The 213,498-nt window shown below is 43.4% G+C and overlaps 2 protein-coding genes and 2 long non-coding RNA genes across 12 annotated transcripts; 2 read left to right on the top strand and 2 right to left on the bottom strand.

Moving 5' to 3' along the window:
- Nucleotides 1-43,657: 43,657 nt before the first annotated feature.
- Nucleotides 43,658-52,642, bottom strand: LOC140598221 (uncharacterized). The gene is made up of 4 exons (XR_012000429.1): nucleotides 52,504-52,642; nucleotides 48,259-48,576; nucleotides 45,549-45,638; nucleotides 43,658-44,370 (listed from the first exon to the last, which is right to left on the bottom strand). It is a non-coding gene; the product is annotated as an uncharacterized lncRNA (long non-coding RNA).
- On the top strand, nucleotides 51,675-112,945 carry MASP1 (MBL associated serine protease 1). 7 transcript variants are annotated; one of them, XM_072752482.1, is made up of 16 exons: nucleotides 52,162-52,408; nucleotides 58,682-58,913; nucleotides 77,445-77,622; nucleotides 79,177-79,308; nucleotides 80,050-80,246; nucleotides 82,262-82,409; nucleotides 83,750-83,868; nucleotides 84,849-84,927; nucleotides 91,125-91,262; nucleotides 92,089-92,163; nucleotides 102,748-102,885; nucleotides 104,492-104,605; nucleotides 105,503-105,688; nucleotides 107,459-107,526; nucleotides 109,422-109,521; nucleotides 110,153-112,945. In XM_072752482.1, exons 1-16 carry the CDS (start codon nucleotides 52,404-52,406, stop codon nucleotides 110,341-110,343), a joined length of 2,100 nt encoding a protein of 699 aa, XP_072608583.1. In that variant the 5' UTR covers nucleotides 52,162-52,403; the 3' UTR covers nucleotides 110,344-112,945. The 7 variants fall into 7 exon arrangements, 6 of the variants coding, with proteins under 6 accessions (XP_072608583.1, XP_072608582.1, XP_025863131.1 ...); XM_072752485.1 differs by lacking the exon at nucleotides 58,682-58,913 and having other exon boundaries at nucleotides 52,224-52,408; XM_026007347.2 differs by lacking the exon at nucleotides 52,162-52,408 and having other exon boundaries at nucleotides 58,671-58,913.
- An 11,301-nt stretch (nucleotides 112,946-124,246) lies between these two features.
- Nucleotides 124,247-169,787, bottom strand: RTP1 (receptor transporter protein 1). 3 transcript variants are annotated; one of them, XM_026007170.2, is made up of 4 exons: nucleotides 169,556-169,787; nucleotides 129,133-129,360; nucleotides 126,472-126,669; nucleotides 124,247-124,795 (listed from the first exon to the last, which is right to left on the bottom strand). In XM_026007170.2, the coding sequence occupies exons 3-4, from the start codon at nucleotides 126,633-126,635 to the stop codon at nucleotides 124,276-124,278; spliced, it is 684 nt and encodes a 227-aa protein (XP_025862955.1). In that variant the 5' UTR covers nucleotides 126,636-126,669; nucleotides 129,133-129,360; nucleotides 169,556-169,787; the 3' UTR covers nucleotides 124,247-124,275. The 3 variants fall into 3 exon arrangements, with proteins under 3 accessions (XP_025862955.1, XP_072608587.1, XP_025862954.1); XM_072752486.1 differs by lacking the exon at nucleotides 129,133-129,360; XM_026007169.2 differs by lacking the exons at nucleotides 129,133-129,360; nucleotides 169,556-169,787 and having other exon boundaries at nucleotides 126,472-127,855.
- Nucleotides 169,788-170,302: 515 nt separating this feature from the next.
- Nucleotides 170,303-176,251, top strand: LOC140598222 (uncharacterized). Its single transcript, XR_012000430.1, has 3 exons — nucleotides 170,303-170,385; nucleotides 174,935-174,992; nucleotides 175,860-176,251. It is a non-coding gene; the product is annotated as an uncharacterized lncRNA (long non-coding RNA).
- Nucleotides 176,252-213,498: the final 37,247 nt, after the last annotated feature.

A 213,498-nucleotide genomic window follows, 5' to 3' on the forward strand; every position in this document is an offset into this window, starting at 1 on the left:
CTTCCTTCCCAGGACTACACACCACCTTCCACACAACCTGGCAGGGGTCGTTTTCTGCCTGCAGCCCACCTTAGGCCTATGGCTTCATTCCTATCCCACTCCAACCTGATTCCTACTCTCTGTCCAACTGCTGCCAAGTTCATCTTGACCAGTTCTACCCAACCATGTGATTTCAGTGGTTTCCAATACCCCTCTTAATGAAAAGGTTAGGACCAGAGTGGTTGATTTGACCACAGGAAAAGCGTTGGGCCTTGGTAAGCTTATCCGTAAAACAGGAATGCCAACATCTGCCTTGTAGGAGCATCGTCTCTGACTTAAGTGCTTCTCCCCACCTATTAAGTGAACTAAGTCCTACTTGTCCTCAGGCCTTAGATCTTGGACATTCCTTCATAAAGCAGGTTTCCTTTAATCAACATTCCTCAGCATCACTGTTATGTGCTCTGATAACTTGTACTTTTCCTCGATTACTTAAACACATCTAATTAATCATTAATTATCAGCTTAAAGTCTCTCTCCTCTACTAGATCATAAGGTCCATAAGGGAAGAAACTGCCTTGCTTACCAACAGTAAATCCCCCATGCCTAGCACATAGTAGACATGAGACGTGTCTGATGACAGAATGGTGAGCTGTTAGATGTGCCTGGTGAATATTATTCCCTCCTCTCTGCTCTTAGGGAGCACCACTAAGCCAATCCCAAGATATGAGCCCCTCAATGCAAGCGAGCACCAGGGCACTGCTGAGCTTCCTTCTGGACTCTCTGCGGGAGCCACAAGCAACTAGAAGTCTGGTGAGAATGATTCCTACAGCAGCAGTTATCAACATCAAAAGAATTCCATCTGAGAATTTTCTAAAAGAATACCGGCACCAGCTGGGCCAGCCCATGGAGACTTTGTTTTAATTCATCTGGAGTACAGTCTAGGCATTGGCATTGTGCAGTAATTCCCCCAGGTGATCCCAATATGCAGCCATAGATGAGAACAATTGATCTGGTCCAACCACATTTCAGATATGAAGGGGAAGCACAAGGGGAGAAGGAATTAGCCCAAGAACCCACAGTAGCAAAGCTGGAGCTAGAACTTTGAGAAGCTAACTTTCCACCCACAGCTCCTCCCACTGCACCAAGTTACAAATTGAAATCCCCTTTATCAATCACAGAGGCGGCTTTCTTGGCACCAGGCAAGGCTGGGGGCAGACAGCTTGTTTTTTCCACCCTGGAAAATCTGTTATTAAAAGCCTGTTTATGCAAGAAGGATATAATTAAAAGTGAATGAGTGTAATTCCTTTATCGCAATGAATATTAATTAAAGGTAAACACAGCATCAATATTCATTTAGAGGAGGATGGAGGCTGAAAAGCAGACTGCTCACACCCGGGCTGTCAATCACATTAGAAAGTAAAAGGATGGCAGGACCCTGATAGCAAAATGTTGCTCTATTTTCCTCAGATCCTCTTGGATTAGAAGTCAGCCAAAATGCAAATCTGTTGTCAGGATAGGATTCATGACCGTGCTCATCTGCATGGACACAGGTCTGCCTTGTTCAGGGCATAGCCCATAGGAAGTTTTAATTTGTAAAGACTCTTCTTTATTCGGGGTGAACAAGGTGGAGAAGCAGCTGGCCTCTTGGGCCCTCCTGGAAAGTGAGAGGCCAAACAGACCCACAACCAGCCTTATTGCTCTGGACTGCGTGTACTGGGAAAATGGCAAAAGCACATCATTTCCCAAGGAAAATCCCCAAGACTATGGCAAATCCCCAGATCTGACAACTCAGACTCGTTCATGGAGGCATTTGAAAATACAGATTGCCAAATCTTATCTTGGTTCAAACCAAAAGCTTTAAGGACTGAAGCCTGGGAATGAGCATTTCAACAAATGCTCATGTGAATCCTGCTTTGACCAAGTTCCAGATCCTTGTTTTGCCAGGTCTGTTAGGGTCTTGAATCATTTTCATTCACTGGATTCATTCATTCATCTGATAAATATTTATTACACTTTAGGCACTGTGGTTGTCATGGGTGAAGGTAGAGAACAGTAGTGTTTTCTAGTTCCTTGTGGTCTACCAAGAGAAACTGGCACATGAGAAAAGTAATTAAAATACGCAGTGATGACTTCCATCGTAAAGAGAGGAAAACAGTAGTATGGGGGCACAGAGGCAGGTGTACTCAGTTCTGACTGCAGCATCCAAGAGTGTTTCACAGAGAAGGTTAGTGGACACCCTGCGTTTACAGCATGCTCTCCTAGCACTGAAGGCATGGAGCTTTTGAGACATGACTGGAAAGTGAATTTAACCAGAAGATAGAAAAAAGTGGTGTTTTGTTTTGTCTTGTTTTGTTTTAAGAATAAATTCTTCTTTTTTTATTGGAGTTCAACTTGCCAACATATAGCATAACACCCAGTGCTCATCCCACCAAGTGCCCCCCTCAATGCCCATCACCCAGTCACCCCAACCCTCTGCCCACTTCCCCTTCTGCTCTCCCTTCATTTCCCAGAGTTAGGTGTCTCTCATGTGCTGTCACTCTCACTGATATTTTCACTCATTTTCTCTCCTTTCCCTTTATTCCCTTTCACTAATTTTTATATTCCCCAAATGAATGAGACCATATAACGTTTGTCCTTTTCCGATTGACTTATTTCACTCAGCACAATACCCTCCAGGTCCCTCCACATCAAAGCAAATAGTGGGTTTTAAAGATTTTATTTATTTATTCATGAGAGACAAATAGAGAGAGAGGTAGGGACATAGGCAGAGGAAGAAGCAGGCTCCCCACAGGGAGCCCAATGGGGAATGGACCCTGAGATCATGCCCTGAGATGAAGGCAGACACTCAACCACTGAGCCACCCAGGTGTCCCGAGAGAGCGGTGTTTCATGAGGTTGATGAGTGCTAGATTGATGAGTGTATGGATGTTATGCAAAGGCATTTGGCTTTCCCCATGTCCAAGAGGAAAAAAACGTCCAGAAGACTACAATACACTCTGATGGGTTATGATGGGAATGCACTCAAAGACTGCAGGCTTGGGGTGCCTGCCTGGCTCAGTCAATAGAACATACAGCTTTAAATCATGAGTTAAAGCCCCATATTGGGCACATGATTATTTCTTTAAAAAAAAAAACAAAACAAACAAAAATCAAAGACTGCAGGCTTAAATGTCTCTTCATAATATTGGACTTAACAATCAAGCATTTGGAGGATGTTAAAAAGAAATGGCAAATAGAAAGTTGACGTCTACTTAGGAGCCAAGACAGTGAGTTGAGAGAAAGAAGCAATATCTTCTTAGCTAGGCTGGGTATGTCCTGAATAGTACATACTGAGGAGGAGAGGAGAGGATATTTTAGGCTTGGCAAGGCCTGGCACTGGGACCAGCAGCAGTGCTCAGCAAGGGTGCTAACCATTATTACAGGTCAAGAAGACCGTCATAGGCTTTTTGCCCTGTGGCTATGGGCTGCACCTAACAAGCTCCTAATGAGAAAGGGTGAGATTTGGCTAACAACAACGCAGAGAGAGCAACAACGTAGGTGCCAGCTCTGACGACCAGAAAGGGGTGAGGTCTATATTCATATGGGTCCCCTGTGACACATTTTAAAAGGAAGTAAATGCATTCTTTTCTTTCTGGCCTTTAGAATCAGGGTTTCTCAGCTCTGAAAGAACCCATAAAGCTCATCCATATCAACTCCTACAACACAGAGATGGACAAGATGAATTATCAGAGGGTGCGAGGACCTCTCCACCATCACTCTGCTGTCTAATCCCACATGAAATGGGACCGTTTCCTTTCAGGAAACTCATGCTGAAATCAGCTGGGAAGTTTTATTTTTTAAAAAATATTTTATTTATTTAAGAGAGAGTGTGTAGAGTGAGAGCACACATGAGTCAGGGGAAGGGAGCAGCAGAGAGAGGAGAAGCAGACGCCCCACTTGCGCAGGGAGCCCAACGTGGAGCTCCGTCACAGGCCCCTGAGATCCTGACCTGAACTAAAGGCAGACGCTTACCAACTGAGCCACCAGGCACTCGATCACCTGGGGGTTTTTAAAAACTATTGGTGCCTAAGTCCCGCCCCAGAGATTCTGACCTTATTAATATGGAGTGGAACCTGCTATTGAGTCATAAACATTACCCAGCTGATCCTAATATGCACCAAAGTTTGAGAGTCACAGCTCCATTCTTACTCTTAGTTAAACGGGTTTTTTTGTTTGTTTGTTTGTTTTTTGTTTGTTTGTTTTTTGTTTGTTTGTTTTTAGTTACACAGACAACCAGTAGGTGTTAGAGGGAAATTATACTCAGTGATTGAGGTGTTAGCTAAGACTATTTCCATTTCAATGGCAGAGTATTTTTTTCTTTTATATATAATTTGTTGGCTTTCCTTTAAAACTCTGAAAGCAACTGACACTTAATGCTGCAGTCCAAATAATACAATAAATCTATTTTTCTAGGGACACCTAGGTGGCTCAGTGGTTTAGCACCTGCCTTCGGCCCAGGGCGTAACCCTGGAGTCCTGGGATCGAGTCCCACGTCGGGCTCCCTGCATGGAGCCTGCTTCTCCCTCTGCCTGTGTCTCTGCCTCTCTCTCTGTGTCTCTCATGAATAAATAAATAGAATGTTTTTAAAAATCAATTTTTCTATAATTTAAAATTGAACTGTATCTGTATTTCCCCCTGTTTATAACAAAAATGTTAACCTCCTCTTCCCCCACATTATACATAGGGACCATTCTGGATTTGAGTTCTAGTATAATGTTAATTTTCTTAATAGTCAACAATTACTAAGATTTATTTTTAAATTGTTTCTGTTTCTTTACTCGAGAATGTTCCTCCCTGCAATAGTTTTCTCTTGTGTTCTTTTTTCCTTTTGCTAGACTAGAGCTTTCAGAAATTCTTATAGTGAGAGTTGCTGTACAGATCTGTATGTCTATAATGCTTTAATTTTGACCTTACATTTTAATGATCATCCAGGTCAATATAGAATCCCAGGCTCAAAATCATTTTCTTTCCTAAGATATTATTCCATTATCTCTTGCAGCCATTATTGACAACCAGAAGCTTGTTGTTGATCTGATTCTTTTTTCTTTGTAGATCATCTGTTTTCTTTCTGAAAGCTATTAGATTGTTTGGCTCTTTTTCCCTTTCATTTTCCAAAATTTCACTAAGATGTGTCTAGGGTTGATTTTTTTTTCACTCTCTTCAGAAGCCTGGCATGTCCTTTCAATCTAAATGTGTATCTTTCTCCGGCACTGGGATATTTTCTATGAAATTTCTGATTTTCTCTTGGTCATTTGGTCTACCCCTTCCATCTTGAACATTTATCACAGAGATATTTTGGACCTCAGATTCTTTCCTCCAAGTAATCTGAACTTTCTCTGGATGTTTTATCCCTTGATCCTTCTGTGGGATTGCTCAGGGACTGCTCACCACACACTCATGTGCTCTTCACTGATGCAAAGAGAAACATGCTCTGCTACTTCATTTATTGACTTTTTCTTCAAAAAGCATTTTTTTTTCACTTCTAAGTTCTCTAACGGAACTTCTCCAGAACACTTGATTCTTGTTTCTTAAGTGTAAGTATTAATTACATTTCCCCATTTTTATTTGTTCTGTTTTCTCTTTCTCAGGGTGCTAATTTTTCTGTTTGTTGAGTTTTGTTCCTTTCTTATACAGTGTTTGTTTTCCTTAAATCTTCAGCAATTCTTGGTAACATGCTCAGTTTAATCTATTAGAGATTGTTTTTAAGGCCACCTGAGTGCTTCTTCCTTAACAAAATCTAATCTAGGGATCCCTGCGTGGCGCAGTGGTTTGGCGCCTGCCTTTGGCCCAGGGCGCGATCCTGGAGACCCGGGATCGAATCCCACATCGGGCTCCCGGTGCATGGAGCCTGCTTCTCCCTCTGCCTATGTCTCTGCTTCTCTCTCTCTCTCTCTGGATGACTATCATAAATAAATAAGAATTAAAAAAAAAAAAACAAAAAAAAAAACAAAATCTAATCTAGCCCTGTGATGGGAGGGTGGGATGTGCTCTAGGCAATGAGCCATGCATGTGGCCAGACTTCTGGGTGTAGGGGCTGCCAGCCACTCCTGGATGTCACAGGGGCCCTGCCTTGCAGCCCTAGCATGCAGAGGCACTGCCTACGCTAAGGGTACTCCCCCATGCAGCTTGCCGCTTGACTCAGTGAAAGGAGAAGGTGAAGACAGACAACACTAGCAGTGGGTCTTGAGACCATCTAGACCTGGAGAATTATATTGCTGATGCTCACATGAAGAGTAAATATGCCTCTCTGAATTTTATTAACACTCAGCTCAGAGACAGATGAGACGGAACTTATATTGACAGAATTTAATTCACAGTCAAAAGGACCTTAAGCACTTCACTATTTTGCTTTTCCTTATTCTGGGGATATACCCAGTATCTATCTATAGATCTGTATCTGTACTGTCTATATAGAGACATTCACGTAGACATTTACATAGATATATGCTGTATCTCTATATACACAAATATCTAGGACATAGTAAAGATGTATTTAAAGTGTTTTACACAAGACTTGGCACTCAAATGAGTGCTACTATGAAAAAAATATTGTTAACAGAATATTACTGTCACCAAAAACCATAACTTTCTGCTTATTTTCTCTGTCTCTACTCTTTCTTGAAAATCATATTTTGAATTTAAATGAGTCTCAGAAGCCACTTACTTCAATTCCTTCATTTTCACTTTTTTTAAGGTTAATGAATATATTAACATTTTAAAGTTGGTTAAGACATTCTCATTGTAGAAAATAAGGAAAATACAGAAAATGTAAAATGATATAAAGAAAAGAATTGACTCATAAACCAATTACAATTAGCAATACCAGCTCTGTAATTTATGAAGCGTGGTCCAGAGAGAAGTGGTAGGTCAGCAGGTCATGGGCCCGGTCTCTTCCACACCAGTCTTCTGCACTTCCCTCTGAAACAGGAAGACTTTGGTTTTTGTCTCTTTGGTTAGAGGAACACAAGATTGGCCACAAGCCTAGGTGGAGTTACTGTGTCTTTCAAGAAGCTCAGATGAGCCCTCAGTGCTGCCTGCTTATGCCCACATTTCTGCCCATAATCATGTTGGTCACAGCAATGTCTATCTCTTGAATTCCATGGCTGTTCAGAGCTGAAGAAATCATTCTGCTCTTTGCTGGTCTGAAAGTATTAGTGTGGCAGGTGTCCTGTCACTACAGGTGTAGACTCCATGCTAGGACCAGTCTCACGGAGGGCAATGGAGGGAGCTATGGGAGTTGTGCAATCATTCCCCTGCATGGTCTAGAGAACTCCTCTAGAAGCTGCAGTCACCTCCAACTTGAAGCCCTCCTTCCCTTCCTCAGACAGTGAAGCCCAGCTCATGCTCCTTAGCAGTTAGTACCTTTCACCCCACTGCACTGATAGAGTATTTGCTTGTTTACAAGTCTGTATTACCTGCTGGATTACAAACCTCCTAAGGCAAGGATCCAAAACCTAGCATAATTCCAGGTGCATAGCAAGGGCTCTATAAACATTTGATGAACAGATGACTGAATATTTGAATGAATAAACTTTACTGAGGATCTTTACCAAATATTTCATAAACATTTTTGTTGATACAGAAAGAATGCCCCAAGAACAAATAAGACAGCTTCACCTACCATACTACAAATGATGTAAACAATAGTTGTACTTCATAATTAAACCATTTAAACAGCCTGTCTTCTTTAAAAAAAAAAAAAAAGATTTTATTTATTAATGAGAGACACACAGAGAGAGAGGCAGAGGGAGAAGCAGGCTTCATGCAGGGAGCCTGACGTGGGACTTGACCCCAGGTCTCCAGGATCATGCCCTGGGCTGCAGGTGGCGCCAAACCACTGAGCCACCCAGGCTGCCCAAACAGCCTGTCTTCTTACAGTAACATAGATATTTATTCTCTGATTTACCCCAGAGTCAAGGATGGAAGGCGAGCCAGTGGTCATTTAGTCTAACCATGATTATTGCTTGAATGTACTCTACAGAATCCCAGAAGAGTGCTAATCTTGGCTCCTGAACTTCCCCATTGTCAGCAACACACCTGCTCTCTAATTCACCCTACTTCAAAAATCAGCAAAACGCAATTTCTAGAGAAAGTATCTAAGGAGATAGAAAGAGAATTGAATATAAAATTAAAGATTCAGAGGAGAACCTGGGTGCCTCAGTCTGTTAAGTATCTGACTCTTGATCTCAGCTCAAGAGTCTGGCTCTCCAGGCCCTGAATTCAAGCCCTGTATTGGGCCCCACACTGGCATGGGGCCTGCTTTAATAAAGTAAATAAATAAATAATTTTTAAAATTAAAGGTTTAGATTTGAAGCCCACATTGCTCTTAAATGACTGTTGGGTTTATCTCTTTACTATTCTAAGCCTCATTTCCTTATCTTGAAAATAGGAATAACAATAACTGCCATAGTAGGATGGCCATGGACAAACTGTGAAAATGAATATAAAATATCTGGGGAACAATGAAAACACTATATATTTTTTTAATAAATTTATTTTTTATTGGAGTTCAATTTGCCAACATACAGAATAATACCCAGTGCTCATCCCATCAAGTGCCCCTCTCAGTGCCCGTCACCCAGTCACCCCCACCCCCTGCCCACCTCCCCTTCCACCACCCCTAGTTCATTTCCCAGAGTTAGGAGTCTCTCATGTTCTATCTCCCTCACTGATATGTTCCACTCATTTTTCTCCTTTCCCCTTTATTCCCTTTCACTATTTTTTATATTCCCCAAATGAATGAGACCATATAATGTTTGTCCTTCTCCTATTGACTTACAATGGAATATTCCTCAGCGATTAGAAACGACAAATACCCACCATTTGCTTCGACGTGGATGGAATTGGAGGGTATTATGCTGAGTGAAATAAGTCACTATATATATTTAAGGTAAGAAAGGAAGTAAGGATGGGAGGTTAGTAGGGAAGCAGATATCTATCCTCAATAAAAGAGAATATCTGTCAGGATAAAGGAGAAAAGATCCTTCTCCAAAAGAAGGAAATCACGGGAATCACAGATGTCGAGTTACAGGAATCAGGAATGCCTTGCTTATTATGGTTATGAATGGCTATGAGCTGAGTCAGTGGAAAGAACAGTCCCCAAACTAATCTGATGCCTCCTCTGTCCTGCCACCTTTCTGGTCCTGCCTCTAGGAACATGGGCTCTGAGTCGCTTAGCTGGGTTTGGATCCTGATTCTGCCACTAATTGAACCCCAAAAAAGTACTTCACTTCTCTACCCATCATCCCCTCATCTATAAAATTGGATTAATCAGAGTCTCTCCACATAGGGTCCTCTCTTCCCTCTTACCCACTTTTACTTCCATAGTCTAGCAGTACAACTTCCTTGAGTTTACTCTCAACTCCCTTCTCCCCTTCCTCCTCCCAGTGGAAAACCCCAGCCCTAGTAAATCACAACCCTCCCCACAAACCCTGCTGCCCCCATGCAGCTGAGTGGAGAAAATTCAACACCATACCGACTGCCCTGCTTCAGATACAGAACCGAGGACCACAGGTGTGCCCGTAAAGCTGCCCAACTGTCAGGCTGTATTTCCTTAGACCACTCACTCTCATCCTGCTGGAAACAATGTCACAACACCCCCTCTCCTCAATCTGCCTTTGCCAGCACTCTCAGCTAATGACTGTGCTTTCCCCATCTCTGAAAAAATTGAAGCAGTCAGAAGAGCGTGTTCACAGACTTTCACAGATGTATCTATAAACCTGCCAGCATTTTCAAATGAGTACTCTACTTTCTCTCCTCTTACTAAAGATACATTGTCCATCCCCTGTCTAAAGGGATTATGTGTTGAATTACACCCTCTAAAAATGTATATGTTGACGTCTTAAGGAAATGAGGCTTAGAATAGTAAAGAGATAAACCCAACAGCCAGTTAAGAGCAACCTGGGCTTCAAATCTAAAGATTTGCACCTCAGGATGTGCCCTGATTTAGAAATAAGTCCGTTGTAAATGTAATTAGTTGAGATGAGGTCATACTGAAGTAGAGTGAGCCCCCAATTCAATACAACTAGTGTCCTTATACAAAGGAAAAATTTGTTCACGGCCGTGCACACAGGAAGAGCACCATATGAACAAGAAGGCAAGCACAAGGTGATGTGCCTGGAAGCCAAGAAATGACAAAGATTTCCAGCAAACCACTAGGTTGGGAACAGATTCTCCTTTACAGACCTCAGAGAGAACCAACTCTGCCAACACCTTGACCTTGGATTTCTAGCCTCCGGGACTGTGAGGCAGTAAATTTCCATTGTTTAAGTCATCCAGTTTGTGGTGCTTTGTTATGGCAGCCCTAGAAAATTATGACAAAAGCCAGCCCTCCAGTGACCTAAAGTGACTGGATTCTTACCCCATTTAGGCTACCCAAAGGCATTGTTCCAGCGGTACTCCTCTTTTCTCCAATAGCCTTCATTCCGCTACCCCTCCCACCTCCTTATTCCCATGTTGATGTGCTTATTATGTCCAACTCCTCTCCTACTTTCTCTTAAACACACTGGAACTAGGCTTGCATCCCCTTTTCTTCACCTAAAGAGGTTGTTGTCAAGGGCATAAATGACTTCCACGTTGCTAAATCCACAAGCCAATTCTCGACCTTGTTCCTATCCAAGCCACCAGTGACATTTGACACGGCGGATCCTTGCTGCCTCCTTGACACAGTCCCTTCCCTTGGCTTCTGAGACGACACGCTCCTGGCTTTGTCCTTCCTGTCTGACCGTTCCTTCTCATTCTTCTTGGGGAGGTCCTCATCTTCTCTCAGACCCGGGATGTGAGAGACCGCAGGGCCCTGTCCTCAGTCCACCCTCTGTCTATGCACATTCCCTGGGTAAGCTTATCCAAGCTCAAGGTTTTAATTACCACCTATGTGCCAACAATCCCTACATTTATACCTCCAGCTGGCCTTCTCCCCTGAAGTCCAGGCTCACATATCCAACTGCCTAATCCAGTAAATACCACATGTCCCAAACTGAACTCCAGTTCTTCCTCCAAAAGCTTGCTCACCAGCATTCTCCATCTCAGCTAAGGGAACCTCCATTCTTCCAGGTGCTCAGGCCCAAACCTTGGTATTCATTTTTAATTCCACAGGTCCAAGAAACCCTATTGACTCTACATTTAAAATATATCTGGAATTTAAGCCTTTCTCACCCCTTCCCCTGATCTATCATCATCTCTCACCAAGATTATTGCAGTAGACACCTGACCAGTCTCCCTGTGTCTTCCTTGCACCTACACTCGATTCTCAGCACAGCAGTCCGAGAAATTCTGTAGAACATCATTCTCGGTTGGTCAAATCCTCAAGTGCCTCCCAGCTGGTTAGAGAGAAAGCCAACCCCTTACAGCCCCCTAAGACTTCCATGGCATATTGCCAACCCTTACATCTCTGACCTTATCCCCTCCCTCCTCTGTGGCCTCCAATCCAGCCATGGGGCTCCTTCTTGGCCCTAGAGGATCTAGGTTATTCTCACTGCAGACTCTTTGCACTGGCTGTTCCCTCTACCTGGAACATTGGTGCCCTGGATAACCACATAGATACCTTCCTTACCACATCCATCCCCAGTCAGATGTCACTTCCTCAGTAAGACCCTACCTGGACCAACTATATACAAGTTATCCCCACTTTCAAATACTCCCTTTCCTCTCCTTAGTCTATCACTTTCTACTATACAATGCAATTCACCTATTCCTTATAGTCATGATATATGCTTTCTCTCCTTGTTCCAGAATGTAAGCTCTGGAGGGCAGGAATTTATTCTTCTCTTTTGTTTATTTACATATGTATTAAATGCCCAATAAGTATTTGTTGAATGAGTGAGTAAATGAATGGATGAGTAGAAAGGGTTTAGAAGAATAGTGTATGGCACAAAGTAAGTGCTTCAGAATTATTAACCATCATCAATACTACCTCCCATTATTCAGATCAGATTTCACAGCATGCAGCTCCAGGAACGTGGCTGGCAGAGTGCCCCCTAAAGGGAAGACATTGGGTGGGGGGAAAGGCTTGCTGGGTAATGAAGCTTATCCAAGCCTCATTTACTTCCAGTTGACTTGCATGGGCTTTTTTGGTTTTCTTCCAATCACTCTCTTGTGCCAACCTTAGATGGATCTCTTGGACTTAACCCTGGCAGGGCTCTGCTGAAATCACTGCTCTGTACTTCTCAGGAGAACCTCAGGCCCAATTTAGCTAGTGGGAGATAAAAATTAATAACCTCAAAGAATTCTTAGCCTATTTCTGCTCTTCCCTCATTTTCAGGATTTTTTTGGTCTTTCAGAGGAAATCGGAGAATTAGGCCCAAACCCAAGAGCTGATATAGTATTTAATGCTGTGAACAAAGCACGGGTAGACTCTGCAAAGCCTGTCAAGACATTTCAGCCATCAGTAGAGAATACAAATGGGTTTTAATTTGTTTTTGTTTTGATGAAAGGGCTTGCAAGGGAATTGATTTAATGTGGCTTATGTTTTTGCAGGACCACCCTGGCTGTAATTTTGAAAAGAGAGTGTAAGGAGCCAGGGTAGAGAAGTACCACAGTGTGGGGCTGAGTGCCTGGAAGGATGGGGGCCTCACAGCAGCTCACAGGACACAGGGGACACTCTTGGTGCACTGAGAATATGTGTGTGCATGGGGATGGGGGCAGAGGCAAGTTGCGTTAAGTCAACTGCTTTGTACACACATACAGCACATACATCTTCCTCAAAGCAGGACAGGCAAAAGTTCCTTAACTTCCTCAGAAACAAGAGAGAAGGGTTCATCCTCAGAACCCCTAATCATTTTTTTGCTGTATTTCCTGCTTTTTTTGCTCTGCCCAGGAGAATGAGCTTCCTGAATAATTTCCACAAAATAGAATAACCCCAGTCTCTTATTCTTCAATAAAAATGTGATTTTCGTGATGGACACCTCCCTGCACCCTCTTCCCCAGTGAACTCACACTCTACATAAAGGTCCCTTCCCCAAGCACCCCCCACTCCCCATCCCCTGCCAACTAAGAGGGGTGGGTATTCAAATGATTGAAAGGGTCCTGGAGAAGGGGAAGGGATTATATTTTACATTTCTAAACATTTGGGGTGAGGTGCCCGGTTTTCTGGTCCTGAGTCCCCTGAGCTGTTGGCTTTCTGCCACCACTCAGTGTTAGCCTGTCCACTGACAGCACCTCGCCCAAGATGAGCCTGGCCCAGAGGAAAGCCTTGCTGGAAGTGAAAAGGGAATAAGAGTGGGAAGTGGGGATCCAGGGTCTCCCAGCTCCCCACCAATAATATACTAATATAATATACATATATATTTTATATATGTTACCTGTAGTTTAGAACCACATGAAGCAGTAAGATCAAGTGGAAGCCTTGGACTGATTGTTTTTGGAATCATTTTGCCTGGGAGGCTTGGGCACTGGAAGGAAGGACACACATGATGTAAAAGCATGGCCATGGCTCCTGCAGTGCCCAGGACGCCCAAAAGTGGGTTCAGTTACCGGCAGGTGAGAGCCTGCACACAGCCCCAGGGTCAAGGGCAGTGCCATCGCCTGGCTCAGAGGTGCTGTGTTACAGTTTTCCAGTGATTCCCTGCTCTCTAAATCCAAGTGTCATCAATGTTGTTCCTTGAATAATGTCATCCTCATCCCATCCCATTTGCTTTCTTAAAGGAGTAAATGAAATAGAATTAAAATTTCAAGCTGGCCATGTTTGTAAACTTGGGCAGAACCATGCATATCTGGCAAAGAGACCTCACAGATCATGTGTATGGAATCATTAAAACGGTTAGGGACAGCTGTCCCAGAACAGAGGTCCCACCTCCCAGTCTGAGCAGGGACAGGGCCTACCTCTGAGCAGAGGATAGATAGGTGGGATGTGATGAGGGAACTGATCGTCCTCTGGAGGTGTCACTAGAACTGGGCCATCACACATCTGTCACCATTGACATTGGAGGAGAGACATTTGGGCTTTTCCCTTAGTGAAAAGAGAAAGACCTCTGCTACCAGGAATGGACACATTAGAGTAGGAGATGGCGATAGGCTACTCTGAGCAAGTAGCAGATTTTCAAGGCAGGGACACAGCCTCAAACAGGGGCCCAGAGATTTAGATTCCGATTCAGATTCAGAGATTCCGTTTTAGGGCTGACTGGGGCTTTGACATGATAAAGTCATTTTCCATCTCTAGGCCTCTGTTTTCTCATCTGTGAAATGGATAAGATGATCCTCAGGGCCTCTTCAGGTAGCAATTCAGTTCAGTCCTATATACCACAAGTGAATCACTCTGACATCAGAGTGGAGGCTGGATTGCAAGAAAATTGTCTGGAGGCCAGGATATGAGCTACCATTAAATTGCCAATACCTTTCTCATGCTCTGTTAGGAAAGGCATGATAATGGTCTGAGAAATAGTTGTATCAGCTAGGAACTCCTGAGTAACAAGTCACCCTAAAACTTCCGGTCTATTATTTTTCAAAATTTATAGGTAATTTACAGGTCTCACTGACCTGGCCTAACTGGGCAGTCTCAACTGGGCTAATGCACATGTCTGTGGTTGCCCAGCTGGCAGGTTGGCTGGGGATTCTCTGGTCAGCTCTGTATCACGTGTCTGTCACATCTGTCCAGCAGTTCAGCCCAAGCGTGCTCTCATGGCCATGTCAGAGGTCCAAGTGAGAAATCAGGCATGTTTTTGAAGCCTCTGTGTGCATCAAGTTTGCTACTGTTCCATTTTCCAAAGTAAGTGTCCTGAACCAAAATTCCATGTGAGAGACCCAAGGAGACATGAAAATCAATGCTCTGCAGACATGGGCTAAGAAGAGAGGATGGGTACAAGAAAAACTGGGGAGAAAAGCAGAAGATGGCTTCAACTCAGCTGTGACCTCAACACTTAAAAAACTTGGACTAGTGAGGGAGTTGGGAGTGAAAGAAGGGCTTAGTTTCATGTTATTTGGAGTTCGTCGTTGAAGAGGCCTGAATGACCAGGAAACAAGATGGGTCTGAGTCTATAAGGACATTGGCGTGGAAGATGCTAGGCCAGCTGGGGGTCCATAGGTGAGGGTGGATGCTGGGGAGCAGATATTCCCGAAGAAGGAATTCAAAGCTCTCTGCTACAGATTCTTCTGCTTGAAACCCTGTTCTCTATAAATATGTCTCATTTGGTACAGCTCAGCATTTTCTTTTTTATTTCCTTTTAGTTTTTAACAGTATTCCTTCCCCACACCGTACTAAATCAATTTGTGGTAAGAAGAAAGAAAGAAAGAAAGAAAGAAAGAAAGAAAGAAAGAAAGAAAGAAAGAAACAAAGATGAGGAGCAGAGTGGGGGAGGGTACAAAGCTGGGCACCCAGCACCAACTACAGTGGGTAGTGGGATCAGAGAGAGAAACCCTCAAGAGACTTGTAACTCAGGATGCCCTAGGGTGCTGGGGTAGTGGCAATGTCCTGCCTATATTCTCCATAAGATTTCCTTTGCCTGCCCTGGCCTCAGTGGAGGACTTTGTGGCTTGTTTAAATAATGAGGTCTCAGTCCCACCAATGTATCTTCCAGGAGAGAGAGTATGGGGGAGGAAGGAGGACCGGAGTGGCCAGCCCCTTTTACAATTTCCCGCTGACCCGGGTTGAGAGCCATCAACTTTGTTTGGAGGTAACTTCCCCACGCTTGTGACTCTGAGTCTGTGTGTGTCTCCTGCCACAATGGGCCACAAAACCACTCAAATAAAAGGAGTAGGAAGAGTATATGGCAGCAGAGCACTACAGAGTCAAACGGTATTCAGATATGTTTTCAGATTTGATTCTCAAACTGTCCTGCCCTGTCAGCTTCATTGAGACAGAGAAATCCTGTCTGTCTCACCCATTGTATCCGCAGTGCTTGGAGCGGTGAGAGGCACATAGCAGACATTCAATGCGTATTTGTTGAATAAATGAACCCTATGAAGCAAGAAAAATAAGCCATTATCCTCATTTTATAGTTGAGGTCTAGAGTCTCACAGTTAATGAATGGCAGAGCCAGGACCAGAGGGAGACTCTCGTCCCAAGGTCATTGCTAGTGACTTTGTCCTACGATGCTTCTAGGTCATTAGCTTCAGGAAGCAAAGAATCCCAAAGACGTTAATGTGTGAGCAGCTGAACAGTGCGCAGAAAAGCATATGGAACCCATAGAGCTTTCTAGCACAGAGAAAGCTTTACAAAGAAAGCTCAAGATGCAGATGTGGACAAGCAACCGGCAAGAAGCCCTGAGTCCTCCTTCTGCAGCAGAGGTCGGTTCCCAGCAGGCAGGGCTCAGCTGGGAATATTGGCAGCCCTCTGGGCAGCTGAAGTGCTCCCACGAAAACCCAGATCCAGACACATCAGAGTTCTAACTGACCTGCGCCCGGTCCACGGGTTAGATATTCGCCTCCCTAAGACTCAGGCCCCGTCGTTGCCACTGCTTGTTCTCTGGAGGAAATAACCATCTCAGGAGGAGAGAGTCTTCCTGGAAATTAGGAAGCTAATGTCCACAGCAGATCGTCGAGAATGACCAAACAACATTAGGTCCTTAAGGTCACGGGGAACCCTGAATGGGGCATGGCCCGAGTCCCTAAGCCAAGGGCTGGAAGCAATTGAAATAACATGCACTTCGTGAATGTTCTCCAGGAGAGGGTCCGTGGTTTTCATCAGATCCTGACAGGGATCTCTGATCCAAATCCAGCCACATCAGCGTCTAGAATAGACGTGTCAGCTTCCCAGCTGCTAAGCTTTGCTCGAAGCCCCAGGGATAGGACATTGTCCTTTGCAAATGCTGTTTCCTGTGGTCAGTGCCTGCCCCCCACAGAGCGAGGGGGGGCAGGTCGTCCCACTGGGAGCCGAGCCACACCTCTCCCTCCGTGTGTCCAGCATGTGTCCAGCAGGCGGGCTCAGAACCAGAGCTGCGGCCTGCGGATGCTGGAACTGGCTCCAAATGACGTCTGCAGGCATCGAAGGAGCTGCATCTAAACTTTATTTACAGACAACTAATGCCTAGTTCCCCCAAAGTGAGGTGTTTTAAGTGAGAATTTCCGCTCATATGTCTCAAAAGAGCTTTACATAGGGGCCAGACCTCGAGCCTGTGGCATCTATTACCTCAAATCCTGCAGGACCCAGCCCACCCCCGTGAGGGTTCAGTTACCAGGCAAAAGCCAGTTTGTGCTAAAAGTGATCCTCTGGTGCCATCTGGTGGTCACCACTCATGAACCCACCTTTTACAACACATACTGGCATTGTTTGTATTTCTTTTTTACCTAATTCAAAACTGAATTTAGTTTATTTTTTATTTATTTATTTTTTTATTTATGATAGTCACAGAGAGAGACAGAGAGGGGCAGAGACACAGGCAGAGGGAGAAGCAGGCTCCATGCACCGGGAGCCCGATGTGGGATTCCATCCCGGGTCTCCAGGATCGCGCCCTGGGCCAAAGGCAGGCGCTAAACCACTGCGCCACCCAGGGTTCCCTGAATTTAGTTTAAACTCCTCCCTTCACCTGCATGGAGGTTGAGGCTCAGGGATGTGATAGGTGGCAGATCAGTGGCAGAGCCGACCTTGAAGCTTAGGCCTCCACACTCTCCTTCCAGAGCACTTTCCCACCCCGAGCAACGTTAACTTTTCCCACAACTTCACTCTTTATCTGGGACAGGAATTTTCCATCTGGAACCAATGTCTGGGCTAACTGTCCTCCTCTGTGCTCCTACAGTTCCTGAAGTTTCCCTCTGCTACAGCCTTTGCTACCCAGGCTGTCCTGCTGACTTCTCACTCAACAAGAGATCTTTGAGAGCAGAAACTGTTAGGACCCTTGTGACCCAGGACCCAGCCTGGAGCCTGGGATGCATGAACAGGTGCGTGAAGTCCCCCATCACACAGGTGAGCAGTGCAGCATGCATGTGGGCCGGGAGCACCATCACTGCACCTGTCGTCAGGACCACTGTCTTCCTGTTCTATGCTGTGCACCCCCTATACTTCAGGGTCCTGGAGAGAAAAGACATGGTCCCTATCATGTGGTGGGACTGGAGAGTCAGGGAGGAGGCCCAGCAAGGTCAATCACGGATCACAATACTGTGCAGAGAGTCCTACACACAGGTGCCCTAAGGGCAAAGAGACACTGGGCTGATGCTGTGATGTTCAAGGTGAACTCGGGTGAATCTTGGTGGAAGACATCTGGCAGCAGAAACAGCCAGGCCCAGAGGTGTGAACAAGTAAGTGTGTTAAGAGCACACCTGGAGTACAGAAAGCACCACCCTATAGTTGTGGGTCGCAAAGGCAAACCCGGGAGCCCAAGAGAGGCCAGGTCACAAGGACTTCTAACGCCAGCATGTGGGAGCTTTGCCTCGGTTTCCAGAGGTGAGGTGCCTGCAAAGGATTTTAAGGACAACAGTGAAATGGGGGTCTTACAATGCAGAGTCCCAGGGCCCCTCCACAGATTCTGATTCAGTAAGTCTGGGCTTGCAGTCCCAGGATTTGGCACTTTCAACAAGAATTAAGCTCTTTGGGTGCCTCTGGTACAAATGGTCAAGGGCCACCCTTGAAGGAACTCTGGAAAAGAATAAGAGGAAACAAGGGCTAAGGACAGAAGGCCACACGGTAAGGGATGGGGTGTGAAAAAGATGCCTTGTGGTGGCAGCCGAGGAGGAACAATGGAGGGGTGGCAAAGGACAAGAGAATAAGCAGCGCCTGGAAGACCACAGGAAAGCTGTTTTAAGGAGAGAATGGTCCCCCAAAGCAAACTCCCCAAGAAAGTTAAATTAGGTATGAACAGAAAATGGGTTGATTGGCTTTGGGCGATGAGGAAGTCCTTAATGACTATCCAGCAGGAGGTTTTGCTGGAATAGTGGGGACAGCGCCAGACAACAGAGGCTCAGAAGTAACTGGAGGAGTGCTGACAGTCAGGGGCTCTTCCTCCCTCCAGAAGCTTGGCCTGGAAAGGAAATGAGGAAAGACATGGCACTGGATGAGGAAGGAAATAGGTGCCAGAGAAGGATTTGGGTGTTCAGGCGGAGACACTTGACTATCTCTCTCCTGTGGAGGCAGAGTGGGTGGAGATCCCAGCAGAGGATCTGGGAGGGAGGGGTGACCCAAGGAGGGATTGTCCTGGGGAGGAGCTGGAGCAGGGGAGAGGTTGAGCCTCTCCTCCCCTGAGGCCAGTGGGGAGAGGGAGGGGAAAGGTGTGCTCCAAAACTGGTTCACAGATTGATTCAAATTAGGTGCAAAGAAGAGAAATACCATAAATACATCAACTCACTTGGCCAAAATCTGAGTTGATATAAATCTGGGAGAAATAGCTAAGTTCATTAAGTAACTGAACAAAGATTCAAAAAGATGTTAAGAGTCTAGAGTAAAGAACCAAAACCCAGTTTTAATCAGGCAAATATAAACTCTGCACCTGGTTAAAAATTAGCTTCTGCAAGCACAGGAGGGTGACTTGACCTCATAGCAGCCAACAGTTTAAAAAATTAATTGAAGATAGTCTCTATTTTACTGAAAAGGATTATGAGGCTTTAAAAGCTAAGGATCTGAGGTTACCAACGTGAGATCCCAGGACTTGCAAAATTCTAACCCACCAACTGTTACTCCACCTTTTTCTAAAGATGTGAGGGTGAGAAAGAGTGGGTGGTGTGAATGTTGAGACACCCCAGTCTATACTCTGGTTTATAAATGTCTTTTAATAACTTATTAGAGGCACCTGGATGGCTCAGTCGGTTAAGCATCTGCCTTCAGCTTAGGTCATGATCCCAGGGTCCTGGGTTCAAGCCTGCTTCTCCCTCTCTCTCTGCCTCTCCCCCTCCCCCCTGCTCTCTCTGTCTCAAATAAATAAATAAAATCTTTAAAAATAAAAATAAAAAATAAAGTAACTCATTTGCAAACCTTGATATTTTAACCATAATTGGAAGCCAGTTTTTTGTGATCAATCTCAAAACTGATTGTGCTGATTCCATCAAACAAACCTCACAAATCTCCCTGACCATCCAGGGAGTTTTGCAAGATCCCCAAGACCTTCTGGCCTCCAAGAGATTCTGATTGTGTAGCTCTTGAGGGTGGGGAACTGTCAATGAACCACAGTGAGAGGTTTGGAAGCCACTAAAGTGGCAAGGAAATCTTTGGATGTATCTGGTTCCCATCCTAAGCCACTAAGGAGACACAAAACATTCTCCCTTGTGCTTCACAAGTATTCAGAACCAACAGACTGTGCCTTTAGTGAGTTTGACACACTTACATGCTTGAAACTATGGCTAATTGTGGTATACCAATGCCAGGGGTTGGTATCGCCTATACAAGTGTTGGAAGACTTGCTTAGATTTATAAATTCCTTTTCTTTTCCTTGTTTCTTTTCTTTTTTTTTTTTTTTTTTTTTGAGATTTATTTACTTATTTGAGAGGAGGGATGGGGCGGAAGAAGAGAATCTCCAAACAGAAACCCTGCTAAGCACAGAGCCCAACATGGGGCTCGATCCCACAACCCATGAGATCATGACCTAAACCTAAGTCAAGTCAGATGTTTAACAGACCAAGCCACCCAGACACCCCTAAACTCCTTTTCTTATATGGGTTTAGTTTTCAATATAAATCACCATATATATATTATAATCTTTTCAAATGGTTAATCATTTATAAGTACCATATCCATGTGTAATGCTGCCATGGGTGTAAGAGAGAGAGAGACTGATCAAGTAGTAAGAGGTAGTTTGGAATGACCTCATCACGCCCAAAGCACACAAGCGAACAAATCCCTTATCATTTTTATCATTTAAGTTTATTTCTATTAGCTGACTTGTGTCGTTGAGTTATAATTTATATACCATAAAATTCATCCCCAGTAAGTGTCCAATTTCCAGTAAATTTAAACAGCTGTGCAACCATCACCACGGTTTCGAATGCTGCCAGAAAGTTCCCTCACACCTGTTAGCAGACTGACAGCCTATGTATTCCTCGGATCTCCTTTCTGTCTCTGATTTTTTGCCTTTTCTAGAAACTTCATATAAAGGGAAACACAAAATGTTTAGTGTTTCAGGTTTGGCTTCTCTCACTTAGCATAACATTTGTGAGGATCATTCTTGTTCCGTGAACACACAGTTTGCACCTTACTTTCAGCTCTTACATTTGTTTACAATCCATTTTTTAAAATTATTTATTTATTTATTCATGAGAGACACAGAGAGAGAGAGAGACAGAGACACAGGCAGGCTCCATGCAGGGAGCCCGAGGTGGGACCTAATCCCAGGACTCCTGGGATCATGTCCTAGGACCAAAGGCAGACAGACGTTCAACCGCTGAGCCACCCAGGTGTCCCTACAATCCATTTTTAATTCATACTTTGTATCATGAGAAGTAAGGGCCTAAGTGTATGTATGTATACATGCATGCATTTTTGCACATGGATATCCAATTGTGCCACCACCACCACCACTATTTATTTATTTATTTATTTATTTATTTATTTATTTATTTATTTATGGTTCTGTTTATTTATTCATGAAAGAGAGAAAGAGAGAGAGAGAGAGAGAGAGAGAGAGAGGCAGAGACACAGGCAGACAGAGAAGCAGGCTCCATGCAGGGAACCCGACGCTGGACTCAATCCCAGATCCCAGGTTTGCATCCTGGGTGGAAGGCAGATGCCCAACCACTGAGCCACCAGGTGTCCCAATGCCATTTAAAGTGGCGATCTTTCTCCACTGAATTCCTTGGCATCTTTATTGGAAATCCATTGATCATAAATATGTAGGTTGATTTCTGGACTCTTCTGTTCCATTGATCTACATGTCCATGCTTGTAGGAAGGATAAGCATTGATTTGTGAAAACGTTTTGATTATATACACCACGTTCATGTGTAAAATGTATTTCTTACTGAGGACTGTGGTAAAAATATCTTCTTGAAAATCATTCATCCAAGCAGTGCCAGATAATGCTCACAGTTTGACAAAAAAGGGGGGGGGCGTTCTAGAATACACTATTGGTACCTACAATGATTGTGGGATGGACTATGGCTGCACGCTTTGCAGAAGGGGAAACTGAGGCCCAAGGGGAAGAAGTAACTTAGCCACAGTTATGCCAGAGCGTGAAGCCAAGTGCCTTTCCTGGAAGCCCCCATCTCCCTGCTGGCCCTCCCGCTCTTCTGTAAGTCCTCGAGGAGCTCCCACCTCCATTCCCTGGGCTGAGACCCTGCTGGCAGCAGCTGGCACAGCCCGCATGGGTGCGTGCTGGGCAGGAGTCCTGGGGCAGCAACCTGCCAATGCCCATCCCCCCTTCTCTCTTCAGCCTCCGCCTGAGGCTCACTGAAAGCAGCCTCCCCGGACACTGCATGGCCCAGTGGGTCCAGCCCCAGATGAGGGCTCCCTGGCCTCCTGCCCCGCCCTCCCCAGGGACTGCGGAGTTGACTTTCCTTCCAGAATGGAAAAGACAGCAGCACCATCGACGTCAAAGGGCTCTTACACAATGACAGCATCTTGCTGAGAATCGTGTAAATAGCCCTGGGAACATATGGATTGAATTTCCCTCAACTTACCCAGGAATGTAAGAAGTCAGGGCCGTGGAGGGAGGCAGCCACTCGGCCGGGTGCTCGGAAAACTTGCAAGATGCTCTCCCCACCCGGAGACGCCTTGCCCGGAGCCCCGGGCTCGCCATCCCTCGCAAGGCCCAGGGCTCCTTCCCGGGACAAGACACAGGCGCCTGGTCCGGCTTCCCCGGCAGCTCCTCACCACCATCCTGCCTCCAGTCTTGCAAACTGGGCAGGATGTCTGTCGCTGCTTCATTCATCCAGCCACTCATGCACCTGGTATTTCCTGGGCACTGGGCCTGGGGGATAAGAATATGGCAAGGAAGGAGAAAACGCGGTCCTGCTGTCACGTGGAGTGAAGGAACTTCCTAGTAGCCCGAGTTAGCAAAGCTTTGGAATAAGGGCGAGTTCCCAGCACTGGCAGTGTTGGAGCAGAGGTGGATAGAGACGCAAGTGGCAGATGCAGGATCTGGTGGCTGACCTCCGAGGTCCCTCTCTAGGGCGAGTGAGCTTCCTGAGGTTTGAGTTCTTGGAACACTGCCCTGCTGCCTTCCTGCCTCCTGCCCGCGGGGCTCTCTTCCGAAGGCACCTGCAGGACCGTAGCCCCAGAGGGTTGCACTGGAAGGCAGCGAAGCACCTGCAGGACTGTAGGCTCAGAGGGTTGCGCTGGAAGGCACCGAAGGCACCTGCAGGACTGTGGCCCCAGAGGGTTGCACTGGAAGGCACCGAAGGCACCTTCAGGACCATAGCCCCAGAGGGTTGCGCTGGAAGGCACCGAAGGCACTTGCAGGACCGCAGCCCCAGAGGGTTGCCCTGGAAGGCAGCGAAGCACCTGCAGGACCGTAGCCCCAGAGGGTTGCGCTGGAAGGCACCAGAGGTCCCTGGAGGAACAACAGTGGGTCCAGAAAAAGCAGACCGCTGTCTTTCCTGCTGAGAAAACCGCTACCATTCTTATTTCTTTTTATTTTCTGTCTTCTCTGGCCCCTCAAAAGAAATCTGAACACTTTCTCCCGAGTGAGGATGAACTTGAAAAATAAAACAAAAACATATCAACAAACATTAAAGTTCTGGGTAAATCATTCCCCATTGGGGAAAACCGCATGAAGGTTACACAGGAACTCTGTATTATTTCTTTGAACTGAATGTAATGACCTCACAATAAAAGGTTTAAGTAAAACTGAGAGTTCTTGATAACTACACTTAATGAATATGTAAGATGTTACCTTTAGAAGCAGAGTGAGGGATGTAATGGAAATCTATACTGTTTCTCCAACTTTTCTGACAATCTGAAATTACTTCAAAATAAAAAGTTTAGAAACAGTTTATAAAAATGCAAGAAACTGCTTATTGATAGGGAGGAGAACAGAGCACCAGATGAGGAATTAGACATTGCCGGGGCACCTGGGTGGCTCAGCGGTTGAGCGTCTGCCTTTGGCTCAGGTCGTGATCCCAAGGTCCTGGGAACAAGTCTCACATCAGGTTCCCCACAGGGAGCCTGCTTCTCCCTCTGCCTATGTCTTTGCCTCTCTGTGTGTCTCTCATGAATAAATAAATAAAATCTTTTTAGAAAAAAAGTAGACATTGCCTTTCTATGTGACCTTGGGCAGGTCCTCTCTTCTCTCTGGTCCTCAGTTTCTCCGCCAGTAATATGAAGGTACCCCATACTGTGCTACTATGCTCTTCTTATATAACGCCCTCCCCATCTGTGGTCCAGTTTGTGGCCTCAGGTCTATGTCAGTCTTGCCCCTCTCTTCATCCTTTTCCTGCCCCGGCTGCTCAGATTTCCCACCTTCGATGTAGGAATAAATAGCACTTATTCTTTTTAATTGTTAAATTAAAGATAAAAGGAAGCAGTACATGCCAAGTGCCTGACTCATAGTAAATACTCAGAAAATATTTGATTCCTGCCCCTTTGCTCCTTCCCTTCCCATAGAGCAGAACTCACCCTGAGTTGCTCCACCCTCTGCCCCCATCACCATGCCCCGCCCCTGTGATAGTCTCACCGTGCAAAGCAAGAAGCAAGGTTGAACACACAGGTTCTTAGCTTCCTTAGAACAGTTGTTTTCACACTTTGAGTGTATCCAAATTACCTGGGGGAGCTTGTTAAAATGCAGATGGCTGGCCTCTCTCTCTCGGGAGTTCTCTTTCAGTAGGTCTGGTGCAGGACTTCAGAGAACGTGGGACTCCAGAAAGTTCTCAGGTGATGCTGCTGCTGACATGAGTTTCTTTGCAAACACAGAGGATGGCTCCACACCCCATGGTGCAGAGGAAATCAGGGGGATCTTGGCCCTAAGGGATGGAACAAGGAAGTTAAGCCAAGGAGAAAGAAATGCAGGTTTAGGGAAGGTGACAGCTGGGATGGGCTCTGGGACATCAGAGCAGGGGCTTTTCCTGAGGAAGGCTAGGGAGAAAAATTGCTTCAGTTTTTCCTTCCCCCCTCTTTCCACCCAAAATAAAGCACTGTCCCCAACACCCCACACTCCAGAGCCAAGTAAGGTCAGGACTCAGGCTGAAGGGCTGACTGCGAAAGCAGAGGGAGGAAGAGACTGAAAATCTCCAAAGCCGGGGACACACAAGCTGAAAGGAAAGTGGAAATGTAGTCAATTCCAGACTGGTTTATAGGGGAACATTCCTGGGTGGTTTCGGGGGAACTGCGTAAGTAGAAGGTTGCCTGTGGCTGTGTTTGTCAACACTCATGTGCTCTAGCGGCAAGTGAGGTAGAAGATGAAGGAGAAGGAGAAGAGGAGGAAGAAGGAAAAGAAAAGAAAAAGAAAAAGAAAGAAAAAAGAAGCATGTAACTGTTTTTAAGTACTTAAGTAAGTGCCCAGCCCTGGGCTGAGCACTGTACACATTTTGACTCCATGAAGTAGCCATAACTCCCCTTCACACAGGGTAACTATTCCCAGGTTACGCAGGTACCCACACCGGCTGATGCCTGACCTTAGACTGCTCTCTCCACTGGTTTACTGCCTCATGACATCCCGGGCTTTATCAGCCCCTACAACCTGTGTGAATTTGGCCAAATCAATATTTCTGAGACCCAGTTTCTTTGCTAGATAAAAAACAAAAACAAAAAACAAAAAAAAATTGACATCAAGTACTGTCTAAAAGGCTTTGAAGGACAGAGAGAACAGTCAAGTAAAACTGCAAAGTGAAATGCAGGTTGTTGTGTGTCTCCACCACCCAACTAAAGGCCAATAGTAATGACCATGACCTCTGATATGCAGGACGGTAACCACTTAGAGGTCTTATGTTTGGTTCTGGACACCACTGGGTTAACATTTTCATCCTGTTGTAAGCAAAACTATTACTCACCAGTGTAACTAATGTTTCATTATTACTAATTCCAAAACCATTACGCCACGGAGCCAGAGTTTAAAAAGAATTTAATTGAAGACCAAAACATGCCCAGTAGCAGTGCCTGTTTTATAAATAATTTCTGCTCCAAATTCTAACTTCGTATAAAAGTTTTTTGTGTATATTTCAATTTTTTTAGTGTGTGGTATACAATGTTTTCATCATATTTCTGTGCAAAATCCTGAGTACTCAGAAAATAACAACAGCCATAATAGTTTTTCTCATTTTTAGTAGTGCTTAATGGTAGGCTGAATGATGACTCCTATCCCACAAGGAAATAGGCTCAGGCAAGATACATGGGATGCTCAAGTTCTTAGAGCTGTGTCTACCCCTCCAGGTAGTGTGGGTACAGACACAGAACTCCTCATTTCACCCCATGCTACTTTCACAAAATACTTGAGAAAAGAACATGCCACGCCACCCTATACCAATAACCCATCCTTCCACACAACAAGCTCTCCTTTCATACATGTGGATTAGCCATCAGAACCAAGACAATGTCAGAGTTGGAAGGGGCTTGAAGATTGTTGTAAGGATTAACATAAGGTATAAATTTCTGAGAAGTCAGAACAGCCTAAGTTCACACTGCCAGAAGGGGTTAGGAGCCTCCTCCACCATCCTCAGGCCACAGAGATCTGAAGAGGAGGTGTTTACCCCACCAGTCCCAGAACCCTGCTAGGAAGGGGTGCTGAGTCAGGACACACTCATTCCTGCCCATCAAACCATGAATTCTCGGTTTGCAGCTGTCAAGCACTGAAGGGGGCTTCTAGAACATCAGAATGTAAAACCTATACAGTTATTCTGGAGACCTCTAAATTTTCAAACATGTCATTGAATTAATAGTCCATTTATAGAATTATCAATTGGTGCAGCTGAATGAGATCCCAAATAATCTATTTTTCAAATGGGAGTACTAAAGTTCAAAGACCAAACGTGACTTGTTCAAAGCCACGTATATTTCACTGTGACAAAGATAGGAATTAGTAACAACTACTCAAATTTAAAACTATGCACCAGGCACGGGGCTAAGAGATGCCCATGCAGCATACTGTATAATGCTTACAAGAAATGAAGAATGGAGGGAGAGGATGGTTCTTCCCCATGGTCAAGCACTTAGGAAGTGGCATAGTCTGGATTCACAGCCAGGTCTGTCAGGCTACAAGCTCATGTCTCCAACTCCTGCCTCTCATGATATTCTGATTTATAATAAGAAATACATATTTGGTTTTCATGCACATTTCTGGCACAGAGCTCCCAAGATCTTTGGAATCTTCCAGGTGATAAATTATACAGATGTCTTTTGTTATGCTACTGAGATGACTTTTGAACCCCACATAAGGATGGGGGCTGGTTTTCAGGGAAAACAACTGGGTGATTAAAGGGTTGAAACTTTTTAAATATTTATTTATTTAGGAACACCTGGGTGACTCAGTTGGTTAAGCATCTGTCTTTAGCCTTGGTCATGATTCCAGGGACCTGGAATCCAGCCCCGGATCAGAGTTCTTGCTCAGTGGGGAATCTGCTTTTCCCTCAGACTCCCCCATCTTGTGGTCATGCTCTCTCTCTCTCTCTCTCTCTCTCTCTCTAATAGATAAATAAATCTTTTTTAAAAGATTTTATTTTTTTTAAGATTTTATTTATTCATGATAGTCACACAGAGAGAGATAGAGGCAGAGACAGGCAGAGGGAGAAGCAGGCTCCATGCACCGGGAGCCCGACGTGGGATTCGATGCCGGGTCTCCAGGATCGCGCCCTGGGCCAAAGGCAGGAGCCAAACCGCTGCGCCACCCAGGGATCCCAAAAGATTTTATTTATTTACTTATTTATTTACTAAAATTTATTGGAGAGAGAGAGAATGAGGGGGAAGGGGCAGAGGGAGAGGATCCTCAAGCAGACTCTCTGCTGAGCGTGGAGTCCCATGTGAGGCTCAATCCGCTGACCCATGAGATCACAACCTGAGCCAAAGCCAAGAGTCATTCATTCAACCAACTGAGACACCCAGTTGCCCCAGAGGGTTGGAACTTAGTCCCATCTCCTGACCTCAGGGAGGAGATAGGGGCTTAATGTTGAATCAATTGTCAATGGCCAATAATTCAATCAACCATGTCTATGTAATGAGGCCTTCATAAAGAATCCAAAAGGATAGGGTTTAGAAAACTTCCAGGTTGATGAGATTTGGAGAAAACAGTGTGCTCAGAGAGGGCATGAGAATTTCATGACCTTTCCCCCTATCTTGTTCTATGTATCTCTTCTATCCAATTGTTCCTGAGTTACAACCTTTTATAATAAGCTGATACCCTAGTAAATAAACTGTTTCTCTGACTTCTGAGCTCCTATAGCAAATTAATCAAACCAGAGGAGGGAATCATGGGGACTTTTGATTTATAGCCAATTGGTCATAAGTATAAGTAAAAACCTAGACTAGTAATTGGCACCCTTGGTTGAAGGAGGTTGTTGGAACCTCCAATCTATAGCTGGTTGAACAGAAGCACAGGTGACAACCTGGACTTGTGATTGGCATCTGAAGTGTGAGGATAGAGGTGCAGTCTTATAGGTATATTCTGTCAAAATTGAGTTGAATTGGGTGCCAAGGTGGTTCAGTCCATTAAGAGTCTGCCTTTGGCTCAGGTCATGATCCCAGGGTCCTGGAATTGAGCCTCATTTTGGGCTCCCTGCTCAGCAAGGAGTCTGCTTCTCCCCCTGCCCCCCTCCTGCTCATACTCTCTCTCTCCTCTTCTTTCTCTCTCAAATAAATGAATAAAATTCTTTAAAAAAAAAAACAATTGAGTTGAATTGAGTTGCTTGGTGGTATAGGGGGAAGCCCCTTCTCCACACTTCGGAATTAGGTATAGGAACCCAAATTACTGCTCAATCTGATTCAATAAGAATCACTGATGGGCATTGTGGAGTATAAATTGGAAATTGCAAGTCTGGAAAAATGAAATCCAGTTCAAAGATGCTCACAAATTTCCCAGTGACATAGTGAGGGCTTGAACCAGACAGCAGAAGAGGAATGAGGAGTCGGGGCATCTGCCCTATTCTCTGGTGAGACCTGGCATGAATGTTAACATGAAGATAAATGCTACCATCCACAGAGAAATCCCTATAGCCCACAGTCTTTGTTCTTGGAAAGAGATATGAGCTGTGACCAGGTTGGTTAAGGGTATTCATGACCTTTCTCTAAACATCATAGCATGGACCTGGAGTACATTTCAGATACAGCTTTGAGCCAGGGCTTAGTGAAACGCACTAATATAGATTAATCCATTTTTTTAAATTCCTCAAACCAAGGAGGATGAAAATAATATAAACCCATCAGGGACATTCTTGTGGACATCTTCACCTGGATCCAATACCTGGATCCAATGGGGTCTTTCTGAAATGTCCATTCCAGTACTATTTCTAATATTCATTCTGACAGTCTTTTATTGATTAAACACATGTTTATCATGTGTTTAGATTTAAATAGATTATTTAAATCTATTTAGGAGTGTGAAGCACTCCTAAATATGTGAAGCACTGTACAAGTCACCAGGGGATACAGCAATAATACAATTATAAGTATTTTACTCAAGAAGCTATATGTATAGTAAAAAGTATAAATTCAGGGGTGACCGGGTGGTGCAGTTCGTTAAGCATCTGACTCTTGATTTCAGCTCATGTCATGATCCCAGGGTCCTGAGATAAAGCCAAGTCCAGTTCCATCCTTAGCTCAGAGTTTTCTTGGGATTCTCTTTCCATTTCCTTGCCCCTCCCACTTCTGCTCTCTCTCTCTCTCTCTCTCTCTCTCAATATCTCTCTCTCTAAAATGAATAAATAAATCTAAAAAAAGAAAGTATAAAATACACTTTTTAGATATAAATGACTGAAACACAAGATAGAGCTACATGACTTCAGAGGGTATGCAGAATGGCTCTGAAAGTTGAAAGAAAGACACTTCTAGCTGAAGAGGTATGAGGAAAGGGGCAGTCAGAAAGGCTTCTTGGACAGATGACTAATAAGAGAATGATTTAGAGGATTCTCAAGTATGTTCACTCTGTATCTCCTAGATTCTCCAGGAAAACCCAAAAGAGTGGACTAAAATTATTATTATTACCATATTACTACTATTGTCATATTATAGAGAGGGGACTGAGTTGCAGTAAGCTTATTTCTCAAGTTCACACCACCAGAAAAAGTAATAAAGACAGGACTAAAACCCTGATCTGCTCCCCATCCCACTAACTGGTTTGGCCATGTCCCTGAGGATATGTGGGAAAGGCTCCTTTATACATTGTAAGTCCCCATCCCAAATCCCTGAATAGCTGGTTTTATAGACCATTTCCCAGGCTCTAGGAATTACTTTGGGCTGGACTTAACCAACCAGCTGTGTTGTGGAGCTTTGTTGATCATACTCTCTATAAGTTTGTCTCTGGGGAGTTGTTCGGATTCACAGGGCTCCGGGAGTTTCCTGTTGAGACTATTGTCCTGGAAAGAATCTGGAATGACTCTTAAATGACTTGATCTTTTCTCAGAAATACAAGCATGAGGCATTTCCAGGAGTGTGTACCCACATGTCTTCTATTTTTCTTGATAGATAGTGGAATATTAAGGTTAATATTAGAAATTCCAAAGTCACATGAATAACGTCACTCTTCCACTTGACAGGCATATGACATTGGATAACTTACCTAAGGTCTCTGAGCTTCAGTCTCCAAATGTGTACAATGCAAATAATAATAATACTTAATTCAGAAGGTGACATATAGTAAGTGCCTAATATATGTGACTTGTCATTTTAATTGTGCCTCTCTTCACCTTCAAAATAATACTTTCTATTTCCAGTGAAAGTATATTTTAAAAACAAGGGCAAAATAGAGGTGCCAGGGTGGTTCAGTTGGTCGGGTGTCCAACTCTTGATTTTGGCTCAGGTCATGATCCTGAGGTCATGGGATCAAGCCTGAGGTTTGGCTCTGCACTGACTGGGGAGTCTACTTGGGATTCTCTCTCTCCCTCTGGCCCTCCCCTGCTGCTCTAAATAAATAAATAAATGAAAATAAAGGCAAAATAAAGACTTATAGATAACAAAATTTGAAAGACTTGATTACCAGCAGATCCACACTAAATGAAATGTTACAGGAACTCCATCATACAGAATGAAAGTTATACCAAATGGAAATAGGGATCTACACAAAGGAATGAAGAGTATTGGAAACGGTTAAAAAAGAGGGAGTGAGTTCTTTTATTATTTAAATCTATTTAAAATGTAATCATCTTTTAAAAATAAAATAATAAAGTAATACCAATGTATATTTATAACATATGTATAAGGAACATTATTGACAATAGCAGGCTAGTGACAAAAAGAGGAAAATGAAAGTGTATTATCATAAGGTTCTAATACTTGAATCTGTATGATATCACTGGAAGGTAAACTGTGATAAGTGAAACCTTAAACCAACCAGTAAAATAGCAAAACAAAAAATTATATCTTATAAGCTAATAACAAAAGAAATAAAATTAAGTTATAGCACATACACTAATTCTAATATAAATTAATCTAAAAGCAAGAAAAACAAAAAACAGGTGGGATAAACAGAATACAGTGATATGATACACTCAAACTCACCCATGTTGATAATCACATTAAACATAAATGATCTAGGGCACCTGGGTGGCTCAGTGGGTTAAGCATCTGCATTTGGCTCAGGTTATGATCCCAGAGTCCTGGGATGGAGCCCTGTGTCAGGCTCCCTCCTCACCAGAGGAATCTGCTTCTCCCTCTCCTTCCCGCTACTCATGCTCTCTCTCACTCTCTCTCTCAAATAAATAAATGCTATCTTTTTAAAAAAGATTTTAGAAAATGTAAATTATCTAAATATAAAAGATATATATATACACACACGTATATATATATACATATATATATGTGTATATATATATATATATATCTTTTCCTGTGGTATATCTTTTTACTTTTTATTTTTAACCTACTTCTATCTTTGTATTTAAAATATGTTTCTTATAAGCAGTATAACTTTAGTTCTTGTTTTTTATTTAACTTACATTTCAGTCTTTCAATTTTGGGCTGGCTCTGTGGGTGGAATGTGTGACTTTTGATTTCAGGGTCATGAGTTCAAGTTTCATGCTGGGTGTAGAGCTTAAAAAATAAAAATCAATCAATAAATAAAATAAAGCTGGAATGGCTATATTAATATGAGACAAAGTAGATTTCAGAGCCAAGAATATAACCAGGAATAAAGAAAGTCATAATGGTAAATGAAAGTATTAATTGATAAAGAGGCTGTGGAAATCCTAGTGTTATATACCTAATAAAGGAGTTTTAAAATACATGAAGCAAAAATTAATGGAACTACAAGGAGAAATACAAAAAATGGCAACTATAGTTAGTGATATCAATACTCCTCCCTAAATAGTTGATGAGAACAGGCACACAGGAAATCAGTAAGGATATGGAACACTCAAATAAGATAATTAGGCAATTTGACATTTAAAGACAACTTCACTCAAGCACAGCAGAATATACATTCCTTTCAAGTATACATGGAACATTTTCCAAGATAAACTATATTTCAGGCCTATAATAATCTCAATATATTTAAAAATGGTTCAAGTCATACAAACTAGATTATGTGATCAAAATGGAATTAAATTTAAAATTAATAACAGAATGATTTCTAGAAAGTCATCAAATATTTTGAATCTAAATAATACACTTCTCTATAACCAGGATTCAAAAAATAAAATGTTGAATGAAATGAAAACATAACACATAGAAATTTGTGGTATGGTACCAAAGCACTACTTAGGGGGAAATTTATAGCACTAAAGATCAAACCAAAATCAAACTCAAAGTAGACAGAACAAAGGAAATAGTAAAGATCAGAGAAAAAAATCAGTGAAATCTAAAACAGAAATATAATGGAAAAATATCAATGAAACCAAAAGTAGTTTCTTTGAGGAGGTAATAAAATTGACAAATTTTAATATAGACAGATCAGGACAAAAAGAGCAAAATTATAAATTACCAAATTCAGCAATGAAAGAGATGATATTACTTAAATTTTAAAAATATTAACAGCATAATAGCAGAATATTGTGAACAATGTTATGTCGATGAGTTTGTCAATATAGACAAAATATTTGTGTTGAAAAACACAAACTACCAAAGTTTACTCAAGATGAAATAGGTAATCTAAATAGCCCTATATCTATTTTTAAAAATCGAATTTGTGGTTAAAAATCTTCTCACAAAGGAAAAGGGGGGGGTAGCAGGCTTTGATCACTTCACTGGCCAATTCTACTAAAGACTTAAGGAAGAAATATTATCAATTCTACATAAACTCTTTCAGAAAATTGAAGAAGAGGGAATACTTTTCAAGTCACTGTGAGCCCATGTTTTGCTGATGTTACAAGAAAACCAGACAAAAATGTCATAAGAAATCTTCAGAGCAATATCCTTCATAACCATGGACACAAAAATTTTCAATAGACTTTTAGCAAAAATATGAAGAAATATGGAAAAAAAGAATAATATATCATGACGTAGAATTTCTCTCAGGAATGCAAAACTAATTTTCTGGAAAAATCAAGAAAATAAACCAATGGAATTTACCAAGTTAAGAAATTACAAATGAAACATCATATGATCATCTCAATAAATGGAAAATAAAAACAATTGATGAAGTCCAACTGCCATTTCCTGAAAGAAACTCTCAGCACAGTAGGAATAGAAGAAAACTTCCTCAGCCGGATAAGGGGACGATTATAAAAAACTTACAGTAAATATCTTATTCTATGGTGAAAGGTCGGGTGTCTTCTCCCTAAGATCAAGAGTGAGACATTTATTTTTAAACTTCTATTACATGTGTATGTTATTATACTTCTGGTTCCAGCCAGTGTAACAAAGCAAGGAAAAGAAATAGAAGGCATCCAGATTAGAAAAGAAGCAAAACTCTCTTTATTCTCTTGATGATATGATCATCTATGTAGAAAACCTGAGGAATCTTAAATTTTAAAAAACTACTAGAATTAACATGTGAATTCAGCAAGGTTGCAGGATATAAGATCAATATATACAAAATGAATCGTATTTTTAGAATATTAATAAGCAATCAGAAATTATAATAAAAATCACTTACGATAAAATCAAAATTTATGAAATACTTAGAGATAAATATGACAATACATAGAAAGGAACTATTTATTTAAAACAATAAAACATCACTGTGAGAAATTAAAGAACTATATAAATGAAAAAGATATATTTGTGGGTCAGAACACTCAATATACTTAAGATGTCAATTCTCCTCAAATTCATTTACAGATACAACACAATCCCAGTCAAAATCCCAGCAAGTTTGTTGGTAGAAATTGACAAGCTCTTTCTAAAACAATTTTGAAAAAGAACAAGGTTTGAGAACTAATACTACATGATGTCCAGTCTTTTTCTACAGCTACAGAAATCAAGACACTGTGGTATTGGCATGAAGACCAAAAAATAGAGAAATGAAACAGAATTGAGAGGGCAGAAATAGATCCACACATACAGGACAACTGACAAAGATGCAAAGACAAATCAGCAGAGAAAGAATTCCTTTTAACAAAACATGCTAGAACGTTGGATATCTAGGGACACCTGAGTGGTTCAGTGGCTATAAGAAATCTTCAGAGCAATATTCAGAGCCTTCGGCCCAAGGCATGATCTCTGGGTCCTGGGATCAAGTCCCACATAGGGTTCCCTGTGAGGAGCCTGCTTTTCCTGCCTATGTCTCTGCCTCCCTCTCTCTCTGTGTCTCTCGTGAATAGATAAAATCCTAAAAAAAAAAAAAAATTGGATATCTGAATATTTTTAAAAATTAACTTCAACTTATCTCTCATGCCATATATAACAACAATCCATTCAATATGAGTCATAGACCTAACTATAAACCTAAACCTGTAAAAACTCTAGAAGAAAACAGGGAAAAAAATCATTGTGACTGATGGACCGAATGATTGTGCTCCACTCCCAAATTCATGTTAAAGTACTACCTCTAGTGTGATGGTGCTTGGAGAAGGGGCCTTTGGGAGATAATTAGGATCAGATGAGATCATGAGGGTAGGACCCTCATGATGGGATCAGTGCTCTTATAAGAAAAAACACCATAAAGCTTGCATCCCTTCTCTTTCCCCCATGTGAGGGCATAGCAAAAAAATAAAAAATAAAAAAATAAAAAAAACCTAGTCTGCAAGCCAGGAAGAGGGCCCTCACCAGGAACCAAATCTGCTGCCACCTTGATTTTGGACTTTGCAGCTTCTAGAATTATGAAAAATAAATGTGTATTATTTACAATCCAGCATATGGTACTTCAGTATGCCAACACTTGGGTTAAGCAAAGACTTCCTTGACATGACACCAAGAGCATGATTCAGAGGGAAAACGATTTATAAATTGTACTTATCAAAATTAAGAGCTTTTTTCTGTAAGACACTAAGATATTGAAAAGACAAGTCATAAACTAGGGAAAATTTTTGCAGATCCTGTATCTGATAATGGACTTGTGTACATAATGGGCTTGGTACATATAAAGAACTCAGTAATCAAAAAACAAAGTATATGATTGAAAAAACAGACAAAACTTTTGAACACTTTACCAAAGTAGATATATATATAACAAACAAATAAATATCCTCAAAATCACTATTAGGGAAATGCAAATTAAAATCCAGTGAGATGCCTCTAAAAATACATGAGAATAGGTAAAGTTAAAAAGACTGACCTTACCAAGTTTTAGCAAGCATGTGGCACAACTTTGGAAAACCATCAGGGTCTTAAAACAGTAGACTTATACCTTCCATATGACCCAATCATTCCACTCCTAGAAATGTACCCAAAGAAATGAAAGCATGTTTCCAAACAAACACAAGTATGTGAATGCTCATAGCAGCTTTATTTTTAATAGCTAAAACCTGGAAACAATAAATATATCCATAATGAGTGAATGGATAAACAAACTATGGCTTATGAACGAATGATACATGCAACCTGGGTGAATGACAAAATAATTACACTGAGTAAAAGAAGCCAGACAACTATGAGTACATAATGTACAATTTCATTTGCATAAAATTGTAGAAAATGCAAGCTCAGATGTACTGACAGAGAGTAGCTCAGTTTTTCCCTAGGGAGGCAGGGACAAGATAGAGGGGAAGGAGAGATTGCAAAGGGACACAAGGAACTTTTGAGGATGATGGAAATGTTCATTATCTTGATTATAGTGATGATTTCAGAGATACGTATGTCAAAGCTTATCAGATTGCACACTTTCAATTTGTATAGTTTACTGGATGTCAATCATACCTCAATAAAACTGTCTTAAAAATAAAATAACATGGGGTGCCTGGGTGGCTCAGTCAGTTAAATGTCCAACTTATGATTTCAGCTCAGGTCACGATCTCAGGGTTTTGAGGCTGAGGCCCACATCAGGCTTCACACTCAGCATGGAGTCTGCTTGGGATTCTATCCCTCTCCCTCCACCCCTTCCCCACCTCTCTCTCTCTCTCTTAAAAAATAAAATAAGCTACTGAGAAAGTAGGAGCATGAACATGACAAAGACAATTATTTATTGAACGATGAATAATTTCTCCTTTAAAAAAATCAGACTCTAAGGTTGGAAGAGTACTTTGAGTTCATTCTAGATGAATCCTCTGCTTTTGCAGATGAGAACAAATATGAAACTCAGAAAAGAGCAACATGTCCAGAGTTGCACAGATAACAGGTATTTGGTGATAGTGTTCTTCTCATTAAGCCATCTTGTGGTAGAGAAATTGCAAGGAGTAGACTTCAAAAATGTTTTATTAGGAAAATTTCCATGCATACCTAATATTAAAGAGAACTACGTGAAGAATTGAAATAGAGACTAAAAAGTAAGCCCCTATCTCTACTATATTGCCTCACTATTTACACCCTAATTTTCTGTTTCCTCATCTCTAAAATGGAGCTAGCATTAACAAACTTGTGAAGATTGAATATGAGAATGCATATGATGCCTGGCACATAGCGCATGCTCAACAATGGTCAGTATCAATCAATTACTGGTTGCGCACCATCCCTCCATCACTGGTTTTCCCACTTCACAGTTTGCCGTTTCTATAGCCCTTGCTCTTCCTTCAGCCTGTCGATATCCTGCTCATGATCCTTCTACTCTTACTTCCCATGGATACTAATAATTGTTACTATAGGTTGAGTCCTGTAAAGGGACAGCGTTTTGCAGGTGGTTTAAAGATATTGCCAAGTTTTTAATCACTGTTCCTATAGATACCCAGGTATAGGAAAATTTTTATTTAAATACACAATTTTCTCTGGGATAAACAGCCTTCATTAGATTCTCAAAGGTATTTGTTATTGAAAGGATTTTAAGAATAATGATGTCCTTGAGAAGTATCTGGGTGGCTCAGCGGGTTAAGTGTCAACTCTTGATTTCGGCTCAGGTCATGATCTCAGGGTCATGAAATGAGCCCTGCATTGGGTTCTGAGCCCAGTGGAGAGTCTGTTGGAGATTCTCTCTCTCCCTCTCCCTTTGCCCCATGCCATTCTCTGTCTCGCTCCTCTCTTTCTTCCTTTCTCTCTCTCTCTCAAAAAATAAATAAATACATCTTAAAGAAAGAAGAACTACATCCTTGAAAGAATATGTAAGGAAAATGTTATCATTCCACTCATTTATGGAGAGAAAACTCAAAACAGCTCAGGCCCAGAGTCATCCTGACTTACCCACATAGCCCTACCATCCTAATAATCCAGCGGTGAGCATCACGTGTAGACACTTAACTATCAGGGTCTACTGCCTTGTCTTCAGAAGAGTCATTCTTTATCTTGGTCAGATATGGTGAAAACAGAAGGTCACAGGGCTTTGTGCCCCTTCCATGTGGGCCAGGGTTGAAAATATTTAGAGGCCCCACCTTTTAAAACAATTGCCTGAGAGATAACCAGCTTTCCTGAGATGGTTTTTTTTTTTTGTTGTTCTGGTTTGTTTTATGTTTTTTGTCAAGAAGTATTTTTGTTTTTTAAGTCCTGCTTTAAAAAAAAAAGCCGTTGTCATTCAGGTTTGCTGTGTTGTGACAACTGAAGTGTTTAAATTTGCCCTGTGGTTTGGCCGGTGAATGCAGCCAGCCACAAGGGCCATGTGCTCCCCATGAGCCTGAGCTCCAGCCAAGCTGCGCTCTGGGCTGGGTCTAGCTGGGAGGTCTTTCCAGCTCTTTTCCAAACTGCTTTAGTTTCATTACATTTTCCTGAGCCTGGTAGTGGCAGGAGAATCTGGGTGCCTGGCTACTTAGGTATTATTAGCTCCTGGTTTATCCTCCAATCTCTCATCAATGCATTTCAATGTCCCGTGGGCTCATCAAACACTCATTTTCTAAAACCGTATGATCATGTCAGTCTTCGCTAAGAAATCTTTTCTGTCTTCCTGTTGTGTAAAGATTCAGTGGCAGTCCTCAGCCCTTTCAAGATCCTGGATCAGTGGTGACTTGTCCACAGCTGGCCTGGCATGCAGGGCTTGTGATCCTATGGGCCCTGTGACCTTCCTCCTCTCTTCCCTGTCCCAGTAAATGGCCCCAGCACCCCCTAAAGTCAGCATTCTGGGACCTATCTTTGCTTTCTCCCTTCCCAGATTTCTCACTCAATTTAGGGCCAGGTTCAGGCTCTTCTTATTACAAAACACATTTTGCCTTTGTCCACTTAACTCCACACTGATCCATCCAACCATTGTCTCTCCCAATCAGGGCTGCTTTATGACTTTCATGGGTTCTAGGCACTTTTGCCTTTATGAGCTCCTTTATCCATCTAGAATATAAATAAAAAATTATATTTTAACACTACATTGGTATAAAGGCAAACATAATCCAGGCTGAGTTTATTGTTACATATTTGTTTTGGGTTTTTTTTTAATTAAAACATTTTCATGGGCCCCAGGTTCTGAACCCACTATGCCAAATGGATGAATGAGTCCTAGTCCTAACTACTAGGGCAGCTTTCTACCTGTCCTCCTTGCCTCCCCTCTTCCAAATCCAATATCACTGTAAATTGGATCGTGCCACTCCCCTGCCTAAGCACCCCTACCAGGCACTAAAGGCTTTGCATTTTTTTAAAAAAGATTTCTATTTATTTATTTGAGAGAGAGAGAGAGCACAAGCAGTGGAGGAGGGACAAAGAGAGAAGCAGAGTCCGTGCTGAGCAGTGAGCCCAATGCCAGGCTCCATCTCAGGACCCTGGGATCATGATCTGAGCCAAAGGCAGACGCTTAACCAGTTGAGCCATCCAGGTGCCCCTAAAGTCTTTGCATTATTATAAATAGGAATGAAGCCTTTTGACTACATCCTCCACATGAGTAACTGATTATGTTTGATATACCTCCTTCCCCACTTACTTTTATAACAGGGAAAATACATACAAAATGTCTGTGATATGTACAAAATACATATGTGTTGTTTGGTGAGCCTATTGTTTTTTCACTCAATAAATGGTATCCTAACATACATATCATTCTTCAACCTTCCCTTTTCACTCAGTGATAAGTCTTAAGATAAGTCCCTGTTGCTGTACATAGATCTTTCCCATTTTTCTCTTACTGGTGCTCCATATTCCATAGTATGACTATACTACATTTACTGAGGCCCACTTTTCACCTTGACAGACAATGCTAAAAGGAACATGCTCACCCATGTGAGCATTTCTCTAAGGCAGATCTTAAAGTAAAATTCCTGATTTATGTGGACGTGGGGCAAGATGGTGGACGAGTAGGGTCCCCAAGTCACCTGTCCCCCCCAACTTACCTAGATAACTTTCAAAACATCCTGAAAACCTACAATTTCAGTCTGAGATTTAAAGAGAGAACAGCTGGAATGCTACAGTGAGAAGAGTTTGCGCTTCTATCAAGGTAGGAAGACGGGGAAAAAAAAGATTCCTGATTTAGAAGATATGCATGTTTTTATTTTACTAATAGCTCTGGCTCACCCTCCCAGTGACCATGCCAATATACATTCCTACAAGCATTGTATCAGTTTACTCTTTCCCACTTTCACCAACACTAACCATCTCCAACATCATCCAATCATTCTTTCTGAAGGGGCCTGCACATCTTAAGCTCTCAGAACCTGAGTATGTCTTTATTTCAACTATGCTGACATAATCCCCTGGCCAGTGTAGAATGGTAGGCTTAAAGGTATTTTGCACATTAAGACATTTTTTATTTCCCTCTTGTTTCCAGGTAGATGGCAGGAAATCTAGATATTAATGTAGTTTTCATTCCTTCTCCTTGGTAATTTTTTAAAAATTTGACTTTATCTTTGATACACTGAAATTTCACTACAAGGAATCTATGTATAATTTTACACGTGTATCCTATGTGAGGCGAGGAAGATCCTTTCAGTCTGAGAATTCATGGGTTTTCTCAATTCTGGGAAAACTGAGGCCAATATTTCTTCAAAGATTTCTCTTTATTCCTTTTTTTTTTTAATTTTTTTTTTTTTTATGATAGTCACAGAGAGAGAGAGGGGGGCAGAGACATAGGCAGAGGGAGAAGCAGGCTCCATGCACGGGGAGCCCGACGTGGGATTTGATCCTGGGTCTCCAGGATCGCGCCCTGGGCCAAAAGCAGGCGGTAAACCACCGCGCCACCCAGGGATCCCTCTTTATTCCTTTTTTAATGAAAATTCTATTAGACCCATGTAGGATCTTCTGAATCTATACTCTATTTACTCTTTCATACTTCTGATCTCTTTATCTGGGGAAATTCCTTAGCTTGATTTTTCAGATCATTAATTAATTCTTTACTTGTGAGGGGCACCTGGATGGTTCGGTCAGTTAAGCATCTGCTTTTGGCTCAGGTCATGATCCCAGGGTCCTGAGATTGAGTCCTGCATCCAACTCCCTTCTTCTCCCTCTGCCCCACCCCTGATGGTGCTCACTCTCTCTCTCAAATAAAGAAATAAAATCTTAAAAAAAAAAAAATTCTTCACTTGTGACCATTCATCTATTATACTTATGATTGCATTTGATTTTTAATTTCAATAATTATACTTAACATAATTATATTTAATAAATTCAAAATTATTGTTTTAATTTCACTAATCATCCAATTGCTTCTTTTTGTATTTCAATCTGTTCTTATTTCAGATTTTTCTCTTCTTCTTGTTTCATGGATGATACACCCTCCTTTAGTTCTCTTGAGATAGCTTATTTTAAAATCGTGTTCCTATGTTTCTGTTAACTTTATTTCCTTACATGAGATTCTCCTCTTGAATTTATTATCCCTTTTCCAGATACAATCTTTAAAAAGAATCTGTTGGGACACCTGGGTGGCTCAGCAGCTGAGTCCCTGCCTTCGGCCTAGGGTGTGATCCTGGAGTCCCGGGATCGAGTCCCACATCAGGCTCTCTGCATGGAGCCTGCTTCTCTTTCTGCCTATGTCTCTGCCTCTCTCTTGCTGTGTCTCTCGTAAATAAACAAATGAAATCTTAAAAAAATAAAATTGAAATTAAAAAAAGAGAATTTATTGATTCTTGTCAATGTTTCAGTAGTGGTGGTTTCTATTTCTTCCCAAGTAACCTCATGCTACAGCCTTGTCAGCTTCCAGCTTCCCTATGGGACCTTGACAGCTTCCCATATGGTCAGGATGGGTTCCCACAGGATGAGTTTCCCAATCAGGATGGGTTCCCTCAGCTCACTGCTACAATTTCTCATCTACAGACCTCCTTGTACAGACCTTTCTATTTTCTCATCCACAGATAATTCCTTATCTTGATTCTGAGTGCAGCTATTCATTTATTTATCTCATTTATTTATCTCATTTCTCTTTCTTTTTATTTCTATGGATTAGATACAGAAATAGGGAATTTATATGTGTCTTGAAGTCCAGGTAATATAATCCATCATTTGAACCCACCAAACCTTCACTAGCTAACTTACGCCCATTCTATTTAGCCCCCGTGTCACTGTGACTTTGCTGACCACTTACTATAAATTAGGTCCTTATATTGGTCTCTCCCATAGAATTCTGTCCTCTTCCTACATAGTGATCATCACAATTTGTAATTATAAATTAATTTGTGTGCTTACCTATCTTGATGCCTTTTTAAAGATTATTTGAACATCTATCTATTCAAAAAGCACTAGTGATCCCAAAGTACCAAGAATATTGTTCAGGCTCTTGAATTACTATAATGAAAGAAAGGTATGAGTAGACAAATATTTGTTTTGTAATTTGACACATGCAATAATTTAAAGCATGTGTAAGGAACAAGGTAGTATTTAATTCCCTTTTGGATGATCAGAGAAGATTTTCCAGGAAAACTGACATTTAAGCAAGATTTCAAAGAAAACTGACATTTAAGCAAGATTTCAAAGGATAAATTAGAAGAAATTCCATAAGCAAATGAGGAAGGGAATAGCACTAAAGACCAAGAGAACCAAGTATGTAAGTGCATGTAAGTGTGAAAGAGCATGATGGAATCTGGATTAAGCAACTAGTTTGGAACCAGTTCTAGACATTAAAGTGTGTGTGCCTAAATGTGGGGAAGAATAAAGAAGTGAAAGAGCAATATCTCGTAAAAGTACTATGTGAGTCAGGATAGGCCAGATCATCCACAGAAACAAACAATACCAAAAGCTCAGTGGCTTCATACAGCAGGGTTTTTTCTCACTCATGAAAAGTATGCTGTGGGCCCAGTTGACTTTCCAAGGCAGCTGCCCTCCACATGTTGGCTCAATACTGCAGGCTACTTCAATCTCATGGCACCTCACGTCAACAAGAGGCTTCGGAGTTCAAATGTTATTTTAAGACATTTTTATTTTACTCTTTAAGCAAAGAGGGCTTTTAGAAGAAGGTTTGACAAAGGGACAGAATTAATGAGACTTATATTCTTATAAGAATGTTACTATAGACAGAAAAACCAATTAGGAAGCTGTTAAGATAATCTTCCAGTAATGCAGGGGCAGGAGGGAATGGAAGCTATGCTTGATGTTGGATTTGAAAGATACTTACATGTAAACAATGGAACTGATTGACTGATGGCATATGAGAAGGGAGGAAAAAATAAATCAGGGATGACACTCAAATATCTGGCTTGAGTTTCTGAGGTGATGGTGGTTCATGGACATAGTTGGTTCAGGAGGATGAGCAAGTTGGAATGGAAAGATAACAATCTCTACCCAATGGACACTTCAGGTGGAGGTGGGGACAGACATTTGATGGGTGAGTGAGGAACTGTGGCAAGACATGTAGGCTAGGGCAGCCCGGGTGGCCCAGCGGTTTAGTGCCCCCTTCAGCCCAGGGTGTGACCCTGAAGACCCTGGATTGAGTCCCCATCAGGCTCCCTGCATGGAGCCTGCTTCTCCCTCTGCCTGTGTCTCTGCCTCTCTCTCTTTCTGTGTCTCTCATGAAAAAATAAATAAAATCTTAAAAAAAAAAGACATGTAGGCTAAAGAAATAGATTTGTAAGTAATCAGTACACAACAGTCTTTTTCATGGCACTAACTACCAGCAAGTTTTAAGAATATGTCCATATTTAAATTTTTCTCCAACGAAAGCCCATTCCACAAATTTTTTTATTTATTTTTTATTTTTTTAATTTCATTTTATTGGAGTTCAATTTGCCAACATATAGCATAACACCCAGTGCTCATCTCATCAAGTGCCCCCCTCAGTGCCCATCACTCAGTCACCCTCACCCCCCGCCCACCTCCCTTTCAACCACCCATTGTTCATATCCCAGAGTTAGGAGTCTCTCATGTTCTGTCTCCCTTTCTGATATTTCCCACTCATTTTTTCTCCTTTTCTCTTTATTCCCTTTCACTATTTTTTATATTCCCCAAATGAATGAGACCATATAATCTTTGTTCTTTTCCGATTGACTTATTTCACTCAGCATAATACCCTCCAGTTCCATCCACATCGAAGCAAATGGTAGGTATTTGTCATTTCTAATGGCTGAGGTATATTCCATTGTATACATAAACCACATCTTCTTTATCCATTCATCTTTGGATGGACACCGAGGCTCCTTCCACAGTTTGGCTATTGTGGACATTGCTGCTATAAACATCGGGTGCAGGTGTCCCGGCGTTCCACTGCATCTGTGTCTTTGGGGTAAATCCCCAGCGGTGCAATTGCTGGGTCATAGGGCAGATCTATTTTTAACTCTTTGAGGAACCTCCACACAGTTTTCCAGAGTGGCTGCACCAGTTCACATTCCCACCAACAGTGCAAGAGGATTCCCTTTTCTCCACATCCTCTCCAACATTTGCTGTTTCCTGTCTTGTTAATGCTCCCCATTCTCACTGGTGTGAGGTGGTATCTCATTGTGGTTTTGATTTGTATTTCCTGATGGCAAGTGATGCGGAGCATTTTCTCATGTGCTTGTTGGCCATGTCTATGTCTTCCTCTGTGAGATTTCTGTTCATGTCTTTTGCCCATTTCATGATTGGATTGTTTGTTTCTTTGTTGTTAAGTTTATGTTTATGAAGGTCCTGCTATGTACAAGTCAAAGGCACTGGCCTGGTACTAGAAATAAAGCAGTAAATAAAAAATACAAAACTGTCCACTTCAAGATTTTGTTATTCTAATGGGATGGAAAGTCAGCAACGAACAAATAAATAATTAAAATAAGTAGTATATTAGCTGGTGGTTAGTGCCATGAAAAAGACTGAAACCAGATATGGGGATTGTGAGTGTGGGTAGGAATAGAAGTAGTAGTGGAATAGAATGGTCAGGAAGGATCTCACAGAGAAGGTAACACTTTTATTTATTTTGGTTTTTTTTTGTTTTGTTTTGTTTTTTTTTAAGGTAACACTTTTTTAGAGAGGCAGAGACACAGGCAGAGGGAGAAGCAGGCTCCATACACTGGAAGCCCAACGTGGGATTCGATCCTGGGTCTCCAGGATCACGCCCTGGGCCAAAAGCAGGCGCTAAACCGCTGCGCCACCCAGGGTTCCCCTGAAGGTAACACTTTTAGAAAGAGTCAAAGGAATTGAGAGCGTGCCCGATGTGGCTTTATTGGGGGTATTCCAGACAGGGAATCTACCTTCCATTAGATTCTCAGTGATTCACTAGAAAGATAAAGAATAATTCCCCTGAAGCAAGAACCAAGCTGAGAAAGCAAGTGGGGAAAAAATAGTCTGCAAAGGAGTGCTGGTGATTGATTGTGCAATTCAGAAAAGATGTGAAGGTAAGAGAATCGGTTAATCTTAAAATGGAATGGCGTCAAAGGACTGGATGTCTTGATGAGATTGAAGTCTAGGGTTATTGAAGTCTATATGGTTATTGAAGGAGTAAAAGACCTAGAAAGACAGGAGATAATGGGGTGTTATGAGCTGAAGCTTTCAGAGGTGGATGCGGTATGGGTGAAGCTAGGGTAAAGTGGAAGAAGTCATCACTTAAGATGAGGAGGTCAAAGGACAAGAGCCTAGTGTCACTCAGAACATCAAGAGGAACTGGGAAGGAAAGGTAAGCATTGGTGCCACATGCCTAAATTCTTTTAAAAAAGAACAAAAAATAGGACCAAGAAGTCAGAAGGTAGAAGTAGCAGGAATAAGTAGAGTTTGCTAGAGTGATAGAAGAGCAAGGGAATTTGGAAATAGATGTGAAAAATAATAGTCATGAAATAGCAGTAGGGAGTTAAGGAAGTAAGGACCGTGACTCTTCCAAGATCTGAACCCACCCCACCTACCCCATGGTCTTACCCCAAATGTCCATTTGCTTCTTATTGTGTAATCCATACTATCCTATGGTTGGATCTGCTTGGTCCATGTGGCCTTAGTACCTGGGAACCTCTGGGAGAGAGGAGACATAATGTGAGTAAATAGCAACTATAGTTGCTATAAAATGGATTTAGGTGAGCAAAGGTAAGGGAAATATGGAAGGTGTATTAGTTTCCGAGGGCTGCCATAACAAAATACCAGACTGGGTTACTTGCACAGCAGAAATCTATTTTCTCACAGTTCTGGAGGCTAGAAGTCTAAGATCAAGGTGTTGGCAGGTCTGGGTTCTTTTGAGACCTCTCTCCTTATAATCATATTCTGAGATTTGGGTTCTCTTGAGATCCCTCTCCTTGAATCATATTCTAGAACATCAACATATGAGTTTGCGAAGGACACAGTTCAAACTAAACAGATGGTATATGTCTCAAGTATTTAAGAATCCCAGGATCATTCCTTACACATCACCTCTCCTTCTGCAAGATCACCATGAGGACCAATAACCAAACAGAAAACCAGGTACCCTGTGTTACCAGCTAGGCTAGTACCTGGCTCCACAGACTTGGGGTCTCCAGTAAAGCTGGAGCTCAATGGCTCCATGACAAGGCCTCCTTTGATCATAAATTTAAAAAGAGCATGCCCACTGCCTGCCAGAGCTTATATCCTAATATCCTCCCCTATCACTCTTTGGCCAGGTACATGGAGAAAGTAGAGCAAAGAGAGAGCCAGAAGACCCAAAGAAGGCTAGTTCCCAGATATTTTTTTCATTGAATGAAATAAAGCAAAAAAGCAAGAGAAGCTGGTGTGTATGGCCAGTTGATTTACTTCCACTGCCCACTAATAAGCTTAGATTATGGCCTGAAGCATAAGGAAAGAGGTGGGAATCAGGATAGGCTGAAAAGTGGGAAAAGGAGAGAGGTGTCCTCTCTTACACAGCTACCAAAGTAGATTCTAGAAGCTATAAGCTTACTGGCAGCTGAGGAAGCATGAAAATTTTGCTCTTCAAGAGAGGTCAAAACACCTCATCAACCTCCTTGTTCGATAAAAATGTGTCCTGGAGAGCCAGCTGTGTTGGCCAGGCAAGGAACATTTGGTGCCTTCAGAAAAACAAGTAAGTTTTCTTTTCAAAGTACTCATTCTCAAATAGAGTGACCAACAACCTAACAGGAAATAACATGGGAGTAGGGAACTCTGATTCATGGTCTCAGCCCACCATCTAATTTCAATGAGACCCTGGGCAACACATTTCTCTCCGCTAGGACTCAACGACCTCATTTCAATATTATTAATCATATATGTAAAATACAGATAATAATGCATGGCCTTTGTCAGTTGTTTTCAGGATGAAAACATTCTTCCTGGAAACAAAGCTTCACAGGAGATTGGGGCAGAATGTGACCCCCATCCCCAGCATACTGACTCATAGGCCAGTCCTATTCCAAAGTGCTGAGCTGCTTTTACCCTTTCCACCCTCTAGAACAATGTTTCCAATATTTAGTCACTTACATTTATAAATTTTTTGTATCCATGAATATCATCTGTGTTATTATTATTTATTTCATATTTTTATTTTACTCTGGATTTGTTTTTTTAACTGAAATCCATATATTTGAAAGTATGTTGCTACTCTAAATATAAAAATAAAAATAATGAGTAAAAATTGTTAAATTCTAGCGGAATAATATTGCCTCTTCAAGACTCTGAATTTGAGACCAGTCTTTCCTTATTAAATGAGAATGAGCATCAGTGGCATAATGGCATCACCTTGAGATTATCTTCTCAACAATATCAGGAGTGAAAGAGAAATAAAAAAGGCAGGACTTTCTTGACATATGGTGGTGACAGATATTGAAGGTTGACTCATGCAATTTCCATTTCTAATCCCTGTCTTCCTTGCCACCTGGCTCTGCTCTATAAAGCTGTAAAAGTAAGAAACAGACTTCACAGTCTCCTTTCCAGTTAGTGGTGGCCATGTGACCCAGCTCTGGTCTGTGAGACATTAGGAGAAGTCCCCCAGTCCCCTTTTTTTCTTCCTCATTTTTTTATATTTTGAATGTGGACTTGACATCTGGAGTTACAGCAGCCTTTTGGTCACCATGAGGTGGCAAGCATGAGGATGAAACCCATATACTATGGCTGGCGGAGCAGAAAACAAGAAAACAATGTCAAGCAGCTATCCCAGACCTATGTTCCTCCTCACTTCCTGCTATGTGAGGAAAATAAATTCTATTCGAGCATTAGTGAAGGTCTCTTTTATTATTTACCAAATATTATTTACCAGAATATTAATTAACTCAGTATTTTTTAATTCCATGTGTGTGGCACTTGACATCAGCCTGACACCCCTGGGGGACATGTGTTTCATGCTTTTCAGGAACTTTGCGTAAGAGAGCTTGTGTCAGTTTGCTAGGGCTTTGCTAGGCTATGGCAAAGTACCACAGACTGGGTAGTAAAACAGCAGAGATTTATTTTCTTATAGTTTTGGAGATTAGCACTTCAAAATCAAGATGTTGGCATGTGTTTTAAAGTTCAAGGTCAAGATGCTCTTTTGAGGTATCTCTCCTTGGCTTGCAGATAGCCATTTTCTCACTGTTTTCTCACGTGGTCTTTTTTTCTGTGTTGTCTGTGTCCTAATCTCCTCTTACTATAAGGACACAAATTACATCAGATCAGGGCCCCATTTTAACTTAATCACCTCTCAAAGACTCTATCTCCAAATTGTCACATTCTGAGGTCCTGGGTAAGGTTAGGGCTTCAACATATGAATTCTGAAAAGACACAGTACAGCCTATAACAGAGCCTAGTAGTTTATTTTCTAATAGAAATTATTTTTCCTTCCCTGCAATCTTGCAGACACAAGATAGCATGGCTCATGGATGTTCAAAATCCATAGGCAGGATCCCGAGCCTGTAGATGAGGGGAAAGTGTCCTGGATCCGGGGTCAGAAGGCCTGAGCTCTACACATCAACCATCTTCTTGTTGACATAGTCTCTCTGAAACTTCCTGTCTTCATCTGTAAAAATATATGAATATTACATGTAATAATGTATATGGAAGTATCTGGACATGCTAAGGATATTTCATCAAATCTAAAATGACATCAATTACAAGATGCACCATTATGATCTCTGTACCCAAGTTGGCAAAATCGTGCCATGAGAGCTTTTAAAATTAGAGATTCAGGAGCACCACCCCAAATTCACTGAATATGAATCTCTTTGGATGAAGCTTAAGGATTGGTATTTTTTAATCCCCTGTATTATTCTGATAATATGATATCCAGGATCCAAAGCAATGGCTTTTAGCATTGTCATGTGTTGTAGAACCCAAAATTTAATTCTAATGTGCCATCTTTGGGGCTATTTATCAGTTTCCTAGATATTCTATAGGAAGCCTGGATTTCAGACTTTGCCAACAAAATCCCATTGCCCAAATACTTTACATTTTCTAACACATTCATGGGATTCCAGAAAGTCTCAGTTCAGGAGTTGCATATAATAAATACTTCGGTAGAACATGTAAACCAAACCCGGTTCTAGTGGTAGGAATGCTATAACATGTACTCTCTTAGAACTACATTTCTGATCCGTGTCCCTAACAATAACCTAGGGGTATGATGCCCACATCTGTCATTCTACATTTTATGATTCTATGTGACATACTGTTAGTTCATTGTGGGCATATCTTAACCTTTCTGTCAAGCTTTTTAAAAACTAGTTGAATATTCTTAAAAATTATTTTTATGAATGCCTATGATTGAATCCTGAGCATGCTGCTATGACCACAGATAAAATAAGTGTCAAGATGAGAGTGCCACTCTGGACTCCACTGTCTTCACAGGTCATGAGAGTAACCCACATGACTACCTACACTGCAATACCATTCCCCAGTTTTCATACCCACATTTATATGTTCTCCATCATCTCAACAGGGTCCAATCCCCTGACTGTACAGTAGCAGATGGATGCCCCCCTTCTCCCTCCCTCCAACCAAGAAAGTAGATGACTTGCCCAAGGTCACATACAAGTCAGCCTACTGACACTGAGCCTACTCCCAGATCAGTGTCTCTCACATTTGTCCTACTTCCCATAATCTATTCATGATCCTTCAGAGTCTTTATCAAAAGGTCCGGACAATTCACCAATGTCTTCTAGGCTAGTGGGAAACTGCCCTGAATCTCACCCAGATCATTCACTGAGCCATGTAGTTCCTGTTTTCGTGCAGATTCCATCTGAGCCTTGGCTAACTCCCAGGGAAGCACATATCAGATCTGCTGTATATTGGCAGAACTTTGGCTTAGAACGTATTTCAAATCCCTCCCATTGAACATTGGCAGCCTTGAAAAAATATGGCCAGGAAATTATTCTGGGAAGCTCGATTGCTCTATGACACTTTACAAGGAGAAGCTGATGGCTTTCCCTCCCAAGCTCTTCCCTCTGTGCCCAGAACAAATGACTGCATATTCCTGTATGTGCCCTAAATGAGGAGAGGGCCAGCTCTGCTGCCGCATGAATAGAGGGAATGTCTGTGACGGGCAAAGCCCTCTGCACAGCGCACTGTGCTTCGAGCCAAGTTCTTTCTCCTTCAGTTTTGAAACCCTTGGGTACTCCAAGAGAAATGTAGTCCATGTGTTTCAGATTCATTTACACTTAAATCATTAAAATGTTGTTTTGTGAGAGTTATTTGATGTCTGAGGAGCCTGTGAGGCTTCTTAATGGGACTTTTAAATGTTTTTTTTTTCACTCTGCCTGAAACAGAAAGCAACATTTTGCTAAAACAGTGCCTGAGTTCAAACATATTCTCTCATCTCATATATTTGCACCCACATTATCGACCACAGCCTCTTACTAATGCCAGGCCTGGCAAGACTGACATTTGAAAGTGTTAAAATAGAGAAACTGGAGAGAAAAGGGAGCAGAGGGAATGCTAGCAAGATTCAAACCAGTGTTCCCCCAAATGCGCCAAAGCAGCAGTGTCAGAGCATGGGTAGCACATGCTTTTGCTACGTTGGTTAGACTGGACGCGGGGCCTAACTTCAGGTGCACCGCCAGACAGCTAACACGGCACTTCCACAGCCATAATCTCCTTGCAGCCTCATAGCAACCCTCATTCCCCAGAGGCAAAGCAGGAGCAGAGGTGTTAAGGATTGGACCCGGAGTGCACAGTTGGCTTGGACAGAAAGGAAAGATTAAAGTCTGACTCTACATCTACTGCTCTTTTCAGGATGCCTCAACTTGAGTTTCTCCATGAGTGTTGTATTTGAGGTACCAAATGCATTAGACTATATGAGGGAGATGCAGTGCAACAGAGTGGGTAGGATCTCAGATTCTTCCCCTAGCACTTTCCAACTGTGTGACCTTGGGCATGTTACTTAATCTCTCTGGGCAGTTTCCTCATCTGTCAACTACTCAACTATCCAAGGTATAAAGATGATTGAAAGGAATTAGCACATCTCTATAACAGTCCCTGACCCACTGTGCTCAATAAATGTTGACTATTAGCGGAGGTAGCAGTAAGGAGTAAAAAGAGGAGAGAGCTGGATGATCCTGGCGAGGTGCTGAAACTCTCTGAGCCTCAGTTTTCTCATTTGTAAAATGAGTACAATTGTGTGCCCCTTACAAGTTTGTGAGAGTGCTTGAGATGATGCTTAGGCTTAGCATTGTGCCTAACACAGAAAAGGTTCTCTGTAAAATCCATTTTTTGCACCCAGACATCTCTCTCCCTATTCAGTATTGGTTGTCATTGTTGTGGGGGAAGTAACTACCTCTATTATTCAGCTCAGCTTAGATCTGGTGCTGCATTTCTCCACAATCTGAGTGTAGACATGTGTACAGACCTAGGGCTTTCTACACCCATGGGGTGCGGGCTTTCCTGCGGTGAGGGATCTTCACCGGGCTGGATTGGCTGGATTACCAACACCCTGAGTTGGTAAAACAGCATGAGTATTGCTTTTTAAGTGGAGAAGAGCCACTAGCCAACTGCAGGACTTGGGGCTCCCTCACATTCCTGGCCAACGGCTCTGTGCACAGGAAAATCTGTCTCGCTGTTTGCAGGCTGACTGAGGCTTTGGGATTTGGACCTTTTTCCTTTCCTAGTGTAGATGTCAGAATTGCCTTCTTAGTTGGTTGTTTCTGCTTCACTGGTGTCTTTTTGCTGGTGTCCTGAAGAAGAGCAGAAAACTATGGCCATCTGGCAAGGGAGACTAAAGAGAAATTAGACTTTGTCTCTCTCCACCCTCCACACACACACACACACACTCACACACTCACTCAATACATTCATACACACACACTCACTCATACAAATCACTCATACACATCCACACACACATACACATACACTTACACACTCACACACACAGACACACACAGACACACAGATACAAATACCTTTCTGAGCCTCTCAGTTTCCTCTCAAGGGCTGGAGCTAGCCACACAGGATAAAGGAAGGAACTAGAGGAGCAGATCTTTTAAGGAAGAAGACAGATTCTGTTCTGTCAGGTTCCTATGAGTGTGTGTAAGAGCGAGTCAGAGGAGAGAGAGAGAGGGGAAGAAAGCGGAGGGAGAGAGAGAGGGAGAGAGGAGAGAGAGGAGGGAGGGAGGGAGGGAGAGAGAGAGAGAGAGAGAGAGAGGAAGAGGCAGAGGGAGAGAGGGGGAGAGGGGATCTGTTGCAGGCAGGGGAAGGCGTGACCTGAATGAAGAATGCCAGCCAATTCCAGAGACACACAGGGACCTCAGAACAAAGATAAGGCATCGCTGACACCACACCGGGGACAAGCTCACAGGAAAGTCAGGCCGAGGGGACCAAAGCCAGGCAGCCAGGAGCACCCCAGGCAGGAAAATGAGGTGAGTGCCAGGGCAGGAGGGGGCACGGGTGCCCTTTCGGGAACCAGGTGTCAAGTAGCCCCGGAGCATTTGACCTTGCCTCTGGGCAGACTCACCTGCGCGTCCTGCGGGTGTTGCAGGGGCTTCTCATCAATCCTTGGGGCTTTGAGAAAGGAGATGTGGGCTGGGCGCTGCCCTGGGACTGCGGAGACAACACAGCTTGAGACGGGAGACTTTGTGCAAATCCTGCCCCAGCTTCCTGCTGAAGCTCAGTTTCTCCCTCTGCCAGCGCAGGGTGCTGTCTGCTGGCGAATGTGACTTTCCTCCTGTTGCCCACAAGGCCGACTTTAGGTTTTCCCTCTCTGCAAAGAGCATGGGTTTATCTCTTCCAACACTTTGTGAGTTAGGTATGTGTTTGTGTGTTTATTTGTCCTGACCGGAAAAGAAACCAGCTTCCCACAGCTCGGCTCTGCCGTTTCTTAAACCTTCAGAAGTTTGCCCGTTAAAACCTCAATTTAGAAAAGTAAAAACCTGTTCCCATTTTACAGTTCCCTATAAATTTCTGCATTTTTCCCTGAAATCAGAGGCAGCTGGTGGCATGAATCAGGCTATGAATTGCACTGAATGGCTCTTAAAGGGATACCACAAATTAAAAAAAAAAATTAAAAAGGAGTCTCTGGCGTTCTAAATCCAGGACTTTAAATTCTAATTGTTTTTAAACTCTTCAACATTTCCTATTCCTCAGCCTATACTTAGAGTTACTTGATCCTTCTTACCAGGCATTCCTTCTAAGTTTTCCTCTGCAAGTCTCAAAACGTAACCACTGTAATTATTTTTGCTATTTATAAGTGTTAATGCCGTTAAAAATACCAAAAAAGAGAAAGGAGAAGAAAAACACTCTGCAGATGTGTTAAGTCCCTAAGCACCTCTTTTCTCATTGATTTTCTTCTCAATTGGAAAAGGATTTCTATTTGTTTCTCTTCTGCAAAGTCACCTAGCAACTTTTCTGGGTCTGGGGCCAATGGGGGGCTTCAGACTGTGTTAACTCTTTGAGCTCAGATTACCTGTGGTTCAGAGAAATAATCAGGCCTCTTAAGGTTAATTTGATCTGTTCTTTTAAAATCCATTGTAACATTAAGCCTGCCATCTAACTTCATTTTCCTTTCTCCTGAAAGAGATAGGATTTATGTCCATCTACGTGGAGGGATAATTTGGCTGGTCTGTTGAGATCAGAATCCTACCCTACCACCCCAGGCCCCATCCATAACAACATACAGGCTGATTACCAGTCCTGTATCTTTGTGTTCAATCCCCCCTTAGCGCAGAATAGCTCTCCCCCACCCCTCCTTTTTTTCCACCTAAAGGACCAGATTGTTCAAACCACAGCTCAAACATCATCTCCTCTTCTCTGGCCAGCATCCCCAGAATGAGCATCTTCTCCTTTGCGCTATCTCTGTTCTTGTGCTATCTCTCTTCATCTTCTTAATATTTCACTGTTCAAATGTCTATCTGATTTTCCAAGATTGAATGCTCCTTAAGTATAGGATCTGTGTCTTGTTCTTCTTAGTATCCCCAGCACCTAGCATAATGTATGTTTCCTATGAAGCATTCAATAAATGCTAGCTGAATGGAATTCAGTTGACTAGCAAACCAACCAGTAGAGAAGTGCTCCACTAGAAGTCTCCAAGGGGTCTTGCCTTGCAGGGACACAGCACTTCAGAGTTTGCAAAGCACTTTTTATAGGCCTCTCTCATCTGGTCTTTAGATTTTAGATGAGGTGAGGTTTTATGGAGAAGTGAGGATAAAAGCCATTAAGTAATTTGCCCAAAGCTATACAGATGATCTTGAAAAGGTTCTGACTCAAACTTGGGTCTCTGGACTCCAAGTCCAATATTTTTTCTGCTACATTCCGCCAGACTCTCATCTAAGTGTATTTTCCTATACCAATAGCTCTCGATTCCAGTCGTACATTAAGATCATCTGTGATGCTTTCAAAGATGCCAATGACCAGACCTTACTCCAAACCAATTAAACTAGAATTTGTTGGGGAGGGGCTTTGTTATTAGTATCTTTTTTTTTTATATTTCTACATAAAGCCGTGAGTTTTTTAATTATTTTTCACAGGATTAATTGCTTTGGCCAAATGCCTAGGCATGATATGGGCATGGACCCAGCGGCTTCCTCTGTTAGCTTTTGTTATTCCCTTCTTCTGTTGAACTAATTCACCATATGGTGTTGGGCATGACATGTCACTACTTGGGGTATCCTTTTCATCATGTGTCAAATAAGCGCATTGTCCGAGGGATCTACACAGTCGCTTTCAACTCTTCTACTAAAAAACAGTCTTGGTGTAGTGTAGGTTGAAGTGAAGGGAGGGAATGAAGAGGATACAAAGTGCTACTTCTTCCACAATCTTTGACACAAGGAGGCTTTTTGTCTACTCCCCATAGCCTGCTCCAGCAGGAGGACCTATCAAATCCCAGCTTTCTATATTATTTGACATTTCAAGCAAATGTAGTGAAACTTTTTGATGCGCTGGAGAATAGGTAGCAGGTGTCAGGAATTGTACAGCCGGTGCCTGGTGTATTGGAAGCAAAAAACATTCAGAGAGTGTGATGGGAAACAAAAACCACCACTTACGTTCTTCGTTCTTCGATTGGCAGCCCCTGAAGCAAGCAAGCATATGCTCAAGCCCATTATGTGCAAGGAGATATTTGTTTCATATGTTTCAAACTGTTTTGAGATGCAAACAAAATAGAACAGAAAGCTTCTTCCCACACTGGCCAGTTACCTACCACATGTGGGCCTTTGGAGCTGAATGGGGCTGTCAGCAGCCAGCCCTTGACAGGCCCAGCATTAGGAGGCTCAGAGTCTCCTCCATGTGGTCTGGAAAAAGCAGGCATGGAGAAAGTTGACCTTTCAGCCTTGCATAATCTGGGTGTCGCTATTGCAGTGAAGTCCAGCCTGGGAGCCAAAGTTCTTTCCTAACCTCTGCTTTTCGGGAAGCAGCACGATGGAGTAATTATAACCAATGTTTGCTGAGGGCTGGAAAGTTAACAAAGGACTTTCCAATCCTCCTTTACTCTGATAGCAGTCTGATGGCAACTTATTATTATCACCGCTTACTGGACGAGGACACTGAGAGCTTATATGCTTTCCCCAAGATGGGTCAGATAAATAAAGTCAAAGGATGGATCTTCTGATCCAAGTCCAGGGCTCTCCCCTCCCCCAGGCAGAACTGAACCAGAATTCCCAGCTCCCGGTAACATCCACACCTTTCCTCGCTTGAAACTGGGGCTGCGTGGGCACTGGGAGACAGGGTTTCTAGACTCTGCTTTCCTGTGAGTTCACTGGAGAGCTTGGACCTATGCCTTCCCTTCTCTCTCCCTTGGAGGCCCTACCCCCCAAGATGGGTTTTAAAAAAAATATTGACCCTGGCAATTGGATTAAAACATTTTGTTACCTCAGTAGAAATCTCACAAGTTACTATTGTAGGGACACTGGAAAAAATTTAAATGACTTTATTATTTTCTTTTTATTGAAAAAACCGTAGAAGGTCCTTCTTGGCAAATATGAACATCGCATATACACAAAAATTAAACTTAAAACTTTCATATTCCCATCTCAGAGATAACCACTGTTAATACACTGGTGATACCCTTCTAGGCCTTTTTGCATTTACTATTTACCTTTCATGTAAATATCATAGGAGACAGCTAGATAATCTATGTTTACAGTTATCTTGTTGTGTTACATATTCAAAACTTCATGCGTATCCATATATACACATAGATGCGTCTGGGTAGGGAGAAACAACTTTCCGATTAGTAAAGTATGAGCCTTACAGTAATGCCTGCTTATCCCCAGTGGACAGGTTCCAAGATCCTCAGAGAACTCCTGAAACCACAGAGAGCAGGGAGCCCTTTAGACACAATGTATTTCCTATGCATACCTACCTATGCTCGGATTTAATTTATTAATTAGGCATAAGAGATTAATGACAGTAACTAATAATAAAATAGAACAATTGTAGCAATATACTGCAACAAAATGATGTGAATGGGATCTCTTTCAAAATATCTTAATTGTGAGGCGCCTGGGTGGTTCAGTGGTTAAGCGTCTGCCTTTGGCTCAGGGCATGATCCTGGCCTGGGGATTGAGTCCCACATCGGGCTCCACACATGGAGCCTGCTTCTCCATCTGCCTGTGTCTCTGCCTCTCTCTGTGTGTCTCTCATGAATAAATATGTAAAATTTTGAAAAAAAAATCTTAATTATACTGTACTCACCCTTCTTCTGATGATACTGAGATGATAAAATGTCTATGTGATGAGATGAAGTGAGGTGAGTGACATAAGCACTATGATGTGTGGGTAACTGAAACCACAGAAAAGGAAATAGTGGATAAGGAGAAATACTGTAATCTGAGAATGCTGATATAATTTCCCAGCATGAATTTAGGTTATAGAAGGCACTGGCACAACTTTCATTCATTCATTCATTCATTCACTCACTCATTCATTCATTCATCCATTCATTTTATTCATTCATCATCTACTATAAACCAGGCTGTATACTAGATCCTTTATATACATCATCTCTAATGCTCATGGGAGTCCAATAATTAGAAATTATAATCCCCATTTAACATGCGAGGAAACTAGGGCTCAGAGAGACTATTATCCAAGATTTCACCGCCAATGAGTAGAAGAATGGAGATTTGAACCCAATATATCTAACTTCAGGAGCTGTGTCTAAAAGCAGTGCAATATGAGATGTGCAGAATGGAATCTGGAGGTGTGAAGGGTACACCATAGCCTGGGAAGCTTTGAGCTGGATAACGGAGGATAAATAAGGCAAGCAGATGAAGAATGTGTAGGGTCTGTGCAAGGGGGCCCAAGCATGGACAGGCATGACAGACTTTCAGAATGGCATGCCAGGGCATAGCTGGCACTGAGATGAGGCCAGACAGGCAGATCAGCCCTAGATCAAAAAGGGTTCATCTACCATCCTGGGAGCAGATGCTTTATGCTGCAGGCACAGTGAAGCAGTATGGTCACACGTGTGTTTTAGAAAATCAACTTTGGCAGAAAAGTGCTGAATGGTATGAAATGGAGTAAGGGGAGATTACTTAGGATGCAATAGCGATAGGCCAGATAAGAACATTTAAATTAAATGACTTGGAGAGAAGCAGATGGATTTCCAAAAGATAGGAAGCAGAATAAACAGGAATGAGGGAAGAAGTCGATGAGCCACGTTTGGAGGGTTCGAGTTCACGATCATTGGGTCTTGCAGGGGGAGCAGTCTATTAGATGCCTGATGTTGTGCATATTGACCATTAGGGTTCTGATTAGCCTTGTACATCCTGCCTCATTATTGCGCCACTTTGGGTGTGTTCCCTAAGTTTTATTGGGTTTTCCTTGCCCCTTCCTTAGGCAATTCTCTTAACTCTCCATTATCTCTGATGCCTACAGCTGGAAATAAATTGTAGGTTTCTGATCCTTTCGTAAGAATATTTACCAAGAGGGGAAAAAACTTGTTTTGCTTATTCTTTCTTAATTCAAAACTTTGCATAATACTTTGAATGGTTTTGTTAAATCTGTTTTAAGTAATGCAAGATCCCATCTCTGAGTAGAAGTCTTATCTCGCCATTACCATGTTACTATTAGTTACTTCTTACAAAACTGAACCAAGAGTTTATGATTCTTAAATGAAGCTGAGTTGAAGAAAGGACACATCTTTTACCTAATTATGAAACTGACATTCTCAACAATAAAATAATGTATGTCAGAGTCCCAAATAGGGCACTGTCTAGGAGAATTGAATCTTTATTATCAAATCTTCAGAAGAGCACAGCTGGGGGCATCTGGGTGGCTCAATCAGTTAAGCATCTACTCTTGGCTCAAGTCATGATCCCAGGCTCCTGGGATCGAGGCCCAATTCAGGTTCCCCACGCAGTGGGGAATCAGCTTCTCCCTTCTCCCTCTGCCTCGTACCACCCCTCCTCCCACTCATGCACATGCGCACACATGCTTTCTCTCTCTCAAATAAATAAACAAAATCTTGAAAAAATAATAATAAAAAAGAAGAGCACAGCTGGAAGAAAGCTTAGAAATCATGGAGTCACCATCTCCCTGTAAAAAGGACAGGGTAAACAAGGCCCTGAGTGGGGAAAAGTAAATGCAGCAGGTCAGTGGCAGAGATATGCTGATAGCACGGTCTCCTGGCTGCTGACTTAGTGAAAGGGTGGGGACCTGTGTCCATGAATGTAAGTGGATCCATTCATGTCTTTCAGGTGGCTCCTTCTCTATCATGTTCTGTGCCTCTCCTTGTTGAAAGCTTCGGCCCATACCGTGGAGCTTAACAATATGTTTGGCCAGATTCAGTCACCTGGCTATCCAGACTCCTATCCGAGTGATTCAGAGGTGACTTGGAATATCACTGTCCCAGAGGGATTTCGGATCAAGCTTTACTTCATGCACTTCAACTTGGAGTCCTCCTACCTTTGTGAATATGACTATGTGAAGGTGAGACCTCTGATGTTCCCTAACTGAGGCAGTTTCTCTACTAGAGAATCTGCTGAGAGTTAGAGAAGCCCAGATGAACTAGATACTGTGCTTACCCTCCCAGGGTAACAGTCCAGTGAGGAATATGCACAAAGTTACATGATGAAGTTTGGAGGTGGTATGCTAGGTGCAGACTGAGTGGTAGATCTAGAAAGGACCACAAGGGAAACGGGCTGGTGAAGTATAACTCAGCCAAACATAACTTCTACTTTTTCTTTCTGTTCTCAAAGTCCTTAATGTTTCCACTAATCCTTTACCAGCAGAAAGAAAAGGGCAGAGACCCCAGAAAAGGATAACTAGACTGAAACACAGCCATAATTATGTCCAAAGCTGAGGCATTAAAAAGCATTGCCCACTTCCCTAAGTAAAGGGGAAGTATTTGGGAAAGGTTGAATATGTAGTTCCCAAGTATTTGGGAAAGGTTGGGTGTGCAGTAGTAGACAGTAGGAGATGAAGTCAGAAGGTTGGATTGAGGTGAGATTCTGAAGGGTCTTGAATGCGATGCTAAGAAGTTTGGATTTTCTCTGCCAAGGAAGGGTATTGGCAGGATTGAGGGGCCATCAGAGCTGGATGTAAAAACCATGTGGAAGAGAAACAGGAAATGATTACAACATCAAAGCACTATTCTCTGGAAATTAGAGAGAACCCACAAACAATGCCATGGATGGGAAAGCTATTCTTTGAAAGTGGGACTGAGAAAGTTTGGAGTACTTCTGAGAGATCAAGTTTACTAAGGCTGTATCTGGCTCAAAAAGATCTGGAGGTCTAAGAACCTACTTTCTAAGCTCTCTCTGGCTTTCTGGAAAAGATCTCATCAAATTACTCTAGAGTAGACTTCATATATTGTTAGTATTAATGTGATCTCTGTTCTCCACAGCCAGTAATTCAACAGGAGTTGACCTTGTATTACCAGAATATTGGATCAACAGCAAAGTAGTGAGTTTACAATGTACTTTTATACTTGTAATCCCATCCAATCTTTAAAATAATTCTATAAGACAGGTACTGCTACTGTCCTGCTTCACAGGCAAAAGGAACAAACCTAAGAAGGTGAAGCTACAGCTAGTAAGTGGTGGGTCAATTTCCAAACCCATGTCTTCTGACTTTCAATCCCATACTCTTTTGTCTACACTGAACTGCTCTCAAGTTTGTCTCCACTGAGCCCCAGGATACTGCAGGAACTTGTAAGACTACTGTTGGGAGGAAGGAGGGGGTAAGTGGGAATATGAACCCCCATCCTGCTTAAACTCATTTTAAATGTTGGGTATTGCTTATTTTATATGTTGGGCATGCATCAAATATCTCATTTACAACAAGGTTTCTGTGATGAAAAACTCCCTCAAATTGGTGCTCTATGACAGTTTCTTAGCTTCAGCACTATTGATATTTTGACCTACAGATAATTCTTTGCTGAGGAAAGCTGTTTTGAGAATTATAGGATTTTTAGGAGCATCCCTGGCTTCTACTCACTAGACACCAATATCATTCTACCTCCAGTTGTGACAACAAAAATATCCCTAGAAGCTGGCCCTATCCCCAGAGGGACAGAATCTCTTAATTTGAGAACCACCGTTCAGTGGGATGCCTGCACCCCTGTGAATGTACTGTGCTGGGGACTATGAGAATTTAAAGATCCAAAAGATCTGATCCCTTACAAAGAGAAGTGAGCCTAGAAAAGTAGCCACTGCATAAGATGGAAAAGTAATGACAATTAAAGACTGATGATAAAGAATGAGAAGAGGGGGAGCCAGTTGCTCTAGGAGATGATGGAGGTTGGCAGTCTAGATTGACATAGAGTTTCTGTGAATTAATTAAAAATGGAGCCAACTTCTCTGAGTCACAAGGATCCAGCAAGGAGTATTCACTAAGACCCTATGTGTCCATCATCATAAAGTGAAATTCCTGACAAACATGTTAGTTATGTCTTCCAGGATATAATCTAGCCTCTATTAGAGCCAGACTCCAGGAGCAGATGCGTTGTGGGTAGGGAGCATTAGGTTAGCCGACTCCTCCAGCCCATTCCCCCAACTAATGCTGGTCATAAAACTGTGGCATTCTCAAATATTTGGATTAGAGAGTGGACTTAACCAGAAGGAAAATGATCAAACATTGGTTTAATACCACAGTAAGTTCCATAGGTTTAGACAAGGCTAGATGTGAACTTCCCAACTGCTTTCTTCTCTATTTTCAAACATGTCAAACCACCTAGATTTTTTTTTTTAGTGAAAACACTTGCTTTTACTAGTAGTTGAGGTGTTAAGACTATGGACATTACAGAAATTTTTTTTCTTTAGCCGTAACAACTTACTTTCATTATCCACCCCGTCCTTCCTCTACCCGAGGAATTAACTCTCAATTCATACTACACTAAGCAATCATTTCTCACAAGTTTTCCTCTTGTTCAGACAGATGCCAAGCTTGACCTTGTTAGGACTCTCTTCTAGAGACAATGAACACATAACAGAGGGTTTAACTCATTCCTTTGTCCCAAATAAACTGAACCTCCTGGCAAAGCAGATTAAGAAGCTGATATCAGCTGCATTTTGTAACAGAAAAAAAACAAAAAACAAAAAACAAAAATAAAAACAAACAGGTACTTTTCAAGGGCAATGAAAGAAACTGAAGACCTCTTCTGACACTGAATTAAGGACCCTGGCATACATTCTACCCAAAACTTGGCCTTTCTGGCCGGAGAATTGATGGAGAATTGGTCAGAAACTGATTGATGGTTTCTATCAGGAACAGAGAGACACCTTCATGAAAGCTCAAGCAGATGGAGGTAGGTCCCCTGGAAGGGTAGCATGGTCCTGGATTCTTGCCAGACATTCAGGAAATGCCTGGGCTAGTCTCTGATCTACCACTAACTCATGAGTGAATAAAATCTTGGAGTAGCCTCTCCACTCCCAATAAGATTGTGACCCTTGGCATAGCAAAGAAGCTGTCTGCTACCTGAAGTGCCCAATAGTCTAGCCTCTCTGATTCAGACACCTTTTCCTAATTCCTTTGGGAAAAGGGATTAATGTATTGGGCAGGGCAGGCAAGATGTATCTCTCTGCTCGTGCTGACTCCCTTCCAGGATGCTGTCCCAACATCGGCATCAGCCTCCCTGAAGAGGTTCCAATGGCCATGGGGCCTGAGCAGGCCCCCCTTTGCAGGATGCCACACCTTGGTTGGCTGGCAACTGGTGCTAATGTGGAGACAGGCCCCATGCCCCTGTCCACAAGCACCTGGTAGGGTTCCTGTTCTGGAGTCATGAACTCTCACAGAAGGTCAAGTTGCAGCAGCCCTCTAGAGAGTCATCTAATCCCACATTGTTGTTAGTATTGTTTTTCAAACATTTTCTCCTGGTTTTCTGCTAACAAATCTTCTGGTAGGCCCAATATAGAAGACAGAAGAGCAGCTGGCAGGTTAAAGGTGGCTCTGAAGCTTATTCAGCTCACTCATCCTCCTCAATCCCCCAAAAAGGTCCTACCTTAGGGGATTTACAACGAATATGGCTTTTGTCACCAGTGGACAGAGAGGGGCCTGAAACTCAGAATTCAAGCACAAGACTAGTCCTCTGGCCTCTGAACTCCTGAATCCAGAAGTCTTCCACATACAGTTGAAACCCATTCACTTTTTTCTAACTGACTCACTCCCTCTGCCACCAAAATATGTGCCTTTCCTGGCTGTGAATGAGAGCAGCAATAAAGCAGGAGCACGCCATGTCATTCCCGGATAAGTCAATATCCCTCTCCAAAATTCTGTTTTCTCATCTGTTCCATGAGGGGGTGACATGAGATGATCCCTGCAGTCCCTCAGATTCCTGGACTCTAATCCTAATCCTCCTGCCAGAACAGTCCAGATGACCCCAATAAACCCTCATTATTCTTACTAGGATAATGCCAGAAAATGGTAATAATATGTTAGAACATGCACTCCTCTAAGTTCTGTGGCCATAAGCATTCCAATAAGAGCCTACCGTCCACTGGGGATGCCTTGGCAACATGTCATCTCAAGAAAACTTGTAACCACACTATGCCACCGCTGTCCTTTTCCAAGCAACTTTAAATACCACTGATTTCCATTTGATGGGATCCTATCACTTATTTTGAAGCTTTTACACTCTGTGGCTGAATTCCCCTGACAGGCCAAGGAAGAGATTTAAAGCCCCCTCCAGTTCCCAGGGATCCCCTTCTGGTCCCGCCTAAACTCACAACTTCCCTCCCTACCCCGGCTCTTCGGGGTGACCATAATGGAACTGCTGACTCTGTACGTCAGTAGCTTGAAGAAGAGCAGGACCTCAAGGCTGTGGTCCGGATGCTCTCATTTTATGAAAATTCCTCTCCAGCCTGATTCCCCACAGTCCTTGGTCTTCGAGGCATGTGCACATCTGCACGACAGCATCTGCTTCCTTGGAATGTGGCTGCAATGTGTGGATTCCTGCAGTGCACAGATGCAGCATACGAGTCACAGCCGGTTGACACTGCAGGGGCAGAGCACGGATGCTGGCTGTGCAGTAGGAAGAGCTGGTTCCTTGGGGTCATTCTCCATTAGTGAACCTTGGGCGAGTGAATATTTCTAGATGGAACTCTACTTCCTCCTCTCTTAAATACAGGAAGTCGAAGCAGACGGTCTCCGAAGTTGCCCCAGCCCCAATAGTCTGTGTGTCTAAGACCTCAGAAATCACTGTTCAACTCTATGGCCATCATGACCAAAACCTAGGGAAAGACAATTCATTGGCCAGGGCCACACTGGGACCAGAATTTATATCTCATGACTCTCAGTCTTTTCTTCTTCTTTTTAAATATTTTTTATTATTTTTAAGGTTTTATTTATTTATTCATGAGAGACACAGAAAGAGAGGCAGAGACAGAGACAGAGACAGAGGGAGAAGCAGGCTCCCTGTGGAGACCTTCATGCGGAACTCCATCCCAGGACCCCAGGATCACAACCTGGGCCAAAGGCAGACACTCAACCACTGAGCCATCCAAGTGCCCCATTTTCTTTAAAAAAAAAAAAAACAACAACATCAACAACGACTAAATGACAGTGAAATCCCATCTTGTGAGTTCCCCTTTTCTTTAAAAAAAATAATAATAACTAAATGACAGTGAAGCTGCATCTTATAATGTACATGTAAATCAGTGTAACATAAGGCAAAAATTGCCAATAGTCAAACTTACTGAATCTCTTCAGTATAATAGACCACTGTCTTTCTGTATGTCCAGAAGGGCCTGTTCCCCCAGGAATATAACAAATTAGTTCCTTTGGTTGGGTATCAGATGAAGTGGGGACTCGTGCCTAGAAAGGGGCCCCAGAGTCATAGTCACTGAAAAGATGTACTGAGAAACCAGAATCACTGAGGGAACACCAGAGCCACACATACCCCATCTTCAAGTTCACGTCATAGCACCTGTTCACTGGAAAAAGAGATAATAAGAAGCTGCATTTCACTTTTATTCTCTCTCTTTTTCTCACTGAGTGCACACAGCTCCACTGGCATCTGTTGGATGCTCTTGTAATGTCACACAACTTCTATCAACCATCTACCCTTGACCTACTCAACATTTCCTCCATTCTTTCCACTGTTCTTGACTTCATTCCAATTCCTATTCCTCTCACTTAATCTACTGCAATCATCTCCTAAGTTTCTACGAGCCATAGTCCTTCCTCAACCAGTCCACCCTCTAGAGGCATGTGTCCAGAGAGATCTTAAAACATGTCTTTGATTGCAACACTCTTAAATCCTTCAATGGTTCCCCACTGTCTGTGGAATGACGTCCAAGAATCCCAGTAAAAACCCACTGGAAACTGGACACTACACCAAAGACAGGGCCCACAAACATGAGTGAGACAGCACCTGCCCTCAAGGAATTTGTGATTTCACTGTGCATCACGAGACAAATATCTTATTAATAAATTAAAGCTGTATAAAGTATCACAAAGGATGTGAGGCACTACATAAGACGGGGAGTAGTCTTTTCTGGGTTTTAGGAAAGGCTTTGGATGGATGTTTAAGACAGGTCTTGAAGGGTAAATAGGAGATCACAGTGCAATTCCCTAAGCCTCTCTATCTCCCTAATCATTGGTTTTGTCATTAGTACAAAAAAAAAAAGAAGAAGAAGAAGAAGAAGAAGAAGAAGAAGAAGAAGAAGTTCATAATGACATAGTACCTTCCTCACAGGTTGTGGGAGGATTCAAATGAAATGCTGACTGTAAGTGGAATGCAAAAGCTTATTTTCCCGTGTATTTCCCTTGTAGTAACACACATTTATGGTAGTTCCTAATTTATCGCCATGCTTGATTCTCGTGGAATAGGAAGAGCAGGGGTGATTACATCTCATTTACAGCCAAAGGAACAGCACAGGGGCACCTGGGTGGCTCAGTAGGTTAAGTAGCTAACTCTCCATCTCAACTCAGGTCTTGATCCCAGGATGGTGAGTTCAAGTCCTGTGTGGGGCATGGAGCCTATTTTTAAAAAAAGAGAAAAAGAGGAAAAAGAAACAGCACAAAGAACCTGAGGGAATTTTTCTGGTCTCTATAGAAAGCCAGTTCTCAGCCCCTGATCAGCTTACCCCTGTCATAATTTTGTCTCTCCTTAGTCCTTCTCTGTTAGAATGAGTCTTATCCTGGAAGAGACCTGGATATGCTCCCTGGCTATGTGTTATTCCTAAGGCAACTCTGCCTATCAGGGTAATTTAGTAAAATTAATAACACAGAAGCCCCTTGAGGGTCCTTGTGTTGTCTAGATTTTGTTAAAGAACTTTCTCTTTTATCCTCACATTGAGAAGAAATATATTTTACAAACACAACAAGAAATGGAGAGTGAGCTATGAGGGATGAGGATGCTTGATTTATCTGTTTGTGGCAGACAAGCCCCAACGGTGAACTCCAGATCGTTCTACTAGACCATCAGCCCCTCACGGTCCACGTCAAGGTTTGTTTCCAGCAGCAACCACAGTCTTGGGGCAAAGCAGGAAAAGGCATACGTCTCCCAGCAGAGAGCATAAGGAAAGGACTCTGGTCTAGAAGTCAGCCACTGACTCCTGCTGAGATGCTGGACACGTAAGCAACCTGCTCAGGCCTCAGTTTCCCCATCTGCCCAATGGGGAAAGTGGACCTGCCAGCCTCTCCAAGCCCTTCCGGTTCTGATGGCCTACAACTCCCAGTCCAGTGCTCCTTTCCCCAGGCCTCATTGGGTCAGTCTGTATCCTGCTATGTTATTGAGAGATAAGTCCCTCCCATGGCCCTGCTCCAAGACTGACTCCCCTGACCCCCAGGCTCCTAATTTCTGTGCAGTGCTCTGTGTTTACTCAGAACATGCCCTCGACCTTCATGCTGTGGCTGACCCCAGCTACTGCAGGAGCTCTGCTAATTCTCTGGGAGTAGACAGGCAGGCAGCCTTGGTCCCCAAAGGAAAGAAGAAAAGGAGAGACGTTTCTCATGAAGTTTGGTTGTAGTCCCCAGGGGGATTCTTCTACTCCTGAGATAGCGGTTTTCGATTCTAGGCACACGGAAATCAGGAAGGGGGAATGAGCTCCAGAAAAGTGTGACAAAGGCTCATTTTATGCAGGAAGTGCAAACAGCACAGGCTCTGGGTGATGGAAAACAGAAGGAAGGTTCCAGTGGTGGGGCAGAGCACACAGGAGAGCTCAGAGGAGTGTGAAGTGCAGTGCTCTGGGGAGACATTGCACCTGGTGTGCAAATCTACATGCTTGTGTGGACACAGGCCTTTCTCTGATATACCTTGCTAAAAAGCAGAGCTTGAATTTCCTTTGGTGTGTTCATAAGGTAAAAGGTAGGGAATGAGAGTTATTCATTAATTCAGGAGATATTTATTGAAGGCCTATTATTTACTAGAGCTTGGGGTGGAGCGGTAATTAAAACATACAGAAATCCCTGCCAGCAAGATGCTTATGTTGCATTGGGGGAAACAGGAGATAAACACTAAGCATAATCCACGACTAACTTATACAGTGAGTTGCAAGCTGATAGACAGAGAAATGCAATACAGCAAGACAAAGAGGGCCTACATGAGGAGGGGTGAGGGCTGTGACTTAAATATGTTGGTCAGCATAGGCCTCATTGACAGAGTGACACTTGAGCAGAGACTTGAAGAAGTTGAGGAAGTTAGCCATGTGGCTTTCAGGGGAAAACCCTTCCAACTGGAGGGAAAAGTCAGCACAAAGTCCCTGAGGTAGACAAGTAGCTGGTGCTTCTGATGAGCAGCAAGGACAGCAGTGTGACTGGAGTAGGAAGGACGGGGATGAGAAGTGGAGATAGAGGTGCAGGTAGGGAGCAAGGAAGGAAGGCCAGGTCACCAGGGGTCTGGGAGATAAGGCCCCTGCTGGGTGCCAACAGGCCATGAATGATAGACTTTACACATTGTTCCCATGGCAGTGTTTCATGACCTCTTGACTCTTAGAGGACAGTATTAATGCACTGTCCCCACCTTGATGTCTATGAACACCAAGACCGGAAGACAGTGGTGTGCTTGTGAATGATTAACAGGTGGATCTGGACTGGCAGGGAGAAGGGAGGCACAGTAGCACACCACTCAGATATGCTAGACCTTAATGACCTTGAGAGCAGAGCAAGTCGTCAGATGCTAAAAATAGGAGAGGGCACAGTTTTGTGTAATTTGTCTTTAATATAATTTGATGAATTGTAACTTTATGAAAACTAATTCCGAATGATGACTGCATTTAACAACAGGGTTCGCAGAATCTCTGAAAAGTTCACAATTTGGGCTTATACACTGGTACCAGCCAGCGTGGGCATAGTTCTGCCTGCGGGGGTTAAGGTGACACATGACAGATGAGTAGCAGAGCGCAAACCAGAACCCAGGTCATCCAGTCCTTATTCCAGGGCTCTACAGGGGCTTCCACATGAAGATGGGAGGCTGGGGCGAGACAGGGTCCAGGGCAGTGGCGGGGACCACGCCAGCTCACACATTCCTGGGAACTCTGCCTGGAGACACTGGCCTGCGGCGGCGGGTCCCCTCGCTGTACCCAGCTCTTACTCAATCACTGCTTTCACCCCTGTCCCATGACATACCTTGAACCAGGCTGCCTCTGCCACAGAAGAACACAACACTGCTGTGTTTTCTTGTCCTCGGACTGTTTTCCAGCTCTCAACGGTCTGAGGCCCAGCCTCCCAGTCCCTGGGGAGATTTGCATGTGAATGAGCTTGGCTCTGGAGTCCCAGAAGGCACGGGGTGGGGAGTCTTTCAGGGCCAAAGAGTGAATCCTTCCTGGCTCTCCAACTGGCCCCAGTTCCCAGACTGTCTGGCCTACCCCCTCTCAACCCTGCTCCTGCTGGGACGGTGGGCGCTGCCAGCTTCCCACCTGCGGGACGCCCGCTTCCCAGGCTCTCGGAGACCCCTCCCTGCCAGCCCTCCTTTTCTCCCCGCGTTCATGCTGCCTAGAGACCATCCCCTTTTCTGTCCAGAGCCCTCCTTGCAAAACGGCAATCCTTCCCTGGAGCAATGGAATCTTGGACTCCAAAGACCTGCCAGGCACGGCTCAGACCCCGCTGCTAATGGTGTCTAGCATTTGCATGGACACAATACCTTCTTAGGGGCTCACCCAGCTCTGTTAGGAGCTTTTTACTCTGGTTCACATGTCAGTAAGAACATTGTCCTGGGACCATCATACGCTTGGGCTCTGAGACTGGATCTGCATGCAACTCTGAGCCAATTACTTCCTTTCTCTGAGTCTCATTGTGCCCATCTAAGAAAGAAAAGAGATAAACTTGATAGCCTTTCATATCCTTTCTATCTCTGACCTTCTATGGTTCTCTGATTCCAATTACTGGACCAGGCCTGGAAGTCTGGACATCAGGGTTTTGTCTCAGGTCTGTCACTCCTAGGCTGTGTTCCCTTGGGGACTCATGTCACCTCTTCAGGCCCAGAAGAATAATATCAGCCTGAAGTGCATTCATTGCAAGGCTCCATCAGAAGCAAATATATTGGGGATCCCTGTGTGGCTCAGTGGTTTAGCGCCTGCCTTCGTCCAGGGGCATGATCCCGGAGTCCCGGAATCAAGTCCCGCATGGGGCTCCCTGCATGGAGCCTGCTTCTCCCTCTGCCTGTGTCTCTGCCTCTCTCTTTCTCTCTGTCTCTCATGAATAAATAAATAAAATCTTTAAAAAATAAAAAAATTTAAAAAGAAGCAAACATATTCAATAAAGAAGGTGAATGTACCTGTCTGCTGGAAAGTTCCACACAGAGGAGGGAGATGGCTACTACTAGTATTACTATTATTATTATTATTAGCTTTATGGCCAAATGACTCAGCCAAAATCAAAGCATCAACCTCCAGCTCCTCTCAGATGGGGCCATCATGAGTCTTAAACCCACCAGCTGTGCTATTTATACTTCCATGGCTTTGCTTTCAAGAGCTTCCGGAGTGCAATACACAACATGCGGGCACACATACGTCTCCTTTTTCCCCTGGTCCCAGGCTCTTGTCTGGAATCCGGTAACTTTAATTTGCTCTTTCTCATGATCTTTAACTGAAATGTAAGCAAGTGGGTAAAATAGCAAGCCTGGGCTGTGGATCCCTGGCCCAGTCCCTGGAGGTGACAGACTTACTGAGAGCGCAACCCCAGAAGCGCAGAGCACTCCTTTTTGAGTCAGAAGTCCTGGGCGGGGCTGTGAGTGAATCACTGGCCTAAATGCACACATCTAGAGCAATCCTTTGAAACACAGGGAAGTGAGGAGATTCCTGGACTTACATTCTCTTGTGGGATGGAAGCTTTTAGAGATCCCTCACATTCCTCTGGGAGATCAGTATCATTTGCTTGTCACCCACCTCCCAGTGTTGCCAGGAGGCTCCTCTGAGGGCTAAAGGAACCTAAGACAGACACTACCTGCCAAATGAAGTGGCCGGACTATGAGGGCTCTGGAGTCCTCGCAGGAAAGGGAGTCTATGCTGATGGCTTCAGTGAGATTAGGAATTAGAAACCAGAGGGGATCCAGGGACAGTTCCAGACTCTCATTCTTCTTCAAATTGTGAAAATACCCATGCCCACCTAGCAAGGAGTCCAGAAGCAGCTCTGTTCGGATGATGGAACCTCAGCAGTCCTGTTCTTCTCACCGAGGTACTGAGTGCTGACTAGATCCCAGGGGCCCTTCTAAGTGTTTTATGTGTATTAGTTCATGTCATGTTCACAAGAGTCCTGTGATATTACCACTATTGCTGTCACTGTGTCACGGATGACAAAACCTACATCCAGAGTATTTGCATATCCTAGGGCTGCCATCACAAAGTACCACAAACTAGATGGCCTATAACAAGAATATATTATGTCACGGTTCTGGAGGCCCGAAGTCTCATATCAAAGTGTCAGCAGGGCCATGCTTCCTCTGAAGGCTCTAGGGAAGAATCCTTCCTTGCCCCTTCTAGCTTTCTGGTGGTTGTTTCCAATCCTTGGCATCCCCTGTTATGTGGCAGCAGTGTCTTCAATCTCTCCCTCTGCCTTCACACTTTGCTCTGTGTGTGTCTCTGTGAACAAATGTCCCTCTTATAAGGACATCAATCACTGGATTAGGGTCCCCCCCCCCCCCCCCCCCGCCAAGCCAGCATGATGTCATCTTATCTTGATTACATCTGCAAGGACCTGTTTCCAGATAAGGTCAAGTCAAATCCAAGGGTTAAGATTTAACTGTATATACTTCAGCAGGGACACAATTCAACCTACAACACAGAGAATTTAAGTGATTTTCCCAGCATGTAATAATTGGTGAAGACTCATGTATGACTCATATAAAGATGATGTCCCTCATGATCCAGTCTCAGCAAGGGGTTACATTAAAAAAAGAAAACTTTAAAATTCAAAGCAATTCACAATTCAACTCCCTCTCTTGAGAAACCAAAACAGAGCAGTGATGTTCTTACTGCAAACAGTCTTAAATGCCCAATCCCTCCCACCTCTCATATACACACATTCTCTCTTTCTCTCTCTCTCTTTCCCCCTCCTCTTCTTTCTCACAAAGTCTTCATGAACTCCACAACAGGGACTCTTCTGTCTCCTCTGTCCATCCATTTACACCCCAACTAACTGAGTTTATGCTATAGAGGGAAGTAGTTGTGGGTCCAGGTTTCTTTTTTTTGGGGGGGGGGGGGTGGTTCAGGTTTCTTTTCAAAATACTTTTAAAATATAAAAACAGAGAAAAAAATATTACCTGTAGTTCAACTAGCCACTGTTAACAGCTCTAATTCCTTCTCCTTTTTATTTTCAATGTATTCCTTTAACATAATTGTAATTTCACTATGTACATGGGTTTTTCCCCCTTTTTTTGCTTAATATAACCTACTAGGAAAGTTTTCAGATCATTGCAAATTCTCCATTAATGTGATAAGTAATGGGTGCCTAATGGTTACTAAGTTCAGGCTAATTTGACTGCTCTCTTAAAATTGAATATTTACATTGTTTCTGGTTTTCTACCATTATACATGACTGCTATAAGGTGTGGTACAAAGATAAGAAATTAGATTAAGTAACTTTCAAGGCCTCAAGAACCCATGAGATTGAAATTCTCCAAGTGTCAGTTCATAAATGTCCATCTTTCCCTTTGTCGCAAGTTGCTTCCTATACCCCATAGCATATCTCTTGCTGTGCAACAAACCACTTTAAAACTTAGTAGCTAAAACAACATCCATTATGTTTGCCTAGATCTTGTGATCAGAAGTTTGGGATAGGCTCAGCAGGATGGTGCTTTTGCTGGATATGCCCAAGGCCATTCCAGTAGAGGCTTGAGAATCTAGAAAGTCCAAAATGGCCTCACTCACTTGTCTGGCTGTTGGTGGTAGCTGTCAGCTGGTTGGCCTAGAGACGTCAACTGGGGTGATTCATCTCCAGTAGGCCTAGCAGGGCTTCCTCACGTGGAGGCTTCAGGGCAATATTTCACATGTGAAAGAGCTACAAGACCCCCTGATGCCTGAAAGAGCTACAGGGCCCCTTGGAAGTGGCATATCTCTGCTTATCACATGCCTTTTGTCAAAGCAAGTCACAGGCTTACACACTGAAGACCTACTTCTTCCTGAAGTACCTTGCCATATACAGCTAGAAATACATACTGACACTTTCAACATTACCTAGAGATCTCCTTAGCATATCCACAAGTTTATTGTGTACGTTTTTCTACCTTCTATGTGGCCATGGAGAGTTGTGCCAAACGTCTCACCACTAAGTGACTCCAGTGCCTTTGCAAGCTTTCTATAGCTCACTGCTTTTTTACCCTCTACTTGCTGACAATCCCAAAACCCAAGTCACAGGTCCTAATTGTTACTACAGCACTGGACTTCTGGCTCTAGTAACTGTATCAGCCAGAGTTCAGTGAGGAAGGCAGATCCTCTGTGAGGATTGGGAGGTAATGGCTATTTTGGGTATCAGAAATCACATGACTAGAGGAGGAGCTGGGGCTGTGAAGGGCAGGGCTTGGAATTAAGAGGATCAGTCACTAATCAGTGTTCCTGAAGCCCTGGCATGGGTGCACATGTTGACATCTGCAGTGGAATGTGAGAATTCAAGAGCATCTAAGGAGCCAAAGTGGGCCTGTGAAGGGGGCCCATGAGGAGTTCTGTGAGAAGCTGTTGGCATTGAGCAACTCCCACATCTGTGGGTCCATCTACAAGCAGTGGTATGTTTAGGCCACTGTTGGTCATTAGAGCCAGTTGTTGGAAAGAGGCACTGGATGTAGAGTGGAGGAAAGTGAGACAGGTTAGAACCTAACGGGCACATCTACAAATGTCCATCTTGGTATCTGATCACAAAACGCCCTGCAGAGAGTAAGGATTGTTGTGTTCTAAACTCACACAAGTTTCTCTTCTGGCCTGGAAGTATACAAGAAGGGAGATTCTGGGGAATGTAGTTCCCAGATTAACTAAATCAACAGCAGGACAATCCAGCACACTCCCTGAATATCTGACTAAATTAATTCTGAAAAGCACTTCAAAGGCCCAAAGAAGATCGGAGAAGCTCCAAGATTTAGCTTGGGAACACTGACAAGCAAAGCCTTGAGGTTTTTAGATCTGTATGACAGTCTTTGTTTGTTTGCCTCAAGCCTTAAAGGAGCAGGAGGCTATTGGCCAGGAAATGAGGAGGCTACAATCCCGGGCCTGAAACCACCACTTGATAGATAATAACCTGGCCTAATTCATTTAAATTAGCTGGGCTTCAAGGTTTTCCTCTATAAAATGAGAACACTCATTCCTGAGCTACCTCCTCCATACATTGCTCCAGGGACTGGTGGAGAGCAGTCAGTATTAATCTCTGATGACATGACTTTATAGACACATGGAGAGCAGCCACCATGGTCCTCCCACAGAATCTGGGCCAAAGTGTCTGCAGCCCTGCCTTAGTTTTGCCAAAGTTTGTTGTTTGCCAAAGTTGTTTCTACTAAGGTGAAAATTCATAGAAAACAGATTCTGGCTTCTCCTCCTTAGACCTCTCTCCCCAACTCCCTGTCCTCAATAGAACCCCCTTCCTATGGCAGGTGGTAGTGGGAATGAAGGGACAGTTGAGACTCTGAATATCTCTGAGACATCACTATTCCTTCGGCCTAGAAGCTCTTCCTGCTACCCCCTACCCTCCACCTACTATTTCCATCTCCCTAAGTCCTACTCATCTTTCAGGCCTCAGCTCAAAGAATGTTCTTCTTCCTAAATGTTTTCCCTCAGCTGGATGTAATTTTTTTTCCTCCTTTAACCCCTGGAGATTCCTATCTTTCACTGCAAAGCTATGCCCTGACACATACCCATTTGAGTACTTATCTTACTCTATTATTAAATTTCACATTCCCAGAGGCAGGGGACTTGCTCTTTAAGCTCATGCAACAAATAAGTAATTTTTGGCATCCTCCACATTGTAGTCCAGACAGAATTTGGTATATAAATATTTTTTGAATTGAGTTGAAAGGAAACAAATTGAGGACATGCATCCATGTGTTGCTGCCCTAAATAACAATAGCCTGAAAGGATATGGTTGCCATAATAAAAAATAGAAAAATGAGGAGTCTGTGATCCCTGGCCAGATAGTTCTCTATTATGAATTTTGTGTCTTCATTTGATAAGGTACTTCCCTCCATCATGTTAATATGATGACCCTAGAAATGGGACAGTCCAAACAGAAGCCAGGACTCAATCTTCTGCCTATACTCAGAGGTAAATGATTTTTGTAGAATTTTTTAATTCATAGCAGGGGCTGCAAATATTAACCAAGGTCAGTGACCCCTCTGTTTGGGTTATGGCTGGAGCTGTCACTGAGCCACATCCTCTCTGGGAGACAGTCCATGAACCCAAGATAAAGTTTGAAGAGGCCCTTGAGCCAGAAAATTTGTTTGGCAAAGTGCCTATGTCTTTGGTCATGTATTCTCTGGGTTGGTGGGTTCCTTTCTTCAGGGTCAGAATAGTTCCAAAAGTAAAACTGTATCAGGAAATGCTTGTGGTTATCTCTCTACTCCTGAGCAAGTCACTGGCCCTCTTTGGACCTCAGTTTCCTCAGTTCTGATATTCCAAGACTCTATTCTGAGCTGTAGGCTGAATTCCCAGGATTCCAGGGCCTTCTCTTCCCTGCTCCTAAAGGTGTAGATGTCTCAGATGTTCCCATGGGCTTCAGCCAAAACATGCTTACCTGTTCTCTGCAATAGTGTGGCTCTGCATGGGATGACTGTTTATCTGCCATCATGAAAATGTCCTTTATCCAGGAATTTATAAGAGAGTTTATTATCACAGATTATTATCACAGACTTTCATTAGGTCTCCCCCGATCTAAGTTATCCCTGGTTGGTTTCTTTTTTTTTTTTTTAAGCTTTTACTTATTAATTTATGAGAGACCCAGAGAGAGAAGCAGAGACATAGACAGAGGGAGAAGTGGGCTTCCTGCGGGGGAGCCCGATGCAGGACTCAATCCCAGGATCCTGGGATCACACCCTGAGCCGCAGACAGACGTTCAACCACTGAGCCACCCAGGCACCCCTCCCTGGTTGCCTTCACATGAAAGTGTCCAAGCTACAGAGAGTAGCTATATGGAACATGTCCATGCTACAAAGACTTTGGGGATATCAAAGTACAGAAAGGGAATTGTGAGTCTGGAGGTGTTAATGCTCAAGGCGTCACTATTCATTAAATAACTGACCTGGTATTACATGGTTATAGGTCACGAAGAAGTTCGAGTTCATCAAGTTCTTCAACAGAAAGCAATCACTGTGTTGAAACTCCTGCTCATCATCTTCTAGTTGGCCTATCGAATGTGTGGGTATGGTGACTTGTTAGAATACTAGTATGTCAGAATTGGAAAAGAACATATAGCTCAGCTAGTTCAAAACTCTGTTCTATCAGGTGGATAACTGAGAGCTAGAGAGGAGGTGGCCATATAACTGTTTATGGTAGTCAAGAATAAGCTCATGACCTCTAACTGCCAGGTCCATCTACCTTATATTACTCCAAAGCAGAAGTCACCAAGACCTATACCCAATTTCATGCCTTTCCTAGGCCTTCAGACTAAAACTATTTAGTCTTATTTTTATTAAGTTCTAATAAGAGCAGCTCAATGAGATTCTATTTTATAACATATATCAGCTAACTGATTTTAAAAAGACACAAAATAAAATATTACATGAAGGAGACATAAGAATTGCAAAGGCAATATAGTCTGGGGATGTTCAATGCAGAGCAAGTAACATCACACAACACAGTATCCCCAAGATGGTTGACATTCATAAAAAGGTCCCCGGAACACCAAAGAGGGTTAGCATGTTTCACCTAAGAAAGCAGGGATTTGTATAAAGCACCTTATAAAGCATTAAGCCAAATGATGATGATGATGATGATGATGATGATGATGATGATAAATTAATTATAGTCAGGTAAAACTTCAGCTATCTAAGAAACTCAGGTAAGCGAAAGGACAAATCAGCCGTGGTGGTCAAGGAAGTGACTGTGTGCAGATAGGTACATTCTACTTTAAAAAGGCTGGTGTGAGTTTGGCTAGTATCTGCAGAGAAGAGGAATAAACAGCAAAGCCATGATCTCATCTTCTGTTTACACTTCAATTCCCAAAGTTAGTGATTAATTGTCCTTGTGTTTTGTTGCCAGGGCAAATTGTTTTTCTTTAAAACTCCCACTTATCTTAAATAAATAAATCATTAGTTTCAAAACAGAAGTGTCAAATGTCAAGATACTTCTGACATACTAAGCTAATGAACAAAACAATGAATGCATTAGAAGCTACTAGAGATAGGCAGAGGCTTTGAGAACTTTTCCTTTAATGACTTTGAAAGGCAGCAGAATCATTCTTGCTAAAAGATTTTCTCATGCATCTTGGCTAAAATGTCAATCTAGAGCTTGCAAACACAAATACAACCTTAAAAGAACCCAGTTAGTGTAAATGGGAAGAGCAGTAGGTAGGCCAAGTGTTCATAGTCAAATAAATAGATCAGCCAGCTATCACACTGTTTCCCAAACCAAATTCACACAAAATCAGCTTTAGGCAGCCAGTTTAGGATCTCTACTTGGGTCTCTGAATTTACACAGGGCCTCTAGCTTTTCCAAAGTAGGGAATTCATTTAGCAAATAGGTCATTTTTGCCTCTGAGTCTTAACACAAACACAATTGTTTCAGGGATGAACCCAGTCATTTCTGAATTATTAAAACTATTTATTAAATATAGTTCTAAATACACAATTTCCCTGTTCAAAAGTTGTCAGTATCTTTACTCACAGAATTAAGAGTCGCGTGGTGTTATGATAGCTTTCAAAGACAGTATAATGTCATTTCAACCTATTCTTCAACCTCTCCTGCTATAATCCCCACAGACTCCCTGGCTTCTCATTGTTCTCAGAACAAGCCTTGCATTTTAGTTCTTGACAACAAACATTTGTTGGGTAACTGCTATGCGCCAGATCCTGCTCCGCTCACTGAAAACACATCTGTAAAGAAAACAAAGTCTCGCTCTCCTGCAGTTTCCATTCTGATGGGATCTTTCATCTCCTTCGGAGTGCAGTCCCAGCACTTGTGTTCCCATTAAAGCACTTGTCACACTGCATAATAGCCCTGTCTGTGTTTGCGTCCCTCTGAACCCTGCCTCCCCATGCACAGCTCCCATGCTCTGCTCACGGGCAGCACACACTGAATGCTCAATGAATGACCTGAAGTTTATCTCTCTTCTTTGGAAATGTGGTCAGTTTCTGTTGCATGTGGAATCTATCAGTGAGGTGATCTCTTTCTGAATTCTAATATTGAGTTATTTTCAACAAATAAGCCAGTAATAGGAATGATAAATGCCAAGCTACTCCTGATGGGCCTAAACAAGTGAATGAAACGGTGACTGAACAGCCCCAGAGACTTAACCTGTACGGTATCTTTCCTCAAGGCCCAGAATCCCGAATTCCCTATCTCTATCCCTGATCTACTCATAAGCAGACTCTCCCTCTTTTCTCCTGGAGACCATCAGGGAAGCTAATTTGGGAAGCGACTCATCTTGTTCCCTCTCTCTTTGATCCCAAAGGTAGAAACTGAAGAGCAGGTGCTGGCAACCTTCTGTGGCAGGGAGACTACAGACACAGAGCAGACCCCCGGCCAGGAAGTCGTGTTCTCCCCCGGCTCTTTCATGTCCATCACTTTCCGGTCAGATTTCTCCAATGAGGAGCGATTCACGGGCTTTGATGCCCACTACATGGCTGTGGGTATGTTGGAGAAGAGGGTGGCTCATCCCGAGATCTCCTTTTCTCTCAAAAGACTGAAAGTACCTTATGCTCTCTTACTGCCCCACTGCATTTGCTCTATCACATATCTACCCATCTGTCTATCCTCCATCTATCCATCAGTCCATCCTTTTTTGATGCATTTCAAGGTGCATTGCAGATGACAGTACACTTTTTCCTAAATATTTCAGCATGCATATCATTTTGCTGAAGTTCAATATCTATCCACAATTTTTTTATTTTAATGTAAAATTTACATTCAATGAAATGTACAAAACTTAGGCACACTTGTTGACTTTTGAAAAATTTATATTTGCATGTGACCCAAACCCCTAACAAGATATTGAACTTTACTGTTAAACCCAGAAAGTTCCCTTATGCTCCTTCCCAATCACAGTCTGCTCTTATCTCCCTTAGAGGCAACAATCGTTCCAATTTTTTTCCACCATAGATTAGTTTTGCGTCTTCTTAAATTTCATGTAGATGAACATACACAGAATATATTTTGGAAGTTAGGATTCTTTTACTTAGTGTAAAGTTTTTGAGGTTCAGTCATGTTGCAATGCATTGGAAATTTGCTCCTTTCCTGGCAGAGTAATTTTCCATTGAATGACTATACTACAGTCTGTTTATCCATTCTTCCATTGATGGACACCTGCACTCTATCCATTTTTTTTTTGGCTCCCATTAATAAAGTTTCTATGAACTTTCTTGTAGAAGACTTTTTGTGAAAATATATTTTCACTTCTATTGGGTGAATATCTAAGAACAGAATCACTGGATCATAAGACAGGTGTATATTTGGTTTTATAAGAAATTGCTAGACCTTTTACAAAGTTTTTTTGCACCATTTTATATTCTTTCACCAACATATGACAGTTTGATGTCAATTTTTAAGTTTTTTTAAATTTAGAATTCTGGTGGGGTATGTAGTGGTACCTCATATGGTTTTAATTTATATTTCACTGGTGACTAGTGATGTCATGCATCTTTTTTATGTGCTTTTTGGCCATTCCTGTATTTGCTGGGGGAAAAGGTACCATGAAATCTTAAAATTGGGTTGAGATCATAGTTTTTTTAATGTTTACATTGCCACTGCCCAAGGAAGTGGGACATAGAAAGAAAGGGGCAGCATGGACTAGAAGTAAAGAGTGGGTTCTGGAGCCAGCCTACCTGGGTGTGAATGCTGACTCCACCACATACCATCTCTGTGAGTTGGAGTAAGTTCTTTAAAGGCCCCAAGTCTCTGTTTCATCATCTGTGGAATGGGGATGGTAAGAGTCCTGCTTGCTATTGTCACAACTGTTAGAGGGCACTAGCACCACCGGGGGTCAGCTTGCCTGGCCTTGAACCTGGCTTTCTGTCAACTTGGGAAGTTGCCTCGCTGCTCTGATTTCCAGTCTCCTCATTTGTAAATGGAAGTAATGGCTACTTCTGGGCTTTGTGTGAGGCTAACACAGGGAGTGGCCCATACTACATGCTCTGTAAATGATGGCTGTTGTCTTGATCATCACGGGTGGATTGATTGCCCTGCAGATGTGGACGAGTGCACTGAACGAGAGGATGAGGAGCTGTCCTGTGACCACTACTGCCATAACTACATTGGCGGCTACTACTGCTCCTGCCGCTTTGGCTACCTCCTCCACACAGACAACAGGACTTGCCGAGGTGGGGCCCAGAGATGACACTGTATATATATCACCATTTTGTGCTGAGTTTCCCAATAAGATTAGGGGAGGCTCAGAGGAGGGGTATATATGGAATAGGAATAACTGAAAATGAAGCCAGAGAGCTCTGCCTCAGATACCACATGGATGAAGATGCTGAAATGCCTAGCAGCCAGGAAGTCCAGGTTCAGGTTTTCAAAGGATCACATTTCAGAATCCCTAGGCTCTAGGCCATCTTTCTTCCTGGATAGCAGCAACTTCTGCTCTCCTGGTTACTGTAGGTACCCGGGCTGGCCAAGTTATGGGAAAACACGGGTTTACCAGTCCCATCGCTCTGAGCCATAAGCTTGGCCTCACCCAGAAGTTTCTTTTTCTTTTCACTCCTATGGCCTCCCAAGTTCCTCTGTGATCAAGAGAACCTCAGTCCAAAGGAAAGATGAGGGAAGAGAGAGGCAAAGAGAGACAGCAAGAAAATGCCCTATTCCTTCTATCTTTGTTTCATGTCTCATCCATATGCCCACCCTGATGTCATCTCCAGGTGGAGCAGGGATGGAGAAATGGAGAAATGGAAGGCTTTGGCCATTTTCCATGAGGGCTTCTACCCATCAATAAAATGGGGATAGTGATGTCTTCCCTGCTTGCTGCTCAGGACTAGTGAGAAAATTGTACAGTAACAGATAAGAAACGGGTTGCCCTAGCTATGGTTGTGGTGTGTCACTTTGCTCTGGTATGTGTTCCACAGTGGAGTGCAGTGACAACGTCTATACCCAGAGGACAGGCATGATCACCAGCCCTGACTTCCCCAACCCTTATCCTAAGAGCTCAGAATGCTTCTACACGATAGAGCTAGAGGAAGGTTTCATGGTCAGCCTGCAGTTTGAGGACATTTTCGACATTGAGGATCATCCTGAGGTGCCCTGCCCCTATGACTACATCAAGGTAAGCCTACAATGGATGTTGGCCTTGGGGATACTGGGAAATCTTGGCTGAATTGGGAAAATTGATATTCTTGGCCCTTTGCCTTCTCCCGGGATAGGGGACCAAGCCTCTTGCTTCCCAAAAGGTAATTACTTAAAATAGCATCTACCAGCTTAATCAGATCCAGCCTAGGGACCTTCCCTGATTGAACACTAGCTCCTCAGCCACCTGTAAAATCCCTTTTGCCATGTTACATGATATCATCATGAAGTAACACCAGAGGTGAAGGTCATAGGGACCATCTTAAAATTCTGCTGATCACACAAAGTATCCCAGGAGCTACGCTGTGAGCCTTCTCCAGACACTTAATCTCACGAGGCTTCACTTCCCCCCCATCCACAATAAGGGTGACAAGACGGAGCTATCATCCAGGATTGTAGAAGTCACCACATGAGGGTTCAGGAGTCCTGGTCCTTGGAGCTGGAAGAAAAAAGAGTTAGAGACACAGAAAGGAACTGAGTCTGGGAGTCAGGAAATCTAGATCAGCTAATAGTACCTACTTCCTTCTCTCCATCTCACTGATTCCATCCCAGGCCAATGCCCATTATCTCCTGGTCCGATGCAAAGCTTCTATCCATCCTTGCCCTAGTAGTCTGCTCACCATGGTATCAAGGCTAATCTTTATAAAAGCCAGATTAAATCAGGATTGCTCTTGGAAATCAACATAAATTCCTCAACACAATATGGCACTTGCCCGCCTTTCCTACCTCAAGCTATGGTATTCCCTCTGTTTCAGCCCCTCTGGCTTCCTTCCTGTTCTTAATACTTGCTGACCCCTTTGCCACCTTTGACCTTGACCTTTACATATGCTACTTTCTCCGCTTGGGAAATATTTTCCCCTCTTCCTTAAATAACAAGTTTCTACTCATCCTACATGTCTCAAATCCAATGTCACCTCCTCAAAGAAGCCCTCCCGACCACCTATTTAAAGTTTTATCTATTAAAAAATAAAGTTTTTTGATTGCACTATTAAAGAGTTGACACTGGATAGAAACTCTGATCTGTAGGAAAAAAGGATGAGCACCAAAAATGTTAATTATGTAGGTAAATAGAAAAAATGGATCTTAAAAAATTTTTTCATTTCTTTGAAAAAGAACTTTAAATTTTTTAAAAATAGCATTTTAACCATATGATTTCACTCATGTGGAATTTAGGAAATAAAACTGACAAACATAGGGGAGAAAAAAAATAGGGAAACAAACCATAAGAGACTCTTAACCAGAGAAAACAAACTGAGGGCTGCTGGAGGGGCAGTGGGCAGTGGAATGTGCTAAATGGGTGATAGGTTTTAAGGAGGGCACTTGCTATGACGAGCACTGGGTGTTATATGTAAGTGATGAATTACTAAGATATAACAAGTATTATACTATATGTTAACTAAATGGAATTTAAATAAACAACAAAAATTAAAAATATATAAATAAATAAAAATAAAAAATAAAGTTTTACTTATTATATGAGTAATGAGTTAGGTTACATAGCTTTTACTACATAATTATAAATATATAACATATATTTATATGATGTGTGTATATCACCTTGATTATTTTTTATAATTCTTGCCACAGCATGTAATTTTTTGCTTAATATTTATTTATTTGTTTTGCTTAATATTTATTATTAGTCCCATCTGCTACCCCATCCCAGCCATCCTCGACTAGACTGTAGGTTCTTTGAGAGCAGAGGCCTTCTCTATCCCATGCACCTGGACAGAGCTCTGTCCCTTTCTGAGCCATATGTTCATTTTGAGCAGAGGGTCATTAGCCAGCTTCATCCATTTCCAAGGCCGTAGTAATCTGTAAATGGGAGAGTGGAAATGGAACTGTTTGGTGAATGGCAATGCCCACTAAAACATGAGTGAATACTACGGGTTCACATGGAGGCCTCCAGAAAACCAGGATGCACCATAGAGGTGGTCCCAGTGGCTGCCACCACTACTCAGATGTGACCTTTTTTCTCTATCTTGCCAATCACAGATTAAAGCTGGCCCAAAAGTTTTGGGGCCCTTCTGTGGAGAGAAAGCCCCAGAACCCATCAACACCGAGAGCCACAGCGTCCAGATTCTATTCCGCAGCGACAACTCAGGGGAGAACCGGGGCTGGAGGCTCTCATACAGGGCAACAGGTAACAGCCTCTCCCTCCATGGATCATGCTTGGTCACCATGCTCAGCCCTCATGAGCTGATGGATGAGGGGTGGCTCAGGGATGAGCAGTGCAGGCCTGAGACTCCTCTGGGGATTTGGCAGGACACCCAGCTCTGCTACAGAAGAGTGTGGGACCAAGAACCTTCTCTTCCCCTGAGTTTCCCATCCGTAAAATGGGAGCAAGGGCAGCAAAAATGGTGGATTTAGACTAGACATAGTTTTCAAACTTGCTGTACTTCAGAATCACATAAAGAGATTTAAAAACCAAAAACAAATAAATAAAGAAAACTGCTTATTTCCTAAACTCACCTCTTTTACACTGATTCATTGGGCCTGGAGAGAAACCTCCCACTCAGCCCTTTCCAAGTTTTGGGCAGGAATTTGAGTTTGGGCCCATAGCTTAAAATGTTTTGTCGTGGCAGTTTGCCTCCTGTAGCCCCAGACTGGCAGCGCCCACAGGTCTCATTTCCCAGTACTCCAAGGCAGCCAGTCCTGGCCCAAACCCGGATAGAGCCATTGCCTCAGGGGTCTATAGTTAGCCAAGAAAGAAGAGGGTGCTGGGTGTGGGTAATCCAGCTTATAGATCTGATATCCTGGCCTTGCCTGCATTATCACATTGGTGTCCAGTTCTGGAGAAGGATGTAAAGAGGATATTAAAAGAGAGTTTGTCCAGGAAAAAATGTCAGGGATAGACTCACACCTGGAATCCTGTCCAATGTGGCCTTTGGAAGGGAGCGCTCAGAGGCATATGGTCACAGTCTCTCTCTCTCTCTAACACTTTGAAGAATGGTCTTGGGGAGAAAGAGCGATTAGAGTCATCCTGAGCTGCCCAAGAGGACAACCTCTGCCCTGTGAGAGCAAATTACAAGGACATAGATTATGGTTGAATAGGAAAACACTGTTCCTTTGATCAAAGAAGTCCAGTAGGAAAGGTATAGGTTTGAGAGGTATTAAGCTCTCTGTCACTGTAGGAATGCAAATAGATGTCTGATGACTACTATTGAACATGTTGTAAACGCAGCCCCAGATAAGGGTTACACTCAATGGCATTTAATATCCTGCCGTGGATATTAAACCCTGAGTCGTGATGAAATCATTTGGCCGACCACCTCATTTTACAGTTGAGGAACTAGAGGTCTAAGTTGAAAAGTGACCTGCTCAAGGTTCCAGAATAAGTTATCAGGGCCTAGTAGGTACGAGGCCCCCAACAACTCATTTTGTGGGTCTCTCCTGCACCATTGCTTGCACCATGGGGGCTGGCTGCCTACTGCAGACTTTTCCTTGTTTTCTCACCCACCAATCTTTCATTGCTCCCACCAGGGAATGAGTGTCCAGATCCAGAGCTTCCTGTCCACGGGAAAATCGAGCCCCTGCAAGCCACGTATTCCTTCAAAGACCAGGTGCTCATCAGCTGTGACACAGGCTACAAAGTTCTGAAGGTACAGGGTCCTGTTGGGGGGAAGAAGAGCCACCAGGTCAGAGAAATGGTCCAGTGCCCCCCCAAGGCAGATGTGCTTCCAGAGCTTGCATGATCCCACCACAGTATTTGCTAACTTTCCCATAAATCTCCAACATGCTTCAAAAATTCCAGTCCTCTGAAAATCCGAAGCATGCATCCCAGATTTTCACTTCTGGAAATGGCACAGAAGTCTTCTTTCAGAGCTCAGGCTGATTTGAATTTCAAACACAAATTAAGATTCATTCAACCCTACTATCAGGACACACAACCTTAATACAGTTCATCGATCAGGCTTACTGGGGGAAACTGGGACAGGAAGCAGAGATTTTAGAGGTGGCAGACAGACGCTGCTCACTCTCCTAGGAATCACCTGGATAGTTTTTTAAAGATACAAAATTACTTCCCAGGCCTCACCTAAGATGAATTAAAACAGAATCTCTGGGGCAGGATGGGTGATTGGTTTTTCTGTTATGTTACCCAGTTGAGTCTGATGTGAGCCAAGCTGGAGGAACACTCTTAAGGAATGGGTTTTCACGTGGGGTCTCCAGAGCATCACATCACTTATTAGAAATTCAAACTGCTCTCCAGGCCAGACCCACTGAATCAGAAGCTCTGAGGGTGAGGCCCCAGCGGTCTGTGCAAATCCTCAAGGATACTAGTGCTTACTTATGTTTGAGAGCCACTGCTCTGGAAAGGGAGTCAGGGGTACAGGTTTCCCCTCCCAGACGTTGTCCAAGCTCTTTCTTCCACATAGTCCTTGCCCCTCTCCAGAGTAGGAATAGGGACTATGAATTCAGCATCTCTCTTTTCCTTATCATCAAGCTTGCCCTTGGAGGCCCATGGTTGGAAAATCTCAGTCAAGGACAACCGGGTTTGGAATTTGAGCTGATTGTACTGGGAAACAACCACCGACCCTACCCCTCCTCCTTCTTGCTGCATCTTCTTCATGTTTCTTCCTAGGATAATGTGGAGATGGATACATTCCAGATCGAGTGTCTGAAGGATGGGACATGGAGTAACAGGATTCCCACTTGTAAAAGTAAGAAAGCCATATTGGTCTGTGACAAGGATAGTGAGCTCCCCAGCACTGGTTGGTTCCAACCAGAGACCATACAAGGGTGAAAACCTGACAGATGGGCTCAAAGAGGGGTGGGGGCAGGAATGCAGCAAGCACAGGAGGGCTGGACCAAAAGGCTATTAATTTTTCTTTTGGCATTAAGACATTAGAATTCCAAGAGAAACTTCTTGTCGGTTCCAGTTTACTTCCTAAATACTAATTTTACCTCTGCCTATAGACAGGTTGCCAAATTTGCTAAAGGAGGAGTTTGTCCCCAGGTTTGAAACTAGCTCTGGCAATTGCTAATTCAGGAAACTATTTCAGCACCAGTGCCCAGAGCTCAATGACCTTGCCAGTCTCTATGTGGCCATCAGCCATACCCACTAGGGTTTCTGGAACAGCTCATGATTTAGGACCTGTCAGGAAAGGCTGTGAGGTCAGCGCAGAGTTCTTACATTGGCTCTGCTCCTAATCCACCCTGCGACCATGGATAAGATCCTTCACCTTAAATTTAAAATAAAAAGTTGAACTAGCTTTAATACTCTAGAATATATTGGGGTGTTTTCCAAATAATGTAATCCATATAAATCACTTAGTGAACACTGTAAAAATATAGACTACCAGTCACCACCCTGTCCCCCTATCCAGGTAGTTCTAGGCCAAGACTTGTAAAGACCGCATTTTTAGGAAACTTATTATGGTAGCAGTGAGGAAGGAAAGTGTGATGATGATGATAAGAGAAGGAAGAGAAGGAGCAAGGGAAGGGTTGGCTTTAGGATGGAGAGGTAAGAAGTCAAGCACTAGGGTTGATCCCGCCCATCCTCATTTCATGACTGCATATAAACTGTGAAGTGGTGTCCTCATCCCTTCTTCTAAATGGTTCAGATTCTTTAGGCAGGCAGATCCACTCCTTCAGTCCCAGGAGAACACTATCAAGGTGAACTCTCTTATGGCAAATCCCAGAATTTTGGAGAATATTCTTGCTTCTTAATTTTTCTTTTTTAATATAATGATGTGGCTGGAGTCAGAACCCATTGTGGGAAGAGAGGGGGCAAGTACTGGTTTCAACAAACATTGACTGGATGCCTATAGGGAGTTTAGATAGAAAACACAGGTTGAGAAATTGAGGAATTCAAGTGTCAGTAAACGCGGCCACCACCTTCTCCGACTCAGTAGTGCTGTGACTGAGTTCTGTGGGAAGCACTGTGTGGGACAAAGCAAGGGGACATTCTGAAGGAGGAAGGAAAAGAGAATTTGGTGTAGAGAGGACAGGACATTTTTAATAGCAGGAGGTTCTAGATCAAATCCAGACTCATCCAGTCAAATGTCCGTAAGCAATTTACTCAGATTTTTGTCCTCAGCTTCCTGCATTCCTGATTCTTCTAAGGATCAATTAACTGAATTATACCTGTGGGCCACCAGGAATAAGTGAGAGTCTAATAAAAGCTTATTTCTTCCCTCCCCCCCCCCCCACCCCCACCTACACCAAACCTCCTCACTAGGCAGAGGTTTCGTTTCTCTCATTCATGCTTTTGGAAGGTAGAAAATTTTAATGGTAATATTTTCCCTAATAAAGCATGCACACTTTTTATTGTAACAGAAGCGCTGATAAGTGTCACGCACAGCTGTATTTGATGGTAGCATTTTATGTGACTTTCGTTAGTATACAAAAGAACGCCTGCCATTTTGTACTAAAGAAAAGAGGATTTTTTTTTTGTTCTGTTTTGTTTTGTCTCCCTCCTGAATATGACCTGGTTCTCCCAGGATAGCCCAGATTTGAATTATTAGGATCCTCATTCAGACATTCCTGGTGTCTCTGCTCATTCACTGAGCAGGTTTTTAACTAAGCATCTCTCTGCCCCAGGCATGTGCTGGGTCCTAAGGATGTGCAAAGATGAGCGAGACTGAGGAATTCAAGTCCCTAGGGATTGTGAGAAAAGAGGTGAGGAACAGACAGGAAGTGTACATGTGTAGTGAAGAAACTTGTATTGGAATAGGAAGGGGAAATTACGCATTTTTATACCGCCTCCACCTTGCCATGGTGACCCGAGACAAGCACTGCTCCACCCTGAATGCTGTATGTCAAACGAAGGTTTGGACCAGATGAATACAAAGCTTGCTCCAGGGGCAGAGTGCTGTAATCCTCATGAGCCAGGATTTATGACTGTGCAGATTCTCAGAATGGTACAAATTCCACCATCCCCAACTGTCATCCACACCAGCTGTACCTAAACTGCATTCTTAATCAATCTGGTGGAGCGATTTCTGTATTTCCTGCATAAACTGTTTCTGCTTTGCTTGCTAATTTTTCTCTTTCTCTCCTTTTTCTCTCTCCCTTCCTCTCTCTGCTTCCTTTCTCTGCACCTCCTGACCCTTCTTTGATCTTCACCCTGGTGGCAGAAACTGAAATGGATGAGGAGAACGAACCCGGGTCAGAGCAAGAGACAGAATGAATGACGGGACCCCACAAAAGTGCAGACGTCCAGGAATGGACCACTCACAAGACCCTGGGGCCCCAGAGCTACTGCACCCCTCCCCACCCCGCCAACGCTCCATTTCCAATTTCTTTGCGGATTAGTGTGGATGCTGAACAAAGCAACACAGTGTCGAGCAGTTGAAACTGCTGCATAAAGGAGAACATTTCTCCACTGGAGGGCTCATCCATCATTCAAACAGTACTCTGGAAAATAATGTAAAGACAAGAGGCATTCTTTTTTTTTTTTTTTTTTTGCAACTTCAAGTAGACTGGTATACTCTTCTCGAAGAAAAAAATCACTTTGGTCCTAGAGACCCAAGATGTCATATAAAACCACATGGCCCCAGGCTGACAAGGTCAAAGTGGCCTCTGGTTCCTAATCCACTCCACACTTCAAGATAAAATGGGCCAGAAGGCCTGTGACTTTATGACTGTAATATTTTTATCTGTGTTACTTTCTAACAACCATGAGTAGGTGAAACTAACAATAACTCCGAGAGCATGGGGTTTTAGGAAATATAGGCATATCCTCAACCACAAAAGTTTCTATTCCACCTATACCTAACTCGGGGCTGAAAATCCACTATCAGAGGTTCTTTCCTCTGGGCTGGGACTTATAAATTTTGCATTTCTGAAAATTCCCTGATTAAAGATTTCGAAAGATAGATATCACACTTGAAAGCAGCAGTCCTCTGCTTTGGTGCCATGGGACATCAGTGGGTAATGCGATAAAGGGCTCTGTAGTGGCAACAGGAACCTCTGCTTCAGCTTGAACAAAACCAGAATCGATGTATCAGAGAATCCCTGCTTTACACTGTGACTACTCAGTCCATGTGGTGATTAAATGGGCTTTAATGAGGCAGATTCCTGCAAGGGTGGACAGTGGCAGGTGCATAGATTGTGGTGCCAGCCTAGGGCAGGGGTGCCTCTGAGAGCATAGATGAGGTGGGCAGTAAAGATGAGCACCGGTTCAATCAATATGCCTGAGCCCACAAAGTGTAGCAGATATTGTACTCAGTGAGATGAAAGGAATCCTAATTTAGGCAGAAGATTCGATATGGACCCCAATAATGGCAATACGGGGCAACAGAAGACAAATGCATCAGAGAGATGAATAGAGGCCTCTGTAAGGAGAAAGGAAGAGGTGCCCTGTCCAATTAGAATACTGAGAAAAGACTTTCAGGAAGAAGCAGTATTTGATCAAGGCCTCGAGGGTGGCCAGAGCATAGACCACAGTGGTTCCTGTGTGGGGAAAGCTGGCAAGGGAGCAGCGTCTGTGATGCTGGAGCATAGGTGCATGGAGGGCAGAGATAAAGGGATGCTGGGGTAGGAGCCACCCCTGAGGCCTGAGTGCCAGGGGGAGTCCGTGGTGCATAGTTCTCCAGGAAGCCCCAGATTGTGGCAAAGCACACTCAGGTCAGCAGGTGAAGAAAGACCTATCTGAAGGAAAATAAACGGCAGCCAGAGGTGACAGCAGAGACAGAGGGTGGGTGGTGCATCCCATCCCAGAGGATGATGAGAAAGTGAGGCCAATGGAATGGAAAAAGGAAGGGCGTTTTGGTTCCAGGGTGTGTAAGTAGCCAGAGAGAGCATTAGAGAAAGGATGGGACCCTTCCTAAAGCGAAGAAGCTAGACCAGCTGAGGAAGCAGGTTCTGGGTGTAGCAGCTTTGATTGTGACTAACAGGGCTCCAGGCTCCTCAGAAAAGGAAGTCATCTCCAGGTCCCAGAGACACATGGCCCTTCATCTGCCACTGTAGACTTGGGAGTAGAAGCATTCCACCCCACTTACCACACCCAAGCTGAAGCAACCCTCTATTTTATACTACTTATCACCTCTATTTGGCTGTAGGGCCAGCAAAGCTACTTCTCTGGAGTGATATGAAAGCAGGCCCTGTACTCAGGAAATAGCTCCCTACTATTGCTGGCCAAGTAACAGGCTTTCAAAAGCCTGACCATCTAGCCATGTCCAAGGCCAACCCTGCAATTCCTCCCCTTGGAACTAGGTATTAGGTCCAGAGACTACTTTAGGCAAAATGAACTGCTAGACCAAAGTCAAGATTCAGGCATCAGTCAATGGCATTTCTGGGAAAAGGAAGAAAATTCTGCTTTGAGACTCAGCAGGAAAATACATTTAAAACTATTTTGTAACTTTAAATAATAGATATTATTGCCTCTTGTGATCCTAGTGCTGACCCTCACTCACAGAGTGGAAGCATGTTTCTACTTTTGGGTCATCAAAACGAATGGGAACAATTTCGCTAAGGGGATTAGAGGACAAGACAAAACATTATCCAGTCCTCTTGGTTTTTGCCTTCCTTGTGGCTAGAAGGCACCTGCTTTTACCCTCAGCCTTCATCCCTCTCCTCCACAATGGAGGGCCTTGGTGTCATCCATGCTTTATATTAGATAACTCTTTATTCAATCAAAATGATGAATTTAGAGTTCTAAACTCAAAAGCTACAAGTTCAGGGTAGCATCTCAGGGGTAAATTGCCCTCTCTCTGTTTCCCAAGGTGAGGGGAAACTGGAAATTCTTGGTTTTGGAATGTTGTCCTCTGAAATTATCAGAAGATTAATAGCTAATGTCCATCATTACCTGGTTAATATTGATTTTAAACCATTTTAATTAGAAAGCAGATCCGTAAGAACTGTCAGATGGTTTTCTTAAAAGAACACTGAGTTTAAAGTCGGGTCTACTTTTCTGATTATAACTCGCTGTGTGACCTTAGGCCAGTCAGGTCTCCTCTGTGGGCTCAGTTTGTAAAGTAGATACTCTGGATTGTCTGCCTTCAGGTTCCTTGTCAGCCACAAAGTTCTATGATTTTTGTATGATTCTTCAACTCTGGCATAGGCTGTTAGACCTAAGATAAAGATTTCCTTAGAAATGAGCACCACCCCCCAAAGGAAGCGCCTGAAGAGACCCAAACAAATTGGGTCCTCAGCCTGAGACTTGGCTTCTGACAGACTCATGCTGAACTCTGTGCTGGCAACGGCCCTGAGATCACCTCTGAGGAGCAGCCTTCCTATAGCCAAGCCCAACATCCAGGCCCCAACAATTGGAGAACATAAGCAGATGAATGATTAAAACTTAGTCTACCCCAGACCCCACCTCCCACCTTCTGTGACCAAGCAAGATGCTTACAGAGAGAGACAGCAGGATGGGGTCGTGTACTCATGCAGGAGCTGCTTTCTATTTGTTTGCTTTTGGGTTTTTTTATGTGAAGCACTAATGTGAGCACATTAACTGCTCTTATTCAGCATGTGATCGAGTCAGGAAGGACTGAAGATTCTTCAGTTTGTGTCAGCCAGAGTTTTTTTGCTGAGCTAGAGACTTCATGCTTAGGCAGGAGAGACTAAGAGGGTTGCACAATAGAACTGGAAGTCAAGAAGAGGGCTACGTGGGGAAAAGACCAGGGTCTGCTTCAATCTCAGTAGCCCTGCCCCTGCCCTGGAATCGACACCAGGTCCAGTGAGTTGGCCACATGGTAGTGCCATGGTAGATGGAAGAGACCCCCAAAGCAGTACCACCCATGGCTACACAGGCCCTACACAATCTCTAGGGTACTACTCTCATGAACTATAGCATTGCTCTCTGCAGTTGTGCACAGTGCACAACCTGCACATCTGTATGAGACAGACCTACCACATGGCCCCAAGAAGAAGAGCAAAGGTTAATTGAGAGGTGTTAACTCTCTTCTCTCAGTTGCGGACTGTGGAGCCCCAGCAGAGCTGAAACATGGGCTGATCACCTTCTCCACCAGGAACAACCTTACCACATATAAATCTGAGATCCAATACTCCTGCCAGCAGCCCTACTATAAGATGCTCCACAATATCACAGGTGAGCCCTCCATGCTAAACCAGCCCTCTCCCACCTCACACCATTTGGGTCTCAGGGTGGGACTGGGGACTGCAGCAGTCAGGCCACTGGCTGAAGTTTGAGAGAAACTGGGAGGAGAAACATTTGGGGCCATACCTCACCTCTCCCTGCCTCAGGCTGCCATCCCAGGGATTAAGCCGCATGGCATCCCAGCACCTTCACATGTACACCCAGAGCCCCTTGCAGAGAAGGAGCCCTCAGGGAGATGGTAAAGCCCATCAGTTCTGCGTCTGCCACAGACTGCTCCTAAGAAAATTCTTCCAATTCCTCTAAGTTTCTAAGTCCTTGCTTTTCACAAGGGCAACAGCAGTATAATTCACAGGGCTAATATGAGACTCAGATGAGATGGTGGACATAAGCATGGTTTATTAAAGAGTTTATGAAGTGGGGAAAGGAAGGAAGGTAAGTGTGCCACAGAGAACTGTGGGAGTCTGGTGCCTGAGGGGGAGGAAGTGCCTGCCAGGGGCTGGGCCGGCCCAGGGGAGGAAGCAGCCCCCAGGCAGGCAGGAGTCCAATTATGCAGACCCGCAGGCACCATGCTGAAGAGCATGCTGTTTGTTTTTGAGGGCAATGGGGAGCCACTGATGATTCTGAGCAGAAGGGAAGCATAGATTCCCATTTTGGAAAGATCCTTCAGGTTGCAGGGAGAACTGGCTTAAAGGCATCAGAGAGACGATGTGGAAGGCTTGCAGCAGTCCATAGAAGAATTAAGAACCCAGATCTATATTCCATGTGCTACAAATCAACACTTTTCTCCCTCTTCTCCCACCTTTTTTCACTCTCCCAGGCATATATACCTGTTCTGCCCAAGGAGTCTGGATGAATGAAGTACTGGGGAGAAGCCAGCCCACCTGCCTGCCAGGTACCTGACCCTCCAGTCCTCTGCCTCCTGGTCTCCCACCCAAGGTTCTCTGGCTGTTGATGGGGTGGGGATGGGGAGCATGATGCTTTGATTCTTTGTTAAGAGATACCTCAAAGAGCCAAAAATAGAGAAGCCCAGCCTCTAGCCTTTGCAAACCAACCAGCCTCTACACTCAGCCTGTGCTATCACATCAAAAGCCTTCCTGTCTCCTGTCTCTGCAGTTCTGCTCCCTTCCCACCAGGCTTTCCCTCCAACAGTTTGTGTGTACACCTGCTGTGCAGCAGGGAAATCAGGAAAGTGGGCACCTCATCCTCAAACACTCACTGTGCTGTAGGGGAGATGAGCAACTTAAGGCAACAAATAACTATAGGACAGAGTAAGCAGTTCTTCCAAAGAGCAACGTGTTCAAGTCTTACTGCTACAACCCCATGGTTCACCTACTGACCCTACTTTAAAATGAAAAAAGAATTCTGTGAATAGAAAGTGTCACTGTGAGTAGAGATTTGGGAGACATTTTGTGGATATTTGCTTTAGCATTCAAAGCATGGGTGATTTGTATTGCAATCATAGTACACACTTATATTCAAATCAACTTAACTAGAAAATTATAGCCTCAAATGCACACTGTAGGATGAAACAAATAATCCACACCAAAAAATTTAAGAGTCATGGCATAATAATTTACACTTTTAATAAAAGCAAGAATAGTGGAATTGATTTAATTAATCAAACAGAATTCATTGAAAGATATAACCATTTAGGACAGCGCTGAGGAGCGATGTAGGTCCTGTCTGCACATTCAGCCGAACAGCAGGAGCTCTGCAGTGTAGTTCTATGTTGGGTGGCATTTGTATTTTACTGAATTAGAGTGTTGGGTAAACTAAGATAGTGTATTATCTGAATGGTGCATTTTAGTAACCCTCAATATCCCCTCAGTAAGCTTCTAGATGTTAGATTTAGATGTCAAAATGGAAAGACTATGGCGTTGTCTACCATTATCCTTAAGAACCAAAGAAAATGTTAGCATTCCATGTTGGCCATCACAGTTGCTATGAGATCCTAGAGAAGGAGACATTTACTGTGTGTGATAATCTGGGAATGGAGGGGTGAGGACTGGTTAGGAAGACTTCACTTGGGAGGGCTTTATGAAGCCTAATAAAGAACTTGAAGGAGGTGGAGCAGAAGAAAGGTCAGCCCACTCAAACTCTGCTGATCCCCATCATCTCATTTAGGCTTAGCCCAGAGCACACCCTAGGGCATAGTTGGTGAACCCTCAGAGAAGATGGAATGCGGTGAACTGAAAAACCTAACTCCCACTTAGGGAGTTAAGACAAGAAGAGTTAGGTACCATGTGGGCCAAAGGAAACAGCATTTCAGGTGGATTCCATCCTAGGCAGCCATGCTACAACCTCTGGAAGGGGAAGAGGTATTGAGCTGGGAGTCAGGGACTTGGGTCCTAGTCCCTTTTCTTACTGTGATCTTTAGCCAGTAATCTCACCTCTCTGAGGCTAGGATCCCATGCCTCAGAAGTGACAGAGCAGGACCAGGTGATCCATAACGTTCTATGACCCATAGTGGTCATTACCCTCTATATTTATACAAAGCATCTTAGATACAGGGAGTCATGAAATTCTTTTAATACCTGGTATTGGAAAGAACTGTGGTTTACCATTGGACCATGCCAGAGATTTCTAAGTTCTTTCCTCCTAAAACACCAAAATTGAACACAGAAGCAAGCTGGAATGGAGAAAGCCATTTTATCTAGCATCATAATATACACCTTCCAAGGAACCTTATTAACCATATTTGCCCTTCATTTTACATGTGAGAAAAACAGAAGCTCAGTGAGGTGTAATGATTTGTCAAAGATTATCTACAGAGTTAGGGGCAGAGCTAGAAGCTGAAGCCAAGACTTTTTTTTTTTTTTTTTTTTTTTTTTTTTAATCAACACAAGCAATGCTAAGCCATTCCGGACTCTGATTATGTTTCATGCCATCCTCATGGACCCAGAATTCTAGAATATCACATTTTGTTTTAAGGGCCCTTCTTAGTGCCTCCAGTGCTCAAGAGGCCAAATCTGGCTTCTTTCAAGAAGATTCCTTTGTTCCAGGAAAGACTGGATGGAGAATGGTAGCAGCCAAAAAGAATGGCCTCATTTCGATGAGCTCTCTCAAGGCCTGTTGCATCATTCAACCTCTTGAAAGGACAAAAGCATATCAAGAAGAAAAACAGACTTTAGTGGAGAAAATGCAGCAAGAGCTAGAAGAAAAGGGCTCTACTTCTGGCTCTGTCACTAATGTCTTTGAGTATGTCACTTGCCTTCTCTGAACCTCGATTTCTGCATCTGTAAATTAGTGGTTCTCCAAGCTTCCCCAGCTCTGACAGTGGAGAAAAACACCTCTCAGCGCTGGCTTTGTTGTAAGCATGGACTCAGCCACAGGCCCGGCTTTAACCAGATGAGGGCCTTTCAGCACTAAATGAACTATTGTGCAGGGCCAGTCACAGATCACTTTGAGATGTCACTCCATAGTCTGTGGCTTGTAGCTGAGAGTCTGGCCTTCAACTCTGAAAGACCAGGCCCCAAAAAGTTAGCAAAGGCCAGCTCACATCTGGCCTGGTGTGAATGACAGAGTGCTTAAGAATCATGTAAGAAGCCTTTGGCATCAGGAAGAAGAGCATCTGAAAAGCATTAGGTTGCTGAAAGCCTGACCTCTCAAAGTTGCCAAGAAAAGTCAAATGTTCCTTAGTCTTTAAAGGATCACTGAAAGTGTCCGGGACCAAAGATTATAGCCTGGCCACTTGCAACCAAAAGGAAGCCCACACTCACACCACGCTTACCTCCTAGGCCTAAGAACCTTGCTGGGAAGGCTCATGTAAGCTTGTTCTTAGCCAGCAGAGGAGTGGTACTGAAGACCCCCTGCTCATGGGCCAAAGGCATTTGGCTGCAGGAGGCTGGTGATGCATGTGCATGCTCGGGGTGCAACTCAGTGGAATGAAGCTTGATCAGACCTTTCTTCTTCCCCTGAAGGTACTACAGGGTTCCTGGGTGCAATGATGGGTGCCTCAGAGCTGGGCCTTTGCATCATTGCTTGTAGATTATGCCACCTTTTCCTAACCCTGGATGGCCTGGGCATGCACTCACAGCATTAGTCCTTTAGGCCAAAGAAGAAAAAGTAACAGAGTCCATGACCATGATTTGTATATGTAATGAGGAACTGTGAGATACAGGATAAGACATTGATCTTAGAATCTAGTTAAGCCCTCTTCTAATGCCCCTGTTAACTTCATAGCCACGTGACCTTGGGCTAATTATTTAACCTATGGAAAGTTTTACTCACCATAAAATGGAGGTGGCCAGGGGAAATGAAATAAAAATTGAGGGAATTTGGAATTTGAGAGATCCACAGAGATCATACTGACCAACTGTCTCATTTAGCAGATCAAAAATTTAAGTCCAAATTTACTTACCCAGAGTCATATGGGACCTAGGAGAGAAAAGCCAGGTCAAGGCCCCAGGTATCTCCAGCCCCCCCCAAAGTCCAGTGTTTGCTGTGACATGTTAGATAGTCTTTTAGTTTCCTTCCATCTCCCAAAGCCCATGATCTATGGTTTTTCTAAGTATCCCCTGCATGAGCCAATTCTGGAATATGAGATCATCCAGGCCAAAGTGACCTTGACTGGAAATGATGCAGGATGATGACGGCCCATGCATGAAATGGTCTGGTCCATAGATGGCACTGGCTACAGAAGGGCCAGACCACACATAAGCCAACCAGAAAGACTTAGGTCAAAGGTAACACCTGTGTGGAAGTCTCCCGGGCTTCCATGGCATTGTGATGTAGGGTAGGGTTTCATGGTGGCATAATCTACAGTGGCTGATATGTGAATTTCTTTCAGTGGCTATTTTCATGTGGCTGATCTGACCAGTCTCTGTCTCTTCTTCCCATTCCCTCCTCCTTAGTGTGCGGTCAGCCCTCCCGCTCTCTGCCAAACCTGGTCAAGAGAATCATCGGGGGCCGGAATGCTGAGCCTGGCCTCTTTCCATGGCAGGCCCTGATAGTGGTGGAGGACACCTCGAGGGTGCCAAATGACAAGTGGTTTGGGAGTGGGGCCCTGCTCTCTGAGTCCTGGATCCTCACAGCAGCCCACGTACTGCGCTCCCAGCGAAGAGACAACACAGTGACACCGGTCTCCAAGGAGCATGTCACCGTCTACCTGGGCCTGCATGATGTGCGGGACAAATCGGGGGCTGTCAACAGCTCAGCTGCACAAGTGGTGCTCCACCCCGACTTCAATATCCAGAACTACAACCATGACATAGCTCTGGTGCAGCTACGGGAGCCTGTGCCCCTCGGACCCCACGTCATGCCCATTTGCCTGCCAAGTCCTGAGCCTGAAGGCCCAGAGCCCCATATGCTGGGCTTGGTAGCTGGCTGGGGTATCTCCAATCCCAATGTGACAGTGGACGAGATCATCAGCAGTGGCACACGGACCTTGTCAGATGTCCTGCAGTATGTCAAGTTACCTGTGGTACCATATGCTGAATGTAAAACCAGTTACGAGTCCCGGTCGGGGAACTACAGCGTCACAGAGAACATGTTCTGTGCTGGCTACTACGAGGGCGGCAAGGACACGTGCCTCGGAGATAGCGGCGGGGCCTTTGTCATTCTGGATGACTTGAGCCAGCGCTGGGTGGCCCAAGGCCTGGTGTCCTGGGGGGGCCCTGAAGAATGTGGCAGCAAGCAGGTCTATGGGGTCTACACGAAGGTCTCCAACTATGTGGACTGGCTGTGGGAACAGATGGGCTCCCCACAAGGTCTGGGGGACCTCCAAGTGGAACGGTGAGCCGACTGACTTCCTCAGGGCCTACCTGCCCTCCCCTAGCCTGAGTGAGGCTATACACACACTTCCGATGGCACACTCCATGTTACTTACCAGACCAAATGGAATGGAACACACTGTTCCCATCCTCACTAGACAGCCCCTAGGGCTCTGAGAGGTAGCAGTGTGGTACAGGGAAAGGCTGCACGCAAGAGGCCTAAGTCCATGGCCCTGAGCAAGCCCCTTCCCCTCTATAGGCCTCACTCTCCCCTGCAGTACAATGAGGGGGCTAGACCTCTGGCCAATCCCAGAACTCCTCTCCAGGAGTGCTTGACCTTGGTGGCCTTATGCACTCCTACTCACTTATCAAACCTTTCCGTCCCACTGTTAGTGTGCCGTACATGGACCTGATTGTTAGACAATCTTTCCTTATGTTGAGCTGAAAGCTGAGTCCATATATTTTCCCAGATTGGCCCTTGGCACAGACAAGTCTAGTCCCTTCTTGGGGGAAAGTGCTTAGGCTTTAGGAGACAGGGATCAGACCCCCCAAAGCCTGGGATCTAGTTTCCTAGTGGAATGTCTTGGGATACTTTTGTCCCTTGGATTTCTCTCCCAAAAGCTTCTTGTAGTCCAAGCCTCATCCCTGTGTTCTCTAGTAAAGGAAATATCTCTATTAAAGGAAAAAGAGAAGGCTGGGAAGGTTTATGGTGACTAGGGGGAAGAGACTATCAGTGGGAGGTTCCTCATCCCTGATAAATTCCTATTGTCAATTCTGAACACATCATTTAGACTCATATGTCACTCTCCAATACCAGCTGACAACATGGGTGTCTACACCTGCCACTCCAGACAATAGGAAGCAAGCTTCCAACTTTGAAGTGTATCATCTGAAAAGACAACCTGAACCCCAGCCTCAGACACAGAGACTCAACTGGATCCTTGGAAAAAGAGAAGGCCCACACCATGCCCCACTGTGTTTCTAGGCAGGAAAATGGAAGAAGGAGTGGGTTCAAGACATTGGAAGTAACCTGACCCCACCAGACTGCCCAGCATACTTGTAGTCTGAGCTCTTCAGAGAACCCACCTGGCATGGATGTTCAGAGTGACCCACTCCTCATGTTTCCAGAAGCGAGACAAGGGAAACAGAGACTTGCCCATGAAAGGCAATAAAAAGAGACACAGCCCAGAGTGCTGGGTTCTCGCCTCAGCTCTGCCCCGAGCTGGCTGTATAACCTTTCACAAATCACACTCCCTTTGTGTAGACCTGTTTCCCCATCTCTAAAAAGAAGACATTAGATCTCCTTCAGGGTCCTTCTATCTCTAGCATTCAGTCTTCTGATTGCCAGCAGCCTCTCTCTAGCCCTCACAGGCTGATTGTGTTCCTCCTCCCCAGACCTTGCTCTTCTGGGGACTCTCCATCAGAGAAAGGCAGCCCCTGAGAGGGATTCCAAGAGAATGATTGAAAGGTGTCCACTTTTCGGTTCATGAAAGCACACTCCTTTGTCTATGAACAGTGCATGTAGAGGATACTATATTTTGCATACTTTATATCATAAGCTTCACTACTCTGCAAGGCGCGTCTATGCTCTGTTTCTCTTGTCAGGGATCTAAAGTGGAAATAAACTCTCTGTGGATAGTCAATAGCCTTCATTCTGGGGTTTGATTGTTGTTGGTGTTTGTTTATTTTGACTTTTTTTAAAAAACAGATTTTATTTATTCATTCATGAGAGACACAGAGAGAGAGGCAGAGACACAGACAGAGGAGAAGCAGGTTCCATGCAGGGAGCCCAATGTGGGACTCGATCCCAGGACTCCAGGACCATGCCCTGGGCCGAAGGCAGGTGCCAAACCGCTGAGCCACCCAGGGATCCCCATTTTGACTTTTTGAAGAGAAACTGGCCCCTTGTTAAGCTACTATCTCTCCCATTAGAGAAAAGTCACAAATTTTGTCATCTGGGCATCATCCAAGAAAGGGTAATGAGGAATGGAGTCTATTATGGACATGTGTCCCCCCAGGCTACACGTGCCTTACTGAAGTGCCTGCCATTTCAGCCAAGTCCTTGACTTCAAAGAGCCCAAACAAGCATGCAAGGCAGGGTCCCATGCATTTAGGTCTGACACAGGAGAAAGCAGTGAAGTGTCATAAGAGGAGTAGAGGTTGTGGCACCGCAGGGTCTTAGAGGTGAGAGAGAGGCACAGGACTGAAGGGGATCTCAAGAGCTTTGCAGAGAGGCTGCAGAGAATGTACCAGGAGACAGGAGAGAAGCCAGGGTGGATGAAGATCAAGCAGGGAAGCGTGCATAAGTGGAGCAGGAGCAGTGGAGAATCGGGGCGAATGGAAAGAGTCTTGAAGGCCATACTATGTTCACGCTCTGTCCTGTAACCAGCGATTCTCTAATTGGGAGTATATCACAATCCCCTGGAATGCTCATTAGAAATGCAGATTCCTGGGTCTCATCTACAGGGAATTCTGAATGGGCAGACCTGAAGATGGGCAGCAGGATGTGAGAAGTGGGGGAAAGCTGCTGCAGGCACTTTGGAGAGAGATGATGAGAACCCACCAGACTTAGGGCTAAGGGGGAGTGGGCACAGGGGGAGTTTAAAACATCCAAGTAGTGCATTCAGCAGAGCTTGGTGTATAGACATCATATGAAAGGGTGCAGATGTGGGGAGGCGAGGGGAGCTGGTGGTGCACAGCTAACCTGTTAGTGAGGCCTCTCCATGGATGTGCTCGTGGTTTACCTTTGTTTGGGGTTCGTATTATCATTGTAACATCATGTTTTTTGCAGTATTGAAAACTAAAAGAATCCCAAATTATGCTTGATGTTTTATATGTAGCTGGTCTTGAGGATTAGCCTGTCTTATGTCTTGAGTTCTACTATGTTTTAGATTTTTCCTTTCTAGATATTAGGATTTTGTGTAAAGATGTATGGAGACACTGAGGTATCATGAGGCTACATGGCTACATGGAAAGCACCCTATGACATGGGATGGAGGAAATATATTACTCTCTGCTTCTCCTGGTGATTTTTTACCAGCTTAGGGGCTGAATGAATATGGAGGTTGAAGGAAACAGAGGCAACAGGGATGCAATCTACGTGGGCATTCTCAGACATCTGGAATGTCAGAGGGGAGAAGGTCATGAGCAATCCAGGGGGAGATGTAAGGAAGGAATAAGCAAGAAAGGAATCGCTCAGAGGACAGGGAAGTTCAGAGACATGGATTTGAAATCAGGGTATACTAGAGGTGGTAGGGTGGCACAGGAGGAGACTGGTAGTATCTGCCAAAAGTGTGCAGAAGAGAGGGCCAAGTACTGCTCAAGGGTATTCCAGCATGGAAGGCGTGGAGAGAAGAGAAACCCCAGGAAGGAGACCAAAAAGAAAGGTCAGAAACACAGGAAGAGAAGTGCTTCAGAAGCCAAGGAGGGAGCATCAGGAGGGCTTAAGTAGTCAAGAGTGCCAATGCCAGGACACTCTGAAGAATAGTCCTCTGGCAGGACATTCCCCAGGGACAAGAATCCAGCCTCTACTGTCAACTCAGAGGATCCAGGAAGCAGGCCGCCTGCTGTGTTTAAAGTCTCCAGGTCTCCCTCCCTCTCTTCTCCTCCTCCTCCTCTCCCTCCCCCTCCTTCTTTCTTCTTCCCTCCTCTTCTTCCCCCTTCCCCTTCTCTTCCCTTTCTTCCCCCTCCTCCTCCCCCCTTCTTCTTTCTTCTCCCCTCCTCCCTCTCCTCCTCTCACTCCTTCTCCCACTTTCTTCTCTCTCTTCCCTCTCTCCCTCCCTCTCTCCTTTCCCCACTTTGTCTCCAGACTTCTCCTAGGTTTTGTCTCTCTCCTGAAGCAGGAAACTATCCTTACATCCTCCTTTCTCTATGACTTAATATAAAAATCATGTGATTATATGCTTAGTTCTCTGGGTTTTGGCTCCTTGAAACATACAAATCTTTTACCACAATCCCTGACTCTTCAAAAAAAAATGTGCACTTCCAACTTTGGTTTCTGCTTTGCTCTTTCAAAACTTAAAGTTGCATCCAACCTCACCTAAAACAATGGATACTCCAGCTTTAATAATAGGGAGCCAGAGGGCAAGGGGGAATTCCTGGAGATGAAGAATACATGAGAGAAAATTTCAAATAGTATCTTCCTACACATGTAACTATCACTGTTGATGTCCCATGTATGGGCCCAGAGCCATTCTACCTCTATCTATGATTGTGGATCTATTAAATATCCAAATAGCTACTTTATTTCCAAATGTGTCCAGAGCCGGCACTTCCTTCTTCCAAATCCACTTCCAAAGGAGAGGGAAGGATGTGGAGATTGAGTGTCAACTCCTCTTTCCAGAAGCTTGGCTATGGAAAGGAAGAGAGGGAGAGACTACAGAATGGATGAGAAGCCAGGAAAGTGGAAGCATGGTATTTAGGGTAAGAAGATTCGGCTATGTTTTAAAGGTGTAGGCAAAGGAGAGATTCAAGATACTGCAGAGGGGTGAGAATCCCCCAAGCCAGGTCCCCAGGAGTGTGAAACTGAGGAGATCCAGAGGCCAGAATTAATTCTGAAGAGAAAAAAGTTTACAGAGGGATGGAGAGATGATGCTTGAGGGAGTTCCAATCCAGTGGGCTCTGAGATTCTACTGAGAATGGGTACAGGACACTAGCAGGCAGTGGCCAAGGGCATGTAGAATGAAGCCACTAGGAGATGCTAAAGATGCATCCTTGCCCAACCCAGCAGCTTGGTGATAGCTACAAAGAAAGCAGGTGGCTACCTGGATCCAGCTTAGGGTATGAGTGCTCTGGGAAGTCACATAGGTAAGAGTTAGTGGTCCTGGCCAGGGTAGGAAAAGCTCAGAAGTCAGGAGGCCTAGAATTAGAGCCTCACCACTAACTCATAGGGTAACTTTTGGCAAGTTTATCCTTTCGTAGGGCCTCAGTTTCCTTAGCTGTACAATGAGAGGGATGAACTAGATGGTCTCCAAAGGCTGTTCAGCTGTAAGGTGCTGTGTGTCAGTGGAAACAAGATGGAGCAGGAAGACACTTGTAAGGCTCTTCAATCCCTCAAGACCCTGAAGAAGGACTTCTCTGTGGGTAGAGCATGAAAAGTCTTTATTAGTCAGGACTTTTTCATTCGTGTGAAAGAAACCCAATACAAACAGCTTACGGGAGAGAGAGAGAGGATTATAGGATTGTAGGCTCACATAGCTGAAAAGCCCATATCACAAGGCTTCAGGATGGTTAGACCAAGGAGTTCAAATATCAGGATACAATCTCCATCTTGCTTCACTCTTCATCATCGAGACCTACTCTTTTCCACTACTAGCATCATTCTCAGAAGACTCCCCATAAAGTGATCATTGACAGGTCTTGGCTTATTGTCACCAGTTTAGCAACCCCAACAGAGAAACACCTTCTCTTTTCTAATATGTTTAGCAAAACTCCCAAGGCAGACCTTCAGGGGCTGCCTGGGGTTACATTCCCATCTCTGAGCAATTGTTGTCCCCAGAGGTTGAGGATTTAATTTATCAGGTCTCAGTCACTTTCCTACCTCTAGAATCAGAGGTAAGATCATTCCACCTCAGGACATAAGGACTAAGAATGGAGGAAGAGTGGATCCCAGAGAAAAACTGGGGTGCTGTTACTTAAAAGAGCAATGAATGCTGAGAAGAAATCAAAAATAATAGATGTTCCTAAGAGAGGGTACTGAGCTGGTAGCTCTGGCAAAGAGCAAGACAAACCAGAGTGTGATCTGTCCCTCCGTCCTTTGACTGCAGTGTGTGGGGTCCCCAAGTTCTCCCGGAAGCTGATGGCCAGGATCTTCAATGGACGCCCAGCCCAGAAAGGAACCACCCCCTGGATTGCCATGCTGTCATACCCAAATGAGCAACCCTTCTGTGGGGGGTCCCTTCTAGGTAAGGAGATATGGAAAGGATGGGGAACCCAGGATTAGCGGGCAAGGTGAAAGCCAAAGAATATAACCATCTTCTTTGAGACTGACCAAGATTTCTTCATCCAGAATCACTCTCCACACTAGTAGTGAGACCTAGAAGGACAGTGTGGTAGGAAGAGCCCTTACGTGGAGCTAGAAGACATGTGTTTCTGCTCTAGTTGCTCCTTCATCAACAAACATGTATGAAATCCTGGTCAGTCTCAGGCACTGGGAAGGACTAAGTTGAGGAATTAGACCCTGAAACACTGATCACAAGGCACTTATATGATGCTCAAAGTCAAGGTGTAACCAGGGCTGTGGGACCAGAGAGAACCAGAAAACTCACCCTGGAGAAGTCAGGGAAGAGACACTTACAAAAGCCCTGACTACCATCTAAGGAATTTAAATCTATCCTGAAGGCTGCTGCAGGTCTATAAGGCTGTTCTCCCCAGGGGCAAAAACAGGTTCCAAAGAGAGTAAATCCTAAAGCCAGGATTTCAGTGAGGTGGCTATTGCAATTGTGGAGAGGGAAGGCCTTAACCTCAGAATAAGGACAGGGAACAAGGGATGGCAGTAAGGCAGATTCAAAAGCATTAGGAAATAAGATTGTCAGGATTTTGCAATGGAGAGAGTGTGGGTGGGAGTGGGAGCGAGGGTGGGAAAGAAACGGCTGATGGCTCTTCCTGCCTCAGTTTGGCCCTGATGATCAAAGAGCCATCCCAGTTCTGACATCATAGGAAAAAATAGCAACCTAGAGCCCTTGGACAGTTCTTGGTCTCATTTCATCACTGAGGAAGAAGGCCACATGCATCCACATCTGCCTGGGCAGCCCCCAGACTGCCAGCCTCACCTCTCACTGACTGCCCTCCCCAGCAGTGGAGTCAGGTGAGGACAGCCCCAAGCTAGATCAGTGCTTTTCAAACTTTAATGTGAATAGGGATTACTTGAGGGTCTTGTTAAAATCGTCAGATTTTTTTTTTTTTGAGGAATTTTTTTAAAGGTTTATTTATTTATTTATTCGTGATAGACATAGAGAGAGAGAGGCAGAGACACAGGCAGAGGAAGAAGCAGGCTCCATGCAGGGAGCCCGATGTGGGATTCGATCCCAGGACTCATAGGGCCAAAGGCAGGCACCAAACCACTGAGCCACCCAGGGATCCCAAAATCGTCAGATTTTACTACTGAATACAGATTCTATTTCGGTAAATCTGAGGTAGAGCCTGAGACTCTGCATTTCTAAAAAGTTCCCAAATGAGGCTGCTCCTGCTGGTCCAGGGACTACAAGTCCTGAAGGGTGGCAAGTAAGCCCAAGGTTTTCTCTGGACCCACCTTGGGCTGTCTGGAGCTCACCAAGCCCATAGGTTTAAGGGAGCCCTAAAACCCTGTTTAAGATGTTCAGTCTTGGCCTCTTGGTTAGAATAGGCAAATGAAATCACAGATTTAACTCCTCACCTTCAGATTAGGGTCATATGAGTGTCTGATGTAGGGCTCTGAAATGCAATGGAAAGGAATACTGTGCAGTAGTCTGAAGCAATGGGAGGCAGGACAGGGCAATGCACAGCAGTTCATATGTTTAATTCTGTTCTCAGGCTCTAGCTGGATCGTGACTGCAGCTCACTGCCTCCACCAGTCACTCGATTCAGAATACCCAGCCCTACATGACTCAGACCTGCTCAGACCTTCTGACCTCAAAGTCATCATGGGTGAGAGAGGGGCAGCCTGAAGTCAGTAGTGATTCTGGGCATGAGGTGTGTCCACTCACTCATTTATCAGGGCAGGACCCTTGGGAAGAAGAATGAACCGGAATTGAGGGGCCTGAGTCCAAGCCCAAGGCTATGATTTTCAGGCGGCAAGACCACGAGCAAGTCACTGAAGTCTAGGCCTCCGTTTCTATAATAGTAAAATAAAAGCCCAGTCTAGATAATTCTAAAAACACATCAGGCCTCTATGAATCCATGGTTTCAAGTAAGTCATCCCCAGACAATCCAAGCTTACCTTCTCTTTTATGAAATCTAGATCATCAGCTGATTCAGTTTGATTCAGCATGTACCTTTGGTTCGGCCTACTGACACTAGGCCAGGATCTAAGAACATACTATAATTAAGACCTAGTCCCTGCCCCCAAGGAACTTACAGCTTAATAAAGGAATAAAATATGATCACAGAGACCTCTAGTATTATCAAATAGGAAGCAGTAAGTTCTATAGGAGAGGAACAGATAAGGTGCCATTGGGAATTCACAAGAAAGAGACTTCTAACTGAAGAATCTGACTCAGGAATCAGAAAGGCTTCATGGAGGAGGCAACACATGACCCAGGCACTGAAATGTGATGATATGGTTTGAACACATGGCAATGAGCATCAGAATGAGTATTATAAGGCAATGGAATCAGCTCAAGAAGAAAGACAGAGGTGGGAACCCATGGGAATACTTGGGGAAGGGCACATAGGGTGGGATGGTTAGGAAAAAGGGAGCGAGGGGCAGCAAAGGGACAAGGCTGAAAACAGCCTGGATGGGACAAGGGGCAACAGGGAACAAGGGGTGATCTCACCTTCCATGCCTGCATTATCCCCACGCCTCATATGCCTTCTCTTACCCAGGCAAGCATTGGAGGCGCCGGTCAGATGAGAATGAACAGCATCTCAGGGTCAAGCGCATCTTCCTCCATCCTCTGTATGACCCCAACACATTTGAGAATGACGTGGCTCTGGTGGAGCTGTTGGAGAGCCCGGTGCTGAATGACTTTGTGATGCCCATCTGTCTGCCTGAGGAGCCCCCAGAGGAAGGTACTCTGCCCCAACCGCCCTCATCCCACGTCTGCAGAGCAGCAGGTGCCTCCACAGGGACTTCTCCAGCACCGGTGAGGCTCTGGTGCCAACCGAGCCAGCTGACAGTATCTGCGTGATCCCGCAGCTGCCTCCCCTCAAAGAGCTAGGTCAGAACTGGTTAAGGGCAGTGCACAGTAGAGATGAGGCTTGGTCAGTGCTGTTAATACTGAATGAGTCAGGGTCCAGATGAGAAAACAGAGACCAGACTAGTTATTGCAAGAGAGAGAATTTAATACACGGCATTGGAGGACTAGGGCGATAAAGGGGATGCTAACATAATGCATAGCACCCGCAGGAAAGAACCACCTCTCCTGGAGCTAGGGGGACACAGGGGAAGAGGGTGGAGTCACAGAATCTAGAAATTAGAAAAGGGACTCAGAAACCTGCAGAGGGGCCCCGTGCTAATATGCTGGGAGAATAGCTGGGACTCGGCCCCAGGGCTACGGCAATGCCAAAAGGAACAGCAAACCTTCCTGGAAACGCCTCCTATTTTGGGGACCCCCCCTCCCTGATGAAGCAGAACTGCTACTGCAGAGTCTCGTCTGCAGCATCACAAAGCAGAGCAAAAGAGTAAGTTTGGAGATGAGGGACAATAGCTAAATCACCAGCACAGGTTCAAAGCCCCATGAACTGCCACTTCCCAATTGGGTGATGTGGAGGCAGTGTTCAAACCTCAAGTCCTTTACCTGTACACTGAGGATAACGCCCCATAGGGTGGCTGTGATATTTAAGTAAAATAATACACTCAAATATATCAGCTTCCTTTTCATCTTGTTCTAAATTCAGTGGTGCTGTGTTGGAGCTAACCTTCTTGTGTTCAAACAAGTTACAAAAAATGGCTCAATAGAACCAAGCCAATAAGAAAGGCAAAGGTATGGTTCTAATGTATCAGGTGCTATGTGCCCACCATATGCCAGTTGTTGCTCTACTTTCATTAATTTATTTACTATGTATAAAAGCCTTGTGAAAAACGATACTGTAGTCCCATTTTCCAGATGAGAAAACTGAGGCCTAGCAACATGAAGCGACTTACCCAAGATACAACTTGGAAGAAGCATAGCTGGGGCTAGAAGCCAGGTTTACCTACTTTGACATTCAATGCTGTTTTCAATAGCCAGACTCTTTTTCAAATGAAGAAATGATTGCTCCATCAGTGCTCAACCCAATTCCACATTTGTCCCAACAGCTGCCAACTTCACAGACTTCTAGGATATCTACAAGGATATCTTCTTTAGCAGGAAGAAGGTTTTAGAGAATATCAAATCCAGCCTCTTCTTTTCTGTTTTATGGACAGGGAAGCAGAGGCTCAGCAGAGGAGGGAGGAGTGGGGCCTCACCCAAGCAGCACAGCACATTGTGAACTAAGCTGAACCTTTACATTTTTCACAATTACTGACTGAGCACCTCCTATGTGCCAGCACTACCAGTGGGCGCGGGGATACAGCAGGGGTGAGATAGCTGAGACTCCTCCCTTCGTGGAGCCTAGGTTCTGTGCTGGAGGGGGGTGCGAGGTAATGGGCAACAAATCAACCTAGAAACAAAAGTCCAAACCTCTGTTGCAGGTAAGGTCCAGCCCAGCGGTCCTCCTCCCACCATGCTGCCTTTCTCTCAGTGAAGGGGGGTGAGATTTCATCCTTCCTTCACAGGCAGAGAGTGATGGAGCAAGATACAACCCCCTGAAAACCCCACAGATGGCCACTCTTCTCTCACTGTGTCTTCTTTCCTCCAGGGGCCATTGTCATCGTCAGTGGCTGGGGGAAGCAGTTCTTGCAAAGGTTCCCAGAGACCCTGATGGAGGTGAAGTTCAATTTATGTCCTATAGAGAGTGATGTGTCTGCCCTGCATCGACCCTCTTGCTCCATGTTGCTTCTCAGGGATTCAGAGTCTTGGGCATGAGGGGTGGGTGAAAGAGAGACACCAGGGGCCCCAACTCACCTCCAAAGATCACTGGGACTTTGAATCCCATCAAGCTTGGTCTGCTCAACATGGGGCTCTATCTCTAAACATTGTTCAATGTTTCTATAGTATATCAAAGGCTCAGGTGATGGAAATTCTTCCAAAAAACAGCAGGCTTGGCTGCCCCAGAAGGTGATCCATCTGTATACCATAAGGATTCACATACTGGAGTAACCAAGAATGAGCTAAAGAATGGCCTCCTGAGAGCTACAGTTCTCGCAGTAACAAACTTGATGGTTGCATTTACAAGTTCACATTTACATCATTTCATAAAGGAATACTGCACTAGAAGTAAGGAGCCGTGGCTCCAAGTACTGGCTCCTACAAACTTGCTGGGTGATCTTAAGTCCTTTGTCTCTCTAAAGCCTTGTATAGTATCTCAAGCTGCAAAGTTAGGGGTGATGCTAGCTAGGTGTCCCCCAAGAGCTGCCTGGCTCTGACATGACTGGGGTTGGTAACTGTCACAGCTAATTTCTGCATCCTTCAACATGTTATTTTCACATACTTTAAGATTTGGGATTTGTGACAACCATTCACCCCTCCCTTCATTAGCTCCCAGGTATTTACTTGGTGCCTCCCATGTACCAGACCTTGTGCTAGCCGCTAGGTATCTAGGTATGCTGGGAGAGGGGGTGACACATTGGGTCCCCGGCCTCCTTGTGCTGATAGTCAAGTGAGAAGGACAAACGGAGTCAGCAACATGATAAATGTGATGAGGAAGAAGGGCGGGAAGCTCCAAAATATATAACAGGAAATCCAACCTCGTCTTCGGGTCCAGAAGGACTCCCCAAAGGAAATGACACTTGATCAGTTCCTGAACGATAAACAGAGGTGAAGCCGGCACTTGGTGGTTTGCTGAGGATATGTGCTCATGACCACCCTGCCCTGACTCTCTCCTCCCACCTATCTGGGAAGGCCGTGGCCCAGGAGGGACCTAAAGGGTGAGGTTCAACAGGAGCTAAACTTTTGGGGCATGTGATTCATTCAGTTCTTGGTTTGGGTAAATGAGACTCCTGTGTTTCCCCATTTTGTTCCAGACTTCTACTCCGACATTTACCCCCAGGGCCCAAGAGCAATAATAATCACAATGTCTTTATATATAAAAAATATATTTTTTTCCCTGAGTATTGACTATATTCCAAGCTATGTAAGTAGAAGTGTCTAAAAGCTCATACTATAGTGAGGGAGAAAGTAAGTAAATGCGTGCTGTAAGGTGAGCAGAGTAACCCCTACGGTACTTAACGTGTCTACAGCGCTTGTAGTTTACAAAGCATCTCTCAGTCATCTCCTCTGTACCAGTGCATGTGTTTAGTATGTCAAATATTGTGACTTCCATTCTTCAGATGAGGAAGCAGTCTCAGAGGTCTGAAAGGCAGTAATTACACTAAGTGCCACAGTCCCGCAGCCCACATTTGTAGGAACGTGGGGAAAGAAGCCTGACCATAGGTTTTGTATACATTTCCACATTTGAAATCATGAATGTGCTTGGCAAATACTACCTCCATTCTACAAATGAGAACACTGAGGCCCAGAGAAGGCAAAAAACCTGCTCAAGGTCACACCGCAAGTTCATAACTGAGACTGTAGCCCACTATGGATCTCCTGCCTCTTTAGTGTTTCTTCACCTGCACCATAGGGTACTTTCTGAGACCAGGTCTAAGGAGCCAGTTCTAGGGGTGTCAGAGCAGAGGGACTCCTCAGCCAGGGTGGAGATAAATGGTAACCTTATGTTCCAGATCGAAATCCCAATTGTGGACCACCACACCTGCCAAGAGGCCTATGCCCCTCTGAGGAAGAAAGTGACCAGGGACATGATCTGTGCTGGAGAGAAGGAAGGTAAGTCAAGAAGGAAGGTACCTGGGTGGCTCAATGGCTGAGCATCTGCCTTTGGCTCAGGGCATGATCCCGGGGTCCTAGGATCGAGTCCCACATCACGCTCCATGCAGGGAGCCTGCTTCTCACTCTGCCTGTGTCTCCCCCCTCCCCCACCCCGCCCTCTGTCTCTCATGGATAAATAAGCAAATAAAAATTTTTTAAAAAGAGAGAGAAAGGCGTACAACAAGGCACCACCAGCAAGCAATGGAAGGGCTGGAGACCCTCCAGTCTGGAGGGCTGAATGAAGGAGGAATCAGAGGAGAGGAAGGAGGAAGGTCAGAGAGGAAGGATTCCACCGGGAATTCCCCTGCATCAGAGAAAGGAGCGCTAAGGAATTCCCATCATTCCCCTCTCCAAGCCCGAGTTTTTCCCTCTGAAAGAAAAGTCCCGAACCTGCCCACACTTTCTGAAATTGCTGAGCTCTGAGGAGGCTGGACCGAACCACTCTCAGCCCAGGTTTGGGACACATGGTCCATTGCTCCCCCTCGCGTCCGATTCTCTGAACTACAAGTCAGGTGTAGGGAAAAGGAGGTTCTTTTGGATTTGGGGCTAAGAAAGGGGACAATTTAACCCGCATCTCCTCTTCGTCTAGGGGGGAAGGACGCCTGTGCCGGTGACTCTGGAGGCCCCATGGTGACCCTGGACAAGGAGAGAGGCCAATGGTACCTGGTGGGCACAGTGTCCTGGGGCGAGGACTGTGGAAAGAAGGACCGCTATGGGGTATACTCCTACATCTACCACAATAAGGACTGGATCCAGAGGGTCACCAGGATGAGGAACTGAATTCAATTCCCCACCCCTCACACCATCATCCATGGTCAATCAGCAGCACAGGATAATTCTCTGATGCAGGACGTCCCTCACCCTGACCCACTTCATTTAGCCCATCTTCACTGGCCAATAAAGGGGGCATCTCAGCCCACCCAGTAGTTGAGTGATCAGCACGTAAGGCTGAATCCAGGCCCAGTCACTTACTAGCTTTGCATCACTGGGCAAGTGACTTTACCTCTGAACCCCTTTCTTCCTCCATATTATGGAAATGGCATATCTTACCTACCTCGTAAACGTCTGATGAGGATCAAATTAATTAATATATACGTGGTACTTACCACAGTACAGACATAACCTAATGTTCAATAAACATGACTTAACAAAGAGTCATTGTGTTTACAAGGCAGACGAAGTTCTTACAAATTCCACTGGGTCTTAGGGCTGATCAGTATGCACCCTTCCCCTCAACCTTGACCATCTCCTTCATCTGCCTGCAAATATCCTATGCTTCTTTGCTATCATGCACTTTTTTTTCCTGTCCCAATCCCCGTTCTCATAAAAAAGCAGAGACAAAATTCTTTGTCCTAGAGCATGTGCCATAGCAACATGCTTATGAATGTGAACTGGACACCAAACTGTGAGAGTGCCTGAGAGAAGCAGGATGAGAATGAGGGAGGGACCAGGAACAGTGGCTAGGAAGTCAGATGCCAGTTTCTAGAACTAGCTCTGCTCTCAGCTCCCATGTGACTCTATGCAAGACAGTCTAGAATCCAACAAAGATATTTTGTCCTGATGAGATGAGTAAAGTATAAGTAACCAAAAGACAAAAATTACCTTAAGGTTCGATAGGGCTTTGCTGCAGACCCAATACTGCATCTGCTGCAATGCTCACCCCACCCCCACTCTGTCCACTAGGCCCTGGTTCCCAGGAGTTTAGCCCAGCAAAGTGTTAGTCAAGGCAACTTCCCTCATTCCTAGGCAGAGCATCTGCTCCTTCCCTTTCTGGGAACCTGGGAACCAGGCGCCTGCACTCTCCTCCTTATGTCCACAGCTGACTCCACTGATTCTTCACTTCTGTCCCTCACCCTTAATGCCACAGCCCTGCAGGGTCATAAGCATTTCCCAGGCAGAGTGTCTCTTCCCTCCTAGAGCCACCTTCTCTCTCAGGAAGCTTCCAGAGACCTCATCCCTTCCAGAGTTCTAAGATTTAGACCCTTCAAGAGATCAGAAGCCCCAAGTTCCTGTCCTCTGTTCTGTCAAAATCAGTCTTCATGGGACAGTTCAGTCCTTTACCTGCACTACAGCTAGGGGAATCATTCAGGATCTCTTGCTGGAAGAAGAGGGGTGAGGGGTGAGAACTCATGGACTAAGCCCTAGTCTGAATGCTGAGGGGTGAGAACTCATGGACTAAGGCATCGTCTAAATGCTCAGGGATAGCTATTGACATCCTGCTTCTGGTTCCATGAGTAAGACATCGAACCTCTTGGTGCCCTACAGTCTGTGGTGTAGAGCAAAGATGATAGTAGGTACCCAACTTCACCAGATATATGTCAAGCAAGCTGGAGCTCTATCTCAGACACCAAAGAATTGCAATGCAAAATTTTGGGGTTGCTCTAAGACATTCCAAAACCCCATTCCACAGCACTGCCTAGGTGCTCCCGTGTGATAGGCTGGGCTGACTACTACGGAGAATACCAAGATGAGGGAAGCATGGTTCATGCCTTCCAGGATCTCCTACAGGAAGAACTGACACATATGCAAGTGACTACCATGAACAGAATGAACTCTGCTAAGTGCTATCCTTGGGAGCAACATGGAGCCAAAAGAATGGCCACTCTGGTGTGGAAACATTGGAATAGGGGTCATCGGGAAGATGTCCCAGGGGAGTTGATGTTGGTGCTAACCATTGAAAAGGTGGGCATTTCCACAGGTAAGACAGGTGGAAGGAGGACAAGAGTAAATGTCCACTCAGGTTTTCCTCAGATTACACTAGTTTCTCTCACAAAAATGACATGTTTACTAGACCACTATTCTGATTTTGGGATCAGAACCAACATCTGAAAATCAGACAACTACAGGACTTCAATTTGTGTAAAAATCCCGACTTCTGGTTGCACCCAATTCATCTTTTTTTTATTGGAGTTCAATTTGCCAACATATAGCATAACACCCAGTGCCCATCTACAATTTTATCCTTATTCTGAGGAAATGGCTAAATGCATTGTGGGACTTCAGCTCACCCTTGTCAGCAAGCATTTATTAGATATATCAGCCCTTGCAGTTCTGCAAAGGTTCAAGAAACCCAAATTTCTCAAAGTCATAGAATCACAGAGGCTTGGAGTGTCTATTAGGACCGTCTTATCTAGAGGCGGGAAACTCATTACCTCCAAATGCAGCTCATCCCAACTTCAAAATGTGCTGCCTCCTAGATCGCCTATTCTATGCAATAAAAATCCACCTGCCTGGAATATAGTTTGTATATCTAAAGCTGTGATTCCATAACATGAATGTTGTTATTAGCAATAATGATCATGCCAATTTCATTAGCAACAGAAGCTATTGTTCTTGTGAGTAACTACACATTTGTTCTAATAAACATCTGCATTGAGTCAAAGCATTCTGTTTGGCTTGTATGTTTTTCATGCACTGATGATTCTGGTAAGTTGTGTTTTCATTTATCAACATTTCTCTGAATCTGATTAGTATCACTGTACCATGAAGAGAGATGGGGGGAAGATTGGATTGTCAATACAATAGCATGTCTTAGGTTTTTCGGATCAGTTCCAATTAAACACCTTGTCCTATTGTTCCTATCAATTACCAAAATATCCCAGGATGCCAATCTTTCAGCACCAAAGTTACATTTCTTTTTTTAAGAATTTACTTATTTATTCATGAGAGACACAAAGAAAGAGGCAGAGACATACGCAGAGGGAGAAGCAGGCTCCCCATGGGGAGCCTGATGTGGAACTTGATCCTAGGATGCTGGGATCATGACCTGAGCCAAAGGCAGGGGTTCAACCCCTGAGCCACCCAGGAACCCCCCAAGTCACATTCCTTGATTGTCATCTATACCCAGAATAGAAAAAAAAAACGTATTTTTGGATCATGTGTTCAATTGTTTGGTTCAGAAAATATGGCACCGTGTCTATGAATGTCCTGTTCTATATTGTAATATGTACTTTTCTTTGCTATGAGTTAATCTTGTTCCCTGATGGCAAGAAATCAAAGAATCACCACCAACAAGAGGCCCTTCAAGCAAAGGTAACTAGGATCAGGGAGGGGAAACCTATAACAATCATGTGACAGAAATGGTGGCCAATCTGGGTCTAGAAGAAGTGTTAAAACAAGCAACTTAGGTTCTAATGCAGCATAGGTTGACTCTCATCCACGTAATTTCTCCATCTAGTAACTGGCAGAAAAATCTTTGCCCCACCTCTGTCTGAGGGTTGTAGAATCAGATGAATTAGCAGATAAAAAAGAACTTTGGAAACTAAATGTAGCTCAAACATAAAAAGTTCTATGGGAAATAATCACTAACATTTCTGAGCATTTACTATCTGACTGAGACCACACTAAGCCCTGACATAATTCTCAAATCTAGCCTCACAAAAAAACTATTATTCTCCCATTTTGCAGGTGAGAAAACTGAAACACAGTGAGGTTAAAAATGTGGCCTAACCGGGATCCCTGGGTGGCGCAGCAGTTTGGCACCTGCCTTTGGCCCAGGGCGCGATCCTGGAGACCCGGGATCGAATCCCACATCAGGCTCCCGGTGCATGGGGCCTGCTTCTTCCTCCGCCTGTGTCTCTGCCTCTCTCTCTCTCTCTCTGTGACTATCATAAATAAATAAAAATTAAAAAAAAAAATGTGGCCTAACCTACAAACAGCAACACCCTAGTAACAACAAGCACACTAGTGTTCCGATTTTGGTTTCTAACACTAGTCTCCAAGAAAAGGAACAGGGCTCCTTAAAGAAATGGCTGATTTTAGGACTAGGGAAGAAAACATATAAGATGATCCTGGAATATCTTGTTCCAGAAAGTAAGACGATCACGCACAGTGATGGGGTATGTCAAAGGGACAGAGGAGCCAACTGGAAGAGCTCCAAAGGCCACAGCAAGAACACTTTGAGCAACAAAAGAAAACAGGATTGGATTATAACCCAGAGTATAAACTAAATTTCCATGAGTGCATACTTATATAAGTAAGTTATTGAGAAGATAAGTAAATGGAGAAGAACTGATAAATCCTCCATGGAGAATGCCAAATAATTTATGTTAGTAATTTGCTCTAATTATGGAACATGACTCTCCCCCCACCTTAAGTGTGGGCTGCAAGCAGTGACTTCCTTCCAAAATGCATGGTATGGAAATTGGGTGGTTAGTAGAATAACTTTAGAGTGGAGAAACCTAACAAAAACACCACCCCAGCCAGGGGATCACAGTCAATATGAACAATGAGAAGTCATTGTTCAATGACAGTTCAATGATAGTGTGTGACCTTGACACGCCATATGGAAAATAGCACTGTACCTCTGCATTGTTCCTCCCTTCAACTTGTAACCTCAGCCTAATCAGGAGAAACATATCAGAAAAATCCCATTTGAAAGATAGCCTACAAAATACTTGACCAATACTTCTCAGAATTAAGGTCGTCAAAGCTAAGGGAAGTCTGAGAAATTGTCCCAGCCAAGAAAAGCCCATAATGGGCTGAACTGTATCCCTAAAAATGATATGTGAAGTTCTCATCCTCAGGATCTCCAAACATGACCTTATTTGGAAATAGGGTCCAATAGTTATAACTAGATATAACTAGTTATCATAAGGTCATACTGGAGTAGAGTGGGCCCCTCACCCAATATGACTAGTGACCTTATAGGAAGAAAAGCTGAGACACAGACTCAGGAAGGAGAACACCATGTGATGTTGGAGGCAGAAGGAAGCCATGCAACTAAGCCAAGAAAGGCCAAGGGTTGCCAGCAACTACACACACTGGAAGTATGCCAGGAAGGATACTCCCCACCAGGTTTCAAAGGGAGCATGGCCCCACTAATGCTTTGAGTTCAGATCTCTAGCCCCAGAACCATGAAACAATAGATTTCTGTTGTTTTAAGCCATCCAGCTTGGGGTGCTTTGTCATGGCAGCTCTAGGAGACTAACATGGAGTCTAAGGAGACTTGACGACTAAATGACGTGCCATGACTTGACATGGGATACTAGATGGCACACTGGAACAGAGAAGGGACAGTAGGTGAAAACTAAGGCAATCTGAATAAAAGATGGACGTTTCTTAAGAATAATGTATCAACACTGATTTATTCTTTGTGACAATTGAATCATACTAACATGAGAGGTTAATAATAGGAGAAACTGGGGAAGGGTTTATGGGAACTTTCTGTACCATCTTTACAACTTTTCTATGAATATAAAAACCATCTTAAAATTAAAGGTTTCTACTTTAAAAACATGACCCAAGGTCTCTCAGTCAGGAGATCAGGACACTGCATTTTGAAACCAGTTCTTATGGATTCTAGGGCCCGAGCTCTTACTCCACCAGTTTGATGCTGGTGGTTCAAAGTAGACTGCACCAGGTGGCACCAGAAATACCAGTGTTTGGGTGGCACCCCCCACCAAGAGATTCAGATATAACCAGTGTGCAGTAAGTCCTGAGCATTGGTGGGTGGGGATTAAAAGTTCCCCAGGTAACGGTAATGTGTATCCAGTTTGAGAACTATATTTCTAGGCTATCCTGCCCATGTGTGACCTGGAGAATGTTGGGAGCCTCTATTTCCCCAGGTTGGGTCTTTGACTTAGGTCACACAGCTGGTGGGAAGTAGAAGTGAGGTAGGAGCCCTGCTGCTCTAGCACACAATCCAGAAATGTGACTTAGCCACAAAACTATCATTAAGATGTGTCTGCATGAGTGTTTTCTTGGAAAGAATAGTCTTTTTTTTTACTTTGCAATGGTAAACTGAGGAAGGGAAAAGCACCCCAGGCATGGGGGAACAGCATATGCAAAAACAAGGATATGAAAGGGCAGTGGGTGTTTGGGGGAAACTAAGCTGGTATCCCTGGAGAGACAGAAAAATTGGGAGAAAAGAGAACACCATCAGGAAGATCTGAAGTGTAGGCCTTAGATGCTCAGCTTGGTTTTGGGAACAGAGAGACATTTGAGTTTTTTGAACTGAGGAAAGATACATGATCACTTGACTTTTCAAAAGAGGCCTTAATGCAGAGAAGAAACTGAAGGAGAAAACGCAGAAGGTAGGGAACTCAGGATGACTTCCAGACATCAGACAAGGGACTTGCTGGTCCTGAACGAGGACAGGCCTGTGGGGAGGACCAGAATCTGCTTTTCAGAGCTCTGGGAATCTAGGGCTGAGCCTAAAAGAGACACTGTTAAGAGACTCCCGGCTTCTGTTAACACTTCAAGGTGAATTAGCTGAGAAGCAGAGAGGAAACAGGGCACGGACCCAAATCCAAGGGCGGTAATGGCTTTCCAGGCCCCTGATCTTTCTCTGAGCTGCAGGCATCAGTGCTTATCTCCAGAAAGGAATCCATGGGGGTCCCTGAATTTGAGGGAAGGACACACGGGGTTTTTGCAACCATCTCCGGCATCTGGTATGTGTTGGTCTTTTTTTTGAAGAAGTTAAGAAAAATCATTTGGATGCAAAAACCTAGGCTCAATTCCCAGCAATGAGCTTCTGATGACAGGAGCAAGAGCCAAGACCCTTTCGACACCTAGGCAGATCACAAAGGCTCCAAGAGAGTCCCCTCTGAGGAATGGAGTATTAAGACAAGACAGTATTATGACAAGGGGAAGGTGTGTCAAGCCCGGATGGCGCCCAGGGCAAGTGTGCTGAATGAACAGATCAGCGTGGGTGGGAACACATCTCTCCTACCAACGTCTGCCAGTCCCAGTGGAGCCCTCTGCAAATTTACAAGTTATGACCCCAATTCACACCATAGGCCAGAAGCAAGCAGAGCAAGCCCTGGGAATCTGAAGGGCACAGGGTAGATATGGTCCAGGCCTGAGAGGCTGACCTATTTTGAAAAAGGAGACCTTCATCTCCCCTTGAGCTGTTTATCCTGCGACACTATCCCATCTTGCCCATTTCCTGACACTATCTGGCTTATTTAATCCACAACCATCAAAATGCTCACACATGGCCCAGGCCTGCCAACAGGATCCAAGACAACGGAATTCTTCCTTTAAACAACTCTGACAACATTTCCCTTTGGTCCGAGTTTGTGTGTCCATTGCTCAAATCCATCGTGGCAGTCTAGGCCTCCCACAAAGCCTTTTAATTTTAGTGCATTTTAAAATTGTGAAATACTTCAAATACACTGAGAAAAACAGAAACAAAAATCCATATCCTGCTCAGACTTGATGAAATGACACTTCCCGGGCAAGGGAGACGGGCAGGACTCCCAGGCAGGGAGCAAGCTGGCACCATGACAGGGAAGGTGCTTTGGGACAGTGGAAAGAGCCCTCTGAACCTGGACCCCAAAGGCCTAGCTTCCAGTCCAAGCTCTGCTGCTCAATGGTTCTAGAAGCTCAAGCAAATCATGTTCTCTGTGCCTCAGCTTCCGCAGCCCCTGGTAGGCTGCTGCTTCTTTTACGTCTCTACATGAACAGCCCCAGGCTGTCCTCAGCCTCTTTTCTCTCTACCCTCACTCCCCGAGGCATCTCAGCTAATCTTATGATATTTAATATCATCTAAATACTGATGATTCCAATTTTATCTCTAGCTTGGGCCTTTCCTCTGAACTGCAATCATGAACATTTCACTGCCACCTTGCATTTCTCAAATTTAATGCCTCACATTAAATAGTCTAACAGGGATCCCTGGGTGGCGCAGCGGTTTGGCGCCTGCCTTTGGCCCAGGGCGCGATCCTGGAGACCCGGGATCGAATCCCACATCGGGCTCCCGGTGCATGGAGCCTGCTTCTCCCTCCGCCTGTGTCTCTGCCTCTCTCTCTCTCTCTGTGACTATCATAAATAAATTTAAAAAAAAAAATTAAAAAAAAAAAATAAATAAATAAATAGTCTAACAGAATGCCTACGATGCATCTCAAATTTCACATGTCCAAAACCCAGCTCCTGACAGTGCCTCCAAATCTATTCCTTACACAGCCTTCCTCATCTCAGAAAGGGGTAGAGATTCTACTGGTTGTCCAGGCCAAAAACCCTGGGGCCTCTTTGACTCCTCTTTCTCTCAGACCCCATGTTTGAGACATCAGCAAGTCCTCTCATGCTACCTTCAAAATATATCCAGACTCAATGCCAGTTGCCACCACACTGGACCAGGCCACTATCACCTCTTTCCTGGACTTCTGCAGAAGCATCCCAGCTAAACCTTCCTCTTTCATTCTTGCCCCTCTCTAGTCTATTCTCAACATGGTAACTGTAAATTGGATGGCATCACTCCACAGCTCAACCCTCCAGTGACTTCTTCTCTCATTCAGGTGAAAAACCAATGTCGCAGCCAGGACTGATGACTTATATGTTCTGACCCCCTTTACTACTCTGACCCCTGTGGACTACTAAGCCTGAACTACATCCCAGCCACTTTGGGCTCCTCACACCTGAACATTCCAGATGCCCTCGGCACTTGCCATTCCCCTTCCTTGGGTCTTTCACTTTTTAGATGTCACTTTCTTAGTGAGACCCTCCCTGGTCACCCAATCTATAACTGTACCGCTAGCCCTTACTCTTCTATCTCCTTTGACTACTTCATTCTTCTCCTTATACTGAACATCCCCTAATATATCACACATCTTACTTAGACTGTTTAGTGTCTGGTTCCTCTATTATTCATAAGGTAAACTATTGAGTCACTTTGTTCTCCCCTCTATCTGCAATGCCCAGAACTATGATTGATATATAATATGTATCCAATAAACATTTGTTGAATGAATGAATCTTGGAAATAGGGAAAATCTTATTATGTCCTCAAAATATGACTACATGTTGAGAATAGACCAGAGTGAAGACTTATTGAGCCTATTTTAGAAGTGAGGAAACAAGACACAGACAGAAATTCCATTGCTACCACACAAGTCTCTGTATAAGACAGCAACCTCTCAAGGTAACTGCCTTTCAAAATGTGAATATCGCTATAGAGAGGTCTAGTTACAGCAAGATATCTACAAGTTTGCCTCCAGAAAGGAAAAAGAAAAAAGATGAAATGCCACACCCACATAGGCAGACTGAAGTATTGAACCTAGATGATCTGCTGGGCGGTTCAGCATTAGGGGCCACCCCAAGTGCATGAGGACACATAAGACTAAGCAGCAGTTTATGAGCAAGGTCAAGGCCAGCCGGAACCCGTCAGATCACCTCCACTCTTTGCTTTACAAATAAGAAAAACAAGACCCAGGAGAGGAGAAAGACTAAGTCATCCAAGGTCAGCAGCCGAGATGCCTGGATAACATCTAACCCAGAGCTGGGACCTACATTGCCCAAACCCCAGGCCAATGAGCTCTCGATAGTACAACCCCCACCCTCACCTACCCTCACAAGCTTCGTCACAAAAGAGCCACACAACAGGTGGATTTCATTTCCCTAGTGCATGTGACAGTACCCACACAGGCCCAAAAATGATTCCAGAGGAATTTCCTCAGGGAGTCCTACAGAGAACCCAGAATGGGACTTGGAATCCAACTAAATTCCTTCTTGGGTATTTCAGCTAATGGGAATGGAGCCCAGAAATCACTGGTGTTTTCTGTTTGGGGTGATTTTTAAATAGCTGTCTTTGAAGAATGAAGAGTGGCTGGCTACCATGCCACTGGAAAAATGAAGTCACTGCTGAAATAAATTTTAGAGGAAGGAAAGAAATGACTCCACATATATTAAAATAAACATAAATAGTTCTTAGCCTTTCGCTGGAAACTTAACCCTTATCTTCCTTTTTTTTTTTTTTTCTTTTTCTTTCTTTCCCACCTAATGCATTTGTCGACAGAGCTGCAATCCAAAGACAAAGAGCCCCCTAGGACTCGAAGGAGAGGCTGCCAGCTGAAAGAGGAAAGGGAAGAAGGAAGAGAATGGGCATATGCTCTGTATCAGGCAGTGTTATCAACAGTGCATCATTCATTTTTTATGATAGCCCGACAAGGCACAGGTATTATTACCATTTTGATGAGAAGGAAAATGGGACTCAAGGAGTTTAAGTTATTTTCCTAAGGCCATAGTGCTCATAAGAATCAGGATTCAAAGGGCTGGCAGGATACATTCAGGGTCCTAAATGAGAAGAACCTGCAACTAAGAATACTTTATGCAGCAAGGCTCTCATTAAGAATAGAAGGAGAGATAAAGATAGGCAGAAACTGAAAGAATATGTGACCACCAAACCAGCTCTGCAAGAAATATTAAGGGGGACTCTGTAAAAGAAAGAGGAAGTCCAAGAAAACAATCCACAAAAACAGGGACTAAATAGGTATCATGATGACACTAAATTCATATCTTTCAATAGTAACTCTGAACGTGAATGGGCTTAATGACCCCATCAAAAGGCGCAGGGTTTCAGACTGGATAAAAAAGCAAGACCCATCTATTTGCTGTCTACAAGAGACTCATTTTAGACGTAAGGACACCTCCACCCTGAAAATAAAAGGTTGGAGAGCCATTTACCATTCAAATCGTCCTGGAAAGAAAGCAGGAGTAGCCATCCTTATATTAGATAAATTAAAGTTTATCCCAAAGACTGTAGTAAGAGATGAAGAGGGACACTATATCATACTTAAAGGATCTATCCAACAAGAGAGCCTAACAATCATGAATATTTATGCTCTGAATGTGGGAGCTGCCAAGTATAAGAATCAGGATTCAAATGTTTCTTAATCCCAAATTACATCATCTTCCCCTACTCCATGTCATATAATGCTGGTCAAGTTTCCTTCTTTCTCTAGGCTTCAGTTCCTTACCTATGACATAAAGGCCCTTATCAAATCTGTCTTACAGCTCTGAGTCTATGGGCTCAGTATGTTAGGAAATTGTCCTGAATTGATGATTTTCTTGGTTCTCAGGGCTGCTGACCTCCAAGAAGCATTCCTCCACAGGGCTGGCCCTGTCCCAATGAGTCTGAGGGAAATGATCAAGACTGCACTGTCTGCTGACCCCACATGGAAGATTTCAGCCCCTGGAACCACAAGTCAAGGCCTGTAGTTCTGTTCTTGGCTTGAACATCAAGACCAGCCCCCAGAACTTCCAGTGGGAGAGTTCTGGGATCCTGAAATGTCTCCAAGAAGTTTACTTATAATATCTAGGGCACATCGAACAAGTTCATCATGTGGCATGGGGCAAGATGTGCAAAGGAAGGACTGTCCCAGAGAAGTCTTTGCCAAGAGAGGGTTAAGCTAGTGAGCAAACCTAGAATCCCCCTATCTGTAGCAAGTATAAGAACAATATGGGAGACAGTGGAGGCCTCCGTAGGTTGTAGACATCTTCCTACAGCAGAGGAAGAGGTCTGGCCTAAAACTAGGTGAGGGTCTGACTCCTTGCTCTGTTACTAGATGGCAATGGGACCCAAGGTAAGTTGCTTACACACCGTGGCCACACGCTGGGGCAGGGGTGGTGGTGGAGGGGGCTTATAGTCAAAGGCAAGTAATTATAACAACAGTTGATAAGCTTCTGGCAAGGGTGGTAGAGCTCAATAATGGAGATTCTCAGAGCACAACAAAGCCATTGTAGCAGGGGACAAGCAGGAATAGGGAGTTTTGAAGGACAGTCAAGTCCCCAGGACAGGGAGAGGGAGTAAGAGGGAAGCTGAATCCTAGCCCTAGAGAATCCAAGGCAGGTCATCAAGGAAGACCTCAGGGCTCATTACAAGACTAAGTGTGAAAGCAAACCTGTTCCTCAGTTAGAAGGATTATACCAGACAGCACAGGTGGATCACGCAAGAGTCTTATTCGAATTCAAATTCTCAAATTTCTTGGATCACGCAAGAGTCTTATTCAAATTCAAAATTCATCAAATTTCTCGTGCCCAGAAATTCTGATTCTCTTGGTCTGAGGTGGAGGCTGGGCACTGGTATTTCTCTAAAAGCTCCCCAGGATTTCTAAATCTCAGCCAAGGTCAAAAAGTTCTGCAATAAGCAGATATCTCTGAGAGGCAGGGTCTGCTCCTTAGAACCCACTGGATCCCAGCACCCAAATCTGGATTTGCCAGACAGAAGGTGTTCAGGACATGTGGTCTGGATAAAGGGAGGAGCACTGCATGCATAAAGCAAAGGAAGTCACCAGCCAAGTGCTAGAATTGCAGCAAGGGCAGGGATAAGATTGGCCTTAGGCTGAGTCCCCTGGATGACTGACCAAGGGCTGCCTGCATCCTTCCTGACCGCGGATGTGATTGGCCCAGACCTTAAAAGTGAAGCTAGATAAAGCCTTATGTGGGAGCCCCAGGAAGGGGAGAGAGGGAGTGGAGATACAGGGGGTGTAACAGCCCGTCACATCAGGGACACTGTGGTGAATCTCAAGCACACATTAATGACCGCTAAGCCTGATTGAAGCTATCTCGTCTTTATTAAAGCATCCCACCTTAATATAAGTGACCCTCCTCCCTCCACCACTACAGATGGTGGTGACTCTCCATGAAAAAGGGGAGTGGTGAGGGGAGTGGGAGGAGTCATTATTAACAGATGTGAGGTGAATGAGGACCCTTGAAAGTGCAGGATGGCATCCCACCTCCTGCCTTCTGGCTCCCTCCATACCCCAACCATACTCCTACTATCAAAGTCTCTCTTCCTATCCCAAACCAGACTGCATCCCATTCTAAAGTGATGTAAGATTCTCCCACATATCTATGCACTTCCCTAGAGGCAAAGCACTTCATGCCTTTAATGCTGTCTCTCTTGCTAACAACACCCCATCCCTGTGGTTCTAGGTGGACAGCAGATGGCTGATGAGAGAGAGCCTATGCATGGCCAGTGTGGGAAAACGTCTCAAGTAGAGTTTCAGCAAGCAGCCCAGGAGCCCAGGCTCCTGCCCCTACATCGTGGCCATCAGAACAGCTAAGAATCAAGCAGGCTGGGTCCCTGAACTCTGCAGACCCTTCATTATAATGGAGAATCATATATTTGTTCGTTTCATAAGGATTTTGTGCTTTGTATCTAACACTCTACCTTCTAAACTTCCCCTAAGTTATCTGTCAGTTCATATGCAATGGATGGGAAGCCTAGCTCTATGGGACTTCTCCCCGAGTGAAGGCAGGTCTCAGAATCCATCCTGAGTGGAGGACGCCTGGAAGCTGGTGATCTGGGAAACAGAAGCAAGGGACCCTGTGTACCCAGCAGCAAAAGGAGAGCCTCGGGCCTCCACCTCTCTCTCCAAAAGGAACTCTGCTATGTGCATGAAGGCCCAGCTGTGGATGAGGCGTCTACACTAGGCACGGGCTAATTTAACGCAGCAGCCTCAGATGTAGGAGCTAATGAGGGGCAGGGGTAGGGAGTTAACAGGAAAGCAAGAATGAGCTCATTCCTGTGGAAAGGCTTTTTGCGATCACCAAGCCCTGTAGTTTTCTTTCTTTCTTTTTTTTTTTTTTTTTAAAGCAGTTGAACCTATTTGCATCCACAACTCTTAAATGAAACTCCAAGATGGAACTGTTCTGATTAAGGCAAGAGGAGGAAGTAGGAGCTGGGAATGGGCCCTTCGGCCGGGATGGGAAACCTGCTCACTCAGCCTACCTTCCAAATCCAAAAGTGCCTGAGGCACCTCTGCAGACCTTTGGGGCCCTGGCTTTCACTGGGAAGACCAACGATCCAAGCCAAACCCTTAATTTTACAGATGGTAAAGATGGGTGTTTTGTCCAGGATCCCCACGTTGTCAGTGGCGGCACCCGCACTAGAATTTAACCCCACTCCCAACCCAGGTCCCTCATGCCCCCCTCCTCCCAGCTGGCCGCCCCCCCCCCAGGCCGTGGGCCCCAAGAGTTCCCGAGGGGCTCTCAGACGGCGCTGCGGAAGGAGAACTGCAGGTAGATGATCAGCAGCAAGACCGTGGCCCAGAACAAGCACCAGGGGATGGAGCAGAAGTTGCAGCCAGAGCCGGCCTCGGCCTGCGGCTTGGCGGGGCTGGGCGCCCGGGAGAAGGTGTAGGTGGAGGCCTCCTCTTCCAGCAGCTTCTCGCTGGGCTTCCAGTGCACGATGCCCTCCTGGCAGGCCTCGCAGAACTCGCCGCGGTGGCGCCGCGTGTCCTGGCGGCCGGCCACGTGGATGCGGTACTGGCCGCCGCGCTCCCCGTAGCACTGCTCGCGCAGGCTGGTGATGAGGTTGTCCACCAGGCCCTCGATGTTCTCCTCCAGCATGCTCGACTCGTCCAGCCGCGCCGTGCCGCACTCGTAGCACAGCTGCTTGAACACGCGCATGCGCACCGAGCCCGCCCGCTGCGCGCGGTCCAGGTACATGTGGAAGAGGATGACCACGTGCGGCGACTGCCAGGTGTGCCAGCACCAGGAGCAGTGGAACCTGCGGGGAGGGGCGGAGGCAAGAGGAAGGGACCGGGTGGAGATGGTGCAAACAGCCTCGGAAAGCCGGGGTGCTTACGGGCGTCCTGAGCTCTCCCGGGGCACCTGGCCACCAAGCCGGCGCGTCAAGGTGCACCTGGCACCCACCTCACCTGGGCTCCCTCCATCCCAGTGCGCTCAGGCCTCGCCTTCAGGGCTTTGGCTCTGGGCATATTTCCCCATCTGCAAAATGTTCGCGGAGCACTAAATGAGTCCTCCCTGCTCAGACCTCCTTGAGGTCTCACAGCGCAGTTGGCCCGAACATTTGGGAAATGCGCCATCCATCCACACATCTTTCCTGCTAACGCTGACTGTGAGCAGGATAGACCCAAATCAGGAGAAAAATGACACTGTTAGTACTTCTCAGCCTCCAAATCAGTGCCCGACTTGATGCTTCCCAAGGCCTAGAATTGGAGGCAGTCTCTGGCCAGAGTGGGTGAGTGAGGTCAGCGGGGGACCACGTGTCACCTACGTGACTGGAGATGCCACAAGCCTTCCAGATCTCCAAGAAGCTTGTGGGCCCTGCCAGCAAATGCCCAGCTCTTGGTACCCCTCCCATCAACCAGGTTACGGGCTTCATGTCCTCATTCTCTTCTCTTCTACTTACATCCTTTGAGGACTATTTTCCCTCTCTGAGATTGGACTATAAAACTTGCCTTGGAGAATGTCAGAACTGGTGAGACCTTGGAAGTCACCTAATGAATGTTTTCTTTTACTCTCAGGCACTGAGAATGAGAAAATGGTCCATGTACACACAGCTAGAGTCAGAGCCAGTACCCAGCACATACCAGGTGCCCAAAAGATGTTTCTTGAGTGGAATGGATCGAACCAGGGCGGGAAGGAAGGCCTTGCTTCTGACCCCCACACTGCACCACAGGGCCTCCCCATCTCCTGTCCCAAAGGGAAGTCTTTACATAACAGGCCCACGGACAAGAATGCTGGAACATCATCTCAGATATTGTACATCCGAATCACTGAGAGACAGGCTGAGATGCAGGTTCTGATTCTGTAGGTCTAGAATGGGGCTGGAGGTTCTGCATCTTTCACAAGTTCTAGATGGTGCCGATGCTGCTGGTCCATGACCCACAAGACAAGGACCTAGACCAACCCCTCCTTTTGCAAATGGGATAAGTGAGGTTCAAGAAGGAAACTGAATTGCTCAAGCTCTATGGCACTAATAGTAGAGCCAGTTTCTAGCACACCTCATGTGTTTAGTACTTTATATTAAGTCAGGCTGAATTAAATAGATTGACATTGAACTATCCCAGGACCAGGGCACAGAATTCAACCCCCATTGACCTTGAGTGCCCCACCTCCTCTTGGTTTTCAACCATTTTAAGTTGTTAAAATCTGAAAAGATGTAAAATGTCAGAGTTTACAACTAATAAATATATCCCACCTCTTTGTCAGAAGCAGAAACTAAGATTCAGAGAGGGAAAATTACCCAGGAGTTCAGCGGAAGAACTGGAATCAAACTCAGGTGTCCCATCTCCCAGGTAAGGACTCTTTCTCTGCCTCCCAGGCTACGCCAGCCCAGCAGTGAGACTGACCCTAAGCACCTGGGTTCTCCATACTTCTTCTCTTCTTGGAAGGTGCCCCAGAGCTACCTGCAGGGCCTCTACTTACTGGGCTACTCACCTGCCAGAGGCATGCAATTCCAGGTACTGCTTCCAGCCAGGGGCCAGGACATTGTGTTTGAGGTTGGGATCTATGATGAGGTCCCAGCTGTCAGCCGGCTTGGCCTCCTCCATCTTCTCATAGAAGACTTTCTTCCATTCACCTGTGGTCACGCTTTTACACATGGTCTCGTCAGTGGCGAGGGAGGGCAAGCTCCACCTGAGCGAGAATACAGGGAGAGAGGGCAGGTGCAGGGTAGGGCAGCGCAGTCTCCACGGTCTAAAAATCCTCATCGACAGGACAAGGAGGAAGCGGGACCCAGCTCCCTCCTTTGTCCGCAGTGGAACCTGTTTCCACAGCAACCAGGCAGGGCGCCAAGAGACAGAGTGCGGGGAGGAGGGAGTCTCCAAAGGGGTGTTTCGGGGTCCTGAACCGAGGCTGTGGAGGCAGGGTTTGTGGCTAAGTGACCTGAGACAGGTGGGGGGCTTGAAAAAAGCCTGAGCTTCAGACCATCTCACTCTGGCCTGCGAAGGGCGCACAGAGGGAGGACCCAGGAGCTGGCTCAGCTTCACCTTGCTGCCCCTGGAGGCATCATCAGCATCTGGCTGCTATGGTAACCATGATGCCTTAGGGAGCCAAAGAGACATAAGGGATGGGAAGATGCGGACCTGTTAATAGATGCAGCAATAATAATAAACTCTCTGCACTCCCACTGATTTGTGACTGGCACTGTGCCATTCACAAAAACTATTGGAAGTCTTTTGACCCATGATTGTTATTGTCTCCGTACAGATCAGGAGACTGGTATTCATCTAGCTTATAAATGGCAGAGCTCGTATCTAAATCCAAGCTATTGAGTCCAAACTAATTCATTAAGTCATTCATATCAAATATACCCATGTGCCAGGCTCTATGCCAGGTGGTTGTAACTGGATATGTACCCAATAACCAGAATGCAACGGGATCTGTGCTTTGACAACCTTGTCGGAACAGCCACCTGTGCACAAGGTGGGAGCCATTGCATCAGCCTGGCAGGAGCAGAAAAGAGGATTTTCAACTTGATTACAGAAGAGGAGGGCAATATCCATGGGGAAAACAGACTTTATTCTAGATGCCTCTTCTGCTACTTTTTAATAAATTATTTTTCCTTTATGAAAGTCATACAGGTTTGGGGTTCCTGGGTGGCTCAGTGGGTTAAGCATCTGCCTTCAGCTCAGGCCATGATCACAGGGTCGGGGATGAAGGACCCTGCTCCACGGGAAGTTTGCTTCTCCCTCTCCCTCTGCTCCTCCCCCTCACTCATGTTCTCTCTCGCTATGTTCCTCAAATAAACAAATAAGATCTTCCAAAAAAAAAGAAAGAAAGAAAGAAAGCTATACGTGTTTATTTAGAAAAAGTAGAAAATAGAAATAAAATAGAGCAAAAGTAATATTCTTCCTAATACCCATGCTCAAAATAATCACTAGTACTATGATATATGCACCCTGACTGCCACTAATCTGTACATGTGTATTGTGTATACACACATATACATATATAATATACATACACACACATACATACCCCACTGTAATCTGTTTTTAAAAATACATATATCATTAATATTTTTAGGAAAATAATATTCCATCTTATAGGCTGCCTATATTCTTTGATCTGGTTGGGCATAATTTATTTAACTAACCCTCTACTTTGGGGTACTATAGGTTTTTTTCAGTCTTTTATAATTTCACTCTTGCCACCTATTTGTATAAAACTTACTGATGAAGCTCATGGTCCTGCATTCTAGGTATCAGAGATGATGCCTCCTGCATTTGGTAAACACATCTCCTGACTACCTCTCCACAGAAGCTTAGTGCGGCTAGAAGAATCTGAGCAGGCTCTTCAGGGTGATTTATGAATCAGATAAGCCTGCAGATCCTGAAATGTACAGATGAAAAAGCAAGCCTAAATCTCCCATCTGGTGCTGGAGACCATCTTCCAAGTGCTCCTCCTGCTTCTGCATGAATGCTTGATGCCTTGAAGTAGTCCATTTTAGCCTCAGTTTATTTATCTCGACAATGGGATAATGAGGAAGCAGCAATATCTATAGTGATAAAAGCAAGGGCTCTGAAATCACTTGCTTGGGTTTTGTTCTTATGTGCTTTTGTAATTCTCTTATATTCTCATAAGTAGCTATTCTAAAATATTTAATGTGTATCATTTCATTCTGGCAAAATAAGTGTTGATATTTTATGTAAATATATTTTTAATTTGCGTAGAAACAGCAATCATTATATACCACTTACTCTAGGTATCAGGCATTATCCTAAGTGTTTTATACATATTAATTTATTTCATCCTAATAACGACCTCTATAGGTACCTAACAGCAGCAGCAGCTCCATTTGGCAAATATGTAAGCTAAAGCAGAGAGGTTAGATAACTTGCCCAAAATTCAACAGCTAATAATTAGTAGACCTGGGATTTGAGTCCATATGACAGTCTCCAAAGCCCCAACTTTGATCAGCTTTGCCTAGCATGGAATCTAGAACAAAATACTTGCCAAATAAATGTCTTTCTACCTTCTCATCACTCGATATGGCCATTCCAGACTCTGCGAAACGACATTCACATCCTTCCAGCAAATGCTTCCCTGGGCCCTACTGAGGCCACAACCCCAGGAAGAGAAGTGAGCAGTACTGACCTGCCAGGCTCCCTGTTACTGTTGCAGGTGCCACTCTGCTGCTGAACTTAATGTCAATATTTTAAAGCTGGAAGAGAAATTCATCTTGAGGGGCACCTGGGTGGCTCAGTGCTTGAGCATCTGCCTTCAGCTCAGGGCATGATCCCAGGTCCAGGTTCCCACATCAGGGCTCCCCACAGGGAGCCTGCTTCTCTGTCTGCCGGTGTCTCTGCTTCTCTCTCTGTGTCTCTAATGAATAAATAAATAAAATCTTCTCTCAAAAAAAGATATTCATCTTGAAATCGTACCAAAGAAGATATAGTGCATAAAGCTATCTCTGCGCATGCCACTCCTGTGAAGCTATGATCATTTGATGACAGGTACCCAGGTTTGGTGGAAAGAGCGCAGAAATGAAAGTCAGGATATAGAAATATATATCCAAGTTTTGCTACTGGATGGCTTTGTTTCCTTGGACAAGTCACATCTCTTGGCCTCAGTTTGTGCTTTTATTCAGTGGAGCATTAGAGTAGATGGCAACACTAAGGTCCCCTGCGACTATAGCCATTTATGGTTCCAAAGACATTTATAGCTAGAAATCTGAATCCTGGGGCACATGGGGGCTCAGTCAGTTATCTATCTGCCTTCCACTCAGGTAATCATCTCCAGTCCAGGGATCAAGCCCCCATCAGGCTCCCCCTTCCCCGCTGCCACTCCCCTTGCTTGTGTGCTGGCTCTCTCTCTCAAATAAATAATAAAATCTTTAAAAAAAAAAAAGAATAAGAAGAAATCTGAATCCTTGGAAGGCGAAGAGGTAAGATAGAGGTCATTGGTTGGAGGAGGGAAGCTCTTAATGAGGCATTGTGGGTAGTGTCTGGAGTCAGGGTCTGTTTCCTTAGGGGCCACTACATAGCTGAAGAATGCTGGAGAGCTGTCACTGCACTAGTTTTGTACTGGACACAGTAAGAAGGGCAGAAATTAAATCAGAGCCACTGAATGTTAACACAGAAAATGATTTTTAAATTCATTAAACTTTTTATCCTTCAAGTGTGTATTCTTGCCTCTGAATTAAGGCATCAATACTCAGAGAAGTAAACGGATTTAACCAGTCTTGGAGGCATATTGGGAGCTATCTCAGAAGGTATGTGAAGCTGAGAAAAGCTTATAAACCTTGCCCTGGAACCAAAGCATATACCCAATACCAGGAATGAATTCTCCAGAAGTATTTTGCAGGTGTTGCTACAATAAACATCATGATGAAAAACAAGAACACAGAAGGTAAGAATCACCCGAGTTGTGTGTGTGTGTGTGTGTGTGTGTGTGTGTGTATGTGCCCATGTGTGTATGTAACCAGCTGATGCAATCCCCATTGGCACAAATTAAGTTTAATTTAGAACTTGAGCTTGCTATGAAGAGGCCAGTATAATATATCCTTCTGTATCGCAGAATGCTTTCTCTAATAAAATAATATTTCTGTTGAGACGAATAACCCTATGGTCTTTACCAAATGACCTCACTGGGAGGTCTTCCTGGGCACCGCCACCAGAAGCTACATTTTTTTAGTTTCTAGGAGCAATGCCCCTGCTCCAGGAGCCAGAGAAGCCCCAGCAGAAGCGAGATGGCTTTCACACCAGGTAGAAGGCCAAGGGGCCTTATCTGCATGCCCTTGGGGGACAGGTGCAGAAGGCCCAAGAGCATGAACACAGCAACCCAGAACTGGCCAAGTCTGCACCAGAGTGAGCTCATGGGTCATAGTGACCCACACTTCCTCTTACATGGCAGCCACCCTTGCCTGGCTAGTCTTAGGGCTTTGGCATCCGTAGACTTTTCAGTTTAGGGGAAACCTTTACTATTTCCTGCAGATTCTTTGCCATTCTTTGACTGAACTGCATTTCAGACAGCTGGGGCCTGTGCTTCTGAAAGCAATGGGCATCTGGTATGATGCGGTGCCACACACATATCTACATCTTATTTGTAAATATGATACTCGGTACATATCTACATACAGAAACTCTCCAAAACTACAGGAGAGAAATAGTGTTAGCAAGAACTGTGTAGAAAGAATGGGAACAAAAAAGAGAAATGTTAGATCTTCATTCTGTCACTGACTTGCTACGTGTCTTGGCCTCTCTGGTCTTAGATTTCTATGTCCCTAAAATTGATAGAATTGTACCACGTGTCTGAAGTTTCCTCTCTGCCCTAACAATTTGTGAGCCCCCAATTAATGACACACCGTATCTCTGGTAAAGATTTCCCTCTCCAAAACCCCCCTAGAGCCTCAGAAACATATGCAAAGAGCCCATAATTTTTCCTTACTAAAGATTTTTGGAATAAATAAAGACTGATTATTATCTAGAATCCTTCTCAAATTTTTAAATGACCAGAGCTCTAAAATAACCACCTCCTGGTCCAGACAGCTCTAGGTTATATCTTTGCTAGGCAATGTGTCTTCCAAGTTTTTTTCTGACTCCAAGTAAACCCAGCAGGGCCTACAAAAGAAAGATGCATAAATGTGGAAATCCGCCCCTGTGTTCACACTTTAAGGCCACCCCACTGGGTTAATGGCTTAGTGTGGCACTCAAGATCCCCTGTGATCTGGTCTCAATCTTACTCACCAAGCCTAGTTCCCACTACCTTACCCTTTCTCAACCCACCTGACTGATGCCTCTCTTCACCCAGAACAGGCTCTGGAACCCCACCTCTTCCTTTTTCTTGATGCCTCTTCCACCTAAAATGCCTTACTCCTGTCTTCACAGGGCACCATTACACTCAGCCTGGTGTGCTTACTCACCTATGCTGGGGCCCAGGCACGGAGTCTCTAGGTTCTCTATAGCCACCCACATTTCCATACCACAGCATTTATAAGGACTGCTAGCATTTGCTGGGCACTTACCATAGGCCAAGCAGGCACCCTGCTAAAGGCTTCCATCCTCACATCAGCCCTATAAGGTAGGCTTTTGCTTCGCTGCCTTTGGTGGGTGAGTCAAATATTCCTGTGAAATGATTTAACAACTTGCTGGGAGTCACTTAGCCAGCAGGTAGATATCATCTAGATCAACTGTGAGTCCTAAATAAAGAATCTTCTCCCCAACCTTGTCTGCATTTACAGCTTCTGCTTAAATTCACCTCCTGCAGTCAACTGACTACTTCCTAACCTGCTTGATTTTGATAAAGCAATGTCTTTCATTAAACTCTTTGTTTCAGTGAGGTGAGAGCCATTTGTTTCCTGTTTCATCCATACAGTGACCTTAGGTTTGCCTTCTGGATCCATATTAAATAAATGCTACACCCCACCCCACACTTCATGGCACTCTTTGGATACTTAAAGGCAGCAGCTATTACAATCCTCGGAGCTTTCCCAACCCCATCTCAAGGCACAAGCCTCAGAAATGGCTTTATGACTAACTTCCATTAAACACAGGATGCTAAAGTTATAGGGTCTCCAGGGAACACCTCCATATCTGTAGCTTCCTGCCATCTTCGAGGTATTAATTCATGAAAACATCTCTGGGGAAAGGCCTCTTGGGCTTCCCTTCCACTCCATTCTATCCATTCTATGCTTTATCCCAAGTCCTTAAAAGACCTTTACTTTGAGAAATTGGCACTTCTTTATTCACAATAATACAGGGCTTGAAGACCTGCACAGACTTTAAAGGACAGCTGAGGGGATCCCTGGGTGGCTCAGCGGTTTCGCGCCTGCCTTTGGCCCAGGGCGCGATCCTGGAGACCAGGGATCGAGTCCCGCGTCGGGCTCCTGGCAGGGAGCCTGCTTCTCCCTCTGCCTGTCTCTCTCTCTATCATAAAATAAAAATAAATCTTTAAAAAAATAAAAATAAAAATAAAGTACAGCTGACCCCTGAACAACACAGGTTCGAACTGTGTAGGTCCACTTACGTGCAAATTTTTTAAAGATTTGTTTGAGGGATGCCTGGGTGGCTCAGTGGTTGAGCATTTGCCTTCAGCTCAGGGAGTGATCCCAGGGTCCCAGGATGGAGTCCCTCATCGGGCTCCCCACAGAGAGCCTGCTTCTCCCTCTCCCTATGTCTCTGCCTCCCTCTGTGTCTCTCACAATGAATAAATAAAATCTTTTTAAAAATTAAAATTAAAGATTTATTTATTTGAGAGAGAGAGAAAGTGTGCACACATAGGGTGGGAGGGGAAGGGCAGAGGGAGAAGGAGAGAGAATCTTGAGCAGACACACCAGTAAGCAGGGAGCCTGATGCAGGTCTTGATCTCAGGACCCAAGACCTGAGCTGAAATCAAGAGATTAACTGACTGGGCCATCCAGGCGCCCCACAATTTTTTTTTGATAAATGTAAGTATGCATTTTCTCTTCCTTGTGATTTTCTTATAACATTTTCTCTTCTCTAGTTTACTTTCTCATAAGAATACAGTATATAAAACATATAACATACAAAATATGTGTTAACTGACTATGTTATCAGTAATGCTTCTGGCCAATGGTAGTCTATCAGGAGCTAAGTTCTGAAGGAGTCAAAAGTTATATATGAATTTTTGACTGGGCAGGGGATCAGCACCCTGAGCCCCCCTACTGTCCAAGGGTGAACTGTATTTCCTAATGACTCCCTCTGTCTACATTCTTGCTGCCCTATACCTCACGTCTACCTATCAAATCTGGTCTCTCCCAGGCCCAGTTCAAAGCTACCTGCACCCCTGGAGAGACTTCCCAGATCCTCCTCTGAGGATGATGTCTCCCTTCTTAATCGTTTTCTTGATCCCTCTTTATTTTGGTCATTATTACTTTGTACCTTGTATGAAAAGCAAATCCATGTTTAACCCTCTGTCTCATTCGTCGCTATGGCTAGAGAATGGAGTGTATTGAGGGGATGGTTCTAAAATGTCTCCCCTTTTTTTTAAGTAGGCCCCATACCCAATGTGGGGCTTGAACTCAAGAGACCAAGACCTGAGCTGAGATCAAGAGTCAGACACTTAATCAACTGAGCCACCAGGTGCTCCTAAAACAACCATAATAGGTACATCCCCAGATATGACTCTAGACCTCCCACCCCAGATTCTCCCCCTTTCTGTGGATGCTCCCATCTCTCAGCTGAAGATATTAAAAATGTTGATGGCTCACTGGGAATTGTCCTTCACAGTAGACTCCCCAATGCCAATGACTGCCTGATTCAAGGATCCAAAGTCTTGCCCTCCTTGCTTGATTTGTGACAACTCTGAAAGGCTATCTCAGGTCCCGAGCTCCCCTTAGGATCAGCCGAGTCTCATTTGCAACCACATGGTATAACAGTATCTTGTCTATCCAATCCCGCCTTCCTCACCTCCCAACAGGGTTAACTTCCAAGAGCACTTCCCCGTAAACTCTGCCTGCAGCTCTCCCATCTCTGAGCCTGTTTCCAGGAAACTCAATCTGAGGCACCCTTAGACTCAATACAGAGTCACTGCTGCCCCACACCTGGTGCATCCTGCCTTCTTTAACAAGCCTCAACAGGTGAGCATGAATCCAAGGGAATCGGATATAAAACATCAAGTAAATGCTGCCAAGAAAGGAGCTGCAGGAAGATCTTTCCCCCAAAAGGCTCCAGGACAAAGAGGACCTAGAACTTCAGAACCCAACAGTCCCTCCATAACAGGAGATAGAGAACAAGGGGAAGAGATTTAAAGATGTCCACCATGTCATCCTCAGTAGGGGCTACATAAACTGAGAAGGGTAAGGGGAAGGAGGGGGAGTAAGATGCAGAGGGAGGAAGGGCAAGCAGAGGGGAAGAAAGAGGAGAGAGTATGGATCAGTGAAGGACTGAAGAGAGAGACAAAGGAGCCACAAGAAGAAAGCAAGAGTTGGAGAGAAAAGAAGGAAAGCACATTCTTCTAAAGCATGATTCTGATTCCTATAGTAACTTCTTTTGAAATGTATGCTCTTGGGATGCCTGGGTGGCTCAGTGGTTGAGCATTTGCCTTTGGCTCGGGTTGTGATCCTGGGGTCCTGGGTTCAAGTCCCACATCGGGCTCCCTCCACAGGGAGACTGCTTCTCCCTCTGCCTGTCTCTGCCTCTCTCTGTGTCTCTCATGAATAAATAAGTAAATAAAATCTTTTTTTAAAATAAAAAAAGATTATGCTTTTTTACATAAAAAGCATATGCTCGGGGATCCCTGGGTGGCGCAGCAGTTTGGCGCCTGCCTTTGGCCCAGGGCGCGATCCTGGAGACCCGGGATCGAATCCCACGTCGGGCTCCCGGTGCATGGAGCCTGCTTCTCCCTCCGCCTGTGTCTCTGCCTCTCTCTCTCTCTCTATGACTATCATAAATAAATTAAAAAAAAAAAAAAAGCATATGCTCTTTTTACATCTTTAGAATATTACTATGCTCTTTTTACATCTTTAGAATATTACTGTGATTTTTTTTTTGTCTTTTTTTATAGATTCCATCAGGATTGGGCTTATATTTTCCTTTGGCTTAATTTGGTTGTTTTCCTCATTGCTTAAATTTGAAAGAAATCCATGAAGGTTCGATGTCTTCCATCAGGCAGGTGGCATGGATTCCCACCATTCAGATCATACCATGGATGGAGGTGATTACCCTATAGACATGCATCAGGGGGTGACTCACCCAGACTAAGAAGGACTCTTTCATTTCTTCCACTGCCTGCTTGGGAAGAGGAGATGAATTTGGATCACCTTATAATCATTCATTAAACAGAGCCACAGTAAAAAGATGCACCGTTAAGAAAGGCATTGAAAGTTAATGTCTATTTTCATTGACATCTTTCTGAGAGGTGCCAGATGGGGAATTATTTTGTCACACAAAACAAACACACCACCATTCACTTCCCACTATCATAACAGCTATTTCTCTAAAACCTTTTTCTTTTTATTTCTCACAAACCACACGGAAACCCACCCCTTTGGGTAGACTGGCTTTCCTAAGTACCTCCCCCCAAAACCTGTTGACTTGCTAATTCTCCCTATCCTTTATTCACATTGGTACAACTAAAGCAAGGTGTAGGAGGGAGGAGTAGGGCAGAGCTGTCTCAGGAAACCAAGCCCAGGAGTGCACTGCCTCTAGGCTTCGATTTTCTGTCTGGCTGATTTTATATCTTGTACCAGGAAAAAACAGCACAAACTCTTCCACTATTTTCCTCCTCCCCACCTCCTCCCCATTCCCTCAGAGAATTACTGTGGTCATGGATGTGGTAACTTAGGGATGGCAAGTTTGTGTGGCCTGGAGAGAGGAATTGGATATAGATAGGAGTGTCAAACCTGCTCTCTGGCATCATTATGACTCACTTCACTGTCGTTTCAGAGGTCAAAGTGAAAAGTTTGTCATTTTAAGTCCTTCACATCTCTCTCCATTGGATATTTCCCAGACACTGGCAAATGGTGAATCACCATCCTTAATTCCCAGTGCTATGGCAGTTGTGTCCTTTGTGTTTTATTGGCACATTTTGGTAGGTAGTAGGGGGATGTCATATCAGGGATGGGTAGACTGATGCTATCTTAGACAGCAATATTTTAGGAGGTGTAGTTTGAAATGAGAAACAACGGAGTGGCCAATGGTTAAGAACAGGGTGGCCAAAACACAATGGTTAAGAGCATACACCTTAGAATCAGAGACAAGGCTGAAATCAAGGTTCTACTGCTTATTAGGAGTATAACTTTGGAGAGGTTTGTATCCTCCAAAGCCTTGTTTCCTCATTTGGCTGATTTGGGGTGGGGACAAGAGGAATAAGTGTTCCTGCTTCACAAGGCACTGGTAAGGATGAATGACATTAATACAGTGGGCACTTGAATGATGCAAGGGATAGAGGCACTAATGTCTGCATGGTCAAAAATTTGCATATAATTTTGACTCCCCTAAAACTTAACTACTAATAGCCTACTGTTGATTGGAAGTCTTGCCAATAACTTAAACATGTCAGTTAACACATATTTGGTATGTTACATGTACTATACATTGTGTCCTGACAATCAAGTAAGGTAGAGAAAAGAAAATATTAAGAAAATCATAAGGAAGAGAAAATATATTTACAATACTGTGCTCTATTTATCAAAAACAAAAATTCTGCCTGTAGGTAGAAGTTCAAACTTCACACAGTTCAAACCCATGTCACTTAAGGGTCCACTGTATATGGAAGTTCTACATTTACCTTTAAAACCTTGAGGTGACAGAGGAGTCCAAGATGGCAGAGAAGTAGGAGATCTTAGTTTTGTCTGGTCCTAGGAATTCAGCTAGATAGCTATCAAATCATTCTGAATACTTGCGAACTCAACAGAAGCTCTAAGAAAAGAATAGTCGCAATTCTACAAATAGAAAAGTGACCACTTTCTGCAAGAATGACAATACAGAAAAACTCACCTCAAAAAAAGAGAAAAAGAGGCAGTACTGACTGCCACGAACCTAATCAGTATGGATATAAATAAAATGTCAGAACTAGAGCTCAGAATAACAATTATGAAGACACTAGCTGGTCTTGAAAAAAGAACAGAAGACACTAGAGAATCCCTTTTAGGAGAAATAAAAAAACTAAAATCTAATCAAGTCAAAATAAAAAAAGGCTATTAATGAGATTCTATAAAAAATGGAGGCTCTAATTGCAAGGATAAATGAAGCAGAAGAAAGAATTAGTGATATGGGAAAAATGATGGAGAATAAAGAAGCGAGAAAAAGAGATGAACAACTACTGGATCATGAGGGGAGAATTCAAGAGTTAAGTGATACCATAAAATGAAATAATATTAGAATAATTGGGTTCGGGGCAGCCCTGGTGGCACAGCGGTTTAGCGCCGTCTGCAGCCGGGGGTGTGATCCTGGAGACCCGGGATCGAATCCCACATCGGGCTTCCTGCATGGAGCCTGCTTCTCCCTCTGCCTGTGTCTCTGCCTCTCTCGCACTCTCTATGAATAAATAAATAAATCTTTAAAAAAAAAAAAAAGAATAATTGGGTTCCCAGAAGAAGAGGAAAGGTGGGGTGGGCAGAAGGTATATTGGAGCAAATTATACTGGAGAATTTCCTTAATCTGGGGAAGGAAAAAGGTATTCAGTCCAGGAGGTACAGAGAACCCCTCCTCAAAATCAATAAAAACAGGTCAACACCTCAACATATAATAGTGAAACTTGCAAATCTCAGAGACAAAGAGAAAATCCTGAAAGCAGCTCGAGAAAGGAGATTCATAACCTACAAAGTCCATAACCTCTAATAGAAATATTAGAGACACCTGGGTGATTCAGTGGTTGAGAAACTGCCTTTGACTCAGGTCATAATCCCAGGGTCCTGAGATTGAGTCCTGCATCAGGCTCCTCTGCCTCTATCTCTGCCTCTGTCTCTGTGTCTCTCATGAATAAATAAATAAAATCTAAAAAAAAAAAAAAAGAGTAGAAATATTAAACTGGCAGCAAACCTAGCCACAGAGACCTAGCAGGCCATAAAGGACTGACATGATATATTCAGGGTACTAAATGAGAAAAATATGCAGCCAAGAATACTTTATCCAGCAAGGCTGTTTTTCAAAATAGAAGGAAGAATAACAAGCTTCCAGGACAAACAGAAACTAAAAGAATTTGTGATCACTAAACTAACCCTTCCAAAAATATTAAAGGGAATCCTTTAAGCAAAGAGAGAGTCCAAAGGTAACAGAGACCAGAAAGGAACAGAGATAATATATAGAAACAGGGACTTTATAGGTACCACAATAGCACTAAATTCATTTCTTTCTCTTTTTTTAAGATTTTATTTATTTATTTGAAAGAGAGAGAGAGCCCAAGCAGGGGGAGCAGCAGAGAGAATGAGAGAAACAGGCTCCTCTCTGAGCAGAGAGCCTGAAAGGGGCTTGATCTAGGACCAAAGGATAATGACCTGAGCCAAGGGTGGCCACTTAACCAACTAAACCACCCCAGCACCATAAATTCATATCTTTCAATAGTCACTCTGAACGTAAAAAGGCTAAATGCCCCAATCAAAAGAGACAGGGTATCAGGATAGACAAAAAAAAGCAAGACCCATCAATATGCTGTCTGCAAGAGACTCATTTTAGACCCAAAGACGCCTCCAGATTTAAAGTGAGAAAGTGGAAAACCATTTATCACGTTAATGGACATCAAAAGAAAGCTGGGGGGCAATCCTTATATCAGACAAATTAGATTTTAAACCAAAGACTGTAGTAAGAGATGAGGAAGGACACTATATCATAATTAAAGAGTCTATCCAACAAGATCTAACAATTGTAAATAGTTATGCCCCTAACATGGGAGTAGCCAAATATATAAACCAATTAATAATGAAATTAAAGAAACACATCAATAATAATATAATAATAGTAGAGGACTTTAACACCCCACTCACTGCACTGGACAGATCACCTAAGCAGATCAACAAGGAAACAAAGACTTTGAATGACACACTGGACCAGATGGACTTCACAGATATATTCAGAGCATTCCATCCTAAAGCAACAAAATGTACATTCTTCTCTAGTATACATGGAATGTTCTCCAGAACAGATCACATACTGGGTCACAAATCAGGTCTCAACCAGTACCAAAAGACTGGGATCATTCCCTGTATATTTTCAGATCACAATGCTTTAAAACTTGAACTCAGTCAAAAGAGGAAATTTGGATAAAACTCAAATACATGGAGACTAGAGAACATCCTACTAAAGAATGAATGGATCAACCAGGAAATTAAAGAAGAATGTTAAAAATTCATGGAAACAGATGAATGTCACAACACAACTGTTCAAAACCTTTGGGATGCTGCAAAGGCAGCCTTGAGAGGGAAGTATATAGCAATACAAGTCTTTCTCAAGAAACAAGAAAGGTTTCAAATATATAAGCTAAAGGAGATGGAGAAAGAACAGCAAATAAATCCTAAACCCAGCAGGAGAAGAGAAATAATAAAGATTAGTGCAGAAATCAACAAATAGAAACCAAAAGAATAGTACAACAGATCAAAAAAACTAAGAACTGGTTCTTTGGAAAAATTAATAAGATTGATAAACTGCTGGCCAGATTATCAAAAAGAAAAGAGAAAGGACCCAAATAAATAAAATCATGAATGAAAGAGGAGATCACAACCAACACCAAAGAAATACAAGCAAATATAAGAACATATTATGAGCAACTATATGCCAACAAATTAGGCAATCTGAAAGAAATGGATGCATTCCTAGAAATGTATAAACTACCAAAACTGAAACAGGAAGAAATAGAAAATCTGAACAGACCCATAACCAGCAGGAAAATTGAAGCAGTCATCAAAAGTCTCCCAACAAACAAGAGTCCAGGGCCAGATGGCTTCCCAGGGGAATTCGCCAAATGTTTAAAGAAGAAGTAATACCTATTCTTCTGAAGCTATTTCAAAAAATAGAAATGGAAGGAAAACTTCCAAACTCTTTCTCAGAGGCCAGTATTACCTTGATTCCAAAACCAGACAAAGACACCACCAAAAAGGAGAATTACAGACCAAGATCCGTGATGAACATGAATGTCAAAATTCTCACCAAAAACTAGCCAATAGATTAAAAAGACTATTCACTATGACCAAGTGGGATTTATTCCTGGGCTGCAAGGGTGGTTCAACATCTGCAAATCAATCAACGTGATACAAGACATTAATAAAAGAAAGGACAAGAACCATATGATCCTCTCAATAGATGCAGAAAACGCATTTTACAAAGTACAGCATCCTTTCTTGATTAAAATTCTTCACATGAGGGGCATCTAGGTGGCATCTGCCTTTGGCTCAGGGCATGATCCCGGGGTCCTGGAATCGAGTCCCACACTGGGCTCCCCACAGGGAGCCTGCTTCTCCCTCTACCTATGACTCTGCCTCCCTCTCTCTGTGTCTCTCATGAATAAATAAAATATTTTAAAAAGTGAATAAATAAATAAGGTGGATCCGAAGCTGGAGTTCATGCACAAATGAATCCCATGTGCTCCTATTACACGTGTTACAGGAGTGGCCACAAAAGTGGTAGCCCCCAGTGTGAAAAAGGAAAGAGTGGGGAGAAGGTTCTCAGTGTCTGTACAGCAAAAACAAACAAGACTTTCAGGTGCAGCACCACTGCCGAGGCCGAGTCCTAAGCAAAGCCTCTCCTATGGGTCTTCATTAGAGAGCCACTGAGAGGTGCCCTGAAAAGCACCGTCCTCAACAACACGTTCAAAACAAACCCAGGAAGGCTTCCCTGGGGCCGTGACTGACCTCCCGGGCCTGCACTTCACCATCTAGCTCTCTGTTCTCTGACACTCTGCCCCTCAGGACAGCGTCCAGCTCAGGCCAGGGAAGCAGTGTAGACTTATCTCCCACTCATTCCCCTCCCTGTGCTCTGAAATGCTCTGGACTGAGGATTACTCTGTTTGTTCTTCTCCACTGGAAAGTCCTTGCAGAGCTCATAGCTAGTCCTCTGCACATCCTCTGAAAGAATACAGGAGGGCCGCATTACTATGGTGCCCCAAGAGGGGCTCCACTGCTCCGTGCTATTGATTTGCTAGTGGTTTCCACACTGAGCTCTGTTTGAAATCAGTTGAACAGGCTCCTACCTCCAGTAACTTGACCAGCCAGATTTTTCTATCTTTGAAAATAAAATTAAGATTTTTATTTGTCATTAAGGAATTCAAATCGAAATGCATACATTTTCACCCAACTTGGATGGTATGTTTGGAACAGTCTGATCTGAGTCAGAAGCTGAGTGGTATATATAAAAGTTACAAAGGGCCCTGAGTGATAGAGGGAAGGAATAATCATCCTTCAGGGTGGCTGGAGCAGGAGTACAGTGACATTGAAAGGCCACGATGAATATTAATCTGGAGAGACATGTCATACATGCAAAGACTCCAACAGAGAAAGCAGAGGCTTCACTCAAAACTACAAGAGCAACGTGGGAGCAAGGATATGTTTGCTTCAGGACAATGCTGGAGAAGGCAGCTGGATCCACTTCCTGAATCTGACCTCCATGCCCACACCATGCCTTTGACTCCTTCATTGTTTTCTTAGACGTAGAAACTGGCATCCTGACAGGTAGAGTGACCAGACAATGTCACAGCCACTACTGGGCAGAACTGGGATGCAGGATGCAGACCCTGTTTCTTGGACTTTAAACAGGGTTTCATACCCTGCATGAAACCAAGACAGTGCTGGGAAGAGAGGGCATGCAAATCAATAAAAGTCAGGAGAGGGAAAAAGGCTGTACAAGGTAGAAGAAGAGGCTGGGGACATCCTATACTTTGCCAAGTGCCAAGCTGTGAAAAAGCCTCAGCAACATTCCCCATGAATTGGGATCAGGGATGCTCCAGAGGGGGTAGGGAAAGGGCTAGAAAGAAGAGTAGCATAAGGTAAGGCTACTCCAACTCCCTAATTTGGACCCAATAATGCCACCTGCCTTGCCTACTTTCCCCCATATCAGTCCTGAATCCACCTGTCATTGGCATTCTGCGGGATGGATGGGCTGAGGCAGCTGAGGGCTTGGCACTTTTGTATATCCAGCACCACAGAATCCATCCAGAGCATTCTCATTCTCTAGAGTTGACTGAGGGCTCTGGACAGTGTATACCAGGAGACAGACCAGCAGGGGATAATCAGCAGTCTCTGCCACAGTCCTTGAGTGAGATCCCAGGTCATCCTCATTCTGATCAGATTTTAGATGCAGTTACACATATGACTGAACAATGCACTTAGAAATCCCTAGCCTGGGGCACCTGGGTGGTTCAGTTGGCTAAGCATCTGCCTTCGACTCAGGTCATGATCCTGGGGTCTGGGATCGAGCCCCATGTCTGGCTCTCTGCTCAGCAGAGAGCCTGCTTCTCCCTCTCCCTGTGCTGCTCCCCCTGCTTATACTATCTCTCTGTTGAATAAATAAATAAAATATTTTTTTTAAAAAAAGAAAGAAGTCCTTAGCCCTGCTTATACTATCTCTCTGTTGAATAAATAAATAAAATATGTTTTTTTTTTTTTTTAAAAAGAAAGAAATCCTTAGCCTATTGTATTTATTTAGGGAATTGGGCGCAAATATTCAAAAGCCTTCATCATTTCCAGGGCCACTTATATATTACAGCCTGCATCAACTAAATAGTTTCATCATCCTCAACCTCAACACCCTAAAATAAAATGGCGTTATTTATGTGACAGTTAATTTTTTGTTAATTATTTAAGTGACAGTTAATTTACTGCAATGGTTAGCTGAATATCTAAATATTTGGTCAAATATTATTCTGGAGATTTCTGTGAAGGTGCTTTTGGATGACACCAACATTTAAATCAGTAGACTCAGTAAAGCAGACTGCTCTCCCTCATGTCGGTGGGCCTCATCCAATCAGTTGAAGGTCTGAAAGAAAAAAAGGCAGACCCTCCCCTGAATGAGAAACTTCTTCCTGCCAAACAGCATTCAAACTAAGACAGGCTTTTTCCCACCTTCAAATCCATTAACCCTTCATGGATTTTGGACCTACTAGTCTTCAGTCCAGAACAACACCAGTGGCTCTCCTGGGTCTCCAGCTTTCTAACTCACCCTGATGGGGGACTTGCTGGCCTCCATAACTGTACGATCCAACTCCTTATAATAAATCTTATATATATATATAAATGTGCATATATTCTATTCCTCTGGAGTACCTGACTAATAAAGTCTGTAATTAAGGAGTATCTATTCATTGCTTTATAACATGAAGCTATAAACATTCATATGAAGCTTATTTATAATGTTGGAGTCCATAGGATGTGGGATAATGTTTTCTATAAATCAGTTATTTCCGAAATGCCATTTGTTTTTTTGTTTTTTCTTTTCTTTTTTTTTTTTTTTTAAGTAGGCTCCACACCTAGTACAGAGCCTAACACAGGGCTCAAACCCACAACAATGAGATCAAACTTGAGCCAAGATCAAGAGCCAGCACATAACTGACTGAGCCACTCAGGCATCCCTCTGAATTCAATTTGGATGAAAATCTACAAACATTTCGATAACTACACTGGTCAGCTAAGCCTCATTCCAAAACATAGTAAAGCAGTTTCTAAGAATAAATAATTCAGTAATTAAACAGGAAAAAAGTTACATCAAATAGGTGAGACAATGTGGTCAAAGAGTAATTAAGAATGAAAAGATGGGACACCTGGGTGGCTCAGCAGTTGGGCGTCTGCCTTCAGCTCAGGGCATGGTCCTGGAGTCCTGGGATCAAGTCCCACGTCGGGCTCCTTGCATGGAGCCTGCTCTCTGCCTCTCTCTTTCTGCGTCTCTCATGAGTAAATAAATAAAAATAAATAAATAAATAAAATCATTTTAAAAATAAAAAAATAAAAGAATGAAAAATGGATCTGTAAGGTTAGTAACTTTGTTTTAAAAAGGAGATCGTGCACAAAATCGCAGCCATTGGTATAGTCTCCTTGAGCCAAGCCAGCACTCTGGATGATACTGTATACCTGGTTAGTACTCCATCTTCTAATGGTGCATAATCTTGGGGGGTTTGGTGTTTTTATTTAACTTTTAAGCCATTTTGATGCAACACAGATTCCTTTAAAACTTTTCAATGATTTCCTCCCAGGAAACCACAGAGGCATTTTTAAATCTTTTGAGGAGGTCTATCTTCAGTGTTGGCAGATAAAAAATCAAAAGGCACAGAAGCCCCCTGAAATATTAATTAATCAATCTTTAGTGAAATCAGCTTCCTGCGAGCATGGATTACATTTCTTGACCGTCTTTAGTCACAATTTCTACATCTCCCCTCCCTGTTTTTTTTTAATTTTTATTTATTTACTTATGATAGTCACAGAGAGAGAGAGAGAGAGAGAGAGAGAGGCAGAGACACAGGCAGAGGGAGAAGCAGGCTCCATGCACCGGGAGCCCCATATGGGATTCGATCTCCGATCTCCGATCTCCAGGATCGCGCCCTGGGCCAAAGGCAGGCGCCAAACCACTGCGCCACCCAGGGATCCCTCCCCTCCCTGTTCTTAATGCAGTCTTTCCCAACCAAACTTCCATCCCATCATCCTTACTAAGATCATTCTTGCCAAGGTCCTCAATAACTTCCAACCAGGAAAAGCCAGTGGTTAATTCTCGATTCTCATTTATGTGGCTTCTCAATAGCATTTTTGGGGGAAGTTTATTACTTTTCTTCTTTTTTTAAAGATTTATTTATTTGAGAGAGAGGGAGAGCATATGAGTGAGCACTAGAGGGAGGGGGCAGGGGAGAGAAGGAGAAAAAAATCTGAAGCCAACTCTGCACTGAGCATGGAGCCCTATGCAGGGCTGGATCTCATGACCCTGAGATGAAGATCTTGGCCAAAACCAAGAGTCAGATGCTTAACTGACTGAGCCACCCAGGCGCCCCTTTAATTATTTTTTAAAATAGTCTTCTGAGAACTAAACTTTCTTGGTTTCTCTTCCACCACAATGATCATTCCTGCTATTTCCTTTGCTGGCTCCCCCTCCTCTTCCAGCTGTCTAAATGGTGAGTGTCCCAGAGCAGGCCTCAGCCTTCTCTTCTACTCTCTCCTTATGCAATCTTGCTCAGTTCGATTTCTTCCATGATGATTCCCACATGGATACCACCAGCCTCAATCTCACTTCAAGACTTATATACCCCCATCCACTGATCAGTTAGATGTGCATGATCACATCCAGTTAGATGGACTTGATCAGTTAGATGTGCAATAAGCATCTCCAAGTTAATGTACTCCAGTAGAACTTGAGAGGTGTTCCTTCCCTCACTACTCTGACCTCCACTCCTCCACTTCAAGTTAAGCCCAAGCCAGGAGTCTTCCTGAACTCCTATCTCCCTCATTCTACATCCACATGTCCTGGAGGCTCTGTCATCAAAATACAGTTTGCATATGATCACTTCTCACAATCCCACCATTGCACCCAGTCCAAAGCTATACCATTTCTGGCTGGGATTTTTGTAGTGTTTTCTGTTTTACCACCTTGCTTCTATGTTCATCCCACTAGAATCAGTTTTCTGCCCAGCAGGCAAACTGACAATTTCAAAATATAAATTACATCATAGCACTCAAACTTTCCAATGGATTCCCACCCCCCTCAGAGGGAAGTCCAGTTTTCTTACCACACCTACAATGCCCTACCAATGTCTCCATCTCGCCTCCTGCTGCTCTCGTCTTTCTCCTCTGCTCTTGTCACACCCACCTCCTCACTGCTTCAAACACACCAAACTCTTCTCCACCTCAACATTTCTGCCCCTGCTCCTTTCTTTCCCCATGCTCTTCCCCTGGACCTTCACATAGCTTGCTCTGTTACTTCATACATGTCTTTCTTTGCCTGTCACCGGCTCTCGGTGGCTTTCCATGGGCCATCCCCATTTCCCTCTATTTCTTTACCTTTCATTTATCTTCTTTTTAGTGTTTATCTCTAACTGCCAGTGTATACAATAGTTATTTCATTATTTGTTTATTGGATTTATTTAGTTTTGTGATCTAGTGCCTAGAACAATCTGGGGCTCAGCAAACATCAGGTAAATAAAAGAATGAAACACCCATTGAAATGAATTTCCCCAGCCTGTTTTCACAGTAGGACTTGATGTCTGAATAATAATATTGTAAAAGATATTCTTTTATTCTTTTTTATTTTTTTTGCATATTTTTTATTGGAGTTCGATTTGCCAACATATAGTATAACACCCAGTGCTCATCCTGTCAAGTGCCCCCTCAGTGCCCATCACCCAGTCACCCCAACCCCCTGCCCACCTCCCCTTCCACTACCCCTTGTTCGTTTCCTAGAGTTAGGAGTCTCTCATGTTCTGTCTCCCTCTCTGATATTTCCCACTAGATATTTTAAAAACCATTCTTTTAGGCCTTCTGAGCCCTTCCAAGTCTATTGTGACACAAATCTCAAGTCAGAGCTCACCCTGGTGCAGGTAAGAAAAGCCTCTCCCTCATTAGAGCTCTTTGCAACTGAGATGAGTGGTCTCCTCAGCCCCCAGGTGTAATTTGAGCAAGCTGGTCTGGTGAAACTCCAGCTGGTTTTTGGAGCCCCTTGATGGATTCCAAAGAGTAAGAAAGGGGATACCTGATGATCCTGTGATGCTGGCAGTAAGACACCAGGGGGCAGCAAATCCAGCTCTTAGTTCTAAAGGAGAAACAGGTGTTCTGATGATAACTACAATTTGTTGTTCAACAGATAAGGACAAATGTCAGCACGTGCCTACACTGAGTGCTAGGCAGCAATGAAAATGAATAAGCATGGATGAATCTTACAAACATGATACTTTGTGAAAGAAGCAAGACACAGAAAAATATAGATGGCCTGATTCCATGTACTTAACACTCAAAAATAGGCAAAACTAAGCCACATTGTTTAGGAAGCATACATGGACGGTCCAGCTGTAAAAAAAAAAAAAAAAAAATCAAGGAAATTATAGTCACAAAAGTGAGACTGAGGATAGGTGCCCATGGTCAGAGCAGCACATACTGGAGGCTCCTGGTCCTGGCAACAATTTGTTTCTTTCACCTTTGCAGGAGTTGCATTGGTGCCCAATTTGTAATTATTTGCTAAGCTTTACATTAATGGTTGGTGCTTTCTTTGAACATATGTTTACATTTCATATTAAAGGTGTTTTCAAGAAAAGGAAAGGGAAAGAAAGCTAGGGAAAAAAGGGGAAAGAGAGAGATGACAGCGATGGGGCACAAATGGAGAGATTAAGAGATAGAGCAGCAAAGAAAAGTTTGGTTAGATAAGAAGAGATATGCCCAGAAGGGGGAGGGGAAGAGAAAGAGGGAGAGATGGGGAGAAAGAGAAAGAACGAGGTACATCCAGAAAGAAATATTTAAAGGAAGACACGTGAGGGAGAATAAGGAAGTAATGAAGGTCAGAAAGGGGGAAGAGGGAAAAAAGAAAGAGATCAAAGATGAGGGGAGAAACAGGCAGTGAAGAGGGTTACAGACAGAAAAAGGGAAAAGATGCAGAAAGAATTATAGGGAGGGGGCACCTGGGTGGCTCAGTGGTTGAGCATCTGCCTTCGGCTCAAATGGTGAACCCCAGGTCCTGGGATCAAGTCCCACATCGAGCTCCCTGCAAGGAGCCTGCTTCTCCCTCTGCCTGTATCTCTGTCTCTCTATATATGTCTCTCATGAATAAATAAATAAAATCTTTTTAAAAGAGTTATGGAGAGGACAATTCAAACAGTCTATCAGGAAGGAAAGGGGACACACACTCTGGCCAGGTTAGAGGTTGGCATTGGCCGCGGGACCTTAGGGAGGCCCCATCTTGCATAGACAGCAACTAGAACACAATGATGCCCAAGAAAGATGCCAGGAGACCCTCAGTGTCAGGAAGAGTTCCTCATCACGTCTCAAAGGGAACATGAAAGGCAGGACCGGCATCCAAGCAGGAACCTGATCTTCGATGACCATCAAAAGTATGGACTCAAGACTTCAAAGTACTCCTTACTGGGACTTCTATGTAAGCTCCACCAGTACTCTCTTTGCCTATTTTCAGATTTCATCTGTAACCTCACTTCCCCTGTCCCTGCTTACAGGAGACCTGGACCTCAACGAACACGTTGGACGCACTGCTGATACTCTAGAGACACCCATGGTCTCCGTGTTGGGGTAACAGGTGGGACAGGCCGTGGCACATTCCATCCGACTGCTCAAAGAAAGAAGTTCACTCAAAATTATACCATGAGTAGGTAAACTGATGAGTTAAGCAGGAACTTCAGTAACCCTCCTCAGCACCTTAGCCCTATTTGCTTTCTCAGCAACAAAGACCTCTCTGGTTTGGAAAAATTCAAGTGTTCTCAGGAATTGGAGTCTAAAACTGCCATTTGTACTTCTTATCTAACCCTGCCTCCTCTTCTTAGCTGAATCGTGCCTTCCCCATACAGGGAATTTAACTAAAGGCACAATTCTGGGTACCCAAATCCCAACTCTGATTTGTTTGGAGAGGCCTTTCTCCTAGAGGAATCTAATTATAATTCTAGCTGAAATTCAAACCTTGGCTTCAGTCGTGAAGGAACAGATTGGCCAAGGAGTGAGAGCATAGGTACTCCCAGAGGGAGACAGCCTATGTGCTCTCTAGGGCCATCTGGAGCTTTGTGAGATGCCAGAGGAGGACGTACTGTCCTGAGCAGGAAGTGGGGCTTCTGTTGGAACCAGAATTGGGAGAAACTTGAACCCAACTACCATCTGCTGAGGCCTACACACAGGACCGGGAATCCTGGCCGAGTACTCTTTGGGGTCCACACTCTTAGCATCCCTCCCACTCCAACTTCACAGAAACACAGGAAGGTATATAAAGATCAAGTTATCATCTGTAACAGCCCTGGGCCACAAGGCATGGCATTGTCGGCAGAGCAGAAACCTGAAGATATTTTTTTCAGGGGATGGCACAGGCAGGATGAGATCAAGAAACATCTCAACCAACCAGTCAGCTGTGAAAATCTGGAAATGCTAGGGAAAAGTGAATAAGTTGCAACCCTGCCAAGATCTGCAAAGTCACCAAGTGCAGGGGGGCTGCTGGGGGTCTGACGCGGAAAGATGAAATAGAAAAGAAGTCATGGCAAGCAAAGAGCTCCTCACTGCAAACATGGTTATAAAACACCGTAAGTTCATTTAATAATTCTTGGGAGATAAAGTACACAATGCAAAAAAATTAATAATCTGTATAATTTAATGATCCCAGATGAGCTTTACTGAGTAACATCTACAGACTCTGTGCGAGGGGCTTTTCATGCATTATCTCATTCAATCCTGATATAACACCAACATAGCAGATCTCAGACTTCTATGAATTTAAAGGATAAAGAAACCAAAGCTTAAAGAGAACCTGACCAAAACTATATGGCACCAAAATGTTACCCAGGCTGGTCTGACACTGTAGCCCAGGATTTAAATCACTACAGAATGTTTCCTCTCATGCAATTCCAATAAAAACGAGAGAGGACATGACATGGGCAGAGTATATGGTAGGAGACCTGTGTTTTATTAACGACCTTGACTGAAACGCACCGTGTGATATTGTTCTTGGTTTTTCTACATGAAAACCTGGTGTGACTAGAGCACAGGTTCTTTAAAACCCCCTTCATCTCGAACAATTTGTGGCCGCCTGGAGACTCTTTCAGGTGCAATATTACAGGTTTTTGTTTTGTTGCTTTTTTAAAGGTTCACAGTTGGATGATGGTGAACAAGAAAGCGCTATTAGATCACGACCACAGATTATTCTCAATTAGGTCTTTTCCATTTGGAGCCTTTCAGAGCCAGCATGCAAGTACAGTTAGAAAAGTGTCCTTGGAGGGGCACCTGGATGACTCAGTGGATGAGTATCTGCCTTTGGCTCAGGTTGTGATCCCGGGATCCTGGGATCGAGTCCAACATCTGGCTTTCCACAGAGAGCCTGTTTCTCCCTCTGCCTATGTCTCTGCCTGTCTCTCTGTGCCTCTCATGAATAAATAAATGAAATCTTTAAAAAAAAAAAAAACACTTTTTTTTCCCCCCAAACGTCCTTGGAAAGTGTTACCCTCACATCCAACAGTTTCAGATAAAGCTCCATCCCCTACATTGGCATCTCCCTAGTGTCTCAGTCAAAGGGAAAGATGAAGGGACAAGATGCAAGTCAGGTGACAAAGCCCTTGAAAGCTCTCCACCCCAGGACCAGGACGGCCCTTGGAGTGAGCCAAGCCCAGGGCTGTGTGCTCCAAGCTAGGAGGCAGCCAGGGACTCAGAGGGCTTATAGACAAGGCACAGCCTCACCAGTTAGTGGCAAGCACTATAGACTGCTCACACCAAGTCATAAGCCCAGAGAACGCCCTTGTACTTCATCCCCACCTCATTCTGCAGCACCTGTTTCATTTCAGGGATCTGGATCTTCTACCCACTAAGGCATTTGATCGTGAAGCTTAGAGTCTACTGAGCAGCTTTAAAGTTATCTCCAAAAGAACTTCACTGCTGCTCTATCTTTACCTATCAAAGCAAATCCATTCTGCAGGGCCTCCCTCAGATGTTACCTTTTCGAGAAGCTTTCCATCATTCTCCCAGTCACAGTTTCTCTATCCTCTGACCCCAAGGGTCACTTCATGGTTTTCTCCTGTAGCCCTCATTGATAGGGGCATAGTATCCCATGATGCCAGCAGCATGCACAGAGCCTATTGGGGAAAGCTGGATCTAGGTGCATGCCCGGCTCCATCTGGTTCCGACCTCAGCACTCTGCCCATACTAATGGGCTCACATTAATAATCATAACACATATTCCCTGGCTCATTAATATGCACCTAACCCAAGAAGCAGATATCCCAAGGAGACCCCTCATCTGTGACATGGTCAAGTGGGACACACAAAAGAGGACCCACCCAGTGCAGAGCCTTGGCTCAGCCTCAGTGGAGGGTGCATTCTGAATGCAGGACACCCACTGGGCACATGTGTAGTCCATTCTCCAGAAGAAGGTGCAAACAAGGGTAATGAGGGACCACTGCAGAAGGCATGTGCAGGCAGGCTCAAGTCTTAATGCTTTCATAAAGCCAGACTGAAGGTTTCTGAGAGGCTGCCCCATCATTGCCAGGACCAGGTAACACAAAGTTCCAGAGCCCCAAGAGGGCATGACTGGGGCAACTGCCTCTCACAGAATTCACCAATACCATGACTGCTCACGGGGGTGTTCTGAGCACATGAATAGGACAAGAGGGGAGTGGTCAAGGAAAAGAAGCTTGCTGCTCCATATTGACCCTATAACCTCACCCAGCATTCAGGTCCCATTCTGGATGCTCCAAAAAATGATGCTTCTCCCTGGGAATGGGGTTCTGACTCCTTTAGCCTCTCTCAGCATTGTGAATCTGGTAGCCAAGGTCATGCCCCTGCTAGCCAGAGACCTCTCAACACTGCCCAGAGGGGGCAGCAGGAGGGAGATCCTCCAGGCCAGGAGGAAGCCCCAGCTTCACCAACCCACAGCCAAAGGGAGAGAGAGACCAGCCACAAGGCTTCCTTCTGCCCCTAAGCTAGGACAACTGGGAGAAAAACAGGGCCATAGCAAGGGAGAGAATAAGGAAAGAAAATGAAAAGCTGAGAGTGGATAGAAAGGAAGAAAAAAATGTAGTAGTGATAAATGGGCAGCACAGAGGAAGGAGAAGGGAAAGAAGACGGAGGAAGGAGGAAGGACAAAGAAAGGAGGGTAAAAAGGAGTCTTTAGAAAAAGTTAATCAGAGACTCCAAGGGAGAGATAGCAACAAACATAGATGATGAGGAAGAGAAGCAAAGGAAAGAGTCAGAGACAAGAATAACAGGAGAAAACAGAGGAGGGAGGACAAAAAGAACAAAGATTGGACAAGAAAGACCAAGGGGTGGAACAGCAAGAAGGAAACTAGGGAAGCAGAGGTAGGAAGGGCACACAGGGCCTGAGAGGCAGAGACAGGAGGAAGGGGGAGGGGAGCCCTGAGAGGCAGAGATGATGAAGGGAGCAGAGAATGAAGGAAGGCAGCATCAGAATGGCCGGAAGGCACCAGAGAGAGCGAGGGAGAAGAGCAGATGAGGAAAAAGAGCAAACTAGGAGGGGAACTGGACCAGGAAGAGGAAAGGTTGAGGAAGAGCAATAGCACAGAACTGGGGAGGGAAGCAAAGTATAGCTAGGAAGGCAAGAAGCAGAAGAAGGAAGTGAAGGGTGACATAAATAGAAGGACAATGGGAGCAAAGAGAAAGGGTTGAATCAGAAAGAGAACACAGATATTTAACTTAAATCATGTCTGTCTCAGTTTTCTCAACTGTAAAATGGAATGCTCACTTGACTAATTTTTATGACAACTGAACACGATGATGTGTATAAGCTACCTGAAATACTGTAGTCACTTAATGATTTCTTTTAATTTTGTGGGTGACAGTTCTAATGCCAACAATGAACCAAGTTTCAGAAAAACTCACCTGGTTTCACTCATCTTTGTATCCTTACCACCTAACACATGCCCTGGCACATAGCCTACTTGTTGTATGCATTCAAATAAACCGAACAAAGACTGCCAGAGAAAGAAAGGTATGGAATTCTTGGAAGCAAAGAAGATAGATACAGGAAAAGAAAAATGGGGACAAGAAAGAAACAAAAGCAAGGAAATAAAACCAAAAAGAAAAAATTGGAGGAAGAGAATCAATGTGGAGGAAGGAGAAAGAGAAAGCAAAGAACTTACCTTGATGACAACTGGGCAACTCAGGCCAGCAGCTGCCGCCCAGCAGTGAGACTGGCAGTTCCATGGACCTCAGAAGCTATAAACTGCCAGGCTAAGTCATGGTTGAGACATGGCACTACAGTGAGTGATGAGGCAGGAGGCAACTTTGAGAAGGATCACAGGGGCGTGTTGTGGACTGAAGAGCTCATGAACATCTATCACCTTTGGGAACTTAATAAAAACCCTCCTGAGCCCACCCTAACGTCTTTGAGCTGCATCTAATTTCAGGGTGTTATTCCTAGTCAATAAACTCTGCTTGTCACAGCCATACCATCACACTGCTTGGGCATCAGAGATCTCAGCCCTGGCTCCCTTGAGTAGATTGTGAAATACAGGATTAGTGAAGGCTCAGTAACCACCCATTGGATAGAGAAGTTTGCCTCAAGGTACAGTTTAAGTAGGTAGGATTGATTAATGAATGCATCAACCAACCATGAAGGGCATCATCCAACCATGAAGGGCAATCCCTTTCATGCCCTTCCTGCTGCACATCTGGATATTATCTCCTTCCAAGGGAACCTTTGGGAGCCCACTGCCTTGATGAACTAAATGTGGGGTTTGACTTTAGAACCTATACTTTGGATTAATAGATATCCAGGCAAATGGTGAATGGGCTAAACTAGCTCATTAAAAGCAATGAGCATGGAAAATGGGGAAAAGTTTGGACAGAACAACCTGATTACCAGTGGCATCAGGTAGGGAAGGACCATTCTGAGTACAACTATTTGTCATGCGTCCTGGGGAAATGGGATGGAATGGAAGGTGGAATGAAAATAAAAACATTGTTTCACTAGGTATCATGTTAAATTCTGGGCAAAGCATCACAGTCATGGTATCCAATGACCAAATGTAACACACAAAGGAGAGGGGTGCTGTCCCCCATGGTATGCCATAGAGCTTTGGCACATGAGCGCTCCACTGCATCATAATGGGTAAGGGACAGGCAGGACTAGATAGGGAGAGATAGATGGGGGGCTATGTGATCAGGCTTACAGAAATCCCAAAAAATGCAGAGGTGTAAGGAAACCAGAAATAAGGGAACATACCAGACCACACTGTCCTAGGTGTCCAAAGCTGGGGGAGGGGGGCATTTATGACAGTCTCCTGTGGTCAACAGAAAATAAACAGACCCTAAAAAGAAGTAAGCCACTAAAGATGTTATCACCAGTCTTGCTTACACAAAGTTACTGTCAGTAGAGAAATTAAAAAGATTTAAGTTCCCTGGTTAGCTTCCAATAAAAGACCAACCCTAAAAGCCCTCAGTGGCAACCCTGTCAGGACCCATCTCACTCCTGAAAGCTTTTTCTATATCCTTGCTCAATAAAACTCTATGCTTTACTCATTCTCCTTTGTCCACGAGATTCATTCTTCAACTCCATGAGACAAGAATCTAGCTCTTGCTTCAATAATTACCAATCCTAGGGGTAGCTAATAGGTAGTAGTGTCCAGAAGAAAGCAAGTAGCTAAGGTATCCAGCAAGGAGTATGGTGCGCCACTGATTCTGGTGTGAGGTAATGCAGAATCATGAATTTAATGAAATGAACACAACTAAAATGAGTGTCAGCAGAGCCTGTGGTTGGCAGACAGAGCATTGCCCCACCGCAGAGAACCAGGACAGAAGCAGGAAAAAAACAGCTGCCCTGACAGTTCCCAGAGATGATTGTCAGGACGCGGTTCCCTTATTAAGACAATACTAGAATCCCCAGAATGGCCAGGGGGAGGACAGTCTTTGGGAGACACGGCTGCCCCTGCCTGTGCTTATCACTTCTTGAGATCCACCCTCTGCGTTGGTCAGGAGTTGAAGCCAACCTGCAACCATAAAGTAAAGGCCAAAAACATAAGACAGCTGCTTACCCTGACATGACTGAGCCATGGCTTCTATGTGAGAAAATTAATTCCAGTTTCTTTAAGCCTGTGCTGAACTAGTTTACATTACAATTAAAAGCATGTTATTTTCACCCTTGAAAATAACTGAATTATACCTTAGAAGATATAGCTACTACACGTACCCCTTCTTAGACCCCACAAACCTCAACCCATCTTCATGCTTCTTTTTACTGGGTCCTCTGTCAGCTGTTGACCCTGTTGGTATCAGTGACCATCTATCACCCTCCATCCCAAAATACCTCAAGCATAAGACTCCCTAGAGTTCAGACCCAAGAGAGAAGGAGCTAAAATAAGAAAGAAGTAGACCTACATTCCAGGGATAATTTGTTGGGGGAGGGGGAGGTTTTTTTTTTAATTTATTTACTATATATAGATGAGCAAGACATGCATAAGCTTCCACCACCCATAGAGAGGGAGCAGTTGAAAACAGAATTCTAAGGGAGTGACTGATGGTATAAAATAAAGGGATTTTTTTGAACAGGAGAATAAGATCTTTGTCCTAGAAAAAAAGGAGGTGATAACTAAAGTTTCAGATAGCCAGGAAATTAAAGTTTGAGTTAACCTTATGAGAAAGTTCTACGGAAAGGGAGGATGGAAGTTTGGGGAGAAGTAATGATGTTTGGAAAGAACCTTGTCGGGAATGAAGGAATAGCCATCTGGGAAAGGGTGAGGAGGCCACCAGCAGGACATGTCCCAAGCTTCCATATAATCAAATTAGACTTCTGGTTTGAAAAGGCAGCAGTCTGAATACTTGCTTTTATTTCCACTTCCTGCCCACACCACAGAAATAGAAGACAAAGTAGCTTTTAAAAATATGTAAATCCATAAGGACAGACAGAATGGGAAGTGAGACTACAGATGGCAGGAGATTTTAATACAGTTTGGGAAAATAGAATTAGTTGGATGAATATTAAAAGAAATTAAATTGTCTGAAGGTAAAATGCCTGCAGATAAAAGCAGACTGCATCACTCACCTGAGGTAGCAACATCTCCTGGGAGTTTGTCAGAAATGCAAATTGTTTGGCCCCACCACAGACCTACCACAGAGGAGGCTCTGGGGGTGGGCCCCAGGTATCTGTGATTCAGTAGGTCTTTCAGGTGATTTTTATACATGCTGAGTCTGAAAGGCACTGCAATAAGCAGGGTGGTAAAACCCAGAGTTTGAGGAACTATAAGCACTTGCTATCGCTTATAGGACAGGGTTTCAGTGGCTAAACCTCAAAAGAATAACCTAAAGTCTGCTGGAAGAGAGGTCAGAACCCCCAACTTTTTCTTTCAGTTCAATCAGCCAGATGACCATACAAACAAGAGGCTTGCTTTTGGAATGATGTAGCCGGTAGGCTTGAAGCAGATGGATCAGGAATGGCTCAGAGTAAGAATGAGTCCATATAGTCCAAACAAGGAGATTATTAAAAAGCCTACTTATTGAAATAGCTCCTTCTGCTTCTTGGCTTCCAAAGCGTTGGAAATCAAGATTGTCATTATCTCCCTGCCCACACATTTGGGAGTACTCCTCTGTAGGTAGACTGAGTAGCCTACAGACATTGATATTGATGTAGTTTGGGAATATAGATGAGGTTGGGTGGGGTGAGGTCCAGAGCCGAAGGCTAATAAAGAATTCTTGGGACATCTTTGGTGCAAAATGGTTGTTTTATTAAAACATGGAGACAGGACCCATGGACAGGAAGACAGGCTGCCCGGGGCCTATGAGGGGCAGCCCATTATATACTTGGGAGTTGGGAGGAGGTAAGGAAAAAGGAGGTTTCAAAAGAACTTTCCTTTGCTGTAGAGGACAAGGTACTGAAGACCTTGCCTCTCTTAAGCTAAGGTTGTTTTCCCCTCTAGCAAGGCATTAACAAGAAGACAGTTGGGAGCTTCCTGGAGCAATGTCACACCTAGCCCACCCAGGAGTGGAGGATGGGGTAGGGTTTATAGAGTGTCATCTTCTGCTTTGTCCTCAGCTAGCCTTCTGCTTCCTCTTCAACAGGGTGGGGTAACCCCCTCTCCCACCTTAAAAAATGATTGGGTCCCTTGCTGCCCATCTACCCTGCAGTGAAGGCCATCATCACTGGGTTTCACTGACATTTGAAGAAAGACATTTGAAGAAAGAATATAATGGTAATGTAACATTGTATGTCTACTGTACTTTGGTTAAAAAAAAAAAAAAAAGAATATAATGCCAAAGAAACAAAAGCAGACCAAAAAGAAAAAGAAAAGGAACTCTAAGTGATGAGGGGGAGCAGAAGACAAACTGAAGCTGAAGCATAACTTAAAGATATCACAGTCCTGCAAGAGCAGAGTCTCCCTAGGTCTATAAATATCTTGGTGATTTACAGGAAAAACCATTCTCATCAATGACCTGACTTCCAGAAGGAAATGTAGATACAATTAAACATCTTTATAATCAGCCCACTGACAAATACTTGAGGCAGGCAGAGTATAATGTTCCTCCAGGAAGCTCCCAACTGTGTTCATGTTAATACGCCTCACTAGAGAGAAAAACAACCAGACCACCAGACCACCACCTCCTGGCAGACAGATTCTCCCTCCCATCCTGCTCTCAGCTCCCTTGCAGCATATTCAACAAACTTCTATCTCCCTTGTTCTGCCTTGGGTGAATCCCTTCACCACCTCTACCTATGAGGTTGGCCCACAATTAATGCCCTGTGAAAACTAAGAAAAACTACTCCATACATGAAACAAAAAAACTGTAAAAAGAGTACCCAGAAGAAAAAGAAGAAAAATTTAAGTCATTAGGAGAAATAAAAATGGGAAGAAAAGAACTGAAAGGTAAAGTTGAGATTTCTAAGAAATCAGACCAAAAAAAAAAAAAAAAAAAGAAATCAGACCAACAACAACAAACAGGCAAAGAGAACACAGAAAAGACAAAGAAATCGGGGGATCAATCCAAAAGATTCAATTTCTTGAGGAACAAATGAAGCGGGGGGAGCGAGGTTCTTGTCTAACAGAGTCAAAGAATGAATCTCACGGACAAAGGAGAGTGAGTAAAGCCATGGAAGTTTATTAAGCAAGAATGAGGAGAAAGCTCTCAGCAGTGAGAGAGGTCCCAAAAGGGTTGCCTCTGGGGTTTGAAGGGTTGGTCTTTTATTGAAAGCCAACCAGGAAACCTAAGTCCTTTTAACATATCTATTAATATCACCATTGAGTAAGGACCAGTGAAAACACCTTTGATGGCTTACTTCCTCTCTGGGTTTGGTAATTCTTTGTTGGTCACAAGTAACTGTTAGAACAAGACAGAACCTCTGATAACTAGGACAGGATGTCTGGTTTGTTTATCTCCTGTTTCCCTTCGTTTCCATATTTTTGGGATTTTTGTGAGCCTGATTCCATGGTTCCCTACCTAGCCTGTCCCTAACTCACCTCCATACTGTTTTTCATACCAGCTATACCATTTTGCATTTCCACCAACAGTATGCAAGGACTCTGATTTCTCACCAACGCTTGTTGCCTCTTTTTTTTTTTTTAATAACCGCCATCCCAATAGGTTTAAAATAGTGTCACGTTGTGTTTTTAATTTGCATTTCCCAGATAATTAATGATGCTAAACTTTTTAAAAAATATATTTGTTGGCCAACTTTGTCTTCTTTGGCAAAATATCTATTCAAGACCTCAGCCTATATTTGATCAGATTAAATTCAGAGGCAAACTTGTATCAGGGAAATACAAATCAAAATCACAAGGAGATACCACCTCACGCCAGTGAGAATGACTAAAATGAACAAGACAGGAAACAACAAATGTTGCAGAGGATATGGAGAAAGGGGAACGCTCTTGCACTGTTGGTGGGAATGCAAGCTGGTACAGCCATTCTGGAAAACCGTGTGGAGGTTCCTCAAGAAGTTAAAAATAGAGCTACCCTACAACCCAGCAATTGCAATACTGGATATTTACCCCAAAGATACAGATGTAGTGATCTGAAGGGGCAGCTGCACCCCAATGTTCATAGCAGCAATGTCCACAATAGCCAAACTGCGGAAGGAGCCTCGGTGTCCATCGAAAGATGAATGGATAAAGAAGACGTGGCCTATATATACAATAGAATATGACTCAGCCACCAGAAAGGACGAATACCCACCATTTGCTTCAACGTGGATGGAACTGGAGGGTATTATGCTGAGTGAAGTAAGTCAATTGGAGAAAAACAATCATCATATCGTTTCACTCATAGGGGGAATATAAGAAATAGTGAAAGGGATTATAAGAGAAAAGAAGGGAACTGAGTGGAGTAAAATTAGAGAGGAGAATAAACCATGAGAGACTCCCAACTCTGGGACAAATAAAGGGTTGCATAAGGGGAAGTGAGTGAGGGGTTGGGGTGACCGGGTGATGGGCACTAAGGAGGGCACTTGACGGGATGAACACCAGGTTTTATATGTTGGCAAAGTGAATTTAAATTTTTTTAAAATAAAGTACTTGACAGTTAAAAAAAAATTACTAGGGGCATTTTGCTAACTGAAATATAGGAGTTCCTTATATAGTTTAAAGATTCACCCCTTAATTACCATGTGATCCACCAGCTCCACTTCTGAGTATTTATTCAAAAGAATTGAAATCAGGATCTTGGGATGCCCTGGGTGGCTCAGTGGTTAAACATCTGCCTTTGGCTCAGGATGTGATCCCGGCGTCCTGGGATTGAGTCCCGCATCAGGCTTCCCAGTGGGAACCTGCTTCTCCCTCTGTCTATGTCTCTGCCTTTCTCTCTGTGTCTCTCATGAATAAATAAATAAAATCTTAAAAAAAAAAAAAGAAAGAAATCAGGATCTCAAAGACATTAGCACTTCTACGTTCACTGCCACACTATTTACGATAGCCAAGAAGTGGAAATGACCTTAAAGTCCACTGGTGGATGAATGAACAAAGAAAATGTGGTGTATGAATACCACTCAACCTTAAAAAAAAATGGAAAATCTGCAATATGCGACATGGATGAATCTTAGGAACATCATGATAAAAGAAATAAACCCATTACAGAAAAACAAACACTGTCTGGTTCCACTTATTTGAAGTATCTAAAATAGTCAAATTCATAGAATCAAAGAGGGAATGGTGGTTGCCAGGAGCTGGGAGGGGGAAATGGGGAGTTACTAATCAAAAGGCAAAAAGTTTCAGTTAAGCAAGATGAATAAGCTCCAGTGTTCTAATGTTGTGTTCTTACCACAGTAAAATCAATTTAATTCAAAAGATTCAATATTCAATTAATAAAAATTCCCTAAAGAGAAAATTATAAAAAGAAATAATTTCCCAGAGCTGAAAAACACGAATTTCTTAATTTAAGCAACCCACCAAATTGTGGCTCGTTAACTATAAAAGGAACCACAATGAGACCTTGTTGTGAAATTTCAGAACAGCTATAATAAAGAAAAGATAATAAAATTTCCCAGAGATGGGGAAAGGAAGGTTACATACACAAGTTCAAGAATCAAATAGGCATCAGATTTCTCCACAACAGCTCTAAAAGCTAGCAGATGCGGGAAGGCCATCAACATTCTGAAATAAAATTATTTCCAACCTAGATGTGTTTACCCAGCCAATATTCTAATTAAAATAAGGGAAGAATAGAGATATTTTCAGGCATATAATGTCTCAAAATACTGCTTTCCTCTCCTGCACTCATTCTTAGCAAGCTACTAGGGGAAGTGTTGTTACACCAAAATAAAAGAATAAATCAAAGAGGAAAGTCTGAGCACATGGTAAACAGAGGATCTGACACAGAAGAAAGAGGAAGAGAATTCTTAAGCTTGATGACACAGGAAAATCCGTTGCCCTAAAAAGCAGCCAAGGAAGGATTCTGAAGAGGATAAATCTCTTCAGAATAAGCAGATTGTGGGGTTTTGCTTCCTATGTCAGAATCTAAAGTGCCCTTTTATGATTTCTGGGGCTCCTGAGTGGCTCAGTTGGTTAAGTGTCTGCCTTTGGTTCAGATAATGATCTCAGGGTCCTGAGATCCAGTCCTGAAACAGGCTCCCTGCTCAGTGGGGAGTCTGCTTCCCCTTCCTCCTCTGTCTGCTGCTTCCCCTGCTAGTGCTCACTCTATCAAATAAATAAATAAAATCTTATACATACATACATAAAGTGTCTTTGCAAGGTTTCATTTCAGGTATTTTCAGGAGGTAGAAGATTTGGGTACACCAAATGCATTTCTGACAACGGGGAATTTTAAGGGGGTTCACAAAGGAGATGGGGAGACAATAAAGGTTGAGATGTATCACATACAGAGGAGGGGACCTGGGAAAAATCACCTTCTATCTAGTTAGGCTAGGACTATGACTATTTATCTGGCTAGAAGGGCTCATTGCTAGGACAAAGGTCAAAGAAGTGTCACCATACCAGATATTCAAGAGGCAATATTCAGTAAGATAAATATCCACTGCTGGAAATTCTCTCTGGCCACATCTCCCCCACATACTTCTGTCTCTACATGCATCCAAAAAAAAAAAAAAAGCTCCGGCAAGTTCTCATGGCTGGAAGATGGAAACCACAATTGACAAAACTCCAGCCAATTAAAAATTTAGTTAGAGGATCTCTAGCTTGAAGATGGGGCTTGAGGTTTCCATTCCTCTCTTTTCTTGGAAATCATTCTGCAGCAACCAGCAGAATGAGAAGAAGAAATGCAAACTCTTCCTTCAAAGAAACAAGGAAATTGCTGAAAAGTCTGGTCACAAAACTGGAAAAAGCAGGAAAGGTTAGGAAAAGCAATGGAACTGTATGAAGGCAGACAGTGGAAAGGAGGCTACACAGCTCAGAAAGAGATCATCAAGTGTATTTTCCGAGGACAAGAGCGCTCAGTACAAAACCAAAATCTTTTGTTTGTAACCAAGGGATATAGTGTACACACAATGGCAGGTTCCTTGGCCCCGGTTTTGATGTGAAAAGTGGATGAGGCGAGGTTGAATTACACAGACAAGAAATAATTTTAGGTAATAGTCTACCCATGTGGTTGGGGGAGAAGAGACACATGCAAAGTGAAAAGCCTTATAGCAGCCATTTTCCATTACTGGGGAGAATGAAAGCCTATGAAAACTCATATCTAAAACCCAGATTCTGGGACACCTGAGTGGCTCAGCCGTGGCTCAGCCATTGAGTGCCTGCCTTTGGCTCAGGGCATGATCCCGGATTCTAGGGTTCGAGTCCTGCATCCAGCTCCCTGCATGGAGCCTGCTTCTTCCTCTGCCTGTGTCTCTGCCTCTCTCTGTGTGTCTCTCATGAATAAATAAATAAAATCTTATAAATAAATAAATAAATCCCAGATGCAAAAGAAAATTTCTGCTCACTTAAAACACAGGTGTGGCCTCACCTCCATGTGAACTTCCTGAAAATATCTGATATGGGAAAAACTTACCACCAACTCAAAAATGAAGTCACCAATGGGAACTGCAAAAGATCTGTGCAAAGATCTTGGAAAAACAAATGTGGAAAAGAAAAACAAACAATATGGAAAACATTTATCAGGAAAAGAAAAGTGGCTTTGAACAACTTGAAATTATTTAATTTTTTAAAAATCCTTTATAAGAAGATTTGATTTGGAAAGTTGAAAGGACACACAATGTCCCAGGACAAAATAGTACAGAGACATACTGTGTCACAAAGCTACTAGACTTCAAAGACAAAGAATCCTTTGAGGAGCTAAGCACAAATATTAATTCCTTTACAAGGGGGAAAAAATAAAGCTGACGTCAGATTTCCCCAAGGCAAATTCCCGTACCAAAAAAATAGTGGAGCAGTGTTCATAACATGCTCAGGAAGATAAGTTGTAACCAAGGAATATTTTCCTCACTCAAAATACCATTCCAGTTGAAAGCAAGAAATGAACATTTTGAATATCTGATGAGCCTTTCTTGTAGAAAACACTGGAAGATGAGGTTTCCTCAGGCAAGAGATAAATGAAAAAAAACAACAGCCTTACCACTGAGATTGAAGATAGTTTGCTGTAGGATAAAGATGAGGGTAAATGCAGGGATTATGGTAAAAACGCAGAATGTGGAGAACTGACCTCTGTGCTTCTGAGCCAAAATACATGATGTGAAGACAGAGTTTGAGTATAAAAAAGGAAGATAGTTTATTACTTTGCCAGGCAAAGGAGGCCGCAGCAGGCTGCTTGCCTCCAAGACTACAAGCCCATGTAGGGTGAAAGGCTGAGGAATTTTACAGGAAAATGCAGACCTGAGTGGCCTCAGTAGGAATCTGGTAGTGGGCCAGCCCGGTCTGTCATTTCTTCAAAGGTGGTCTCAGGACTAGGACCAGAGTCAGCCACCTGAGTCTTCCAACTGACTATACGTTGGGGTCAGCAAGATGTCATTATCAACACCGAGCTCCAGAAACAAAGGATTCTACAGAAAAACAGGTGAAGCTGGGCAAGGGGAGCCTTCCAGAATGAGGAAGAGAGAAATGTGCTCACTTTAAAGTCAGTTGCTAAAGCACTAGTGCGTCCACCTTCATTTCCATCTACCTTTACGTTTCTATAGCGGTTCGGTAATTCTTACCAGATGGAAAGGACATATCAGATTTGAGATAAGAATATGGAGAGTAAGTGGGTACTCGTGAACACTGAGTTCATTCATCCTTTATAGTAGGGGGTCAAAAGATATCACTGGAAACTGAGAAATCAAGTAAAAAATAATGGAAATGTATCTAGCAATAGAAAGATAAATGCTAAGAGAGATAGCAATTAAAGTTGAATGGAAGGGTGAAAGGGAAGAAAAAGCAAATATACTAATTTGTGACTGCTCACAGTGGGGAGTTAATAGACTCTGTCTAAGCAGATATAGGATTAAAAGTTTTTTTCCCGCCGGGACACCTGCACCCCAATGTTTCTAGCAGCAATGTCCACAATAGCCAAACTGTGGAAGGAGCCTCGGTGCCCATCGACAGATGAATGGATAAAGAAGCTGTGGTCTATGTATACAATGGAATATTCCTCAGCCATTAGAAACGATGAATACCCACCATTTGCTTCAACGTGGATGGAACTGGAGGGTATTATGCTGAGTGAAGTAAGTCAATCGGAGAAGGACAAACATTATATGGTCTCATTCATTTGGGGGAATATAAAAAGTAGTGAAAGGGAATAAAGGGGAAAGGGGAAAAAATGAGTGGGAAATATCAGAGAGGGAGACAGAACATGAGAGACTCCTAACTCTGGGAAACAAACAAGGGGTGGTGGAAAGGGAGGTGGGCGGGGGGTGACTGGGTGACGGGCACTGAGGGGGGCACTTGATGGGATGAGCACTGGGTGTTATGCTATATGTTGGCAAATTGAACTCCAATGGGAAAAAAAAGAAAAACAAATAAAATAAAATGTTTTTTTCCTAAATTATGTTTATAAACAATAATCTTTAGATCAAAGATACTTTCCAAAGTATTAGAATAAACAGGCATACTCCAAAAAAGTACAAAACATATTGCATAATAGATATAAAACACAAAACACAAGGTAAAATAGGATGACAGACTCAAGCTAAACGTATCACTGAGAGCCAGCGGTGTGCTAGCAAGGACTTAACAACTATCCTTGGGGAAACAAAGCAAAACACGTAACTTGTAGCTTTTGCTGATTTCCATGGTGTGCACACTCCCACTGAAGGGAGAAGGGAGAGTCTGCATTGTATGAATGGAGGTCTCGGGTTCCCTCACTTGTGTTCCCTGTGAGAAGATTTACATGGGGACCCAAACTGGAATAAAAACAGCCAGAAGGAAAGTAGAAACACAAAGCAATTTATTAAAGTGAAAGTATCCTCTCAAGGAGACAGCAGCAGGCACATTCCCAGAGGTTGTTTGGGGATTGGATATTTGCTGCGTCTCTCTGGGCTGAGAGGAGCTGTGACATACAGTGAGTGGGGTGGTCTCTAATTGGAGGCTGCTTCCAATCATTTGGGGGACTCTTCTACAGGTTGGGAGGGGAGTTTTTGACCTTACAAGGTTTGTCCCTGAGCCAACCTGGATGAAATATATAATGTCCTAATAAAATTAGTTTTATTAAAATGTAACTCACCAAAATTGGTCTAAATAGTTCAGTTATTATGGAATATACTTATTTATTACTTATTTACTTATTTATTTTTAGAGACAGGGAGAAGAGGGGGAAGGGGCAGAGGGAGAGAGAATCCCAAGCAGGCTCCCCACTGGGCGGGGCTGGATCTCACAACCCTGAGATCATGACCTGAGCTGAAATCAAGAGTTAGATGCTTAACCGATTGAGCCACTCAGGTGCCCCACTATGGAATATATTTAAAAATTGTCAAAGATCTGTCTTCTCCAAAATACTGTCAAGACAGTTTCACATGGGACTTTTAAACCCACACTTGATCCCAGTGTTATTTGTAGTGTTCTAGAATATTAAAAAAAGAGGGGGTTTCCATTTTGGAACTATTTCCCTTAAGAAAAGACACCATAGAGAAAAAAAACCCTCTAGAATAATCTCACACATCAATAGGCATAAATTCTAAACAAAATGGTAGCAAACAAAGCAGCATATTAAGAGACCAACATGACATGACCAAACATGGTTCATTCTAGGAATAAAAGACTGGTTCAATATCAGAAAATCTGTTTAAATAAATTGCCACATCATATTTCAGTATATAAATATATTGTCACTCCCTTAGACACTGACAAGTGTTAGAAAAAGTTCAATACCTAGTCTGGACAAAAACTTTTAAACTGTAAGCAGTAGGTACATCATTAACACAAAAAAGCACATTTATCTCCATCTCCAAACCAACCTTTATGCGAAATGAAGGTAGCTTAGAAACATCTTCCTTAAAATCAGTAAGATACAAATGTAAATCCCATAGTACTGGATAAAATTTCATCCTACAATCTGTACAGTAGTATATCAGGGTAACAATGAAAAGAAATATGAGTATTGTCTTGAGTAATTATTATATTTTTTGAGAAGAACCCAAGGCAGATGAGATGAGAGATGTCCACAAATAAACTGGAGTCAAACTAATTTTCATTACCATGCATGAATGCATCCTGAATGATAATACATGACAATGAAGCTTTGCTGCTCACCCTTTAAGTGTGTAAGGCATTCAAAGATGATAGATTATATGAAACTAATACAATGTTACATGTCATTATGTCTCAGTAAAAATAAACATTTTACATGACTCATGTTGCTATAGAAATTCCATATATACTCCTTTTAATAATTGCATAAAATAGCAGAGAAGATACCTAAAATGTTACACTTTGGAAATAAGGATAAGGATATATAAGTTCATTAGGATAAATAATGCTATCGAGGCAGCTGGGTGGCTCAGTTGGTTAAGCATCTGACTTGATTATCATGATCTCAGGGTTGTGAGATCAAGCCCCATGTTGGGCTCCATGCTCAGTAGGAAATCTGCTGAGATTCTCTCTCCCTCCGCCTTCCCCTGCTTTCACATGCACGCTCTCTCTCTCTCTCTCAAATGAATAAATAAATGTCTAAAAAAATAATGTTATAAAGAGCATCCTCTTCCTTTTGGATTAATTACAAAGGATACATTGTAATTGTCTCAAAGAAATCTTGATTTTTATTGAAGAAAATAAGTCTTCTGTTGGCAAAAGGAGTATTGCTTTTTCTACAGCTAAATACTGTTTTCTTAATAAAATTTAATTTCCAAATCTTCAGCTAATCTTGTAGTTTTGCCAAATTTACAATTTTTCCTTTTTTTTATTTATTTTTTTTAAACCTTTAAAATACAAAACCTTGTGTCGAGGGCTGACTTTCAATAGATCGCAGCGAGGGAGTTGCTCTGCTACTTACGAAACCCCGACCCAGAAGCAGGTCGTCTACAAATGGTTTAGCACCAGGTTCCCCACGAACAATTTTTCCTTTTAAAGTTTTTTAAAAAAGATGACAGGAGTCTAATTGCTGCTGGAGTAATTTCATATCCATAAACAAACAAAAATGAATACTAAGTCTTATATCTTAAACAGAAATTAGCTCAAATAGGTCAAAAACTTAAATGAAACTATAAAACAACTCAGCTCAGGTCACTATCTCAGGGTGGTGGGATCTAGTCCAACATTGGGCTCCATGCTCAATGGGGAGTCTGCTTGAGAGTCTCTCTCCTTCTGCTGCTCCCCCAGCTCACATACTCTCTCTCTAAATTAAATCTTCTAAAAAAATATTCTTAAAAATCACCATTTGAATACGTTCGCTATTTGAAATGACTGGGGAGAGCTTGCTTCCATCAAAGAAGTAAAAAGTGTAAATGCTGTGAAATTAACATATTTCAAATATATTTGAAAGTTAAAGCCCTTCTTAAATTGATACTTACAATGGATATAGCAGAGCTGATAAGAACGGACAATGGATATAGGGGAAGAAAATAAAATCAATCTCCCTATGGTGATATTTATCAACAAATTTGTATTGTGTTAACCCCAGGTACCAACACCTTTCAAAATTTCCATCTTTGCATGAGTTAAATAACACAGGCTTAAAGACAGATTTGGAAATCTACTGACACTGAGTATGATGGTTAGGTTTAAAGATCTTTACGATTAATTCATTTGTGATTATGTAAAACAGCACCAGGATAATGTAAGGTTTCACTGTTGCATGATTTAATCGGTATAAATAGGAAACATTTTAGACCCAATTCAAACATTTAGATCCACTTATTTGGAAAGAAGGACCAGGGGGATCCCTGGGTGGCACAGCGGTTTAGCGCCTGCCTTTAGCCCAGGGCGCGATCCTGGAGACCCGGGATCGAGTCCCACGTCGGGCTCCCGGTGCATGGAGCCTGCTTCTCCCTCTGCCTGTGTCTCTGCCTCTCTCTCTCTCTGTGTGTGACTATCATAAATAAATAAAAATTTAAAAGAAAGAAGGACCACTTCTATTACAATATCTCCAACTACATATTTGTTTTGAGACAGATTTCAAATGCAGTTACTGCAAAGGTGAAGTAAACTGCTAATATGTTACAGGAGATTTGACATTCTTTTCAATTTAGAACTAGGTTAGCATAGATGTTACATTCACAGGAATCTTCTTGCCAATATTATTTTCAAGAGGGCGCCTGGGTGGCTCGGTGGTTGAGCATCTGCCTTTGTCCCGGGCGTGACCCAAAGGTCCTGGTATCGGGTCCCCCGCTCGGCTCCTCGTGGGGAGCCCGTCTGTCCTGCTGTGTCTCTGCTTCTTTCTGTGTCTCTCATGAATGAATGAATGAATGAATGAATGAATGAATGAATAAAATCTTTAAAATATACATTTTTTTTCAAATCAAGTGAGTCATTTAGAGTTTTGCTGCGCAAGAAATCTGTGACCTGAAACTGGCATCTTGACTCTGGGTTGGGACATCAGTGAATGGAGAGCAAGGAAGAAAGGGGGCCACAGGACAGCCGCTCGAGAACCCGAGAACCCGAGAACGCGGCGGGTGTTCGGGGGGGTGCGCCCCCTGGAGGCGGCGGCCGCCCTCGCCCGGCGGCGCCCAGGAGCCTGAGCTGCCGGGCGGGGCCTCCACCCGCCAAGGACAGCGCATCTTGCTCTCGTTTATCCACCACGACTACGACGCCCTGCGGCGCGCCAGGCTCCAGCTGCGCGCCGCGGCAGCACAGGGTGCTAAGGGAGCGTCCAGACCCCAAAGCGGGCGCAGGCACACGCCAACCGGCTTCCGCCCTAACCCGCGGCTCCCCGCGCCGCTCCTCCAGGAGCATCTCCCCCGGGCGCGGCCAGGGGGCGGGGCCTGTCGCCGGGGCGGGGCCTGTCATCGGGGGCGGAGCCTGTCGCCAAGGGGCGGGGCCTGTCGCGGGGGCGGGGCCTGTCGCGGGGGCGGGGCCTGTCGCCGGGGAAACCACCACCTGCGGAGCCCCGCGCGCTGCCCCCGGGTTTCCGTTAAGCTGCTGGTAGACGCCCCGACCGGTTGCGGCTCCCGGACGCCAGCGGCGGGCGAGGGGTCTCTGAGGCTCAGGGCACCGAGGCCCCTGCGACCTCGGTCGCGGCCGCGGCCACTGTCAGTGGCGAGCCCCTGGCCACCCTTTGCAGCGGCGCCGCGGCTCCAGCGACGGTGGCGGTGGTTGGGTCGGTGGCGGCGGCGGCGGGTCCCGGGTCCCGGGGGCCGTGGGTCCCGGGGCCGAGCGCCCCGCCCCGCCCTGCAGCTGGCCGTGTGCGTCCGCGCCGCGCGGGGGGTGGGGGGCGGGGCCTGCGGGCGCGGGTGCGAGCCGAGCCCCCTCGCCTGGCGGTGACCGGGTCGCTCCCGCAGGGTCACCCGCGGCTCCCGCCGGGCAGCTCCGGAAGTCCCTGCCGGCAGCGCCCCTTCGTGGCTCGGAGAGCGCAGCGTCGACCCTGGAGTCGCCGGGAAGGGGCCCCTGCTCAGGCCCGCGAGTCCCGCGGCAGGTGTCAGCCCGTGGTCGCCCAGCCTGCGGTCACAGCAGCTTGACCTTGGGGTGCCCGGGATACCCAGTGGTTGAATCAGCAAAGGCGAGTCTTACCCACCTCCTTCGACTCCTCGCTTACTTTTCTCCAAAGCGTTCCCACTGGCCTCAAAACCTCTTCCTCGGGGAGTTCTAGCACACATGATTTTGGGGAGTCTCCTCGAAGGTAGGGGTCCTCGAGGATAGTCCAGGTCGTCTCACCACTTCCTGGCTTCCTCGAGGAACATAAGCCTCAACTGGGACCAGCTGCACAGAGGTCCAACCTGTGTAGTCGCACAAGTCTCCATGCTCAGGAGGAGGGCCTTGCACTTTTTTTTCTTTTTAAGATTTTATTTATTCATGACAGAGAGAGATGCAGAGACACAGGCAGAGGGAGAAGCAGGCTCCATGCAGGGAGCCCCATGCAGGACTCCACCCCGGTCTCCAGGATCACGCCCTGGGCCGCAGGCGGTGCTAAACCACTGAGCCACCCGGCTGCCACTTGCACTTGTTTTAGTGCTCTGCAGTCACAGTTCAAAGTTCTTAATTTTTGAACAAAAGGCCCCATATTTTCTCTTTTCCACTGGGCCCAGCAAATTGTCAACCTGTGGTACCGGCCCCAGCTCTCCTCTTTTCTTGAAGGCCTTCTTTGATAAAGGTCAATTGTATAAAAATGGAGTTAAAAAGGATACTTCTCTAGACCTCTTAGCAGCTACTAAGACATCAAGAGACACAGAAGGGATGGTTCTATTGATTAAATATACCGTTGTTGGAATCATGACGACCTTTCTGTTCCAGAGCTCACCTCCCACCCCTCATTATATTTCAGGGCCTTTGAAGAATACACAGAATGTGAAAGTGCCACACTTCTGAAGGCAACAATGTTTGGTTTCTTGCCCAAGGTGGAGGCAGGTGAGAAATGAGATGTGTTAATGGGTGCTCTGGGACTACTTTCACAGATGTCCTGGAAGGGCTGGTGCAGGTGTGTGTGTGTGAAGCGGGGAGGGGAGGACACTTCAGGAAAGAAACTGAGAGGCTCTACAGCTGGGCTGTCCAACACGTAGTCACAAACTACAAGTGGCTGTTGCACACTTAAAATGAGGCAAGTCTAAAATAAGATTTGCATCGCTCGTCATCAGAAAATGCAAATCAGAACTATAATGAGATACCACCTCGCACCTGTCAGAATAGCTAAAATCAACAACACAAGAAACAACAGGTGTTGGTGAGGTTGTGCAGAAAGGGGAACCCTCTTGCATTGTTGGTAGGAATACAAACTGTTACACTGTGGAAAATAGTATGGAGGTGCCTGAAAAAGTCAAAAGTAGAATTACTCTATGACCCAGCCATTGCACTACTATGTATTTACCCAAAGAATACAAAAATACTAATTCAAAGGGATACATGCACCCCAATGTTTATAGCAGCGTTATCTAAAATAAATTATGTAAACAGCCTAGGTGTCCATCAACTGATGAATGTATAAGGAAGATATGGCATATATGTACAATGGAATATTATTCAGCTATAAAAAGCATGAAGTCTCACCATTTGCAACAATATGGAAAGAACTAGAGAGTATTTTGCTAAGCGAAATAAGTCAGAGAAAGACAAATATATGATTTCACTCACATGTGGAATTTAGGAAACGAGCTAAGGGGGAAAAAAGGCAAACCAAGAAACAGGCTTTTTTTTTTTTAAGATTTTATTTATTCACGAGAGACACAGACACAGGCAGAGGGAGAAGCAGGCTCCATGCAGGGAGACTGATGTGGGACTTGATCCCAGGACCCTGGGATCACGCCCTTAGCCAAAGGCAGACACACTCAACTGCTGAGCCACCCAGGCGTCCAAAGAAACAGACTCTTAACTATAGAGAACAAACTGATGTTTACCAGAGGGGAGATGGGTGCGGGGATGGGTGAAATAGATGATGGGGTTTAAGGAATGCACTTGTCATGAGCACCAGGTAATGTATGGAAGTGTTGAATTACTATATTATATACCCGAAACTAATATTACACTGTATATTAAATAACAAATTTAAATAAGACTTAAAAAAATAGATGTTAACAGTTTTAAAAAATAAAATGTGTTATAAGTGTAAAATGTCCACCAGATTTTAATGTCTGGTTACAGGAAAATATTTTTATAGTGATTACATGTGAAATATTTTGGATATATTGGGTTAAATAAAATATTAAAATTAGTTTCACTTGTTAATTTTTACTTTTTAATGGAACTACTAGAAAATTTTATATATGTAGTTCACATCATTTCTTTTGGAGAGCACTGTTCTAAAGATTTCTGAGTATTGAAAACTACTTAACTTAAAAAATGTTCAGAAAACCTGCCTCTCCCCAAAAATCTCACATTGCCCTTCTTCAAAAGTACTCTGGTGTAGTCGAGAATGGAAGACTTATAGTCACTCATAAAGGAAAGTCTCAAATTTCGGTCACCAATTGCCACTAAAACCAATTCAGATGCCAGCAGGACTGTTTCTACTGTCTAGTTTTGTAGAAGTAAACTATAGAGAATATAGATAAGGAAAGGAAGAATTAAGCAAGGGAAGGTCACTTCACCAACCTTAGCTCTAAATTATTGTGTTATTACAAATTATGGGATTATGGCAGCCTTGGCCTGACTCCCCTTTTTTCAGTCATGCTATCTTAAAAAGTAATTAGCTGTAGTGAAGAAATTGCCTGGTGCACTGCTCAGAAGTATAGATGCAGCAGAAAATTATATTTACGCTCTCACTTAAGCAGCTTCTTTTCGTTATGGAAAATAACAATGGGTGGGCTCCACTATCTTAATATTCAGTGTTTTGAATGTCTCTTAAAAACAATGTGTTAGGGAAGCCCAGGTGGCTCAGTGGTTTAGTGCTGCCTTCAGCCCAGGTCATGATCCTGAGGGCCTGGGATCGAGTCCCACATCGGGCTCTCTGCATGGAGCCTGCTTCTCCCTCTGCCTGTGTCTCTGCCCCTCTCTCTCTCTCTCTCTGTGTGTGTGTGTGTGTTTCATAAATTAAAATCTTTAAAAAAAAAAAAAGCAATGTGGTAAGTGAAGAGGTCCGCTGTTTATTGGAATGTATTCCTAACCCAGTCCTTCTAGAGCCTCTAGTTTCCTAGAGGAAAGTGGCCCTAGTGTGGGAATGTGGGTGGAGGCTGGGGGGTGGGGGGTGGCAGGGAGGAGGGAGGACTGGTGCCTTGGAATAACTTGGAATTCTAGACTTTCTGCAATTGCCAGTAGGTTGAAGCTCAAGCATTTCTCCTGGGACCTAATAAGACATATATCAAATAGATGTATACTAAGAAGAGCTAGCTTGGTCTTGTCCTGATCTTGACTTTTGGTAGTGAAGGCATCTTGACCTATAGTCTTCCTTGTTAGAAATTTTTTTAACTACAAATTCAATATCTTAATAGACCTAGGACTATTCAAGTTATGTACTTAAGTGAGTCTTAGTCGTTTGTGTGTAGAAAGGAATTCATCTATTTCATCTAAGTTTCAAATTTATGGGCATACAGTTGCTTATGATACTGTCCTATTATTTTAATGTCCAAGACCTGTAGTAATGTCCCCTTTTTCATTTCGTTGCTTTGGTATTTTATGTCTTTTTCTCTTTTTTATCAGGCAGGCTACAACAGTCTGGTACTGTTGACATTTTGGGCTGAATACTTTTTTATTGTATAGGGCTCACCTTTCTAGGATGTAGGATGTCTAGCAACATTCCTGACCTCTATACCCATCAGATGCCAGTAGCACTGCCTCTCCATCCTTACCCCCACCTCAACTGCAACAGTCAAAAATGTCTCAACATTGACAAATGTCTCCTGAGAAGCAGAATTGCTCCTAGCTGAGAACCACTGCTTTAAGCTACCAATTATCTTTTAGAGCAATTCAAAAAATAAGAGAAAATATATCTTTTGTATTTTACTTTCATTTTAACTATTTCTGGAAATCTTCATTTTTTTTGTATAGATGCAAATTCTGTTTAGTATCATGTTCTTTCTGTTGGAGGAAGTTGTTTTGACCTTTATTTTATTGCAGGTCTGTTGATAATAAATTTTCTTGGTTTGGTTGGTTTTTTGTCTGTCTTTTGAAGTCAATTTTTCCATCATATCTGAAAGATACTTTCCCTGGGCACAATATTCTGGGCTTACAGTATTTTTCCTTTAGTGTTTTATAGTTATTACTCCACTATATTCTGGGTTACATATTCGTTTCCTGTCCCTCCTTATCCAGGGATTGAAGCTCTTCGTCTTCTCTTATTGCTGTTCTTACCCAATACTGAGAGCCCTTTACCCGAGCCCTGGAGACAACAGAGTTTGCTGCCCCTTTCCCAGTGGCTTGAAGCCTTATCATTCATAGAAAGGGTATGACAACCAGACTTTTGTTCTTTCCATAGTGGGAGGTTACTCTCCTCCAGCAAGGCCTTCACCTCCAAAGGAGGCACTCACTCTCTGGTGTCCTGCTTTGTTCCCAGTTTTCCTCATCAGCACCCAGTGAGAACATGGAGAAGTGGAAGCAAGCTCCTTTTTTTGTCTGAGGCTTACAGAGATTGTGAACTTTCCTCCTGGTCCATATTTGGCCTTTAGCATCTGTTAACAATTTTAGCTGAATTCTTAGCATTCTGTATGGTACCTGATGTCTCCTCTTCAGTGCTCACATCCTATCTCTTCTTGGTGGGGCCAGCCTTTCCTTGGATCTCAAGTTACTTGCTGGGTCTGCGACCCTTGCTGTGATGTCCAACTATCCCAACTTGTGTGGTACTGAGGAGTTTCCCAGGACGTGGGACTTAAAGAACTAAAACTGGGAAAAGTCCAGTAGGTCACCCTAGCCTCAGCTCTCCAACAGGTTCAAGAGAAGCTTTTCTATAGTTTTTCTAGTTGTTTAGGTGAGAGTGATGTTCTTTCTAGGTTTCTACATCCTAGGTAGAAGCCAAATTGGTGAAATAATTACACATGTTGAAAGTGAACAAAAATGGTTCTTGAGATAGTAAAAAGCCATATTTGGTAAACATCTGTTTCTTACTAAGGCAGATGGGTTTTTTGTGAAATCCCTAAAATAGAGAATAAGCAAAATTAGTTTAGTCTCTTCCATTCTTTTGTCTGTCAACAACAGATATATCTCATTACGTAAATAAACTCTAGATGAAGAGATAGATTCTCACTTATTCTTCCTATAACTCTATTCAATATTCAGCTAGCACCAGATTTGGACTTTACTTCTAGCATGAGAGCAACTCCTATACATTTTTTAGTGAAATAAAAAAAATTAAAGCCCTTTTGTGGAATAAGAAGGCTGAGTAAAGCAATATGCTTTCGACAAGAATATTGACCACCTCTGAGTAAATGTGTATGTATATGTACACGTGTGTATAATTTTGCTATCAACTGTCTGGGAACATACTTGATTTATATTGCCACTGGTGATACATCTGGTCTTATGCTTTTTATTTCAGATGTCATGGGAGCCTGGGAGAGTTTGTGACCCCTCCAGGCAACACTAAGGGTAATGAGGTAGGCAGCCTCAAGGCAATGCTTTATATTTTGTGTGATGATGAAGGCTCTATCATTTGCACAGTTATTTGTTGGAGTATCTTTTTTTTAATTTTATGTATTTATTCATGACAGACACAGAGAGAGAGAGAGGCAGAGACACAGGCAGAAGGAGAAGCAGGCTTCATGCAGGGAGCCTGACATGGGACTCGATCCTGGGTCTCCAGGATCACATCCCAGGCTGAAGGTGGCACTAAACTGCTGGGCCACTGGGGCTGCCCTCCTTGGAGTATCTTTGAGCAACCAAGAGAAATACTTACAGCCGTTCAATGAGCTTGTAGGCTCTGTATATGATATCTTCCTTCTAAAATTGTCAGTATTTGATTAATAGAATAAATAAGAACGGAAATTGTAAGACAGGAGCATGTATAATCTCAACAGCTGTGGGATTTATATGGCTGTAGATATAATAACTAAGATGTATAGTGTTGATCATGTGTCCAGCATTTTCCTAAGAGTTTTACATCTATTAACATATTGAATTCTTACACATAGAAACTTCATAACAATCCTATGACATTTAAATAAAGTTGGGACATTTTAGAGTCCTTAAAAAAAAATCCTATGACATTAGGTATTATCCACATATTACATATTAGGAAAATGAAGGACAAAGAGTTTTGGTAATGTGTTCAAGGTCACACTGAACAAATGATGCTAATGTAGTCTGTTTAAATAAAGCTCATGTAGTCTGTTTCTAGAGTTCTTTTAACCACTATGACAAGGATAAAGAAGAGGTAATGATTTCAACTTTCAGGAGGGTTGATAGTAGTAGGAGTTGTGTATATGTGAACAAAAAAAGCCTTTCAAATAACCTTTTGATTTTAGGTTGTGTATCAAACATTGATGAAAGGAAAGCTAAAAGAGGACATGCTAAGGAAGAGGATTCAAAAAATGATAAAAGTGATGTTATGTACTCACTACAAGTCAACAAAGTATGAATTACACTGACAAGTTTGGTCAAATATTTGATTTAAACTTCATGTAACACAAATAACCCAGTAATGGCAGAAATGCTGCAAAAACAACTTGCAAGAAGATCTCTACTTCTCTTCAGGAGATACTTGAATACTTTCAGTTTCAAAATTGAAGATTACTTAAAGGCTACTTGCCACACAGAAGAAATTAAGGCTGAAAAGTTTTATCAGTTCCATGTATGATTTCGTGGTTGAGAATAAAACCAGTGAATGGTATGTAAAAGAACTTTGGTTTAAAGGTAACAATATGGACATTATCAACCCACATGAAACATAGATTTACAAATGACTAGAAAATTCAACAACTCTCCCAACCAATCCTTGCAATCAGACGACATATGGGGGACAGGACAGTCAATAGGTACGCCCACAATTTTGATGAAGTCTATTGGCAGAGACTCTTTCTTGAAAAAGTAGGATACTTTGAGGGCTTGTGATTGGTTTTTCAAGTCAAGTGGTTATTATAAGAAAATATTGTCTATAACTATGCATGGGATGAAATCTGTAACCCAACCTGAGAGCAATCACCAAAATCCTCTCTATTACCTACTAGATAACCTACATGACTTTATACAGCTCTTAGACTGACACTCATTTACATGTGAATTTGATATTCTCATAAAGGCGAAAACAATCTGGGCATAAGGAGAGAGTACTCCGATTGTGTTGAAGGGTGTAATAATGTGGAAGTTCTGGAGGATGTTTTCTTAAAACTAATCTTGACCAGAGTCTAAAACGTTTAGAGTATTGGTAATCCAGTATAGCTTGTGGTCCTTAATAAAAGGATGCTGTATTTGCTTTACTATAGTACTTGTCCTCAAGACAAGTGCAAGAACTTAATATACCAAGCTCAGCTACACATGATAATCCAGAATTTTCTGTTCAAAAGAATTGAAGGATGATGGCCTTTTGAAGGGCCAATTCAGTATTTAAGGCAATATCAATAATGAGTAGAAATGGGAGCGTTGCTTTACTAGGATCAGCTCTACTCCAAAACTATGTTTATGCCTTTTTTTTTTATGAGAATTACTTTTTAAATTGAAATGACCTCACAAAATAATTGGTTCGAGGCTTAGTGAAGGATGCCTTGTAGATAATGGGCACAAAGGATAATGGGTTGGAGTGTTTAGCGAATGTGGCTTTTCAAGTCTCACCAACTCCTCCCAGGACAGGTATTAAGGCTGGTAATACTCAGGTCTGCCTGCCCAGGATGGAGAAGCTTTCCAAGCCTACATTGTCCTGAAATTCTAGCATATTATATGATTACAAAAACTGCCTTTCAGAAGCCAGATCATCTGGATCTAACCTTCAGGATCCAGGAACGATCCTTGCTAAGCTACCAACATTATCTTGCTACATTGCCTACAATTGATATAATAATGATTAGACATTATTCTAGAGGAAGCTGTGAGGGGCATATTAATTTGGGTCTGCAGTGGTCAAATGTATAGTGGGAGCTAAGCCAAGCACTCTGGTCAGTTCCTACCACATAAATGGGAAGGTATGTCTGGGTGTTGAAGGTGTCTGTAACCACTCTCATGGTGCTTCTGGACATAACAAAACCCAACTGTATGTGTTTTTGCCATAGCCTTAGTAGTTTGCCGAAGATAAGGTACTATCTCCAGACCTAGCTGTAGGAACCACTTGGTTGTTCCAATACCTGTCTGGAACACACAAGGTGTTAGACAGCTACTGAGTAGTTGCCAGAGTCAGAAACTATAATCGCTGTTATCATTGTTTCCTCACAGAGTAATTGGCGAGGGCTGGTGTAATAGATATGTTGGTACTATGAATCAAAAATGCCAAGTATTAACTGTTTTTTGAAGTGTACCGAAGAATGTACTCCAGAAAAAAGTATTTTGTATAAATATGTAAAGTGCAAACTCATAAGTACAATTTGCACTGATCAATTTAATATGGTGCTCTTCGATCTTTTTTTTTTTTTATTACTCCCCTCCCCACAAAGAGACTTTCAGTATTTTCTCTTACAGAGTTTACAGATTTAAGGCCACTTGATGAATATAGCTTTGCTCCATAGGGGAGGATTAATGAAAAGAGTAGGATCATATGGTTACTACAAGTGGTACTAGGTATTTTATTTTTGGGTTGTATTTGGAGAGAAGCATCTTTGGAATATTAAGTTCAGACTGGTAAAAGGTAGGGTCTTCTCCCTTTATTTTAACTTGGGAGAAAAATTGACTTTGGGTACTTTTTCTTGTTAAAAGTTTAAGATGATTATTTACTTTTGCAGGTATTTTTACATTGGGGTCAAAGAACTAAGACTATAAATAGTATCATATCTCTGGGTTTTTTAAAAAGATTTTATTCATTTATTCATGAGAGACATGGAGGGGTGGGCAGGGACACAGACAGAGGGAGAAGCAGGCTCCATGCAAGGAGCCTCATGTGGGACTCGATCCCAGGACTCCAGGATCACACCCTGGGCCAAAGGCAGGCGCCAAACCACTGAGCCACCCAGGGATCTCTCATATCTCTGGGTTTTAAATAGGGTTTTTAGAAACTTAGACTAAATTTTTCTTGTCTTGAGTTATAAAGCTATTTGATTTTGTGAGCTAACTACATTAGGAACAAAAGTGATGGAAGCTATATCTTGGAACTTTGCAATCTTTTACACTTTCTGCTTTGGGAGTTGATGATAAATGAGGGTGGTGGGATGGTGGTAGATAGGATTAGTGCAGTGGCATTTGACTTATATGATTGAATGGAAAAAGGACAACAACCATTGATCTCATTATGCATTCAAATATAAACATATAATATAATGATTACAGTGTGTAACCACCACTGAGATCAAGGAAGGGAAGGTTGCCAACCTTCCACATGTTACTTCCAAATTGCCGCCCTCTCCCCACAGGTAACCAGTATTCTGATCTGTAGAGTAGTCCTTTTTGAATACTAGTGTTCCTCAAAGTATGGTCTGGCATGAGCATGATCTGGGAACTTGTTAGAAATGCAAATCCTTGGGCCCTTCCCAAGACTTGACACACTTATACATTTTTGTGTGTGGGATGTATACTTATGTGATTAAAGTATAAAGCAGTGATTCTCAAGCTTTAACATGTATGAGAATGACTTGGATGACCTATTAAAACAGAGATGCTGGGGCCTACACCTAGAGTTTTTGATTATCTCTTTCCGGTTGTTTTATTCACTGATTTTAATTTTCTTATGTGCTGGGTATGTTTGACTTGTGCTAGTCATTGGACTTGAAATGTTATTTTGCTGGAATAACTGTGAGGCCTATAATGAAAGTACTTTGCTCCAAAGAGTATTTGCATTTGCTTCTGCCAGGCACCGGAGGGCACTATCAGTCTGGGATTGCCTGTTCAAAGTTTGATATTTCCTGGACAGCTCAAGGGATTCTTACTGTTTTAATTCTCTTTAGATTATTCCAACTCTTGTTCCCTTCACTCTTAGATCCTAGAACCCAGACTGTTGTAGGGGAGGGCCTCCTGTCAGGTTCCCCAACTTGAATGGATCCAGAGTTTGTCCACTGCTTTACTCTGAAAGGCCATGAAAATGGAGAGTCTTACATTTCTGGGGTTAGCTAGTACTATCAGGGAAAAAGTAGCTTCAAGCTTGTTCTCGTCTCTAGATTCTTGACTTCTCTTTTGTCCTGATGATTCCAGACTATTTTATAATCTCTTTGATGCTTTTGAAAAGATCATTTTAAATATATTTTATCCAGTTTTTTTAGTTGTCTTGTTATAGGACTGATATGAACAACCTGAACCACCTTTACCAGGAAGGAAATCTGGAAAATAAATTATTAATGCACAACGTTTTTTCAAAATACTGTGGTTTTTCAAAACATTAAAAATCTATGGATATTTATATCCTTAAAAAAATTTTTGTTTTTAGCTTATAACTTCACCCAAACATGGGGGAAACAATATGGTTTTGTTATACAAACTCTCCTTATGAAAAGATTCCTAGGGTTGCATATTTATGACCTTTAACCATGCCAAATGCTTTGATATTTCTGGTGGGTTCCAAGGAATGCTTCCCACGACTTCAGAAAGCCTCACAAAATGCAGAGATGTGCCTAGTCAGTATCCATTTTGCAGCTTATGGCACTTTCTATAAGGTTTATTTTTGCCCATAGCTTTAACCAGTCTGGACACACCAAATTTAGGAAGCATAGATGGCTTACACTTTTATCCCTAAGATGGTTTCTGTCTGAGATAGCATGTGGAATGCCCCAAATTTTATTTACTGTCAGGTTCTAAGAGCTTGATAGATGATATTTTGACTATCTCCTCCTCCCCCACCCCCAAATAGTATGTCATATCATCTTTTTTCCTGTTTGACTCCTGTCTCATGTTGCTCCTTTGAGATAGGCAAGATTCTCAAAGAGAAAATACCCCTTCCCAACCTTGCTGATAAATCAAAATTCATCGTTTCTGGATAGAAATGAGTCTGTTAATATTTATCTTTAGGTATCTTTTGAAGGGGATTGGAGATGGAAATACATTAATGCTACATATGTGCATTTGGAAGGTAATCTGATACACTTTCTAGATGTCAGAGATTGTTAGGAATTTGGTGAGACACTTTATCTTAAATACTCTCACTGATGCTTGATAATTAAGATATGTAGCAATCTGTGTAGGCTGGGCTAGGGGTAGGAGTGAGCTATCTGTAGAGTCCTTTAAGGATTCTTGACAGTCATTTGATGAATGACCGGATCCCCTGAAGGTGTGGTAAGGGTCGGTTGTAGTGGAGCCCACGACCCCCGTATGTTGTGTGTCAGGATAAATGCCAGAATTTCTCCTGATGGTAGCAATCATTAGTTTATCTCAAATAAAGGCTATGACTCAACTAGTTGGAGCATAGAAAGCCTTAAGACAGTGAAGTGCATGCTGCTCCCCAGTACCTTTCTTTACCTTTATTTTTTCTCCATGAAATGTGCCCACAATCCGTGGGCTATGTCACTAGTGCAGGATGGGAGTCAGAGTCCTACCAGGTCAGAGGAACACTAAGTCTCCACAGTCTGTTTTTTTCTTTATCAGTCAAGAGGATGTCATCATCAATATCTAAATCAGTAAACCTGGAATTCTAGCTACCTTGTTTCTGGATCTAAAGTTCATGGTTTGAATATAGACTTTCAAACTGTACCCCAGGATGTAGGAACTCTCCATTTTAGAGTAACAAATAACGGGTGTGGGGGTGGGAGGAGGGTGCTTTCCGTATAACACAGGGGCTTTCCAACCATGACATTTCTTAGGTTACAATACTTAAAAAGTCCTGACCCAGCACAATCCACCCCTTAGTTGGTAACTTTTGTGTGGACCAACACACTGATCTCCAGACCAACATGATGCCATCATTATTTTCACAGAATTCATCCCTTAATAGAAATAGCACTTTCACAAATAATAAACTTCCTTATTATAAATTGCTACTTTACTAAAAGGTGTGGAGAACTAGGATCACATGAAGTCCACTCAGTTTAACCATTTCCATATGAACATAACTTACTGAATCCCATGTGTTCAGGGAGTTGTCCGAAATGTAGGCATTTTTCCTTTTTAATAGCACATGGTCCTCCTTCCTTTCCAGCTAGAGTATAATCTTAAGGACATGTGGTGGGAGACTACCATATATCTTATGGCTACAATTTCTTCAGCAATAATGTTGTATAGCTGGTCATCTGTAGCTGTATCACAGATCTTTGAAGTATCCCTGTCATTCTGACCTTGGAAATTATATAGTAAATTCTGTTCCTGAGCCCAATAGGGACTTTGGGGAGCCATTGGATGGCTCTCAGTGCTGGTCTAGTTAGTTCCAAATAGCGTCTCCCCCCTATATTCCTCAGGCAGTCAGTCACTGGTATACATTTGGTCCTCATATCCAGTAGGTGGGAGAATTAGGAGTGGACCTACACTTTTTACCAAAACTCAGAGTTCAATTTTTGGTCTTAATATGGATGTTATAATATAGGACTTTTATGAGCATTCTTGATGTTGCTAGTGCCTATTCCCTTTAGCTCAGACTCAGAGAAAACATATTTAGATAGGGTTGGGACTATGTCTTAGGACAACAGGAGCCAGGCTGTCTCAGGGTTTGAAAATGGACCATCTCTCATGGGTCCACTCAAATGATCAGGTACAATCAACCCTGTTCCAGCCGTTAGATATTTGGTAAGTCTAATGTTGCCCATCCCCACATATATTTTCTCTCTTAACTGCATTATTACTTTTAAGCTTAGCTTTTGCATAGGCTATCCAAGTTCTGAATTTTGCATGGTTTTTTACTGGGTACCATGATTTCTCATCCCTCAATTGTTCTAGAGGAAAGTATGTATCTCCAACAATTGGGATATGTATTACTCTGTATCTGCAGCCTCTAGACTATTTAGGTAACTTGGCATAGATCCAAACAAATAATTTAGTATTTTCCTGAGTCAATTACTGCAGGTGCTGTGAATCACCTGAGATGTCTAGGGCAATGTCTGTGATCATTCCTTCAAGGTAAAACACATTATCAGTATTTTTTGTACTAAAATGAGGACTATTGGCTTATTGACTGTAAGCTAGTCCTTCCATAATTCATCTTCAGTGTAGGTAGGAGAGACCTCTTTGAGTTTCTTTCAAAAAGTTTCTTCTTGGGCAGCCCCGGTGCCTCAGTGGTTTAGCGCTGCTTTCACCTGGGGTGTGATCCTGGAGACCTGGGATCGAGTCCCACGTCGGGGTCCCTGCATGGAGCCTGCTTCTCTCTCTCTCTCTGTCTCTTTAATAAATAAAATTTTTAAAAAAAGTTTCTTCTTTCAAAAAGCAGAGTTACCTCCAGCTATAGCAATATGTGATTGGCATTGAACTTTTGGGCAATGCCAGCTCCAAGTCAAAGAGTACCCCCCCCCCCCCCCCCCGCCCACAAGAGAGCACTCTACATACCTTCCTTACCTTATTAGGGGAACTAATACCTGGAATAGTATAATATACATCTTTGGCTTACTGAACTTCTTTGTTTTACTACAATAACGTTTTCTTTGAGAAGACTTTCAATGAAGATGACTTCATGAATGTAGCCAGTACAACAGTCTATACCTCAAGGGAGATTGGTTTGGCAGCAACCCAGTCCAGTTCTTCCCCTGCATCTTCCCAAGCTTGTTTCTGGAGTAGTTGGAGCCAAATAGCCCCTGGTAGAAATTGTTATAGAAAGAATGGTGAAGCCCTATATATAGAGTAGAACAGGGTCAGCTAGATGCTTTCTGTAGGTAGCTAAAGTTATCATTTAGTCAACCTAGGATGAACTGTAATAGGTGGCTAAAGGTTCTTTTTTGTATGAGGAGGAAAGAAACGAGAGGATGGGGCAGAGATAGCGTATCCTCCCTATTTTTATAACCTATTCAGTTGTTTTTAGTCCTGTTACCTCTGTTGGCCTATAGATTCCTGCAAGGGTACTTGTGACTTGGTGTTCGTGAAACATTTGTGTCTCAGCCACACCCCAATCTACCCCACCCTCCAGACCCACAGGTCTATTACTTGCACAAAAAGCCTCCTGTTTCCATGTGTTCCCAGTGGAGGAAGTGTCCTCATTTGGGGTCATGGGCCTCTCCTCTAGGGGCATTTGTCTCAATTGTCTGAAGCTTGGATATAGGATTGAAGGGCAGACATTATGGTTGACAAGCTCTATTATTTCTCTTGGTATTTCCTTACTGTGACCATTAATGGGTTGCCCATCAATTTGGGTTTTTTTTCAAGTTAGACCAATAGGTCTTTCTACTGAGAGCCTCTCCTTTTTCCTCTTTTTACATTTCATTCTGCCCCCCACCCCCGCCTTTTTTGTTTGTTTGTTTGTTTTTTTTTGGGGGGGGGGAGCTGAAATTCCCAGAAGTCTTTCTAAGCATGTTTTCCAAAATTGTGCATAGGAAAGATTGCTAGTTATCTACCCCTTTCTTCATTCTTCTTTTCTTCTTTATTAACAGAACCCTGATTTTAATAGAGCACATTTGAAATGCGCTCAGCTAAAAAAAAAACAAAAAAACAACACTGTCCATCCTCTGCTACCAGTAAGGATGACACAGTGTGACACAGTTGAGGGGTGACTGAATGTGTTGAGAAGGGTTTCTCATAAAGCTTCTTAAAAGGGGGTAACTTCAGGGCATATGCCCTTTTGCTTTTCTTTCTTACCCTTCTTCCTGCATGTATCTTAGGGGAGATGATGACATAGGACTGGCATCTTGCAACAATATGACCATGTGAGAATGGGGCATGCCAGAGTGGCTCAGTGGTTGAGCATCTGCCTTCGGCCCAGGGCGTAATCCCAGAGTCCTGAGATCGAGTCCCACCCACACTGGGCTCCCTGCAGGGAGCCTGCTTCTCCCTCTGCCTGTGTCTTTTGTCTCTCTTGTTCTGTGTCATAAATAAATAAATAAATAAATAAATAAATAAATAAATAAATCTTTAAAAAAACAAAAACAATATGACCATGTGAGAAAAGCCAAGTGAAAAGCCTGCATTACGTTTGAAAAGGCGGGGTTATATGGCAGATAGGTGCTGTATGTGAACTCACACTGCATAAATTTTGCACACTACCACCATCCCTGCCACCTTAGGTTGTAAAAAATCCCTTTGTCACACGGACCTATACTGCTCGTATATATCTGTTTGCAGAAGAACTGCACTGCTATTAGTTACTCTCACCATCTGAGACTTAGACACTTTTTTACACCTAAATCCTTTAAAAATAACTGTTCATACCAGTTTGCCCCCAGTTCAAAACTTGACATTTTTTATGAATGGAAGACCTAAAATCCTCCAATGGAGTAATGGCTAGATGATACAATTTGAAAACTGCAGATTCAGTTGACAGCAAGTTGGTTAATTTTGACAATTAGATTTTAAAAATTAATATCCACAGAAACTGGCTTTTGAAAGAGTAGTAATATAAACATACCGTGATATGGTTTACAACACATTACCCATTTTAAATGTTTAGATCCATATTTTAAGTTTTGTGGAGGTTAATACTCTTTTTTCAGATTCCTATTTATTTTCAGCCAGTCATTCCAGCTTTGTATTGTTTGTAATAATAGTGTATTATTTGTAACAGAACAGGTTTAAGGCCTACAAATACAAATGGTTATTTACAACAACTTAACAAAGTTCCAAAAAAGTTATGTATTACTTCCATGTGGTCCACAAAATAGACTCTACAAATGCCTCAATTTATAAAAATATCATTTCTGTATGTATGTATATATATATATATATATATATATATTTAAAATATCAAGCTTATTCTTTTTCCTAGATAAATGGGATAATAGAATCTTTTAGGGTTCTATTTTTTTCTGTAATGAGCTGGTATTAACTTTTTCATAAGAACATTTTTTTAGGGCAGCCCGGGTGGCTGAGCGGTTTAGCGCCGCCTTCAGCCCAGGGCGTGATCCTGGAGACCTGGGATCGAGTCCCATGTCAGGCTCCCTGTATGGGGCCTGCTTGTCCCTCTGCCTGTGTCTCTGCCTCTCTCTCTCCTCTCTGTGTTTCTCATGAGTAAATAAATAAAATCTTTAAAAACAAACAAAACATTTTTTTTAAATGAAAAGACATCCTCTTGATGGACATTTAACAAAAGAAATGGAAGACTGTTGCTGAGAAATGAAGAGCATTCAGGAGCAGCAGGAACCAAGGGATGCATGCTATTGCTACTGAGACACCACTGTCAACAATCCAGACTGCTCATGAGCTGCTCCTTGACCTCTTGCAGGACCTGAGGGGCCATGAGCCCTGGCTATAATGCCAGAGATGCTCTCTCTCATCTGCCTTTACTTCCTCGTGGTGCCTTGCCCCCTCCCATGTTAACATGTCTCTCTGATGCTTAAAAAGTGTGCTTTCATTTACAAAATAAACAACAGAATTTGAGTTATATGCCAAACCCCTGAGTAATGCTGAGAACATACCAGTGAAGCCAAACAGACCTTCATGGAATTAGTCTATAGTAGGGGGGATAGATGCTAGTCAGATCATACCAACATATGGAATGGGATAAGGACTATGAAAGAATAGGCTTCTAGGAGGTCAAGTTTTTGGGCAAATGGGGAGACCCTCATTACACTGAGCATTCAGAACTCCCACCTACAATGAGAACTGCAGGGGAAGAGCAGATACATGACAGTTACAGTGAGGGGAACAAGTATTTTGGGCAGAGGAAACAGCACACTTGAAGACCCCAAGACACTATGGACCTTATTGTTCTGGGGAAGGGGAGAAGATGGTGGCTAGAGAAAGCAGAGAATGGCTAGATAAGTTTGCAGAGCTAAGCAGAGGCCATATCACACAGGGCTTTGGGACTTAGGATAGAATTTTGTCTTTTTTTCCTAAGTCACAACACTGAAAGGTTTTGAGCTGAAAATAGCTGAATCAGATTAGTTTTCACACTGGCTCTGGTACAGGAAATGGATTGGAGGAAGAGACGAGAAGGACTGGAAAGAACAATGATCAGGAAGGGACCAGTCATTTCTATAGCTACCTTATGTAAATGAGGCAATTTTGGACTTTGGCTGAGAGTTTGTAACCTTGGCTAACTACTAGTTAGCATTTTCTGCTTTTGAGATGGTTGCCCATCTTCATTCTTCCCTATATGGGTTCCCACGTTTGCCATAGATAAACTTTTGGGTAGTGGTCATGTCTGAGTTATGAGGTAAATTCTTTGCTCTTCTCAATGTATTGAAGCCACAATTATGAAAAGGACTGAACAAATAATGGGTGCTTAGTATGAGGCAGGCAGTGTAGTAGGCACTGGCATATAGAGTAAAAAGAGTCCTTACTCTCATGGAACTTACTGGATTGGGAGCACAAATTAAATCTTACAAATGTGATTACAAACTATGAGATGATCATGTCTACCTGTCTTGTTCGCCACTAACAAAAGGTAGCACACTTCATGATTCCCAGACCCAGGGCTACCTGATATAATTGTGCAGTTTGAGTGTTGCACAGAGATGCCTGGCCAAGGGAGCTAACAGGGTCAAAAACTCTGCCAGAATTCGCCTTGTCTACCCATACCCTTGTGCAAGGCTACAACTGCCCAGAGGAAGGAAAGGTACCTACCTTTTTCTTTTGCAGCAACGTGTCCTATAGGTCAGCACTTCTCTTCCTGTAATATTAGAAGGGAATTCCTTATTCTTAAGATGGAATGGCAGGTCAAGCTTGTAAATATGTAGCTGCCTTAAGCACAGAAAAGTATCCAAGGTGAATGTCCTAAGCATGAGTGGATATAATTTTAAGCTAAGAAAAATGGAGTATAAAGAAGGCCTAGGACATAGATATTTTTAGGGCATAATTTTTCAAAACAGGTTCTGCATCTGCAGGACTTAGAGCAATGTTACACAGAGCTAAGACAGAATGGATAAAGACAACCTAGCAGCAGGACAGTGGAGGAAATCCCTGGTTGTGCATGAGGAAAGGTGGTTGTACGGGGTGATAGGATGTGTGGCATCACACTGGGGAATGCTGTGGTGGAGGAAGGGGATCCATCTATAAAATCATGTATTGGTTTCTGGATGCTGAGCGTGGCTAGTTAAACAGAACTTTACTCCTATAATATTAACATTTTAGTCTCCATTTTGAAATCACAGACTCTTAGCTTTTGGGAGTGGCTCTGCTTCTGGGAAGAATCCTGCCAGAATAAAACCAGAAAGAAAAGGCAAAAGACCAGGAGCCAGGTATCTTTAAGTCCTGACTCTTCCTAGTAGTTGTATGATCTTGGACAGGTGGAGTAAACTTCTCTGAGGTTTAATTGTTTCATGTGAAAACAGGAAGCTGCCTTCCTCATTGGGTTACAGGTCTTAGAAGATATTGAGATAAAACTTTGTAAACTGAAAAGCAAACTGAAAGCATGCTTTTTGTCATGAAACGCCAAGTTTCAAAGTGTCAGAGGCCTGACCCTGAGTTGGGTTGAGCTGACCGGGTTGGCTGAACTTCTGCTTTGGAGTGATCCATTTCTGAAGGTGAGTCTGGGCTCATCTGTCTTCTGGACGTGTCAAAGGTGTTGATTACGCTCTAGCATTGATGATTGAAAACATTTAAATTTGTCATACAGACCCAATACAATAGGTAGTTTCCTGATTCGGACAAGTTGTGTTCTGACCACAGGACATCTGTCTTTTAATGGAATCTGTGGTCAAGATCTTTTCTCCTTTAATGGGTGTTGTAAAATTGAGGTTAACTTTCAGGCACCAGCACCACCCTTAACAGATGCATTAGAGAGCTCCTCTCCCCTCGGTTGCTAGTTTGTTGGGCATTGCAGCCTACAGGACTATTTCACTGCTTCCCCTTCCCAGGCTCAGGCCCTCACTTGCCCTCTTTCTCTGACAGTTATTTTGAGCTACTGAGGATCATAGAAAACAGTGGCAAAGGTAAGTAAAATATCTATATCAGCCTTTTTTTCTCTCTCTCTCTCTCTGGTGATCATTACTGAATAGCAGCCAAAATGCAGTTTACTCCCAACTTCTGAAAAGTTGGGGGGCTCAGACCAACTAGAATAAGAACCCTAAAAGGCATTTCAATGCATCTTACCACATATATAGGAAAATTGCCTTCCCCTCTTTCCAAGTTAAGACAGAAGTCCAGTGTTCAATCCACACCCATCCAAAAGGGTGTTGAGTTCAGTTTGTGTGAGGACATTACAAAGGTCAGCAAATTGGCAGAGTGAGAGGAAACGTGTCCTCCACAATGAACAAGTATAGCAGAAGGCTAGTGACACCACTGCACGTGGGCATTCGTGTAGCAAGGTGGCTATCACAAGGCCAGAACTGGACCATAACTACAAAAAGATCCTTGAAAGCAATGCCAAATGGAAAATATATCTGTGTCTTTGTGAGGACACACAGGGAGGTTTCTTTGTCTCCAAACCAAAAACGATCTTGAGTCTCATGAATGACAGCTTTCTCTATTTCGTGGAGACCTTCTTCTTGTATCAGATCAAGTTCCTCATTTTCACAGGCTTCTTTGATGCCCAGAGCACACATATGACAAAAAAAATATGCAAAAGGTGTGAACAGATCACAAACACAAAAGATGTAAAAGCAGTCCATAAACATATGAAAAGATATCCAATCTTACTCAGAGAAATGAAAATTAAAATCACAATGAAATACCATTTCTTACCTTTCAGACTGGGAAAAATTGCATAGTATAATATTCTGATGCAACGTTATAAGGAGACCCCTAACCCTCATATGTTGTGGGTAAAAATGCAAACGAATAAAATCATTGTGGAGGAAATATAACAGTATTTCACAAAATGACATAATCATTTACCTTTTGGTACAGCAATTCCATTTCTGGGAATGTACCCACTTGTGGGACTCTATACCTCTAATCATATGACAATGTGTGTCATGAGAATATTCACTGTGGCACTGTTTGTAATTGCAATACTGACAACAACCATCAACCCAGGAAATTTAAAATGATTATGATTAATATGACAAGGGCTCTAAGGGGGAAACTAGCATGCAAGAAGATATGGGCAATGTAAGCAGAGAGATGGAAATCCTAAGAATCAAAAAGAAATACTGGCAATCAAAAACACTATAACAGAAATGAACAAATGCCTTTGATGGCTTATTAGTAGATTGGACACAGATGAAGTTTCCCTGAGCTTGAGGATATACCAATAGAAATATCTAAAACTGCAAAGCAAAGAGAACAAAAAGAATAGAAAAAATAGAAAAAAGAATAGAATATCCAAGAACTATGGGTTAGTACAAAAGTTGGAACATACATGTAATAGACATGTCAGGAAAAAATAGAAACAAAAGGAATATATGAAATAATGACTGAGAATTTCCCTCAAATAAATATCAGACACTAAACACAGATCCACAAAGTCTAGAGAATACTAAGTAGAATACATTTTTAAAAAATACTATACCTAGGGATATCATTTTCAAATTACAGAAAATCAAAGATAAAAAATCCTGAAAGAAGCCAGAGGACAGTCTACAAAATCACAACTTGAACTAATTAGGTAAGGTTACAGGATAGCTGGTTATCCTAACTCTAATGAAATATAGAGGTCTCTAAAAAGAGACCAGACACAAAAACTGACTCACTTGTAGAAAAGCACAGGAAGACTATAGGGTCAGATCAGAAGTAGGGAAGAAGGTTTCAGCTAACACTTTTTTTTTTTTTTAAAGATTTTATTTATTCATGAGAGGCAGAAACACAGACAGAGGGAGAAGCAGGCTCCATGCAGGGAGCCTGATGTGGGACTTGATCCCAGGACTCCAAGATCATGTCCTAGGCCAAAGGCAGGCACTAAACCGCTGAGCCACCCAGGGATCCCCAGCTAACACATTTCTTCAGCTGCTAAAGTCTGGATATGAAGTGGTATAATCTGAAAGAACAGGATCCCCAAGGAGCCACAGAAATAAGGGATTTCATACTTGCAGGCTTTTCTCCATGGACCCCACAAGGTATTCATTCACAAATAAGTCTGATTGGCAGAGCAGGGGGCTAGAGGAGAAAACATCTGTGAGGCACAGGCCTAGGGGAGGGGAGCAGGCTCCGTTGCAGGAAAGGCAGGAAGCCTTGTCTGGAAATGTAGCCACTGAACCAAGGGCAGCAATCCCTGTTACTCTCAGGGCATAGGTGAAGACTGATTATGGCTGGGAGGAGCAGAAAGAAAAAAAAGTTCTCATGGGCTCAGACCAACAAAGGTGGTCTGCTGGGGAAGGACAGGGTCACTGAGGTCTTACCCCTGAAATTCAGGGATATAGGGCCTGCCTAAGACCGGTGGGATCAAGGCATCCTGTCCCAACTAGGCAAGCAAATACTGGTAGTAAGAAGCACTTGCAACCTACCTCTAGGAGAGGATCAAGAGGGTGGAGAGACATCCTCTCTGAAACACAGGCAAAGGTAAACAGTAAAGGCCTAAAGCCGAGAGTGGAGCAGGAACATGGAGAAAAAGGTAAACCTGTCCCACCGTAAGTAGAGGGAAGCACTAGAATTGGAAGCTATTGGTGAACTGAAAGTAAATATAGAAAAAAAAAAAAACCCATCTTAGTTCCTGCCTAAATTGACTCAACCTCCCTCATACTTACGGCCTAGCAGAAAAGTGCCCAATTCGGGCATAAATACTATTTACCTCAGTCCTTACTGTCCTACACACAATGTCTGCCTTTCAACCAAAATAAAAAATACACAGAAAAAAAAAGGAAGAGATAAAAATATATGCCAAAGTAAGCAGCAGAACTAGACTCTTATATGATTCACATGTTGGAACTATAACTTAAATATTTAACTATAATATGCTAAAGGCTCTGGTGGAAACGGTGGACAATATACATGAATGAGGGAATTTTAGCAGAGATATGGAAACTATAAAAAAGTGCCAAATAGAAATAATATGATAATAGACAAAACGCACTTGTGGTAATAATATTGCAAGGTAGGTAGAGAAGAATGCTATTTCTTCTGTGATAAAGATATCTACAGAAAATCCATAGCATCATACTTAACTGGTGAAAGATGGACTGCTTTGCTTGTAAGTCAGAAACAAAGGATGTTTACTCCCAAAACCCTATTCAACATCAAACTGAGTTCAGTAAGATAAGAAGAAGTGATTTTATACTTATTGGAAAGGAAGAAATAAAACTGTTTCTATTCATAGATGAATGATCTTTTATGTAGAAAACCCCCAAATTCTACAAAACAGATACTGAGACTCATAAGTGAAGTTATCAGCCACAAAATATACAGTCAATATAAAAAAAATCAATTGAAAACAAAATTGAGTTCTACATTGTAAAAGTCAGTGATTGGAAATTTTTGTAAATAATACCATTTATAATACACTAAAAAACATGAAATACTTGAGTATAAACCTAACAAAATATGCATAGGATTATATGCTGAAAACTACAAAATAGATTTAAAAAAGTAAAACCCTAAGCAAATGGAGAGATACGCAATGTTCTTAGATTGGAAAACTCAATGTTGCTGAAATGTCTTTGCTCTACAAATTGATCTAAAGGTTGAACACAATTCTAATCAGAAACATTATAGGCTTTGTTGTACAAATAGACAAGTTTCCATATAAACTTTATATGGAAATGCACAGGACCCAGAATCCCCAGAACAATTCTGAAAAAGAACAACAGTGTTGAAGCCCTCGTACTGCCTGATTTTGATGCTTACTGTGAAGCCATAGGAATTAAGCTGTTGTGGGCTCAGTGAAAGAACAGACATGTAAAGGGTAGGAACGAGATAGTTTTATTAGCTTATTTTGGAGTTGATCATTTCAGATTCATCTTTTTTAGCTGATTGATCCTTTCAATTTGTAGATTGGTGTTTATTTCTTCAGGTATAGATGTTCCATATATATTTTAAATTTTTTAATACTTTATTTAAATTCAATTTGCCTTCTGAAAAAAATAAAAATAAATAAATAAATAAATAAATTCAATTTGCCGACATATAGTATAACACCCAGTGCTCATCAAGTGCCCTCCTTAGAGCCCATCACCCAGTCACCCCATTCCCCCACTCTCCTCCCCTTCTGCAACCCTAGCTGTTCCATATTTTATGTTTCTTCTTTAAGGACTCCAAGTTTACCCATGTTGCTTTGCTTGTCTTCTGTGTCAACCGTTTCCTTCCTGACCCTTTTTACTTTGCTATCTCATTTCTTAGCTGTTTGCTTACCTTTCTTTAGTGCCACGTACTAAATTTACATTTGAGGCTGTTCTGCCTCGGGTGCTGTAGTGGATCGAATGGCAGTTCCCCAATAGATATGTCCACTCAAAAACTGTCAGTGTGACCTTTTTTGGAAAGGGAGTTTTTGCAGATGTAATTACATTGTGGATCTTGAGATGAGATCATCCCAGATACCCGGGTGGGCCCTAATTCCAATGGCAAGTGTCCTTAGCAAAGAAGGCGAGCAGATGTAGAAAAGAAGGGAATGTGAAGTTGGAGGGAGAGATTACAGTCCTGCAGATACAAACCAAAAAGCCCAGGAATTGCTGGCAGCCACCAGAAGCAAGGAGGGAGTCCCCAGAGGAAGCTACTCTGCTGACACCTTGATGGCAGACTTCCAGCCTCTAGAACTGCCAGAGAATCCATTTCTGTTATTTCTAGTCACTCAGCCTGTGGTGCTTTGTTGGGGCAGCCCTAGCAAACTAATGCATTTAACTTCTTAAAATTGACTCTTCAGGGATGCCTGGGTGGCCCAGTCCATTAAGTGTCTGACTCTAGATTTTGGCTCAGGTCATATCAGGGTCATGAGATCCAGCCCTGCGTCCAGCCCCATGTCCAGCCCCACCCACATCGAGCTCCACACTGGACATGAAGCCAGCTGGAAGATTCCTTCTCCCTCTGCCCCTACCCCCACTTTCTCTTTTTCTAAAAAAAAAAAAAAAAAAAAAAAAAAATTTTACTCTTCAGTCCTGAGATGATTTTTCTTTTGTTCTATTTATTTCTTGAGTCCAAGCAACTCTTTTATTTTTTTTTAAGATTTTATTTATTTATTTAGAGAGAGAGAGAGAGAGAACATGAGTGGGGGGGCAGAGGCAGAGGGAGAAGCAGATACCCCACCGAGCAGGGAGCCTGACGTGGGGCTTCATCCCAGGACCACAGGATCCTGACCTGAGCAGAAGGCAGATGCTTAACCAACTGACTGCCCAGGCACCCTTTGGCAACTGTCTTTTAATCTCTTCCTGTTCTTTTTCCAAATCCACTTTTGTTTTTAATTTCTGATTATAGGCAGTTTTTTATATAATACTTTTTGAGGTTATTTAGTTCAATCTAGAATGTTGTCATTTAGTTTTCTTCTGCTTCAGGGTGGTTTTATGTTGTTTGGATTTGTTTTGTTTTGTTTTGTTTCTTTCCTATCTCCCTTAGAATAGTGAAGGATTTTATCACTTGAGGTGTATTGATTCTCTCTTTCTTTACCTTTAGGTAAATTTGCCTAGATTTATTTCATTTTCTTCAATCCTTTCTGTGGATTTGGAGTGGTTTAGAAGATTCTTAGTTTAATGGTGCCATCTTCTGTCAGTATGTGGCAAAGTACAGCTTTTTTTTTTTTTTTTAATATTTTATTTAAGTTCAATTTAAGTACAGTTTTTTAAATATTTGTTTTTGGTGGTTGGGGAGGGATTGTCCTCCATATAAGATCCAAGCCTGTGATGTGGGCTGAAGAATATAATTTTATCTGTAGGCACTCACCTTTCCAATTCTGTATGGTTGAAACCTGTTGCCTTCTCAGGAAGAGCTTCCAAAAGCATAAGGCATCCTTGCTCACTTCACATTTCCTTATATGGGACGCTTTTTTGGCACCATCCCCACCTTCACTACTTGCTTCCCTTTCTTTGTGTGCCCTCTCTTTCTAGTAACCACTGTTTGGGTACTTCCCACAAAAACAAGGAAATGTAAACCAAGGAGGAACCAGCTGGGGGCAAGAAGGAGGAACAGAATTCAAAGAGGAGAGGGGCAAAGGGAGTTCCTGAAAGGAAACAATATTGTTTGGTGTAGGATTAGAGATGGCCAGCTCTGGAGGTACAGTTCCCCTACAGCCTCCCTCAAAACATGAAGGTAGGATCTAATATTTATAAGTAAGTATATCGAGAAATTTTTTTTTATAGTTCCCTCAGAATTTGGGGATAAATTATGGATGTTACCAAAGAACACTAAGCAAGCAACAATAACGATAACAAAAAAAAAATGTGGGGCACCTGGGTGGCTCAGTTGCTTAAGCATCCAACTCTTGATTTCAGCGCAGGTCTTGATCTCGGGGATGTGAGTTCAAACCCTACATTGGGCTCCATGCTGGGCATGGAGCCTTCTTAAAAAAAAAAAAATCATTAACTCTGTCTGGGGTAGGAAGAATTTAAAAGAAAATGTAACCATGAAATATGGCTCACCTAATAACATTTATATAGTAAAAAATACAATGATTGAATATTGATTTAACCAAACATAATATTATTAGGATTGAATTAGGAGTGGAATATAGAAGTGTGTGTGGGTGAAGGGTGAATTGTAAGATAGCTAAGTTTTCATCTTCCATTGTAGAAAATAATTTCCAAAAACTGAAAAATAAAAATCTGGATCAAGCTTAGGAAGCACAAAGGTCACATTCTCCCTGCCCTGTCCTCCATACTAGATGCCTTCGCTCATACACCTCAACTCCCTTGAAGGCAATTCCCCTCACCTTCTCTACATCACACTGTACTCTAAAGCTCAAATCAGGTCCCATATTCTTCTGCAAGTCACCCCTGTTTACTTGAACAAAATTGGGCCTCGAGCTCTCATATTCATAATTGATTACACTTTTCTGGCATCTCATATTTTTTATAATAAATTTATTTTTTATTGGTGTTCAATTTGCCAACATACAGAATAACACCCAGTGCTCATCCCGTCAAGTGCCCCCCTCAGTGCCCATCACCCATTCACCCCCACCCCCGCCCTCCTCCCCTTCCACCACCCCTAGTTCGTTTCCCAGAGTTAGGAGTCTTCATGTTCTGTCTCCCTTCCTGATATTTCCCACCCATTTCTTCTTCCTTCCCTTCTATTCCCTTTCACTATTATTTATATTCCCCAAATGAATGAGACCATATAATGTTTGTCCTTCTCCGATTGACTTATTTCACTCAGCATAATACCCTCCAGTTCCATCCACGTTGAAGCAAATGGTGGGTATTTGTCATTTCTAGTGGCTGAGGAATATTCCATTGTATACATAAACCACATCTTATTTATCTATTCATCTTTTGATGGACACCGAGGTCCTTCCACAGTTTGGCTATTGTGGACATTGCTGCTAGAAACATCGGGGTGCAGGTGTCCCGGCGTTTCATTGCATCTGTATCTTTGGGGTAAATCCCCAACAATGCAATTGCTGGGTCGTAGGGCAGATCTATTTTTAACTCTTTGAGGAACCTCCACACAGTTTTCCAGAGTGGCTGCGCCAGTTCACATTCCCACCAACAGTGCAAGAGGGCTCCCTTTTCTCCACATCCTCTCCAACATTTGTGGTTTCCTGCCTTGTTAATTTTCCCCATTCTCACTGGTGTGAGGTGGTATCTCATTGTGGTTTTGATTTGTATTTCCCTGATGGCAAGGGATGCAGAGCATGTTCTTATGTGCATGTTGGCCATGTCTATGTCTTCCTCTGTGAGATTTCTCTTCATGTCTTTTGCCCATTTCATGATTGGATTGTTTGTTTCTTTGCTGTTGAGTTTAATAAGTTCTTTATAGATCTTGGAAACTAGCCCTTTATCTGATACGTCATTTGCAAATATCTTCTCCCATTCTGTAGGTTGTCTTTTAGTTTTGTTGACTGTATCCTTGCTGTGCAAAAGCTTCTTATCTTGATGAAGTCCCAATAGTTCATTTTTGCTTTTGTTTCTTTTGCCTTCGTGGATATATCTTGCAAGAAGTTACTGTGGCTGAGTTCAAAAAGGGTGTTGCCTGTGTTCTCCTCTAGGATTTTGATGGAATCTTGTCTCACATTTAGATCTTTCATCCATTTTGAGTTTATCTTTGTGTGTGGTGAAAGAGAGTGGTCTTTCATTCTTCTGCATGTGGATGTCCAATGTTCCCAGCACCATTTATTGAAGAGACTGTCTTTCTTCCAGTGGATAGTCTTTCCTCCTTTATCGAATATTAGTTGACCATAAAGTTCAGGGTCCACTTCTGGGTTCTCTATTCTGTTCCATTGATCTATGTGTCTGTTTTTGCATTCGCATTTTGTTTTATATTAGTAGATAGCAGTGATTTGCAATTTGAAGCAAATGCTGAGCCCTCAGAGGAGGCAGGAGAATAATAAATGTTCAATACGTACAGACATCCAAGAGAGGATGCAGCATCTTACTTACCATACTTACTATACTCACTTGCCTACTTAGAATAGAATGAGGCAGGGGAGAAAAGGTGCTGATAAGGGCTGGGGAGCAGAGAAATAAGGCCAAGGTGTTTGGCATCACCCCTTCAAAATAAGTTTCCTAGAAGAGGCCTTGAAACAGACATGGAGAGAGGAGTGAGCAAGAATTGATATTTGAGATATTTGTGTTTTTGCTATGTATTTTTTTTTCTCCAGACGAACAATGGTTCTAGAGAAAATTACTAAAGAATCTCAACAGCAACTACAGTGTTAATGTAATCTGTCTAATCTACAGTGCTAATCTAATTTGTTGGGGCCTTCTGTGTGTCAGGCACTACTGATAGCCCCACCAAATGTAATGGCGATGCCCTTGTTAATACAATAATTGGATTCACAAGTTTACTTCCCCTTCATAAGCTTACTCAAAGTCTGACCTCATGCAGCCCCTCCATCTCACTCATGATCTCTTGATTTTCTGACCTCAGAGCATTTCTTTCTGGATCACCTTGGAGTAGACAGAAGGAGATCCCGGCCCAGATGCCCTCCGAGGCCCTTTATCGCAGCGTGTCTCCATCCTCCCAGCTTCTGCCTGCTTTGTAGTTAACAGCCAACACCTGTGGCCTTCGCAGGCTTTCTCTCCTAGGCAGTAGGGCTGCTCATCCTTATTGAGAGTGGGAGGTGCCTGTGTGTTTTACATCTACCTTCTACCCCTCGCTGCTCCCCAACCCCCGCCCCCCCCACACACACAGACACATAGCTCCTATGTTATCAAACAAACAGGTGAAACAAACTTTCAGGAGTCAGTTACTCCCAGAGGTATCTACAATTCAGGTGGAAGCTGACACTTCATCAGAAACTGCAGCCTTGCTTAGCCTTTCTCCCCTATCCTGCTACTGCGTTTCCTTACTAGTTTCTTCCTTAATGTATCACTAGTACCTGAATCCTTGACTCAGGATCTGATTCTGGGAGGATCCAATTTAAGATAGTTGGTACCAGAAATGGTCCTAGGAAGTACCCTCTAAGGATGAGATTCTGGAGTTGGATTGTAGGTTGGCCAGAAGGAAATGACTCCCTGCTAGTGGTAATAGGCCCTGACACACTAGCGTTGCAATTACTAAAACTTTCACTGAGACAGTACGGAGGTAGACGGGAATGCATGAACTTATTCATTATCAGCAGCATTTGAGAGATACAAGGGAACTCATAATTATGACTACCACAGAATTTGGTAACTTTCACTGGGTCTCCTTGATACATCAAGAAAGGCCTGCCATCTGCAGCATAGAATTATACACTATTAAAACAAAGACAAAACAAAAAACGGCTCCTAGCATGATACTGAGCCCTGATAGAGACAGAGAATCCGATCTTAGGAACTCAAGTAACTGGGACCAGAGCTGCCCCATCTTGAGCTGAGAGCTGTCTGAATTCCTAAGTCATAATGTTGGGCAGGCCCAACAAGAAGCCATCCAGAAGTGGTATATTCTGGATGTGGCTGGAGCTGGTGCAGAGGACACAGATAATCTGTGTGGAAGGTCAGCTCTGTTTTCACTCATTACTCATCACCCATGCACCAGTAACTTCTCTGCTAGCATGAAGTGAACTCTCCCCTCTCATGGCAGAGTTCCTTTGATCTACCAACAAAGGAGGAAAATAACCAGGTCTGATTCATGGATGGATTGAATATGTTGGTATAAGCCCCAAATCAACCATGGACTATATATATATCCTCACTCAGGGGTGGCCCTGAAAGACAGTGGAGAGGGGAAGTTCCCCAGCTGGACCGAGTTTGGACATTGCATCTGGTCATCTACCTTATATGGGGAGAGAAGTGGCCTGTGGTAAGGATGTGCGTATAGAGATTCATGGACAGCAGTGAATGTCTTGGGTGATTGATTAGGGACCTGGAAGGAGAAAGATTAAAGCCATCTGGAGAAGAAGCATACAGATGAACCTATGAGAGTGGGCTCAAAGTGTGAATATGTTTCATGCCCACCAGTACCACGTGTTTCACGCCCACCAATAAGTATTCCTGCAGAAGAGACATACCATAAGCCGGACATTCCAATGGATGTCAGTTTGCCTCATTCTTGACCATATCACTGTCCAGCAGGCCCATGAACAAAGCCAGCCATTAAGGCAGAGATGAAGACACACTATTTATGAGCCCATAGCTCCCTTTCACCCAGGTGAATCTAACTGCTGGTATTGCTGAACATCTGACCCATCAGAAACAGAAACCAACACTGAGTCCAAATATAGCGTTAGCCCTTAAGAACAATGAGTCACTTTTCACTAAGTGAAAAGTTGATTACATTGGACCCTGTTCACTCTGAAAAGGAAAGCATTTTTCCTGATTGGAGTTTGATGTATATTCCAGGAACAGGCTTGCCTTTCCTTCCCACAGCCTCATTTCACTAGCCAAGACCCACAGAGCATCTGATTTACCAGCATGAAATGTTGCACAACAATGCTTTGAATGTGCGTCCGTGGGCACAAAACTCTAGGATCCATTAGCCCTACCACATACTAGATCATCCAGAGGCTGGTGGCCTAATAGAGTGTTGAATCAGCCTCTTAAAGGCACAGCTGAAGTGCCAGCTTGGAGGTGATACCCTGTGAGGATGGAATCTGTGTAATCAATGGATAGAACATAGAAATCTGGCAATCAACCAGCAGAAGTAGGAAATGACCCCATTACCTTCACTCCCACTTGAATAATTTGTACTTCTTGTTCCTGCAAACTTAGGCTCTGTGGGTCTGAAGGTCCTGGTACCCAGGGGAGGTATGCTTCCACCAGAGGATATATTAAGAATTCAATTAAACTTAAAGCTATGGCTACCATCTGGTTACTGCCAGTAAACCAAAAGATACAGAAAGGGGTTGCCATACTATCAGAGGAATTGACTCTGAGGAAGTAGAACTGTGCTTCATAATGAAGGTGGGGGGAGTATGTTTGGTGCTCAGGTGGCTCACTGGGATATTTCTTGGTACTCCTATGGCCAATATTAAGTGTGAATGGGTAGCTGCAGAGCCATGGCCTAATAAAGGCATGGTAACCAGGAGCTCAGAACCCTGAGATTGAAGGTCTAGGTCATCTCACCAGGCTAGCCACGTAGCCCACCAGAAATGGTAGTCAAGGGCAAGAGGGGAATCTAGAACAGGTAGTAGCAGAGAAAAATGACAAACATTACAATCTCAGGACTAACTGAAGTAGTGAGGGCTATGGCTTCTCTCATGAACATACCTCTCATAAGCTTACCCCCAGAAAATTGGGCCAAAGTTTCCTTTTTTCTCCACATCCTTGCCAAAGGTTCCTTTTTCTCCACATCCTTGCCAACACTTGCTAACAAGTGTATCATCTTTTTGATGATAGCCTTTCTAAGTTTCTGTGAAATAGTGTCTTTTTTCCTTTGATTTGCATTTCCTGATGATTAGTGATGTTGAGCACTTCTTGATGTACCTGTTGGCCATTTGTATGTTTTCATTGGAAACTGTCTATTTGGTTCCTTCTCCCTCTGACCAGTTTTTAATTGGATTATCTGTTTGTTTGCTATTGAGTTGTAGGAGTTCTTTATGTATCTTTGATTTATAACTATCAGATATAAGATTTGCATCCTATATCTACCCTATAGGTTGCCTTTTTATTTTGTTGATTGTTTCTTTGCTATGCAGAAGCTTTTTAGTTTGATATAGTTCTACGTCTTTTTTTTTTTTTTTTTTTTTGGCTTTTGATGTTGTGCTTTTGGTATCATATCCAAAGATATCATTCCCAAGACCAATGTGAAAGAGTTTTATTCATATGGGTTTCTTCCTATGAGTTTTGTGATTTCAGTTCTTATGTTTAAGTCTGTGGTCCATTTCAAGTTAGTTTTGTGAGTGGTGTAAGGCAGGGGTCCAATTTCATTCTTCTACATGTGATAATCCAGTTTTCCCTGCTCCTTTATTGAAGACTATCCTTTCCCTATTGGATACCTTCTAGGTAGCATGTAGTTGTTTGTTTGTTTTTTATTTTTACCCATCCACCACTTGATATCTTTTGATTGAAGAATTCAGTCCATTTACCTTTAGAATGGTGGTAGATAAGGACTTACTAATGTCATTGTATTCTTTTTTGGCTGGTTTTGTAGTTCTTTTGTCCCTTTCTTCATTTCTGCCTTCCTTTGTGAATTATTGATTTTCCTTAATGGCTCTGATTTTCTTCCCTTTATCTTTTGTGATTCTACTCTAGGTTTTTGTTTTGCAGTTCCTGTGCGGCATTTATAAAAATTTTTATATGAATAACACTCTATTTTATGCTGATAAAAGTTTAACTCAAATCACATTCAAAAACTCTAAACTTTGACTCCCTGCTTTTATGTTTTTGATGTCATAATTTACATCTTTTTATATTGTGTATCCATTAACAAACTTGTAGCTATAGTTATTTTTAATATTTTGTCTTTTAACCCCGATGCCAGAATTAAGTAGTTAACACACTACATTAGTATTAGAGTATTCTGAATCTATGTTTGTATCTACCTTGGTGTATATTTTCTCATTACTAATTAGCGTCCTTTTGTTTAAGCTTAAAGAACTTATTTTATCATTTCTTGTAAAGCAGGTTCAGCAGTGATGAATTCCTTCAGCTTTTACTTATTGAGCAAGGTCTTTATTTCACCTTCATTTCTAAAGGACAGTTTTGCTGGATAGAGTATTCTTGGTTGACAGTTTTTTCATTTAGTCCTGGGAATGTATCATCCCATTCTTGCCCAGCCAGCAAGATCTCTACTGAAAGGTCACCAATAGTGTTATGGGGATTTCCTTGTTGAGGGAATGTTTTTCCTTTTACTTCTTTTTAAATTCTTTGCCTTTGAGTTTAGACTGTTTTATTATATTATGTCGAGGGTAAGACCTCCTTGGCCTGACATTTTGGGGTGACCTATTAGCTTCCTGAAATTGCATGTTTAAATATCTCCTCAGATTTGGGAAATTCACAGCCAGTACTTCTTTAAATAAGTTATCTACCACACTTCTCTCTCTTCTAGTGGGACTCCAATGATGTGCATTATTTCCCTTAGTGGTTTCCCATAGTCCCATGGGCTCTTTTCATGTTTTTTTCCTTTTGTTCCTCTGATTGATACTTCAATTGGTCTGCCTTCTAGCACACTGATTCTTTCTTTTGCTCAGTCAAGTCTATCGTTGAAGCTCTCTATTGAATTCTTCAGTTATTGTATTCTTCAAATCCATGTTTCTTTGTTTTTTCATATTTTCTATCTCTTTGTTGAACTTATTTTTGTATTGTTTTCCTGATATCATTAAATTGTTTATTTGTGTTCACTTTCAGCTCTTTGAGCATTTTTAGAACAATTATTTTGAATTCTTTGTCAGACAGTTCTTGGATATCCATTCTTTTGGACCAGTTACTAACAGCTTAATGTCTGTATTCCTTAAGTGGAGTTATGTTCCCCTTAATGATTCCTGAGGCCCATGTAGGTGCCTGTGCATTAGAAGAAGCAGTCACCTCTTCTAGACTTTAGGAACTGACTTTGGTAAGGGAAGACATTCACTTGCAGGTGGGGGCATGCTGGAGTGTGCTGTTACCCCAGGTCTAGTAGTAGAGGGCTCCAACTATGGGAGCATGTGGCAATACCAGGTCCGGGGGAGGCATGATATCTCTTCAGCTCAGGCCACTGGAGTCCCCAGCATCAACAACTATGTGTGCATGGTGATGATGGGGAGAGGAGTTAGCAATGGTTGTAACAGCTGTTGTGATATTCAGTGGTACCTCCAGGTCCAGCAGCTAGGGGCCAGAGCTGGTGGTGTGTACACTCTGAGCTGTGGGAGCCAGCTGCAGGTGCCTATGTAATGGCAGGAACCAGTTGCAGATACACATATCCAGGGTAGGCAGCAAGGGCCAGGGACAACTCTGGGTTCACTGAGAGCTACAGAGGCCCTAGGTGTCAATAGGATTTTCTGTAGTACAATCTCCCACTGCATGTGTGTACTTCAGTAGAGGCTGGTATCAGGAGTTGGGTCAGGGTATTACAGATCACAGATGGAGGGGCTAGCTATACATTAGTACAGTCGTACAGGCCAGTTATAAAATGCAAGGCCTGATCTGGGCCCATAAGCAGCTATGGAGGCCCATGGCTGCACAGTCTCTGTGGTGTGTGCACTGGGGGGTGTGCACTACAGTAAAGGCTTGTGATGGCTGTCTGGTCAGCAGCATGCAAGGGAACAGCTGGAGGGTCTAGCCCTGAGTACACACATAGCAGTCAGTGGGGGGGGGGGGGGGGACGGTCAGCAGTGAAGATCTAGGCTGATGCAGTCACAGAGGTCCAAGTTAGCTGCCAGTGTGGATCCCAGGCTCTGGCAGGGGCAGAGAGGGGTTGGTGATGGAGTAAGAGGGACTCAGGTGGCTGGCATCAGTGAACACAGATACCCATAGAGCCAAAGCTGGTGAACCATGCAAGGGGGTCTGGCAGCTGTGCTGGCCATTTGTTCTTTCTTTAGGGTGAAGGCTGCTGAGTCTGTCTGTGTAGCAGGTCACTGTGAGCCACAATTGGTCCTGCTGCATAGCTGCTCTCAGTAGCTGCTGCTTTCCTTTTTGTTCCTAGCTGTCTCTATACATCTCAATTTTGCCTGTCCGGGTGGGGCGGAACTGAAGCAAGTGTTTTCTGTGGTGCCATGACAGGCTGCAGAAGCTGGTTGCTTAGCCTGCTTTTCCTTTCCTGAGCAGAGGAGCTCTTTCTAGCTGGGAAGTTCCCGCTTGGCCCTGAGCATACCACTTGGCAAGGCAGGGTGATGCAGACAGAATGAAGCTGTTCTCCTTCTCGTGCAGTTATGCTGAGGTTTTTTTTGTTGTTGTTGTTGTTGTTGTTGCACTGTGTTGCTAAAATTTCTTAAGTGGACCCCAGAGCTGTTTTTGTTCATAGCTAGCTATCTAATTATTGCTCTTTATGTGGGGACAGGAGCTGGGGTCTCCTTTGTCACCATTTTGATGATATCACTCTCCTCGTCATTATCATTATCATTATCATTATCATTATAATCTTTGTAACTTCATCACATGGCACCAGGATTGGGCAAAATGTATATACATCAGCATTTATCAGTTGGATGAACACGTGACGTGGTTGGATAGGTGAATGGAGGAACAAATTTACTTAAACAAAGTTAAACAAATATTTTTTAGAAGTTCTAAAAGAAAAAGTTGCAAAGAAAGGGCTGGCAGGATTAGTGCACACTAGATTCAGAGTTTACAGTGAACTTTAACGTCTGCACTAGAGAGTCTGTCCTAAGTGAAGATTGCTGAGTTAGGCAATAGTAGAAACTTCAGCATAAGGATAAACTTAGAAAGTGTTCCTACTCTTGAGTAGTGGCCCGGCAGTGCTGGTGTCCTTCCAGCTGGTAAACATGGAATATTGCTATGTGGCTTCTGATGGAATTTACCATGGTCTGATAGGAAATAATTCACATGAGCGAAACCGAAGGGAAAAAAGCTGAGATTACTAACTGCTGGCCAAGTAGAGCAGACAGTGAGATCAGCATGGTCACCACAGGCCAAACCACTAACTCCCTTCTCTTGGTAAGTAAGCACTGCCTGGAGCATTAGAATCAACTATGGTTGGATTATTTTATTGTAAAAGTGGCTACTCAGGGTTTCTCCATGTTTTTACTTTCATCTAGAACTCTCAGTTGAATATTACTTTATTACTCAGTTCCCAGGGCCATACACTTTCCCTGTGCAATGTTCCAGGAACAGGAGGTTTCCTATTTGGAAAAGAGGTATTCGTGTAAAGACCTAGCGGATACTTCCCCCTTGCTCTCCCTCCGCAGAGATTCATACGGGCTTACAGCCTCTGTGTCAGCGTGAGCTGCAGGGTTTAAGACATGCAGCCATGTTCATGTCTGCTCCTGAGACTGGTCCTTTCCATTCATCTAATCATGCCTCCGATAGACCTTGGGCAAGTGGGTTTCAGAGCGTCCCAATAAAGAAACTTGTGTAACTTTCCCCCACTTATTTTTAGGCTCCTTCCGTCTGTCTTTGGAAAGAGGTAGAAACAAACCTCTGAGGCAGCACAGTGAGAGCTCTGGGCAGTGCCAGGGTCTGAGGCTGCAGTTCTGGCTGTTTGTTCAGCTGCGCGGCCCACCTGTAGGCTGCCCCAGAGCAGAGATGTTGTCATTAGAGACACACACACACCTCCTCGCCACAGAAGGGCAGACCAGATCTCATGTCTGGAAAGAGCGGGTCACTTCTGTAGCGAAAGACTTGACCGATTCAGTTACTCAAAGCAACCACACTACTGTGTCGCCTCCGCTATCTTGCTGCCTCTACTCCCCTTCCTGGCTGACCTAGCTACATGCGTGCGCTCCCTCCACGAGGGACTTCTCTGTCAGAGGCCATCTTGTTTCCCCAGACCTTGCTTCATGCTTTGGCCTTGGCCCTTTACTGGAAGCTCCAGCTCCCTCGAACCTTGACCCGAATAGGACAGCGAGGCCTTGGTGTGAAGTGGACCTGCCTCCATGGCAGCCATCACTGTCTTCCTCTTCTTGTTTCTTCTTTGGACACCAGTGCCAGGCACCAGCCACTCTCACTGCCTCTCCTTACCACCATCCTCACTGCTGCAAGAGCCACAGGCTGCTCCTGCCACACTGAATTCTCAGTCTTCCGTAAGTGTTGCAGGGAATCTGAATTTAGAGACTTTCCTCAGACTTGCCCCACAGTTCCTCTCGTCCTAATTCTATAACAGAGCAATAGAACAATCTGTGTCCCTTTCCTCTCCTGTTGTGACCCCCTAAACTTGAGCCAGGCCTGCTAAGCCTAGAAGGGCAGACTGCTCCCCTAGCCTGGGCCTTTGGCAGCAATCTGTATGACTGTATAAAATAATTTATGGTCTGCCTAGTAGAGTCCACTTTCAATCTGTTTGGCTAGCAGATGTTGGGCCTCCACTGCTTTAGGGAAAGGGGGACTTGAGCCAAAAGCAAAGAAAGACACAGAAGATAATCTTGGACTTTTGTATTTTCAAGTGTCCAGATCTAGGGTTAGGGTGCTTTAAAAAAAATTTTAGGAGAAGTTTTCACTATGTGTGCTTTTTGCCTTCGTTTGTTTTTTGTCTTTTGTTTGTTTTTTGCTTTTTGCCTTCTATATTGACTTTTTTTTTTAAGGTTTTATTTATTCATTCATGAGAGACACACAGAGAGGCAGAGACACAGGCAGAGGGAGAAGCAGGCTCCATGTGGGGAGCCCAATGTGAGGGACTTGATCTCAGGACCCTGGGATCATGACCTGAGCCGAAGGCAGACGCTCAACTGCTGAGCCATCCAGGCGCCCCTATACTGACTTCTGAACCTTACAACTAGATAGGAATATGATTCCACTGTGCAGTTTTATAAAGAAACTAGAATTTTATAGCCAGGCAATTTGTTTTTCATGAAAACAGAAAGACATTTTCAGATATGTAAGGACTTGTGTACCCTTGAAACAAGTTTTTGAACATGTATTGCAACAGAATGATAAGTGGAGCAAATTAAGAGCATCAAGATTGGGGATATTACAGTATAAAATGATTATTGCTGAGTAATTAATCTATTTAAAATAGAAATATTCCTTAAAATATGCTGTAACTGGTTATTAAACTGAACAATACCATCCAAAATTATTCTCCATACAATATTCTGAATCTAAAATCCTCTAATTAAAAAAAATATATAAATTCAATTAATTAACATGTAATATATCATTAGTTTCAGAGGTGGAGTTCAGTGATTCATCAGTTGTATATAACACCCAGTGCTCATTATATCAGGTGCCCTCTTTAATGCCCATCACCCAGTTACCCTATTCCCCTTCCCTTCCAGCAACCCTCAGTTTGTTTCCTAGTGTTAATAGTATCTTATGGTTTGTCTCCCTCTTTGATTTCATTTTATTTTTCCCTCCTTTCCCCTCCATTCATTTGCTTTGTTTCTTTAATTCCATATATGAGTGAAATCACATGATAATTATCTTTCTCTGAGTGACTTCTCTCGCTTAGCATAATATTCACTCTAGTTTCATCCACATCATTGAAAATGGTACAATTTTGTTTTTTGGGGCTAATACTCCATTGTTTATATATACTACATCTTCTTTATCCATTCATCTGTCAATGGACATCTGGGCTCTTTCCATAATTTGGCTATTGTGGACATTACTGCTATAAGTATTGGGGTACAGGTGCCCCTTTGGATCACCGCATTTGTATCTTTTGGGTAAATGCCTAGTAGTGCAACTGCTGGGTCATAGGACTAAAATCCTAATAGTAACAAAGGTTAAGGATAGGGAATAGAGAATAAAAGTTTGTCAAACTTACTTTGTTTATATAGAAATATAAGATATCATTTCATTTCTGACTCTGACAAGGAGTGAAATATAGGTTAAAGTACTTTTGCAAAGCTGTGAGTAGAATGACATATGGGATATATATATTATGCTACATCAAATGTATATTATACAAAGCTCTGAAAATGATAAAAGGAAAACCTATATAATAAAAGGAGAAAACAAAAAATAGTTGGAAGTATAAAACAGAATGAAAAAAGGTAACAGTTAAAGATAATTATGATGGTACATTAAAATGATTTTAAAATAAATTAAAATCTCCCTATTAAAAGCCACCTGGGTGGCTCAGTTGGTTAAGCATCTGACTTCAGCTCAGGTCATGATCTCAGCATCCTGAGATCGAGCCCTGCATCAGGCTGCACACTCAGTGGGGAATCTGTTTCTCCCTCTCCCTCAGCCCCTCCTCCTGCTTGTGTTCTCTCTCTCAAATAAATAAAGTCTTTAAAAAAATTAAAAAAAAAAATAAAAGGCTAGCATTCTGAGTCAGAAAACAAAATCTAATAATGTATTGGTTTTAAGAAATGCACTTAAAACCAAATGAGACTCCAAAAAGCCTTATATGCAAAAGGATGGTCATGAGTATATCACATCTTCTTAACAAATAGTACTGAGGCAACTGAATATCCACATACTCCAAAAAATAAAGTTGGACTCCTTGTCTTATACCTACCCCAGAACTAATTCAAAATGGATCATTGACCCAAATATGAGAATAAAGCTATAAAGATCTTACAAGAAAACAGAAATAATTTTAATGACCTTAGGCAAAGTTTTATTAGATATGATACCAAAAGAATAAGGAACAAAAGAAAAATAAACTTCATAAAAATTAAAAATTTGTGTGCTTTGAATGACACCATCGAAAAGGTGAAAGCCCACAGAATGGGAGAAATATTGGCAAATCATATGTCCAAAAAGGGACTTATATCCAGAATTTATAAAGGACTCCTAAAAAACTCAATTATAAAAAGACAAATTGACCCATTTTTTTTAATGGGCAAAAGTTTTGAATAGATATTTCTCCAAAAGGATATACAAATGGCTGATAAGCACTTGAAAAGATATACTGGGTGATATCATTACACTGGCAGCATAGGTCATTCCTTATTTCAGCCCCCCTCACAAGAACACCAACTAGCAACTATTCACAGACAAGATACTATTGTGAAAATCCCATAACCCAGGGGTGAGACTGAGGAACTCCTTGGGGCCACAGAGACCAAGACAGACGACTACATTAGAAGGGTTAGAAGAGTTGGGGCGCCTGGGTGGCTCAGTTGGCTGTGTCAGACTCTTGGATTGGGCTCAGGTCATGATCTCATGATCATTGGATCAAGCCCCAAGTTGGACTCTGTGTTGAGCTTTATATTCTTTCTCCCTCTTTCTCCTTCCAGCTCATGCTCTCTCTTTTTCTCTCTCTCAAATAAAAAAAATATTTAAAAAGAAGGGAAGAGAGGGATGCCTGGTTGGCTCAGTGGTTGAATGTCTGCCTTGGGCTCAGGGCATGATCCTGGAGTCCCGGGATCGAGTCCCACGTCAGGCTCCCTGCATGGAGCCTGCTTCTCCCTCTGCCTGTGTCTCTGCCTCTCTCTATATATCTCTCATGAATAAATAAATAAAATCCTGAAAAGGCAGCTTGCGTGTTTCATTCCACCATCCACCTGGACAGACACTTTGGTGATGAAAATGTCAGCAGGCCACCTGGCAAGTGGCAGACCAGTGGGCCGGTGGTGCAGATCACCTTGAACGATATGGCAGGGAGCACAGGACACAGCAGAAGCCCCGAGAAGTCGTCCCCATGTGGAGAGGCCATTGGTAATGACAGTGAGGTTTGGTTCTACTCCAGGAAACATTTTCAAAAGGTAGGAATTTACCCTGAGGGTTCTTTTGCTTCCTCTTTGTATTAAACAGGAAACTCACCTTTCAGTCTTGGTGATTGGTCCTTTGGATTTCCCCAGTTACATATGCCTACTTGAAGAATCCAGAAACGTGTGGAAAGCTTTGATGTGCATAGTGCTTTCGAGCGTGGGCTCCAGAGCTGGACTGTACCCTGCTCGTACCACTAGAGCAGGCTCTACCACTAATACCCTACTTGTTACTTCCGTTCGTACCCGACCTGTTCAGGCCTCTGTTGCCTCGTCCGTAAAATGGGAATAACAAAATTGTCGATCTCCTTGTTGTGAGGATTACATGAGTTAATACTCATCGAACCCTCAGAACAGAGCCTGACACATCCTACAGCCCTGATTAGGCAGAGAGCCACACCAGCCCCCCTGTCCAACTGTTAAGCATAACCTCTGCAAAACCTGCAAAAACAGGGAGCCTGAACAGTGACCCTGGCAGGCTCGGAGCCCAGCCTGTGATCCTGCCTGCTTGCTGAACACAACCTTTGACCTTGCACAGGCAGGGATCCCTGATGGTGACTGGACTCGACTGCAGAGTATAGTGGGCCCAACCTGATGAAGGAACCCAGACGTCAGCACTGCCTGGCCGGAGAGCACAGTCTCTAGTCCCACCCAACTGCAGGATACAGCTGGAGGCCCCTTCTGACCACAGGACCTGGCCAGCAACCTTGCTTTTACATGGCTGGCAAGTTTCTGTTGGCTGTTGACAAGAGGCTTCAGTTCTCAGGACTTTTCTGCAGGACTGCTGGAGTGTCCTCATGACATGGTGGTTGGCTTGCCCTAGAGCAAGTGATCCAGATGAGAGCAAGGTGGAAGCTACAATGTCTTTGTGACCTAACCTCAGAAGTAATAAACTGTCATTTCCTCAGTATCCTACTGGTAACACTGATCGGTACACTCCAGCATGGGAAGGGATTTCATAAAGACATGAATACCAGGAGGTGAGGGTCAGTGGGGGTCATTTTGAAGCCTGGCTACAACAATCTGCCTTATTGACCCTAACCCTGCCACATGCAAAATATATTCACTGCTTCCAAATCCTTCTTGCTCCTCCCACCCCACATGTTCATCCCTTTACCGTGTCAGAGGAGCACGGCATAGCCAGCAGCTGCCAGACCACAGAGCCTAGTCTACAGCCCTGACTGATCCCAAAGCACAACCGGAGGCCCTGCCCAGAGTCTGCTTGAACACAGAGTAAAGCCCGCAGAACCATCCTGTCAGGGAGCACAGCCTGATACCCCAACCAACCAGGAGAGATAATGGAGTGCAGCCTGCAGCCCTGCCCAATCACAGAGTCCAGTGAATGACACCACCCTGCCGGGGGAGACTCACCCAACCAGAGGTGATTGCAGAGCCCAGCTGGTGGCACCACCCCCACCTCAGAGCCATGTAAGAGCTGTCTTGAAAGGAGACCAGTCAGCCCCCAGTTAAGACCTCAGATGGTGGGGGATCCCTGGGTGGCTCAGCGGTTTGGCGCCTGCCTTTGGCCCAGGGCACGGTCCTGGAGTCCCGGGATCGAGTCCCGCATCAGGCTCTTGGCATGGAGCCTGCTTCTCCCTCCGCTTGTGTCGCTGCCTCTCTCTCTCTGTCCATCGTGAATAAATAAATCTTAAAAAAAAAAAAAAAAGACCTCAGATGGCTGAAGCCCTGGCTGCCATGTTAACTGTGATCTGTGAGAGATCCCAAGCCAGAAGCACTTACCTAAGCTACTCCCCAATTCCTGATTCACACTGTGAGAATTAATGTCTACTAAGCTGCTAAGCCTTTTTAAAAAAAAAATTATTTATTCATGAGAGACACAAAGAGAGAGAGAGTGAGAGAGAGAGAGAGAGAGAGAGAGAGGCAGAGACACAGGCAGAGGGAGAAGCAGGCTCCATGCCAGGAGCCTGACGTGGGACTAGATCCCAGATTCCGGGATCAGGCCCTAGGCTGAAGGCAACGCTAAACTGCTGAGCCACTCAGGCTGCCCCTTAAAGATTTTATTTATTCATGAGAGACACAGAGAGAGGCAGAAACATAGGGAGAGGGAGAAGCAGGCTCCTTGCGGGGAGCCCAATGTGGGACTCGATCCCAGAATCCCGGGATCACAACCTGAGCCAAAGGCAGACACTTAACCACTGAGCCACCCAGGCGCCCCTAAGCTGCTAAGTCTTGAGGCCACTTGTTAGATAGCTAATATAACTAATACATACTCTTCACTTTCTAGCCTTTTACTAACTTCTATGGAAAAACAGAAAGGAATAACAAAATAATAAACCAGAAAAAGTCACAAAGTTTCTAGCAGTCTTATAGTACTGCCTTTGGTTTATTCCCTGGACTATCTTTTCTGATTTTTCTAGGATCATTCCAGAAGTTCCTCTAAGATGATTCTGAGAGCTTCCCAGCCACAATTCCCGAGAGGAGAAGACCACTTCTCCTACCCACCTCCCACCTCAGGATATAGTCAGAGATGATGACATACACTTATATGTGCAGTTATTTGTGGGGGGAAACAAGTGTAAAAAACCGCATCTCCAATTCTAAGGAAAATTGTATAAATTATAACATATTTTTTGGTAGAATATCATGCACCCATTACAAAGCGTAATTACAAAGACATCCCTACTGTTCTGGAGACATTTTTATGATGTATTTTTAAATTTTAAAAAGTGGGATGTGATCTTATGTACGTGTGTGTATGTATGGATATATAGTATTTTAAAATAGAATTGGGAACTACTAGCAGAGATTATCTTTGGATGATAGGATGCAGATGACTTTTTCCCCTTTATGATTTCATGCTTTTAACAGTGAAGATGTACTATTATCATCAGAAAAAGCATTTAAAAAAAAATGGGATCCTGTCCATCCCTCAAGACTGTCACCCATTAAGACTACCCAAATCCCTGTCAAGTCAATCTCTTTTTTTCTATAATTTCATTATCATTCTTTTCCTTGTACAATCCCATTTCTTCTTATTTGGCATTTGTATGATACTCTTCTCCCATGCAAATGCATGCCTAACAGCGTGAGTGTACCACCTAGGTCTGGCGCTCCAGAAAATGGCCTTGCTGCTGCTCTCACCTAAGCCTGACACGGCACACAGGCAAGGCAGGCCCGTTCTCCCAGGCTCTGATTTCTTGGAGGGCAGGAACTGTGGCCATTTGTCACTGTCTCCCAGTACCACCCATTGGACTGAAGTCCTCTTCCTATTAGAAACTTGTTATCCAGTCAGTGCTGAAAAGGACTGGCTGGTGGTATAAATGAGTCAGGAGGTGAGATTTTATGGGTGCCCCAGGACTTTTCCTCTTTCCTGCAACTGATGTCATTATCCCGGCCACGGGGAGGAATTTTCTGGCCTGGAAAAGTGGAAAGTGACCCTGGACAATAATGCACTCCCTATTAAATCACAGCACATCCCAGAGGGCTGCCCAGCGCATCACAAGGAAAGAGGAAACCAAGATCACATGGGAGGCCAGAGCTAGGACTGTTGGGGGTGGCAGTTGGGGCGTCCAGGTGTGCCCCTCTCCCCTCCCATTTTGGCTACAGAACTGGTACCCGTAGGGGTGTGGGCTCAGCACGCTGTCAGGGTGCAAAGGTTTCTGTAAGAACAAAGAGCCTAAGAGTTGGGCTTTGGTCAGTGAGGAGAGCTACTGGGGTGGCCGACGAATCTCTCGCTGGAATGGCCTTTCCCTTTGTGGGCTTGCTCTTCCAAGTGGTTGGTGAGGTGAGGAGGAGCCAGGGTCTCGTTCTTTCTCATGTCCAACATAAACACCTTTTTAAAAAGCAGCAGATTAACTAGAGTAGGAAGTAGGGGAAAGGCAGCCTGAGGAGGTTGCAGAGTTCCCCTCCAGACGCAGATAGAGGGGCCCAGCCCACGTAGCTCACCAGCTAAGAGGAACTGACAGATTTAGGGCCACTGTAAATGTGGCGAGAACAAACCTCAGTTCCCAGAAGTCTATTTTTCTGTCACTTCTATCCTGAGCTCCCTTTCCACTGGGGTCTGGACAGAAACCCAGTCTGTGTTGATAGGGCATTTCAGCTGAGTTCCAGGAAGCCTACAGCACTAAAGCACTGGGTGCAGGTGCCAGAAGTAAATACGGGCATATCTTGTTTTGTTGTACTCCACTTTATTGCACTTTGTGGATACTGCATTTTTTAAGAATTGAAGGTTTGTGGCAACCCTGTGTCAAGCGAGCCTACTGGCATGCTTTGTCCAACAGCACTTGCTCAGTTCCTCTGTCACATTTTAATAATTGCCATATATCCAAGTTTTTCATTATTATCATATTTGAATTGCTGCAATTTCAGATAAAACTTGAATGGATGAGGAGTTGCTTCTCACGGAGGAGCAAAGAAAGTGGTTTCTTGAGATGGAACTCTCCTGGTAA

Source organism: Vulpes vulpes, chromosome 3 (assembly GCF_048418805.1).
Source record: "Vulpes vulpes isolate BD-2025 chromosome 3, VulVul3, whole genome shotgun sequence".
NCBI lineage: Eukaryota > Metazoa > Chordata > Mammalia > Carnivora > Canidae > Vulpes > Vulpes vulpes.

Coding starts and splice junctions, on each gene's coding strand:
- MASP1 (XM_072752481.1), top strand. Junction 82,410..83,749: donor GCTCTCATACAGGGCAACAG/GTAACAGCCTCT, acceptor TGCTCCCACCAG/GGAATGAGTGTCCAGATCCA. Junction 92,164..96,124: donor CCAGCCCACCTGCCTGCCAG/GTACCTGACCCT, acceptor CCTCCTCCTTAG/TGTGCGGTCAGCCCTCCCGC.
- RTP1 (XM_026007169.2), bottom strand. CDS start 126,743: ATGAGGATTTTTAGACCGTGGAGACTGCGCTGCCCTACCCTGCACCTG. Junction 124,796..126,471: donor GAATTGCATGCCTCTGGCAG/GTGAGTAGCCCA, acceptor CCCTCCCCGCAG/GTTCCACTGCTCCTGGTGCT.